Raw genomic sequence first — 288,358 nt, forward strand, 5'->3', positions numbered from 1 at the left:
GTGTTACATGTTTCCACAGCATGTATATAATTTATAATCAGCGAGACTTAGAGTCAGAGTGAGTGAATCCATTGCTTCAAAATGATTATATTAAATAACAACATTGTCTTGTTTGTATCTGTCTCATGTTTATATCATTGTTTATTTTTCATATTCTATAATTGTCTGATCTTTGAACACGTTCACCAAAACTTCTTTTGACCAATAAACAAGCACATTGTATTGTAACAAAAATAGTTAGTAGCAAATTCACAAGGGACGAAAGCACCCGTTACCTATTTTGAAAGTACTCTATCGATTTTCATCCATTGTTTAAAAAAATATCTACATTGCTCATTTTCTTCAAGAACTAGACATATAGTAAAGCGGTGTTCATAAAAGAAAACACAAATGCAAAATAGAATAATTATTACATTACTTCAATAGAATGGTTTTGCTGTATAGTCTGACCAGGCAAAATCACCGTACACTTACACTTTATATTGAAGCATAGTTTTACGATAATAATCCTGTAACTCATTGTTAAAACATACCTAGTATATATTTTCCTAATTTAATTTTTTCTCCTTACTTTCAGACCGTAGAAAGTTTCCATTGGAAACCGAAGAAGTTAATCATATGAATATAAACAAATGAGTCTAGATCTAGTGTTATACATGTATTTATATATATATATTTATCTTTCGCCTTGGTCTTATATAATCCCCATTTTTTTCAATGTTTATATATCTAAATGTAGATAATTATTAACATCGTCTAAATAAACAAACACGATATAATGAAAGCACATTATCAATATTACAATATAAGTAAAGTCGTTGTTTTAAGCAAGTGGGAATAAATGATGAAGATTTTAGTACAAAAGTTATCTATTATAAATGTTTTACAATGTAAATATTTTGTTAATAGATAGAATCTATCCAGCTCGTAGTTTAGAAAAGGAAATGCATTCGTGATTTGTTGTTAAAACGACTTTAGAAGCGATACACGTGTATCATTAATTGATTTCTTAAAGCCATCATTCGAAACTAAATCATAGAATTCAAAAACTTACCTTTAAACAGCACTGTGACATCAAATATTCAAGGAAGAGGTCACTTGTAAGTCACAACATATTTCACTTCCGCCATTATAAACAACATCCGATATGACATTTGCGCATGCGCAGATTTTTCTGTGTAAAGGGGGAAAATGGAGCATAAAATTTCACACACACTGTGTAAAAAAAATTAGGAAATTGGTGTCAAAGAAACACTCATATTTTTTTTATTTTTTCTGATGAAATTTAGTGAGAGGAACACGAAAATGACGTTATTTCAACTGAACACCTGAGTTCGGGTGTCCATTTGATTTTCAGGTGATAAGTTGATTGGTGTGTAAACTTGGTATTCGGCCAACTTCACAGGGCTTACAAACACACACAGCGTGTGTGTGTGTGTGTGTGTGTGTGTGTGTGTGTGTGTGTGTGTGTGTGTGTGTGTGTGTGTGTGTGTGTGTGTGTGTGTGTGTGTGTGTGCGCGCGTGCGTGCGTGCGTGCGTGCGTGCGTGCGTGCGTGCGTGGCGTGCGTGCGTGCGTGGCGTGCGTGCGTGCGTGCGTGGCGTGGTGTGTGTGTGTGTGAGAGAGAGAGAGAGAGAGAGAGATATGCCTAACTGATGGGTTTTTTCTGCGACGATGTTACAACACTGCACTTTCCCTATATCTTGGGGCATTTTTCTTCTTCAATAAACACGTGTTATAAATGCATTACAAAATACTTTTTTTCATCGATATATTTCTTCAATTTTCAAGACATAGAAGTTGCAAATTATATGGTTTTGCTATATGTGAATTGGTATCATTAACGTCAAAAGTTATAAATGTATTTTCACACTTATTTTATAAATTCATCCAATACGAAGTAGATGTCAACACTTTTTTCATACTTTTATTCAGAAACAAATACAGTTAATTGTGAGGTAGTATCTCCTTAGAGACCCTCTAAATATATCTTCACCTGAGTGTCAGGGGCCCCCTTGATCAAATAATATATAAATAAATTTTTAATATTTTTTATCATATTAGATTTTTGATTGGAGAAAAATATATCGGACATACACTCACAATTGCACAAATATATATTTATGTATAAATATAAATATCACTTTTTAATATTTTTTAATTATTCCTTAAAGGTTTCGATTGAAGAAAAATATACGAGTTAATTATACATGTATACACACAACGGCACATATTCTAATATATATATATATATATATATATATATATATATATATATATATATATATATATATATATATATATATATATATATATATATATATATATATATATATATATGTATAATAATTTAAAAAAAATATACATATATTTGTAGAACATACATGTTCAATGTAATCAAAACATTAAACAATTATGCGGTAGGACTACATTTGGCCTCAACATTCACAGTCCCATTTTACTTACTGTATAGATGTGCATTATGTCCGTTCTGACAAGCTATATAGAGATCTAGAGGACTCGTTCCGTTCTTCTGATATAAATTAATGTCTGCTCCTTTACTCAATAAAAGTTGTGCAGTGCTATCATGTTCGTTTTGACAAGATATATAGATGACTGGCTCCGTTTTTCCTGCATAAATTCCATTATTCAACTAGAGACGAGCTCGTTGCAAGCAACAATTAGGTCTTCCGTCGTAGCTGCGTCATACTTGTGACGTAATACAAATAATTGATACATGATCATGGTACAATATTAGATGTATAAACACTGAGTAAAAGAAACAAAGTTCTATACTACACGTATAAAAGCAAATACAAATCTTTAAAGCTATACACACTATAATTTACGTCAATTTTGAATGACAGTGAAAACGCATGTGTTTGTCTACTTATAAAAGTTATCCTTAATCTGTAAATTACACTGGTGATTTCCATCTCGTTACAAAGAGATAGATTTTTGATTGTTTATTTTCCTGCCAGGAAAATATACCTTTTCATGAATATTGATGAAGGAAGAGCTAAATCCACCTCATTGCGCATGTCCGCGGAGAACTAAGTGGTCGTTATTGTCTGCCTAATTAAATATCCAACTTGATTTTAAGTATGCTTAACAGTTGTTGATTTGAAATACATACATGTATAATGAGTAAAATACGTTTGTCATTCACGATACCCTTATTTCTGCATTAACACTTATAGGATCTATAAATAGCACATAGGGGAAAACACAGGTCTACGTCATTTTTTAAAGGAAGTATTCATATCTACTCACATTTTGTTTTTTTTTCTTTTGCTTGTACTCGTATATCGGACAAATTTATGCTTTACTGAAAATATCCTTTCCCTTGTGAAACTATCACACTTATGAAGATGTTGACCCTTCACCAGTTGTGGTATGATAGACTAAATTTAGCTGTCGATATCGCGTGATAGATTGATATTCACGAGGAGGCATTACTTTCCTGGCAGGAAAATAAATATTTTTTATTGTTTAATATTTGATATATTTGTTACGTGATCGAATTGAGCATTATAATTAACAGCATAAAGGTAACTTTTATTAGTAATCAAACACATACATTTTCCCCTTTATTCAAAATTGACGCAAATTATAGCGTGTATAGCTTTAAAAGTTGTCTATAGTTTGATTCGCCGCATGTTGTTTTATGCATCTGCATTTTATTTTGAAAAACTTATTTATATCATCATAATTGACCTAATATAGACAGAATATGGACGACAATTATATTTACACAGTGGGTATGCCCGGCATGAAGATAAAAAAGACCAAACATTTTACACGCATTTTTATCGAACGCAAGCTCCAATGAATCTTTTAGTATATATGAGGAAATCCTGGAAATTTTACAGGGGGTTTTGAAGTTCGAGGAGGGGGAGCATGCGCGGATCAGATTTTTTTCCGGGGGTAGGGGTTAAGGGTCTGACGTTTATTTGAGTTTGCCAGGGGATGTCCGAGGCATATTTTTGGTAATTTTATAATGTACATGTAGTTGAAAGAAATTTTGCGGGGGTGGGGTGAGGTGGGATCTGAAACTCTCTCCTTTTAGATCCGCGCATGGGGAAGACCGATGCCGGTAATTTAGCGGTAATTTTTGACCATTTTTATTTAATTAATCCTTTTCAAAATTATCGGACTGCCAATTTTACCTTTAAACGCAGTTAAAACTTAAAATACGAACCATTTAGTGTCGGTGAGTATTCTGCCAACATGCGTCAGCTAACGAAAGAAATGACAATATTCAAGAACTTCGATGGACAATCAGGGTCCAAGGTCGTCCATCCGATTCTTTTTCAGACTAAGAGCTACAGACCTGCAGTTAGAGATTGATTATGTCAATTTATTTTTTCTCAAAGAATCAGTTTTTTTAACCAATAAAGTTTTACCTTAAAAAAAAGAAAGAAATCGGGCACAATTTTCAATGTTATCATTTTACAATTTAATAAGGGGAATAAAGAAAATGAGTAATTTCCGATATGAAGTCAAGCATATATTTCCATATTATGATTGACTTAAAGCATGTTGGAAAAAAGAAATATTGTATCTAGCAGTTAAGCGCAGATCATGCATTCCTCTATGGTTTTCACAATTACATGTATTAGTTACTACACCTACTTACTTAAGGAGAAATACATTTCCTTAGAGATAATATTGGTAACTTATAGTTAACAGTTAAGTTGCAGCTTGTCTTCTGTCACATGCAAGCAAGTGTGTAATCCTGATTTAAGAATAGGTATCAAGGCCGGGGGGGGGGGGGGGGGGGGGGTCGTCGCAACAAGGTTATGTACTAGCGTACTGGAGTGAACATTGTTAATTAATAATTGATGTTGAATTATTATTAACAAAACAAATCATAAATTTATAATAACTTGCAGTCTGGCAAGTTAACTGGAAGAACTAAAATGCCAGGGTCTTTTGTTTCCTCTATCTGCTGGACGATTTCATTAGTCTTAAATTAGTAGGGTGTAAGAATGCCCGCCTACTAAATATACATGCTTTAAAATTAATTAAATCGTTTTTTATACCTACCAAAACCCTCACGGAAGAATCCATTCTGACCAATGGAAATTTCATTTACAAGACTCCGGTCCAGAATGTCTCATTCATGAATTTTTTCGCAGTTATAGTGGACTAGTCCAAAAAAGGAACTTTTGAGACACATCATACAATATGAACATGTACCGTGAATGCAGTTTACTTTGCGTCTTTTTTCTTATTTTGAGAGTCCTTTTTATCATTGCTTGAAAATGACGGAAAGGCCTTGAATATTGTTATCTTTATGTCATATAACATGTGAAACTGTTTTCATTCCACCCACAAGCTTAAGCTTGAAATAATAACAAAATATTAATGAAAACAATATAAATAGATGTCATAAAATCCTTTTCAAACGACATATTGCCACTTGAATCTGCGCGTCTTTTTAATGAATTTATGAACAGCGGCAAATTCTAAAATGCATTTTTAAAGGTAGTGTTAGCTGCAAGTCTGTAGCCCTTGTATGAAAAGTTTCGGATGGTAGTCAATTTTTCCAGACCGAGAGCTACATGTATGCAGCTAAGTTAACTAATAATGCTTCCGATGAAATACTTTGTTTAGTAATGCAAGCTTTTAAGAAATCAATACTTATTTGTTTAAAAAACACTCCAATACTTCGTTTTAAATTCGCTATTTGTAGAACAAGCAGAACCAGCATCAGTTCGACCCTCACCATATACATTGTTCTAATCTAATAGCCCTATATAAAGCATTGCATTGCTTTTCATGTACACAGTATCTTTTAAAAATTTAACACTTTAAGTGTTTGTCTATATGGCTATTAATCTATATGTAAACATCGCATACACACGTGATTCAAGATACCCGAAACGGAAAACGGTAAAGAATTCAGTCATTAAGTCTACATTTTATTTAGGAAGATAGTGAATACAATTATAAAGTACAATTTATTTAATTACCTCTTTAAAATTGTGTATGTAATTAATAATTTATAAATTGCTACTGAATGTTGTTTGATATTTTCGTTTGTAGATGTTTTGCAAATAAAAAACGCGAAACGCGGGGCAAGTCATAATTAATATCCCTAATAACCGTAACTTAAAGGATATATCGCATGTTTTTCAATTTTAGGAATTTTTTTTATTAAAATCATTCTATACTTATTAAAAATGAAGTTTATTATCGTTTTCATAAAATAATCTGGCTAATTCGTGAGTTTGAAAGCGATATGCATATTTTCTCTCTCGATCTACCCGCCATGATGTGTAACGTCATATGCGACCTCGAGCGAGAAGGTGCTGTTAGCCATCTTTGTAATTGGATTAAATTTAAACGACAATTAAACTAATTATGACCTATTAAATTGCCAATAACGGGGCATGATGGTGTTTTGTGCTTCCTGCGGGTGTTCTAGCCGTAAAAAATGGGGATTTGGACTGTTGTTTTTGTTTTGTTTCCCTTACGAAAATATGCGGAAATCTTGCGACAAATAGGGGTTTATCTGTCGATGAGAGGATATATAAATAAACATTCAATTTAGTTTCATAAATAAATCGAATTTATTTTTCAAAGAGAAAAAAAATAGAAGTTTATGCACAGGAACCTGTGTACAAAACGCAAGTTCATCGGAGACAAAACATAACAACTGAGCAAGAGACGACGCCATTTTGGATATTGCCTCGCTTCATTAGCTGTTTGCTTATTGTTATTATTAAACTATACGTTCATGTATGCGTCGGTTTTTAATAAAATTAATGATTTCTTCATTCATAGCTCACCGCTGAAGAAATCATAATTGAAGTACAGGTGGTAAGATTTCTGTGAGTTTTATTTTTCTGTGGGAAATTTGTGGGATATTGAATGTTTAAGCGAGAAATAAACAGTTTATTGATATACATTTTTACGTAAATAGATTAAAAATACGGAGATTGGATCTTACAGAAAAAAATAATATTAAAGGAAAACGTTTTTGCCTGCTGTTATAATATACAATGTATATAAATATACAGTGTAATATGACGTAAACAACCTTAGAAAGTTGTGACCAGTTACGGCCAAAGAAAACACTTCTTGTGCACCACAGTTTTACAATAATGAACATTCTGAGTCGTTAGGAACGCCAGAAAGCATGACTATTGTATATTTTAATATAATAAACACCTTTAACCAATTTATTTGAGCTAAAATTCTTACTTAATTGTGTTTACAATGTTTACACGTCGATCAATTTGATCGTTATTGCCGACTTCATCGTCGCTTCTTCCGCTATATCATCGTTTTTTATCAGTACTGGTGGCTCAAACATGTACGACTGCATAATAAGATTCTTTTAACGCGGATAGGTTACGGCAACTCCGAGTTTAATGACCGTCAAAATTATGATCAATTTTAAAACTGTTTATTTTTATGAAAACAGTGCGAAATATTAATACCAAGTGAATGTGTTCACCAAGATATTAATTTTCTACTTCGGAATCGACTCGATCTTTGAAGCTGCCGGGCCATGGTATCACGTGACAGTTAAAAATAGATCACTTTTTTACCTTAACAAAAAATCAAAAAGTGTAACACTACCCCGAAGTTCATTTGCATGTTTGATACAATAATTCCATCGGCAATTAGTTCATGTTTATTAGTATTACTGCTAGAATCATATTGTTCATCGCATAAAATAAATATTGTAAATATTTATCGGAAACCCTCTCAACTTCCATAATTTCATTGAAAATACTACGTATTTTTCATTTTAAGCAACGAAGCACCGGATTCTAGCTGCACTTTTCAAGTAGTTTAGGTCATATACCGTTGATATGTACCACGCAGCAATGTTAAGGCGTCCTGATGCTAAAATACGGCTGGAAAACGATATTATTTGAATCATCGCAAAAATACTTTGACCGGGAGTATTTCTTAAAATATATGTTACATTTATTGACACCGATGTTAAACATTATATTTGATGCATTTTGTGACGTCATATGTTCTTTGTAATCACGTGCCGGGCGAATCCTAGGATTGCAAACGATCTTTTTAAATCGCATCGGCGCAGGAGATTAATGACATTAAATCAAACATATTTTTAAGAAAAATCCTTTGTTAAGTCATATACTTTGAATTTTCTTGCTCGGGAAAGAAATAGATATTTCGTTTATCATAGATATTGTTGAAACATTCCAGAAAGTCTTCATAATAATGCACATTTTTACTAATCAAAAGCGATTTACAAAAAATTGGGGTTAATCCGTAGGTTTCCGTAGCACGATTCACATTGGAACTTATATTCTATACCAATTTTACGTAAAATATTCTAAAATTATGTTGATCTTTCACCTGCGCCAAGCTGGTTTTACATGCATTAAACTTTCTTCATTCAGTTGTTTACACGTAGCAGGGAGAGTCTCCAAACCACTAGTTTATAAATTGTCTTTTACTTATAACGAAGCTTTACAACTGCCGATTATTTGATACTGGTTTTTAATATAAAGGAATTCTGTACGTCCAGCATTAACGGCAGCATCTATGTAAAGGAAACATGCGGTTTTATAGTGGTTTGATGTAATTCACTTTTAACGTTGAGATATACATTCCCTGGGAACTATCGAGAGGAATGCAGATCGTGACGTCAAAGTTAATTATGACGTCATATCGTATGAAGTGACTTTCTACACATCGCTGTAAAATCCATCGGGAAGCCTTAACATCCCCGCGCAAAGTAATCTTTCATAATATCCGGGGTAGTGTTACACTTTTGCCTTTTTTTGTACACACTGACAGAGGAAAGGCTGGTCAAGCCATATAAATGTCGATCTGCTTACCTTATAACACTCGCTGATTATACAAAATACCCATGCCTGTATTACCTGATTATATCCTAACTGACACTCATCTAATTCTTAGGTATCTGTATTTAATAAGTCTTATTTCGGCATTGTTTACACTGCATTTCGATGATTTGTCTCCCGACATGATCTTCTCTATCAAACATGCTTGTGACGTCATCAATGATAATTATACGTAATAAAGAGAAATCGAAGATGTATTCAGTTAAAAGAGTTTCTAGTGATATTTTATGCCTGACCTTTTTATAATTTAAACCAGAGATAAAGTTAAAATCAACATGTTTCTGAGTGAAATATGACATCATGCTGCTTATTGTGACGTCATATCGATCAGAGGAATTTGATCGCTGAGAGTTGCCTTATCATACCCGCGAATTTAGTCAGCATGTAAAATAAACAACGTACATGGTGAGTAAATGTCAAAGATAATGCTAATCCTACAATTTGTTTACAATCAGCTGTTCGAAGAAGGTCGCTTGTGACGTCACTGTACCACGTGATACGCTATCTAATTAACGAGTTTTTGAACGATCGGGGCTATAATTTAAATTGATATTATGGCTAATTACCGCTTTTCTACCGTTAACAAACTGTTAGAAGTAATTATGTGTTACACAAGGAAGCCAAAAAATGTAACATGTCCCATACTTTAGAAACATGCGATATGTTCTTTAAAATAAGCGGCTTTGGATTCAATTATTATCGTATACGAATATTAAGTTCATTTTTTTTTAAATCATCACCACGATGATAATATTATCTTCATCGTGAATCAGTATTTTGTTTTGCTTTAAATTAAAGAAATGTTCTATCGGAAGAAATCCCGTGTTCGTTTAAATTGCCAGCGTACATTTGTCGTGTCAGTAATACTATGCATAATATGACGGCCGTGTATTGTAGAAAAGTTGATTTTAACTAGAGACGAGCTCGTTGCAAGCAACGATTAGGTCTTTCGTCATAGCTGCGTCATAGTTGTGACGTAATACAAAAAAATGATACAGTGGTAGCAACGTTATTGTTGACAAACGACACGCACGATTCTGATACACGAACGATCACGCACGATACACGAACGATCACGCACGATACACGGACGATCACTTGCTTACTGAATCTTCACGATACACGAACAAAAACGATAAAACACGCAACCGAACGATTCTACACCATTAAACACGCGAAATCTAAATTAATTTTTAAGATTAGAATTAAGGAAACGTATTACTTTATTTTGTATTGCTTTATGTTTGTGTGTTATTGAAAAGCGGCATGTACTTTAGTCATGCACTGTTTTGTAACACTTTTACACATCCATACACAAATATAAAGGATTCACACACAAATTAATATTTTTGTCTCCATAACGAATATTAACTTATATCATAAGTTAAAGAAAATTAAGTGTAATAGAAATGAAGATAATGCATAAACTACACGAAATTATTTACATACAAGTTGACTGTTTATGTAATTTAATTCTCTTACGTACGATTTAATTATGCGGGGTACAGGTAAATTTGTTATCTTGTTCCATATTTTTCGATTTCTCACATCCAATATTTTCATTTTTTACAGTACATAATTGATTTATTTCTATTTATTCTAAGTTTTAAAGCGTCTAAATAAATTTTATTTCAAACAAATGTGTATACAATCTAATAGATAATAATGCGTATCATATTCTCATTTGAAAGAAAAACGTTGGGAATAATCGTTTAGTTTAAAACGGGGAATGGGTAAGCATGGCCGCTTTCATTCAACGTGTCGCTTTTGCTAATATTATTGAAATTATTTGTCAAGACACAATTGATGCTTGATATAGGCTGATTATAAAATTAAGCAAAACTAACTCGACCGAACAAAGGATTAAATGAGCTATGGCAATAAAAAAAAATGTATTTAACGACAAAAACGAGAATGAATGTTAACAACTGTCAATGTTCTTATTTAAAAAAGTTTTAAATTCACATTGCTCTACAAAAACTACTTGTCTTTGTTTTAAGAATAAATTCTGGCATTCCGTAAAAAAAGTTACAAAACGAAAAAACCGCACGATCACGCACGAACACGCACGGTAAAAAACACAAACCAATTTTCCTGATACACGCACGAACCCGCACGTTACACGAACGATCACCCACGTTACACGAACTATTTAACACGATTGGCTTGTCAACAATAACGTTGTTACCACTGTAGCTGACCATGGTACAATATTAGATGTATAAACACTGATTATAAGAAACAAAGTATCATACTACATGTTTATAAGCAAATATAGATTTTAACACGTTGTCTATAGTTTGATTCGCCGCATTTTATTCACAGAGTGGGACTGTGGTTATGCCCGGTAAAAAGACCATAAGCAAACATTTATCGAACGCAAGAGCCAATGAATCATTTAGTATACATGCGGAGATCCTGGAAATTTTACAGGGGTGGGGGTGGGTTTGAAGAATAATTTTCTTTTTCGAAGAGGGGGAGCATGCGCGGATCAGAATTTTTTTTCGGGGTGGGGGTTGAGGGTCTGACGGTTATTTGAGTTTGCTAAGGGATGTCCGAGGCATATTTGGTAAGTTTATAATGCACACGTAATTGAAAGAAATTTTGCGGGGGGAGGGGGGTCTGGAACCCTTTCCCTTTCCTTCTAGATCCGTGCATGCAGAAGACTGATGCCGGTAATTTTATTGTAGTTTTAACCTTTTTTATTTAATTATATATTTTCAAAGTTATCGAAATGCCAATATTACCTTTCAAAGCAGTTAAAACTTAAAATACGAACCATTTAGTCTCGGTGAGTATTGCGTCTGCGTACGAAAGAAATGGCAATATTCAAGAATTTTGGATGGACGATCTGGGTCCTAGGTCGTCCATCCGATTCTTTTTCAGACTAAAAGCTACAGACATGCAGTTAGAGATTGTCAAACTCTTATTGATTATGTCAATTTGTTTTGTCTCAAAGAATCATTTTTTTAATCAATAAAGTTTTACCTTAAAAAAAGAAAGAAATCGGGCTCAATTTTCAATGTTAGCATTTTACAATTTCATAGTCTAATTAAATTTCAAGAAACAACTCGTCTTTATCCGAAATATTGTATGGAAAAAAGTGCCCCCTGCTTCACCCCCCCCCCTCCCCCCGATTCAACGTACCTAAATTTTCCGATATGAAGTCAAGCATATTTACCGATATGAAGTCAAGCATATATTTTCTGAATATCATAGACTTAAAGCATGTTGAAAAAAAAGAAATATTGTATCAAGCAGTTATTATGCGTAGATCGTGCATGCATTTCTCTACGGTTTTTACAATTACATGTATCAGTTTCTACACGTACTTACTAAGGAGAAATACATTTCCAAAGAGATGATATCGGTAACTTATAGTTCATTTAACAGTTAAGTTCCAGCTTGTCTTCCGCCGCATGCAAGCACGAGTGTAATCCTGATTTAGAAATAGGTATCATGACCGGCGGGGGTTGTAATCGCAACAACATTGTGTCCTAGCGTACTAGAGTGTACATTCATTTTTAATTTACAATTGATGTTGAATTATTATTAACAAACAAAATCATTTATTCATTATAACATGCAGTCAAGTTAACTGGAAGAACTAAAATGCCAGGGGGTTTTGTTTTCTCTATCTGCTGGACGATTTGATTTATCTTAAATTGATAGGGTGTACGGATGCCCGCCAACTAAATACACAATTATGCCCACACGTCAACCGATTACAAATGGCTGTAATATGGATTTATAAATCGTTCTAAAAGATTGAATCTGATATATCATTGTTAACAATTCAAAACTTTGAACGATTAAATTGGTTTTTATACTTACCCCGACCCTTACGAAATAATCAATCCTGACCAATGGAGATTTTATTTACATGACTCCGCGCCAGAATGTTTCATTAATTTTTCGCAGTTATAGTAGAAAAAAGGAACGTTTGAGACACATCATACAATGTGACCATATACCGTGAATGCAGTTTACTTTGCGTCTTTTTTCTTATTTTGAGAGTCCTTTTTATCATTGCTTGAAAATGAGAGAAAACCTTGAATATTGTTAATCTTTATGGCATATAACATGTGAAACTGTTTTCATTCCACCCACAAGCTTGAAATAATGAAATAATTTTAATGAAAACAATATAAATAGTCGTCATAAATCTATATCTAACGACATATTACCACAAGGATCTGCGCGTCTTTTTAATGAATTTATGAACAGCGGCAAATTCTAAAATGTATTTTTTAAGGCAATGTAAGTCCTAGTATGAAAAATTTCTGATGGGAGTCAATTTTTCCGGGATCCTGACCGAGAGCTACATATATGCAACCAAGGTAACTAATAATGCTTCCAATGAAAAACTTTGTTTAATAATGAAAACAATACTTATATTTGTTTAAAAAATAACACCCCAATACTTCGTCTTACATTCGCTATTTGTAGAACAAGCAGAACCAGTATCAGTCTGACCCTCACCATATACATTGTTCGAATTTAATTGCCCTAGCATCGCATTGCTTTGCATGTACACAATTTATTTTAAAAATTAAACACTTAAAGTGTTTATCTTTATGGCTATTAATCTATATCTACATATAACGTACATACTGATTCAAAATAACCCAGACGGAAAACGGTAAAGAATTTAGTCATTGAGTCTACATTTTAAAGAACTTGTAAAAAAACACATTGTTGGTCTGAATGTTTGTTAATATGTCAATCTATCAATATACAGTTTGTTGCTAAGGCTACAGCGTATTTGATGAACATTGAACAACATTTTTTTCATGCCACTTTTTTCCATGTAAGATAGCGAGTACAATTATAAAGCATTTATAAAATTCATTAAAAATTACCTCTTTAGAATTGTGTATGGAATAAATAATTTATAGAGTACTGCTGAAGGTTGTTTGGTATTTCCGTTTGTAGATGTTTTGCAAATAAAAAAACGCGAAATGCGGGGCAAGTCATAATTAATATCCCTAATAACCCTAACTTAAAAGTAGCGGCTTCAGATTCAAATATTTTAGTATACGAATAACAAGTTCACTTTTTAAAATCATCTCCACGATGATAATATTATCTCCATCGTAAATCAGTATTTTGTTTTGCTTTAAAGGGGCATGGTCACGGTTTTGGTCAAAAATGATTTTCCCAATTTTAGTATTTACAATGCTTCAGAGAGGCATATTTTATAGGCAACCTAAATTTGAGTCTCATTTGTTGAGTTATAAGCGAGTTACAGAGCTTAAAATGCTCCGCTATGTAAACAAAGCGTTTGATTACATTTTGAACGTTGAAGTAAAAATTTCATTTTTAAACCTAAAACGAGAGGAATTTTATATCTATGCTTAAAATAAAAAAAAATAGACAAATAAGCTGGAAAAAGATTTCTTACTGGAATATGAAACGTATGTAAACTAAAACGGGACACGAGCCTTGTTTACATGACAAAGAATTGTGAGCCCTGTATCTTGCTTATAAATCTACGTGACCATGCCCCTTTAAAAGAAATGTTCTATCGGGAGCAATCCCGTGTTCGTTTAAATTGCCAGCGTACATTTGTCATGTCAGTAATACACATTGTGCTTTATATGAAAGCCGTGTACATACGTATTGTAGAAAAGTTGAGTTTAATTACCATGCATTGGAACCATTTTATTAACACATCTCCCAGTACTGAAACAATTCAAAATGTCTCCGTTACAGTAAAACATTGGGGCGTTAAACATGTGTACGTCCAGCTCTACAAGCACATGCATGTCGTCTAAGCGACGGCCTGAATACAGCTAGCGATTCTCCTATCGATCGGTTACCTGAATCTCGTAATGCATCCCCACAAAAATGGACTGAACTGACAACAATTATTTCTGCAAATGTGATTATAAATTAGGAAAACATTAAATCGAATACTACGGAAGGATTCAAAATCAATTTCTTTACAACTTTGCTTCAATAATGCATTAGAAATTTTTATTCCTTTACAAGTTATTGACAAGAAACTTTTGAAGCCTCTAACTCCCTAATTATAGGGGCCAGGCCCTTTTTCTTATACCAAATGAAAGGTCTCGGTAAGAACTTTTAAAATACATCTTATAACAAATTATTATAAGATAGAAAACTAAAACGGAAAATATGCTAATTTTTTTGCATTTTTTTCTAACCTTTGTTCCAACATCTATACCACTCTTTTTATTTGCATTTAAATAATAAATAAAATATGTCTCGCACAAATTCAATAAATCAGCTTGCAAACCAGCCTATCTTTGAGACTCTGTCCGTCATCATTAAAGCCAAACCCCCCTGGACAAAAGAAGTCGTTAAATTTTACTAAAAAGGGAATAACTCAAAACCGGATGGGGATTTTCCTCGACTAAAATATGCAATGACAAAATCGCGCGGCATGTTATCAGACCTGAACATTTCAAAACAATCGGTGAACAAACGAGCGAGATATTAAGGATCAAAGTTGGCGTCTAGAAGAAAAAAATAATAAGACATCTGAAATTTTTTCAGAATAATAGTAAAGTCTTCCACTCCCAGCGGAAGACCTTAATACCATGCATTGGAACCATTTTATTAACACATCTCCCAGTACTGACTGAAACAATTCAGGATGTCTTCGTTACAGTAAAACAGTGGGGCGTTTTACTGTAACGGCCTGAATACAGCTAGCGACTCTGCAATCGTTCGGTTACCTGAGTCTTGAAATGCATCTAAATATAGAGAGGGGCACCGTTTTAACAAACATCGAAAATAAGGTCAAAGAGCTTCATCTTTATGAAATAAAAATGTACATATGAATAAAAACATTTTGGAATTTTATGTGGAATCATCTTTACGCGCTGCATGCATCAGTTAGTGCATTACAAGAAGCCCTTTCATAACTTCCTAAACGTGCACACCCCAACAAAAATGGACCGAACTGACAAAAATTGTTTATGCAGATGTGACTATGAATTACGAAACCATCAAATTTAATACCACGGAAGGGTTTGGAAATAATTTCTTTACAACTTTGCTTCAAGAATGCATTAGAAATTTTTATTCCTTTACAAGTTATGACAAAAACCTGTTGACGCCTCTAACTCCCTAATTATAGGGTCCCTTTTCTGAATACCGAATAAAAGGTTTCGGTAAGACCAAAAGCTTTTAAAATACATTTTATAAAAAATTATTATCAGGTAGAAAACTAAAACGGAAAATACGTGAAATTTTTGGCATTTTTTCTAACCTTTGTTTCAACACCTATACCACTCCTTTTATTTGCATTTACATAAAAAAATGAAATATATATGTCTTTTAATGTATCAGCTTCCAAACCAGCCCGTCTTTGAGACTCTGCAGATCATCGTTAAAGCTAAACCCATGTGACAAAAGAAGTCGTTAAATTTTACTAAAAGGAGAATAATTAAAAACCAGATGGGGATTTTCATCAAATAAAATATAAAACGACAACATCGCGCGGCATGTTATCAGACCTCAAAATTTCAAAAATTTCAAAATTTCAAAATTTCAAAACAATCGGTGAACAAACAAACACGATAATAAGGATCACGGTTGGTGTCTAGAACAAAACAAAGTAATAAGAAATCTGGAAATTTTTTAGAATAATAGTAAGGTCTTCCGCTAGGAAGCGGAAGACCTTAATAAAAGTTGTATACTGCTTTCATGTCCATTATGACAAGCCATATAGAGAGGAATGAATCCGTTCTCATCACATAAATTAATGTCTGCTCCATTACTCAGTAAAAGTTGTACAGTGCTATCATGTCCTTTAAAACAAGCTACATGGAGAGGACTAGATCCGTTTTTCTTGCATAAATTAATGTCTGCTCCATTCTTCAATAAACGTTGTACAGTGCTATCATGTCCGTTTTGGCAAGCTATATAGAGAGGACTGGCTCCGTCTTCATCACATAAATTAATGTTTGCTCCATTCTTCAATAAAAGATGTACAGTGCTATCATGTCCGTATCGACAAGCTATATAGAGAGGACTGGCCCCGTCTTTATCACATAAATTAATGTCTGCTCCATTCTTCAATAAACGTTGTACAGTGCTATCATGTCCGTTTTGGCAAGCTATATACAGAGGACTGGCTCCGTCTTCATCACATAAATTAATGTTTGCTCCATTCTTCAATAAAAGTTGTACAGTGCTATCATGTCCGTTTTGGCAAGCTATATAGAGAGGACTGGCTCCGTTTGTCATGCATAAATTAATGTCTGCTCCTTTACTCAGTAAAAGTTGGACAGTGCTATCATGTCCATTTTGACAAACCACAAAAAGAGGACTGGCTCCGTTTGGCATGCATAAATTAATGTCTGCTCCTTTACTTAGTAAAAGTTGTACAGTGCTATCATGTCCATTTTGACAAACCACAAAAAGAGGGCTGGTTCCGTCCTCATCACATAAATTTATGTCTGCTCCATTCTTCAGTAAAAGTTGCACAATGCTATTATGTCTGTTTTGACAAGCTATATAGAGAGGACTGGTTCCGTCCTCATCACATAAATTAATGTCTGCTCCATTCTTCAGTAAAAGTTGCACAGTGCTATCATGTCCGTTTTGACAACCTATATAGAGAGGACTAGCTCCCCTCTTATTACATAAATTAATGTCTGCTCCATTTCTCAGTAAAAGTTGTACAGTTTTATTCCTTCGTTCTGCACCTGATTCTCTATGGTTATAGTTTCTGTTTTCAGTATTGTTACCAGCTGCTAACATAAGGGGCGTCCAACCACTGTAATTGTCGGTCTTTTCATTTACTTTTACACCTATCTTAATTAACTCACCAAGTAATTCATAATTATGGAACACAGATACGATGTGGATAGAACAAAGTCTTCCCCATGTTTTTTTCAAAGATTCTTCAGCATGGTCTTTAAAAACAGTAGAAAACAATTCTATTGAACCATTGCAATACAGTGCAGGAATACATCTGATATAATCAGTTTGCATTTCTTGTAGAATTTTTAAGCAATACTGTGATAGTTGTGTGTGACAAAATGCAATGAGAGCAAAAAGTGGCGATACTTTGCTGTTCAAATTCAAAAAGGAAAGTTTAGTCAAAAGTAAGTTTTTTGATGTCGGATGCAGCTCTTGTTTATCAATTACAAGTTTTTTGGTTTCTAGCAATATTTGAAGATGTTCGGGATAAACTGATATTTTTTCTTTCAGTACTTCAATTACTTTGTCATTTCTTAGACAAGGGTTGAGTACGACATCTAATAGGCGTTCTCCAAACAGTTCAGTAAAAAGTCTTTCTCCAAGTTGTTCAATGTATCCGTCACTTAGATAAATAGTGAAAGGGTCTTCGTGTTCATCACAGTCTCTTAATTTTACTCTTCTTCGGAGGAAGCTAATATCAGCGTACATTATTGTTTCTTTTGGATAATTGTTCCCGAAAACAAGGGTTGTAATCTCCATTACCAAATCGTGATAAAAATGATGCGTGTCTCCAACTTTTTTAACAAAACAATCTTTTAGGGCGTTAAGATTGTCTTCAATAGCAGAAGGTGGCGTGTTCTCTGGTAATCCACAAAGTTTTAACGTGTGTTTGAATTTGCATTCCGTGTCTTTTTTTCCGAAAAGATCGTTTACGCAAAGATCATCGTTAAAAAGGACAAGGAGAGCTAAAGCACAATATTTACTCTTGTCTTTGTTTCTGAACCCTTCTACCTCCTCTTTTAGCCTTGTTTTGGGTTCTGTAAAAAATCCTACGCCCTTATTTTTGTATTCCTCATTGCTAGAATATAATTTACACAATAACGGGAAATAACTTTCTACTTCAACAATCTTATCACACTCTTTGTCGGACAAATTCATATCGGATGTATATTGTTTCAAAATCTGCCGTTTTTCATTAACGGATAGTTTATGTTTGTTATCATTGATATTTATGATATGTGATAGATTCACGAGATAAGGGGTCAGTCTATTATCAGAAATAATATGATTTCTACACGACATCACAAGTTTTGCTGTTCGTAAGTACAACTTTAATTCTTCCTCATATGTTTGCCATGAACTATTCAAAATTTCATCAAAAGATTCTTTTCCCAATGGATCATTGAAAACACAAATGGTTTTGTCTTTTCTAAATCGACTTGAAGAATATTCATCCATGATGTCTTCTACCTTTTTCACTCGTTTTATGGTCCAGCCCTGTTCTCTGTATTTGAGTGCAATATGTTGAATAATGGCCGACTTTCCGGATCCTGAGTGACCAGCTACAATTACCAGGTTCTTGCTTCCAATTATTTTTTCTACTTCTTCGAACGCTTTTGTCGAAATAAAACAAGAGTCTTCTTGTTGCCATTGATCAAAGATGTCCTTTTCAATTTGTGATTCTACAACAACAAAAAAATAACAAACCGTTTACGTTTAAATAGACACGATTCTTAAGTTAAGACTTTAAGAAGGGAGATCCATATCTATACTGTAATCTATGAGCACTCACATGTTCTAAGTCTAATCGATTAAGATGAAAAGAACCTGAAAAAGCGTTCCAAAACATTGCCCTTTACAGACAGTGCCTTTCTCCTTGGTTGGATGGTTTTGTGCCCCTCCCCCCTCAAACTATTCTTTTAAAATGGTTTAAAATGGTTTTATGGTGTGTACATGTAATGTTTTCACCTTTTTTGACCTCTTTTAGTCGTAGCTCAAAATACGACGTTGTTTTGTCAGCCCCCCCCCCCCCCCCCCACAAAAAAGAACTTAAACAGTTTCCATGTGTGCGAGTTCGTCACTACAAATACTGCGTATTTTAGAGAAAGAATGGGGTTTTCGTATTTTGAAAACATATTTACTTACGATATCAACGACAAAATGACGATATCGATATCGAATTTTGAAAAAAAAGCTAAACCAATTATGATGTCGATATCGACGATATCGTACACAACTTGACGATATCGACATCGATATCGACATAAACTGATGAAGTTGCAATATCAATTTTATTGTCGATATCGACGATATCCTACACAAAATGACGATATCGACAATAATAAGTCTTAAGGCTTACTATTTATTGTATGTATCGTACACAAAATGACGATATCCTTAACAATAGCGATCTTTATGATTGCATTAAAACAAATATAACAATATTATTTAAAATGACAACATCAACCTTAATACTGACTCATACGAATTCTTTTGAAATCATCGGTATTAGAAATTAATAAATAACAATGAGAAGAGCGTCTGAATAATGGGTTTTAAGGATTGTAAAATGATATAACTGTGATCGTCTAGAAAATCAAAATTAAAGATAAGCATGGTACAGTTTTCCAAAGTACTTGATAACAATCTGCACAAAAGCAAATTGCTTTTGTTGTGTAGATATGTCAATCGATATCGTTACGATATCGTCGATATCGACGACATCGACGTTAAAATATGGTGAGTTGTAGTTGTGTTTATATGCAAATCGATATCAATACGATATCGTGGATATCGACGATATCGACATAAAATATGGACAACTTAAGTTGTAAACAAAGAACAATAGATATTGATACGGTATTGTCAATATCCACGTTAAATATGAAAAGATTGAGTTCTGTGCATATGCAACTCGATAGCGATACGATAAAGTCGATATCGACGATATCGACACGAATATGAACAATTTGAGTTGAGGACAAAAGAAATCGATATTGATACGATATCGTCGATATCGACTGTATTGCCCTGCATTTTGTTTATATCATTTAGAACCTGTAGCCTTCATATTTTATTAACATTTACAAATGTATCAAACTTTGTGCAATTAAGCAAGTTTAGTGTATGACTTTCTGTTGTTTTTATAAATAATGTGTTCTCATGCTTAAATTCGGTCTGCTGACCATTAGTCTATTAGTAGTGTCTGCTGTTTATGTTAAAGAAGAATTTTGCTGCGCTTTGTTCACTATAAGTTGGTTAAAGCCTGCATTTTGATATTTATCTGAATTATGGAACCTTGACGTTTCCTGTGTGAATCTGGTCACTTTATCAGTAATTTAGGCATACAAATTCATTCCTGTAAAAGTCTCTGAACAGTCCAGACGTTATTTAAGCTAGAGAAACTGTGGCCGATCACGATGTAAGTTTTGATAGTATTGTTTTAAAATTAATGTTAAGAGAAATTAATTATGAACCTTTTTATGTTCATTTATGCGTGCTGAACTATGTTTTTAATATCTTGACAAACTGATTTTTATTACTTTGTACGTATTCATTTATTTGTTTTTTTATATTTGTTTGTTGTAGCTTTTTACCACTCTCACACAAACTTCATTTCACCACTCAAGTGACATTGTGTGCATATCAGGAGCCGCGCTTTCCCTTGTTAGTTGTCGTGGATAATAAAATGAAACTGGTTAACTTACTGTAATCTGTGTTGTTTAGTTCTTAATCAAATACACACGGAAGGCAGTACATCGACGATATCGACGTTAAATATGGACGGTAAATTTAGACAGCTGCAGCATTTCAGTTCTATTATATTGAATTCATTGAATTGATATCGATACAATGTCGTCGATATCATCGATATCGATACTGCATCGTGTCTTGAACACATCGCTTACCTGAGCAACAATAGGCATGATAAAGTTAGCTTCATGGAGTCCTTATACAAAATATCTGGACAATGTTGTATAATACAAGTAGATCCTATACAAAAAAATCTGTTTCCCTGGATATTCTTATATTTATATTCAAGTCCCTTTTCTAACAGGAATATACATGTAGTCTTAACACATTCAGCATTGCAGTTCTCAAAAAGACACTTAACAATTGTTTATATACAGGAAATAAACCTACATCAAACCCTGAACCCCTTGTTAGGCCAAAAAATCGTCCAGGGGCCAACGTTTAAACAATATGAAAGAATCAGCAATATAAAAAAAAATCTTCCATTTAACATTTCAGTTTTTGTGAATAATTGCAATGTTTTTCTTTGTACAACTGAATCCACGAAATATTCCTAAAGATTTTGATTTGAACAAATTTGAATCTACACTATCTGAAGTTGTATTTCACTAAAGCTACAGCTTTTCAAGGTAATTTTTTTTTATAGAAAAAGGTTTATACATATTTTTCTATATATTCCTATGTAAAACTTCCCCCCTTATGATCCCATCTTGACCCCCCCCCCCCCCCAGGAAATCATGATGGTTCTTGTGAAGAAGATCTTTTAAGATTTACTCTACATATTTCTATGAGAAAAGTCGACCCCCTCCCATTGTGGCCCTATCAAACTCCTGATCATGAGGGTCATAATTTTCACAACTTTGAATTTTCACATGCTTTCCTGACATATTTTTTTCTGAGAAGAAGATTTTTATAAATTTACTCTATATATCTCCATGTAAAAACTCGTCCCCCTAATTGTGGCCCCACCCTGCCCCCAAGGGTCATGATTTTCACAGCTTTGAATCTACACTACCTGAGGATGCTTTCACAAAACTTTCAGCTTTCCTGGCCTTATGGTTTTAAGAAGAAGACTTTTAAAGATTTACTCTATATATCCTATGTAAAAATTCCACCCCCAATCTGGCCACACCCTACCCCCGAGGGTCTTATTTTTCACCACAACTTTGATCCTACACTACCTAATGATGCTACTATAAAGGATTCAGCTTTCCTGGCCTGATGGTTCGTGAGAAGAAGATTTTTGAAAATTTCTCGAACATTTTTAATAATTCTTAGTTATCTCAATTTTCAAAAGGGTGTGGCCCTTAATTTTGACAACTGTGAATCCCCTTAGCTTCATGATGCTTTGTGCCAAGTTTGGTTGAAATTGGCCTAGTGGTTCTTGAGAAAATGTAAAAACATGTGAACAGTTTACAGACAGACAGATAGACAGAGACGAACGACAGACAAAATGTGATCAGAATAGCTCACTTGAGCTTTCAGCTCAGATGAGTTTAAAAAAGTTCCATGTATTGACTCTTCGGTAACTCAATCTACGTGCAAATCCAAAGATCATTCGCGTTTATAAGGACATCGCTGGTGCACTGTCTTAACTATATTCTCAGTTTTTTACATCAAGAGTCTTTGTAACAATGTAAAACCAGAAAATATGGATCTGCTTCACTCACTAAAATCTAGGTAAGGCAAAAGCGCAGGTCTTGGCAATAACAAAAGTTTAAAGATTTGTAACCGCGCACGCAGTATACGATTTTGTATAAGTAAAGCGCTTTTGCAAACATCAGACAGTAATATTATACAATATTCAGCTAAAATACATGTATTTCAAAAGAAACGTCAATCGCACAATTCCTAGATTAAAAGAGTCTTGATCATCTAGTTTACTCTAGAATCATTAACATATTTAGGTTTTATTAGGGATATATAGGAAAATACCTAGTATGCAATGAAAAGTTGTATATGTGACTGTTTGAACCTTTTTAAACCAAAGATATTCAATTAACATTATGTTCTACAAGAAGTGTACACGTTTACATTAGTAGTACATGTAATAAAATATTGGTTTAGTGTGGGATTTTTTTTTCTTCTTAAAATTAGACAAATATTTTAATGAGTGACTTTTCTAAAACATTCATGCATATAGCCACAAATATTGAAAAAAAGTTAAATTCGTATGTAGTATGCATGGCCTAGTAGTACAGTCATTTCATGCATATCTTATGCATAATTTTATGCTATGCTATGGTATGCGATTTTAATGATATGCTATGCGATTTGCATGTTATGCTGTGAGTTATGTATGCTATGCTATGAGAAATTGAAATGAATGGCTTAATGATATGGTATGCTATGCTATGCAATGGTATGATATGAGATTTGAACAAAAAGCATCCATACACAGAAGAGTTCCACACATTTCAAATAAAATAATTAGAAGCAAAAGTTTACCACAAATCTATTATGTGAACATTTATTTTTCAAATAAAAACATTTTATGTTGCATGCTATGCTATGATATGCTATGGTATGAAATGACGAATGCGATTCTATGAGATTTTACGCTATGGTATGGGATTCCAATGCTATGCTATGATATTTTAATGCTATGCTATGCTATGGTGTATGTTGTAAAAGATATGCTTGAACCGACTGTAGTCGTTTTGATTTTGCGGTCACTGGATCGATTCCATCAAGCAACTTTTAAATCACATGTTCATGTATCTATTCTGCTATTCAAATTCTTGTGTATAGTTCTGAGAATGAGCAAATCCAATATAAGAAGATATCTTCAATAACCTATTTTCATTGCACTTCGCTGGAATTAATAACGGTTTAGAATATCAAATGATTTTATACACAGAATTCTACATGTTCGTTTTTCGATACAAGTTTTCTGAATTTATGACAAATCAGTGGTTACAGACTCAATAAGATCAGTACCTAGGCTTCGAAAGTGATATTGCAACAGATGCCTGTATCTTTTTTTAGTAAAAGATACTCTCCGTTCAAACACGGGTGTAGGCAATATAATAGGAAACTGGAACTATGCCTATTTATTCTAATTCAAGATCTAATTCAATAATTAACGCCACTCGAAAAATAGTAATTTTCGATTTTAAAAATGTTTTCTTTCCCATCTACAATTGAAAAATTAAATTAAATAGTAGTTACACCCAAACCACTATTGAAATAATTACTTCAATATGAATTACACCCCCAACTACTATTAAAATAATTTATTTAGATAGTGGTTTTACTTCAACATTTGTTGCAAAGTGATTTTTCTAATTAAATACATTCCCAACCACTATCGAAATAATTTATTTCAATGGTGGTTTTATTTCAATAGTGGTTGCGCCACCCTGTCCTTCCAATGAATACAAACAAATAGAATGAGTCAACCTTGGAGCAACTGCTCCAAGGTTGACTCATTCTATTTGTTTTACAAATAGGCATTGGGTATTCTTATAGTTGAAGGTAAATGGAATAAATCACGTCGAACGCGCTTACAGAAATCCATGTCACCTGACACGCGTTACATACTAGACGAGTACATTGAGTTAAGAGAATTTGCATCAGTTAAACATGCAACATCAGTTTATAATGGGGAAGACTCGCTGAACTTTTGCGAGTTTTTTTTTTATATAAGTTTATACAAATTTCAGATGAGAGCAGTGAGAAACATTTTCTCCTCTTTCACTAATAGATAGATGAAGGACAAAAGGCTCTCAAATGTGGGCAAGAACTAAAGTCTACCTGCTTTTTATTATGACAAATTTAATTGGCCTTTTATTATATTTAATTTCTAGTATATATTTATTCCATTATATCCATCGTAGGAAAATTTGCAATAACTTTTTAGAATGCATGGACAGCATTTTATTTCCTTTCATTTGTAAAGTCTGGACAAATAACATTTTTTGATGTAAAAAGTGAGTATTTTGAGGCTGAGGGTCGGAGTACCTTAACTACAAGTATTGTTCCCTATACTGGACATGAAACAGTCTATGGACTTGTCTATAAACTTGTTTAAAAACAATTATTGAAATGTATAGCTACAAGTAGGTTATTGCATTTTAGAAACATGGGTAATCACAGATTTTTATTGTTTCTTTGATATTTTCTATAAGTATATGGTATAAAAATCATAACATGGCAATTTTTATATCGCATCCTATATTAGCACGAGGTCGCTGTTTATCAGCCCTTGAGCCTGACGGCTTTCGGGCTGATATACAGCAAACCTCGGGCTAATATAGGATGCAATATAAAAATTCCCCTGTAATAATCTATATATATATATATATATATATCATATTCACCAATGTCATATTATAAATTATCGTATGATATGATATTATCTATTATACAATATCGTACTATTTGATACAGCATGATATATTGTAATTTCATATGTAAAATTCATTAATATTGTAGTTAAAGCAACTATGCAAGTTATTATCTATAAAACATGTGACCTGTTCCAAAAAAACTAAACCTCATCCAGCATCCGAAATGTATAGCTCAGATTCAGCATTCAAACCTGTCAGTGTCATAGGACGCATCATCCATAAACGTCTGGTGAAGTTAAACCAGCAATAACTCAAGGAATATTAATCAGAGAGCACCTGCTCTCCAACCGATTGGAGAAGAATTATATAATGCATTAGATACCGTTTAAAGCCATAGATAATTGTCAAGGATGCAATTCCATAAAGTTTTTAAGGAGACGATTCATCAAGAAACAATCTTGACAAAAGAATAAGAGATATGCAAGAAATTTAAATTTAAGGGAGCTATTGCGCATTCTTATTTTTTTTATAACAGCTTATTTACAAGGCGTCGGAAATTCATTTACGTTGAGCTCAGAGTTTACCTACTTTTCTTAGCATTAGCATAAAACGCCAGGTTATATATATATATATATATATATATATATATATATATATATATATATATATATATATATATATATATATATATATATATATTCCTTTTCATGTCCAAAACTGCTTTGTAAAGAGCGTATTTTGTTCAAAATAATCATTTAAATCTTAAACTGTGTCCCTTTTAAAATATTTATTGATTCTCAAAGTGTTACCAATAATCATGATAAAAAATGGAATAAAAATATGCATATTTTTAAGAACTGTACCTTTTGTACTTGATATCTTGATCGACTTTTTTATCTCCTCTACATCTTCTGTAAGAATGAATATTACATATATGATCGTATAATAATTTTTCGGATCCTTTCTTTAGACTTATATATTTAATAAATAACGTACGAGGTTTCGTGAATGTTGTAGAATAACCTCCGATGTCGGGAAATGTTGTTTTGAAATATAAAAAGCCGAGGCGTTAGCGGAGGTTTTTATATTTCAAACAACATTTCGGGACCAATGAGATTATTCTGCAACATTCACAATAATAAGAATTTTATTTCTATTCTACTAACAGCCTAGTATTTCTACCGATTGTTTCTCCTATAGAGAGACGATCTAGGTCATGTTGACAGCTGTTCCGTGTAACCCCAATGGTTTTGTTAGTGATGTTTACATGTGTATCGATCAAAGGAATCACAAGCAGACGACATAATTTTTCTTTGGATTTTTAATACTCTCGATTAATTTATAAAATATTTTTGAATCATATCCCTTATAGTTTAAGGGAAATCAAATACGATAATTACTACTACACGTCATATATTTTATGTTAAAACACGCGGTGAAAATGTGCTAGGGAGGTCCTAGGAACAGCCGCATTGATCTATTAAAATTAATTATTTAAGGCAATGCACATCGTTTTCACAGAAACTAACACGTGAAATTGACATGGTTTGAAAACTTTTTACGGTTTAAAGCTGTACTTTCATTATCATTGCGAGACAAATAGGTATTTCTGATCTGATAATTTACTGATGACATTTGTGGTATATTGTAGAATAATGTCCACGGTGTCTCTTTGATCTCGGCTATAACTGTAGTTTAATTGCGTATCAAATACGGTGATTGCCAGTTTTGTGATTATGCAACTTCACTTTATTCATATTTTAATCACTAAAGCCCACACATCTTCTTGATGAAGGTGAGTCATGGTAAATTGTTATGTTAATTAACCAAAACAAGCAATGTTACTATTATATATGTACTATTATATATTTATTCAATCTTATGATCCATTTTGATAAACCATCTTGTTTGTTACCTTGCAGATTTGTAAAGTCAGTCTGTAACCCTTCCACAGTCTTCAGTGTGTCTATGTAGTGCTGTATCGACACAGGGTCCATACAACAAGTTTTTAATTCGATCAGAGTGTCCTGGTATTTAGTTGTAGTCCCTAGATAGCCTTCCAGCTCTTTTACAATTTGAGAAATATGATTCCATTTTCGTTCAAAATCTTGTTGCGAGAGAGAAAAATCAGTAGCATGTCCATACCATTCGTTTCTTAAAATACGAATTCGTTCTATGTTTGCCGACACACTTTTATCAGTTGGTTCTGGTTTTTTTCCCCATGTGTTTTTATGAGGAGGAATTGAACACATGTTACGCAAAAGAAAATAGAGCAACGTAACATCAAAGACAGAGTAGTCTTTACCATAGGCAATCCGTTTTTGTTGTTCACTAATAGAAGGTGTTCTGTTTTCAAGTATGTAAGTTTTAACTTTCTTTTCCAAGTCAGGTGGAGATATCTCTTTTGCGAGAACCTCGCGAAGTACATCCATGCAAGGACCCAATATAGCCCGGGCAATTCGAGCAAGATGTGTTGTCCCTGTGGTCGATTCATATTTTGATAAGGACATCCTTTCGTGTAGGTAGCATCAACAAGTTATCCTACAAAAATATATATGATAAGAATGTTGAAAAGTGTTGTTTAATTTCAAAAAATATTATAAGGATATATAGATGTTTAAGGTCTTAATAGCGTGTGTTGCTCGCTGCTGCCAAAACAAGCCGGCGAGGGAATGTAGTAATAGCAAACAAAATACACAATATATAAATAACAAAAGTTTCGACTGCATCCCAAATCAGGACTTACATGTAGGCCAAAACTTGCTGACCTAATACTCGGAATTACGGTTCTGTGGGGTATTTTGACGTGTTTAGTATTTCATAAGTTTTAGTTATAGAACCAAGAGTCAGAACTAAAGCATGCATGTTACAACTCACTTTGAAAAAAATTACATACTTTGAAAAATATTCTAGGTGCGTCAATCTTAGAACCAAGTCAACGCCTTTTGAAAAAAACAACTTTTTGTTTTCAAAGTGCGTTGAATGTCGTCGATGTTAACGCACTTTGACAAAAAAATTGTTCAGAGTTAGGTCGGAATAATTATAACTTTTATATATATAACAAATAATTGTTTTCAGCAAACTTGATAAACTGTTTCTCGATTAGAAATTTTTTCTTTAATCGGAAGCTTATGTAGTTTGACAATTTACACATAAAGAAAAACTCGGGAGATTTTAATTACCCAAATTTTAACATAAACTGCATCGCTTAGCAATTGTCCTTTTTTATGTATGCAGCAAAAAGTTTTCTTATCTGGTACATTGGGCTATCTCAGAAACGAAAATGATTTACGTATATTGATAATGGAGATCATCGTATAACATCTTTCATGCATGAATTACAGTTTGTAGTAATATCGAAAACATAAGGCCACGGTACCCCATCGCTCACTCGAGTAACATTGGCCATAATTCTATTCAAACAGTTACCTCTAATCAAAGCAAACTTTAAAAACTATAATATATTCAAGCCAGCGGTGTTTCAGCGGTGGTATCAACAATTAAGAATATGATACTTTGAGATTTTTAGAACATGTCATAACATTGAAAATTGTACTGCAGTTCTAAAAAATATTTTACACAAACATATTTATCAACCAATACTGATTTTTTTTACTTTACCTGCGACCCATTATAAGTTTGGAGGGGTATCATGGATTAAATCAAATTGCTTCTAAATTTAACACGGTATCCAATTCATCCCTTGAAATTTATTTGAGGGTGACCTGTAAATGTGCAATACGATTTAGGACATTTATTTTTCATCCCGCAGGTCAATTAAATGCTGAAAAATGACTTTTTAGCAAACATCGTTTTTAAAAAAGGTATTAACATATAAGCATTTTTTTAAGCCAAATCAACTCAAGACTTGAAATATGATTGGAGATGTCCTGCTGGTGTTTAAAAGGTTTTGATGATTTTAAATTAACTCTGGGGGTCAATCGGTTGGAGACAAATTATGTTTTTGATAAAAAAAAAAATACCCCTTTTAAATTTTCACAATAATTAAATCCCAGTTAGAAAGGTAAATGATGATGCCGTGTAGATGCAGATTAAGGTGTCAGAAATTTCATTTTCTTTCAGGGGTCAACGAGATGCTAAATATGACATTTATTTCCAAAAAAACATGTTTCCTCTATCAATACTCACGAATAGGGAGTAAAAAATAAAGTTTATCCCTAAAACATAATTGAATCCAAAAACTCCCGACACAATTTTTTAAGTCAATTGATTTAATTAAGCTTCATCAATTTTATTATAATCCTGTGGTCTATGAGATCCTACAAATGCATTTATCCTTGAAAAACATGCACGCATGGTTAAAATTTAATTTTTTTTTTAACTTCAACCCTATCAATCTTGGTTCGAAGGACTCGGGATCTCTTCTTACAATTTGACAGTATCAGAATCATTCTTGATTGGTATTGTCTTTAAAATAAATAAGATAGTTTATGTAATCGGGACAATTATAAAGTCTCCCAAACAAAGCAGAGTCATCATTAGGGTAGGAAGTACACACATCAGTCAAATTCTATATATGAAGAAGATACAATACTTGATTATTTTATGTTTTTAACCTATATACCATTTGATGCCCAATAAAATAAGGAGTAAGAATGAATATTGTTTAGGAGTGGGGATTTCAACAGTTATCAAAATATATATTTCTTATTTCACAGGAAGGGGGATAAATTTTGTTTAGAGTAAGATCTGAAAGTTTTATCAAGTTTTAAGACTACTGATATTGACCAACATTGCCTGACATTTACTAACCATTAACTTTACCTCACTGTACCTTTCACAGACTTTCACTGTACCACACTGACCATTCCTACTGACTTCGACTTAACCACTCTGAGCGCCACTGTACAGCACTGACCAGCACTGTACCTCACTGTACGGCACTGTAACAGAGCACTGGCAAGCGATGTGCTCCATTGTACGCAACTGTACCATTGATTTGATCATGAAAAATACAATCTTTCTGAAAATCTTCAGTAGTATTTTTTCTTCGATATCCACTTTTATTATGATGTATATAGCATTAACATTATGTACATTAATATGAATGAACTAAGTCGTTAAATTTATTTAATGCATTTTATCATTCATGAATTATTAATGTTTTTGAAAGTTACGATTTTAAAATAAAGACATGTTCTTTAACAGACACGAAGCATCATTTTTGAAAGTGGGAGGTTTTGGGGGAGGAGAATCATCAACAAAATCTTGACAAGCAAAAAAAAAAGACATAAAAATCTTAATCCGTGAGGGGGTGGGGGATGGGGTGGAGTAAGTTATATACCTGAAACTTCAATTTGACTATTTATTTCCGTTTTTTATTCCATTTCTTTTACATGCTCCCAAAAAAGTTGGGGGGAGGCAACTTTATGAAAATGTATTTTTTATATCTAAATCTAAGAAATATGATTGCTGCTAGAAAATGTGGGGGAAGGGGGTTTAACCATCTCTAAGGATTTCAATAGGCATATCATTAATCTAGTCAATTAAAAAGGCGCTACTAGTTTGAGTTTTGATAGAATAAATTCAAAAAGTTGTTTATTCTATTATTTCAAAAATAAAATCGTAAATCTGATCACAAATAAAGGAAGTAAAAAAATATTCGGCACTCGGAGATTGAACCCGGTTTCCTGCGCACATGTCCACGACTGTAACGACTTACCTACACGGACCCTCGCTTCAGGACTTTGAGGCCCAAAATCTCGAGACTACGTGGATCGAATCTAAAACAAATTTTATATTCTTTATTCGTTAACGTGTTTCTATCGAAAAATGACAGAAATATATTAAAAATCAAAAAATGGATTAAAATTTAATTCTTCATTTTTCTTCTGGTGACAACCGGAAGTGACAGATGACGTTTGGAAAGGGCACTGTGGCTGAAAAATCTTAACCATCACTAAAAATTTAAAAGCTCTTTCGTTGACACTTTTTAAGAAAACATTAATCTTTATTATCTCAGGTCCAGAAGTGAGGACCAAGAAACAGGACGTGTGTTTCTTTCAAATTTTGTCATGGCAACGATCTGTAGGTTTCGTTAAAATCGGCTGAAGCGTTTTGGGACAGAAAAAATGATGATAATAATAGGAAAAAAAGAAACAAAACAAAACATGAGGTCTTCTGTTGGAATAATAAGAAAAAGGAAACAAAGCCATAACAGTAAGGTATTCCGTTTGAAATGGAAGACCTTAATAATAGGTTAAAAGAAATGATACAATAACAATAAGGTCTTCCGTTGAAAACAGAAGAAGTTAACAAGTTTCAGCTAAGATTTCAATCAGTTTCCGCTTTCGTTTTTATTAATTACAGTTTTTTAAAAGTGTTAAAAGGAGAATTTTAAAAAACTGAGTATAAATATTTTGTTTGAAAATGTAAAAAAATAAATCTAGTTGAACACATATGCACGTATGTACAAAGCCCATGGAACGTGTTTCAGGCGCCTGGCGTCATATATATAGAAATATATATATATATATATATATATATATATATATATATATATATATATATATATATATATATATACCCTCTACATAATAATATGATATACTAGATGATACCCCGCGCAACTGCGGGAATTAAAATTTTACATATTTATATGATATAATGCTGAATATGATGAATCATACTTTTTTTAAAACTGAAAAAAAAAAACAACTGCATGGTTGGATATTTAGAGGAGCGGGCAAGGATAAAAAAAATCTTAACTGGAATGGAAATATATACATGTACACGTTTATTATGTTTGTTGCAGCTGACTGGCAAAATTAACATTTTGTGATTGGCTTCGACCGATTACAGTTGTGTTCATATGAGGCATCCGACAAATGTTACCATTTGCCATTTACCACTCTTAATACTTTTAAATTATAATCAGTTTTGTTTTTTCATAAGTAATATAAAATTATATGACGAAAAAAAATTACTATTTGCGCACGCATTGCGTTTTACACTTTTTTTACTATGCAAAGTATAATATTCGCCTACTAAAAGTAACGCTTGATCATGCCTTGCTATTTCAGAAATCAACAAAACAATACGATATCTATTATTTATCATGTTTATTGCATATACCGAAATGCTTTCGCATTACATTAACAGAGCTGACCTACGGTATTATATGCTGATCGTTCCTTTAAAAAGAAAAACAAAATATTTATTTCAAACAAGTGAGTGGCTATTTAGTGAATCTCCCTCTAAATGTGTTTCTTAAGTCAATTTTCAATATCATTTTTATTACTCTTCAAAATAAGAAGATTCAGATAATAGACTATTTGAAAAGATAATTTGGGGGAGGGGGGGGGGGGGGGTGACACCCATTAAACTTCTCCGGTTTATCCATATAGACGTAGAATACATTAAATTGTTCATTAATGTCTCCAAGGTTTACTACCAATCTGTCGTGGTATGAAAAACGTGAAATTAAAACGTTTAATATGTAAAAGTTTAAATCAAAATTCAAACTATCTGCCTGATGGTCAACTTGCCCTACACTTTCCGCATTTTTGTTAATTAGTCAACCCGTTTCTGGGCACCCCATTCAGCAAGGTTCTTTCCTTCAAAACTAAAATCGCATTGAATTGTTACGTTTTATTTATTAACTCTTTGTATTCGATCCGATCAAAGGATTCTGCCCCCCGAATGACGAACTCATATTACACATTTCTTCAATTAGTCAACCTGCGTTCTTATTTACCCTGTTCTGGAAAGTTCTATCCAATTTTCTTACCACATTTGTCAAATCTTAACTTCTATGTATACTGTAAATAAGTTCCCAGTAAATATATTTGCTCTTTACGTACTCATTCGATATCATTTTATTGCAAGTATTTAATTTGATGCAAACTATCCCTGACTTGGATCCACCAAAGTGTATTCACCACCTTACTCTCATTTTTTTGGTATTTCGGGCTTGTTTATTGAAAATGAAAGTAGCTTTTTAATTAATCTTACAATACCAACTTATCAGTTAAAATTCCATTAGTTTACGGACATCATTTCACACATGCTGGAATACCAAGTAACTCTGGTGCAGGCATGTTTTAGTTTATTTACAAATTGTCTTAATTTTTAAGTATCGATAATTCTTATTATGAGAAAAAATTATAACGTCAGGTGCAAGTGTCAATATTATTCACATTTCTTCACTCACGTTTACGTAAGAGAAGGTTAAGTACTAATCTATCAGTCTGTTTGACTGTTTATAATTCTTCTGGATATTCTTTGTATTTAATTGATACATATTTTCAAATTGTAAGATACATGTAATTATTCCTTGTAATATTTATTGATTGTGCCAATCTAAAATGAATTGCTGAAAATATATTCATCCTTTTTTTTATTTAATTGTATACGTTAAGTGCATTCCTAAAATATTCCGATCAATTTTACTTTGATACTTTGGTCAAAAAATGATAATCTCATTTATTGACAAAGCATTTAATTCTCAAATTAATTGTAAAGCTACAAAGATCTAATCCCGATAAATGATGCAAGAGAGTTATTTAGCTGCGATTTTTTTTTACATGTTCATGTACATTGATCGACGATAAATTCAACACATGCACACCAAAACATTAATATATTATCATTAAGCTATTGATCAAAACAACTGAATCTTTGATAAATAATTAAATGAATTATGTCGCTTCTACATATTTTGAGTATAATTCATTCATGTGTTTCATATTAGGTCACTTTCTTGCAAAACAATATCGTATTTCTGTGTATTTATATGTATATTAATAACGATAGAAGTTATCAATATAGTTTTAAAACCCAAACATCGATATAGTAAATTTTACAAAATATGTGAGGATAATACAAAATATACTTACATTTGTACGGTTTCTATATAAGCCTCGTCAGTGTGCACTTTGCATGGGGGCGTTGTCTACGGAAAGCCAGATGGATCAACATTCTTTAAATATAAACCGTGTGCATTTCTACTTTCTATTTGTATGCTTTATCTTATTCTAATATAGCTAGAAGAATGTAAATTTTGAATTTAAAAAAAGTGATATTTAAAATAACTTCTTATTAACTGCAAGAAATGAGAATGTTTGTTTAATTATGGGAATACTTATTGCAGATTAAAAAATCTCGTTTTTTTTTTTTTTGATTTTTGCAGTTTTTATCTTTATAAAATCATAGCAAAAGTTTGGTTATGGCTGTTTTATATTCTTACAATTGAATACAAGAAAATCGCGTAAAATAAAGAACCTTTAGTTTTCGGTACCATTTTCATTTTGTAGCGTATTATACTAGCGCATATTTGAGCTTGTCTCGTAATATGCGCCGTTATCAAAGCTCTCCCCCGCAATAATCATCTTCATTTTATATCTACATAATGCGTCCGGGATTTTATTATCCGATCGCATAGGGTTTGGTATTTAGGCACTTTATTTCCCAATTATCTCCCCTTTTTTCATACAGCTTGGTAATTTAGGAGCCCAAAATATTTTTAAAATATCTAAATAGTTTTGAGCATTTATTATATTTATAACAGTTCATCAATGCAAACAAGTATCGAAGTCTAAAGCGGTTACTTTATTTCGCTCGATGACATAATTTTAGATTGATTGGAATAGATTTAAATGGGTATGGATGCTAGCCATTAAACCAGCCCTTTAACACGAGGACATTTGTCTAGATATGTGTACCTATTCTATATTTTAACTGTGAAAAGAATTAGTTTATCGTTTTAATAATTAATTTGAAGTTTAAATTAAAACAATTGGGATATTTTTTGAGCGAACATGCCAAAGGTTAAAAAAGGTCAAACTGAGGGGACAAAGGGGCCAAAGAATAAGAGGAAGAGAACTGAAAAAACCCGCGACGTGGGAACATCGTCCGCACAGGCAGAGAGTCTCTCCGAAGAAGTTCCGCAGATGATGGCACCAGTGACACTTCATGGTGACGCAGCCCCAGGAGCCCCTGGTGGCTTGGATGCTGCACCCATTCCAGGTAATGCACTCGCAACAGTTGCGTGTATTGAAGGTTGCATTCCGCCCCAATTAAACTCTGTGCAGTTTTCGCTGGGTCACAATGTTAACGCACAAATTAGACAGAGAATCATTCAGGGCAAATACATTGATTTGGCTACATTGTTAAAAAATTCTAACACTGATGATAGTGCAAGTGACAGGGTTTTTGTCATGGGCAATGATGGTCAGCTTTGTTCAAGGTCAAAGTCTAGCATAGAAATTGTTACAATTGAAAAGTGGACCGATGCATTTTTAGTTTATGTGAGTATATTTACTGCTGTGCACAGTGACAAAACTCAAGATTTGTTGAAATACATGCATGACATTAGGGTAGGGGCAGGGAGATCAGTGGGGTGGAAGCAGTACGACGAGCAATTTAGGCTTAAAATGGCAATGGACCCATCCAAGTCATGGGCAGTAGTAGACTCGGAACTTTGGGTTATGTACATGGTGGGCCCTAGCAATTCTTCTCCAGTTTCAGGGTTCTATGGTGTCAATAAGTGCTATGCATTCAATTTTCAAGGGTTTTGCATCAGAAATCCATGTTCATATTCACATGTGTGTATAAAATGTGGGCACGAGCATTCTATGTTGAACTGTCCAATGTCGGCTCATCCACGTAGACATGTGTCAAATTTCAGCCAACGCCTGCCTCGCCCATCAGGATATGGCTCTCCTCAAAGGTTTAGACAACCGGGACCTCAATCATTCTCCACCACCAGACCAGCTCAGCAATTCTCGGGGTACAGGAATTTGGGACCTAGGGCATTCACCAATTAGGGTTGATAAAATCTCTAGAATTTTACAAGACTATCCAGTAAGGGAAGCTGCTAAGGAATTACTTGAGGGTTTATCAAAGGGGTTTAAATTAAATTATGTGGGGCCAAGGTTAGGTAGTTTTTCTAGAAATCTTGTGTCAGCAAATGAGCACAAAGATCAATTAGAAGAAAAGATTAACAAAGAAGTTGATGCAGGTCGGGTTATGGGTCCATTTTCTAATCCACCACTACCAAATATGCACATTTCCCCAATAGGTTTAGTACCAAAATCAAGTGGAGGCTGGAGGATGATCACACATCTGTCTTACCCTCCTTCTCTTGGTATCAATGCATTTATAGATCCTCAATTATGTTCAGTAAAATATTCATCTTTTGATTCTGTTGTGGATATGATTGCAGAGTTGGGACAGGGTGCAGAACTGGGCAAAGTTGATATTAAAAATGCTTTTAGGTTACTTCCAATTTATCCTGGGGACTTTGAGCTGTTGGGTTTTAAATTTCAAGGAAAATATTACTATGATAAATGTTTGCCAATGGGCTGTTCATTATCCTGTGCCATTTTTGAAAAGTTTTCAACATTTTTAGAGTGGGCTACAGTTGAAAATTCAGGTTTAGATACTTTGTCGCATTATTTAGACGATTTTATTTTTGCAGGAAGTAAAGGTTCAGGAAATTGCTATAATTTGATGAGTTCATTTCAGTCAATTTGCACAGAATGTGGTATTCCTTTGGCAGTTGAAAAAACTCAAGGCCCAGTCACTTGTTTAATTTTTTTAGGTATAGAGATAGACACAGATCAAATGTGTATTAGGATACCTAGGGAAAAAATTCTAGAGCTGAGAGGTTTATTAGAAGCCCTCATTGTTAGAAAAAAGGTCAAAGTTCGTACATTAGAATCGTTGGTAGGAAAGCTTAATTTCTTTAGCAAAGCAGTCAGAGGTGGCCGAGCTTTTAACAGAAGGTTTTATGATGCAATGATAGGTATTTCAAATCCAGATTTTTATATTCGACTCAATTCAGCTGTTAAACAGGATATGACAATGTGGCTAAGTTTCTTGGTTGATTTTAATGGAAAAGCTTATTTCCCCCAAAGGGAATGGACTAGTTCTAGGGTTCTTCAGTTGTTTACAGATAGTGCTGGCTCAGCAGGACTGGGATGTGGATGTTATTTTGGGGGTAGATGGATTTATTATCAATGGCCTTGTTGTTGGAATAATCAGGCTATTATGAGAGACATAACTTTTCTAGAGCTAGTGCCTATAGTATTGTCAGTGATGGTTTGGGGGGAGGCATTAAGTGGGAAAAAGGTGCAATTTCATACAGATAATATGGCTTTAGTTGCAATTCTGAACTCACAGTCATCAAAGTCACCAAGAATTATGTGTTTGCTAAGGCACCTGGTTTTATTTGTTATGAAATATAATATTACATTTAAAGCTAAGCATATAGCTGGCCTAGATAACAGTATAGCAGATGCAATTTCTCGTAAGCAGTGGAGGCGTTTTCGGAACCTTGCTCTTGTAGCCAGAAAAGACCCGGATCCAATTCCAGCAAGGTTTCACAGTTTGATCTTGGAAGTGAGGCCACTAGATTGTTAAATGCAGCAAATGCAGTTAACACCACATCTACATACATCACTGGAATTTCTGCATTTGAAAAGTTTAGGGTTCTAACCCAGTTGTCAGTTACCTGGCCCCCTCCTCTTGATCAGTTAGTAAATTTTATAGCATACCTGTCCCTAAATGGCTATTCAGATGCAACAGCAAGAGCTTACATATCTGCTATTGGGTACAAATGCAAGATTGAAGGTTTAATGGATAATACAAATAGGTTTATCGTAGCAAAACTCCTTCAGGGTTTTAAGCGTCTTAGAAATAGGGTGGACGGTAGATTACCCTTGACTGAGCACATGCTTGCTCAACTGATTAGGGTGCTGACTAGCATATGCCATAACAAGTATGAAGCCATTTTGTTTTCGTCTGCCTATACCTTAACATTTTTTGCATTTCTAAGAGTTGGGGAACTGACTTTATCAAAAGGTAACAATTCAGAAGTTATATTAGGGATTCAAGATGTCAAGATTAAAGATAAGAATTTACAAATAGTGTTAAGGCATTCCAAGACTGATCAGTTCAACAAGGGGGTAACAATTGTATTAAATAGTCATGCAGGCATTACATGTCCAGTGCATTGTATGATTGATTACATGCAAATTCGTCCAAAAATATCAGGCCCACTGTATTGTCATTTTGATGGCAAACCAATTACTAGGTATCAGTTTTCAGCAGTAATGGGTAAAGCTTTGGCAGTGTTGGGTTATAATAGTAAGTTATATTCAACCCATTCCTTTAGGATAGGTGCAGCCACTGCTGCAGCTGAGAAAGGTTTATCAGATGAGGAAATAAAGCTTGCAGGGAGATGGAAGTCAAGTGCATTTCAAACTTATATCAGGTCTCCACTTACATGTTCCAAATAAATTTTGTAGGGCTAAGATGTTCAGTCTGGATAGTGGGATCCTCCATTGTAAGAAATGCAGGAATTGCAGCATTAAGCAGGCCAGGGGGACAGGGCTTAGGACTCCAGACAAAAGGGATCGACATTTGGTGGCAGGGCTATGGGGGGTTGCGATTTGTTGATCTTGCCTGCAAGCTCAGATGGTTGGCCCAGTTTGAGAATCCACCTAATTTTATAGTTATCCATTGTGGTGCCAATGACATAGGGCAAGTAAAAACCCAAAAGTTGTTAGATAGGGTAAGGTGGGATTTACGTTTACTTGCTTCTGTCTTCCCGAACACAAAACTCGTTTGGTCGTTCTTGCTGCCCAGGGTAGCATGGCGTTACTCAAAAAACGTCAGGGCGATGGAGCAGTCACGAAACAGGGTCAACAGGGCAGCAGCCAAAGAAATCCTAGGTTGTGGGGGGAGGCTTCTTAGGCATACACAGTTTTTAGGAAAACCTAAACAACTGTACAGCCGGGATGGTGTACATCTGTCGGGTCTGGGGAACGACATTTATCTCAATAACCTACAGGGGGCATTAGAATATTTTGTCAAAAACAAGGAGGGAGTGGTTTTCCCAGTGAATTAAATTCTAGGGTCCTTACAAACATGTCCACAGTGGTGTTAAATTGAAGTTGCCTACCCCCACGAGGTGGCGGTGGGCACCTTTGGTGCCCAAAGGTGCCCATGTGGCGTAATTGTCACCTTCAATTTAACCATCCAACTGATCTTAGTATGTAGTGAGTTTGTTGTGGTTGATGTTGATGTATATAGATATATTATATGGACTAATAAGACATTTGAGTAAAGAAAATCTAAATTATGTAATACAAATATATTATCAAATTTTGTGTTGAATTGTGTCCGTAGCACGATTGCGGTCAACCCAGCGTGCTACTTTTCCCAGCAGGGAGGGCATAAAATGTTGATGTAGGGGGTATGCCATGTTGTCGGCTACCCCATTGTTGTAACAATTTTTTGACCACTGTGGACATTACCTGCCAACTTAATAAATCAGTTCATAAACACTTGTGTTGTTGAAAATATACTTATATAAGGTCTTTGATAATAGCGCATATTTGAGCTTGTCTCGTAATATGCGCCGTTATCAAAGCTCTCCCCCGCAATAATCATCTTCATTTTATATCTACATAATGCGTCCGGGATTTTATTATCCGATCGCATAGGGTTTGGTATTTAGGCACTTTATTTCCCAATTATCTCCCCTTTTTTCATACAGCTTGGTAATTTAGGAGCCCAAAATATTTTTAAAATATCTAAATACCCGCCCAACCCAACCCTTGTTTTACATGTATTGTGGTATGTTTTGTTTTTTACAAATTTTAAGGACATAGTGCATGTACCTTAAGTTTATTCAGTTAAGGTTATGAAATAGTTTGCTGCCGTTTGGTTTTTTGCTTTCTCTTTTCAGCAGATAGCTGGGTAAATGGTCCGATGAGGGTGACCTGGATAGCAGCTCCCTTTGGGTTACTGCTACGTCACAGTGGTCGAGAAGGCGTAATTGTCACCTTCAATTTAACCATCCAACTGATCTTAGTATGTAGTGAGTTTGTTGTGGTTGATGTTGATGTATATAGATATATTATATGGACTAATAAGACATTTGAGTAAAGAAAATCTAAATTATGTAATACAAATATATTATCAAATTTTGTGTTGAATTGTGTCCGTAGCACGATTGCGGTCAACCCAGCGTGCTACTTTTCCCAGCAGGGAGGGCATAAAATGTTGATGTAGGGGGTATGCCATGTTGTCGGCTACCCCATTGTTGTAACAATTTTTTGACCACTGTGGACATTACCTGCCAACTTAATAAATCAGTTCATAAACACTTGTGTTGTTGAAAATATACTTATATAAGGTCTTTGATAATTACCGCATTTAATAATTTATTGATATTAGTAGTTTGAGTTGTGTGGAGATAAACCGAGACTGTATCGGTTTGATACAAGCTAGCTAGTCAATTTGAACTTGCATTTTTCAACATGTTTATGCAAATAAAGTATCATCCTATAACTTTAAGTGTTTTTCTTTGTGTTGTCATTACTGTGAATATAATACAAAAACATGTATCACACGTTCCGCTTGACTATAGCTGTTATACTATAATATTGCTTTCTCCGTAATTAGGGCAGTTGCGGGAGTGGTTCACTCTTTCACTATTTGGTTAGGCCACATCAATATAATTTCTTGTTCGTTGGACCCCGCACGCTAGTATTTTACTAAAACTACACAGCAAATATTACAATTAATTTTCCGCATCCAGGGAATATTGAGCTGTTTTCACTTCTATTTCTGCTATATTTTTAACATTGTAAATAGTTTTAATTTTTAAATCAGAAACAGGTAGAAGAAATATAACTGTCCGCTCAAATTTATTTCTGTACCACTAATAATTTTGGCTACAAAAAAAACAATTCTATTTTTTAATCTCTCGCCCACTCGTACCCTTTTCACTGAATGTCCGACGAACAAGAAATTATATTTGAGTGGCCGTAACTAATAATTACAATAACATGTAAACTTTTCCACCTAGCTTCACGCGACTGAAAACGACTGCAATTAAAAATTCACTGCGGAAATATAGAACAGAATTGCAGCCCTTTCAATTTCAAATATTGAATATATTTTGTCAGCCAAAAAAAATCAGGGAGGACTAGTTCTACAATTTTGCAGCTTTTCCTTGGTATTTTTGCATGCTTTACCGATTCCTGCTTACTTAGAATTAAAAGGATCTGTTCGAGTAAACCTCTTTCTGAATATGACATGAAAAATACCCGGATGCGACCGGTCAGCAGAGGATATTCACTTCTCCTAGGCACCTGATACTACATCTATCTATTTGGAGGTCCTTGTTGCTCTGCTTTGAATTTGTATTTCGTATTATGGATTTTTGAGATTAAATAACTTATGTCGCTTCTACATATTTTGAGTATTATTCCTTCAATTTTTCAATCTTGCCAGGTGTTACATATTAGGTCACTTTCTTGCAAAACAATATCGTATTTATGTATATTTTTATGTATATTAATAACGATAGAAGTTATCAATATAGTTTTAAAAACCAAACATCGATATAGTACGTCAAATTAGTAAATTTTACAAAATATGTGAGGATAATACAAAATATACTTACGGTTTCTATATAAGCCTCGTCAGTGTGCACTTTGCATGGGGGCGTTGTCTACGGAAAGACAGATGGATCAACATTCTTTAAATATAAACCGTGTGCACTTGTATTTTCAATTTGTATGCTTTATCTTATTCTAATATACATGTAGCTAGAAGAATGTAAATTGTAAATTAAAAAAAAAGGTATTAGAAATAACTGATTAACCGCAGGAAATTAGAATGTTTGTTAAATTATGGGAATACCTATTGTAGATTTAAAAATGTTGCAGCTTTCCCTAGGTATTTTTGCATGCTTTACCGATTCCTGCTTACTAAGAATTAAAAAGGATCTGTTCGAGTAAACCTCTTTCTGAATATGACAAGAACAATACCCGGATGCGACCGGTCAGCAAAGGATGCTCACTTCTCCTAGGCACCTGATCCTACATCTATCTATTTGGAGGTCCTTGTTGCTCTGCTTTGAATTTGTATTTCGTTTTATGGATTTTTGATATGGTTCACGGTTTGTTCTTGTCATGTTTTCATATCCGTTAAAAAATCCGGTTTTTAAGGAGTAATTAAACAAGCACGCTGATCACAAGTGCAAGTACACAGAACTTCATCCAATGATGCTACATGCAAAGTTTTGTTAAAATGTAAAAATATTTACAGATAGACAGACTGCAGACGGACGCCAGACAAGAAATGATTAGAAAAGCTCAATTGAACTTTCAGTTTAGGTGTTTTAAAAACGAAAAAGAAATAACCAATTTATTTTCATTAATATAGAAGGAGATTTAGATCAAAATGTTAAATATAGCTACTGTAAATGTAAATATAATCTAATACACTGACATCACTATTAATGTTCTCTGTTATGTAGTGTGGTATATCACTCAAAAGTTCCTGTTCTATGTTGTCTCTCGTTATGTTCTGTATTTCTCTCCATATCTTGCTGTATCTCGTGACATCACCATCCCTACCCATGATATTGACATATCAAATCTGAAGTTTAACCTTAGTTGTATGCACTTTTCTTTAATGGATTTGAGATGAGGAATGAGTTGAGGGATTTGAAAATGTTGGTGCCGGTGGAGCGATATCTATCTAATCATGTTTGACGTCATAGATAAAATACATCAAAACATCAAAAAATCAAATCAATTATGATCTCATACATAAAACAAAGTTACATGTAGCACATCAAAGCAGCAAAGCAATGAAATCACGTACAGTGGTAACAACGTTATTGTTGACAAGCCAATCGTGTTAAATAGTTCGTGTAACGTGGGTGATCGTTCGTGTAACGTGCGGGATCGTCCGTGTATCAGGAAAATTGGTTTGCGTTTTTTTACCGTGCGTGTTCGTGCGTGATCGTGCGGTTTTTTCGTTTTGTAACTTTTTTTACGGAATGCCAGGATTTATTCTTAAAACAAAGACAAGTAGATTTTGTAAAACAATGTGAATTTAAAACTTTTTTATATATAAGAACATTGACAGTTGTTAACATTCATTCTCTCTTTCGTCGTTAAATACATTTATTTATTTCCATAGCTCATTTCTTCCTTTGTTCGGTCGAGTTAGTTTTGCTTAAATTAATAATCAGCCTATATCAAGCATCAATTCTGTCTTGACAAATAATTTCAATCATAAAAGCAAAAGCGACACGTTGGATGAAAGCGGTCAAGCTTACCCATTCCCCGTTTTAAACTAAACGATTATTCCCAACGTTTTTCTTTCAAATGAGAATACGATAAGCATTACTAGTAGATTGTATACACATTTGTTTGAAATAAAAAATTTTTAAACGCTTTAAAATTTAGAATAAATAGAAACAGATCAATTATGTACTGTAAATTATGAAAATATTAGCTGTGAAAAATCGAAATTCTATAAAACAAGGCAACAAATTTACCTCTATTCCGCATAATTAAATCGTACGTAAGAGAATTAAATTACATAAACAGTCAACTCGTATGTAAATAATTTCGTGTAGTTTATGCATTATCTTCATTTTTATTACACGTAATTTTCTTTAACCTATGATAGAAGTTTATATTCGTTATGGAGACAAAAAAAATAATTTGTGTGTGAATCCTTTATATTTGTGTATGGATGTGTAAAAGTGTTAACTCGTAAAATACAAAACAGTGCATGACTAAAGTACATGCCGCTTTTTAAAAACACACAAACATCAAGCAAACAAATTAAAGCAATACGTTTCCTTAATTCTAATCTTAAAAATTAATTTTGATTTTGCGTGTTTAATGGTGTAGAATCGTTCAGAATCGTGCGTGTCGTTTGTCAACAATAACGTTGCTTCCACTGTAATCAGTGTCCTGTATCTCCTTTGATTTTGTAGAAATCATCATTATGGATATGAATATATTATTTTTTTTTAATTTTCGACACAATTCTTTCCAGTAAAATTACTGCAAAATTTTTACCAAAAGAAAAACCAATAATCCAAATTCAATGAAGTTTTGTTTAAAGAATCCTTGTTTGTAAATAAATACAGCAAATACTGATTTTTAAAAATTCTCTGGGCAAGAATTCTAGGTTAAAAATGTTCATTGCTGACATAGAATGCAATACATAGCTTTTTTATTCAGCAGTGTGTATAGATGTTATTTACAGTGTTTCGTGAAATTAAGTAAGCGAGTGGTCCACGCGTCTCCCGTTGTTATAATTTAATCACTGTCAGGGGGTTTGAGGCACTTTCAGAATGAATTTGTACATAACGTCTGCTATATTTTAATCTCCAAAATCTATTTTTAATGCGCAGTATGTTTATTTTTATATCATTTGCAAACTAATCAGCACATTTTTCCTGCACAAAACAGATTTTCTATGGACATTTTATATAAGAAACCGAAATTCTTTCAACAGTTTTTAAACACCAAATATCACGAAATAAGAGGTCCAGGGGTCACATCGCTCACCTGAGCAACAAAGGCTAACACTTTACAAATATGCAAAATGTTGATCCCTCCTTTGGGGCCTCATCCTGCACCTGGGTGGTCATAATTTGAATAAACTAAAATCGAAACTACATACTAGATATGTTTCAAAAAATAGGTTTAACTGGTCCTTGGTAAAACGATGTTCAAAGATTTTCACTATATACTACAATGCAACACTTTCAACCCCTCCCCCACATTTGTGGCCCCAACCTACCCCCGGGGATCATGATATGGTCAAATGGTTAATTCAAAAATGCATAATAAATTTCATTATATCCTATTTATCGCCCTTGAAATAGGGCGTGGTCCTTCTCTCGTAAAAACTTGAATTTCCTTGGCCAAAGAATGCTCTGTGCCAAGTTGGTTGAAATTGACCAAGTGATTCTATAGGAGGATACAAAAATGCGAAAAGTGTAGGACTACGACAGACAACGGGCAGTTTTTTTTATCAGAAAAACTCACTTGAGCTTTTGTTTCAGTTGAGCTAAATATTGTATAACCTTAGATATTTGTTTTCTTTTTTTTCATATGTTATCTAAGCTTTTTGGTATAACCTATCAGTATTTGGTATTAGGTTAAATTCCAGTCACTAAGTTTGGTAGACTGTGAATAGGAAAAAGGTGCTAATATGTTATGTTTCATGGTCATTTACTTAAAGGGAAATGATAACAAGACAAACTTCTTAAAATCCTTAATCACTTTCTGTCAGATACAATCGTGCATTATGAAATAATCTTAACAAAATGCACATCAGATGAATTCAAGAGATATTTTCCTTGAATACTTTGCTTCTAAATTTTATTTTTGCGATATATATTAACCTTTTATAAACAGCATATGTTGCAGCCAGTAATGCAGTACACTATCTTATCAGAAAATGTTTAAAGGCGATTATCAATAGCCAATATCGAGAAGCTACAATATCAAACAAAATGTTTATCGGTGAATTTTACAGCCAGTACTTCATACCTAAATATTATTAGATAATGTTTAACGAAATATGTCGATAGCCATTAATTGCAAGCTACACACATTGTCACGATTTTGGCGAAAAAGTATTTTTCCGAATTTAATGTTTACAGTACTTCAGTAAAGACATTTTAATAGTCAGCCAAAAATTTAGTTTCAGTCGCCGTGTTATAAACGAGATAAAGAGCTCACAATTCTTAGTGTCTTGTTATAACAAAGCTTTCGTTATGTAAGTTTTGAATGGTGAAGTGAAAAATACAGTTTTAGTCTTAAACTGAATGTAATAATCGCTAGGAACTACATTGTATTTATCTATGATTAAAACAAGTTATGAGAGAAAAATGAGCTTGAACAATAACTTTTACTGGTATCTTGAACCAATGTAAACAAAAACATAGCATGCACCTTGTTTATATGACAAAGAATTGTGAGCTCTGTATTTTGCTAATAACTTTACGACTGGCACTTAAATTTTAGTATATCATTAGAAAATTGTTTTAATGCATTGTTATCAGTAAAAAAAATGTTTAAAGGTGTATGTCAGTAGCCAGTATTTGCATGTTTCAATATAATTAGAGAAATGTTTATGGTGACGGTCAACATCCAGTGCTTTCAGGCTTCAATATGATTAAAAAAATTTACTAAAGGAATACATGTTTTTAGCTGAGACGAAAATTTGAATTTTAGATAAGTATTTTTGCTATGAATTAACGTTATCGAATACCGACTGACTTTGTCAGATTTATTCTTTAACCATTTTTTTTTACAAAGTATTTAGATATAATTTATTTCAAAGGACTTGGGGACACTATTTTACTTCTGAATATGACACTCATTTCTACTGTAATTTTTTAAATCAAAGCAAACTTTGTATTCTGTAACATAGATCGCTATTTGGTAGCTTGTCCCAGCATTTCTTTTTCTAAGAGTTTCAAAACATACAAATTGAGTTTAAATGTATCAATGGTGCTATCTTTTAACGGGTTTAAAATAATCGCATCACTAATAGTTCTCCTAGGGACATAAAAATGCTATTTTGAAAACTATGGTGCAATAAATAAAAACAAACCTGTGCTATTAAACCTATATCTACTTAAATATGTTCTACCATTTAAATTATTGTCTTAAGGAATTAGTGTGCAATTTTTTTTTAACAATATTAGTATTTCAATTTTATAATAGGCATACGCATTTTAATGACACACGTGTACTATTGTAATTGTTTAAAAATAATTTTCTCTTTTCTGAGATTTTTGTATTCGTTCAAGTACACATAAACACGTGCATGTACTTATAAAAAGTACCATGTATTATTAATAAGTGAGGGAGGTGTTCTATGATATAAAATGAGATTTTGAATGAGTTTTACAGATGTTTACTTATATTGTAGTATAACCACTAAAGACGTTCACAACAAGTCGTATGTTAATTGGACACTAGTGTTCCACATTTAGATATAGTATTATTCCATTAAAAGTGCGAATGTAACGCTTAATGGTACAAATGTTTGTATCATCAGGGGTTGACCGATCGTATGTAGCTTTTGGCTTGCTTCATTAAGCGTTAAATCTGCTGTGCATTTGCAACGCTTAATGATAAAATTGTATCATTAAACGGCGATTTATCATTAGCGGTTGATGTTGTCAACTATTAATGCAAGAATTTATAGCATTACGGGTGGCAATTGCAACGTTTAATGATATTTGTATCATTAAGCGGTGTTTTATCATTAGAGGTTGATACAATGCATATTTATGAGTAGTGTTTAACTTTTAGGTGGAATAACACATCATCACTAAATGGCTGACGGCTGATCAAAACGACATTTCGTTTTATTAACAGGATTTTATGGACTGACACGTGTAACTTACTCCATAGCCAAGTGGATAAAGTGTCGGATTTGTAATCCGTACATTCCGAGTTTGAATCCTGCAGGGGCTTTTGTTGTTATTTACTGGAATAATTATTTTAGATATTCATTTTTTAATACATAAACTGCAAGTTTTTCGCTTAGTTGACATTTGTACAGTATTTTTATCATTATATCTTTCATTATCAAAAAAATTCCTGTTAATTTTAATGACTTTTTCCAGGTGTGTTATTCCACCTTAAGTAGATTGTCAAAACATCTCTTGGAATTTCAAAAGAATTATTTCAATTCTTAAAAATTTTACCTCTTGGTAGAATTCTTGAAAGTTGAGGAATACAAATGAATCTAATATTTCAGACAAAATAAATTCTATACACATCAACATATTTTACGGAGGCTGAAGGGTCATCAAATTACCAATCAGATCTATCTGAAATTTTTAGACATGATTTGTTAAGTTTTAAACGTTTATTTAGAAAAGAAAATTATTTTTAGCTTTTTTAGTATTTTCCTATATCTTTTTTCAGAGCTCTTCTTCCAGAGGAGATCAAGACAGTCTAAACACGTCCTAGACAGTCCAGCCCTCTTGATTAGTGGTATAATTCACTTTAATGTTTTTTTTCTCTGGTTATATTGTTCATTTCCTTGCAAAACATCATCATATACGTGTACGAAAAACTATTGGATTATGAATATTTTTTTAAAAGTCAACAACTACTTTAACAAGAAAAAAAGTTTTAAAAAGACACGTTTTGAATATAGCAAGTTTACTTACATTGTTCTTTAACAGCCTGTTTAGTTTGTATATTGCATGTATATTGCATGGGGCGTTTTCTATGGAATGACAATATTCTATCCGAGCAAATGTTAATTGATTTGTACTTTCGTAATGAGTTATTGGTTCAATTTCAATATAGGAAATGTTAGTTGATAACATAAGTTTGATACTTTTTTTACTGTTGAATTAAAAATCGGCGTTAAATATGAAAACTCTTTATCTATTTTTCACCTTTGTTTCCGTTTTATGAAATTATAGCAAGTTTGATATGCGCAAATTGCAATCTATTGATACTATTGGGATTCGATACAAAACAGTGGAATCACAGAAAGAATACTTCTCATAAGGAATTTACATCATATGTTACATGTATGATTGAATCATCGTCGTTAATTAGGCCTACCTCATTTACATGTAAAGTTATATATTTTTATCTGTTTCTATGTGTTGCTAGCTAGCTGGACATAACCATATGCATAATTCAACATCTTTAAGATTTTAACGGTCCATTTTCCAATTACATCCGGGTTTTTTCTATCGCATACAATTATTTTTGTGGATATACTCTACATATCACATTTGTTAATTAAGTCATAGCTGCAACATTTTATCTCATTTACTGTTTTTGATTTTTTAAGGGGGGGAATATGAAAGAAAGCTACCACAAGCTATGTGTTGGGTGTAAGAAATCTATATAACAATGTGAATGACGAGTGAATTTCTTACCTGAAACTCGAAAAGTGTAGTTGTATAGAACACATATTTATCCATTAAAATAAAAACTGTGCTTGTTATTTTTCGTGTAAATCAGCATAAAACTCGAATTTGTACGTCATGTTTACTGACCTTGATAGATAGGGGGGATGAAATCTTGATCTGAATATAGGTGCTCCCCTACAGTATTTGAAATATGAACTTCACCACGTACGGTTTTTATCAATGATTGAGATGCGTTTGTGATAGAACGAGGTTTGACCGCATATCTGCACTGATATTTACTTTATTAATCTAATATAAACAAATACTTACCTCATAAGGTCGTACTAGGCCTAACGTGACAACTGAAAAGGACGACTTGTATCTTATTTGGTGCTGATTATTAAATCTATTTTCATCATATATGCAAACCATTTAGTCTGATAATATCTAACTTAGGTTATTCATCCTCAGCGTCAAAGTATTTTTTTCATTAAAAAATGTTATTTGTCCTTCAAACTTTATAAATAAAATGAAATAAAAAGAAATTTTGTAATGATATCCACGCATTTTACAAAGTTATCGCAAATTTGCCCACTAATAAATGTACAATGACTGCAAATTTGATAATTGTGTCGTGCATTCCGATGTATCCAAGTGGTTAGGATTCCTGGTTTTCACCCAGGTGGCTAGGGTTCAATTCCTGGCATTGGAATTTAAAATAAAAAACAACAGTATTTTATATGGAACGTTTTATGAAAGAGTTTGCACTTGTTCACTTCAAATGATAATTTGATTGAAAATTCATACCGTTTACTAATTTCAAAGACATATTTTAATCAGATTGATAATTGATGATGGTATTAATATTAAACCAAGGGAAAATGCACGAGTCGATATTGGACTTGAACGATTTATAAAAACTCGGTAATCTTAATACTAATATTAATATCACGAGTTCGGGAGTCGGTGGTACGAGCGCCTTGACCGTTGCTTTCCAACTGCCGAATTAATGAACCTGACCAACAATCACATATGGATACCAAAACATCGTATTAACAATAGGAAATAAAAGAGTAGTAAATATAAGAGTTTCCTCAATTAACGGATATCTTGGATAAACTGAGTGTCAATTTAGGGTGCCTAGATCAAAGCCTTCAACGCTAGTGACAAGGGAGAAGGTGTCCTATAGAACGCCATAGCTGCCTTATGTAGTTATTTCATAAGAAGATGGTGCTTTGTTATATTATTCTGTGGTTATTTCATCTGAATATGGGCCTTGTTATATGAAGATAGTGCTTTATTATATTATGATGTGGGTTTTTTTTTTGAAGATGGTGCTTTTAATTATTATATGAAGATGGTGTTTTATTATATGAAGGTGGTGCTTTATTATATGAACATGGTGCTTTTTATGTCATGATGCTTTTTAATATGATGGTTCTTTTTAATGTTAAGGTGGTCACTCGGAACTTTATTTTCGAAAAATGGGTTGAACATTGATTATATCGAAATTATGAAACTAAAACAAAAATGGATACAATTAGAGTCCATTTAACACACTATTGCTAATTCCTCTTTTTAGCATAATAAGTATTTAATATGAGATGAACTGTATGACTTTATATCAACTGAATTGACAACTACGAATAATAGAATACAATATTTTGTCAGTATTTCTGACATTTTACTTTTGATTTAACCACCTATAAAAGGGCCTTCTTTGAGCTATATTATAGTATAATTATAGACATTTCCCTTACTTTCTCTTCCAGTCACATCCTACATGTATAACCTAGGGCATAAATATGTTTGAAATCAGTTAAATGTATTAAGATAAAGAGAATATCTAAAACAAATAAAAAGGGAGGATCAAAAATTACATTACAAACTTTTAATTTGTGAATAAATTGCTAATATAACAAATTAATCACTGTGCCAAAAAATCTACCATGTTGAGAATGATCATTGTGTTGATCCATATTACTTGTACATTGACAGTTAACCTAATATATTTTGCGAATATTTAATCTTTTTTAAACACACTTAAAAGGGGCATTTTTAAGAGAAACACCTTTTATTACATAGCTTTACAAACAATATTTAGATGTCAAAATCAGGCTCCGATTTCACAAAAAAATTAAGTTTTTATCTAATACTCCTTTTTTTTCTTTTGGTGAAAATTGAGCCTGATATTTGTACAAGTTTCTTTATCGCTTGAATTACATTAAATCTCACTGAGATGAAATGAAAATAACAAATTCTTAGTCAAGGCGAAATGGATATAAACAAAACAAATATGTACGGGAAAGTCATCACTGTTTTAAATTATCTGACTTCTTCACCTCCTACCTCTAGCATCCAAAATAGCAACAAAGCATTCCGTTCTAAATGATGGATTCCTTCCTCTCTAGGGATATAAGTTTATTAACGATAATTTTTAAGACTTGTTGGAATGTTTTGTATATCACAGAATGTAACCATCCAAAGGCAAGATATACCGTTCCAGCTAATTATGAACAAGCTAAGACGGTTTACTAAAGAACCGTTTTTCCCTTACTCTTAATCTATTGTTCAATACTCTGGTCTGATTCATTTGTATAGTTGAGTGACAATGCCATTAAAAAATCGACTTTAATGTACCACTCTACCTCACGGCTAATTTCTATATTTTTGGAAAGATATAATTTCAAGTAAAAAATTTAAACCGTCAGTAGAAATTTATGTGGTCAAAATTTAAATTAATTAAAGGTCAAAGATCAATGACGGATATCAGAACAAAAAGTACTTATTCCTATAGTTTCAAAATGTACCTCCATTTTAAAGATTTTAAACTTGCTTCTGCATGTAGATTTATAATATGTCTTAGATGTATATAATATGTAGAAGAAAAAAACCCTTTCTGTATTTAGAAACACATTGTTTAACTAAAATGATTTTACTTTTAAACGATTGAAAATATCATTGTCGACATATCCTAGGTCACATATTTTTTTAACATTTGACGGTTGAAGCATGTAGAAACTTAAAAACAGCAGAATAATGACAACAAACAAAAATAACAAATAACTTCTTAAAGCTGGTACAGGGTTCATTTTGCTGTTTAAGTTTAAGTACTTTTAACATTTTTATAAAGATCCTAAATATAATGAACTAAGTTAGATCTATATGTTTTACCATCATTTTTATACGCAAGACATATCTTAACTGTGTATGTTTAAACTATTATTTTTCATTAATAAGAAGAATTAATTATTATCAATTAAAACCGCATTATTCAAAGCCAGAGCGCAAACCACATACATTACAATTATCTGAACTATTGCAATGGTAAACACTTGTGCAAGACAATTTTTTCTGCTGCATACACAGTTTCTTGCACAAATTGATTTGCCTCTGCACGACAAACACGATCTTGTAAAAAATCTGATGCCATTGGTCCTTCAAAGAATATTGGTATTAAACCACCTTCACTTTCTCTTCAACCGAAATCCAATATTGACCTAATTACAGACTTCGCTAGGTGTAAATTTTTTAAGGCCTTAATTTTTCTTTTGGATCATACGCCGGAGCAGTAAGTTTGCGTGCAGTATCTTAAGCAATATCTGAATAATTTCAGGAGAGATCTGGCAAAGATTAAACCTTTTTCGAATGTTTTTCGGGAACTTTATACATATTTGTTTGCCAAGCCCCTGCTAAGTACAAAGATTCGCCACTTTGAAGAAAATTCTCCTCAAAATATGTACTACTTAACAATTCCCTAGAAATCTTATCAGAGCCTGCTTATTATCTGGGTTGCTCGTGAATTTCTTCCATTCAAGTAACACTCTTCCATTAATTACTCGATAAAACTTTTGACCACCAAAAGCACTTGAACGACGAAATCTTTGTGCAGATTTAACTTAATGCTTCACATCATTTAGATTGAACCAAACAAATCCATTACAGTTTTTGCAAAACCAAACATGTACATAGTGACCTGACATAAGAACTCGCAAGGTTGCCAACGGTTTTCAATAATGTTGAACCCATACCTTGTATCAATCCCATACCGTGTCTTATGAGCACCGTTCGAAATAAGTCAACATCTCTAAGACAGAAGATTGGTGCGACATCCTCCTAAAAAAATGCATTAAATCTGACTTGCAAGTTTTTCGCATGGTACCATCTTCGTGGAACAATGACAAAGGTATTGGACTAACTGGTTGGACCAAAATATTTTCAATGTTCACATCTTCACGGACATTGGAAAGAGACAAACTCGACGAAAGATAATGCTGTAATATGTTTTGAAAATAACGCAGGTAGGTTAAGGCAACTCATAGTTTAATGACCGTCAAAATAATGATCAATTTAAATAATGTTTCTTTTTATGAAAACAACGCTGGATATTAATACCAAGTGAAAGAGTTCTCCAAGGTATTTTTTTCTACTTCGGAATCGACTCAATCTTTGAAGCTGCCGTGCCATGGTATCACGTGACAGTTAAAAATAGATCACTTTTTTACCTTAACAACAAATCAAAAAGTGTAACACTACCCCGAAGTTCATTTGTATGTTTTCTACAATAATTCGATTGGAAATTAGTTCATGTTTATTAGTATTACTGCTAGAATCCTATTGTACATCGCATAAAATAAATATTGTAAATATTTATCGGAAACCCTCTCAACTTCTAAAATTTCATTGAAAATACTACGTATTTTTCGTTTAAAACAACAAAGCACAGGATTCTAGCAGCACTTTTCATGTAGTTTAGGTCATATACCGTTGATATTTACCAAAGTCATCTTTCCTAATATCCAGGGTAGTGTTACACTTTTGCCATTTTTTGTACACACTGACAGAGGAAAGGCTGGTCAAGCCATATAAATGTCGATCCCCTTACCTTACAACACTCGCTGATTAAACAAAATATCCATGCCTGTATTATCCTGATTATATTCGAACTGACACTCATCTAAATCTTAGGTATCCGTATTAAATAAGTCTTATTTCGGCATTGTTTACACTGCATTCCGATAATTTGTCTCCCGACATGATATTCTCTTTTAAACATGCTTGTGACGTCATCAATGATAATTATACGTAATAGAGAGAAATCGAAGATATATTCAGTTAGAAGAGTTTCTAGTGATATTTTATGTCTGTAATTTTTATAATATAAACCAGAGATAAAGTTAAAATCGACATGTTTCTGAGTAAAATATGACATCATGCTGCTTATTGTGACGTCATATCGATTAGAGGAATTTGATCGCTGTCAGTTGCCTTATCATACCCGCGAAAACACCATGAAATAAATAATAACTTGTTAAAAATTAAATCATCGACAATCAAGGCAAAACATCAAAAACCCACTTCTTCACTTTAAATACCCTTCTTTAAAAAATGACCATAGAAAACTCTACGACCGGGCAATAAGGATTGGGGAGGGGTGTGCCTTTCAGCCGTGAGGTATGCTGTTCCATTAAACTCGAAAAATAAGCGACTTTTTTTTCTATTTTTGTCACTCTACTAATAGATTTTATAAACAATTTATCCGATCTTTTCAAATTGGAACCAATTACCGCTGATAGCAAGCATAACAACATAGGCGAAATATCAACCAGATCAGAATGTTCTACAATACATACGTCATCAAAGTTTGCTCCCTTGATGAGGTAGACTTGTCTAATTCCACGTCTACAGTATAATGAACATATGCGCAATGAAATCAGAACGTGCGAAGTGAGATACCTAAAGTTATTCATGTTATAGGCAAAATAAATGTCATTTGTAAAAATGTCTAATTGGTTTCCCCTGAGAAATATAATGTAGCGCAAATAGGCCTCCATACCTTAATAAGCTTCTGACGTGCATTTAGAGATCATTGTTCCAATTGGCTGTTTGATTGTTTTTTACTTGCTTAGATGATAGAAATCGAAAGTAAACAGTTCCAGGAATGAGGCAATGTAGTACTTTGAATACAATTTTACTTTTGGAAATCATATAAAACACTTTGTCTATACGCAACTTTCGGGTAAATTTTATTTCGGCCTTTAAAAAAAACATTTATATGAAAAGGTGAACAAAAAACGAGTAGGGGTTGATAGATTAAATAGATTATTCTATTCGGGCATAAAACTACCAAATGGGACTCAAACCACTAAACGGGGGTTGGTGCCCTGTCTGATAAAGCAATGCTACTGTCAGTTTTCTCGTCAGCACAAGTGGGTCAACTATCTAACATCCGCTACACATATGCTAAGGGTTGAAAATTAACCCTGGGGTCTTTTTTCAACGTTGAATATGGACCTGGGTGTCATTTTTCACCTTAGAAAATTGAGACCAAAATTCGTGAAATTTATACCCGGGGTCATTTTTCAACAGTTTCAAAAATAATTTTCTAAATTCTGATGACCTCGACACGTTGAAAATTGACCCTGTTGAAAATTGACCAAGACTTCAGTCAACTGAACCGGAACTTTCTCTGCCAGATATAAATGTAATTTTTATAATTGAAAGCTTGAGTTTTAAAATTTTATTTATTGTATACTGTGCGTTACATACATGGACTTGGTTTTTTTTAAAGGTTAATTTGTCCGATTGCAGTTAGTTTTAGAACGGAAAAATTGATATCGGTTTATTTAACTAGTATGGAAATAAAACTCAGTAGACGATATATTTCCTTTTTTTATTAAAAAAAATTCCAAAAGTTGTGGATTTCATATTGAAAAAGCATTTCATGTTATTAATTGCTATCTGGAAACAATGATCTTTTCATGCAGAAATCACTGCCTTCATTTTTGTACATTAACGATTCAAAATTTAAAATAATTAGTTATGTTAGTCAAATGATGTATCTGTATATGGGTTTTGCTTATTTATGATCTCTCTTCTTACCCTTTTTACCATTGTTTTGTTTCTTTGTTTATTTTGACCTGCTATCCATTATTCATATTTTCATCTACTTTACGATCATATTGAGCATACGTATGCCATTTTACATTCATTTATTAGATAAGCACTAAATTAAAAGCTGCATTGAATTATATGTCAGTAATTATAAATTGTACCTTGTGGTACCTTATGGTGAAGGTTACAACAACAATACGGTGTTTCGATGTATCTATTTTATAAAGGTCTAGCATGTTCATAATAAAATATGTTCAAATTAAATCAGTGTCCTTATTTTCAAAAACTGACATCAACCCCTACTCTTCTCTTAATCGGGATATAATGGTTGTCCCTTTATTGATATAAGATTGTCATATGTCTAACAAATACTGGCCGTTAACGTTGCTTTTAATGCACAGCGACATAGCTTATTTCCACAGACCCCTGACGTTGTTCTTATAGTTAAAGTTATGTACCCTCTACCAAATTAAACTGAATTATTAGGTAGAGGATATATACATGTACATTTTTATAATGAGAAAAATATATAATGTCAGGTGCCTGTGCTTAAGTTTGAGAAGTCAGGATATTTCCCTGACATTAATAAATGATAAGTTCTCATATGACAAGTCTTTAACAATTTTTATTCAACACGTAAATTGATCGACAATTTTTCACAAACTTGCCTGATGACTTTTTTAGAAGCACCAGCCAACTTTCTGCATATGTATGCACGTAGTTCTTTTTTTTAAATTAAAATTTCATTAACTACGTGTAAATTTGAAACACAGGTACCCGACTTTATATATTTTTCTCTTAATTTAAAATATATACCCTCTCCATTATAATAATATAGGTGCATTTGGTATGGAGGTCCACCACCTACTCTGACCCCAACCATGATCCTCTACTTCATTTTCATCTACGATTTTTTTAAATTAAAAAATTGCACTTTACCATTTCATTGACGAAAACAATTATGGTAAACTTCTGGTAAGTGTTTGTATCAAAGCTTTTAGAAACTATAGAAGCAAAATTACTGTCATTCTGTACAAAACATTAGGTTGCAAAATTGCTGTACATTTAAATTAGCAAAATTGTTTATGCCTAGAAAAAAGAAAAAAATTGTTTCAATCATATCCATCAAATTTAATTACATCCTCATTTATCCAAATAGCAATTATTCACAACAAAATAAAACACTGAAAAATATCGGCTTTCAAGATACTCTATATATAGTTAATACAGCATCTTTCATAAAAAAGTATGCATGAACATATCCGAAATACTAAAATTACACGTGTAAGGAGATTAATTGTTTGTTTCTTTCTCTAAACAAAACTTCTATGAAGATAATATTGTTAATTTGTTATTAACTGGGCGAGTGTATATACATGTATTTGGACAATCATATATAGTTTTAACATACTGAGTACATTGTAGGTGCAAGAACAAAATTAACAATATGTCATATTGTAACACCCACCAAGAAAAATTTACAATGAACGATATCACAATTTTAAGTTACAGATGTACTTGGTGAGTGTAAAACTAGAATTAAACAATATGACGTATAGTAAATTTGTATTCATAATTTATATTTGTACATCTTCTCAGCAAATATTTTTGCAAAATGATTAGTCATTCGTGTAACCAAATGTGCTAATTTTCTTTTTGAAACAATATCTTTGAAACATAAACATATGTACCACAAAATCAGCTGTGATATGCGAACAGTTAACTACGAATAAAAAAGATAAAAACATATTGGAATGGACGCTTTATGTCAATTCGAAAAATAATCATTGAATTGATTCATTTTTGTTTTTTGGCCGACTGCTAAAACATATAAATCTAAAGAATAAATATTTTTAAAATGCTTAATAAATCGAAGTTATAGATATTGATTTGTTAGATTGCGCTTATTTGCTGTTGAATTTTGAACCGGTTCATTATCAAAACTCCACGATGCGGGTCAATTTTCAACGGATTGGGGTCTTAATTAAACACCTTTGGTCTCAATATTCAACGTTGAAAAATGACCACCAGGTCAATTTTTAACCCGGGTCATTTTTCCTTGTACAGGGGCATTGCAACTACGCACTTTGAAAATTACGCACTTTGAAAATATAAATAAATGTTTTAAAAGGGCATGGTCACGATTTTGGTCAAAATTTATTTCCCCATTCCTAATGTTTACAGTGCTTCACTAAGGCATTTGTAATAGTTATTTCAAACTAGAGTGCCATTCGTTGAGTTATACGCGAGTTACAGCGCTTACAAATCTTTGCTATGAAAACAAATGTTTTGATTACGTTTTGAATGCTGAAGTAAGAATTCAAGTTGTAGACCTTCAAATGAATGTGTGAAACGTTAGGAACTGTTTATTCGTGCTTAAAATGAATAACCAGACGGACAAATCAACTAAAAAACGATTTTTGACTGGTATATTGAACCTATGTAAGCACAAATAGGACACGAGCCTTGTTAACATGCCAAGAAATTGTGAGCCATGCACTGGATGAAATATCTGGTTTCAGCGCTGCGGAAACCCTTTGGAAACTCTGCGGAAACTTAAGGTTACTTTAAGTTTCCGACAGGTTTCAGCACGGAAACTTCAAGTTTCATTAAGTTTCCGCAGTGCTGAAACTTAGGCTGTCCATGAATCCAAATGGTTTCCGCAACAGAAACTTACTGAAACTTGAAGTTTCTGCATAGTTTCAATCTCCATATACGTTTGGGATACATATTGTTTACAAATGGTTTCCGCGACGGAAACTTACTGAAACTTGAAGTTTTTGCATAGTTTCAACCTCCATATACAATTGGGAAACATATTGTTTACAAAGGGTTTCCGCAACTGAAACTTACTGAAACGTTTTATATTTTTGCTTTCACAAAAGCTGAGCAAGGTTTCTACTTTATGTAAAAACAAAACAATTTCAAACAGTTCCAAATTTATTTTGTTCAAAAATCTGAAATTGTGTCCAATAATAAATAAAATACAGCCAAGATACAATAATTGAGAAACATCCATATGGCAATTCCCTTATTAGGGACTTTTATTTAAAAAATGATAAAATTGCACAAGAAAAAAACCTCCCATAGAAATCTTTACTTTTGTATGATTTTTCATCTCGATTAAATGCCTATCAAATCTCCCTTTAAAAATGCAACAAAGATCTTACTTTTTTAAAAATATGAATGCAATTTACAAAATAACTGCACGTACATGAATAAACAAAGAAAACTTCACTGTTACATGAACATGATACACTTGTCTCAATTTGTTTTGAACTACAATGAATATGTACACCATAAAATATTTTTGAAAAGTCTAAAGTATCCATCTTTAAAAAAAAATACACTACAAGATAGTAGTTGACTATAGAGGTATGACCCAGATTTGATTTGAATATGTCAATAAATTCCAAAATGAGGTCAAAGTGACCCACTTACAAGTTGGGATAAACCTTTTCTTTGTTAGTAATATAATCTAATGTTTTACAATAGAACAGGATTTGATATCATTTTTTTGATAATCCATTAAGTCCAAAGTGAACTTTTCATTTCCACCCATGATGTACCAACTGATCAGATTTTAATATCATAAGCCTGTCAGTATTTAATAGATGACCCAGAGGGAGATATGAAAAGCTTGTTGGCCAATAAAAAGCTAACAATGGAGCAGTCTGTCAAATCATGTGCAAAAATATGATGTACACATTTAATTAATTATGCTGATTGCAACACACTTCATTCCTGATGAATATGCTTCTTTACACACGGTTTACCTTCCTACATTTCACTACTTTACCTACATTAATATTTTTAAATCCAAGACATGAAGTAAAATATACATTGTTTATATATGACAAGTATTACTACATGTAGCATAAATGTATAAAATACAAAGTATCACACAGATCATTCACCTTACAATTCTCATCAATACCAGCATTTTACTTATGATATAAAAGCTAATTCCAATTATATTTTAGTTACACAATACAGATTAAAATAAAACCCACATGGAAACAACTTTCCATCCAAGTAATTTTGTTATATAAAAATTGTAATACATCGGGTATATGTTGTCTTTATATATTTTCATATACGACATAATTGAATATTGTTTGGTGTATTTTATCATTTCTATGACCCATGCATTCATCTCCTAATGCAGTGTTTTTACATTTAAGATTGGTTTCTTAATTTTTCATATATTGCTGCAAATAAAAACTAAGTTATCAATAAATGTTTAAACAAAGAAAATGAAAAAAAAAAGTAGTTAACACTTATCAACTTGGAGGTGTGAGGATATATGTTACATGGAGTCTAATATTTTATGCAATATTTGCAAATATAACAAATTATTTAAGAAAATGAAAGTTAATATCTGCAAGGTCTAATCAATCATTTAATAAGTCAAAACCATGTGATTTTCTAAGATTCTAGCTTACAGACAGACATTGTAATATACTGGTATTTGATCATATAAAAAAAGTACTTTTATAGTTTATAGGTTTTTTGAAATGAGAATACTTTACAGTTAAAAAGTCTTGTTCTGCAGAGGTTTAGTCGGGTCGTAGAGATGTGTCCATTCGAATCAATAAGGAGTGTCCTTGGCTGTTGTTGATGTAACCCGAGTCGTAGTTTATGGAAATAGGCCTTTTTGGGGGACTTTCGAGCATTGTCCAGACCGGCGAAGCACTCATATGATCACATCATGGCTACAGCAGACTTAGTAGTTCTGGACAGTGGTAGCATTAAAATTCTTCTTCTTGCGATGAACTTGTTCGTTTCACTGGGCTGTACTTTATGTGTTCTATTTATCTTAAACATGAATAATAAAGTTTCATTTAGATTTTTAAACAATTAACATAAGTCATTCAGCCTAACATGTAATAAAAGCATTCTGAATAAAATTCTGAATACAGAAGCTACTATGCAGTTGCCAGTTGCTGTTTAAACTATGTCATATAATGACTACAGTAGTATCTGGTCTAAAATGTTTCATTTTATGTTTGAAGCTATGTTATTTTCATTTTGATTCAATTATTGTTTGTTGAACAATGGAAAAACTTATCAACAATAAGTGTGTTTTACCCCCCCCCCCCCCCATCATCAACCTCCTTTTCAAGAACTTAGACCTGGATTTCCCAAAAATTACTACAGTAAATTATAAACATCCAACACATGTATAAGTTAATGGTGAAAATAATCAATTTCAAAGCAATACCTTGCGTTCACATCGTCCAGCTGGTCAAAACATTCACCCGAATCACCGAACAGAGGATGCAACTTATCACCGGAAACATTGACTTTGTATGCTGTCAATGCTGAAAAAGAAAAACGTGAAAAATTTCATTTTCCGGATTTTATTAATAAATTTGTTTCGTTACATTTAGAGTTTGTAAATTGTATAATGTGCGAAAGATTCATTGTTCGTCTTGTTTACCAACCAAGCATTCATATATTAGGGACGTTTATATAATTATATATGTGTATACTCTGGATAATCTTGATTATCATGCATATAAAGTTGGTTAATGGTTAACTTGGTCAAAACGTATATTTAAAAGAGATACGGTAATAAAAATTAAAACTCCGAACCAAGTTTGAAAAAATGACGCCATCTTGATTTGATGGCGCGAGATCTCGTTTACAAATGAGAGATAAATTAGAGCTTTGAAAATGTTATTGGGAGTATCTATATTGTGAATTAAGTTACCTTGACATGAGTTCTTCGTTCCTGCATTACTTGTTATAGAGGCTATTAATGCTTCTCAATTCTCCATTTTACAACAGCACCTTCTTGTCCATTTTAACCTTCGCTCGGAATCATAAAGTGCGCCAATACTGACCAATCAGAACCCGCTAAATCTTGGAAAAGTGCATCTTGGGATAGTTTAAAATGAATGATGTTTAATCAAAATTATCATTTTTTACCGAATAGTATACTTTTTACATGTATATTTATTTTAAATAAGAACTGTCTGAGTCAGTATTTCCTGGTTAAATACGACAAAGTATTGGCGTGTGTTTGTTACAATTGTATTTGTAACACGTGATTAACCAAAAAAAAATGGCCGACCGTTTGTTTACAAATGTCTAATGAAATTAAACAAGTTTTAATGAGACATATGTATCAGATTTTGTCTTTAACTATATTTCATTTACATGTACTGATGATTTTGCCAAACTATATGATAGAGCCATATATAGTTTACTGACAAGTTAGTCTTGACTTGTCCAATTCTCACCGCGATTTTAAGCACGGTCATATTCTTATTCAAAATATAGAGGTGTGAAAATATTATGTTCATCACAGAGCAGGTTCTGCATGAACACACAGAAATCACAAATATAATTAGATGCCGATCAATTAACGGGGTCCGGTTAACAGCGTTCACCCGTACGGTGAATTTACAACTACGATGAATTGATGGCAATTATTTTACAGTTACACATGTGCACTGATTGGTCATGCGATGAACAGTACGTTAAGAATACTTATGAAATTAAAATACAAACGCGTTAAACAAGCCGGGAAGTAAGATGTACACGTCGGACTGATATATAAACAAAATATAATTTTAATTATTTGGTATACTTTCTACATCAAATGTATACGAATGTATAATCAAATTTTAAAAATGGGATTAAAATCACGTGCACCACATGGCTAGTGCTGGATTTGAAACTGATTTTGTAATATAACGTATAACTTCAGTAAAATTATAAATAATGCTTATTATATCTTATAACACAAACATGTGCATGTTACATAAACATGTTTCAATATCTGAGTTTACAGTAAAGAAAGTAAATACAAAGTATAGAAATGCACGAATAACATAGGCGGGGGGGGGGGGGGGGGGGCTAGGGGGGGCTTAGTGCAAAGTTAGACTTAACCAATAGGCATATAGAGCCCCCCCCCCCCCCCCACTTTTTCTCGCCGGAAATGTAATTGTTCCTAAATTTACCTTGAAAGATAGAGAAGTTGGAGTAATAGGCATACTAGCCCCCCCCCCCCCCCCCCCGACACGGATTAGGAATTTCATGATTTTGGGGGAAAAAAATTGAAATTTATTTTCGGAAGTATATAGTATAGGTATACCCCCCCCCCCCCCACGGATTAGGATTTTGGGAACTAGGGGTTTTCCTCAATATTTCTGAGGATTAGTCTAGCCCCCCCCTCCCCCCCCCCCCCCCCCCCGACACGGATTAGGAATTTCATGATTTTGGGGGGAAAAAATTGGGTGGGGAAATTTATTTTCGGAAGTATATAGTATAGGTATACCCCCCCCCCCCCCCCCACGGATTAGGATTTTGGGAATTAGGGTTTTTTCTCAATATTTCTGAGGATTAGTCTAGCCCCCCCCCCCCACTTTCAATTTGCTTCCGACGCCAGTGAATCATGATACAGTCATACATGCAGTAAAGTCTGAAATGCATGTAAATAATTAAACAATTATCATATTAGACTCAAACTCCAAGTGGGTTTTACTGTTATTATCAACTGTAGAATTTTTTTAAAACAAATTCCTGTGTACATGTGTTGGCGTGGTATTAAAAAAGAAATGAATTAGCTCTAAACTTCAGGTTGTACGAATATTTGGTACGATTTGTAAAAATTTACAACGACTTTACCTTAATTTGTTTGCTTAATTAGTTACTGTACCTCAAGGTTCATTCAAATGATTACTAAATGATTTAAGAAGGAGTCTTACAAAATAGGTATATTAATTTATTTTACTAAATAATTATAATTTACTTATCAGTTTTACTAACTCAGGTACACACAAATTGAAAAAAAATTCCCGCCGGGCTCCAGTTATAAACTCACGCTTCGTACTGTGTATATGTTATGTAACAGTCTTTTGTTCACTCCTGACAGAAAAAACCCTGCAATCCACACAGAATATACAGGAAAATCACAGAGGATGTCACCTGGACAAAGAATGTATACACATGTATACACGTGCCCGAGTACCTAAGATTAATGATTTCATCATATGCATTAAACAAGATGAGACATCAGTTTTTCTTTTCAAATTCAATTAATTACTTAGTAAGGTTCTTAATCGCCTTATTTGCCATATTTGAAGATAGTTACATGTATACATATAGTTTCAGTCACGCTGAAACCTTACTATACATTTTAGTATGTACGGATTCATTATCATTAGGCTAGAATTAAACTTAAACCTGTTGAAAATAAATGATATCACTTTTAAACTCAAATCAATTTTAGTAATAGTTTCAGCAATGCGTAAACCATTTGGAATCTTAACTTAAAGTTTCAGCATACTGAAACCTAGCGGAAATGTTCTGAAACTGATTGATGTTTCAGTAATAATTTACACAACTTTTCACATGATTCAAATTTAGTTTCCGCATTGCGGAAACCATATGGAATCTTAACTTAAAGTTTCAGCATACTGAAACCTAGCGGAAATGTTCTGAAACTGATTGATATTTCCATAATAATTTACACAACCATTCACACGATTCAAATTTAGTTTCCGCATTGCGGAAACCATCAGGAATCTTAGACTAAAGTTTCTGCTGACTGAAACCTAACGGATACTTGCTGAATCGATATAATGGTTTCCGCATTGCGGAAACTATACATGAAACTTCAACTTCAAGTTTCAGCAAGGTTTCCATATAGTTTCAGTTTTGCTGAAACTTGATTTTTCATCCAGTGATGTATCTTGCTCATAACTCTAGAACTTGCTCTCAAATTTCCCTTGATCACTAGAAATGCATTCCTAAAGCACTATTATTGATAAAAACAGAAACATAGAATTTGACTAAAATCGTGATCATGCCCCTTTAACCTAGTTTAGCTCGTTGCTACATCGACAAGAGAAACCATGGAATTTTAAGCAATCCTAAATAGCAATGTCGTAATAAAAAGGCTTGTCGATAAAATCATTTAGTTGAACAATTTATATATGATATACGAGAGTCCAAGTGTTTATTGCAATTTGTATATTTTATGTAATGCATCAATTAGCCGTCATCCAACTCTTTTTTCTTACATTTTGTACTCAATCGAGAGAGGGGAAAATGATCAATTTATGTGACTAAACTCTGTTTATAAGAAAGGGAAAATGCGGGTGCTTTCTTTATATTATCAATTTACATGATATCAATATATAAGAAACTGGGCTGTATCGTTAGATGTCATCTCCCCGTTCCCAGTGATGCTAGACCATATTAAATAGTGTTTACAATAAATACGCGTAAAGTGTCTTGATGATAAAAAAAAGTTGATGTACAGTCATAACGCACTTTGAGAATGTTTCTCAAAGTACATAGTTATAACTTGGTCCAAAATTTAGTGTAATTTGTAAGAAAAATTCAAAGAGCGTTGATTTTTCCCAACTTTAACGCACTTTAAAAAAAAAATCCAAAGTGAGTATTTTTTGTTGCTATCATGAAACACTTAATTAGTGAATAAATTACCAATAACAAATTAATTTACGTGCACAAATAAATTGGATTTTATCACAACATACGTTTAGGTTATTCATTCTTAGCAAGACGGTTGAAGGGACCTGTTTCCCTTTTGAGCTAAAATGTTGGGTTTATTTTTGTTTGTTTGTTTTTTTTTGGGTTTTTTTTTTGTTAATAATGCTTTGTTCATGTCTTGCTAGTGTGTAAGGAAGGAAAAATGCGGGTGCATTCTTTATATTATCAATTTGCATATTAATATATTGGAAATTGGGCTGTATCGATAGTTGTCATCTCCCCGTTCCCAGTGTTGATATACCATATTAAATAATGTTTACAATAAATACAAACTACCTGACTAAATACTTATTAATAATCAATTAAAAACGAAGTTAATATTTTACGATTTATATATTTTTTTTTCAAAGAACGTAAAGTGTCTTGATGATAAAACAAATGTTGATGTACAGTCATAACGCACTTTAAGAATGTTTCTCAAAGTGCATAATTATAACTTGGTCCAAATTTTTTTTTGTTCCCCTTTTGAGCTAAAATGTATTTTTTTTGTTAATAATGCTTTGTTCAGGTGGTGCTAATGTGTAAGTCAATGAAACTGATTTTGAAATGGTGGCTGTAAAATTATGAATTGCAAGTTTTTTGTCAACTAAACTCCTTGTTAATTTCGCAGAATTAGATGGCTAGATTAATTTTTGATTTTTGACCCTGTGTAGAATGCATATAATTATGTACTATCAAATGACTTTCGTAAGAAGTCTAACACATGAATCTAAACACAATCTTAAGAATTTATATTATAATAACTTATGATATGAAATGGTAAAATTGAATTTAATTATTCTTTCATTTCTTGAGTCATGTCTCTAAAATTAACATCAAAATGATAGTAAATTAACTTTTTTTAAATAAGCCTTGCATGATAATTTCAACAATCAAACAAACAAACAAACAAGTTTCAGTTTCTTCAATGGATTGGTTCTTTCCGGCTCCACTGGAGAGGACAAAATTTGTTCTGTTAAAGGAAGAATGATACAAGGAGTTTTAATATTTTCGTGAATCAATGTTGTGTGTTCCACAAAGGTGCCACAAGAATCATTTTTGCTCTGTTTATCAACATCTTCTGTAACAGTCTGCCTATACAGCTAATAGATGGAAAGGAATAATACAAAAAAATACAATCCATGTTCATATTGAAAGCATCAATTGTACATGCTGTAGGATCCAGTGGGAAAAACCATATTTTGGTAATATATTATACAGTCTAGAGGCAAAAACAATCAATATATGATTTGTCAAATATAAAACAAATTTTATGAAAAACCTGCAAGCTAGACTCCATTTTGTGTCCTTGGATAATTCTCTAGATGATTCATCTGCTACCACATTTTAGGCCTCAGTAACATGATTCACTGTAAGCCATATGTTTCTATCAATACACCAAAGCCGTATTTTTTCTGGTCAATTTATAAATTAGAGGTGATTATCCTCCCGTAATTGACGAATCTGGTTACAATAACTGAACAGCTACGGCATTATCTAAGAACAGCTGAATATTGCAGTTCTGTAATTTTTAACAAAAGCAGCGTAGAGTCAGGAAGGCTTATTGCAGTTCCAAATAATTGATGTTTTCTTTGACATGTTAAAACAATTTTGTGAACAGTGGAACATGTTGAACAGCGGGTTCAAAAGCCATCGATTTTCCTATCACCTATGCAAAGTCACTTATACAAACTTAATGTATCACATTATTAGCTTTTTCAGAAAAACTTTCCTAACTGCTCTCTACTGCGTTTAATTAGTAAACACAGATTTGCAAAATTTCTCCGTTTTACAACCAATGTCCAACCAATCTCCAATAAACTGCACTGTAGATGGAAAGCTCTGATATATATTAAAATCTTTAAATAATCCAAACTGCTCCAACACCAAATATGTTACGTATTTACATCTTGAGAAACTCTAAACACTGACTATCACGTTACATCTAAGCAATATCAGATGGTTTCTCAGTACAGTTGATTTGGTAAAATAGTTATTAGTCGAGTTAGGTGTAGTGTATTTTTTTAAGAGTAAAATAAAATCTGCATTGCCTGTAAGGGACTGCTTCGCGCTTCTTGGTGTCTTGGTTCTTCTGATGTTCATCCCTGCATTGTTCATTTCCCCCATAGGCTTCAGTGCCACACACCAAAAAATGTTGGGCTGTGCCAGGTATGTCTATTTTAGACATAGCCATCTATGAAAAGTAATCATAATTTTGTGTATTGTAAGCCTTCTGCTTTCGTGCTTTCCTGGAGGTGCGACTAAAGCTTAGTAACCACTAAATCCAATAGTTCTTTCACAAGCGTGATCGTATAGTTTTGTCAAAATTACAACATCATTTGGAAGCAGCACAGAAATTAAAATCTCAAATTCAAAATCTAAACAAAAATCTCTAATTTCAGATCCAATGAAATATCCTAAATAAAATTTTTTATCTAACATCATTTTACAGGGGATTACATGTATATAACATATTACTTATTATTGAGAGTTCCGACTAGTTCGACTACAATGATCATGAGTCAACATTTAGTCTTCAAATTCCAGAGTTATATTTTATTTCTTAATAAAGCCAGAAAACTGTCAGTGCTGTCTATCAAAGAGTATGAATGCAGGTTTTGAGTCTCCAAGTCCCAAATCTCTTAGTCCCCCACCTGGATATGATGCATCGCTTACGCATAATACATGCATTCATACAGTCATGGCTTTAAGGTTACTATGGTTAAATAGATGGAACAAGCATTGCATAACTAGTTTGCGGTACCAGGTCCTTCACTGCAGACACAGGGTCGCCTAATATGACAATTTGTTGATAACTTGTTCATATATTTTCAATTTGGATTTTACTGTGCACAAGTTCCGTACCTGATTAATTAACGTCATTTAGGACTAAGATTATTGGGATGCAGAATTTAAGTCTCCGCCTTACTACTAGTAAGGCGCATCGCTTACGTACAATATTTAAAGGTCATATATAAAAGTATACATGAGTTCATGGATTAAAAGTTTACAGGTTATATAAAACATGCGAAACATGACTCAGTATAGAGTACAAGAGCCGTCGATGCAGACACAGAATCGCCAAATATGACAACTTGTTTATAAACTCCAAATTTGAATATTATTGTTCCAGCTTTCTGCACCTGGTTGCATAACATCAATTAGAAATGCTGCGCAGTGCTACAAGAGTCACAAAGTTAATTGTGTTAGTCATCTTTACAACAATTAATTGCGCATTATCAAGGAATACATAAGTATCAGTGTGACCGATTGGTAATACTAAAAATTCAAGGTCATAGCATGGTTATCTGGTTACAATATGTAACATACCAATCAACAAAGCTTATCATATTAACTTAACATAATCATAGTAAATGTTTCGTAAAAAAATGTTTTTGAATTATTTAACGAATAATTCAAAATATTTTTTTTTTTATTTCTGATTGAAGATTTAATATAAACATTGAATCGCTTGAATAGTAATCTTTAACAAGAATAGTTGTTTAAGGTTTTCTTAAAAATATATGAATGATAAAATGACGTACTGTGGAATCATTAGATTTCGTGGTGGTTATATTTTCGTGGAATTCGTGGGTACCTCTCAGCCACGAAGAAGCATCCTCCACTTATTATTAAATTAGGGTTATGAAGTTATATTTCCTTTTGTAGGTATTAGAAAATACACGAAATAACGTCCCCACGAACCTATACAATTTCATGAATCCAAGAAAATTAGCCCTCACGAATTTTAATGATTCCACAGTATTTGTTCTCCAGTTTAATGAAATCGAAACCATTCAGATCAATGTAGAAAAGAGTTACATAGCTTGAATTAAAAATGAATTTCAGTGCGTAAAATACTAGTAGTTTTCAATGGGTACTTTCATTGGCATATAAACCGATATTATGTAAATGAAATGTGAAATGATCTTGTATGGCTATAGCGAAATTATCTTGATAAACAAAGAACATCTTTTAATTAGTTATTCCTATGGAACGCCATAGCTGCCTCAAGGTCCATTTCATGTGATATAAATCGGTATATCTTTTATGTGCAGTCACACACAGTGGTAATATCATTATATACTGTGGTTACATCATCATATTCAGGACTAAAATCTTTACATGAAATGGTAATATCATTAGGTATGTCGTAAGATCATTATGTTCAGTGGTTTATTCACTATAGGTTATGACTCGATAAATCTTTATGTGCTATTAATAAATCTTTATATAATGTGATGAACGCATTTTATACAGAGAAAAACTCATAATGTATGGTTGTTTAGTCGTTATGTTATGTGGCACACTCTTCATGTGCAGTTGCAAATTCCTTGGAGTGCAACGTCTTGAACAACAATACATTATGAGTTTATCTTGTATAAAATGAATTCATCACGTCATATAATGATTAATTCAAAGGATATAATGAATAAAGCACATAGTGATCTTACGACATGACGTAATGATATTACCGCTTCATAAATATATTTTACCCCTGAATATGATGATGTAATCACAGATAAAATGATGTTTGCAGTGTATATGTTAATTTAACCACTGTATATAAAGATGTTATCACTGCATATAAGACGAAAATTATCTAATACCTATGTTTCCCCTAATGCGACCGACCCAATAAAATCCCGCCGACTGAATAGTTTTGTCTTTACCACATTGAAAGAGATTTTAAAAAGAAAAAGAAACCTAATTTTACCCAAAATCCTTTTTTAGAAAACCCTCATCTTTTTCGTTTTACAATCATTTTGTTAGCATTGACAGATACATTTATTTATGTCTCTGGCCTTGATGATCAACCTTGGCGAAATATCCGTAACTTCGTCGGAATTTCCTCCGAAAGAGAAGTTGAAGTTGCCCTGTATTCTGAGTTCACGATCATGTATATTAGCCCCAAAGACATTAAAATGTCATTATGATAATCTTCAATTTCAAAAGACGTTTTCACAGCCTCAGTTAACTACTGTTGTGATAAATAATTTTGAATTGTCTTATCTGTTATGGGTTACAATAAATTATATCCTACTGTGCACTGAAAGTTACAACTGATGTTTATTACTTAAGTGTTGATATAACAATTAGTCGGTAACTTGCAATTAGTTAACTTTGCCAAACTAATGCTAAAAAATTCTTAAAACCATCTGTTCATAATTATCTTAAAATAAAAATGATCCTCTGCACAGCAGCTGTAAATGTGTAAAATGGTTGGACTTTTACCTTCAAAATACACTGAAGTAAAGATACGGATTTTATTTGTCATTTAGCTAACACAATTACAAATAAATTCATATATAAAATGTATGAATATATTATATAAATCAAATTTGATAGATTGGATAAGTTTTCAAAGCGTGCAGAAGTTGTTTTTTTATATTAACTTGCTTAAATTCAAACCCAATTTTAAACAAGGTTGAATCTGTGTATAGCATCATTCCTTTAGTTTATGCTGTATTAAATAATGACAGTCTCCCTGATTTCTCAAACTTCTCCCTACTTTTCTGTAAGGGAGACATCCGTCTCCAAAAAAATTAGGTTGGTTCCTGTGATATGAAAGACTCTTTATGAAATTTGGTAAATTTTCAAAAAATTTTATCTAAATATTTTTTTTTGCTTCCCTGGCATTATGTTTCAAATTTAGGTTGAAATTTCTTTGAATAGACACATATTTCCTTGTCAAAGAAGGATATTCTCTGCAATTGTAGTGATTTTGTATGAACTTGATATTGTAGAATGATTAATATAACTTCACAAACATTTAGAATTATGGCATTACCTTAAGTTTATAAAATATATTATTGTTTCAATATACTTTTAGACATTTTATAAACCACATTTTGAAAACTTAATTTATACTTTGAAGCATATACATTATCATTGAAATGATATTTGAATATACGTTTAGATACAAATGATCATGAATCTATTTATGCACGTTTAGTCTTTGAATCAAACAAGTTTGAATTTAAGATAAACAATATAAAATGTTGAATTCGAAATTGTTTTACATTCCATTTATTTTGTACAAATATAACAATTTGTTTTACAACTGGTCATATTTTGTTTAGTTTTGTAATTAATTAAAGAATTGATTGATTTTTTTCATATTCTTTTTATTTATAATGTACTTTCAGTATGTCCTGGCAGAAAAATAATACTAGCCTACCAACCTACCTACCTACCTTGCTTCAAAATTAGGGTCGGTTTAGCGGAAACAAAGATATTTTTAATGATGGCCATAAGAATAAAATTGTTCTGCGCAGCAACGTTAGTCAGATGGATTTTCGGACTGTAAACAAAGTATTGTCGACTCGAAACGTTGGAAACTTTTAATTTGACGGACTCCAAACATGGTACCTGACACCCTTATAAGGTCATTTAATGCCTATTGAGTTTGGGGTGTAAGGTCAAACGTCAAACTATTACAGAAATCGAATAATACACGGAGTACAATAATTATAATAAGAACCGTTTGCTGTTTTAAATTAAAACTTGGTAGATTGATGCCCTTTAAACCGATGATGATCTAAACCGATGGTTATGAGGTCACAAGATCACCACTCTGGATATAGGCAGAGATAAGTTTAATTATAACTTCTGTAATAACAAAATTATTTTTTGTGGCACAGAAATTTAATGTCTTTCATGTGTTAAAATCGTTTGTAATTTAAAGTTAAGTATTACTTTAAAGGGTACCTGCAGCCCAGCCCATGTGAATTAAAGTATGTCATATAATTTATTTACAATAATTCAATGCAAAAAATTGCATCGAAATCTATGTGGAAAGTATACTTGTTATTTGTTATTAACTATTTAAAGTCACATTTACTTTTGTTATAATAAATTATTATTGAAACTTTTCAAATCTTTTAATTTTTATAACAAAGTTTTAAACATAATCTGAAAATCAATACAGAACTTGGGTGAAACCTTTAAACAGTAGAATTTTGGGCGTTATTATTTTTTTTTTTTATGTAAAAAGTTTTGAAAACTTAATCAGTTGGTAGAATTTGAACTTAGGAAAATATAGAGTTCCTTAACAGTCCGATAATCCCTGAAACATAAAAATTAACTTATTTTTTTTCGTCTATTTTTCTTATTTCATTGGTTTTAAATGATAATAATTAGTGACCAACTAAAACCAAGGGCTACCATTTGCTTTGTTGCATTTGGTTACCATTGGCTACCATAGTTCACCGATGGCAACCAAATGCTGCCAGCGATCGTTTCCAAATCCATCAATGGTACATCTTTGAACGTATCCTATATGCGTCAAAATTTACAATATGACGTCACATTTGCAAGTGCTTCGCGATCAGTCTGTTATTTAAATTTATCGTTGTTGGACTTATTTGACTACAAAGTTGCACGCATAGGTAATGGTTAATGTAGTTTGATGTTCTCGTAACCATAACAATCGTAAATTACTTAATTATTTATTAACTTGTTTGAAGACTTGTTGTATTGTATGATGTCATAGTTGACATTTCCCGTACTTTCTGGTCGGTGCGACCACAAAGTAAACCTTAACAGTGCTGCGAAATCCAATCAAGAGAAAATAGAATCAGGCAATAACGAGGCTTCAGTGGAAGTGACGTCACTAGGTCAACAGGAGGGAACCTTCCTTTCAAAGCTATACAAAATAAATCCGATTTTACTGCAAAAATGATGGAAATAGGTATGATGTTTTGAAGTATCTGGTTAATTTGAGTATGAGTATATTTGTGGATTTAGAAATTTGTATCCGTATACATTTTGTTGAAGTCAGATTGTTTTAAAGGATTCAAAATTGGCTATTCTCGTCGCGTTTTACCGATGATTATGACATCTTAAAACACTTACATAGACATTTTTATGTTCAGTATTCATTTTTTATTACATCATATCACTGCACACATGAATGATCCCAGCCAATGACAAAAGTAAAAAGGTAAACTAACGAAGCTTCTGCTCCAGACACGTGTGAATCTGGGGTATGTATACAACTCTGATGAGTCTGACTCATCAGATGTTTCACACCTCTTGACTGGTAAATTGATTTTTGAATATTAGGCTACCGGGTACTCAATTATTATCAGATGAAACGAAAAAAAAATTAGACTTTGTAAAATCAGACGTTCATAAGCTTAATACACGTGTATTGTCCGTCAATCAGTGGTTAAAGAATCATGCGTGGAGAAGACTATCAAAAAGTAACAAATCTTTACAATAAATGCCTTACTTGTTACTTTTAGTATCTAAGCTCTTTAAAAATAACACAAATTTAAAATTCGGCGAATTATTTTTTTTCAATGTAATCAAAAAATTATTTTAAAAGTAATTACGTTGATCATTAATAAAAATATCGTATTTAAATAATAAAGCTAAATAAAACGCCGTTAAAGGTAGAGTATCAAATACAGTTGAGAAGGGAGACTTAACTGTTAACAATCAATTTGTGGCAACGATAATGTTGTTATGTTTGCTACGGATATGAAAAACTATATACAGCTATTTCTTTACAAGTTCGGTGTTTATAACTTCAATTATCAGCTGAACAGAGTGAAAATTCAAGTAATTTCAAAGTCAGCTATTTTGGATACAGGGTAACATATTTCTAGTTTTGTTCACAGCGGGGGTCATTTTTCTACCGGGGTCATTTTTTTTAACATGAGGAAAAATAACCTCTTGGTCTTGGTCGTCCGAAAAAAAACTAATTATTCTACAGCAAAAGGGTCATTATTCTATATCGAAAAATTGCCCCCGGTCATTATTCTAATAGGGTAATTATTCTTCTTTACACCCGCACTGCAGGTGTCCTTTAAAATGTATATTTTTTTGTTATCTCAATAATAAGGTTTGACTATAGTTGAAGGTATAACGAAATCATATTTTATTTTCCAATGTTTTAAAATCGTATGTAAATGTAAAGTTTAATGTTGCATTAAGATGCGAAATGTTGTGTGGGTGGGTGCTTGGGTAGGTGGGTGCGTGCGTGCGTGCATGCGTACGAGAGAGAGAGAGAGAGAGAGAGAGAGAGAGAGAGAGAGAGAGAGAGAGAGAGAAATGCCTGAATGTTGGCTTTTTTTAAGCGACGATGTTACAACATTGTACTTTCCTTACATCTTGGTGCATTCTTCTTCTTCTTCAATAAACGCGTGTGTTGTAACCACTATTGAAATAAAACCACTTTTGAAATAATTTTTTTCAATAGTGGTTGGGAATATATTTTATTACAAAAATCACCTTGCAACCACTATTAAAAGAAAACCACTTTTGTAATAAATTATTTCAATAGTGGCTGGGAACGTATTTCATTAGAAAAATCACTTTGCAACCACTATTAAAATACAACCTCTATTGAAGAAATGATTTTAATAGAGATTGGGGTTGTATTTCATGATAAGAACTACTTTACAGACACCATTAAAGTTCAACTACTATTAAATTTATTTTTTTTAATCGTATATGGGAATGAATTACTTTATAAATATAACTATGTAATCACTATTGTAACACATTTGGATAGAAAGAAGTTGTATATCATATTTGAAAACTATTTTAAATTGCAAGAAATCCAACGAATAATATCAAATACATGTACACAATTATGTTACAATTTTTACTGCTGTGTAGAAGTAAATAACCAATTCTCGCAGATGAACATGCATATACATTTGTTTTTATCTAACAAACAATTCACATACACATTAAGGTACTAAAGACTTGTAATCAAGACTATGATATAAATGTACTTATTTTAGGCTTTTCACTGTTGTGCAGAAATAACCAATCCTCGCAGATTAACATATAGAATTGTTTTCATATTTTTTCTTTACCTTTCTCTTTCTATAGATATATCATGTTCTATGGAAATTGTAAATTATTTGTACTAGAAGGCAACGTTGTAAATTGCCGGAACTTCTATTCAAAACCCCTGCATATTAAAAAATAATTTATAGCTTATATATCATTATATATTTATGTAATAATGAATATTACTATTAAGATAAATAAATTCAACAATGTTTGGGATGTACTTCATTAAGACCAATATTGAATGAAATAAATTATTTCAATAGTGGTTGGGTATACGTTTCATTATAACCACTATTGAAATAAATTATTTCAATAGTGGTTAGGTATGCATTTCATTACAACCACTATTGAAATAATTTATTTCAATTGTGGTTAAGAATGCGGTTCATTACAACTATTATTGAAATAAAATATTTTAATAGTGGTAGGATGTTATTTTAATGCCTATTATTCCGTTTGTGCATAACACTTTCGGTTCCAGATGACAGGTGTTATGGGAAACATGACCATATAGAGGTAAATAAAAGAACATCATAATCCAAAAAGGAATTCATCATCTCATAAGACATACTTCTTTTCTTAAGAAACTCCCCTAGCAAAAAGGAAAGTGTTACAAACAGACATATTAATAGACATAAAACTGAAATGCATCATCAACCACTATTGAAATACTTTATTTCAATAGCGGTTGAAATGGAAGGTATCCCCAACCACTATTGAAATAAATTATTTCAATAGTGGTTGAAATAAATCGCATCCTTAACCACTATTAAAATAATATATTTCAATAGTGGTCGTAGTGAAGTACACCCCCAACCACTATTGAAATAATTTATATTAATAGTAATATTTATAATAATATTTATCAATAAATAATTATACAATATACAGGGGGTTTGAATAGAAGTTCTGGCAATTTACATGATGTTCACTATTGTGCAAATAATATACAATATCATAGGACATGATATGTTTGTAGAAAGAGAAATTTAACGAAAAAAATATAAATTTTCAAAGAGATATTAATAAGGAAATTTATTCTAAGCTCTGATTGAAAAAATTTTTAATTGTAGTTGTACTTCAACAGTGTCTGTAAATTGATTTTCAAAATGGAATACATGCCACAACACTAAATATTTTGTATTAATAGTGGTTGTATTCCAATAGTGGTTGTAAAGTGATTCTTCAAATGAAATACATTCCCAACCAGTATTGAAATAATTTTTTCAATAATGGTTTTATTTCAATAGTGGTTGCAAAGTGATTTTTCCAATGAAATGCATTCCCAACCCCTATGGAAATAATTTATTTCATTAGTGGTTTTATTTCAATAGTGGTTACAGCACACGTACTATAAATACGTTAAAAAATACATTTTTTTTCATAGATATACTTCCTAAATTTTCAAGACATAAAAGTTGCAAGTTGTATTGTTTTGCTAAATGTGAATTGATATCATTTCCGTCGAAAGTTGTAAATGTACTTATACACTTCTTGAGAAAATTATATATCCATCCAATACAAAGTAAATGTCAACACATTTTTCATACTTTTATTCAGAAACAAATACAGTTGATTTTGAGGTAATATCTCCTCAGAGACCCTCTAAATATACAGGTGCCAGGGGCCCCTGGATCACATATATACATACATTTTTAATATTTCTTATTATTCTAGATTTTCGATTGAAGAAAAATATATCAGACATATACACACAATGGCTCATACATATGAATATGTATAAATATAAATATTTCTTTTTAATATTTTTTTTTATTCTGACTTTTGGTTTGAAGAAAAATATACGAGACATACATGTATACACACAAAGGCGAGTATACTAGTATATAAATATGCATATATTTGTACTTGTATAAAATTTTGTAATTATGCAGTATCTTTAAATTTAGTTGTTGATAGCAAAATATTTTTGAACAAATATACCTATATTTGTGGAACATACATGTTTAATGTAATCAAACCATTAAACAATTATGCGGTAGGACTACATCTTCAACATTTACAGTCGTGTTTTACTTGGCGCATAGATGTGCAGAGGGACAGGTCTCACTCTAATACATTTTATATTTAAAGTAAAATGTTTTAGTAATTAATATTTATTACCTGATCGAAACATTCAGCAAATATACGATGTATGGCAGGACTAGCTTCGACATTCAAAGTATTTAATTTCCACCGCATAGATGTGGAGAGGGACAGGTTCCCCTCTAATACATTACATAGTACTTATCATACAATACTTCAGTTATTATATATTTTTCGATAACTTTTCAAAAATGCTATAGCTTAAATCTATGCATTTTGACTTATTTACAGTAAGATACAATTACATAAGCGCATACCTTCATATGAAACATGTTCATTTAAGACTATTCATTTCAGTTATTTGTTGTAAATCCTAAATGCAATAAATAACATAGTGTTTTATAAGATATAAGGTGAAAATAAAGCCAATAACAATCATTTTCCATGTTACTTAAATTTCTAGCATGAGAATTGCATTTACGCAATTTGTCATTTTTATAAAATAATTCAAATATAATAAAATTATGAAACCATTTACACTAGTTTTCAAATATCATGCTTGTCACTCTTTTCACCTGACATGTCATACATGTAAATAGAGAACATTAGATGTTGGTGAAAAACGTATGCCCCCCTTCCTTGGAAACATCCACATAGAAAATGAACGTAAACTGCAAATAAGAGGAAGTGTTCTAAGTCCAAGTGTTATAACTCTGCCAATAATTCCTCTATCATACCCAAAATCGAACATGACCTAGACAGTATTTAGATAAACCTGTAAGCGAAATGTCATATCAATTTGTGCACCTTCTGCGAAGAAAATGAACGGAAACTGCAAATACATGTAACTGGAATTGTTCCATCTCCAGGAGCCATAAAGCTGTCGATAATTGCTTGATCCTACCAAATATTGAACTTGACATAGATATTACCATGATAAACTTGTATAGGCCTACCAAATTTCATTTCAATATGTTCATCCTTTGCGAAGAAAATGAATGGAAACTGTTGGTGGACCGACCGACCGACCGACAGACAGCAACAAAACATTATGCCCTCCCTTCTTCGAAGAGGGGCATAAAAAATAGGAATCAGGGTCGTACAAATTATTTTGAATGTTGTTTTCCTAAATAAAACCTTAAACGGCGCTTTCTTCTTTATCAGAGTAATCTACTAAGGCGGGATCGACTTCCCATCCAAACCAGGCTAGTGTCTGCACCATTTACCTCCTCCATACATAAATTAATGTCTGCTTGATTACTCAGTTAAAGTTGTAAAGTGCTATCATGTCCGTCTTGAAAAGCTATATACAGAGGACTAGCTCCGTTCTCCTGATATTAATGTCTGCTCCATTACTTAAGAAAAATTGAACAATGCTATCATGTTCATTTTGACAAGCTGTATAGAGAGGACTAGCTCCGTTTTCCTTTTATAAATTAATGTCTGTTCCATTCTTCAGTTTAAGTTGCACAGTGCTATAATGTCCATCTAAACAAGCCATAAAGAGAGGACTAGATCCGTTTTGCATGCACATATAACTGTCTGTCTATTACCCAGTAATTGTTTTACAGTGCTATCATGTCCGTTTTGACAAGCTATATAGAGGACTAGTTCCGTTCTCGTGACATAAATTAATGTCTGCTCCGTTATTCAATAAACGTTGCACAGTGCTATCATGTCTATTAAAACAAGCTTTATAGAGAGGACTGGCTGAGTTCTCTTCAAAACATAAATTAATGTCTGCTCCATTACTCTGTAAAAGTTGTACATTGTTATCATATCCATTAAAACAAGCTCTATGGAGAGGATTGGCTCACATTAATGTCTGCTCCATTATTTAGTAAAAGTTGTACAGTGCTATCATGTCCGTTTAAACAAGCTTTATCGGGCTATTGGTACTTTGCGGAACGGAACGGAACCAGTTAAGAGGTCCCAAAAGGGGAAACAAGACTTTTTTTAAACGTCATTATTTCAATTTAACTTATCGTAAATGGAAGATTGTTTTACAAATTTTGCTGTTTTAATGAACTGTGTATTACATAAAATATGCTACTCATTGCTCTATAAGTCAATACACGCTTCTTTCCCGAGAAAACCTAAAGTCACTAGTTGTTTTATGATGTTCGATTGACACTGTAAATATAAAGTTGAGGTTTAAACCAAACTCAATTAATCTGTGTGTGTAACGTCGATGAAAATTACTTAAGTAATCTTTCTTCTGAATAGATTTCTTCTGATTCCGTTCCGTTCTGCAAAATACCATTTACCGTGTGGATATTGGTATTTAACGGAACGGAACGGAATCGTTCAAACTTTTTAAATAAAGGAAAACATCATAACAACTACTAGCTGTTTGTTTATTTCTATGTTCCTTTGAGATAAATGAAGCAAATCATTTCATCAATTCGAACATCTTGCATATGTGCATATCACTCCTGTGTTGTGTACAGCTATAACTTTTATTTCATCTATGATACTACATTACTTACACGGATGATATTACTAGTTTGTTCATCAAGCTAGCAATAACGCAATGTGTATCCCATATTACGTAGAATTCAAAAATATAACGAGCACATTCGCAAGGAAAAAATTTAATATTCATCACTTACCTTTCGTCTGAAGAATTTTCTTCTGGTTCCGTTCCGTTCCGCAAAATACCATTACCCGTGTGGATATTGGTATTTAACGGAACGGAACGGAATCTTTCAAACTTTTTAAATAATGGAACATATCATAACAACTACTCACCGTTCCTTGAATTTTTTATCAGATTCTTTAAAGATGAATGAGTCTATCAATCAAATTAATTCAGTCATCTTGTGTATTGCTGATTATTAATTTCAGCGTTTGTGTGCGTGTGCTGCATACAACAACAACTCTGTTTTTATTTTTTTTATCCATTTCAAATCATTGTCACGGCAGAACTAACTAGTTGGTTAACTAGACTCTAGTTGCTATAGCAACAAAAAGGTCTTCCGTTCCTCCTGTATTAATCTGCAAAAAAAATCCATTTATCTTGTAAACAGAAAATGGATATAATGTATATAAGTTTTGTGTCTTAATCTATTACAGTTTCTGAGATCTTATTTATACTTTGTTTTTTAAAAAAGAAGGCTATCTGAGATATTTGAGATGTCTCACCGGAAGTAGAACAAAATAGTGTTAACACATCTACATACATAGGTCTATCATCACACAAAGTTTGGCTGTTTAAGTCGTTACCGTTTTTGAGATCTCGTCAAAAAAAGGTTTTTTGTCTGGGGACAGGAAACAGGCAAACGGAAGTGCTCAATGTAAATTGTATTATATATTTGTTGTATACTTGCCTTTTGTACACTTTTGTTTATTTAACTTACTCAAAATATCAAAGAAAAACAGTTAAACTGATTAACAGCTCGATTTGTTTGAACTTTTTTGGTGTGGACCGGAAGTGACGGAAGTCAAAATGAAACCGGTTAAACACATCTTCAATCAAATGTCTATCATTCATGAAAGTTTCGTGTCTTCATCACGTATAGTTTCTGAGATCTCGCGGGTACAAAATGTGTTTTAAAAAAGCTTCCTGAGATAATTGAGATATCTCACCGGAAGTAAAAATTTTTGTTGATTTGACATCGCATAGATAACATTTGCATAGATTTATACTTATATATTTATTCAATGGAAAAGGAATTGAATACGTAAAAATAATATTTTTTGAAGTGCTTCCGGTGACAACCGAAAGTTATGAAGAATAAAACAAAATAGTTTAAACACATCTACAGCTATAGGTCTATCATCCCACAAAGTTTGGATGCTCAAGTGTTTACCATTTTTGAGATCTCGAGGTGACAACCTTTCGTCGCGGGACAGGAAACGGACGAACGGAAGTGAATTTAGAAAAAATTAAATCCAAAACTTCTAGATCTTTTTAATTTCAATTTTCACTAAAAAATTAAGGAAAATCTATCCAGATATCTCTGAGATATTCAAGATACAAAAAGGGGAAAAATTAATAATAAGAAGAAAGAAAGAAAGAAAGAAAAAACCTAACAATCACTATAAGGTCTTCCGTTGGAAACGGAGGACCTTAATTAAGCTAGCAAAAACAAAATGCTTATATCAAGTAGAATTCATATTATACCAAGATCATTCGCAGCGCAGGGATAATATCGATAAAAATACTTGATAGTCTTATTTGAAATAAATTTGAATGAACGATGATAAAACAAATGTTGTAACCATATTTATAAATAATTTTCTTCTGGTTCCGTTCCGTTCTGCAAAATACCAATACCCGTGTAGATATTGGTATTTAACGGAACGGAACGGAATCGTTTAAAATTTTTGAAACATAAAATTTATCATAACAACTACACTCTGTTTGTTTATTTCTATGTTCTTTTGGGGAAAATGAAGCAAATAAACAAATAATTTCATCAATTTTAACATCTTGCATATGTGCATATCACTCCTGTGTTGTGACAACTATAACTTTTATTTCATCTATGATACTACATTACTTACACGGATGATATTACTAGTTTGTTCATCAAGCTAGCAATAACGCAATGTGTATCCCATATTACGTAAAATTTTAAAATATAACGAGCACGTTCGCAAGGAAAAAGTTTAATATTCATCACTTACCTTCCGTCTGAACAATTTTCTGCTGGTTCCGTTCCGTTCCGCAAAATACCATTACCCGTGTGGATATTTGTATTTAACGGAACAGAACGGAATCTTTCAAACTTTTTAAATAATGGAAAATATCATAACCACTTCTCGCCGTTCCCTGAATTTTTTATAGGATTCTTGAAATGAATGAAGCAAGCTTTCAAATCAATTCAGTCATCTTGTGTATGTTCTGATTATTAATTTCAGCATTCGTGTTTTGTTTACAACTCTCTTTTTTTCATTTTTTTTTTATCCATTTCAAATCATTGTCACGGCATAACTAACTAGTTGGTTAATTAAGCTACCAAAAACACAATGCTTATCTCAAGTTGAATTCATATTATACCAAGATCATTCGCAGTGCAGGGATAATATCTATAAAAATACTTGATAGTCTTGAATGATGAAATAACAAAATTATTGTTGTTACCATACTTATAAATAATTTTCTTTTGATTCCGTTCTGCAAAATACCAATACCAGGGTGGATATTTGGTATTTCACGTAACGGAACGCAATCTTTTAAAAATTTTGAAATATAAAATATATCATAACAACTTCTCGCTGTTTGTTTATTTCTATGTTCTTTTGGGATAAATATGCATATCACTCCTGTGTTGTGTACAGCTATAACTTTTATTTCATCTATGATACTACATTACTTACACAGGTGATATTACTAGTTTGTTCATCAAGCTAGCAATAACACAATGTATATCCCATATTACGTAGAATTCTAAAATATAATGAACACATTCGCAAGGAAAAAGTTTAATATTCATCACCTACCTTCCGTCTGAACAATTTTCTGCTGGTTCCGTTCCGTTCCGCAAAATACCATTACCCGTGTGGATATTGGTATTTAACGGAACGGAACGGAATTTTTCAAAAATTTTAAAATGTCAAACATATCTTTACAAAGCCAACATTTATTCATTATATAATAAATTATTTGATTTTTTTTTAGGAAGAATTAGCTAGTTGGTTAATCAAGCTAGCGAATGACAATGTTTACATCAAGTCGAAGTTTATATCAAATCCATTTGCAGGGATATAATCATTTTTAAAAATAGCCTTATGAGTGGGCTGACTTATTAAGTTGGGATCAAACTTCAATTGCGCTTCCGTAAATTAAAATTGTGGGAAGGAATTAGACAGTCCTTGTTACAGAAATTCGAAGATTCTAGGTCAAACTGGATATATATCTTGAAAGACTGCCCATAAGTATCGTCTGCATTCAGGGGTCTTTGGAATCAGCTTAGTGAGATTGGAGAGAAAATGCATTGGCAGTAGTTTGCGACAGGACCATGAAATTCAGAGAGCAGTCTTGCAAATTACAATTTTAAGTAATAAGTAGATTTGCAATCGTACAATGTAAGTACTTTGCTATAATATAAGCTTCTCTCCGCACATATGCATACAGACATGAAAATAAGCGTGCAAACTAAAAATACACTTGCCTATTATCATTTTTCTGAAAACTACATAACCCGTGTTTTAATAGATTATGTATTCACGTTTGACCTAAAATAATATTCCGCGGGCTGACTTTCTTAACTTTCTTTTTAAAAAGCTAACCTATAGCTTGTTTGTTATACATTGAAATGAATAATGATATGACAAATGTTGTTACGAAACTTTTGAATAATTTTCTTATGATTCCGTTCCGTTCCGCAAAATACCATTACCCATGTGGATATTGGTATTTAACGGAACGGAACGCAATCTTAAAAAAAATAATAATGGAAAATATCATAACAACTACTCGCCGTTTCTTTTTTGGGATATAAGTAGCAAGCTACAGACCCTGAAACGTGCTACTACGCCAGTTGCACGGTTCGGTTCGTTACGCTTTATGAACGGTACGGTTCGCTTTGTGAACGGTACGGTTCGTTTTGTGAACGGTACGGTTCGCTTTGTGAACGGTACGGTACGCTTTGTGAACGGAACGGTTCGCTTCTTGCACGATACGCTTTGCTAAAAATAGCTGCACGCTTTGTGAACGGTTTGCGCGCTTTATTAATGAGGTAGGCGTGGCCTGAACGCTTTGATTTTTCTCCATATAATTTTGTTTAGTTTTTGCCCGATCTACTTCAGCAAGGTGGTAATTATGACAAGAATTTTTCTTTTGTTATATGATATATTACAAAAGAATTTCAATCGATCTATTTAAAATCAGAACGTCCATCCGTTCCCCCGTTTTTGATACGTTGCGTGAATCGTGTACTCAGTGACAACTGGGAAGCGGGGGTAATTTTAATTTTGATCAGTCTGTTATTATGAGTATTTAATTTAGATTAATGTAATCATTCAGATAGATTAAAAGAACTATTTGACTTTAATCCGATATATTTTTGTTAATTCAGCGAGCTGTCGATAATTTTACAAAGCATCTTGAGTTTTTATTTCTATACATGTACTTGAGCTGAAGTCATTAAATACTTCTAATCCATTTAAAATTGCTATGACAAATTGCCCCGACTTTATTCCGATATTTTTTTAGTTTAGTTTCCTTTATCGTTGTCTTGATTCTCGGCTAGTTTTTATTATTCATAATTCGTATGATCATTCTTTATTGCGTACTACTGTAGTACTATTGCCGATCGCCGATTGCCTTAGTGAATAGACGATGTAAAATTAATGGATAGATAAGAAATCTTGAAATCAACTGTTATATAGTTTTTTGACACGAATTTTTATTCATTTAAATATTAATTCTATGATTTTCTGCACTTGTTTGTATACATAGATCATACCTACATCTAACCCGTCATCGCCTCTCTTATCTGAACTAAGATCGTGTGTATAGTCAAAATATGACTATGAGTTTTTGTTTTTCCGTTAAAATATACATGTTCATGTACGGAAACATATTTCATACGATATGTACACAACTGGATATACACAACAAGTCAATAACTTTTATTTATATAATGGCGATATTTATCATTCTGTTGAACAAGTGTCCGCTCTTAACTGTATGCATGCGATTTAGCTGACGTTTTACAAATGCTGACTAACCTGTTTATATTTTATTCACCTTTTTACACACATACTTGTTGTAAACAGGACACGAAAAAATACCCGGTAATCAACAAATGAATGTTAAAAGTTATAAATATATAAGAATTTATCTAGTAACAAAAATAATACGACAGCGAGGGAAAACGACTCTGATCGCCAGTACATGAATTATAATCATGAAATCGGAGAGCAATTATTGTTGAATAATTTAAAATAGGAACACTCTTTTCAATAGGGATATAAAAAAAACATAAAACAAAAACGTTTCATTCGATAATTTTCTTCTAGCCATATAGGAGGAGCCAAGTAGCACGCGGCGCTTGGCGTGATCTGTACTGTTATACTTAAACTAATTGACAGGCGAAGCACGTGGAGTCCTGAGATAAAATCCCGCTCAAATGACCAACTATAGAAACCTAAAGCGAAATTCTAAATAATAAAGTTAATTGATAAAATTTCAATTTAAGTATTATAATCAACACACAAGTTCTCTCTCTCTCTCTCTCTCTCTCTCTCTCTCTCTCTCTCTCTCTCTCTCTCTCTCTCTCTCTCTCTGAGGGTGTATGTGATTGTGTGCAAACCATTTGGAATTATTAGATTTTTATTTGTATGAATTGAATTAATTTATTTCAGACTCATGGTTTTCACAACGATTTCAACACAATGACTAAAAGTTTGCACGGCGGACGATGTACATATAGATTGATCGCGACGGTTAAAATTTCGACGCTATTTCAAATCACACATATAAGATTGAAAAGAGCTGTGTTTGTGCTTACATGTACTTGTAATCTCATTCAACTATTTATGATTTAATTAATCATTTCTTGGGTACATTAATGTACCCGGTAAATGATATTTTTATCGCAAGTTAATATGTGAAAATCCCGCATGTATAGAGTCGCTGAATTGTTCCACGGATCCACGCGCTGATACTGTGGAATCATTAGAATTCGTGGCGGCTCAATTTTCGTAGTATTCGTGGGTAGCCCTTCCCCATGAATTTACATCCTCAACGAAATTTTTTTTAGAAAGAGTATTCTTTCTTATTGAAACTGAAAACTGACGCACCCACGAAATTACATCCCCACAAATAAGCAAAAAACCAACAATCCACGAAAATTGACCCCCACGATATTAAATGATTCCACAGTAGTCTTTCGTGTAGTTGTTTGTGTCCATTTCTACAGACGGTTCTTTTGTTTTTTAGAGATTAAGAAAAGCCATGAAACTAACAAAGTAGAAGTAAGATATATTCAGACTATACACACGACAGATTGTGATGAGTAACCGAACAGGTGCCCGTGGAAAGGTGTGAATACCGGTGTAATGAAGAATAATGACCCCCGTAGAATAATGACCGGGGGTCATTTTTCGACGTAGAATAATGACCCCCCTAGCTGAAGAATAATTGGATTTTTCTGAAGAAAAAAGACCCAGGGGTTATTTTTCTTCATGTTAAACATGAAGAAAAATGACCCCCATAGAAAAATGACCCCCCCCCCCCCGTATTGGTTACCCCGTAAATAAATTGCTGTATATAGTTTTTCATATCCGTAGCAAGCACACACAAAACACTCTTACATTGCCACAAATTGATTGTTAACAGTTACGTCACTTCTCTCGTCGACATACGGCGGGAAATGACGCAAATAAAGAAAAGATTCATACACAATGAGGATATTGTGTGATAGAACAATAATCATGAAAGAATAATTGTTGTAATAATATAAGCAATATTCATTGGTGAATGAATTGCCAATCTTAGAATGATACATGTATATATCTTTATGGAAAAATACTAAGGGGGCAGGTATATGAATACTTTTTATTTACATTTCATGAGGAAAGTGATTTTTAAAAAATCATTTTGCGTTTGTTTTGTTTTCTTCTACGTAATACATGAACATCATAATCTAAACATTTGTTGTAATGTTGTATTTGTGATCATGAATAGAATTTATTCTTTTATAGCAAATGTGTGAAGAGTACCTGACTAAAGTAAATCTTAATAGATAATAAACACTGATCGATTATAGTAAGAAAAGATTGTTTCTAAAAGCGTTGATAAAAGGAAAGGGCCTATGTTAGGGGTTTATACCCCCCTTGATTTTGATCACACGATCTTTATTGTATCCAAAGTAATAGTGGAGATCCTCAATGCAAGTATAATTCATGAACAATATGAAGAATATAGAAGATGCGACGGCGAAGCGCGAAGATGCGAAGACGAAAGTGCTAAGTTGCGAAGGCAAAGAAGTGACACTACTATGATTTAACTATATTATAAATGAAACGCAGAAGTTGCTTCAGATGCAGAGCCAGACCTCCATTATCAAGGATGCTAAAGAAATCCCCTACCTCACTCAAACCTGCTTGATAGATAGATGTGGTTGTTATTAAATGATATAACATGATTCCTATGATATAGTATTGTATATGATATGAAACACTATTGTTTAAAAGGAGACAATATAATACCATATGTTATATTGTAAAACGTTATATGATACGATATAATATTGTATCATTTTTTTTATATTTTATGATATGATATTGTATCATGATATTGTATCATGATATTGTTATGTATAGGATTGTATATTATGACACAATATTGTATTATATTATATTGTATTATTAATTAATTATTTAATCACATGATACTTTTACATATTATATTGCAATATTTAATATTGCATCCTATGATATGATATTGTATATTCTATGATATTGTATCATACAATACAGTATACTATGATGTTGGTTTCTGTAATATAGAATTATATCAAATGAAATTGTATATATGATATTGTAATATTATAATATATCGTATCATACGATATTGTATAATATGATATTGGTTTATATGATATATTATCATATTACATGAAATTGTATTGTATGATGCTGTAATATATATTATTGTATCATATGATACAATATGTTTAATATAATTGTATTATATAATATTTTTTTATCCAATGATATTGTATCATTTGATGTCATACAATGTTGTATCAAATTATATTGTATCATATAATACAATATCATATAATTTATCAAATATGATACAGTATCATACATTACAATATCATACTATATTATACAATATAACAACATATGTTTCAATGTTATGATGTATTATTGCAATATGATATTGTTTCATATAATACTATATTGTATTATGTTTTATGATATTGTATTATTTAATCAAATACAATAATGTATAACACAATACAATGTCATATCATATGTTACAATATCATATCTCAGAATTTTTTACGGTATTTTATGGTATTATATGATATATATTGTAAGTATGATAGGATGCAATTTTTAATTTTATATCATTGTATTGATTAACATATGAACATATGATTATCATACAATTTTTTAACAGATGATATACGATATTGTGTCAAAACAGAATCCATGAATATCCAAGAGGATGCTTTTCATATAATATGATTAAGGTGGTCTCATAAAGGTAAGGCCTTATAAAGGTGATGCCTCGTCTCGGTGAGCTTTGTAATCTGCGATTACCTATGTTTTAAACTTGCGGAGCTCTTACGTTTAAGGGTTCTGAGGCATATTTTGGAAATTTTATTTTTATAAAATTAATAAAGTTAAATTATCCAGGGGGATAGGGTCCGGACCCCTCTCCCCTCTAACTGTTTGAAATTATCAATATTAAATTTCCCGGGGGGACGGACCCCCTCTCTCCCTCTAGATCCATGCATGAGCAAGGTGTGTCGCATAATGAAATTAGAATGTTACTGTGTTTGGTCCACGGTAAACAGACGGCTGGTAAGTGACATGAGTCTGCAAGTGCATATGTACAAATTATGGTGGACAATAAATTTTGTGTGGAGTAGATAATGATAGCTAGCACTGGTGAACATATATGTCAAATGTACACATTAAAATATTTTTAAACATTCATAGTAAGCGCGATGGCCTAGCGCATGCGTACCAATAATAGCCTGGATTAATCGGAAAATCTTGGCAAGTACGGTGCCTGCATTAAATTCTATTTAATCGACCGAGACTTGCTGAATGCAATAAAATAAGGCGACGGCGAAAGTGCGAAGATGCGAAGGCCAGAGTGCGAAGTTGGGAAGGAGCGTTAGTAGTATCGCCCCTTCGCCTTCGCACTTTAGGCATCACATCTTCGCGCTTCGTCGTCACATCTTCGCACTTTTGCTCCTTCGCTTTCGCACTATCGCCTATGCAACTTCGCATCTTTGCCTTAAGGTCGAAGTGGCCCTATCGGAACACTATAGATATATGTAACTGTAATTGTTTAAGGGTTACGATTTTGGTCAAATTCTAATTTTCTGTTTTCATTATTTACAATGCTTGAGGAAAGCATTTCTACTGATCAAATGGAATTTGAGGGTCAATTGTAAAGCTATAAGCAACATACAGGGCTCACAATACTTTGTCATGTAAACAAGGCTCGTGCCCTGTTGTTGTTTACATAGGTTCAATATACCAGTAAAAAATCTTTTCAAGCTGATTTTCTATCGTCTTATTCATTGTAAGCATAAATAAACAGTTCCTTACGTTTAACACATTCATTAGGTCTAAAATTGGAATTTTCACTTCAACATTTAAAATGTAAACAAAAGCTTCGTTTACATAGCAAAGAATTGCAAGCTCTGTAACTTGCTTATAACTCAACAAATGACACTCAAATTTTGGTTGCCTATTGAAAAAGCATTGTGATCATTAAAATCGGAAAAATAATTTTTGACTAAAATCGTGACCATGCCCCTTTAAGATGACAACCATACCCCGATGCAATACGTTAATGTCTTGTTATAACGGAAGGATTTTTATTTTCTAAGATATACCCCTTCTTTCCCTTTAAGTTTATTTGAATATGAATTAAAATTTCTGTTACTTTCTGTAAACTGCAGCAGTAAAAATTACAATAGTGTAAAGACTATTTCACAAATAATAAAAAAAAAATGTACTGAAAAACTTTAATCTACAAGGGGGTCATTATTCTACAGGGGTCACTTTTCTTCATGTGGAGTGTGCTCATTTTTATGAAAATGACACTTATTCTTCAGGCAAAGGGGTCATTTTTCTACGTAGAATAATGACCGGGGGGTCATTTTTCTGCGTAGAATAATGACCGGGGGGTCATTATTCTACGTCGAAAAATGACCCCCGGTCATTATTCTACGGGGGTCATTATTCTTCATTACACCGGCAGCTCGTGTACACCTATTTAAGCGTCCAAATATACAGAGTTTTTTGTTAAGTACAATAACTGCTAAAAACCAAAGAAAGACAATAACACCTGTTGTGTATAGAACCAAAGATCAGCTTCTGTACACGTGTTTCGCACGAATAATTTTTGTTCATGTGAAATCACGACGCCATTACCAGCTATGCGGGAAATAAAGTTGAAAGTTATTTTATGGAATGCGTGTACTTTTTTTCCGTTCAATGCTTGCATTTAATGCATTAAGATTTTGTACATGTATTTATATACAATTCATCATACATGTATGAGTGATTTTTTGTTTATTTATTGGTACATAAATAGCTCAAGAACAAATCACTCGAGTCACCGGTAATATGTGGTTGTCATTTACATTTTCTGGGTCTGCGTAACTTAAGTCGACTTTTTTTTTTTAATTTAAAAAGGATATAAAATTATATATAGATATATTTCAACCTTGTTTAGCCATAGTGTATATATATATTTTTAAACAAACGCTACTTTTCTAACGTTTCGGGTAACGAGATATATTTCTCTCTCTCTCTCTCCCGAGAATCACTTAAAGCTATGTAAAGTCCAGTATGTACCCAATGTTTCAAACATTTAATAAAAATAATCAAAATAGTATAACCACGGATTGTGTGAACGTTAATAGTTTACAATGTTTAAGAAATCGGCGATGCAAGATGTCGAAAACAAAGAAATGGTTACGGTCTAAGAAAGGAAATATTTTTGTGACTGTTTTAATAAGAATAACAGTTTTAAATCTTAGTATGTGTTATCTAATCCTGTATAAAAAATCTAGCAAAATATTGAACTTATCTGGTCAGCGATAATCTCCGTCCGTATTCATCGAAAGACATTAGGTCAATAAGCCATATATGGAAGTTGCACGCTTATTGCACGGTACGGTACGCTTTTTTGTCCGTCTGGAGGCGGGTCTTGCATAAATTATCTTGCACGCTTTTTGCACGGTACGGTTCGCTTTGTGAACGGTACGGTTCGCTTTGTGAACGGTACGGTTCGTTTTGTGAACGGTACGGTACGCTTTGTGAACGGTACGTTTCGTTTTGTGAACGGTACGGTTCGTTTTTTGCACGGAACGGTACGGTTCGTTTTAGAGGTGTAGTAGCACGTTTCAGGGTCTGTAACAAACCATTTCATTAATATGAAATTATAAATATCTTGTGTGCTTATCTTGTGTACAACGTTAACTTTTATTTCTGTTATGTCTTGTGCCAATCTTATTTTGATTACTACATGTATTTTGTACGAAAGATTTTGTGTACGACTTGTTTGTTTATGGGTGGAGTACTGTGGTGGCAGGGGATAGTTTTTTTGGTCGAGGAAATGTGAGGCAGATAGTGCTCATATATGAGATTTAATTTTTCAGTGGATTTTTAAATTTACTAAAATTGGTTTGCATGCAGGGGACACATGGTCCCAACTCTTGAGAATTTTTAAACATTTCAGAATAAAACAAGTACAACTTACATATAGCACTATAAAGAATAGCCAGGGACGGTCTCAAAATTTTCTGAAAAATTGCCCTTTTTTCACATTTTCACGGGTCCAGAACCACGCTCCAGTCCCGAGCAACTGCCATAAACTACCATAGGATTGGTAGCTTAATGTATACCCATGCAAACAATCACCAATTGATGGGGGGTCAATCACCTTCTTTTCGAGTGACATTTCGTGTTCTGAACCCACCCTACTTTTCAAGCACAAAACCGAAAGTGAAAATTTTGGCCACAGTTTCGCATTTTCATTCCATATCTGATGAAAAGTGCTACCAGTATTAAAGTGTCATATATCAATGAAATTGACATGAGCTCCTCTATCCACAAAGTGGATGCAATAAATATTCTAGCAATTTGTACCCCTCAAATAACCAGTCAAACCCCAGGTTCTCCCTTTATTTCAAAATTTTGACCGGGTCTTTCCTTCGAAACTATCCCCTGCCACCTTTAACTTTTAGAGTTTGTTTCTCTCTAACCAAAACACTTTAGAATCAGAAAGTTCATGCAATTCTGAGTAAAACTTTTCAAATTTGGTCTGATTTCATTGAAAAATAAAAAAGTTATGGCTGTTTAAGTATTACCCCCTTTCCCGGCTGAATCACCTTAACCTGTTTCTGTAAGGCTTTCAAGATATATCATGACTTCTTTCAATCCAAAAGACATTTTTTCTTTTAAAATCAGTTATAACAAGAAACCTTTATCCAAATCTGATGTAAAAACATTGAAATATTCACATTTAGTAACAACATATAGGAGAATTCAACTCATATGTATCACCTATCCCCCTGCAAATGGGAATAAGAAAAAACACACTATTACTCCTTGCAATCAACCTTTTTGTTTCTAAATGGTATCAACAGGTTTAAAAACTCTATCGGAACATAAAAGCAACTTTTTTGGAACACAAAACCTTCACTTTCACCTCTTCATAAGGGACAGGTACCTAGAAAATGGCAATCAGGCATCTTACCCGAGGAGTCATTTCCCAAATATGCTGAACGGATGATGTTGAAACCTAATTTCTCTGTTTATTCTTTAACCATTAGTAAAAGATCTAGATTTATTGGTTAAAAATATTGAAATACATGTTTTACACATAAAGAAATACCAAATTTGAACATCATGACCACACCCCCATCATGAGGTCGGAATACATGCAAATGACAAATGGTTAAAAAATGCACACAAATTCAATTTTTCTGATATATTTTCAATAAAGAAGAAACCAAACATATGTGTTTTGTTTTAAATGGGAGCAATTTGGTGTACCTATGAGATTTTATCAAGAGAAATGTGAAATAAAGGCTATTTTTTGGTTTTTGGTGAAGAAAATTGAAGGGTGGGGGGTGCTTTTTTGACAATCGGACATTTTAAAATTGTTTATAATGACTTAAAATGCAGATTTTAACTATTTAGAATTACATGTAATTAAATGTAATTTACATGTAGCACATGTAAAATATATATTTAGCCATAAAATCTACTTTTTGTCTGTTTTAGCTTGAGAAAGAACAATATTTAGCAATTTCTTATCAAAACTAAGGGTTTAAAACTTAATAAAACTGCATGGCTATCAATTAATTTCAAGAAAATTTAAAGAAAATGGTTAAATATTATTCAGTTAATCCAAATTCAACCCTGCAACTTATATCAATAAGAATAACATGCCTTTAAAGGGTTTTAAAATAAGGACAAACCCAAAACGCTGAAAAGTTGCACTTTTTCTAAGGAAAACCCCCTGTTACATTTTGGCCCCTAAATCTCATCACAGGGTTGAGCAATCATAAAAATTCAGCCAGTTTCCCATTTTATAAACATTGACCATCTTTTCTGTTCCCATATTGTTCAATTTCAAGCCTAGTAAAAATTTGACATTTTCTTGAAGGTGGCAGGGGATAGTTTTTTTGGTCGAGGAAATGTGAGGCAGATAGTGCTCATATATGAGATTTAATTTTTCAGTGGATTTTTAAATTTACTAAAATTGGTTTGCATGCAGGGGACACATGGTCCCAACTCTTGAGAATTTTTAAACATTTCAGAATAAAACAAGTACAACTTACATATAGCACTATAAAGAATAGCCAGGGACGGTCTCAAAATTTTCTGAAAAATTGCCCTTTTTTCACATTTTCACGGGTCCAGAACCACGCTCCAGTCCCGAGCAACTGCCATAAACTACCATAGGATTGGTAGCTTAATGTATACCCATGCAAACAATCACCAATTGATGGGGGGTCAATCACCTTCTTTTCGAGTGACATTTCGTGTTCTGAACCCACCCTACTTTTCAAGCACAAAACCGAAAGTGAAAATTTTGGCCACAGTTTCGCATTTTCATTCCATATCTGATGAAAAGTGCTACCAGTATTAAAGTGTCATATATCAATGAAATTGACATGAGCTCCTCTATCCACAAAGTGGATGCAATAAATATTCTAGCAATTTGTACCCCTCAAATAACCAGTCAAACCCCAGGTTCTCCCTTTATTTCAAAATTTTGACCGGGTCTTTCCTTCGAAACTATCCCCTGCCACCTGTGCCATATTTCTAAACGCTCGATTACTACAGTTTTTGTAAGCCTTGAATTCCACTGTGTAAGTGTTTTGACTGTTATAATTATGTATTATTAATCTTCTAGTGATGTAATTTACCTCTGTTTTTATTTAACTATGCTTAGTTTTGCATATTCTTGTTACCGATGGATTTTAGTTTACCATGTACTTCAAGTATGGTGCGCCATTTCGTTGACAAACATTACATTTTGAACTTGATAATTACGTACTGTCAGTTTAATTGTCAATTGATTACGGTTTTAACTCATTATTTTCTATTTATTTAATGAATTTATTGATAGAATATATTTAAGATATGTTGCATTACTTAATTCTATGTGAAAGGTTTATTGAATTGTTTTTCTATGGAAACCAATACATGCCATTTTTATTTGTATTTTGTTTATTACAGATTCTTATCGCATTGCAGTTATCTGTCAATTAAAATCTTTAATGCTTACTAAATGTCATATTTTGCACGAGAATACTTTAATGATATGAAATCTCTGTTTTAAAGTTCGCACATATATAATTGTTTTCCCTTGGACTGAAATGTCACACTTTCATTGGTTTAAACATAGCACGTGCACATATCTCTATATCTGTTCGGTTAGAAATATTACTAGTATTAAGCAATATGGCCGTCATTGGCCGACGCTTCGTTACTCATTTCGACATTTTATTGAATTCAATATATAAACCGCATGCCGTAAGTTCTGAATGTATTTGGAGAAGTTGCCCTTTGAAATTCATTAAAATTAGAGTAGTTGCCCTTAGAATATTGACGTCACATTGTTTTGTCTGGAGGAGAACAAAATGGCAGCGTCGATATTTGATCAAATCTCTGCAGAGGAAAGGGAGAAAACACTTGAAATTGAATAGGAACAAAACATTGTAAGTAAACATGGGTGAAGCAAAGATTTTTAAAGAGTATTTGAAAGGTGAGATTGAAAATTTTGAAGAGTTTAAATGAGTTAAATTGCACGAGATGTTAGACATCTTGTGCATGGCTTTGCGTAGATCATCGCTATTTGTGAATAAACATGTCGCTTGATAGTCCGTGGGAAAACAAAACACTTCTTAAGTTAGTATCTGACTCAATATATTGAAATACCAATATTCACACGGGTAATGGTATTTTGCGGAACAGAACGGAACCAGAAGAAAATTATTTATAAATATGTTAACAACATTTGTTATATCATTATTCATTCAAATTTATTTCAAATAAGACTATCAAGTATTTTTATCGATATTATCCCTGCGCTGCGAATGATCTTGGTATAATATGAATTATACTTGATATAAGCATTGTGTCTTTGCTAGCTTAATTAACCAACTAGTTAGTTCTGCCGTGACAATGATATGAAATGGATAAAAAAATGAAAACAGAGCTGTTGTTGTTGTATGCAGCACACGTACACAAACGCTGAAATTAATAATCAGCACATACACAAGATGACTAACTTGATTTGATTGAAAGACTCATTCATCTATAAAGAATCTGATAAAAAATTCAAGGAACGGTAAGTAGTTGTTATGATATTTTCCATTATTTAAAAAGTTTGAAAGATTCCGTTCCGTTCCGTTAAATACCAATATCCACACGGGTAATGGTATTTTGCGGAACGGAACGGAACCAGAAGAAAATTGTTCAGACAGAAGGTAAGTGATGAATATTAAACTTTTTCCTTGCGAATGTGCTCGTTATATTTTAGAATTCTACGTAATGTGGGATACACATTGCGTTATTGCTAGCCTGATGAACAAACTAGTAAAATCATCCGTGTAAGTAATGTAGTATCATAGATAAAATAAAAGTTATAGCTGTACACAACACAGGAGTGATGTGCGCATATGCAAGATATTTGAATTGATGAAATGATTTATTTAAAAAGTTTGAAAGATTCCGTTCCGTCAAATACCAATATCCACACGGGTAATGGTATTTTGCGGAACGGAACGGAATCAGAAGAAATCTATTCAGAAGAAAGATTACTTAAGTAATTTTCATCGACGTTACACACACAGATTAATTAAGTTTGGTTAAACCTCAACTTTATATTTACAGTGTCAATCAAACATCATAAAACAACTAGTGACTTTAGGTTTTCTCGGGAAAGAAGCATGTAATGACTTATAGAGCAATGAGTAGCATATTTTATGTAATACACAGTTCATTAAAACAGCAAAATTTGTAAAACAATCTTCCATTTACGATAAGTTAAATTGAAATAATGACGTTTAAAAAAAATCTTGTTTCCCCTTTTGGGGCCTCTTAACTGGTTCCGTTCCGTTCCGTTCCGCAAAGTACCAATAGCCCTTTATCGAAAGGACTAGATCCGTTTTTCATGCATAAACTAATGTCTGCTCCATTACTTAGTAAAAATTGTATAGTGCTATCATGTCCATCAAAACAAGCTACAATGTATATGGAGAGGGCAGGTTCCGTTCTCTAGACTTAAATTAATGTCTGCTCCATTACTCGGTAAAAGTTTTACAGTGCTATCATTTTCATAAACTATATAGAGAGGACTGGTTCCATTCTTGTTGCATAAATTAATTTTCGCTCCATTACTCAGTAATAGTTGTTCAGTGCTATCATGTCCGTTTTGACAAGTTATATAAAGAGGACCAGATCCGGTCTCTTCACATAAATTAATGTGTGCTCCATTCTTCTGTAAAAAATGTACAGTGCTATTTTATCCATTAAAGGGTACCTGCAGTCAAGCTGATGTGAAACTTATTTCAATGAGTTTATTTACCAGAATTTAATGCAAAAAAACGCAAGTAGCTATTAATACCTGCTTTGGGAAAAACAGAAAAAGGCGATAACGAGGCTTCAGCGGAAGTGACGTCACGAGGTCAACAGGAGGGAAATATCTTTACAAAGGTATACAAAGCAAATTCGATTTTTCAGCCTAAATGATTGATATAGGTCTGATGTTTTGACGTATGTACGTGTAGTTTTTTTTTAATTTAGAAATTTGTATCCGTAATTATTTTTTAACAGTCAGATTTCTTTTTAAAGGATTTTCAAATTTGCTATTCTCGTCGCCTTTTTACTGATGAATACGATATCTTAAAACGCTTGCATGGCCAGATTTGTGTTCATTATTCATTTTTTGATTACATAATATCCTTTCAAACACGAATGATCCGACAAAATGACACAGGTAAACTGACAAAGCCAGTGCTCCAGACACACGTGTATCTGGGATATGTATACACATGGTACACGAGTCTTTTGAACAAAGAGAGAGTTTCACACTTCTAGACTAGTTAATTGATTTGTGTATAATTAGCTACTCAATTGTTAAAAAATAAAACAGAACAATAAATTAGACTGTGTAAAGTCAGGCATTTTTGTAAGCTAACACATGTGTATAGTCCGTCAATCAGTGATTAAAGAATCATGCATGAGACTATCAAACATAGGTAATCACAGATTACAAAGCTCACCGAGACGAGGCATCACCTTACGAGTCATCACCTTTATGAGATCACCTTTATCATAGTATATGAAAATCATACTTTATGATCTTGGATATTCATGGATTCTGTTTAGACACAAAATCATATATCATCTGTTAAAAAATTGTATGATAATCATATGCTCATATGTAAATCAATGCAATAATATAAAATTAAATATTGCAAACTAACATACTTACAATATACATCATATAATACAATAAAATACTGTAATAAACAATGATGAGATATGATACTGTACCTTATGATATGACAATGTATTGTGTTAAACATTATTGTATTTGATCATGTAATACAATATCATAATATATGCTAGAATATAGTATTATATGATACAATATCATATTACATAATACATCATAATATTGCAACATCTGATATTATATTGTATAATATAGTATGATATTGTATTGCATGATACTGTATGATATTTGATACATAATATGATATTGTATCATATGCTACAATATAATTTCATACATTGTATTATATCAAATGATACAATATCATGTGATTAAGTTAAATATTATATAATACAATAGTATATTATTCATAGTGTATCATATGATAAAAAAATATATTACAATATCATACTATACAATATCGAATGATACGATAATATATAATATTACAATATCTTATAACACAATTTCATGTGAAATAATTCTATATTACAGAAACCAATATAATATTATACATTATCGTATGTTACAATATTATAGAATATACAATATTGTATCATAGGATACAATATTATATATTGCAATATCATTTGTAAAAGTATCATGTTATAAAATAATAAATAATACAATCGAATATTATACAATATTGTATCATAATATACAATACTTCACAGAACAATATCATGATACAATATCATATCATAAATCAAAACAAAAATTCAACATCATATCGTATCATATAACTTTTTACTATATAACATATGATATTATATTGTATCATATTAAACAATTGTGTTTCATATCATACAATTTTTATCATAGGAATCGTTATATCACATAACAACAACCACATCTTTCTATCAAGCAGGTTTGAGTGAGGTGGGAGATTTCTTTAGCATCCCAGGCTCTGCATCTGGAGCAACCTCTGCGTTTCATTTATAATATAGTTAAATCAACTATGCAAGCTATCGTCTATAAAACATGCGACCTGTTCAAAAAAACTTAACCATTCAGCATCCGAAACCTATGGTTCAGATTCAGCATTCAAGCATGTCAGGTGAATCAGTATCATAAGACGCATCATCCATGCAAGTTTGGTGAAGTTAGGACCAGTTATACTTAAAATATCATTATCAGAGGGCAACAGCAATTAAAACCTTAACCTCCTCCAGCATCTGCAACCTATGGCTCAGATTCAGCATCCATGCCTGTCATGTGCATCTGTATCAAAAGACACACCATTCAATTAAGTTTGGTGAAGTTAGGACCTGCAATAACTAACATATATTTTTTAGCATCCTTGATAATTGAGATCAAGCTCTGCATCTGAAGCTTCCTCTGTGATTCATTCATATTACAGTTTAATCAACTATGCAAGTTAAGAATAGTAATATTATCTATGTAATATGTGACCTGTTAAAAAAAGCTTAACCTTATCTGGCATCCGAAACCTATGACTCAGACTCAGCATTCAAGCCAGTCAGGTGCATCCGTATCTCATAAAACGCATCATCTATGGAAGTCTGGTGAAGTTAGAACAAGTAATAACTAAGATATCATCATCTGAGGGCACCTGTTTCAAAAACTTAAACCAGCTCTCAAAACCTTAACCTCCTCAAGCATCGTAAACCTATGGCTCAGATTCAGCATTCAAGCCTGTCAGGTACATCAATATTATGAGACGCACCATCCATACAAGTTTGGTGAAGTAAGGACCAGAAGTAACTTATATATTGCTATCAAAGGGCACCTGCAACAAAAACTTGAACCTGCTCCAAAAACCTTAACCACCTCCAGCATCCGTAACCTATAGCTCAGATTCAGCACTCAAGCCTGTCTGGTGCATCATAATCATAAGACATACCATCCATGGAAGTTTGGTGAAGTTAGGACCAGGATTAACTTAGATATTGCTATCATAGTGCACCTGCAACAAAAACTTTTACCTGCTCCAAAAACCTTAACCTCCTTCAGCATCTGAAATTTAGGACCCAGATTCAGCATCCAAGTCTTTTAGGTCCATAAGTAGGTCAAGATGCATCACCCATGCAAGTTTGGTGAAGATGGGACAAGTAATAGCTTAGATGCAGAACCTGCAACAAAAACTTTAACCAGGTCCGGACGCCGACGCTGACGTATAGCACAAGCTCCTCTTGACTTCGTCTCGGTTAGCTAAAAAGTTAACTAATGTATGAAAAAAATGCCTTGTTACTTATCTAATCATTTAAGGTAGTCAATCCATAACTGTCATATTTCATATCTAATAGATTGCAAGTTTGATCACTAAAATCTTAGTATGATTTTCAGGAGTTTATAAAATAATAATTTTTCACCTTTGAAATCTGTTAAAAAAATTATTTTTAATAAATTTATTAATTGTTTAAGTTAACACTGAAGTCTATGGGAAAAATGCATTTTTAAATATATGTCTTTAATACAAGTAATTTTCTCACATTTCTCTTGATAAAAAGTTGCAAAAGCTTTCTCCATCTTCGAATGTGCTAAAATAATTCATAGTTTACCATACATATTTTAAGAAATTTTCCTTAAGGGCAAACAACTAATTAAAAAAGTTTTTTAAGTGCAAAAAGTTTATTTAATTGACTACATACATACACCCAAGTTTGGTTTATGTCAGCCTCATAATAGCTTCAAAATATGTATTTGATGTAGTATAGATCAATCAAAATCGTTAAATTCACCTCAGTTACGGATGGACTACCTTAAATAATGACCAAATTTTCAATTCAGCAATTTAAACCTTTTTTAACGTGATTAAGTAATTATTTCGGAAGTAATCACGTTGGTCCTAATTTCTTAATTAATTAAGTGCAACTTTTTTTCGAGCGCTATGGTCAGTAATTTAACGCTTTAACTCCATATAGCTTAAATTGTTATACTGACAACGAATCATCATGAAATCTGAATAAACTTGAACATTTTGACGAAGGGTGTAAATAAATGTAAAATGAAATTCCATTATCGTATTTTTAAAAGAAAACGAGACTGACCTAAATCACCTAATCATGCAGCCATCTTGGACTTTCGCCTTGATCCGTTTATAATCCCGTGTTTGTCTGTTCAAGTATGCATACTATTTTGATTGTTATTGGTCCGATATCAATATTAATGAATAATCGGGCGACTTCATTTGTAATTTTATGCCTTATACGAGGAATAGACCACGCGTTACCTTTTACGAAATATATACTATCAATATTATTAATCAGTTAGTAATGCCATGGAAAAATCATTCGTAAGAATGACAATTATAACAAAATATGCGCCTTATTACAATAAAGCTTTGATTAATTGTCATTTTGCAACAGGACCAACATGAATGCATTATGCTGTGCACTAATAGGCAAAATGAGTAACAAATTTGACTAAATTCATTAAGGTCAGACGACACGTTCCTCGAGAATCTTTTTTGTATCTCCTCGTAATAAAGAGTTCCAATAAAAATATTAATTTTATAATCACTTTAAAAATGATCAAAATTTACTTGGTTATATGTGTACATGGTCGAGTGGTTAGAACCGTGGCCGCTCTATGCCAAAAGCGTATAGGTTCTAGAGGTCGTGAGTTCAAAACCCCGCCCCGGCGGAGATATAGTTCTAATTTAGTGAATTTTGCTGTGCTGTAGATGTATTTATTTATATCAGCAATTCAAGTGTATTTTCAAGAAGATTATAAAGGAAATTGCATACTCTAGTATTGTGCAGAAATGCCTGGTAAGGTACCCTAATTTTTTGCAAGAAAGCTTGTCAAAGTAGTAGTAAACCATTAACAAATTCCTGGAAAAAGTTATCTAAAATTGAGGAACGTGTCGTATTACCTTAAGCAAACAATTTTTCGAATTCGGCATTTCGATCGATAAAATACGTGTTTAAACTCGAACAATAATATGCTTAAGAATTGATAAAGATATAAAACAACAGAAAAAAATGTTCATAAATCGATAAAACAATGCAAGAAAACGAACAGTTTTCATACGATATTCCTGTTTCTCATAAAGCAGCGTTGACCCCGTGACGTTATAGTTCATCTCGCGCCAAATCCGCTTGATTCAAAACTCGTTCAGATAGGAAATCTCGTTTTCCCTAAATATCTAAAAAAAAAAAAAAACAATTTATGAGATCGCTGTTTCTACACATAGATCTCCGTTATATCAAAAATTGATTGCCACTGCAAGTACCCTTTACAACAAGCTATATAGAGAGGATTGGGTCCGTACTCCTCACTTCTGACATAAATTAATGTCTGCTCCATTACTCAGTAAAAGTTGTACAGTGCTATCATGTCCGTTTTAACAAGCTATTAAGAGAGGACTGGTTCCGTCCTTCTCACATAAATTAATGTCTGCTCCATTACTGAGTAAAAGTTGTACAGTGCTATCATGTCCGTTTTGACAAGCTATTAAGAGAGGACTGGCTCCGTCCTTCTCACATAAATTAATGTCTGCTCCATTACTAAGTAAAAGTTGTACAGTGCTATCATGTCCGTTTAAACAAGCTATAAAGAGAGGACTGACTCCGTTCTCCATACATAAATTAATGTCTGCTCTATTACTCACTTAAAGTTTCACATTGCTATCATGTCCGTTTTGAGAAGCTATATAGAGAGGACTGGCTACGTTCTCCTCACTTAATCTAATGTCTGCTCCATTACTCAGTAACAGTTGTACAGTTTTATCATGTCCGTTTTGACAAGCTAAATGGAGAGGTCTAGATCCGTCCTCCTGACATAAATTAATGTCTGCTCCATTACTCAGTAAAAGTTGTACAGTGCTATCATGTCCGTTTTGGCAAGCTATTAAGTGAGGACTAGCTCCGTCCTTCTCACATAAATTAATATCTGCTCCATTACTAAGTAAAAGTTGTACAGTGGTATTATGTCCGTTTAAACAAGCTATAAAGAGAGGACTGGCTCCGTTCTCCATAAAAAAATTATTGTCTGCTCTATTACTCGCTAAGGTAGCAAGGGACAGTTTCGAATAAAGTACCCGTCAATATTTTTGTAAAATTGAGAATTGCTGTATTTGAAGGCTTATGAGTGTTGCCAAAATTCATGAAATGATTTTTAATGATTATCATTAGTTAGAGGGGTGTCTCTTGTTGAAATTGATATGCAATATGTAGGCCCCTTATGTTAGGTACATGAGAATCAGTAGTAAAATGCGAAACCTGCGGCTATGACTGTTGTGCTGACTTTACACAGTGAAATTGCAAGTTACAGACGGGAGGTAAAATAACACGAAAAGTAGGTGGATGGGACATTGTAAACTATACACCGGTAAGTTTCTGACATGTGAGAGTGCAACATGCACGCGGTACGGAAGGTCAACCCTCTGCAGGGAATTAGCTTGGGGAGGTCTAAAAAGCTGAAAAATCTTTAAAAATTAGCAAAATATGAAAGGGTCAAAATCTCATAAAAACCAGTATGTAGAGAATTTTACAGGTTTTGACTAGTAATTTTCTTCAGAAATTGGTAATTGGCCTTATAAAGTGTGAATTAAAGGTATTTGTGCTGAATGGGAACTGAGGAAATTCTAGTTACAGAGTTCCGAAGACATGCATCCCTTGGCTATAATGAACCGTATCAAAAAAACTGTCCCCTGCCACCTAAAAGTTGTACAGTGCTTTCTCGTCCGTTTTGGCTAGCTATATAGTGAGAACTGACTCCGTTTTCTGACATAAATTAATGTTTGCTCCATTCTTCACTAAAAGTTTCACAGTTCTATCATGTCCGTTGTGACAAGCTATATAGAGAGGACTGGCTCCGCTGTCATCATATAAATTAATGTCTGCTCCATTACTCAGTTAAAGTTGTACAGTGCTATCATGTCCGTTTTAACAAGCTTTATGGAGAGGACTGGCTTCGTTCTCCTCACATAAATTAATGTCTGCTCCATTACTCAGTAAAAGTTGTACAGTGCTATCATGTCCGTTAAAACAAGCTATAAAGAGAGTACTGGCTCTGTTCTTCTGACATACATTAATGTCTGCTCTGTTATTTAATAAAAGTTGTACAGTGCTATCATGTCCTTTTAAACAAGCTATAAAGAGAGGACTGGCTCCGTCCTCCTGACATAAATTAATGTCTGCTCCGTTATTTAATAAAAGTTGTACATTGCTATCATGTTTGTTTAAACAAGCTATAAAGAGAGGACTGGCTTCGTTCTCCTTACATAAGTCAATGTCTGCTCCTTTACTCAGTAAAAGTTGTACAGTGCTATCATGTCCGTTAAAACAAGCTATAAAGAGAGGACTGGCTCTGTTCTTCTGACATACATTAAAGTCTGCTCCGTTATTTCATAAAAGTTGTACAGTGCTATCATGCCCGTGTTGACAAGCTTTAAAGAGAGGACTAGCTTCGTTCTCCTCACATAAATTAAAGTCTGCTCCATTACTCAGTAAAAGTTGTACAGTGCTATCATGTCCCTTTAAACAAGCTATAAAGAGAGGACTGACTATTCTCCTTACATAAATTAATGTCTGCTCCGTTATTTAATAAAAGTTGTACAGTGCCAATACTTTGGATGGGTGAACTTGTTATTTCATATGGTTAAAGTACAACTTAACCATTACAATGACAAGGAATAACTATTACATATATGTAATTTGTAAATATCGTTAAATTTAAGAGTTTTTTCATTGTTTCCTTAAACTCCTTTTTTTCATTTATTTATTTATCTATTTATTAATTTATTTATTTATTTTCATAATTATTTATTTGTTTCATCTACCTTAGTATTTTTTATTTATTTATTTTATTTTTTGTCTTTTTATGCTACCTTTAGTATGCCGGAAACATTTTGTCTATTGTCGTCAACTTTCATTTTATATTTCCCTTCTCTTTGTATAATTATCCGGTGTTAGTTTTTTCTTTATAAAGTGCGAATTGAAACATTTTCTGAAGTAATTCGCATACATCTCAGCAATTCTATTTACCTATCATTTTTTAAACGCATTAATTATTTATTTATATCTCTTTTTGTGTTACCCAAGTACGCCAGAAATATTCTGTCTATTGTCGTCAACCTAATATTCTGTATTTTCCTTTTCGTTACAATTGTCCGGTGTAGTGTCGCTGAGTCATATGGTCGAGGTATTTTGGCGTGTTTTTCTTTTTCGGCTAAAAAATACCAAATACTATATAGAATATGCACTCATATCCTCAGAAAGTAATCATACTCTTCTCTTTTCTCTCTTTCTTTCTTTCTTTTCATTTTACTGAAATGAGACATCCTGGAAAATATACGCCTAGATTTGCATATATATTTGCCAAGTCTGTGTTTACAGATCTTAATGAAATATACTAATAAACCTGTAATTAATAATGGCTGAAATCAAAATCATTTCGTTTAATTGTAAAGGATTAAATGATGCTAAGAAAAGAAAAGATATTTTTCAATTCTATAGACAACAAAAATGTAATATCCTTTGTTTAGTAGACACACATTTTACTGAGGAGATGGAACAAGATATTAGAAACGAATGGGGTTATGAGGCTTGTTTTAATTCCTTTTCTTCGAAATCGAGAGGAGTTGCTATTCTCTTTAATAACAATTTTGATTTCAAAATACATGAGCAAATCAAAGTAGAGAATACAGGGAATTTATTAGCACTTAGTATCTCAATAGAGAATAGAAAGTTATGCTTAGTATGTTTGTATGGACCTACTGAGGATTCTCCGGAATTTTACCAGAATTTGAGCAATATTGTTAATAAATTACAAAACGATGAGATGATTATTGTTGGAGATTTTAATTTGGTATTAGATACAAGTCAAGATTATTATAATTGTTTACATGTTAATAATCAGCAAGCGAGGGAAATAGTCTTAGAGCATATGATGTCTTACAGTTTAGTAGATATATATAGAGAATTTCATCCATATGACAAGAGATATTGTAACTTGGAGAAAACCTACACCTCTGAAACAAGCACGTCTAGACTTTTTTTCTTATTTCAGCTTCACTTATAAAAGAAGTTAGAAATAGTGATATCATGATAAGCTATAGATCAGATCATTCTCCTGTTTTTATCTCTTTAAAGTTTAATGATTTTAAACATGGTAGTGGCCTTTGGAAATTTAGCAACTCCCTTTTAAAAGATTTAGAGTATGTGCAAAGTATTAACTGTCATATTAATCAAATTACAATGCAATATGCAGTTCCAGTGTACAAAAAAGAGTCTATTCTAGACATTCCTGATTCTGAAATCCAATTTACAATTAACGACCAGCTTTTTCTGGAGACACTGTTGATGGAAATTAGATCAAAAACTATCTCATATGCAAGCTATTTAAAAAAGCAAAGGACAAAAAAGGAAAAGGGGTTACTAGAAGAGCTTTTAGAATTGGAAAAGGAATACGAAAAACATATAGATAAAATAAATGAAAAGAAAAAAGAATTAGAAAATATAAGAAACCATAAGGTCATGGGTAGTTTGGTGCGTTCACGCTCTAAATGGATAAATGAGGGAGAAAAACCAACTAATTATTTTCTAAATTTAGAAAATCGTCACTTTACTAGTAAAATTATTCCAAAGATAATACTAACAGAAAATAATGAACAGAAAGAAATAGTTAAACAAGAGGAAATTTTAAATGAACTGGAAATTTTTTATAAAAACTTGTATGCAAATAATTTGATGACAGCAGAAAGTACAGATATTTCACTAAGTGACATTCTAAAAGATTATTTTGTCCCTAAATTATCTGACAATGAAAGAAAATCAATTGAAGGATATATAACATATAAGGAAGCTTCTTCGGTTTTAAACTTTTGGGCATATATTATAATGTAGATTTAGATAATATTGTAAAACTTAATTATGACAAGAAACTTGTTAGGATAAAATCTGTAATAGAACAATGGAGCAAACTTGACTCCAATTGGAAGGATACAGTGCTGCTATCCTGAAAGTTGACAAGGATAGGATAGGATAGGATGCAGGATGCACGATACAGGATAGACATATTAAAATTAAGTTCTATCCTATCCTATCCTATCCTATCCTGCATCCTGTAGCCAATCAGATTCGAGTATAAATTTCAGAGTTATTTTGCGGAACGAAAATTGGCTAAACAATGTATTTTTAATGTCAATGTAAAATATTTTTAATGTCAATTTAAAACGTTTAACAAGTTAAACCATTCAAGAATAATTATTATATCAAGAACGCGGTGCATAACATTAATGCGCGCTAAAATGTCGGCGCTACATCTTTGTCAATTCGTACGCAAGTACGGAGTTACTGCAACAATTCGTTGCAACATTTGACAACGTCAGAAATATATTTCTGTATTTACTTCATTTAAAGTCTGCAAATTAATAAAAGCTTGAATTTACAAAAGACTAATTTGGCATTATAAAAAATAAACATGTATAAAAGAATCAGACATTGATTCACGTTTAATATAATTTCTTCGAAGCCCAGTAACAGGGACGCATATTTTTGTCCGATATTAACCTGAACATATCGAATTAATAAATGTTAGCTAGCTATAAATGCTTAAGAATTTATACTTTAAAAATACCTCCGAGTGGTTTAAACTATAAACAATATAAACTTCCTAAAGGAATTACTTATTCTCAGATCGTGTTTACATTTATCGCCGAACGAATTGCTCGAATAATGAGAATGACGCTCAGTTGTATGTGATAAGAAAATAATTTGAAAAAAATATGTGACTAAACAGTTCCTCAATAAGTGCATCGAAGTTATTTATCTGTGTTTTATGCAGAAATATAATTAAATCAAAAATCTAATCGCTTACCTGTTTGTTTACGTTATTGTGTCCATCCCGCGTACGATTTAATTTTACCGTAGCACAGGTAAGTAAGTTATCCCACTCGATGAATATTCGGTTTTAAGATTTAATTATTCATTTTGAGTACTACATTAATTAATAAAATCATTTTATCTTTAGATTTCGTTTCATTTAACTTGCATTCCTATATTTTGAAAGTATGGGATAGGATAGGATAGGATAGAGCTTATTTGCAGGATAGGATGCAGGATGCAGGATATAGGATAGGATAGGATAGTTTTGTCAACTTTCACGATAGCAGCACTGTAACACTGGTTAAGTCTCTTTTAATTTCACAATTAAACCACTTATTTATAGCCTTACCAAACCCTCAGAGTAAAACATTAAAAGAATTAAACAATATTTTATTCAATTTTATTTGGAATTCAAAATGTGATAAAATGTACTCAGAAGTATGAACATGGTGGGTTAAGGATGGTTGATATAAATTCCTATATTAAAGGATTAAAGTCTACTTGGATTAGGAGATTAATTAAGGATAATAATTCAAAATGGAAAACACTGCTGGAGAATTCTATTAATTTAGAAAAGCTATTAAATACAGGTTCAGATTATATTATGCAAATGCAAGAATCGTTAAATAATGATTTTTGGAAGGAAGTTACCATAGCTTTTAAAGAAATCCAAGATAACTTAAATGTAAAATCACGGCAGGATTACTGTTGCCAGCGATTGTGGAACAATAATAAATTTAAGATAGGAAATCAGTCCTTTTTTTTATAAATCATGGTATGCTAAAGGAGTAAGATGTGTAATTGACTTGTTTGATGAAAATGAAAACTTTTTAGATTTTTAAAATGTTGAAAAGAAAATTTAATATTCAAATGAATTATTTAACATATATGGGAGTAAGACAAGCTGTACTTTCAGATCTAAGGAAATACAACTTCATTAGAAATGAAGTTTTCAAACCTTTTATACCATTTAATATTAAAACCATTGTATTAACAAAAAAAGGTTCAAGGCCAATGCATGATATATTAAATCAGACAAATGTAACACCAGTGGGAAAAGAAACATGGAGTAGACATTTTGTTTTTACAGAAAAACAATGGGTTTCAATATTTCATTTACCTTTTATTATTACCTCAGACTCTAAATTTCGATGGTTGCAGTACAGAATAAACCATTATATATTAACTACAAACAGTTTTATGTATAAAATTGGTAACGTGGATACAAATCTATGTACCTTTTGTGAAGATGCTGAGGAAACAATATATCACTTATTATGGGAATGTCTAAGGGTACAACATTTATTAGCAGAATTTCTTAGAGTTTGCAACTCTAAAGGAAATAGATGTGAAGTCAAAAGTGTTCAATAATGTACTCATCTTGATAAAAAAATACATATACAGAAGTAGATGCCAGAAAAACCAATTAACAGTAAATGCCCTTATGAATGATTTAAAACAGGTATATAAAGTATTCCAATTCTGTGCAAAGGAAAGAAGTGAAATGGATAAGTTCAATACAGACTGGGAAATTTGGACCCCTGTGATTAACTCACTCCAGAGTGATCTCTCTCTCTCTCTCAATAAAAAAGGTGCTCAATATGTATTTTGTTGTTTTTTTCTCTTAGTAAACATTCATTATATATGCATTATTGATGTAATTGTTTTCGTTGCTTTCTTAAACATACTTTGTGTCCTTGAAAATGTGTTATGTATGTACGTGATGTATGTAGAAGAAGTTGGCATATTAATAAAAAAAAAATGTCCGTTTTGACAAGCTAAATGGTGAGGTCTAGTTCAGTCCTCCTGACATAAAATAATGTTTGCTCCATTACTCAGTAAAAGTTGTACAGTGCTATCATGTCTGTTTTGACAAGGTATATGGAGAGGACTGGATCCGTTTTTCTGACATAAATTTATGTCTGCTCCATTACTCACTAAAGTTTCACAGTGCTATCATGTCTCTTTTGACATGCTCTATAGAGAGGACTGGCTCCGTTTCTCTCACATAAATTAATGTCTGCTCCATTACTTAGTAAAAGTTGTACAGTGTTATCATGTCCCTTTTGACAAGCTCTATAGAGAGGACTGGCTCCGTTTTTCTTGCATAAATTAATGTCTGCTCCATTACTTAGTAAAAGTTGTACAGTGCTATCATGTCCCTTTTAACAAGCTATATAGAGAGGACTGGCTCCGTCCTTCTCACATAAATTAATGTCTGCTCCATTACTGAGTAAAAGTTGTACAGTGCTATCATGTCCGCCTTGACAAGCTATATGGAGAGGACTGACTCCGTTTTCCTGACATAAATTAATGTCTGCTCCATTACTCAGTAAAAGTTGTACAGTGCTATCATGTCCCTTTTGACAAGCTAAATGGAGAGGACTGGATCCGTTTTTCTGACATAAATTAATGTCTGCTCCATTACTCAGTAACAGTTTCACAACGCTATTTTGTCTCTTTTGACAGGCTGTATAGAGAGGACTGACTCCGTCCTCCCGACATAAATTAATGTCTGCTCCATTACTCAGTAAAAGTTGTACAGTGCTATCATGTCCCGTTTGACAAGCTATATAGAGAGGACTGGCTCCGTTTTTCTTGCATAAATTAATGTCTGCTCCATTACTCAGTAAAATTTGTACAGTGCTATCATGTCCCTTTTGACAAGCTCTATAGAGAGGACTGGCTCCGTTTTTCTTGCATAAATTAATGTCTGCTCCATTACTTAGTAAAGGTTGTACAGTGCTATCATGTCCCTTTTGACAAGCTCTATAGAGAGGACTGGCTCCGTTTTTCTCGCATAAATTAATGTCTGCTCCATTACTCAGTAAAAGTTGTACAGTGCTATCATCTCCCTTTTGACAAGCTCTATAGAGAGGACTGGCTCCGTCCTTCTCACATAAATTAATGTCTGCTCCATTACTCAGTAAAAGTTGTACAGTGCAATCATGTCCCTTTTGACAAGCTAAATGGAGAGGTGTAGATCCGTCCTCCTGACATAAATTAATGTTTGCTCCATTACTCAGTAAATGTTGTACAGTGCTATCATGTCCCTTTTGACAAGCTACATGGAGAGGACTGGATCCGTCCTCCCGACATATATTAATGTCTGCTCCATTTCTCAGTAAAAGTTGTACAGTGCTATCACGTCGCTTTTGACAAGCTATATAGAGAGGACTGGCTCCGTTTTTCTTGCATAAATTAATGTCTGCTCCATTACTCAGTAAAAGTTGTACAGTGCTATCATGTCCCTTATGACAAGCTCTATAGAGAGGACTGGCTCCGTTTTTTTCACATAAATTAATGTCTGCTCCATTACTCAGTAAAAGTTGTACAGTGCTATCATCTCCCTTTTGACAAGCTATATAGAGAGGACTGGCTCCGTCCTTCTCACATAAATTATTGTCTGCTCCATTACTGAGTAAAAGTTGTACAGTGCTATCATGTTTCTTTTGACAAGCTATATCGAGAGGACTGATTCCGTTTTCCTGACATAAATACATGTCGGCTCCATTACTCAGTAAAAGTTGTACAGTGCTATCATGTCCGTTTTGACAAGCTAAATAGAGAGGACTGGCTCCGTTTTTCTTGCATAAATTACTGTCTGCTCCATTACTCAGTAACAGTTGTACAATGCTATCATGTCCGCCTTGACAAGCTATATGGAGAGGACTGACTCCGTTTTCCTGACATAAATAAATGTCGGCTCCATTACTCAGTAAAAGTTGTACAGTGCTATCATGTCCCTTTTGACAAGCTAAATGGAGAGGTCTGGATCCGTTTTTCTTGCATAAATTAATGTCTGCTCCATTACTCAGTAAAAGTTGTACAGTGCTATCACGTCGCTTTTGACAAGCTATATAGAGAGGACTGGCTCCGTTTTTCTTGCATAAATTTATGTCTGCTCCATTACTCAGTAAAAGTTGTACAATGCTATCACGTCGCTTTTGACAAGCTATATAGAGAGGACTGGCTCCGTTTTTCTTGCATAAATTTATGTCTGCTCCATTACTCAGTAAAAGTTGTACAGTGCTATCATGTCCCTTTTGACAAGCTCTATAGAGAGGACTGGCTCCGTTTTTCTTGCATAAATTAATGTCTGCTCCATTACTTAGTAAAGGTTGTACAGTGCTATCATGTCCCTTTTGACAAGCTCTATAGAGAGGACTGGCTCCGTTTTTCTCGCATAAATTAATGTCTGCTCCATTACTCAGTAAAAGTTGTACAGTGCTATCATGTCCCTTTTGACAAGCTCTATAGAGTGGACTGGCTCCGTCCTTCTCACATAAATTAATGTCGGCTCCATTACTAAGTAAAAGTTGTACAGTGCTATCATGTCCCTTTTGACAAGCTATATGGAGAGGACTAATTCCGTTTTCCTGACATAAATACATGTCGGCTCCATTACTCAGTAAAAGTTGTACAGTGCTATCATGTCCGTTTTGACAAGCTAAATAGAGAGGACTGGCTCCATTCTCCCGACATAAATTAATGTCTGCTCCATTACTCAGTAAAAGTTGTACTGTTTTATCTCTTCGTTCTGCACCCGACTTTCTATGGTTATAGTCTCCGTGTTCCTGACTATCGTTACCAGCTGCTAACATAAGGGGCGTCCAATCACCGTTATCGACGGCCTTTTCATTGACTTTTACACCTATCTTAATTAACTCACCAAGTAATTCATAATTATGGAACACTGATACAATGTGAATAGGCCAAAGTCTTCCCCATGATTTTTTCAAAGATTCTTTAGCATGGTCTTTAAAAGTAGTTAAAAACAATTCTATTGAACCATTGCAATACAGTGCAGGAATACATCTGATATAATCAGTTTGCATTTCTTGTAGATTTTTAAAGCAGTATAGTGATAGTTGTGTATGACAAAACGCAATGAGAGCAAAAAGTGGCGATACTTCACTTTTTAAATTCAAAAAGGAAAGTTTAGTCAGAAGTAAGTTTTTAGATGTCTGGTAAATCTCTTGTTTATCAATTGCAAGTTTCTTGGTTTCTAGCAATATCTGTAGATGTTCGGGATGATCTGTTATCTTTTCTTTCAGTACTTTAATTACTTTGTCATTTCTTAGACAAGGGTTGAGTACGACATCTAACAGGCGTTCTCCAAACAATTCAGAATAAAGCCTTTCTCCAAGTTGTTCAATGTATCTGTCACTTAGACAAATAGTGAAAGGGTCGTCGTGTTCGTCACAATCTCCTAATTTTACTCTTTTTCTGAGGAAACCGATATCAGCGTACATTATTGTTTCTTTGGGATAATCGTTCCCGAAAACAAGGGTTGTAACCTCCATTACTAAATCGTGATAAAAATGGTACGTGTCTCCAATTTTCTTCACAAAAAAATCTTTTAGGGAGTTAAGGTTGTCTCCAACTGTTGAAGGTGGCGTGTTCTCTAGTAATCCACAAAGTTTTAACGTGTGTTTGAATTTGTATTCCGTGTCTTTATTTGCAAAAAGATTGCTAACGCAAAGATCATCGTCAAAAAGGACAAGGAGAGCCAAAGCACAATATTTACCCTTGTCTCTGTTTCTGAACCCTTCTACCTCCTCTTTTAGCCTTGTTATGGGTTCTGTAAAAAAGCTAACGCCCATAATTTTGTATTCCTCGTTGCTAGAATATAATTTACACAATAACGGGAAATACCTTTCTACTTCAACGATCTTATCACACTCTTTGTCGGATAAATTCATTTTGGATGTATATTGTGTCAAAATCTGCCGTTTTTCATTAACGGATAGTTTATGTTTGCTATCATCGATGTTTATGATATGTGACTGATTCACGAGATAAGGGGTCAATCTATTATCAGAAATAATATGATTTCTACACGACATCACAAGTTTTGCTGTTCGTAAGTACAACTTCAATTCTTCCTCACATGTTTGCCATGAACTATTTAAAATTTCATCAAAAGATTCTTTTCCCAATGGATCATTGAAAACACAAATGGTTTTATCTTTTTGAAATCGACTTGAAGAATATTCATCCAGGATGTCTTCTACCTTTTTTACTCGTCTTACAGTCCAGTCCTGTTCTCTGTATTTGAGTGCAATATGTTGAATAATGGCTGACTTTCCGGATCCTGAGTGACCAGCTACAACTACCAGGTTGTTGCTTTTAATTATTTTTTCTACTTCTTCGAACGCCTTTGTCGAAATAAAACAAGAGTCTTCTTGTTGCCATTGATCAAACATGTCCTTTTCAATTTGTGATTCTACAATGCAAAAAAATAACAAACCGTTTACGTTTAAATAGACACAATTCTTAAGTTAAGACTTAAAAAAGGGAGATCCATATCTATACTGTAACATATGAACACTCACATGTTCTAAGTTAAATCGGAACTTGAAAAAGCGTTCCAAAACCGTGCCCTTTACAGACAGTGCTTTTCTGCTTGGTTTGATGGTTTTGTGCCCCCCCCCCCCGAAAAAAAAATATTCTTTTAAAATGGTTTAAAATGGTTTTATGGTGTGTACATGTAATGTTTTCGCCTTTTCGACCATTTTTAGTCACAGCTCAAAGTACGACGTTGTTTTGTCAGGTGCCCCCCCCCCCCAAAAAAAAATTTAAACAGTTTCTGTCACTACAAATACTACTTTCAGAGAAAGAATGGGGGTTTCGTGTTTTAAAAACATATTTACTTATTTTGTTCTAAATGAAACAGAGGCCCCAGGCCACATCACTCACCTGAGCAATAATAGGCATGATAAAATCAGCTTCACGGAGTCATTATACAAAATATATGGACAATTGTATAATACATGTAGATCTTATACAAAAAATCTGTTTCCCTGGATATTCTTATATTTCTATTCAAGTCCCTTTTCTAACAGGATAATATTATTAATAGTATTATCACATTCAGCATTGCAGTTCTCAAAAAGCCACTTAACAATTGTTTATATACAGGAAATAAACCTACATCAAACTCTGAACCCCTTGTTAGGCCAAAACATCGTCCAGGGGCCAAAGTCTAAACAATATGAAAGAATCAGCAATATAAAAAAAATGCTTCAATATAAGTAAAAGCATATATAATAAAATTTCAGTTTTTGTGAATAATTAAAATGTTTTCCTTTGTACAACTGAATCCACGAAGTATTCCTAAAGATTATGATTTGAACAAATTTGAATCTACACTATCTGAAGTTGCATTTCACTAAAGCTACAGCTTTTCAAGGTAAATTTTTTTTATAGATTTAATCATATTTTTCTATATATTCCTATGTAAAAATTCCCACCCCCCTGTGACCCCATCTTACCCCCCCCCCCCCCCAAGGATCATGATGGTTCTTGAGAAGAATATCTTTTAAAATTACTCTATATCTTCCTATGTAAAAACTCGTCCCCCAAATTGTGGACCCACCCTACCCCCAATAGTCATGAGTTTCACAGTTTTGAATCTACACTACCTGAGGATGCTTCTACACAAGTTTCAGCTTTTCTGACCTAACGGTTTTGGAAAGAAGATTTTAAAGCAATGGAAAAGTTTACAGACAGACAGAGACGAACGACAGACAAAATGTGATCAGAATAGCTCACTTGAGCTTTCAGCTCAGGTGAGTTAAAAAAATCCATGTGTTGACTCTAAGTTAACTCAATCTACGTGCAAATCAAAAGATTATTCGCGTTTATAACGACATCGCAGGTGCCCTGTCTTCACTATATTCTCAGTCTTCAGTCTTCATGTGTTCTATAAAAATCGTTTATACATCAGCAGTCTTTGTAACAATGTAAAACAAGAAAATATGGATCTGCTTCATTCACTAAAATCTATGTGAGGCAAAACCGCAGGTCTTGGCAATTACAAAAGTTAAAAAAATGTGTAACTGCGCACGTAGTATACGATTTTGTCTAAGTAAAGCGCTTTTGCAAACATCAGATAGTAATACTATACAATATTCAGCTAAAATACGTGTATATAAAAAGTACTTCAATATGAATTACACTCCCAACTACTATTGAAATAATTTATTTAAATAGTGGTTTTATTTCAATAGTTGTTGCAAAGTGATTATTCTAGTTAAATACATTCCCAACCACTATCGAAATAATTTATTTCAATAGTGGTTTTATTTCAATAGCGGTTGCACCACCCTGTCCTTCCAATGAATACAAACAAATAGAATGAGTCAACCTTGGAGTAAAAGACGATATGTATTTTAAGAAATTTAGCAGATTGGACAATACTCGTTAACATATCACGTGACTTTATTTATCGCCAAATTCTCACCAGTTATAGGAAAGCATTCAAAAATAAAATCCATTGATACAATTTACAAATAGGCATTGGGTATTCTTATAATTGAAGGTAAATGGAATAAATCACGTCGAACTCGCTTACTGAAATCCATGTCACCTGACACGCGTTACATACTAGACGAGTACATTGAGTTAAGATAATGTACACCAGTTAAACAACATCAGTTTATAATGGGAAAGACTCGATGAACTTTTGCGGGTTTTTTTATATAGGTTACAGATGAGAGCAGTGAAAAACATTTTCTCCTCTTTCACTTATAAATAGATGAAGGACAAAAGGCTCTCAAATGTGGGCAAGAACTAAAGTCTAAAATGTAAACAGTGTATACTACCATAAATAATGATCTATATTTTCAATGTTATTGTATTTCATTGGATAAGAAAGAAATTCTATTAGAAAGCAAAAATCAAGAATAAAGTACATGAAAAATAAAAAAGAGTAGTTCCGAAATCAATTTCAGCTAAGCTATTTTTTAAACCCAAGTTTTGTTATGATTCATTCGTTAGTTTTAAGAACATTCTAAACGATCTCCTACCCTCAACCATTTTGATAACTCGAAATTATCCGTATTTTTATTAGTCCCCTACCGGTTTTCACCGGAGGGGACTATAGCTTTCCTCTGCGTCCGTCAGTCCGTCTGTCCGTCTATCCGTCCGTCCGTCCGTCCGTCCGTCCGTCTGTCTGTCCGTCCGTCCGTCTGACCCACTTCAGTTTTCCACACTTTTTTTTCTTTATGCGTTTGATGAATAATATGAAATTTGCAGAACAGCTTCAAAATGTCAAACTACAGATCAAGTTTACACTTTTGTAGCGTCTGGTTGACATATTTTCGAAAAATACATTTTTTTATATTCCAATTTTTTAATGTTCGGGTTCGTTATCGGGCTCGGTGTCTATCAAATAAACGAGGAAAGTATGTTGTCAATAATAATATCGTGCATTTCTTGGATCATTCCTTTTATTGTTTCTAACAAACAAATAAGTTCTGTTAAATAGTGTCAAGCATTGTGTTGTAAATTTAATCGACAGGGTTTTATGTATTATTACAATCGGGCTCGTTATCGGGTTGGTCTGTTGAGATGGTAAGAAATGATATTCTGCATAACAGTGCATTGTTTTCACAAATTTCTACAAACCGGTAGGGGACGTGTATTGCTTATGCAATACTCTCAGAATGCTTGTTTTATTCGTACCATAGACCTGCTTCTTATTATGACAAATCTAATTGGCCTTTTATTATATTTCTAGACTTAGTATATTAATCCATTATATCCATGGTAGGACAATTTGCAACAACTTTGTAGAATGCATGGACAGCATTTTATCTCCTTTCATTTGTAAAGTTTGGAGGACGAATTACTTTTTTTGATGTAAAAAGTAAATATTTTGAGGTCGAGGGTCGGAGTACCTTAACTACAATATCGTTCCCTATACTGGACACGAAACAGTCTTTACACTTGTCGATACACTTGTTTAAAAAAAATTATTTAAATGTATATGTACCAGTAGGTCATTGCATTTTAGAAACATGGGTAATCCAAGATTAAAAAGTTCACCGCAACGAGGCATCACCTTAATGACACATCACCTTTAGGAGACCACCCTTATCATATTATTTGAAAATCATACTTTGTGATCTTTGATTTTTATTGATACTGTTTTAACACAAAATCGTATATCATATGTTAAAAAATTGTATGATAATCATCTGTTCATTTCATACGGTATAATAAGATAAAATGTTTATCAATACAATAATATAAAATACAATATTGTATCCTACTACATTTAATACATATCATATATTACAATAAAATACCGTAGTAATTAAAGACGCAATATGACACTGTAACAAATAATATAACATTGTATTCTGTTATACATTATTGTATTTCATCACATGATACAATATCATAATATATGATAAATGATACAATATTGTATTTTATCTCATACCTGTGGTGTATATTACCCGTTTGATAAACCTTTGCTATATCAAACGGGTGATGCTTTATCAAATACTTCCGGTCCGAACTATTTTTGACACAACCCCTCGCTTCAACGCTTCAGTTACCTATTTTCGAAGATTTGCTAGTACTATAACTACTCTAAGTATATCTACTACAAAAATTAATATAAAATTGATTTTGTCAAAGATTTAAATCACAAATATGAAGGAAAACACATAACTGCGTAGCACAGGCGTCGGAACCGGGGGGGGGGGGTTATTGTGAGTGGGGCCGATTGGGGGGTTACCCCCCCCCCCTTACCTATTTTGCAAAGTTATTCATAACCGTAACCACAAGACCCTTTTTTCTTGTTTGTCATGATTTTTGATAAGTTTAGCCCACTTCCAACTTTCAATTTGCGTTGTGAAGTTTATAAAACTGCAAATAACTTTAACTATCAAAAAATTATTTAGAGCTAAAAAAATATTTTAAGATTTATTTCAGTGAAACTTTAAATTAAAACAGATAGATTTATCTCAGGAATGACGTACTAAATTATATTGCGCAAGGTCACAATAGCTGCATAACACAACGTTGCATCATCGTTTTTAATCTTTGAAAAAAAAAACAATTCGGGTCACATAAGGGACTGTCTCAAAAGCTTCATAATATAAATCAAAATGTATGAGATAAATAGAACATCTATAATTGTGTGATTTTATATTTGCTTTATCCAACTTGGTGAAATGGTTATATTCGCTCGGCAAGCCTCGCGAATATATACACCATTTCAACTCGTTATTGTGACATATATCATATTGCATAATATAGTATGATATTGTATTGTATGATACTTTATCATATTTTAAACATGATATGGTATTGTATCATATGACATAATGATTCGATACAGCATTGTATCATATTTAAAAATACAATATACTGTGATGTAATAAAATTGTATGATACTTTATCATATTTTAAACATGATATGGTATTGTATCATATGACATAATGATTCGATACAGCATTGTATCATATTTAAAAATACAATATACTGTGATGTAATAAAATTGAACCTTGTACAATATCATAACATATGATACTGAATCATATTATACAATTTTATATATATCACAATTTCATAGCTAATTCAGTTTAATGTGATATTATTACTTATTAGGTTAGTTACTGACTCACTACGGAAATATATTGGGTTGATCAATCTCATAGATGGCGAGGCGAAGCCGAGCCGTCTATGAGATTGATCAACCCAATATATTTCCGTAGTGAGTCAGTAACTAACGTAATAAGTGTTTTGTTTTCCCGAGGACTATCAAGCGACATATTTATTCACAAATAGCGGTGATCTACGCAAAGCCATGTACAAGATGCCTTACATCTCGTCCAATTAAACTCATTTAAACTCTTCAAAATTATCAATACCACCTTTCAAATACGCTTAAAAAATCTTTGCTTCAGCCATATTACTTACAATGTTTTGTTGCTATTCAATTTTAAACTTCTGCAGAGATTTGAGCAAATTTAGACGCTGCCATTTTGTTCTGCTCCAGACACAACAATGTGACGTCAATATTCAAAAGGCAACTACTCTAATTTAAAGAATAATTCCAAAGGGCCACTACTCTAAATATTTTAATGACTTACTAAATACGATTTCTGTGTTAAATAATATGAAATATCGAGATGAATAGGTGAGGTGGCGGCCAATGACGGCTATATTGCCTAATATTAATCCTCACAGAACCTACATAGAGATATATGAGGCAATCACGTGCCATGTTTAATCCAATGAAAATGTGACATTTCAGTCCGAAGGAAAACAAAATAATATATCATATTCACCAATGTTATATTATACCATGATATTGGAGTCTCGGGCTGATACTGGCAGTGATATGGAAAAGGGTATGTATTATTCTCAATATATCATATAAAACAAAAGTGTATCATATCATACAATACTATATCATAGGAGTCATGTTATATCATTAAAAACAAACACATCTTTTAAGCAGGTTTGAGTGTGGTAGGAGATTTTTTAAGCATACTTGATAATGGATATCAGGCTCTACATCTGAAGCTACCTCTGCAATTCATTTATATTGTAGTTAAATCAACTATGCAAGTTATTATTTATAAAACATGTGACCTGTTCCAAAACGTCTGGTGAAGTTAAAACCAGTAATAACTCAGAAGTATTCATCAGAGAGCACCTGCTCCAAAAACTTTCACCAGCTCTTAAAACCTTAAATTCCTCCAGCATCCGAAACATATGGGTCAGATTCAGCATTTATATCATATATTTATATCCATGCAAGTGTGGTGAAGTTAGGACCAGAAATAACTAAGATATATTGTTTAACACCCTTGATAATGCAGATCAGGCTCTGCTTCTGAAGCTTCCTCTGCAATTCATTTATATTATAGTTAATTAACTATGCAATTTTGAAATAGTATATTTTGAGTAGAGCATATAGTAATGGTACAACACTTTTTCTTTACAGTGGGTTAAACACTAGTACAGATCACTGAAAATTTTGAAGCTCAATATAAGAATTCAGTTCAATTTTGAATTTTGATTTGCAAACTGCATTTCAAAAAAAACGATTGGAGAAGAATTATATATAACGCATTGGATACCGTTTAAAGTCATACATAATTGCCAAGGATGCAATTCCATAAAGTTTTTGAGGAGACGGTTTATCAAAAATAATTAAGGCAAAAGAATAAGGAGATAAGGAGAAATTCAAATTTTAGGGAGCTATCGCGCATTCTTATTATTTTTTTTATAACAGGTAGATTACAAGCCATTCACTTTATTTACATATACCCTTGACTGCATTCATTTAATGAAATGAATATCCAATCCCAACTTCTCGATCCTTTTTGGTAGTGCTCAGAGTTTACCTACTTTTCTTTGCATTAGCATAAAACGCCAGGTTAGAGAGATAAATATTAACCTCTTCATGTCCACAACTTTATTGTGAGAGCGTACTTTGTTCAAGATAATCATTTAAATCTCAAACTGTGTCCCTTTTAAAATATTGATTCTCAAAGTGTTACCTTAATAAACATGATAAAATATAAATAAAAATATGCATATTTTGAATAACTGTACCTTTTGTACTTGATATCTTGATTGACTTTTTCATCTCCTCTACATCCTCTGTAACAATGAAAATTAAATATATATAAGCAAATAATATTATTTCGGATCCTTTCTTAAATATTTAAGAAATAAAGTACGAGTTTTCGTGAATGTTGTAGAATAACCTCCGAGGTCGAGAAAATTTGTTTTGACATATAATCATAACATTTCGATTTTCTACGAACACAACTCAATTAATTATATTAATTCTAAACCCGATGTGTCTGGTATCTCTTAATACAAAGGAAGAATCATATAAAAAGTAAATGATTAAATTATAAGCAGGTTGATACATTGATTTTGATGTGTTCTATTATTATGGAGTTCTTCTTAATAAACATACAGAGTAATCAAATCTCTGCTAGTATTGATCTGTTGCTCTGAATACTGCATTAAGCTAATTGTTCTAAGTTCTTGATGGTATTGTCACTCCACTATTAATGAAGGCGCGTCATGGTACATTGTTATGTTAATTAACCAAAACAAGCACTGTTGCTATTATGAAATTATATTTATCTAATCTTATGATCCATTTTGATAAACCATCTTGTCTGTTACCTTGCAGATTTGTAACGTCAGTCTGTAACCCTTCCACAGTCCTCAGTGTATCTATGTAGTGCTGTATCGAACCAGGGTCCATACAACAAGTTTTCAATTCGATCAGAGTGTCCTGGTATTTGGTTGTAGTCCCTAGATAGCCTTCCAGCTCTTTTACAATTTGAGAAAGATGATTCCATTTTCGTTCAAAATCTGATTTCGAGAGAGAAAAATCCGTAGCATGTCCATACCATTCGTTTCTTAAAATACGAATTCGTTCTATGTTTGCCGACACACTGTTATCAGTTAGTTCTGGTTTTTTCCCCCATGTGTTTTTATGAGGAGGAATTGAACACATGTTACGCAAGAGAAAATAGAGCAACGTAACATCAAAGACAGAGTAGTCTTTGCCATAGACGAGCCGTTTTTGTTGTTCACTAATAGAAGGTTTTCTGTTTTTAAGTATGTAAGTTTTAACTTTCTTTTCCAAGTCAGGTGGAGATATCTCTTTTGCAAGAACCTCGCGCAGTACATCCATGCAGGGACCCAATATAGCCCGGCCAAGTCGAGCAAGATGTGTTGTCCCTGTGGTCGATTCATATTTTGATAAGGACATCCTTTCTTGTTTGTAGCATCAACAAGATTTCCTACAGAAATATATATGATAAGAATGTATGCCAAACCTTGCTGACCCAATACACGAAATTACAGTTCAATGGGGTACTTTGACTTGTGTTTAATATTTCACAAGCTTTAGTTAGAACCAAGAGTTAGAACTAAAGCGCGGCTCCTTTACTTTGCATTTTGTCGAGGAACCTAAACAAAGCAAATTTAAATGTATGCATGGTAAGGGCTAAATGGTACGTCATCTTGATTAATTGCGAGTTTCAATACATTAGCCTTTATTCGATTAAAGCTGACATGACTTTATAAAAGTATTTGGTTGCCATATTATTTTCAATCCCTCCTCATCTGTTACTGAGTATATGAACTGGTTGAAAGAGTTATGATTGTTTGGTTTCCAATGGTAGCGAAGGATGTACGACCCTACAAATGTATAAATTACAGTTTGTAGTAAAATCGAAAACATGAGACTCCGGGGCCACATCGCTCACCCGTCTCACCCGAGTAACATTGCCAATAATTCTTTTCAAAGCAAAAAATATAAAATACAATAACAAGTTCTAAAAACAATTCATTCTAATTATGAAGCGAGATAATATCTCAAAGTTCTTTATATATTGCTGTTAGTAATTCAATTATATTATAATTTTGGTAGAGGGCTTCCTGGTCTACAAAATTATGAATTCAGTTTTTCTGACAGGTGTGCAGGTAGAGAAGATAAATTTTATTAAACATTATATGCATTAACCGTTTACTTTCATTTTCGCCCTACCCAAGAATTCAAGGTGAATTGAAATTCACAATTTTAGTTAAACTTCCTGGTTATCATTATTATGAAGTCAGTTTTTCTTACAGATTTGTGAACCCCTGACCCGGGGGCCATGAATTTCACAAATTAGGTAGAGGAGTTTGTAAACATTATAACCATGCATTCAGTTTTTCCCCACATGTCTGAGAGTAAAGATGATTCTCTAAGAGATAATACATTTTCACTACCCGGTATATGGATAAATTGGCCCCGCTCTAGGGCCTAAACCCGTCCCAGGGGTCATAAATTTCACAATTTAGGAAGTCGAGTCCATGTACATCATAACCATGCATTCAGTTTTATTTAAATATATATATGGGAGTAGGGAAGAAAATTTTTTAATATTTTAATACATATTTACTATATGGCCAAATTGGCCCGAAATTAAAACCTGAACCCCCTGATGATCAAAGGGACACAAATTTCACAATTTTGGTAAAGGGCTTGATGAACATCATATTAACCATGCATTCAGTATTTTGTCACATGGGTAGGAGAATAGAAGATTTTTCAAAATTTGGCTTATTTTGTATACTGTGTATGTTGCCCCACCTGTCCCCCCCCCCCCCCAAGGGTGGTAGAGTCTAGAATCTAACAATTCCTCTTACCATAGAGATGCTTCAAACCAAAAATGGTAACAATTGTCTATGTAATTTTCAAGAACTTAATAATGTAAAATTATTAATGCACAATGCATGACGTTGAAGACAAATTACAATAAAAATGTAACCAATTAATAATCAATTAAATAGAGGAATCTTGTGTAATCGATTATTAATCAACTTAAGGTAGTCCATCCATAACTGAGGTGAATTTAACAACTTTGATTGATATGAACTATATTGAATATCTATTTTGAAATTATTATGAGGCCGATGAAAACCAAACTCTGGAATATGTATGCAGTTAATTAAATGAACTTTTTGCTCTTGAAACTTTTTTAAAGAGTTGTCTGCCCCTTGCAAACATTTTTTAAAAAAAATCAATTATTAAAAATATGTACGGTAAAAAATAATTTTTTTAGCATTATCAAAGAAAAGGAAAGCTTTTGCAACTTTTTACCAAGAGATTTGTGAGAAAATTATTTGTACTATAAAGATTTATTTAAAAATGCATTTTCCCATAGACTTCAATGTTAACTTCAATATGGGATAAAGTTAATATTAAAAAAAATTAAAATTTTTTAAAGATGAATCTTTATTATTAAATAAACCCCTTAAAACCCCAATAGGATTTTAGTAATCAAACATTCAATTCATTAGATATGAAATTTGATAGTTATGGTTGGACAACCTTAACTCATTTTTGTCTTGTATTTCAACAGGTTGGGCAAACTACCTTTTATGGATATTGTTGTCATTGTGCAGAACGATGCGTACAGCTAAAAACTAGCTGTCCAATTAGTAAATAAAATGCAACAGATGTGATTTATTACATGTTTACGTTTTTACAATAAACACGTGGTTTAGACTAATTTACAACAAGTGACTGCGAGAACGTCAATTCATAAAAGTTTCAAATTTTTTGTAAAGAATGCAAAGATTAGGTACTAATTAAAATTTTTCATGCTCACATTAACAAACATTGCCGATTTTCCATGTTAAATAGTACATTGAAATACTCATAGTCTTCACAAGTCATTATATTCCAGTACATGTATTTGATTTTCGTAAATTTTGTATTTTTCGCTGTTGTAGTGCTATTTGTTGACTAGAATTTAAATCTGAATTCATCTTGATACATGTTTATTGTTGTATGACATTTATATAACACAATAGTAATAATCAATATGCATGTACATTGATCATATGTACATGCATATTGAAGTAGTATGTGTCATCTTTGTATAATCTCGCTCATATAGATATGCCATAAGTCCGAGTAGATGCATACACTAACTGTAAGTACTGTCTAAAAGAATACATGGATTAATATCAAAAGTACGTACAACACATTCATCTTGTAACTATTTACACTTGAGGTTTTGAATGCCTGACAATGGACGAACAAGAGTCGAATGCTTAGGACTGTGAAATCACATGAAATCTGTCTTCACTAAAAATCAGCGCTGGCAGTAAGGCTTCTGTCAACAAATAGACTTATACAATGCAGTTGATGAACCCAAATTTTAACCATTGCATTTTTTAAACATAGTATTTTTGTGGTAACTATCCCAAGAAGCATTTCAACCCAGAAATGTCATTTACCTGATTGGTCAGTTTGTCAATTACGTCTGTGCCTCATTTAGTATGTCAATTTATTCTGACGTCACAGAAAATAGTTTCCCCTACCTGTTGAATGTAATTGATTACATCATTGCATGTTATCAAGCAATAATTGATTACCTTTAATAATCAAAGTACTGACGGGAGTTGATTTTATCAATTATTATTTATTTTAAAATCAACGATATGTAATTTTGCATAGTAGTAACTGCATAGGAGGGATGATTAAAATCAACTCCCAAAAAATTATTTCATTAAAATGTGAATGATATACCTCTTCTGAACATATTGTATAAACTTTTCAAGTTGATTCTGTTTTAGAGGTAAAAGGGTATTTTCATTATAAATGATATGAAAAATGAGATTTCATATTTCTAGGGGGGTTTAGTTCCCCCCCCCCCCCCACTTTTTGTTTTGCCAAATTAGACCTAACCATTAAGAACATTATAAGCAACAGGGATGGTTCAGGCCCCCCCCCCCCTCCCCCCACTTTTTCCACGCAACAAACATAATTGTTCCTTAAAGGACCTTAAAAAGAATGAAATATTAATAGTGATATTGAAAATTGGAGTCATAGTAGGTATACTAGCACCCCCCCCCCACTACGGATTAGGAATTTCATGATTTGGGGGGGGGGATTGGGCAGGTAAGATTGGAGTTATAGGTATAGCTTCCCCCCACGGATTATGGGAATTCTTGTCAAGATTTTTTATGATTAGTTAACCCCTCCCCCCTTTCAATTTGCTTCCGACGCCACTGTTATTAAAGTACATGCAACAAATTGGTAAGTATAGCCCTCGGCTGAATTTAGAAAATGTCTCCAAATGCATCCTTATCGCTACCACAAAGTTGTGACAAGACAAGACCCTCCCTCCCCCCCCCCCTACACACATCGCGAAAAATTACACGGGGTCGGTCAGCTGTCAGTTGCAAAGCTATCGATAAGAAAAACAAACTATTTAAAGACATTGGTTTTGAGATTGTGATTAATATAAGACATAAGAAGCAACACCCTCTTTAAAAAAATGAATAACAAGTGAAAAGCTGTCAATGTGACAGCAAACCGGGTTTTCTTTTAGGTTTTAACTGTATCCATAATCCATGTCAACCCGTATCCAGTGAAATGGAGTACCCTGTATGCAACATTTTGCCAAATAATGACTAAGTTCAAAAGCTAGTATTTTTTTCATAAATTTTTGGAAATCAAAATCCTAGCAATATGCACACCTTAAATATAAGTACAATTGATCTGGAAAAGAACAACTTCCTATCTTGAAAACTGTAGTAGTTATCCGTACAATGAGGGTACCCTATATGCAATATTTTGCCAAGAAATGATGACTTTGTTTATTTTGCATATTAACATCAGAGCGGGGGTATCACTGCATGTAGTGAGCATTTGCTCAAGATATCTTGTTTCTCTGTGTTTCACACTTCCTTGCAGAATTTTATACTTTTTTTACCCTAATGTGTTCTAGAGCTACCTACTGATTGACCATGAGAGAGAAAGAGAGAGAGAGAGGGTAACATTTTTCGTCTTTTTGGCCATAAAGGGTGTGTAAGTGTCACTATTATTGTTTGTCCTTTTCAGTTCAGAAATCCACAATGCAGTTAATGAGGTGTGACCACCCTTATGTTTAGATAACAAATAAATTAGCCCCAAAAAGGATCGATTAAATTAGAACAATTACAAATTCCTTTGTATCTGATATTTTTTTATTTGTTTTAAAGAAAAACCAACTAAATGACAATAACCCCTCCCTTTGCAAAAAATGAAAATACCGGTAGCCAAGCAATGCTCTTCTGTTCATAAAACTTTGAATATATTTCTTATAAGAGTCTGTACAGATGCAGTCGGTTGTTTCAAATTTTCATCACTTTCTCCTATGGTACAATGGAACTCCATATCAGAAAATTGATCCCATAGGACTATGATTTTTTTTTTGAGCTTGTTAAATTTAATAAACTCCCAAAACATTACTATAATTACCATACTATGTAAAAATATGTATAAGAAAAAAAAATTAATATTACAAACAATTTTCAAATTGCCAAAACACTACATATGTACAATCATATCAGTAATTTTGAATTTCATTTTAAGTTAATGCCCTATAGGGTCACTTCATCAATTTACTTGACTAATAAATTTAAACAACTTTTAAAAGTAGTTAACTTCTTTATTAACAATGATATTATTTATTTCCTTATGATGATAGAAACTTTTTGTTTCCATGAAACAGTTTTAAAATAGCCCCCAAACCACCACCCATTTTACAGATTATCAATTTTCCCTAAACACATGCTCCACCTTAAATAACAGCTCAGATAATGGCCCCCTTGGGACAAATGAATTCAGCCACACTTGTCTTTGATGTTCTTATTAGCTCCTAAGAATTTATTTTGATTTGAACATATTTTTATTGTACAAAAATTCAATTGGGATTGGGCACAAGTTCCATAACTTAGACCGCCCTCTCCAAATACAATTCACAATTCTGCTGTTGAGCCGATATTTGCTTTGACCTGGCGATTAAATCAATAACAATCAAGAGAACTAGCGTCAAACAACTTAACTCTGTCCTAAACTTTGGATAATTCAACCCCTACACCTCTACATCGCGAATTATTCAAATTCTGTCAACATTTGATCTACCGAGAAGCCATGTAGTGACGTCACATTCACATTCCGTCATTTTTTGACTGGAAACTGTGTTTTCCAAGAAGACAATGCCCCGGTACATCGTGCGCGTTCTACCCAAGATTATTTACACAAAAATGGCATAAGAACAAAAAGCTGGCCAGCACAGAGCCCCAACATCAACATCATTAAAAATATTTAGCTTTTGATTAAAAGAAAACTTCAGGGAAGAGGATAATTTGTCTGCTCACCTGACGGTAGTTATTGACACCACGACGTCAACACTAAATCATTTAATGCTTATATTTACATTCCCTTACCGAAGAAATCAATTGTTCACTTCAATAAATCGATATAAAATGCAGATCACGGAGGGAGTGAATAAGTAACAGCAATAATAGCTGTTTTGTAAAACCGGTTTAACATGGTTTTCACATAGACTGTTGAGATGAGATCGACGAGCATGAAAATATAATCCATGATAAATAGCTCTTGGAATGTTGCTTTTAACAATAACGTCAACTTTTTTGTTGAATAATTATAAAACATGGTGTTTTGACAACATTCATGATATATCTAATACATTTTTTAACCAATAACCACAGGGGCTTGTGTAGAAAAAAAACATCGTTAAAAAAGTGGGTACTTCGGAGGAAAAATAACAAGGGAGGACGCCATCTTGGATACCGCCTCACTTCATCAGCTAATTTCTCATTTAAATTGTTAAACTAGACACTAGACACCGAGATACCCACTTTCATAACGATGTTTCTTTATCTACACAAGCCCCTGTGCAATAACATAGAATTCACTGTTTGAGAACTGCTTATGTAAATTACTCGTAAATTCATACGCAGTGAATAGATGTTGCATTTAGAGGCATTTAAACATCATGGAATTTAATAGAAAAACGCAGTAGAATGTAAATATTGTTTTTTAATTCTACTTACGCTGCGCACTGATCAAAAGGGTTCCGACTTAATATACACTGGAATTGATGCGTGCACTTCTTCTGATTAATATTGCTTCCATTTCTTCTGAATATTGATTGGATTACGTTTTATCTTGACTTCTACGATGTCCAAATCTGCGTAGTTTCTCAAGACCGACGCCACCTTTTCTATTTTAAGATAATGACATCATTTTCATGATGTGATCCAACATATTAGCTCGAACGATAAATTGTCGACTTCTTGTTTTTTATCCTATTTATATATGTACTTGATCTATCTACTTATTTAAATCTGATTAATTATTTAGATGAATGTGTATTTTAAAAAAATCATAATTCTCATATATTTGCAACAGACAAACATCAGCATGCGCAGATCCAGAATTTTTTTTCTATCAACGAAAATATTCCATATATATAATGAATAAGCATATATTCCTTATCATCCTTAGAGAAACACCTTATCAATTTTGCCCAACTTTGAGCTTTGTTGCTACAGGTAAACTTACCCAATACAAGTTCTGATGCAAAAATGTTCCAGTGAGTCCAAGTTCATTAATTTTGCAATGAAATAGAACAACAGATTGCGTTATTTTAAAGGTCGTTTATTCAATGAACCAAATTTTATTGTTTAATGAGAATAAGAATGAGAGAATTTAAATTTGCCTGGTTCTGATAAGACATTAATTTATTACCAAAGAAGAATAGATGCTGGACATGTTAATTAATCTATTATGTTTAACAATCTTGGAACCTACCCCCCCCCCCCCCCCCCCCCCCGCTGTGCACAAATGCAAATTACCATCTCATTCTGTAACATGACAAAGTATTTTGACCATGGTTGTTAATGAGTATTCCCCTTACATGCACACAATCATTATTTTACAAGCTTGACTTACAATTAAAGAGATATTGATAAAACACACACAAGTATATTATAGAGCAATCCACACTTTACAAAAGTTATGTCCCTTGGCCGCCATCTTTGGGGAAAATCCCATATATTTCTCACAGAAGCCTTTGTAGTTTAGAGGGTTGTAACTTTGTCATTTGACATTAAAAATCCGTTTCCCTGTGAATTTTAATTGCCCCAAGTTGGGGCAACCCACACATCGAAGGAATAAATCAAATTCCAAGAGATTACTTCAGAGGACGCCCAAATATTTGGTTGCTTAAAGACGGGAAAAGTTGCTTTTTCCCTTTTGACCTTTGGGTTGACCCCGCAAAGGGGAACAACTTTTGCAAAGTGTGGATTGGACTATTAAAAAATTTGTTGCCAAAAATTATTTCATTTACAATAGAATTTGTTTTCGGGGAGAGGGGGGTGTTTCCGACGGTCATTTGAGTTTGCCGGGGGGGGGGGGGGGTGTCCGAGACATATTTTTGGTAATTCTATAATGCAATTTAAAGAAATTTGAATTTTGAATTCACACCTGTGCTAATCAGAATACACCACTGAGCTGAGAAAGAAAAAAAATGTCTCCGCTGTATAGTGTTCTTCGCAACTAAGATTGTCTTTTTAGCTTGTGCTGTGTTTAATTTTCAGTAGACCAGAAAGTTATGATAATATATTAATAATTCATTGATATCTAGGTAAATTTATCACTAGTTTAAGATAAATAATAAAAGGTCGCATATGTGGATTACCGTAACAGAGGGTATACGTTGACAATATAGCGTACATACGTAGCTGTGGTAGCTGTAAGGACGTGAAAAGACAAATGAAATTAATTAGATCATACTTGTACCTATAATTAAAAAGCATGTTTTAACTGACTACCGGTAAAGTGTCTAAAAAAGTAATGAAAGTGATAATGTTGTAATAATATTCTCTCTCTCTCTCTCTCTCTCTCTCTCTCTCTCTCTCTCTCTCTCTCTCTCTCTCTCTCTGACTCTCTTCATAATGTGCATGCAATATTGCTAAAAGTAGAAGTGTTTATTCCCCACAGTATTTGATCACCTCATTATTCTCAAAGACTTATTCCCACTTCTTTTAATCAAACGTACAATACTTTTATATGCATATAATATATAGTATATAATATACATGTAATTAAGCAAGGATTTGGTAACAAGTAAACACTTAATAAGTAAATCCGTTTCCATCGATAAAGTTTACAAAATTCAAATTGTTGATATGTCCAAGTTATGATTTCTCTGATAGCACATCTATTAAAAATTAAAGACAGAACTGATACTTTCAAAAATTGCGTTGTGGAAGAAAATAACAACATGTAGGTGCAAAGTGTATAATTTGTGATAAAATTGCTATGTTACAAAGCGCTTTAATGCAGAAATATATTTGAAACTGCCTTAAAAAAAACAATATCCTTGCGGTTTAAAGAAAAATATGTATCTCCGTGAAGTAAGATATTGATGTCCTTATCAAAAGGGATAGTGTCTAAGAGAAGCAGTCTTTCATTGGTATAGATTAATATCTCTCTCTCTCTCTCTCTCTTTCTCTCTCTCTCTCTCTCTCTCTCTCTCTCTCTCTCTCTCTCTCTCTCTCTCTCTCTCTGACTTCCATGTTGGAAAAGTGCCTAATTTCATATCCCAAGATAAGATCAGTCTCGATGCAGCAATGGTACATGTATCATTGTTAAATAGGAAATGCATGTAGTTAATCAAGTTGACCCTTGTGTTAACTTTCATTTAATGATGATCTTCAGTGGGTTGAACCCAATAGTATAGTTCGAGAAAAGGTCCGCCCCGTTGAAATATTGAATGCAGATAATTAATATTCATATTGATGCTTGTATTGATGTATCCTGATGATCTTTTATATTAGGGATAGGACCTGATACTGTGGTTCAAGAAAAGACCCGCCTGTTGAAATACCGAATGCAGAAAATTAAAATTCTTTTTCAATTTGATATTTGCTTTGAATGATCCCGATGTTCTTTCAATATATGGGTAGGACCCAATATTATGCCTCAAGAAAAGGTCTGCCTGTTGAAATGCTGGATGCAGATAATTGATACTTATATTAATACTTGGTTTGATATACCCCGATGATCTTATAAAATATCGCTAAAGAAAAGGTCCGCTCGTTGAAAAAAAATCAACATGTCAGTACATGTAGTTAAACAAGGAATTAAGTACTAGTAGGTAAATACATATTAATAATGTATGGATGTTTATCGATAACTATTTTTTATTAAGAGGGTAGGACACGATATCATAGTACAAGAAAAAGTCCGCCCCATTGAAATGCTATATGCGAAAAAATTCACAGTATGTTGACCCGATGATCTTTTATTTCAGAGGTAGGACCCAATATTATAGTTCAAGAATAGGTCCGCTTCGTTAAAAGAACTGCATAGTCACAAAGTTATACCTAACCATTAGGCACATAGCATCAGGAAAAGGCCACCCCCCCCCCCCACTCCCTACTTTCTAATATTGATTCTTGTAGTGATATTTTTCACTTGATCTTCTTACTGTTGGAGTGGACATAAAAGTGACTTTAGCATAGGTTTTTTTTTAATTTATTCAGATTAAAGTTACACATTATTTATAATAGTATTTAAATAATTGATTTTCATCGTAAGATATCCCAATTAAAGGAATGAGACCCGGTACATGTATATATACATGTATTTTGTCACTAAAAAGACCGGAAACTTAATGTAATGTTAAGAAAGAGAAGTTGCTGTAGTAAAACAAATTTATAATTGAGTTTATCCGACGACTTTTTAAAAATGTGACAAAGGCCTGAAATCCAATGTGTCTCGTTGAAATAATCTTAAAATATTACGGTCGGTTTGTCCTATTTGTCTGACGGTATTGATTTTCATCTAATGGCCTTCTTATTCATTTTTGGGCGAGGGGCCAAGAAATGCACTTCATAATGTTTATATGATACTTATGAGAAAAGAAACCTAATACTATATGTGCGTGTAGCAGGCAGGAATTTAAAATAAAATTTTACCGGACGGAGTGTCAACATTTGCCCTTTACACACAACTATTTTCTTTTTAAGGAACAAAATCCCCTTAAATTCTTTTAAGATACAAACTGTTAAGACATCCGAAGGAATGTGGCTCTTTACTAATCTTACAGGACTGTGTTTAGTTTCTTATAATTTTGTAATGGGTCACGTTTTAAAGCGTGTATCGTATTGGAAAGATGTGCAAAAAGAGGACGTATAAAATATCCATTGTTAAAATACATGATCATTTCAAAAAGTCAAACACCTGAATTCGAAGGTGTGAACCCTTCACACCTGCAGGGTGGTGTGTGAATATATAACACCTAACTGAAGCCATTGTTTTATTAATGACACCAATCAGTTTCATTTCCTGTTTTTATAAGATCGACTGGCAAAATTAATGTTGAAATAAAAAAAAACCCACCAGCTTTAAACTCTTTATGTGTGTCCTAACTACATGTACATGTAAAATAATGCATTTTCATTTACACTGTGTGATGGATGTTAACCAACTCACCTCGGGTAATTGCTCCTTTTAAAGAGTTACAAAATGATGCCACTTATTTTATAACAAAATACTCGAAATTGAAGGAAAAAAATACAAATTAAAAATATACCCGGACCTTTTACGTTAGGCGGACCTTTTCTTATACGGGCCGGACCCTTTTAGTGCAAAGGCGGACCTTAAATGTTAACTTTAATGGTCTGCCCCGGACCATTTTACAGGGCGGACCTTAAATTATACGACACCGGTCTCACCCGATGTCCGAGGTTATGTGTGCCGCTTGTACAAAGCCGAATGATCTTAGTAAGAGTTATCGATGTAAATAAATAAAAAAAATACATGCTTATCAAAACATGCTCGTGTAAGTTAAAGTTGATTAAGGCTTGTTCCAACAGAAATCATGTTTTGCTAATTGTATTTAATATTTTTTATGTATTGCGTATTTTAATATTGTACAGTCATTTTACCGGTAACGAATCAGTATGCGGTTTCGTCGTGCATGCAACTATTATAATCGGAATTCCAAATGTTTTTATTATATGTTTAAATTGCGTATCTTTGTCCTTCTAAACTGTAGTATCAAACTTCCGAAAAAATAAAGGAAGTAATTTCAACATCCCCTCCATTTCCCTAGTTTCGAATTCGTTTCCCAGTATCGAATTAAGCGCCCTTTATTACTTCTGACCGAATATTTTGAGGCGAATGAATTTCAAAAATATACTAAAGGTACATGTTAATGGACTTATAAATGAAGAAGGAAAAACAATTGTGGGAATATGTCATTTAAACAAATAATATGATCGTTATTTTTATCATACCGTTTTCCCGTCAAATTAAAACTGGACTTGAACAGTTTTCATTTGCGTTACTTTACAATATTGAATTTTCATAAAAACACTTTATAATTATAGTAATTGATGATAAGTAGTTGCCATTTTCCTTTGTTTTTCCCGTATATCTATCATTCTACTACAGTTATTGCCAAGATGAAAGAGATGCCGCGGACATTATTCTCCAATATACCACGACCGTCATCAGTAAATTATCAGATCAGAAATACCTATTTTTCTCCCACTTATCATGAAAGTACAACTTCAAACCGTAAAAAATTTTAAAACCATGTCAAATTCATGTGTTCGTTCCCGTCAAAACGATGTGTATTGCCTCAAATGTTTATCTTTAAGGGATCAATGCGGCTGTTCCTAGGACCTCCCCAGCACATTTTCATTGCGTGTTTTTACATGGAATATATAACGTGTAGTTGTAATAATCATATTTAATTGTCCTTAAAATTTTAGGAATATAACTCAAAGATATTTTATAAATAAGTGAAGAGTAATAGAGATCCAAAGAAAAATTTTGTCGTCTGCATGTGATTCCTTTGATCGATATACATGTAAACATTACTAACAAAAACGTTGGGGTTACACGGAACAGCCGTCAAAATGACATAGATCGTCTCTCTATAGAAGAAACGATCTGTAAAAATACTGGGCTGTTAGTAGAATATAAATAAAGTTCTTGTTTTCATGAATGTTGCAGGATAACCTCCCCGGTCTCGATATGTTGTTTGAAATATAAAAGCCTCGGCTAACGCCTCGGCTTTTATATTTCTAAACAACATTTCTCGACCTCGGAGGTTATTCTGCAACATTCACGATAACTCGTACTTTATTTCTTAAATATATGCAGCCAAATAATACTTCTGTCGCAATGAACCGAAACTAGGAAAACTACACGTCGTTCTATTTGAAGTCGTAATTTCATTCAAAGCTCCATTATTATTTGATATGATGCATTATCTTTTTAAATGAAGTATATTAACTAATTATCCACTAAATAGGGATCAATAACAAACTTATTTTCATAGTTAGGCTTAATTGTTTTCACACTTTCGTTTTTTCTGCTTTGAACTTCCGGCAGCTCATATCTGGGTCACATTTTTAATTTGTAAACAATTCGGTAAATAATCGTGCAAATGGCAAACAACTTCATAGAATATTTATTTCTGTTTTATAATTACTTAGCTAGGATTTTTTAAAACCTCAACTCCGTCTTCCACTAGTAATTTTTCTAAAAATTATTCGATACTGGCAAATATTCGTTACCGGTAAAACGACTGGACCAGTACTGAAACATCGTATAAAAACGTTATATATACATGTACTCTGTAACTAGTCGTCTTTTAATACATATACCTTTCTTTTGTTTGTTAAAAATAAAATCAATTTTGTAAAAAGATAAGTATATCATTTCCTCTAGTTTTTTTTCATGAAAATACCTACAAAAGAGTTTTGCCAATTACAAACAGTTTAAAGTATATGTTATGTAAAACACGGGCGCCATTTTGAAACAAATTGTCAGAGAGTTCCGAATGAAATCTGATGAACGTTTCACATGGTTCTCGCACGCTTTGCTCGAAACGATTTACACGCTTTGTCCAAAACTCTGCACGCTTTGTCCGAAACGCTTCACGATTCACACGAAACGCTAAACGGTTAACACGAAACGTTTCTTGCATGTAAGTCGCACGCTTTTTTGGTGTAGTAGTACGTTTCAGGGTCTGTAAATTTTGTCAGCACGCAACAATTTTAAATTGTACATTGTTTTCAAAAATTTAGAAATATTTAAATAAAGAAGTTATCTTAGGGAAAAGGTTACCTGTTTTGTAAACGGGTCCGGTTTTTAAAAAAAAACACAATTCCTGACAGGACACTTGAGTACATACTGTTTACAACAATGCTTGCTACCCTCTGAAAATTTAACTCATCATTAAATATCTCATTTTTTAAATAATGTTTGTTACGATTACATAAACTGTGTGCGACAAATAGTTTTCCTAAAACATTTTCTTATTTTCTTTTTCAATACACGTTTTATATGCAGGCGTTCAATCACAACAGATTTTTATAACAAAAGCAGACCTGAAAGTTTAGTATTTATAATCGTTTGACACCACATCACATATATTTTCAACTCGCAGCAACAACGGAAGACCTACTCGTGGCTTTGCCACGAGCTCTGCTCTAGTTTATAATATAATTTAAATCAACTATGCAAGCTATCATCTATAAAACATGTGACCTGTTCGAAAAAACTAAACCTCATCCAGCATCCGAAACCTATGGCTCAGATTCAGCATCCAAGCCTGTCAGGTGCATCAGTATACATAAGACGCATCTCCATGCAAGTTTGGTGAAGTTCAGACCAGTAATAACTAAGATATCATCATCAGAGGGCACTAGCAATTAAAACCTTAACCTGCTCCAGCATCCGCAACCTATGGCTCAGATTCAACATCCATGCCTGTCAGGTGCATCTGTATCATAAGACACACCATCCATTCAAGTTTGGTGAAGTTAGGACCTGTAATAACTAAGATATATTTTTTAGCATCCTTGATAATGGAGAACAAGCTCTGCAACTGAAGCTTCCTCTGTGATTCATTCATATTACAGTTTAATCAACTATGCAAGTTTGAAATAGTACTACTATCTATTAAACATGTGACCTGTTCCAAAAAACTTAACCATATCCAGCATCTGAAACCTATGGCTCAGACTCAGCATTCAAGCCTGTCAGGTGCATCAGTATCAAAAGATGCACCATCCATGGAAGTCTGGTGAAGTTAAGACAAGTAATAACTAAGATATAATCATCAGAGGGCACCTGTTTCAAAAACTTTTACCAGCTCCAAAAACCTTAACCTGCTCCAGCATCCGAAACCTATGGCTCAGATTCAGCATTTAAGCCTGTCAGGTGCATCAGTATCATAAGACGCACCATCCATGGAGGTCTGGTGAAGTTAGGACAAGTAGTAACTAAGATATAATCATCAGAGGGCACCTGTAACAAAAACGTTAACCTGCTCTAAAACCTTAACCTCCTTCAGCATCTGTAACGTATAGCTCAGATTCAGCACCCAAGCCTGTCTGGTGCATCAGTATCATAAGACACAATATCCATGCAAGTTTGGTGAAGTACAGACCAGCAGTAACTTTGATATTGCTATCAAAGGGCACCTGCAACAAAAACTTTAACCTGCTTCAAAAACCTTAACCTCCTCCAGCATCCGAAACCTATAGCTCAGATTCAGCACTCAAGCCTATCGGGTGCATCAGTATCATAAGACACACCATCCATGCAAGTTTGGTGAAGTACGGACCTGCAGTAACTTAGATATTGCTATCAAAGGGCACCTGCAACAAAAACTTTAACCTGGTCCAACAACCTTTACCTCCTCCAGCATCTGAAATTTAGGACTCATATTCAGCATCCAAGTCATTCAAGTCCATAAGTAGGTCCAGATGCATCATCCATGCAAGTTTGGTGAAGATAGGACAAGTAATAGCTTAGATACAGGACCTGCAAAAAAAACTTTAACCAGGTCCGGACGCCGACGCCGAGGGTATAGCATAAGATCCCCCTGACTTCGTCTCGGTGAGCTAAAAAATGACTAACAAGTGAAAAGCTGTCAATGTGACAGCAAACCGGGTTTTCTTTAATGTTTTAACTGTATCCATAATCCATGTCAACCCATATCCAGTGAAATGGAGTACCCTGTATGCAACATTTTGCCAAATAATGACTAAGTTCAACAGCTAGTATTTTTTTCATAAATTTTTGGAAATCAAAATCCTAGCAATATGCACACCTTTAATATAAGTACAATTGATCTGCAAAAGAACAACTTTCTATCTTGAAAACTGTAGGAGAAGTTATCCGTACAATGAGGGTACCCTATATGCAATATTTTGCCAAGAAATGATGACTTTTCAAATTTTCATCACTTACTCCTATGGTACAATGGAACTCCATATCAGAAAATTGATCCCATAAGACTATGATTTTTTTTATGAGCTTGTTAAATTTAATAAACTCCCAAAACATTACTATAATTACCATACTTTGTAAAAATATGTAAAAAAAAAAAAAAAAAAAAAAAAAAAAAAATTAATATTACAAACAATTTTCAAATTGCCAAAATACTACATATGTACAATCATATCAGTAATTTTGAATTTCATTTAAGTTAATGCCCTATAGGGTCACTTCATCAATTTACTTGACTAATAAATTTAAACAACTTCTAAAAGTAGTTAACTTCTTTATTAATAATGATATTATTTATTTCCTTATGATGATAGAAACTTTTGGTTTCCATGAAACAGTTTTAAAATAGCCCCCAAACCACCGCCCATTTTACAGATTATCAATTTTCCCTAAACACATGCTCCATCTTAACTAACGGCTCAGATAATGGCCCCCTTGGGACAAATGAATTCAGCCACACTTGTCTTTGATGTTCTTATTAGCTCCTAAGAATTTATTTTGATTTGAACATATTTTTATTGTACAAAAATACAATTGGGATTTGGCACAAGTTCCATAACTTAGACCGCCCTCTCCCAATACAATTCACAATTCTGCTGTCGCGCCGATATTTGCTTTGACCTGGCGATTAAATCAATAACAATCAAGAGAACTAGCGTCAAACAACTTAACTCTGTCCTAAACTTCGGATAATTCAACACCTAAAGCTCTACATCCGCGAATTATTCAAATTCTGTCAACATTTGATCTACCGAGAAGCCATGTAGTGACGTCACATTCACATTCCGTCATTTTTTGACTGGAAACTGTGTTTTCCAAGAAGACAATGCCCCGGTACATCGTGCGCGTTCTACCAAAGATTATTTACACAGAAATGGCATAAGAACAAAAAGCTGGCCAGCACAGAGCCCCAACATCAACATCATTAAAAATATTTAGCTTTTGATTAAAAGAAAACTTCAGGGAAGAGGATAAATTGTCTGCTCACCTGACGGTAGTTATTGACACCACGACGTCAACACTAAATCATTTAATGCTTATATTTACATTCCCTTACCGAAGAAATCAATTGTTCACTTCAATAAATCGATATAAAATGCAGATCACGGAGGGAGAGAATAAGTAACAGCAATAATAGCTGTTTTGTAAAACCGGTTTAAAATGGGTTTTCACATAGACTGTTGAGATGAGATCGACGAGCATGAAAATATAATCCTTGATAAATAGCTCCTGGAATGTTGCTTTTAACAATAACGTCAACTTTTTTGTTGAATAATTATAAAACATGGTGTTTTGACAACATTCATGATATATCTAATACATTTTTTAACCAATAACCGCAGGGGCTTGTGTAGAAAAAAAAACATCGTTAAAAAAGTGGGTACTTCGGAGGAAAAATAACAAGGGAGGACGCCATCTTGGATACCGCCTCACTTCATCAGCTAATTTCTCATTTAAATTGTTAAACTAGACACTAGACACCGAGATACCCACTTTCATAACGATGTTTCTTTATCTACACAAGCCCCTGTGCAATAACATAGAATTCACTGTTTGAGAACTGCTTATGTAAATTACTCGTAAATTCATACGCAGTGAATAGATGTTGCATTTAGAGGCATTTAAACATCATGGAATTTAATGGAAAAACGCAGTAGAATGTAAATATTGTTTTTTAATTCTACTTACGCTGCGCACTGATCAAAAGGGTTCCGACTTAATATACACTGGAATTGATGCGTGCACTTCTTCTGATTAATATTGCTTCCATTTCTTCTGAATATTGATTGGAATACGTTTTATCTTGACTTCTACGATGTCCAAATCTGCGTAGTTTCTCAAGACCGACGCCACCTTTTCTATTTTAAGATAATGACATCATTTTCATGATGTGATCCAACATATTAGCTCGAACGATAAATTGTCGACTTCTTGTTTTTTATCCTATTTATATATGTACTTGATCTATCTACTTATTTAAATCTGATTAATTATTTAGATGAATGTGTATTTAAAAAAAAATCATAATTCTCATATATTTGCAACAGACAAACATCAGCATGCGCAGATCCAGAATTTTTTTTCTATCAACGAAAATATTCCATATATATAATGAATGAGCATATATTCCTTATCATCCTTAGAGAAACACCTTATCAATTTTGCCCAACTTTGATCTTTGTTGCTACAGGTAAACTTACCCAATACAAGTTCTGATGCAAAAATGTTCCAGTGAGTCCAAGTTCATTAATTTTGCAATGAAATAGAACAGCAGATTGCGTTATTTTAAAGGTCGTTTATTCAATGAACCAAATTTTATTGTTTAATGAGAATAAGAATGAGAGAATTTAAATTTGCCTGGTTCTGATAAGACATTAATTCCAAATTCCAATTATTACCAAAGAAGAATAGATGCTGGACATGTTAATTAATCTATTATATTTAACAATCTTAGAACCTACCCCCCCCCCTCCCGCTGTGCACAAATGCAAATTACCATCTCATTCTGTAACATGACAAAGTATTTTGACCATGGTTGTTAATGAGTATCCCCCTTACATGCACACAATCATTATTTTACAAGCTTGACTTACAATTAAAGAGATATTGATAAAACACACACAAGTATATTATAGAGCAATCCACACTTTACAAAAGTTATGTCCCTTGGCCGCCATCTTTGGGGAAAATCCCATATATTTCTCACAGAAGCCTTTGTAGTTTAGAGGGTTGTAACTTTGTCATTTGACATTAAAAATCCGTTTCCCTGTGAATTTTAATTGCCCCAAGTTGGGGCAACCCACACATCGAAGGAATAAATCAAATTCCAAGAGATTACTTCAGAGGACGCCCAAATATTTGGTTGCTTAAAGACGGGAAAAGTTGCTATTTCCCTTTTGACCTTTGGGTTGACCCCGCAAAGGGGAACAACTTTTGCAAAGTGTGGATTGGACTATTAAAAAATTTGTTGCCAAAAATTATTTCATTTACAATAGAATTTGTTTTCGGGGAGAGGGGGGTGTTTCCGACGGTCATTTGAGTTTGCCGGGGGGGGGGGTGTCCGAGACATATATTTGGTAATTCTATAATGCAATTTAAAGAAATTTGAATTTTGCCGGACCCCTTGAGGGTTTCACAACAGGTGAACACGGGTAAAAGAAGCCCTGCCGGCATTCACACCTGTGCTAATCAGAATACACCACTGAGCTGAGAAAGAAAAAAAAATGTCTCCGCTGTATAGTGTTCTTCGCAACTAAGATTGTCTTTTTAACTTGTGCTGTGTTTAATTTTCAGTAGACCAGAAAGTTATGATAATATATTAATAATTCATTGATATCTAGGTAAATTTATCACTAGTTTAAGATAAATAATAAAAGGTCGCATATGTGGATTTCCGTAACAGAGGGTATACATTGACAATATAGCGTACATACGTAGCTGTGGTAGCTGTAAGGACATGAAAAGACAAATGAAATTAATTAGATCATACTTGTACCTATAATTAAAAAGTATGTTTTAACTGACTACCGGTAAAATGTCTAAAAAAGTAATGAAAGTGATAATGTTGTAATAATATTCTCTCTCTCTCTCTCTCTCTCTCTCTCTCTCTCTCTCTCTCTCTCTCTCTCTCTCTCTCTCTCTCTCTCTCTGACTCTCTTCATAATGTGCATGCAATATTGCTAAAAAAAAAGTAGAAGTGTTTATTCCCCACAGTATTTGATCACCTCATTATTCTCAAAGACTTATTCCCACTTCCTTTAATCAAACGTACAATACTTTTATATGTATATAATATATAGTATATAATATACATGTAATTAAGCAAGGATTTGGTAACAAGTAAACACTTAATAAGTAAATCCGTTTCCATCGATAAAGTTTACAAAATTCAAATTGTTGATATGTCCAAGTTATGATTTCTCTGAAAGCACATCTATTAAAAATTAAAGACAGAACTGATACTTTCAAAAATTGCGTTGTGGAAGACAATAACAACATGTAGGTGCAAAGTGTATAATTTGTGATAAAATTGCTATGTTACAAAGCGCTTTAATGCAGAAATATATTTGAAACTGCCTTAAAAAAACCAATATCCTTGCGGTTTAAAGAAAAATATGTATCTCCGTGAAGTAAGATATTGATGTCCTTATCAAAAGGGATAGTGTCTAAGAGAAGCAGTCTTTCATTGGTATAGATTAATCTCTCTCTCTCTCTCTCTCTCTCTCTCTCTCTCTCTCTCTCTCTCTCTCTCTCTCTCTGACTTCCATGTTGGAAAAGTGCCTAATTTCATATCCCAAGATAAGATCAGTCTCGATGCAGCAATGGTACATGTATCATTGTTAAATAGGAAATGCATGTAGTTAATCAAGTTGACCCTTGCGTTAACTTTCATTTAATGATGATCTTTTTTTCAGTGGGTTCAACCCAATAGTATAGTTCGAGAAAAGGTCCGCCCCGTTGAAATATTGAATGCAGATATTTAATATTCATATTGATGCTTGTATTGATGTATCCTGATGATCTTTTATATTAAGGATAGGACCTTATACTGTGGTTCAAGAAAAGACCCGCCTGTTGAAATACCGAATGCAGAAAATTAAAATTCTTTTTCAATTTGATATTTGCTTTGAATGATCCCGATGTTCTTTCAATATATGGGTAGGACCCAATATTATGCCTCAAGAAAAGGTCTGCCTGTTGAAATGCTGGATGCAGATAATTGATACTTATATTAATACTTGGTTTGATATACCCCGATGATCTTATAAAATATCGCTAAAGAAAAGGTCCGCTCATTCAAAAAAAAATCAACATGTCAGTACATGTAGTTAAACAAGGAATTAAGTACTAGTAGGTAAATACATATTAATAATGTATGGATGTTTATCGATAACTATTTTTTATTAAGAGGGTAGGACACAATATCATAGTACAAGAAAAAGTCCGCCCCATTGAAATGCTATATGCGAAAAAATTCACAGTATGTTGACCCGATGATCTTTTATTTCAGAGGTAGGACCCAATATTATAGTTCAAGAATAGGTCCGCCTCGTTAAAAGAACTGCATAGTCACAAAGTTAGACCTAACCATTAGGCACATAGCATCAGGGAAAGGCCACCCCCCCCCCCACTCCCTACTTTCTAATATTGATTCTTGTAGTGATATTTTTCACTTGATCTTCTTACTGTTGGAGTGGACATAAAAGTGACTTTAGCATAGGTTTTTTTTTTTAATTCATTCAGATTAAAGTTACACATTATTTATAATAGTATTTAAATAATTGATTTTCATCGTAAGATATCCCAATTAAAGGAATGAGACCCGGTACATGTATATATACATGTATTTTGTCACTAAAAAGACCGGAAACTTAATGTAATGTTAAGAAAGAGAAGTTGCTGTAGTAAAACAAATTTATAATTGAGTTTATCCGACGACTTTTTAAAAATGTGACAAAGGCCTGAAATCCAATGTGTCTCGTTGAAATAATCTTAAAATATTACGGTCGGTTTGTCCTATTTGTCTGACGGTATTGATTTTCATCTAATGGCCTTCTTATTCATTTTTGGGCGAGGGGCCAAGAAATGCACTTCATAATGTTTATATGATACTTATGAGAAAAAAAACCCTAATACCATATGTGCGTGTAGCAGGCAGGAATTTAAAATAAAATTTTACCGGACGGAGTGTCAACATTTGCCCTTTACACACAACTATTTTCTTTTTAATGAACAGAATCCCCTTAAATTCTTTTAAGATACAAACTGCTAAGACATCCGAAGGAATGTGGCTCTTTACTAATCTTACAGGACTGTGTTTAGTTTCTTATAATTTTGTAATGGGTCACGTTTTAAAGCGTGTATCGTATTGGAAAGATGTGCAAAAAGAGGACGTATAAAATATCCATTGTTAAAATACATGATCATTTCAAAAAGTCAAACACCTGAATTCGAAGGTGTGAACCCTTCACACCTGCAGGGTGGTGTGTGTATATATAACACCTAACTGAAGCCATTGTTTTATTAATGACACCAATCAGTTTCATTTCCTGTTTTTATAAGATCGACTGGCAAAATTAATGTTGAAATAAAAAAAAACCCACCAGCTTTAAACTCTTTATGTGTGTCCTAACTACATGTACAATCATGTAAAATAATGCATTTTCATTTACACTGTGTGATGGATGTTAACCAACTCACCTCGGGTAATTGCTCCTTTTAAAGAGTTACAAAATGATGCCACTTATTTTATAACAAAATACTCGAAATTGAAGGAAAAAAATACAAATTAAAAATATACCCGGACCTTTTACGTTAGGCGGACCTTTTCTTATACGGGCCGGACCCTTTAAGTGCAAAGGCGGACCTTAAATGTTAACTTTAATGGTCTGCCCCGGACCATTTTACAGGGCGGACCTTAAATTATACGACACCGGTCTCACCCGATGTCCGAGGATATGTGTGCCGCTTGTACAAAGCCGAATGATCTTAGTAAGAGTTATCGATGTAAATAAATAAAAAAAATACATGCTTATCAAAACATGCTCGTGTAAGTTAAAGTTGATTAAGGCTTGTTCCAACAGAAATCATGTTTTGCTAATTGTATTTAATATTTTTTATGTATTGCGTATTTTAATATTGTACAGTCATTTTACCGGTAACGAATCAGTATGCGGTTTCGTCGTGCATGCAACTATTATAATCGGAATTCCAAATGTTTTTATTATATGTTTAAATTGCGTATCTTTGTCCTTCTAAACTGTAGTATCAAACTTCCGAAAAAATAAAGGAAGTAATTTCAACATCCCCTCCATTTCCCTAGTTTCGAATTCGTTTCCCAGTATCGAATTAAGCGCCCTTTATTACTTCTGACCGAATATTTTGAGGCGAATTAATTTCAAAAATATACTAAAGGTACATGTTAATGGACTTATAAATGAAGAAGGAAAAACAATTGTGGGAATATGTCATTTAAACAAATAATATGATCGTTATTTTTATCATACCGTTTTCCCGTCAAATTAAAACTGGACTTGAACAGTTTTCATTTGCGTTACTTTACAATATTGAATTTTCATAAAAACACTTTATAATTATAGTAATTGATGATAAGTAGTTGCCATTTTCCTTTGTTTTTCCCGTATATCTATCATTCTACTACAGTTATTGCCAAGATGAAAGAGATGCCGCGGACATTATTCTCCAATATACCACGACCGTCATCAGTAAATTATCAGATCAGAAATACCTATTTTTCTCCCACTTATCATGAAAGTACAACTTCAAACCGTAAAAAGTTTTTAAAACCATGTCAAATTCATGTGTTAGTTCCCGTCAAAACGATGTGTATTGCCTCAAATGTTTATCTTTAAGGGATCAATGCGGCTGTTCCTAGGACCTCCCCAGCACATTTTCATTGCGTGTTTTTACATGGAATATATAATGTGTAGTAGTAATAATCATATTTAATTGTCCTTAAAATTTTAGGAATATAACTCAAAGATATTTTATAAATAAGTGAAGAGTAATAAAAATCCAAAGAAAAATTTTGTCGTCTGCATGTGATTCCTTTGATCGATATACATGTAAACATTACTAACAAAAACGTTGGGGTTACACGGAACAGCCGTCAAAATGACCTAGATCGTCTCCCTATAGAAGAAACGATCTGTAAAAATACTGGGCTGTTAGTAGAATAGAAATAAAGTTCTTGTTTTCGTGAATGTTGCAGGATAACCTCCTCGGTCTCGATATGTTGTTTGAAATATAAAAGCCTCGGCTAACGCCTCGGCTTTTATATTTCTAAACAACATTTCTCGACCTCGGAGGTTATTCTGCAACATTCACGATAACTCGTACTTTATTTCTTAAATATATGCAGCCAAATAATACTTCTGTCGCAATGAACCGAAACTAGGAAAACTACACGTCGTTCTATTTGAAGTCGTAATTTCATTCAAAGCTCCATTATTATTTGATATGATGCATTATCTTTTTAAATGAAGTATATTAACTAATTATCCACTAAATAGGGATCAATAACAAACTTATTTTCATAGTTAGGCTTAATTGTTTTCACACTTTCGTTTTTTCTGCTTTGAACTTCCGGCAGCTCATATCTGGGTCACATTTTTAATTTGTAAACAATTCGGTAAATAATCGTGCAAATGGCAAACAACTTCATAGAATATTTATTTCTGTTTTATAATTACTTAGCTAGGATTTTTTAAAACCTCAACTCCGTCTTCCACTAGTAATTTTTCTAAAAATTATTCGATACTGGCAAATATTCGTTACCGGTAAAACGACTGGACCAGTACTGAAACATCGTATAAAAACGTTATATATACATGTACTCTGTAACTAGTCGTCTTTTAATACATATACCTTTCTTTTGTTTGTTAAAAATAAAATCAATTTTGTAAAAAGATAAGTATATCATTTCCTCTAGTTTTTTTTCATGAAAATACCTACAAAAGAGTTTTGCCAATTACAAACAGTTTAAAGTATATGTTATGTAAAACACGGGCGCCATTTTGAAACAAATTGTCAGAGAGTTCCGAATGAAATCTGATGAACATTTCACATGGTTCTCGCACGCTTTGCTCGAAATGATTTACACGCTTTGTCCGAAACTCTGCACGCTTTGTCCGAAACGCTTCACGATTCACACGAAACGCTAAACGGTTAACACGAAACGTTTCTTGCATGTAAGTCGCACGCTTTTTTGGTGTAGTAGTACGTTTCAGGGTCTGTAAATTTTGTCAGCACGCAACAATTTTAAATTGTACATTGCTTTCAAAAATTTAGAAATATTTAAATAAAGAAGTTATCTTAGGGAAAAGGTTACCTGTTTTGTAAACGGGTCCGGTTTTTTTTTTTAAAAAACCCACAATTCCTGACATGACACTTGAGTACATACTGTTTACAACAATGCTTGCTACCCTCTGAAAATTTAACTCACCATTAAATATCTCATTTTTTAAATAATGTTTGTTACGATTACATAAACTGTGTGCGACAAATAGTTTTCCTAAAACATTTTCTTATTTTCTTTTTCAATACACGTTTTATATGCAGGCGTTCAATCACAACAGGTTTTATAACAAAAGCAGACCTGAAAGTTTAGTATTTATAATCGTTTGACACCACATCACATATATTTTCAACTCGCAGCAACAACGGAAGACCTACTCGTGGCTTTGCCACGAGCTCTGCTCTAGTTTATAATATAATTTAAATCAACTATGCAAGCTATCATCTATAAAACATGTGACCTGTTCGAAAAAACTAAACCTCATCCAGCATCCGAAACCTATGGCGCAGATTCAGCATTCAAGCCTGTCAGGTGCATCAGTATACATAAGACGCATCTCCATGCAAGTTTGGTGAAGTTCAGACCAGTAATAACTAAGATATCATCATCAGAGCTAGGGCACTAGCAATTAAAACCTTAACCTGCTCCAGCATCCGCAACATATGGCTCAGATTCAACATCCATGCCTGTCAGGTGCATCTGTATCATAAGACACACCATCCATTCAAGTTTGGTGAAGTTAGGACCTGTAATAACTAAGATATATTTTTTAGCATCCTTGATAATGGAGAACAAGCTCTGCAACTGAAGCTTCCTCTGTGATTCATTCATATTACAGTTTAATCAACTATGCAAGTTTGAAATAGTACTACTATCTATTAAACATGTGACCTGTTCCAAAAAACTTAACCATATCCAGCATCTGAAACCTATGGCTCAGACTCAGCATTCAAGCCTGCCAGGTGCATCAGTATCATAAGACGCACCATCCATGGAGGTCTGGTGAAGTTAGGACAAGTAATAACTAAGATATAATCATCAGCGGGCACCTGTTTCAAAAACTTTTACCAGCTCCAAAAACCTTAACCTGCTCCAGCATCCGAAACCTATGGCTCAGATTCAGCATTTAAGCCTGTCAGGTGCATCAGTATCATAAGACGCACCATCCATGGAGGTCTGGTGAAGTTAGGACAAGTAGTAACTAAGATATAATCATCAGAGGGCACCTGTAACAAAAACGTTAACCTGCTCTAAAACCTTAACCTCCTTCAGCATCTGTAACGTATAGCTCAGATTCAGCACCCAAGCCTGTCTGGTGCATCAGTATCATAAGACACAATATCCATGCAAGTTTGGTGAAGTACAGACCAGCAGTAACTTTGATATTGCTATCAAAGGGCACCTGCAACAAAAACTTTAACCTGCTTCAAAAACCTTAACCTCCTCCAGCATCCGAAACCTATAGCTCAGATTCAGCACTCAAGCCTATCGGGTGCATCAGTATCATAAGACACACCATCCATGCAAGTTTGGTGAAGTACGGACCTGCAGTAACTTAGATATTGCTATCAAAGGGCACCTGCAACAAAAACTTTAACCTGGTCCAACAACCTTTACCTCCTCCAGCATCTGAAATTTAGGACTCATATTCAGCATCCAAGTCATTCAAGTCCATAAGTAGGTCCAGATGCATCATCCATGCAAGTTTGGTGAAGATAGGACAAGTAATAGCTTAGATACAGGACCTGCAAAAAAAACTTTAACCAGGTCCGGACGCCGACGCCGAGGGTATAGCATAAGATCCCCCTGACTTCGTCTCGGTGAGCTAAAAAATGACTAACAAGTGAAAAGCTGTCAATGTGACAGCAAACCGGGTTTTCTTTAATGTTTTAACTGTATCCATAATCCATGTCAACCCATATCCAGTGAAATGGAGTACCCTGTATGCAACATTTTGCCAAATAATGACTAAGTTCAACAGCTAGTATTTTTTTCATAAATTTTTGGAAATCAAAATCCTAGCAATATGCACACCTTTAATATAAGTACAATTGATCTGCAAAAGAACAACTTTCTATCTTGAAAACTGTAGGAGAAGTTATCCGTACAATGAGGGTACCCTATATGCAATATTTTGCCAAGAAATGATGACTTTTCAAATTTTCATCACTTACTCCTATGGTACAATGGAACTCCATATCAAAAAATTGATCCCATAAGACTATGATTTTTTTTATGAGCTTGTTAAATTTAATAAACTCCCAAAACATTACTATAATTACCATACTTTGTAAAAATATGTAAAAAAAAAAAAAAAAAAAAAAAAAAAAAAATTAATATTACAAACAATTTTCAAATTGCCAAAATACTACATATGTACAATCATATCAGTAATTTTGAATTTCATTTAAGTTAATGCCCTATAGGGTCACTTCATCAATTTACTTGACTAATAAATTTAAACAACTTCTAAAAGTAGTTAACTTCTTTATTAATAATGATATTATTTATTTCCTTATGATGATAGAAACTTTTGGTTTCCATGAAACAGTTTTAAAATAGCCCCCAAACCACCGCCCATTTTACAGATTATCAATTTTCCCTAAACACATGCTCCATCTTAACTAACGGCTCAGATAATGGCCCCCTTGGGACAAATGAATTCAGCCACACTTGTCTTTGATGTTCTTATTAGCTCCTAAGAATTTATTTTGATTTGAACATATTTTTATTGTACAAAAATTCAATTGGGATTGGGCACAAGTTCCATAACTTAGACCGCCCTCTCCAAATACAATTCACAATTCTGCTGTTGAGCCGATATTTGCTTTGACCTGGCGATTAAATCAATAACAATCAAGAGAACTAGCGTCAAACAACTTAACTCTGTCCTAAACTTCGGATAATTCAACCCCAACACCTCTACATCGGCGAATTATTCAGATTCTGTCAACATTTGATCTACCGAGAAGCCATGTAGTGACGTCACATTCACATTCCGTCATTTTTTGACTGGAAACTGTGTTTTCCAAGAGGACAATGCCCCGGTACATCGTGCGCGTTCTACCCAAGATTATTTACACAGAAATGGCATAAGAACAATGAGCTGGCCAGCACAGAGCCCCAACATCAACATCATTAAAAATATTTAGCTTTTGATTAAAAGAAAAATTCAGGGAAGAGCGTGTTAGGATAATTTGTCTGCTCACCTGACAGCAGTTATTGACACCACAACGTCAAAAATAAATCATTTAATGCTTTTATTTACATTCCCTTACAGAAGAAATCAATTGTTCACTTAAATAAATCGATATAAAGTGCAGATCACGGAGGGAGTGAATAAGTAACAGCAATAATAGCTGTTTTGTAAAACCGGTTTAAACTGGTTTTCACATAGACTGTTGAGATGAGATCGACGAGCATGAAAATATAATCCATGATAAATTGCTCTTGGAATGTTGCTTTTAACAATAACGTCAACTTTTTTGTTGAATAATTATAAAACATGCTGTTTTGACAACATTCATGATATATCTATAATACATTTTTTAACCAATAACCACAGGGGCTTGTGTAGAAAAAATAAAACATCGTTAAAAAAGTGGGTACTTCGGAGGAAAAATAACAAGGGAGGACGCCATCTTGGATACCGCCTCACTTCATCAGCTAATTTCTCATTTAAATTGTTAAACTAGACACCGAGATACCCACTTTTATAACGATGTTTCTTTATCTACACATGCCCCTGTGCAATAACATAGAATTCACTGTTTGAGAACTGCTTATGTAAATTACTCTTAAATTCATACGCAGTGAATAGATCAACACAGTAGAATGTAAATTTTTTTTAATTCTACTTACGCTGCGCACTGATCAAAAGGGTCCCGACTTAATGTACACTGGAATCGATGCGTGCACTTCCTCTGATTAATATTGCTTCGATTTCTTCTGAATATTGATTGGAATACGTTTTTCTTGACTTCTTAATTCTACGATGTCCAAATCTGCGTAGTTTCTCAAGACCGACGCCACCTTTTCTAATTTAAGATAATGACATCATTTTCATGATGTGATCCAACATATTAGCTTGAACGATAAATTTTCGACTTCTTGTTTTTTATCCTATTTATATATGTACTTGATCTATCTACTTATTTAAATCTGATTAATTATTTAGATGTATGTATATTTTAAAAAAAAATCATAATTCTCATATATTTGCAACAGACAAACATCAGCATGCGCAGATCCAGTTTTTTTTTTCTGTCAACTAAAATTTTCCATGAGCATTTCCAAGAGAAACACCTTATCAATTTTGCCCAACTTTGAGCTTTGTTGCTACAGGTAAATTTACCCAATACAAGTACCTGATGCAAAAATTTTCCAGTTAGTCCAATTTAAGTTCATTAATTTTGCAATGAAATAGAACAACAGAAATGCGTTATTTTAAAGGTCGTACATATTCAATGAACCAAATTTGTATTGTTTAATGAGAATAAGAATGAGAGAATTTTAATTTGCCTGGTTCTGATAAAACATTAATTTATTACCAAAGAAGAATAGATGCTGGACATGTTAATTAATCTATTATGTTTAGCAATCTTGGACCCCCCCCCCCCCCCCCCCCCCCCGCTGTGCACAAATACAAATTACCATCTCATTCAGTAACATGACAAAGTATTTTGACCATGGTTGTTAATGAGTACCCCCCTTACATGCACACAATCATTATTTTACAAGCTTGACTTACAAAATAAAGAGATATTCATTTGATAAAACACACACAAGTATTATTATTAAAAAAAATTTTGCCAAAAATTTACATTTCATTTACAATAAAATTTGTTTTTGGGGAGAGGGGGTGTGTGTTTCCGACGGTTATTTGAGTTTGCCGGGGGGGGGGGGGTCCGAGACATATTTTTGGTAATTCTATAATGCAATTTAAAGAAATTTGAATTTTGCCGGACCCCTTAACCCCCTCTAGATCCGCGCATGATCAGAATTAAAAATTTACAGACTGACTATTAGCCTTCTACGTTCTTGAGCCTAGCTATAACAGGTCTAGGCACATACTATCTAGGCAACCTCAGTTTTCGGAGGATACCTCAATTTCAAGATGGCTGCCAATTTTTACCATATATGGAAAGTCGCTTTGCATTGTGGGTGAAATTACCCTCCATTTTTGGAGGATAGCATGAACAGCAATGTTAAGGAGAAAAATACAGCTGAAAAAACGATATTTTTTTTAAATCAATGAAGAAATTGCTTGACCGGAGTATTTCTTAACATTTATATATCATATCTTGACAACGATGTCAAACACAATACTTGATGCATTTTTGTGACGTCATATATACTTCATTGTCACGTGACGTGCGTTTCCTAACATTACATATTGTCTAATTAAAAATTGCATCAGTGGAGGTGATTAATGAAATTGAAAATCATAAATATTTTAAAGAAAAATCCTTTGTTATATAATACACTTTGAAGTTCTTGCTTGCATGGGCTTCAAATACATATTTCGTTTATTTAAGATTTTGTTAAAACATGTCGCAAAATCATCAAAATAAGGCACATTTTTACTAATCTTTCACCTGCGCCGAACTCTTTTTATATGCCGTAACATTCCTTTATTCACTTGTTTACACATAACAGGGAAAGTCTCCAAACCACTAATTTATAAATAGTCTTTTACTTTAAACGAAGCTTTAAATCTACAGATTTTTTTAATTCTAATTACTGATATGAATGAATTCTGTACATCTTACAAAAACGACAGCATCAATGTAAAGAGAACAATCAGTTTCAATATAATTTACTTTTAACGTTACGATACATTCCCTGAGACACATCGAAAGGAATGCAGATCGTGACGCCAAAGTTGATTATGACGCCATATTATATGAAATATTAATAGACAAGTGACTTTCTTCACATCGCTATGGGAAGCCTTAATTAGGGTATCCCACTCCTCAATGTTCTTGTATCAAGAATTTCTTGAGAAGTATATCACTGAAATCTGTTGACAAAACAGACTAAAAAATACAAAGATATGGGAGGTCAGTGTTCATCCCTTTGAGTTATGGCCAATTTAATTTGACCTTTTTGCGCCTAAAATGCGATTTCAGCCTGATTAGGTTTTGTTGTCATTATTTTTGATTTAGCAAACTTTTGTCTTGAAATGTTGTTTTTAATTATGCACAATGGTCACACTGAATAGAGGGATTACGAGAAAAATGTGTACAAACCTGCATAATTTTTTGTGTGGCCTTTTTGCACTTAAAATAGACAATTTTAATAGTTACAATTTGATTTGAAATAAAAAAACATTTTGAATATCACGAATTTTAAAAGATTAATCCAGTTTGCCTAGATATGTATTCAGTATCATTTTGACAATATGGGGGTCAGTGTACTATCTGATTACCGTCTTCCTTGGAAGACGGTATAAAGAGTTGAAATAATTTACAGTCTCCGGGTTGTTCACTTCCTATCCTTTGTGATTGGTTGAAAATACATGATGTGAAAATTTACATTTATTTCATTGGTTAAAATACTGTCACAAGGGAGATAATTTTCTGATGATCTTTTTCATCAGAGGTGCGGTGAAAGCGGCTCTCCAGTAGTCAACTGGTAGCTGTCTTTTGCCTCCTCTATTTATACAGGTAATATCATATTAAGATACTTGCGCGGTTTTAATAAAAGTTAACAAAAATGATTCAGAGGGTTCAAGTAAATATAATATCTTATTTTCAGAGTTTTTGTAATCAATGTTTAATACATTATATTATATTGTGAATTTTGATCGGAACGTTTTATTATTAAAATTGAATAAAAGAATAGTCAACTGGAAGCTGTCTTTTGCCTCCTCTTTTTATACAAGGAAAGGGCTACTCCCCAGGTCGAGGAGGAGATAATTCTGGGTTATATAACGTGGCACAGGCAACGCCAGGTGTCTGGTCAAGGACGAATAAGATCCCGAGGATCAAATTAACTGAAATATCGTATTGAGCGAAATCCTAGTACGATAGAGTGGTGGAGAATCCATTCTTCGTCCAAGCCACGGTAACGTCAATTCTTCCAGTTAGAGAACTTTGTTAATGACCAAATTAACGCCGTTTCAAAACTTAAAAGAGCTTTGTCGAGACTTTCTGTAACATCTAACTCAAAATTTATTCAGCCTGATTTTGAAGATACAGACATTGAATTTAACGCTAACACGTATAGACCAGATTTCGCATCAGGATTGAGCCAAAACTATAAAAACATTTCGCAATATTCCCCGCCTTTGTTTCATTCTAATGATGATTTAAATTTCAACTATCCATCTGTGGTACTAAATCCACACGAGGCATCTTCATCACAGGCGGCTTCCTTCGGAAGGACTACATTTCCGCCCTTCGATAGACACGAAATCCGCAGAGTCCCGGACCCGTCGGACGCACACATCGCTACGGACGGATATAACGCTCCGACCGCAAACAACATTATCAAAATTGAATAAAAGAGTAGTCAACTGGAAGCTGTCTTTTGCCGCCTCTTTTTAAACAGTGAAAGGGCTACTCCCCAGGTCGAGGAGGAGATAATTCTGGGTTATATGACGTTGCACAGGCAACGCAAGGTGTCTGGTCAAGGACGAATAAGATCCCGGGGATCTAATTAACTGAAATATCGTATTAAGCGAAATCCTAATACGATAAGAGTATGATTATATTAATTTAAACCTCGCAGATAGATCATTATTTTATAATCATACAACATTCATAAAGAAAATCCATTTGAATTCAAGAAACAAACAAGTTTTTATGGAAACTATTTTATCTTGCGGAAGGTTTTTTTAGTCGAAAATGACAGAAACAAGCAATTTTATGAATTTTCAATATACTTTTCTTTTTAATTATACTTTATTTATTATTAACATTTGAACATTTGATAGGTTTGTTACATGTTCTATAGGCCCTTTGTGACTTGTACAAAACTAAATTTTGCGAGAGTGATATAGACGATTAGCATAAAATCAGGGAAATGTATAAAAAATGAGTGAATTTTTTTAAAGACAAATTTTGCGAGTTTTATTTTACTTTTGAAGCCATTTATCTAAAATATGACATCACTGAATGTGGTGTCGTGTATTGTATGAATATTTGTCGTATGACTTAATGTGTGTCTGTGTATCCGTTTTATGTACGAAGTCATAAATGTATGTACCTTCAATGGTGTTAAGCACATGCTCGCAATCTAACATAACAAGTTCAGCTTTTTTAAAAAGCTTACTGTCTTTAGAACAAACCCTAAACAGCAATAAGTTATCAAAGACAGTTTAATTCTTTTTTATATAAATGTCACCTGCCTCTACATAGCATGGCGAGTCGATTTATCCGAACATTTTTGTGTCATGTGTCGTTTAAGTCTGCGCGTCTAAAATTGAGAAATGTGTACCCGAGCTTGTAAGTTGAGATCGACTATAGGGTGAAAGAGATCTTAGGTAGGGTCGTAGACTCGTATTATTTTGATAAAATCTAAGTTATACCACTGCATTTATCTATCTAAGGTGCAAATAACTTTACCGATATTAGGCATACCGCATCAATTTTTTTCTTTACATTTTGGTATAAATATTTGAATAAACAATGCTAAAAAAACCAAATAATTTTAATAGATATTATTGAATTTTACTTTCAACTAGTTGAACCTTAAAATCAAAGACTGAATTTCATTCATAGCAATTTGTATTGCTTTTTCGTTTTCTCACTTTTTAAGATTTGAAATCTACGAAATGTGTTAAGTCGTACGTGAAAAAGATCATCAGAAAATTATCTACCATGCGCCGAACAGTATTTCAACCAATGAAATAAATGTAGATTTTCACATCATGTATTTTCTACCAATCACAAAGGAGAGGAAGTGCACAACCCTGAGACCGTAAATTATTTCAACTCTTTATACCGTCTTCCAAGGAAGACGGTAACAACTGTAGAAATTGTTCCTCAATCAAACATAATTGAGTTCTTTCACGTTTGGAGACACATAATGGGCATCTTGATCTGCTATACGGTACACGTACAAAGTAAATGTTTGCATACCTTAGGAACTTTGTAACTCTTATTCTAATTAATACACACTCAGGTATTTAGTATCATGTAAAATTAATCTTTTCACACAAAAAAATATGCATTGTCAAATTTTATTAATCAAAATGAAACCATATATGAATATCAAAAAACTGAATATTAAAAAAAATGTGAGAGCCTTTACTGAAAATAAAATGTTTTTCTTTAAAATCAGCCCTGCAATTATTTAAACTTTAATATTTATTAAATATTTTCAATAAATATAATTAATGACAGCTAAAGTAGGTGATTTTTTAATTGTCTATTTATTAGTGTAAATTATTTTATGTCATAATTAACTCCCTTTGTAAAAACAGAGTTAATTGCCCTTCATCTGAAAAGATCCACCAGGGGGCGCAAGCATCTTATAATATCCTCCAATTTTAGAGAATAAAATATATCCTCCACAAACAGAGGTTGTCTAGACCTGTATAAGGTCTATACACATGATTATCCAAATTTTAGCCTGTAACAACGTATTCCTCGTTTATTCCATAAATAATTTAATTCTGGTTGTAGTTTTTATTTGATATCCACAATGTTAAACAAATACATGGTGTTTTTATCTACAGGTAATGTGTAACATTTTATTTCCTGCCGGTGTAAAGAAGAATAATGACCCATGTAGAATAATGACCGGGGGATCATATTTTGAGGTAGAATAACATTTGACCCCACAGCTATAGAATAATTGGACTTATTTTAAGAAAAAAGACTCATAAGTCACTTTTACGAGTTGGTGTATATCAACTCAGTATAGTCACTGCAAAGGGGTTTCCCATCACTGGGTTAAATCACATTTTCGTATTGATGGTCAGACTAATACATCAATAATCAAAATGCAATGATACGAATCATGAAAGAATGACTTCTTTTATCGGAGGTAAAATTTGTTATCATCGTATTTTAATCAACAAAAAATCATGATTTTCTTTTTGTTAATTGATATCAATCCGCACAAGAATATAGGTTTAAGGAAAATCTTCTGACACATTTCATATACTACATGTAAGGATACATTATTGTTGCCATCAATAAATTGTATAAAACATATCAAGTATGTTTCTTCATAACTAAGAACATGTCGCTATAATTAAATTTGACGTACATGAAACTTCAGTGATACCCGCGCTGTAATCGCTTTTATGCAGATGAGCTCAGCTCAGTGGTGGACGTTTAACGTTTTCCCCACACAGGAGTTGAAATTCAAGTCATTACTTACGCTTTATCAAACGTGAAATGATTTTAGTGTGACAAAACGAAGAGTTGAAGCACAAGAGTTGAAAATAATCAAGAGCTGGGGGGTCTATGTGGTTTGATCTTTCGTCGAGTTGAAGGTCAGTGTGGCCCTGCAACATGCACATCGGGAACTGCGCGCCTGTTTATATACGTTATAGATTATTAATAGATTAGCGTGGTAGTTACTGTCAGCGTGTGGCGAAATATAGTTTTGAGCAGCGTTGATTAACAAATAGTATCATAAACATGATTTTTTTTTACAAATCGGTTTGATAAACAGAGGCAAACAATTTTACCCAGTCTATAGAATGGTAGTTTATAGTTCATGGTGTGCATTTTGGACATGAGTAGAATTTTGTCTCCTTTTTTTTTTTTTTTTTTTTTTTTTGCTTTTTGGTGTAATGATTTGAATTTTATATTAGTATATTATATTCATATATCAACGTAGAATAACTTTAAATGCTATATAATAAAAACAACAAGACGGAAATCTACAAGCCCCGTTTATCGATTGGTCAAAAACTATGCAGCAACCTAAGAAAAATCACGGACTGCACGGAATATAATCATGGAGAGGATTTTGGTGTTTCTTTTAGAAAAAACGTACTGATGTACATTAACAGTAATTTTGTGAATTTTACTTACTTTTTACAATCAAATCTTGTTAAAAAGATGTAAATAAAAACAATAAAATGCGTCTTTGATGATGTGGGTTATGAAGGTAGCGATCATTGCAGAAAAAAATTACATAACCCGCTAACGCGGATAATGTATTTTTTGTCTGCTATGTCGCCACCTTCATATCCCCCATGAATCACCAAAGAAAGCATTTTATTGTTTAGATATTACACAGGCAACTGACGTTTTTAAAAACTTTTTTCTCTAAATGAAAAAAAAAAGAATTTTAAAGAGAAAAGTTTAAAACGTCACGTGCATGTAATTTATGAAACCCTTTAAAATCTTGTGTCCATGTAGTTTTGTAAAAATTGTTTGAAATGTAATGTAAAAATGGAACAAGGTTCTGAAAAGAAGTATAATAATTTAAGGAATGACAGAAAAAGAGACCATCATTTGATCATATTGACGGTTTGCTTTCATTGAAGTAAATACGATAAATCACAGGCATATATGTTACACATTTTTTTCATAATAAAAAATATATAGCAACCCTCTACCTAATAATAAGGTACCGGTATACTAGTAGAAGGTAACTACATAAATTTTATTATGAGAAAGACATATATAACATTAGTTAAATGTGGCCGAATGAATGAACTTAACATTATTTGTGTTTATCGACATAACAATACAAACAACCTGTTTAAAGCTGCATGGTCTAATTATTATCCATACACACCAATTGTCTTATTTTTGTTTTGCCACAACTCACATTAACACTCGATGTCAAAGTCGTAATACAATCATCCCCACCTCGACTTCAGGGGCGAATTTAAATATGAGGCGAAATAACGCGATACCCTTTTTATGACGTTTGTTTTGTTAAAAAAACTATAATTATTTTCATTGATATATGGCTTAATTGACCGGGAAAACTACCGCAATGTCTGTTATTATACACATACTTAGCATAACCATCGTTTAAAAAGCGTACACAAAATTTGATATAAAATCGGATCATGCAGCTTTAAAAAAGGTGTTGTACTGTTTTCCTGTTTTTGTATGCGTAATTTGCAGACTAAACAATTCGTAAAACTCATATGTATTGCCTTTTTATGTTATGACAACTGTTTTAGTCAGTTTTGGGCAAAAACAAACCAGTTCAATATATGTTTACATTTTGAACCTCAAATGTACAAGATGGCCGAACACCCCTCTATATAATATTAAGTTTATCAACAGAAGACAACAACATTTGATGGAAATTCATACTAACAAAACACATATGTAAACATGCAATAACAAGACTCGGGTTTTGTTTACAAAACAAAGAAATAAAAACTCTTTATCGTGCTTCTAACTCAATATTTGAATTTTAAATTTTGGCAAGTCATTACAAATACCCAAATTAACCATTTTGAACATAAAGAAAAAGGAAATAATGAAATTTAAAATGTTCTGTCGAAGTCGATTTAAAGAATATTTAGATATGCTCCTCTATATAATTTAAAAAAATGATCTTTCACGATTCATGATTTTTTATCTTTGATATGTTGTGGCCTAGTATAATAAGATACCTATATACTTTATTTATTATCTATTTCAAGTTCTGCTTATTGAGAGCAGAAAAGGGGCAATAAATGTCTGATTTCTGAAGCATCAACTCGTGTCAGTACTTTCAGTACTTTGATTCTTCATGTTTAACATAAAGAGAAATTACCTCCGTAGAAAAATGACCCCGCCATAAACCAAGAATTATATAGATATATGGGTTCCTCCATATCCAAGACACTCTGCTCAGCTGATTTTAAGGTTAAAACAGGTTGTCAATGGTGCATGCAAAATTAGCCCAGATTTCCTCTGAAATTTTCTAGAACACCAAACAGCGACCCGATTATAGTGTATTGGACCTTCAAACTGCCCCGAAAAAAAACCAGCAGATTATCCAGAAAGTTTGTTTTACCGTCGTTAACCTTAAAACCTTGAGTAAAATGAGTTTTTAGACGCTTGTATGGTATACAGAAATAATAAAAATATGCCGCTAAAACGACAATATTAAAGTGAAATATGAATTTAGCTCACTTCATGAAAAAGCGCTTTTTATACATATTATCAATTTTAAAATTAACGATATGTTATTTTGCCGGCAAGTAGTTTTCGAATTTCGAATTTCGCACATTTTTATAATATGAATTCTCGAACTTTTCCGACAAGAATTTCGAGAAAACCCAGTATGAATCATGTTGTGTAAAATTTAAAGATAGAATTAATTCCACCAAACTGTTTATCAGTAATCGAAATTTTTCTAAAAATTGTACACGTATGGATCCAAGCAATATTGAATTCTAGTCTCCTTTAACCAGACGCTTGGCTGTCTCCGTTAATATCCGACAACCAAGAGAGACTCTCTGCTTGTCGGAGATTTACGGAGACAGCCGAGCGTCTGGTTGAACGAGACTATATTTAACTTTGGCGTAGGAATACATGCAACTACAAAAACAATTAAACTGTTCGTACTATATCAAATATGACTATTTTCAATGGTTTATAAATACGTTTCTTTTGGAAAAACAATGGTACAGCATACAATACACCGAATTTATCTATTATTTTCAAGATATACGTCTTGTGAGCGGTGATGATTTGTGCTTAGGTCCAAACACTGTTTCACTTTCGAGAAAATAGTCTGATTTGGAGTGTCAGTTCCTGGAAAAGATATGACAAGTTTGGTTGATTGATGCCTCCATTTTTACATTTTGTGATATTTTTGATACTCTAAAAAATAAGAAGATTATATCAATTTATTTATGATTATTTATTATTCAAAAAGAATAAATCTAAAACAGCGAGGAAAAATCGTGAAATAATTTCTCTAGCCACGTGTCGTGATTTTTTCGTGAAGTCAATTTTCGTCATTCATTTAAATTAAAGGTATTATGCAACATCTATCACAAAAAGTATAAGACTTCAATGGGACTTAAGTTTAATAAATAATTAAAATTTAAAATAAATTTAAAATGATATATCAAATACATTAGATTGCCAAGATAAGTTTATTAGACAATATGAAATATCGGGATCATCCTCCTCTTTAGAGAGTTGACAGTTCAATGATAGTTTTCCAATTGCAACTTATTAGGCACTGCAACATAAAAACCAAATTAGTTACTAGTATGCAAGCAATGTATAAATGAGATAAAGAAAAAGGCGAGGGGTCTAAAAAGCGGAAACAGATAGAAACAAATGGAAAAAACTTGTCAGAAAAGAAATTAACCTAATGCATGTGAAGGATTTTTTTGTGTAGATATGAAAAAAACTATTAACCGATGTAATAAGAAAGCATCGAAGCAAGTAAGAAATTACAAGGAAAAAGTATATAACAAGGGAAATACACAAAAGATGATATAAGCATAAAATAAAGACGTCTCAATACCTAGATCTGGTTACAGCAATCTTCCATGCGGCGTTCTTCAATCAAACCGCGCTTATGAGGACTTTGTCTTTTCTGTTGAAAAGAAAAAGATTGGAAGGTAATAAACTTGCAAAACTTTTGTAACAAATTGGAAATTTCAAAACCGTCAAAATTTTCAACGATGTCGATATTTACCTATTATTTAATCTTTCGTGTTTCGATTCTGTGTGTTTAAATTGATAAATGTAAGATGTTTCATATCATTTGATTAGGTATAATAATTATTGTTAAACCATTTTCGCATAATTTAAAAAAAATCATTGATGCTTGGATTTAAAAAAAAATCATTATGTAATCGTGCAGCATGAAAGGGTGAGCGTTGATCATAAAAGATGATTTTTGTATGCTTTAGTGGAAGAGCATAAATAATGACGTAATTTTACCAAAGAGTTTGTGTGTCGTGGGTATATATTCACGTGCCAAGAATGTGGTATTTTGAAACCGTTTAAAATATGTGCTATAAACTTTTTAGATACATCGATAGAGGCAAATGTTTTGACAATGCTCTTTCAAAAAACCTGGTTCTTTTTTATAAAATGGTGTAGGATTTTAAAAAGCAGCTACCACTGAATGTTTTGGCTTTATATTGTTAGATACAATTATAATCTTATTACATTAGACTCTTGGTTATTAAAAAAGCTTGCTAAAATTGTTTCATTTACACCTTTTGAATGTAAGCATCCGCAATAATGATATTATATGCATGTAATATCAAAGTGGTTAAAACGCATACTATCTACTGTCAATTCAAGGTAGAAGGAAGGTTAAAATACGTTTTTATTATATTAGAGAAAGATTGTTGTTTGAGCCATCAGCTTTTTATAAATATCAAATAATACTTAAAAAATACGTATTGTTGATAAGGTTCATACAGTGAAACAGAATATACCCCGTTTAAACGTTGGTAGCACTGTCTACACTTGACTGAGCAGGAAGCGTTACAGCAGACGTAATAACAAGGAGGTTCGTTACAGGTCACGTGGGTCAGGCAGACGACAGCCATCAAAAGCCGAATCTGTTTCATCTTGCCACCTGTATAATAAAAAACCTTGCGCCAAATACATGTGCTGATGTTCATATAGTCATTGTTGTTCGCAGTGTTTGGGAAAAACGCTAATAAACAATATTCAGTTCACAGTGTTAACAGTATTTTACACAACACTTTTTTTTCTGTCACGATTGTGTTGTGTTTCAGCAATGGCACGTTTTGTGAAAGATAGTAGTATTAAGAGTATTTTTGTTAAGTTCCAGTAAAGCAACAATATAATAGCACAATTTGCGCGACAATTAATTCAAACAAATTTTCCGATCCTGGCATCTACCAAATTGTTTAGTAGTAAGTTTAGTTAGACTGGTTATCGGCTTACCTGAAAGTTTGGGTTTATAGCACGTGACTATCGGATATTTTTTTTAAAAATCAGTCGTCTGTTTCGAATTAAAAAAAAGTAAGTTTGCTTGAAAACTTTCCTGAATATGTTTTAAACATTAGATCGTCAATGAACGATCATTGTTTACCACTAATTTACATCTTTGCACTTTCAGCAGTGGGAAAAGTGACGTAATAAGATAAAATATACTTTTACCTCTTTGTAGTACGTTTTTTTTTATCCTTTCTTTGATTTGACATTTACATCAATATTTATTACATACTTAGAACTAAATACAGGGTTTTTGTTTTGTTTTGTTTCTTTCTTCTTCTTTTTGCATGTGTGATACAGATAACATTACAAAACTCGCATCGGCCTTTGGGCCCGATAAAGGTTATCAGCCCTAGGGCTAATACGGATCCATATCATATACCTAGTAGTGTATCAGCCCTGATACACGTGTTTTGGACTAGGAGAGACAGCAACCAAAAGCTAGGGTTGTATCGCCCTCGGGGCTGATATTTCTCTGTCTCAGCCCGTCGTCAGAAGGGTGTATTGCCCTCAAATTTAAAATAGCTAATCCCAAATATCTCTGCTTTAAATTAAGACTAGTTTGTAAAATAACGATAGAATAACAAATAAATAATACAAAGCATCACCTTACACGTCTGAATATTTTTAATTATTGCTAAACATTGAAAAATGATATTTCAAAAATAGCGCCAAAGAGTGATATGTATCTAAGTAAGAGGAGGTAACCTACACAACGATTGTGTTGTAGTGTGGTGTGAATGTACATGGGAGCGAGTTAACTTGATACCGGGTGAGTGTGCGCATGCGTGAGTTGTTGAATGTCGTCTGGCTGTTGTGTACATGGTGTGTTGTGCATGGTGAGTTGCGGTGTGGGTTGCAGACATTTGTAAGTGCAGAGCGGGTACTTGCCTTATATTTATATGTAAGTGTTGTATGAGACCATAATTAAACATCACAGTAATAATTACAACCGTTGTCAGTTGTGCATACGAGCATATAATACTTCACTGGCGCTGCGAGCAATCGAATTTCTGGCGGGAAGCGCCGAAGTGTCAAATATAAGTATTTTCTGGAAGTTTTGGAGTAAGATTTACAGTTGTTTAATTTGCAATAACTATATTGAGATTTATTCAATGATTCGGGTAGGATTTAATAAATAGTTTAGTCTTTATTTTGCTAGAAAAAAAAATGGTGAGACTAATCACCGGAAATTAAGGCATGTGTAGGGGTAAGGCACGTGGTATGCAACTACCGTATACTCACAAGATAAATAAGTCAAGACGTTGTTTTTTGAATTAATTTTATAGTTGTTAGGTATTTGAAATTGATAAAGTTGTATATGTGCATTCTTGAATATTGTGCAAAATTTAAACAATATGTGTGACCCCCCCCCCCCCCCTTCAAGAAAACAAAATGTCCTAAATGATAATTTAAAATAAATATCACCACTTGTACTTATGAAGATCTGAGGGCATTACCGGGTGTTGGTCAGGTGTTAGCTGACCGGATTTGGGACCTCAGAAAACATGGCCGTATTTCTTTAGAAGATCTAGACACCATTCCAAAGCTGAGAATTACCCCTGAGTTGTTAGATTATCTTGAAATCAACTCAGTAGATCACTCTGACCATGAAGATGCTGAACAACTTCCTAGTGACGGTATGGATGACTATCTAGCCGAATATATGGGTAGTAGTTTACTAGACGATAGCTATGATGACTTAAATGTGAAGATTCCCAAGTCTGTCCCCAAAGAGATAGGACACAAGCCTTTGGCTAAAAATTATCCCCATACAGCTCAACCCTTGTCTGAACCAAGACGACGTCGAATTTTACCCTCAAAACACAATGGTACAAATAATCAGATCAACCACGAATATAAATATGAACCTGACCATACAGAACCTATAGGTGAAAGTCATGGGCATCCCACAACAGGTTACAGACATACGCGTAGGCGAACCTTGCCTTCACCTCAACTTTCGCCAACCTTTGAGCGACGTAGAACACAAATCATGGAAAACCGAGAGCAACATGTACGACAACCTCAACTTGCACCAACTTACGAACGACGTCAAACAACACAAGTCATCGAAAACCAAGGGCGACACGTAAGACAACCTGTGTACTTGCCTAAGGGTTTACAGTATGATGGAACCACCAATTGGGAATCTTTCCTTGTGAAATTCAACCGATATGCAGATGTGTCACGATGGACGACTACAGAACGTAAAGACCAGTTATGTTGGTGTCTCCAGGGAAAAGCAAGTGAATTCTATACCACTATTGTGAGCAGAGACTATGACATAGACTATTTTGCATTAATCCGCAAATTGGAGAGTCCAGTGAGGACATTTCTGTCATAGTTAAGAACACACAGCTTGGTACCATTGCGGAAGTAGGTGATCTGTTCCATTCGGAGGAGGATATGGAGGATTCGTCCCTGTGGAGGTCCAGGAGTCAGGACCCAGCACGTCAGGAGGCAAATAGACATAAGATCCTGCGTCTGGTAGACTACGTGGTCCCGGGACATGGAAAGATATTCCAAACACCGAGAAAGTGATCCATGATGCTGACTGTCCAAGAACTTTTATTTATGGTGCAAGGAATGCCTTATATCAGGAACTTCAGTGTCATATCTTAGTGACTGTAATTTTTTTATATTTTCAACACATTTCTTATTTTGATATAAAAACACTTGACTGTTCATTGTTCATGTATGTGTAGATTCAGATATTTACATATGGCAATATTGATGCAAAGTATATGTGTGTGTTTCATTAACATATCTTTAGGTGAGTTTAAAAGAGATATTTACATATGGCAATTATTTTGCTCTTCAATATTTTTAGGTTTAATTCCATGTATGATGATTTGACTCATTGTGCTAGTGTTTGTATCTATGATATTAAGGAATTGTTTATGAGATTAGTATATTTCTGTGTGTAAAAATGTGAGATATATCCACTTTAAACCATTATTATCATTTCAGTTTATAAACTTCTATATTTGAGTCAATAATTAACTAACAACAAGTATAGTCAACCACATTGAGCATAATTACTATTGTTAAATACTCTTGTTTATGGACATTGTCTTAGGCATGTTAAGTATTAAGGTACAGGAGTACCCTCTTTTTTTCAGAGGGGAGGGGAGTGTAGTGTGGTGTGAATGTACATGGGAGCGAGTTAACTTGATACCGGGTGAGTGTGCGCATGCGTGAGTTGTTGAATGTCGTCTGGCTGTTGTGTACATGGTGTGTTGTGCATGGTGAGTTGCGGTGTGGGTTGCAGACATTTGTAAGTGCAGAGCGGGTACTTGCCTTATATTTATATGTAAGTGTTGTATGCAGACCATAATTAAACATCACAGTATTAATTACAACCGTTGTCAGTTGTGCACACGAGCATATAATACTTCAGTGTATTTAGAACGCTTTATTTAATATCATTCAACATTTAAATTATGGAGGGTATAAAGAAGGATGGTACGAGGCTTAATCTTAGAAAACCAGAGTTTAGATTGTAAAAATTAAGTGGTTAATTAACTTAAAGTAATGGATGCGCTTAAGAACGTTCTCAAGCAACTTGCTTTAAAACTTACAGTATGGATTTTCATGAATGGAATCAGACATGCAGGAAACTTACGAAATCCCAGTGAAAGAATTTGACTCATTACGAAGTTGCGTAGGATGGCAGTTTCTCTCTCAATAAATTTGAATTCTAGAAGATAGTGCTTCGTCTCAGACGACAGACTCTCTTCTACTGTATGTCAAACGACGGTGGTTTGTCAACAAAGTCCGACAACTCTTACAGTTCTTAACACATATAAAAACGAATAAAAACGAACGAGTTTTGTAAATCCGAACAAAAATCTTTAGCTTCTTAATGATAAATTATATTCCTTATATGGAATTTGAATTTGAATAATAGTCTTTTATTTTAGATATACGATATAAACAACATCACACTGTTGTTTTGATATCGTCCCTGGTATCAGCCCTCAGATGGTATCGGCCGGTGCCCTTCACTCTTGGGCCGATACCAATCGCTCGGGCTAATACCAGGGCCGAGATCAAATCAACAGTGTGATATTCTATATGTATCACACTCCTCTGCCTTTTTTTTTTGTTTTGTTTTGTTTTTTGTTGGGTTTTTTTTTGGGTTTTTTGTTGTTGTTTTTTGTTTCGGTTTTTATGCAAAAAACATTTGTTGAAGTCAACAAATTTGTAATGCAGTTGAAAACTTCAAATGCTAGTAAATGTTTTGGAGCAGTTAATTTTAAAAGCTGAGGAAATTCCGGTTCTGTAGCTACATGTTTGGTAAAACAATATAAGATCTCATATCTTTATTTAATACATGTACATACTTCTTTAAAATAATATTTAAAATCATTTTTCCCTAAGTTTATGGGGTTTTTTTTCTAATTTTATTATACTGTTTCAGCCCTTGGTCAATATCATCCCTCGGGCCTTTGGCCTTTAAGAATATATTGAAGTATCGAGCTGATACTGGCTGTGCACTGGAAAAGGGGTATCTTCTGTATTATTCTCTATATATAACATGTATAAACAAAATTAATTCAATAAATTCCGAGAGATTCACAGCACGGTCTACCGCCTGATTGCACAATTAAGTATTGATAAGTCTACGATTTTGGGTATTACGATATGATAACAAACGAATAATTTTATGAATTTTGTTTATGTATTATAACCCCTAAACGACTTAGTCTGTTCAAGGGGCATAATTCAAATTACATTTTGCATAGTATCAAATTGCCATGTACAGGGATGTTACTGTTATTACCACGAAACAGATAACTGGTACAGTTAATCGTAAAAACTCTGCAAATTGGGGCGTGTTAAAAAGCACAAAAAATTAACAGATTGATAGATAGGAGTTCACCTTTTTCATATTTTTTATTTGCTTTAAAATACGTTCAAAAAGAGATTTCTTTGAAAATATGAAAATGTTACATTTTGTTTTCAATACTTTTGTTAACCGATTTTTATTTACTGAGTCTAGTGGGATATCGGCCAATTCGACCAACAGACGGATCTTCTTGAAAAATTGCCAGTGCATTAACAACGTTATATCAATTATTTGTGAAAATTTTACATACCATTATCGTGAATCCTTTATTAAATATGTATAGATTGAAACTCATTAATTTTTAAAATCATATATCACTTTTTTATATATAATAATAATATTAATATTAACTGATAATTCTTTTACCTCCTTGTAAGTTTCCATCTTGCCTCCTCCTTGCTAATTGAAGTCGATTTATATATACATTGTAGTTAATATGTATTTCATAACTTGATTTTTCTAAAACGTGTTGCATGTATTTAGATACTTAAATCCGGTTTATGGGGTCGATGTTCCGGGATTCATGAAATCAAATTTCTTTCCAACGTTTACATCCGGCAGTATACCAGAACATATAAACACAGCAGTGGAGTCCAATTTCCACATCCCCCAATGGCAAGCGATTCTGATCTACTTCGTTTGATATAAACCCTTGACCGAATAGGCAGAGTTTGACGGGGTTAAAAACCTCACACGCTTGGTGGTGTCATAAAAGTTTGCTTTATCCAATTAGAAACGTTCAGCTTGTTTCAAGAATGATTTTAATGTTGCATCGATCAGTGTTGTGTCATTGTCAAATAATTTTGAGACGGACTAGTAAGTAATTCACTACCTGCCGTCGATTTTTAGTTTGAGTGAACCCATTCGATCACCCCTAAGTATGTATGATCGTTTGGTTTTGTAGAAGATCAATAAATATCATGAAAGTCGAAAAAACCTAAGAACATTGGGCTTAACATTTGCAATCTGTTTCTTGTTTATCATATATAAGCTTCGATAAATCTAGCATTTCATTTCATTTCATTTCAACTTCATTATAGGCCTTGATAGTAAAAATTAAATCCAAATTATCATATCTATATATATATATATAACTAACCAGATATATATATAACCAGAGTAACTAATTACACCTTTGGCATTTTAACACGTGAGAAGATGTCTGAATAACCAATATATTGAATATTTGGTAATACAGTCTTTTATCTGATCTTCTTATTTGGGACAGTGATAGAAATTTTGGTAGTCTGTTTGATAATTTCTTTATTAACAAAAATTGCTCATATAAACTGTAAATGATATTATTATTCCATTACACAATTGCATCATATTAACATTCATGGATATTTGAACTTAATATAAAAGGAAATAATTCAAATTACGTTTATACCAAGCATAATCGTATACTATTGAATCCTTATCTTTAGGTGTATAGTTATATATAATCATAAATCACCATTGCTATTTACAATAATTTATATCATTTACACACTTACGAATCATTATATAATGCTGAACTTTCTTTTAATCCAGCTTATTCTATTTGAATATCATAAAAAGTATAGATCGTGTAAAATACTGTTCATGCATCGGCAAACATTCTAAACCATTGAAAAAAAAATGGCAAATCTAATTCAAAATCATCAATATGATCAGTGAGACATAGAAAATAAATTAATAAATGTACTTCTGTGATTCAACACAGAAAATTGAAAGGTTCGAAGAGGAAAAACGATTTTTAAGAAAAGACTTTATGGAAGAAGACAACGAACATAGCAAGAGAACTAAAGATAATCCAAGGAACGACAAAAACAAAGAAAAATCGAGAAGTCACGGTGATTTGCTTGATAAAGAGGTATGTTTTGTTCCCCATCGCTGCTTTCTGTTTCTTTTTTATCTTATACATGAACTTACTATGACATGTATGATTGGTTTGTATTTGAATTTCAATACTGTTAGGTTTTTCCTTATACTTAATTAGTATTGTTCATAAATACATACATGTACAGTCCCATGCAAGTTCCCTTGACTTCTAATGATTATGAGTCGTAATCTTAAAGCAAGTTAAAGAATTCGTTTATATCTTGAGTGTATTGTTGTGGTATGTTTGCTAGCATCGGGGCTCAAGATTCATATCTCTATCAAATTTACATCTCGGAAGTTTATTTCTTTATCATGAACCAAAATTTCAGGATGAATTAAAGGATACCTTAAATTTCAAAATGCAATATTTTCCTTAATGGGTCAAAAGTCCTTTCTAACAAAATCAGAAAAAAGGGACTGGCCCCCAAAAGTAGGGGTCACGACACTTGTATACCCTATTACAATTAACTTAAAAATGATCAAGATATTGTCATGCATTATTGAAGCAAAGTTGTTGATCGTAACAATATCTATCAGCAAAAATCATTGCCACGCCTGTTAATGACGTAATAAGGGATTTTAGGGGCCAAAGTACTTAAACTTTGTCGCAATATATCTAAAGAAAGAAACATGTTTGTTAAGCACTGTAGAAGAGAAAATGATTGCATTCATAATTTTTATCGATTCCACTAATCAAAACACCAATGTCCACCCCCATTAATGATCTACAGGGCTAGCCCCTAAAGTATTCAATCATTTCTATTTCAAAAATGAGCAAGAATTTTAGATGGATGTAAGAACAAAAAATGTTAGTATTCTTTAGACCTTTTTAAGGAAATCAAGAAAAAGGGGCTGGCCCCTTTACTCAAGGGCAAAGACATTTGTAAACTCTATTACAAATAACTTAAAAACAATAAAAATAAAAATTGCCACACCCATTGATGACGTAATAAGGAACTATAGGGAACTAAAATCTTAAATTTTTAATGTGCTGTATGTGAAAAGCAAAATGTTAAGCATTGTAATGGATATTAACAATCGTATATATTATCTGAAAGGGAGTCGTTAAGGTGGAATTCTGAAATTTCACTGATATTTTAATCGTATCATTTAAGAATTGAATGGAAGGCCTACTCGTTACTCGTAACGAGATCGTATTTAGTTATTAAGGTCTTCCGTTTCCAATTTTTGTACACACGATTTCTCAGAGATGGCTCTATAGATTTTGTCAGCATTTAGAAAATAATTTTGTAAGTAATAAATTCTTACATCTTTCCGATGTTAAATAAACAGAAAAATTCCACTTTCGGTGGGATATCTCAAATATCTTAGTGTGTTTTAAAACAAATGTTGTATCTCCGAGATCTTAAAAAACTGCTAGTTATCAAAACACAAAACTTACACCGATGATAGACATTGATATAATATCCATTTAATTGCTTTCATTTTGTCGGTCCTCAACGGAATGGTTCAAACCAATAAAGTTGTTTAAAAGTTTAAATGGGTTTTCTTTTAGACAATTTTAGTAAACTTAATCAACAAAGAAGTACAGTTGCCTAATATAAAGATATTCTAACTTTTATTTTCACTGAACACTTCCGTTTGTCCGTTACCTGCTCAGAGTAAAAAAAAACATTGACTCCACGATAGCTCAAAAACGGTGACGGCTTAAACAACCAAAGTTAATTGGATGACAGCCCTAAGAATGTATCTGTGTTTAAATTATTTTGGTTGATTCGTCATAACTACCGGTTGTCACCGGAAGCACTTAAAAATCATTTTTTCTTTTTTTTTCATTTATTTTACATGGGATGAATATATCAGCATAAAATCTTATATAATTATGTTAACCATACAATGATACAAACATATTATACTCCCGGTGCGATATAATAAATATATTAAGTAGCTTTCCTTCTCACAAAAATGATACTCGCGAGATTTTAGTCACTGTAAGTGATTGAGACACAAACATTTTATAAATGATATACAATTGATTGAGGATGTGTTTATTTTGTTAACCATAGCTTCCAGAACTCACCTGAAGAGTTCAAACAATTCATGTTTTTAACAATTTAATAGCTTGGGTGTTTCATTTAGACTGGTAAACATTGATATACACTAGGCAAATGTACAAGAAATACCAGCTTTTAATTTCATTTATAACTTCCGTTCGTCCGTTTCCGGTCCCGAGACCAAAAAACCTCTTTCAACAAGATCGCAGATTTGGCAGAGAGTATCGATATATCATTGGATCATATAAAACAAATCGGACGGAAGAATTGCTCTTTACTCGTAACGAGGTTTAGTTTCTTTTATTGTTCAAATGTGTGTAAGTGCCATGGATTGCAAAATAGTGACTGTACTTTTCTTCCGATTTTTTCTAGGATGTAGACCCAAAAGATACAAAATTAATGGTGTTGCTCGAAGGAATGGCAGTAGAAAAGAACGGCGATGTGTTTAAGGTAAAATCCGAAACAACATCATCAATAAAAATTTAAGTTAAAACAGAAAAAAATATGTGTCAGACAGGCTTGGGGCGAATTACATTGTAAAGTAATGCATTACATTACCATTATTTCAAGAATTTGGGCATTAAATTACCATTACCATTACTTGATTTTCTTGAAGTAATGCATTACATTACCATTACATGAGTAAAGTAATGCATTACCTTACCTTTACTTTGTTTTTAAAAAGTAAAGTTTATAAAGAGTTTTTGCAAATGTTTCAAATATAAAACACTCTTTAACATATCTACAGGTTCATGTTCAGTATCAGGTTCAAATTCAATGACTATATATACAAGAGTAATTCTTTATTTTCTCAATATATATAATCTTGTGGCATTATGAACAACATATTACATAAGTAAATAGATATTTATAGACATTTGGCATGATACAATGTCAGATATGATATAGAGACACAGAATTCGTGCATAATAGAAAACAATTTATGGAATAATGTTGCGGTTAATAAAAAGCTAAATAGAGATATTTCCCCAGATAACGCAAATCCTTATAATTTTGGACACTTAATTGTATTAATTTATAGACAGAGGGTTTTCCCCAGTTATATTTCTTAATATATTTTAATTGGATTTCTTTATGCTGAGGACACTTTAAGACAAAAGATTACTGTTGCACTTTATGATCAAACTTTTAAAACTGCATCCTATTAGTTTGAAAATTTTCCCAGCTATACTAAATAAACATTCTACAGGTGCAGTGGAAGCTGGGAGTTGTTTGACAATCTATATCTTAAGATATATTAAGTGAAAAAATACATTAATCTCGTATTTTCTATCAGTCCAAACTAATGTACTTAATATACATGTACAACAGAGAGAGAGAGAGAGCGAGAGAGAGAGAGAGAGAGAGAGAGAGAGAGAGAGAGAGAGAGAGAGAGAGAGATTATATTCAAATGGGTTATAATATTGGAAGTGATTTTGATATTCATCATGGATGGACAGTGCATTCATTTTGCCCTTAAAGGTGCATGTCTGTCCCCTATTCTATTGGGTCATGGCATAGGGAAGGGAATTGGAGTACTAGTGTTTAGCACTTCTTATAACAATAGATTGTTTTGATACTTTGGTTATCCTGGGGGCATAGTGTGTTGTTGACACATCTTTATTGAAGTGCAAACTAATTGGAGTAAATTGTTTAAATGATTTAAAACTCTGAAAAACAACACTCATAAAAATGTTATGAAACTGTGTTGTTATATCTTGTAATATGAACAATTTAAAAATGAAATTTTTTAAAACTTTTTAAATACAACTAAAACATTTTTATTTCAAGAATTATTTCTTTCTTCTTTATTATAAAGTTAATCAAATTCAATTTCAGCTATTCATTTATTCATCACATTTTTTAAAGTGAACATGCATAAATAGGCATAGTAATGCAAAGTAATGCCATGTAATGCCAGCATTACACTAAATTTTGGAAAATAATGAATTACATTACCATTACTTGTAATGCTAATTTTGTGGCATTACACATTACTAGCATTACTTTGAAAACATGTAATGCATTACCATTACATTTAGCATTACCCCAAGCCTGGTGTCAGATAATTATTTTAACAAATGCATACTTCACCAAAATATTAAAAGAAATAAAGTAGTATCAGCGAATATCAGACAGACATGTGAACAAAAATGTTCTTTACTAGAATAATGTGCTATGTAATATAATTATTTTGTAAAGTGATTCATAAAACTTAAAACTTTAATATTTTTTTATAAAGGACATGATTATAAAAGAATTTGTACTTAAAGTTCATTTAGCTTGAATTTCCATAAACAGATAGCACTTAAAGGCAAAACACTCTTTTTAAAAAAATTTAAAAAAAAACCCGTGAAATTGTTGTTTGATAAATTTTCATGAAGAATGAAAATGTTGGTATTATACACAATGCCAGTTTACGAAAAGGAAACAGCTAATAACATGAGTTTTACATCAATTGCATTCCGATGGACCAAAATGTTTGATAAGTGGAAAGTTAAAATTAAAAGAAATAGTTTTATATAGAGTTTCTATTAAACAACTTTTGAATTTCAACACCAATCAATAACTTTCTAACATATTTTCTACAAATGTTTAATGCAAATAAGTATACTTGCAAATGTTGGGTGTTAAATATTTATGAACAGGTTAAAGGGTTGCATCCCGAATTGACAGCCTTTGCCAATGCAAGCAAGCTCGAAAAACTGCTGGAAACACCTTATGAGGTATGGTTGTCGTAAGGAGTTTTAAAAGAGCATATATTTATACCACAGCAATGTACAAGTACATGTTTACAAACCTAGTAGAATCATTTCATTTTTCAGCTTGCATATATAAACTTAAAGAGACAGAACATATTTTTTGAGGTATTATTTGTCCGATGTTATTACAGAGACAATCAGCTAGGTGTCCTCATCTTGGTTATATTTTCACAGTTCAATAGAGAATAGTAGTTGTGCATGTCTTGAGAGTTTTAATCTTTTGACTGCAATAGACCCGCGTATTACAGATGATCAGAAATTCAAAATTTACATCATACCGAAGACGTAAATTTGACATTTTTTTTTACATTATATGATTTTAAATGACAGCCGTTGTCAATGGAATATTGGAGATCGTTTCATAGAAATAAACAGAGAGTGAAAATAAATCATGTGCAGGATCGTACGTAAGACAACTAATGGATCTTAACCATAAATGATACGAACATTCTACAATTCTTACTACCTCAAAGCGTTTTTTTTTAAATGAGGCACGAAGAAGGGAACTGGGAATGCTCTGCGGATCTAAATGTAAAACAATCTTTTCTTTTTTCTTATTAAATGATGTTTTGATGGCACAATGAGACTAGGTATATATTTTTCTCTTTTACAAAATGTTAAGTTTGAACTTAAGTTTTGTTGCCATCTCTTTTAATCATTTTTCTAACCGAAATATATCAAAATTCGCGATTGTTTTTATTTTCTTGCTGAAAGTCCTGCTGGAATGTTACAATCGATACCGATGAACATATGCATGCAGTACTATACGAAAGGTTTTAAGAATGTAGGACATCTAAAACAATTAATTTTAGCGATAAATTGAGAGTTTTAAGATATACCAAGCGTGATTTTTGCAAAATTGATAATTTAAATTATCAAGAAAGTCAATGTTAGATCGAGTGATTTATATAATCAGCCGAATAACTTGATATGATTAATTTTTATATGGGGGTGGGGTGGGGGTGGATGTATACATACATAAATAATATAAGAACAATTTGATTATATATATATATATATATATATATATATATATATATATATATATATATATATATATATATATATATATATATATATATATATATATATATATATATATATACCTGATTTTTTTTATTTATCAGATTCACACCAAAAAAAAAGAAATTTTTTAAAGTCCGCAAGAAAATGGCCGAAAGCTATCGTCCCTTACACCATTGACAAAACAAGCATTGGTGAGGTCATCTCAATTGCAAAGTGTACAAGGTATGGTTAGGCAACTTTCAGCATTCTAATGAGGTAAAATATTCCGATCAATGTGACGTAACAATTAGGGAGCATGTGTCTCATTTATTTCAAAAAGCTGTCGTTTATGCATATAGCTTATCTGATCAAAAGGTTCAAGTGAGCTTTTCTAATAGCCTGTTTCCCGACGTCCGTCCGTCTGTCTGTATGTCTGTATGCAAACGTTAATATATTTTTTATATTTCTACGGAACAAAGAAGCTTAATTAGATACTAAGCATCCTTATGAAGAGAGGATTCTAAATTGGTAAAAAAAAAAATAAAAAGCCTTTTTTTTTAAAAAAAAAACTTCCCTGAAAGAATCCTGAAAAATGCTTTGTTGCTTTAAATCAAAAAAAATATGGTGTATTAATATAATAGAAATTAAACAATTTGGAGGGTAAATAATGTTAATTAATCAATTTTTTCCTAATCACAATAAAATCTAGCAACAACGCCTAATAAATAAGCGAATTGTCCGTCAAATAATTAAGCCACACTCACAAATGCACTTCAGGATAGTATTAAACTTTTTTGAATTTTTGCAAAATAGCGGTATAGATATATGTATAAATGTCACATAGTACCCTTTTTCTTTTTTATTGTTGTTACTGACTGACTACAAAAATATATTAGTTTGTTTTGTTTTCCCAAGGACTATCATGTGAAACAATTTCTATATGTTGTATAAAAATCCTCGTAAAAGTGGACTTACATCTGGTCAAATTTTACGCTTTCGAAATTCTCAAAACTTTTATTCTCACGTTTCAAATGCTTGAAAATTTTCGCTGTACCTTATGTTTACTTTCAGTGTTTTTTGTTGCTATTTGACTTTACACCTTTTCTTCCTTTCCTCCATAGACGTTTGAGCAAATCCGGACGTTGCCTTGTTTTGCTCTAGACACAACAAAGAAAAGCAATTTTAAACGATAGCTACTCTAATTAAAAAAAAAGAATTCAAAGGGCAATTTACGAGACAGTATCTCTATATTGAATATTAGGAAATAGATAAGTCGGCGGAGCGTTGGCGATAATAGCGAATATTAGTTCAAGCACCCAGACATAGATATATCAAACAGCAACATGTCATGTTTAAACCAATGAAATTCTGATATTTCAATCAAAGGAAAAACAAAGTATGGTAGCTTCTATTAGTGATATGATTTCGGCGGACGAAGACGAATTTTGAATGAACAAATTAATTTCTTACTAATATTCAGCTCGCTTTATTTCCAAATAAACAATTTTTTTAAATTTCCACGATCATTAAACTTGGAGTTGCCTTAACCTACCTTGCATATGCTATATAGTATTTCAATTTGTTTTCAACATTTTTTAAAGCTGCTTTGTGTTGTTTTACATTTAGTAACATTGTCAATTGTTTATTTATTTCGTTGATGTACAGTACGACAACGAAGTTACGATATCATCAAGAAAGCAGCCAAAATCTTGAATACTCGCACCTGTTTAAAATGGCTACCTCACACCCCGGAACTTGCTAAGCAAGTGGGACACAACAATTCTGTGGAGTTTACAAACAACTAGTTAGTGGTTATCAATTATCATTATTCATAGTTTGTAGTTTTGTGATATTATGGTTTGTACCGTTGGGGAAAGCTAGTTCAACGAACGCGTTTGCGTTCACATGCTAAGGAGTTTTCTATATTGCATAATTAATACAATGCGTTTACACATATTTAACCGTACTTTTCAGATTTTATGACACAGGTATAATTGCATTATGTTTTAATGGCAAATGTTTCCTTTAATGTAATCATTAATATTATGATATTTATGGAGAAGGCTTAATGTACATAGGCATTGCCTAATCCATTTATGTAAATGTATATTTGCATAATAAAATATGTTCAAATCAAATCAATATTATGATAATGATTAAACTATAAAGAGGACAAAACAGTGAAAAATACGATGTGGTCTTTAAAACAGACACTTCTTCTCACTATGAAGTACCGCTCTAGAAAATGCCAAGATTTATAACAAAGCTAAGAGAGAGAGAGAGAGAGAGAGAGAGAGAGAGAGAGAGAGAGAGAGAGAATAAAATATATAGGGTTGATTTTAAAAAGTCCTCATCTCAAGAACTGTAATGCTACCATATGATACTAATATGCAAATATCCTTAGATAGTGTAGATTGCAAATTCTTAAAATCATGATCACCGGACCAAGACTGTGGCCCTTAGAGTTCTTAAATTTTAAATAGAGTGATATTTAAGGTAAATTTTTTCGACTGCCCTCTCAAAAACTACTTTGTTACAAGTTTAAAGTTTTCTATGCAAACAAATCAACTAGGATAATGTAAATTCTAGATTTTATTAAGGTCAATATCTAGTAAATGAAAGGTGCCTACAGGTTTATGAAATTCAAGATATAAACTCTTTGAATGATGCTTCATAACAAAATCATTGTTTCATAGTGTGTATTGGGGCTTGGTTTTTTGGTAAACACAATGAAAAATCATGTTTTAAACAATAATTTTCTATGAAATATGAAGGATAAAAGTAACAAATTTCAGAGTTTTGTCCATTTTTGACTAATGAAATATATCTAGAATGCCTACAGTGTCTCCAAAAACGGCATTATACAAGCTCTTGACCTCCTCTTTAAAATGATGTCAAATAGAATATAGGTACCGGGATAACTTATCCCGTTATTTAATATAGAAGGTCAAAATATTGTTTTATTTTCTACATAATTCCTTTCAAGCCGTAAAATAAGGGAAACAATTCACCAATCAATTATGACGTCATAATAGTTCTAGCACCAAAAAGACAGCCTCGAATCATTTACTAGATCTTGACCTTGATTGTACAAACTATGCGCCTTGACTGAATAATAAGAACCCATAAGGGTTAAAAGTTTAAAAACCTTCTCAAAAACAAAATATACTCGTTGCTCACAACAAGATTTCATTTAATTTGCATCTTCTATTTTGTTAACTAAATACACTACTTTTAAAATTTTTAGTATTTGTATTTATGTTATTAAGTATCTTATATACTTTATTTATAAAAAGGTATTTTCCGATTTGTAAACCTTAATGTAGAAAATATTTTAGAATTATTTTTAGGATTACAGTGAATTGATTATATTTTAATGCATCATCATGCAATTTGGAAAGCTTTTTTATGTTTCAAATTTGTGAGTCGTGATAATTAATGATGCGTTTACTTCACAGTTATGGCAAAAGCATTTTACATCTTTCAAAGTACAGATAGAAACTTACGATAACCTAATTATTTTGTTATTCACATATGTGCGATTGTGTTTATGAACTATAATTAATTTTCGTTGTTTTATTCATAATGTTTTAGTGGATGTTATTCGTACATTGGGTATAAGCCATATCGCCGCTTCCCTCAACCCATTAGTTTAAGGGAACCCACTTGCATGAATGTAAGTAATGGATATACTTTTTTTTCGTGTTATTTTCTAACAATAAAGAAAAATAAAACATTTGAACAAAACCAGTTTTCATTTCATATATCCCTTTTTTCAATAATATGTCAATGAGTTTTATAAAATTAATTACTTTTTTTAAATCTTCTCCAAATTAAATTAAACCACTCACTAGCAGCGTTTGGTGAAACTCAATCGCGTCAGGGTTTGAATTTACAAATTTTTTTAGAGGTGAGTTAAAAGACAAGCGTGTTCTTACAGTTATTGAGTGTTATAGTTAAGAAAAAAAATAATTAAAACAAGATAATGACCCTAAGTATATTTTAAAGAAATTATATGAATACTGGTTTAAATTAGATATAAACTATATGTTCCTACAGCATCAGCTTATAGTAAGTGTCAAAGGAGATAAAAACTCATATAGGAATGAGCGAGTCATACTTAAAATTTAAAAAGAATAGTTGTAGACTTTATGAAGGTGATGTGATTAAAATCAGATTTGTATCGATGGTGCACATGCGTCTATTGTTTTAAAATTACTACAGAATGAAGGCAGTGTGTAACGGTTTACCATTAAGTTTTTAATTGTCTTTGTTATCTATAAAGTGTTTGAGCTTGGCCCATCACAGTAACTGTTTGTATGGGTTTACACAATGTGAAAAAATATCATGTCTCGCTTTTCTTATTTTACTAAGCAATGACAGCTTCATGTAAATTGGTAATTACACGTTCTGGCCACAGGATCAAGAAGCTGTCTTAGACTTAAGTTAGAATTCGTATGCATTATATTAGTTTCATAATAGCAAACGAGCAAAATTTGAAATATATATTACATGTAGGATTGTTTCCTTAATTTGTTGCTACCTGCACATTTTAAATGTAATTCTTTGATTTATAAGCCTCTTGTAGGTGGTCGTAACTTTGACTTATTTTTATAATGTATTTGATGATCATGGAGCCATTACTCATGAAAATCATATTTATACATGTCATGTGATCAAAATATTTTTACGGTTTTCTGTGTCACAAAATTCAAATCATGTCTTTCGCCGTTTTCCAAGACATTAAAGTGATTTCGATCAAGTAGAGAATGCTGTGTGTCTTACGTGATGTTCATGTAAACCGCGGCAAGACTGTCCGTGTTAACTCGTTTAACAAGCATTAATCATTAAACCAATAATATTTTGTTTACTAAAAGTAAAGATAATTATTGTTATTAACAAATGTAAAACGTAAGAAATATTTATCCAATTAGAATAAATCTACTCTAATGAAATTCACTCATTATTAATGAAAAAAAATAACATAATTTGAAAGATTTTAATTTTGAGAAATAATGAAAAAATCCATATGGTTTTTATTCGCATCGTTTGGTTAAACTCATCATTTTTAAAAACATAAATGTTTCATCATAGTATTAATGACTCATTATATATATATATATATATAGAGAGAGAGAGAGAGAGAGAGAGAGAGAGAGAGATTACCGATTAGACCCAACCTTACAGAAAGTTAACCCCAACTAACCCCTTGGTTTACTTTCTTGGTTTCTCTGGGTCTACAAAAGTGGACCCAGAGTAAACCCAGAGTAAACCCCAAGTAAACCGAGAGTAGACACTGATAAAACCCCAAACAGAAGTAAACCTTGAAAGCAGACGGTACATGTGTATTCGGAATATACAAGGGGCAGGAATTACAGGCAGTAGGATGATAAGATAAATACAGGTCTGCTTAACACTTCAGTGCGTATAGTTGAAGCCAAAAGCAGTTTTCGAGTAACCCAAAGTAAACCCCGAGTAAACCCAAAGTAAACCCTGAGTGGACCAAAATTATAAAAAGATAAACCCAAAGTAAACCCACAAAGAAAACCCGGGGTTTAGTTAGGGTTTACTCTGGTGTTTGGTTGGGTCTGATCGGTACTATATATATATATATATATATATATATATATATATATATATATATATATATATATATATATATATATATATATATATATATATATATATATATATATATACAGTAAAACACGCTTATAACGAAGTCCCAGGGACGGCCAATTTAACTTCGTTATAAGCGTAATTCGTTATATCCGTCAAGTTTACAACATGAAATAGAGACTTTGGGAATGAAATTCACTTCGCTGAAAGCGTCAATTCATTATATGCGTGTTCGCTATAACCGTGTTTTACTGTATATATATATATATATATATATATATATATATTAAGAAGCACTAGCAAACCAACAACACTCGTTATCTAAAGTGTCGGATCAAAAGATACAAGGTTATAAGATGAGATATAAAAAAGCACTAAAAATAACCAACGACACGAACAATAAAGTAAAATATTGTCAAATTTTCGGGACAACCCGTCCCTTCTTCAGGACAACAAAATAAAAACTACATAAGAAAGAAGAAAAACATCTACAAAACTAGCACTAAACTAAACTAAATAATATGATGCGCCTGCGGAGGTCTCCTGTTTCCCCTACGTATTGTTTCTGACAAAATTTACAATTGATGAGATATACACAATTGTCCGTACGACAAGAAGTATTTGCGAAAATTTTGTAAGTACGGCCAGTAATGGGGCTAGAGAAGTCGTCTGCATCAGAGCTGTGTTTGCACAACAGACATCTGGTGTCAGAACAAGTTCTAAAGCTACCATTAGGCAGAGGGTTCTTTAGTTTGGTTCTTACCACCATGTCCTTTAGGTTTCTAGGGCGCTTGAAAGCTGCCATCGGGGTTTTTTTGAAAACCTCAACCATTTTATCATTGCTGTAAAGAATTGGTAGGTTCTTCTTTAGGACTGCATTTAGGCCCCTAAGGACAGGGTGGTAAGTAGTGACAAATGGGACCTTGTTGTCTTCGTTTTTGGGTTTATATTTCAGAAGGGATAAACGATCCTCTTTAGCTAAATCATCAATTGCATTCTGTACAGAGAATATATACTCTGTACAGAGAGTATATATATATATATATATATATATATATATATATATATATATATATATATATATATATATATATATATATATATATATATATATATATATATATATATATATATATATATATATATATATATATATATATATATATATATATATATATGATTTTGTTTTGTAGATTGAGACCATTGTTCACGAGATGCTGCATGCAGCGGGCATTGAACATGAGCATAGTCGGAGCGATCGTGACGACTACATACGTTTGGTGAAAGAAAATCTTGGAAATAACATTAACGATATTAATTTGGCCAAGGAGGATACTTTTGTTCGTAATCCTTACGACTATGAGAGCGTAATGCATTACCACTTAAAGGTGTGAACTTGTTTTTCTGTAGATTTTTACTTTCGGCCAGACGAAAATTGGTTCGTCTGGTCTCGGTAACAAAGCTTTATCTTATACATGTTTGATATATTGCCCTCCCAAATCAAAAAGAATGGACAGTTTACTTACTTCTAGTGGTGCATTTTTATCGTATTATTTTTAATTAAGTTTTGAAAGGACAATATATGATATAAACTTAAATGACCTCCTAAAATTATACATTTTATTTTTAAATTATTAAAAAAATCTGACCTCATAAACTGCCAGTGAGTGAATTCATATTAGATAAATATGTGCAACAAATGTGTGCAATAGCAACATTTTTTAACTATAACAATGATTATTCATTGTTGTTATAAAGAAAGTAAAGAAAACATCATCAAAGTCATCAAATCAATTTTTATATAAACAAAATTATTTACTAATAGTACTAGGAAGATTAGAATGTTTTATAAAATTGACACTTAAGACCCCTTTCACAATTGGCGCATGAGCACTTAAAAAACACTTTTCGATCGATTTTTTTTAGCTTCGCACGAGCTATCACAGACGTTGCAAACGCTCTCGTATTCGTTGCATACGTTTTTGTGGTTGCATCAAGTCTTCTTAAATTAGTGGACATACACACTATTCAGACGCGACCGAATGCAATCCAAATTATAACAATGCAACGCATGTACATTAATACGCACGTTTTACAACGTTTTGTGTACTTGCAAGAGTTATGCACGATTTTCAAAGATCGGAAGATAAATCGCACCTGTTTATGCGTGTGTAGTGCAACCGTGAGACTGCTTTTCAACGTGTCTCATGTTATTTCGCAACGTTTCACTATCATTGCAAGATTAATCGGTTTCAGTTTCCATGCTTTGCCACTAGTTAATACTGGATACAGGGTTACTCTCGCCCTGTGATATTTTCGCCTCTACTTACGTTTTTGCCTCGTCTTGAATTCGTTCCCACACTTTTTTTGGTAAGAGATAATGTGAGACATTGGAATGCGCCGTCTTAATCCACTTACTGACAAAAAGAGCAAAATGAATAAATATAAAAAGGGGCGAAGAGTCCCCCTATACGGTATACACTGTATAAACATAAACATTATCTGTTTAGGCGACAACTGGTCTTGAAAAAGAGGGATGATATGAGACATTAGATTTTGTCATAATCCGCTAACTGACACAAAGAGCGAAATGAGCGAAAATAAAACTGAGGCGAAAAAAACTGAGGCGATAAGATACCTTAAATAGTATACACTTTAAGCTCCTTTCACAATTGGCGCACGCGCAGAAGCAACTGAATATTCGTGCGACCGATAAAATTAGATTTGAATCGTAAACTGTTGCAAAAATAATCGCATTCGAAAGAAGAATTCGTACGAAATCCGCACGATCTAAGCGAGCGTTGTGCGATGTAAACGCATTAAATCTTGTGATATATCTTGCGTCTATATGCGACTGTTGTACAATGGAAGCGGCTGTTGTAAGATAATGCAATAGGATCGCGCGAGAGACCAGGTGATCGGACGATTGAACGTGCGCCAATTCGATTGGACGTGCGATCATATGTTCCATGGTACGATTGCTCGTGTTATTCAGAAGGGGTATATATACCGCCCATTTCCGACGCTCTTCACTAGACATAGTTGAAAGCGAGAGAACATGCCACCCAGGAAGAAACAGAGATGCAGGAGCATTTATTATTATACCTCTATATGATTATTCTATTCTATTTGATTGGTTTCACGCGACAGGGCGATATCATAGGAATGAAAAAGCCGATAAGATGTAGACAAGTTTGATTAAATCAACATATTTAATCATTATGATTCTCTATAGATTACAAAACCAACTTAACTATCTATGATTCGAAATTATGAAAGAAAAGTGAGACAGTTACAGAGAAAATCAAACAATCAAACAATTTTTATTGTTCAGGGAATATGAAGATTTATTCCCCAATATAAACAAATTTCCCGCGGGCGATGCCCTGGGGAAACAATATTTTTTTCTTGGAGAAATATATCTTTAAATCATATTTCCCTTACCATCATGCAATAAATGTATCAAGTTGAAATGTGGTCTCAAACTGAAATGTAGTCTCTTGCTCTCATAATACGCGCATTAACAACTGCGATTCATCATGCGACCTTTAAAAATCGTGCATCACTCTTGTGAGTAAACAGAACGTTGTAAAACGTTGTAAAACGTTCGTACTAATGTTTGTGCGTTGCACTGCGATGATATAAATTGCATTCGGTCGCGTCTGAATAGTGTGCATGTCCACTATTTTGAGGAGACTTTGCGATGCAAGCACTAACACGAATGCAACGAATGCGAAAGCTCGTGCAACGAATGCGAGAGCTCGTGCAACGAATGCGAGAGCTCGTGCAACGTATGCGAGATCTCGTGCAAAGTATGAGAGAGATTGTGCGAATCTAAACAATTCTGGTCGCAAAGTGTTGTAAAGTGCTCGTGCGTCAATTGTGAAAGAGGCTTTATAAGTATATGCTTCAGGCTACAATTGACATTGATTTTGCATGTTGCTTTTGTCATCTTCTGTGGTGGTATCTTCTCTTGCATTCAACTACATGACATTGTATCTGTACAGAAGAGCACCGGGAATGGCGGTATACAGTATATACCTCCTCTTACACGTATGAGCATTGGTACGATGAAACGCATGATCGGACACGCGTCGCTAGTCCTATATATGGCATTAGCGCACGTTCGATCGTCCGATCATTCGCCTGGTCTTTCGTGCTTTCGTGCGAACCTATATTACAACACTCACTTTCACTGTACAACACTTGCATATAGATGCGAGATATATCGCAAGATTCAGCCCGATCACCCGGTCTCTCGCGCGATCCTATCGCATTATCTTTCAACAGTCGCTTTCATTGTACAACAGTCGCATATATACGCAAGATATATCGCGAGATTTAATGCGTTTACATCGAACAACGTTCGCTCTGAATCGTGCGACATTCGTACGAGTACTTTTTTACAGCGAATGTTGTAGCAACAGTTTACAAACCATATCTATTTTTTTCGGCCGCACGAAAATTTTGTCGGTTCTGCTCATGCGCCAATTAAGAAAGGGGCGTAATACAGCTGAAGTTGTTTTAGTTTGCCTTAATGACACTTTTGAAAATATTAAGAATATAAACCAAGACAAAATAAGGTAAGCATTTTAAAACAAAATAAAATGATTAAGTAGAGCTAAAAGAACGTATTTAGAAATATTCTAAGAAACGCAAAGGGTCGGCTTTATTTGGATCTTAACAAGGAAACATAATCTTTTGTTATACTGGTATAAGATTATTTTTTTATTTGTGCAGGAATTTACAATAAACGGAAAACAAACAATAGAGTTCAAAGACAGAGATCTCGAGTTTTTAGCAGCGACTGGTGCCGGAGAGGGAATGGATTTTTATGACGTCAAAGATGTTGTAGTAAACTACCAATGTGCAGGTACATGTAATTGGCATTTGAGATTAAACGTACTAGTTCTATGCATTATTTTTTGTAGATATCAATAGGCACACTTTAATGGTATTTTGTTAAAGTTAAGAGTTATTTTAATCATATAGCAATAAAGAAATTGAAGCATATATTTTGTACACAAGCATCTTAGAAAAGAGAAATGGTCTTGTTTTATGACTTCATTTGGAATTTTCAATGACAATTACTTAAATATATATATTTATTTTAAATATGTGCCTGCGGCTGTCTTCTAAAATTACGTAAAACTTTATATTATGTTCCTGATAGTGTTTCTTTACAAAAAGGTATATGGAGAAAAATGTGTCATTTTAAAGTATGTTCAATACTTATTTGGGAGTAAAATATATGGTTTCAGTTATTTCTCGTTCATGAAAACGAGATAAAAAAAAAGAACAAACACGTTTGCTTGGTATACATTTTCAGGAACTTTCAAAAGGTTTTAGTAAAGATTATTACTAAAAGAAACCGACTCCATTGAATTGTCAAATAAAGTTGAGATAAGATTTCTAATATTTTATAAATCGCCTTATAGAATGTGAAAACTATTTTGCTAGGATGAATCTAACATGTTCTAAAGTCAACCAACTAACTGATCAGAAGGAGGTTTAAACACTGTTTCAGAAATGAATATGAAAAACCGAAATTTGCAGGGTTTTTTTTTCAAATGAGAACTGAAAGAGTATACATTATTTTTTTAATAACTTAAAGCCACTGTTAAAACATCCACATTATTTTTTCCATCAGCACACTGTAAGAATCCTCCCAAGTGCATCAACGGGGGATTTGTGAACCATAACTGTGTGTGTTACTGTCCTAGGGGATACACCGGAAAAACATGCGAAACTGTGATCACTGACGATGGTAGGTCAAAATTATAGCATTTAATAGTATACATTTATTGCCTGATAACGAGGGAGGTATAAAGATTTATTCCCCTAGTAAAAATCGTATTTCCCTCGGGCGTTGCCCTCGGGAAATATGATTTTTCATGGGGGAATAAATATTCATATCTCCCTCACTATCATGCAATAAATTGTTTATTACACCGAACGACTGGTTATCATTTAGAATACATCAGGTTTCAGTTGTTTTCAAAATCTTGTAAAGCAAAAACATAGTATATGTTTATCGGGTTATTTCTATGTTAGTTTTCTGATACGAAAGGGATTTAAAATCCTGATAGAATCCGATATATTTTTTGATTGATTGTTTGATGATATTATCGTATGCTCATCCTCGGGATTATCATACTCGGTTTCTTGCATATATATTATACAATACAAGAGAACAATGCTGTCTCTAGTAGCTTTTTACCCGATTTATGTTTTAAAATCTAAAAAGCGGATGTTACCAATGTGCTTTATTTGATTAAAACACAATACTTCAGTTGTTTGAGCATTGGACTTACCAGTATTCTTTTTGTATCTCATTATAATCTCATTAATGTGATGCCTTGTCTCGGTGAGCTGTGTAATTTGTGCCTTGTCTCGGTGAGCTGTGTAATTTGTGATTAACTAAGGTTAATTTTCTGCAGATGTTTTACGCAAGTGGATCGATTTTGATACCAATCCGTTTGCATAACTTCGTACTCACAGCTAAATGAATCAGCTTTTTGTTACATGTAGCATACAGAAAGCAGAATGCCACCTTTGCTATGACTGATTTTCTGACATCATCTTTACAGGTTGTGGTGGAATGGTTCACGTTTTTCCTGGTAGTGATGTCTTTGTAATATCGCCAGGATATCCTGTCTCTTATCCACTTGGGATAAATTGTCGTTGGAGTGTAAAGGTTTGACTTATGCTTAGTTAAAGTTATAGTTGCCTTATTTACAAACGGTAAGATAGAAATTCATTCTTCTTGAAAAACTGTTTATCTTTATGTAAAGTAGTTTTTTATCAGATCACCACTTTATGTAAAGTAGTTTTTCATTAGATCAACAATTTATGTAAAGTAGTTTTTCATTAGAACACCACTTTATATAAAGTAATTTTTCATTAGATCACCACTTTATGAAAAGTAGTTTTTCATTAGGTTTATGATAGTTTTCTCATCTCTTTGACAAACTTTAACATATCTATGGTAACCAAACACCTAAAATGTCGTCTAGATTTAATTTTGCGATTCGTTGTTTTATTTACGTTAAAATACACAGCGTTTTATATTTAATATATCGTTTGTAATGTTAGGTAATAATTGGTCTACTTGTGCGTTGTTAAAATTCATCTTCAAAATAAAATGATCCTACGTAGCTACATGTAGAATAGAAATCGTTGGTCTTAATGAGAGATTAAACATGTACAACTAAACAAACATGAATGCATGATTATGCCTTTTGATTAGCTGTGTGGTGATATTATAATGAAGTATGGGGAAAAGTGAACAATCGAAGTATAGCTTATGAATTAGTTGAATGTCAAACATACACACTATTAACCACATCTATAAGTTGGTTATATGTTATGATTAAAAATTCTTTTATCAACCCTTGTTTACATCATTCTTTGTAAGCTACAGTACAGGCAACGCGGATCCCGTGTTTTCCGCGCCCCGTCACGGTATAAACACATCGAGGTGATCGGCCAGGTGAGACAGGTATACCGCGTTCCCATCACGGTAAACTCATCATCTACCTGTCCCCGCCACGGTAAAATTATCGATGGAAAAGTATCGTATACAAGCGGGAGTTATCTCCCCGAATGACAAATAAATTGAATGTTTCTTTATATCTAATGACGATATTTAACCCGATTTTGACAGAGATTATAATCGAAATACTTAGAGTCTTTTTTACTATTTTTTTTTATTTCATAGCTATTAAATAAATCATAAAAGTATTTAATTTAATACTTGTGCAGCAATTGCAAATAAAATATTTTCGAATCCATTATCATATTTTAAGAAGGTCGTTAAATTAAAAATTATCATGAAATGATTTTAATTGCCAATAAAATTATAAATGTGTACGCAGTGTGATTGTGTTTTCTTAACAATTAATTGGTCCGCCTACATTTGTATTTTTTGTTTTGAAGTCCATGCGTGTCAACTAACGATGAGCAAGTGATTAAAAATTAGGGCTTCCTATAAAATTACCAACCCGGTATTTTTAGCATGTTCCGTTCATTTCTTACAAGGTCTTTTACGTGTAAAGAACATTTTTTGTGAATTCACGTTTTATTGAATTTGTGTTGCGTTACTTTAGGTACATGAATGGCTCGTCGTTTGTCACTGCGCGAGGATTCCCACTTTCAAGTGCGTTACGTTTGCGACGACAATCTTTAAGTGCGAAGCCGTGTGTTCTTATAGAGTCAGTCTGACTGAGAGAGTAAGGAGCCTTAGAGATACCCAGAGTTGCATAAAATTATGTAATCGAAAGATATTGTGGGTATCCCATGTCATGGTGTCGTGATGGTGTACCAGCTACCCGCCGTGACGGAGGTTAGCGTTCGCTCGCGACCGAGCCCCCCCCCCTCTCTCTCTCTCTTAACAGAATAACTAGATAAAAAATTTTGAGAAGGAAATGTTGTTAAACTGTTCTTATGTTCTTACACATTTCAAAGAAATTAAGAACATGTTTTGAAAGTTTTGCATTTCATGCCGATAAAAAAACATTTAAACATTTCAGTAAATGTATTGATATCATTTTATGTGGGCATGTACATGTAATCTTATTGAATATAAAGCTACTACAAATATGTAAACCCGTATCCCGTTATCGTAACCTTATCCCCCCCCCCCCCAACCGCTTTTAGACTGTCGAAGTTAACATTATTTGACTTCAGTCCCAATTGTTTTACACAAAGGTGTGAAACCGTCGCACTGACAGGAAATCACTCTACGCTTGAACGCACAGAATACACAAGAATGAGGCAGGTAGATAATCTGTGTAACGATTGACCAAGAAGAATTCTACATGCATATCAAACAATTTTACTAATAGTTATATCAATTAATTGATTTATTTTACTGCGTTCTTTAACCGCTAAACGTGTTGAAGATGTTCCTTCCCGCAAAAAACCTCCATTATAAATTAAACGAGAGATAGAGAAAAAACACAACGAATTAAACTTTCCAAACACAGTGTATCATGCATCACGAACATTGTAAAAAAAAACTTAACTGTTAAACATATTTCTTTTTTTTTTCTTTATTAAAAATAAAACTAATAGAACGAAACTTTATCATGGAGGAAACACGTGGTAGAGCTAGCGGGTTGATTTGATTGACAGGTGCAGCACGTGGACTCAAATCTGAAATTGCATGATGGATTCAATCACAGTGTACCATATTCTTTTATGAATACTAATTTTATGAATATTTAGTATTGGATATTAGTATATTTCACATAAGTGTACGTTAAATTACGCCTAAACGTATCTCTCTCTCTCTCTCTCTCTCTCTCTCTCTCTCTCTCTCTCTCTTGTAAGGTGTTGTGCGATTAGACGAAGCCGTACGCGATATAGACTTTTTCTTTTGTCGTGAATAGGTGTGAAAACCCTCAAGGGCATGTCGTTTTCTACCCTGAGTTTGTTAATCACTACATGTATACACAGAAAATGATCGTGACTTAAACTTTATATGTATACACAGGAAACGCATACTGATACACGTTATGATTCAATGTGCTTTAACGCAGCACCAACTTTATATATGAATGATAATTTTATTATTGAATGGAAAAATAGATCTCTTAGTTGATTCCCAACATTTGATAATTTCTCAATTTAAAACATACACAAGTCATGTATTGACAGTTTACGGCGCTATGCGTGTAAACTTATAAAATGAGAAGATGAAATTGCTCTGCATTGATACGAGTTCATCTTATGAAAATATTTAATTTTAAGATTGTTATAAAAACAGGATTATCAACTAATAGAAATAATAACTGAAATAAGCACGTCAAATACAAAGATATGTGTTCTTATTTACACATCACAAAATTAAACAGCATGATTATCATTTTATGTTGTAATTCGAATGTAGTTTCCGATGTCATGAAATTCTATTTCATAAATATAATTTATTAATTTTATAATAATATGGACCACAATTTATTTACAATGCAGCTGTTATGCTTAAATCTGAAGTCGCATATTTGACGTGGATTTACGCGACCTGCATTGCCTGTAATGTACAGTACAGGTAAAGTAACAACAACAAACAGCAGCAGGAATAACGGTAAATCACACCGTCGCGGTGTCATCACGGTCGCAATCCATACCGCGATCAAAAACCGCGATGGTGTATCGCGGGAACGATAAAAATACCGTGACGGTAACGCGGGCCAATACGGGATCCGCGTTGCCTGTACTGTAAATGCCGAAATGCCTGCCGCATAATGATATAAATATAAATGTGTTATGCGTGCTTAGTGAATCATATGTCGGCTGTGTTGGAGATGATTTGTGTTCGGTTCTTTTTTCAAAGAAAATCAATTGACAACGCAGGGTTACTTAATGTGGTACATGAAATAATTATATATATTTTTTTACTGGGTCATCAAAAAAACATGCTTATAGCTGTACATGAACAATTAAAAATACCAGGTTTTTTTTACACCAATCACAAGTGCTTATTTCCTATGTCTGAAATTAAAGTTTGACATCATTTTTTACACAGTTCCTTTTAAAGAATTAAGTTATAAGTGAGATACGAATTCGACACATTACTGTACAGATGTAGCTAGGAATATTCAAATTAATAAATCGTTTACATTAATTACAATGTTGTGATGAAAAATTAAGAATAAGCGGGAAAATCTTTAATAACAGGCCCCAGATGGATGGTTCTTACGTTTGACGGTCGAAGATCTCCATCTTCCTGCCAACGGTTTGAACAGATGCTACCATTGGTTAGAAATACAATACAACCTCCCTGGGCAAACGGGGATTAAGTAAGGGATAATTTGATTTGGCCTTTGGTTGTTTTTTTATTATATACGATAATGCTAAACGCAGTATAAATTACATTGAAATCACTAACTCCGTGTTATGCATTTTTTGAAACATGACAGAATATTTTTGTAAATATTATAAATTTGTGCGGCTGTAAAGTTTATATATTTTTACAGTATTTGTAAGACTAAAATAAAAATTGGTATTTTTCAAAACTCTTCTCAAAATCCCATTGGCCAGACAAGCTTTTACTTGTGTGGAAACATTTTCAGGTAGTGCATATTCAGGTTTGCCTGAATCATGCATTATGAAGGTACAATGGGGCCACAATTGGTGGTCGAATTTTAACAAACAAGATTACAAAATCTTCTTCTCGAAAACGAATTGTCTAGAAAATATGTAAATTGCATGGAAGCATCCTAAGGTAATGTAGATTCAAGTTTCTTCGCGTCAATATCATAAGGGGTAGGTTGGGGATACACGGAGTCGAATTTTTACATTGGAGTATAGGCCTACGTGTATAGGTAAAATCGTTCAAGGTATTCCTATGACCATTTGGCCGGAAAAGCTGTAACATGCGTGGAAGCATCCTCAGGTAATGAACCTTCAAGTTTATTCAAATCCTGTCTCGTAAAGAAAGAGTGTAGCCACAATGGGAGTTGACGTTTTATAAAAAAAATAAAATAGAACAATCATTTAAACCATTCTCTCAAACAACTTATTGACCAGAAAATCTGTATTATGTTTGGAATCCTCTTTAGGTTGTAGTGTATATCAAGTTTGTTTCAGCAAATTGATCCATTGGGTAGAGTGGGACACGATGTGGTGAAATTTTTACATTGGAATAAATCGAGAAAAAAAATCTTTAAAATTCTTTTTCTATAAAATTGAAACATTAAAACAAGCTCAGTGTTTAACTTATACAAGATGTGGATAACATTTGAAAACCTTTATGCACAAGATAAACGCTACTAATCAATCAATATATTTTGTATTTGATACTTAAATAACATTCTAGACCTTTTTCTGATAAGTTATGCATACCATTGCTCAGATGAGCGTATATTCCCTGTGCATCTTGTTTTATTTAATGATTGGTTTTTTTTTTTCAAATCAAGAATGAATGAACTACGAAATCATAAAGTGTCATTTATCAGCAATAATTAAGATAAATTATTCAGAAAAATACACAAAAAATTATACACAAAAAAGGAACAAAACATATCTACAATATTCTTACTACAGAAAACATTACTCCTCTTGGAAAAGTAAAATGGGGAAAGTTTTTTGAAATTTTAGACCTTCAGTGGGAAAATATCTTCACATTTCCCTTTTTATACACCAAGGATTCTAAATTGCAATGGTTGCAATTTCGAATAAATCAGTATATTTTGACAACAAACTCATTTTTATTTAAAATAGGTAAAACTGACACAAAGTTGTGTTCTTTATGTCAAAGTAATGAAGAAACTATCGTGCATCTGTTTTGGGACTGTTTACATGTCCAAAATCTTTTAAGCCACTTTATATCAATATGTGACGGAAAAGGTTTACATATTACATTAGAGGAAAAATCATTTATATTAGGAACCCCTAATTCAATTTATTTGGGTATAATTTTTCTTATAATCAAATCTTACATATACAGGAAAAGATGTCTACAGGAAAACTTATCAATCCAAGAACTTCTGATTGATCTCAAAACCCATATAACTACACTTAAATACACTGCAACAAAACAAGGCAAATATAATAATTTCTTAAACCAATGGACTGACTGGCTTTTTCTCATGTACATGTAGATCCTGACCATTGACATATTTACATAAGGCACGATTTATACATACCTTGTCTGAATACAACAACTCGGTAGTAAATATTTTGATTACGCCTAATTATTAATAAAATATTTCTGACATGATCCATGTATCCTCATCATTCCCCCACTCTCTCCCCCCACTCTCCACTTCCTACTGTCCCTCATTTTCTCTCCCTTAAATTTGTTGAAATTGATCTTGTCAACAGACTTTTCAATTGTGCTAAATATACTTACATGTATATATATATTGTATGATATATTGTATGTGCAAATGAAATTAATATCAATAAAAAAAAAAAAAAAAAAAAAAAAAAAAAAAAAAAAGATAAATTATTCAGGAATATTACTACTGATGGGTATGTATCAGAGATTAGTGATTGACCATGCAGACTCCTAAAAATAATTACATCGGCAAATAAATTGTTTTGTTTCTTATCTATTTAGACGTTGTGGGGATATGAGTGGTGACCAGTGGACTGGATCCAAGGATAGTCCAAACTTCATGACCCTCACATTTAACAGCAAATTTGTTCAGGACAGACCCGCCAAGAAAGGCTTCAGACTAAGATTTAACGCCATCGAAAAGAATGGTAATTCATATCCGCTGTCTTTATGTAGTAACAAACTATTAGCGGTGTCAAATTTGTGCGATGGAAAATTAGTTCTTCTGGCCGCTGGGAAGTGCTTTTTTCAAGTAAAGTACTGTTAAATTCATTGTTGGTGCTACATAATGTGATATGTTTACAGTGTGACCGATTTTAATGACTAAAACGAAATGGATGTTTACTCTCAAATGCATAATTCAGTGTTTTGGTACATGTATCTCTCAATAAACATATTTTATCCATCGTATGATGGGTAAAATATTAAACTTTGTTTTTAGAAATTACTTTTGTACATGTACGAGGTACATGTATATCATATGTGTCACATTACTAAAGTCTTTTACACTTGATTTTGTTTTACAGATACAATACCTTGTCAATCGAACCCCTGTTTAAGTGGAGGAACCTGCAACAAAAATGGAAAATCATTCACCTGTACCTGTCTGTCAGCGTACACAGGTACCAGGTGTGAAGATGAAGGTAACCAATTACCTAAGGTTTGATACACACACATATAATCAACTGATCTAAATAAAAGCGGTTCCATATGGTTTCTTTCATTTTCCATTACAGTACCATTAAATATATATGGGAAATCCAAGTGATGAAGAGAATTTAGTATTTTGAAACTTATTATAAAATATAGAAAGAATTAACTGTAGAAAATTGGTAATGCAAGAGTATATCTGTATCTACAATTCATTTTAATATTCATACACACACTATACGACTGTAGCAGTGTTCATGTCTTGTATAGTCAATGCTAGGTTGTCCATTTTTATGTCACTGCTTAAAGCTATTTTCAATTTTTGACATATCGTCCATTGCATATATAATGTATATGTTACTCTATTTGTGAAGTTTGTGATCAAAAACAAAACGAGCTAAAATATATTTACATTTCGTCCAAAAAATTGACTGATATCGAAAATACATTCAATGAAATTTATTTTCAGTGTGCATGTATTAGGACATTAAAAAACATCTAAAATGAAAATGGTGTATATAGAGGTTTATCCTTTCTTTCTAAAAATGCAAGGTATATAAGAAATTATTAAATGCAGGAAATAATTTCATCAAATATTGTTCTATATGCTTAATATTATCATTTGCAAATATGATCATATATTCCCTTAAATATGAACGTATAGATTACTTTAAAAACAGTCATTTCTGTCTGAAGTTTCATTGCATCACAATGATTACTGCACGCACTCATCGTCTGACGGTTGCACTATCGTCCACAGAAACACGGTAAAATTAATAATGCTGGAGGATTTGGCATTTGCCTTTCTAAAACGTCAGTCCGGATCAGACCCAACCAAACACCAAAGTAAATCCTAACAAAACGCCAGGTTTACTTTGAGTTTACTTTGGGTTTACTTTTTGAAAATGTGTGTCATGTTGGGGTTTACTTTGGGTCCACTTAGGGTTAACTTAGGGTTAACTCGCAGTTTGCTTTTGGCTTTCTCTTTAAACATCTTTTATCTAATTGTCTTACTGTCTGTAATTACTACCACTTGTTTATTCCAAAGATACACTAAGCGTCTGTCTCATGGGTCTACTTCTGATCAGGGTCTTTGCGCTGGGTTTACTATGGGTTTACTTGGGGTTTAATCTGGGTCTGCTCAGTAAATCCCACGATAAACTGAGACTTAACCCGAAAGTTAAACCAGGGTTTAGTCTGAGTTTACTTTCTGATAGATTGGGTTTAATCGGTGCTGTAAATAATAGTAATAAAAAACAATGTTATAAAGTTAACTGGGATATGAATTTGGTTAGTACGTGATCAGATCTTTTGAGAAGCCCGTCGGGCTTCGCATAACTTGATCACGTGACCAGCTTTTTTCCCCCCTTAATTTTAATATCAACAGTGAATTTATATTTTTTCATTATTAAAAGCTTTTGATGACACTTTTTGGGGTTGATTTTTATTAACTCTCTAACACATTAATTATGGCAAACCGGAAGTAAAACAGCGTTTGAACCTTAGCACAAATCATTTACGCTAACCAAAAAGTAGTACTTCAAAAAAAAATCGATAAATCCGATGTGGTGTATTAAAAAAGATAGTCAGACTTTGAATGATACGGACAATTTAGATATTTTAGATTTTAGATAGAGTTTGATTACGGCGGTAGCGTTTGGAATAAAAGACAGGCTATCAAATCAAAATATAGAACCAGTACATGCATAAACTAAACTTTATTGTTACATTTGTATTTGTTTGTGAAAAACTGCTTTGATATACTTTTCCAGAAATATTATCGATTACTGTTATATAATATACATCGTAAACTTTGCTGGCGTTAATTCTATCTTTGAATAATACACAACGTGATTAATATGGTGTTTTCTGTCTACAGTGCAGAATTCTTATTGGAAAGCCCCGAGAATTCATATTCGGAAAAAATATGTTTAATTACATGTGAGTTCAAATAGAGCTAGAAAATTGCCTTGCAAAGTAACAAATCGTTGATGTATAAAAAAAAATAATAAATACTCCCGTCAGTACTTCAGTACTTTGATTTTACCATGCAGTGAACTGTAAGCGGTCGACGCTTGGTTGGGAGTACGCGTCCACTACAGCAGCAACGGTCGGCAATCGAACCTGTCAGCGTTGGAAAGATTCAATTCCCCATGGTCATAGATTCACCGCCTCATTGGGTAACCAGGAAAACTACTGTAGGAACCCTGACCGGGAGCCTAAGGGGCCGTGGTGCTTGACTACTGATCCGGCAAAGAGATGGGAGTACTGTGATATACCAGCATGTGGTAAGACGGATAACGATGTTAACGGGTAACATTTTTCTATAAGTGTTCTATATGTGATAAACGAATATAATTCAGTTACCAGTTATAATTATGGAATGAACTTTTCTTTGTTTTTAAGTTGGAAAGGTTTCATGATCTTTATTTATAATATTGTATTGATAATTTAGATTTATTGTACCTATTTGACAACTTCAGTGTTCCGTGTGGATTTTTTAAACTTAACTATTTTCTTCTGTATAAGTCTTCAAAACTATGCTGCGATATTTTTGTTACGTACAGTTGCAATATATCTGGTAATGTGAGAACAAGTGAATGAATCAAACACGTAGAAAATACTTTTCATCTCGAATAATGCACAAATTTGGCTTCAATTTGTAACAATTGTTTAGCAATTCAGAATATTAAAAAAATTCAAAATTGAGGAAAATTAAGTCTGCTTGATGCTAACCTGTAAGGCATGTAATTTCCTTTAAAATATAACTTGGTAGAGAACGCAACTTTTCAATTCCCCAAAATATGATTTACCGATTTAAATTGTTTTTTTAATGTTTTAAAATAAATAATTTTTTTTTTAAATGTGTTGCATTTAGGCACATATCATTGTGTTTTTTAACTAACTGATTTGTCAAATGTTTGTGTTATTTGGCTAAATGATTTGTCAAGTTTTTAATTATTTTGAACTCAATTCAGTAACACCACCTAATGAATGTTTGACGACTGCTGGAGGAGCAGACTATTTTGGCCATGTTAACACAACCATCAGTGGCCGTACGTGCATGCGCTGGGAGTCACAGTCTCCACATGGTCACGCCTTTAAGTTTGCCAAGGATCAAGGAAACTACTGTAGAAATCCCTATAAGGACGAGGCTGAAGGACCATGGTGCTTCACCACTGATCCCAATCAGAGATGGGAGTTTTGCAATGTCCCCTGTATGGTAGGCATTCAATAATTGTCAAAAAGCGTCTAAAATAACTTTTTCGGGTTGTAAACTTTTAGGTGTGTTTAGGAAGCAGCTACAATCTAGGCTGTTTCGTGCATGTATTTTTCAAACTATTAATGAGCAATCCTAGAACAAACAGATATAGAAAGAGATCAGATACATTTATTTTCGATAAACTAAGTTGTAATACAAATATTAATATACTTATGACTTTATGGTTGAAAGTAAAATGTCGTGTGAATTTAAACGAAAAGCAATGTAAATATTCAATTACAAGAATCCAAAGAAATATAATTATTTTGGTAAAAGAGTAAAAATCAACAAGCATCAAGCATTCCATGGAAAGTGGAAAAAATATTTTTTGAAAAGCTGCTTGTATATTACTAATTTTAATCTACTTAACACAAAAACCCTGATAAACAATGATTTTTGTCATACAAAGGGACTGATATCCAAGGAAATCTATTTCCTTAGTTACGGGTGCACAAATCTTTGAAAATAAAACAATGATTTTAGCTAAACATCTACGTAAATTATTCCTTTACATGATATTATATAGTATTTTGGTTTTTGTATTTATTATGAGAGTGAGTTTTCCCAGTTTTAGGAAAAAATAAATTTTTAAAATATTTCATTGTAATTGTTGCCATGACAACAGGAAGAGAACATGCATTTAGACGCATTGCACATCTTTATCACTTTATATGCAAAATCTACAACCACTGCTGGAAAAATGAATTTTGTATTTCTGTACTATATATATGCAAAATAAAATCCATAGGCAACGTTGAGGGGAAAAAGTTGTACAAGGTTTAAAAGTATATCAAATTTGCATTTTAAGCTTTTACACAGGGGTAAAGGTAACATTCAAACCAAGTATTATTAAATTGAATACATCATATTGTACCTTATTTTTAAAATATTTTTAAAATATTCCATGGTTAAAGATGCACAATAAGTCAAATTTTCTATTTTATAAAGTTGTTTTTTTTAATGACATTTTAAGGATCATTCATTTTATCTAAAATTAGAAAACATGCACACACGGACGTAAAGGCAAATATAAGGTAAAATACTAATTTCATTTATAAATGAGGTATTTTACTCCTCAATGTGGTTGAATCATAAATTTAGTGAACATCTGTATACAAAACAATCATTTAAAATGTATTGTACCAAGAAAAACAAGGGAAGGAGGTCAGGCTTTAACCTCTGAGTTCATTTTATTTGACCTTTTTGTACTTAAAGTGCAATTCTCAACAAAATGAAATATGACTTAGATATTCTTGTCAAAAAATTTAAACAATAACATCATATACCAATATTGTTTTTCATTATATAAGTACTATAATGATGGTCAGAGTGAATATATAAAATAAATATATATATATCATATATATTTTGTTAAAGTTGCATCTTTCCTGACCTTTTTGTACTTAAAATTAGCCAACTTTTAATAATATTAAGTGTGATTTGAAATAAAAGCTTTCTTAATGTTTAGATTTCTTATGATTTCAATGCAGTTTTCTAGATATTTTTTTTTCAATTCATAAATAATATCATATATCAATGTTCAGAAAGAGGGCTTTAAATGTAAAATTCTTACAAAAATGGCTTAAAATATTCCAGGTTTTTTCTTTGTATTTGAAGCAGTTAACACTAAAAGTCTATTACCATTAAAGCTTTCTGAAGGGTGCGTAATTATTTAAAATGACCTCAGTTTAGAAGAAAGACATGCTCTTCATCTCTATATGTAATATTGAATCTCCAGTCTACTCTAGCATGTCTAGGGGATTTCAAGTTGTTCTGATAAAATCAAACACCAATAAGATTATTTTTTCGGGGGGGGGGGGGTGGAAGTCCATCATAATTCATTTTTCAATATGTATATTTAAGAAAAAAACATTGCTGCATGAAAAAGTATGTGCAGAGAATGATGTTATTCAAAAAGTGAAGGTCAGAAAAAGAAATCAAGGAGGTAACTTATTCCTCAGAAGGCAAAATATCCAATTTAGATGTTCATCTGATTATCATAAAGATTTTATAGTTGAACACAGTCACCAATAGTTTCCTTCTTTCAGTGATATCAGCCCAAATCGTATTTGGATGTAACTATAACAAATAAATGACAATAATTATTTCAGTTCAATTGGTCATATCCACCCCCTCCCAGCACCCACTCATGCAGGAATTTCACATAAGAAAAATTGTCTCAAAAGAATAATTCAATCAACAATATGTTTATGCTTCCTTTAAAAACTGATGTACTAAGCCACATTTAAAAAGAGTTCTCTCCATCTCCCTTATCGATCTGTAATTTAACTTTTTTGTCCTTAAGATGGGGAAATATTTTTTCTTCAAAATCTAATAATCAATTATTTTACATAAAATTGAATTGGTCTGCAAAAAAATTAAATGATTTAATTTGTAATTAAAATCAAGGTAATTCAGAGAAATATTTTGACAGTCAAATGATATAGATCGTACAGTAGCCTTAATATCAATATGTGAATTGTTGGTTTATATTCATATGCATGGATTTATTTCCTATTTAGTCTTGGTTTTGTCAATGTGATCAGGGCAGTTCAAATAGTCTGACATAAACCTGTATTACTGCTTTTACTGCAGAACTTGCTGAATGCTCTATCTAACATTGATTTCCTTCTTTATTTAACAATATAAAGTAAACACAAATAAAAAAAACCTTATGAATATCAACTTTAATTTTTATCATCATTAATTTTCTTGTACATTTATTCAAGATGTAATAATTTTCACTGAAAATAATTCAACAACTCAAATGATCAAGTGGTAATAAATCATTATGCATCAGTATTGACATATGAACACATTTTATTTTTAAAAGTAGACAGAGTATAAGTCAGGCACACATTTGCTTTGAAATAGTTCAGATAATACGTGTTTGTACCTTTGTATTTAACCAAAATATCCCTATATATAATTATATATAATTTTGAATTCTATTTTATAAGATTTTCAGTTTTATTTGAAAGCCAGCTTTTTTTTTCTGTGGAACAAAGTGGCTAACATAGCTGTTTATCTACAAGGATGAAAGAAATTCTGCTAAAGAAAATCACCCCTTGTCAACTTTAGTTTTAATTTGTTGCATTTGTTGGTCTGTTTTTTCACAATTGCACTTTCACCCTCTTCTTTTGCAAAATTTAAATATTTCAAGCATTGTCTCTGAACTGTCTGGTGTGAATATTTCAATTTTTATGTAGACATGGTAAATTTAAGTGTCCATCCTCGTTTAAGTTGATTCATTTGGCTTGAATGTGACACATTTTCTGTTTACAACCCACTAAGTTATCTGTAATAAAACAAAGCACCTGTTACAACTAATATACCTTTCCATCCCCTATTTGATTAAACTGTCTTGAAAACTCATACAGTGAAGTATTTTACTGTTATAATTCATTAAATATAGGTGAACAATCTTGACTTTTTCAAGCAATATGGTACAAATAGATGGTTTTATGTGAATACAACATTGATTATCAACATATAGAATAATAAGAAGACTGATCAATTATTCACACAAGATACATTCAAACATCTACTTGTATACTACATGTACCAAAATACATGTAGCTACCATAGTCTATACATGTATGTTGATATATTTTTTTATTAAAAGTTTGTTGATGCACAAACACTATGTATACTAAGGAATCACGTATAAATTTTCTTTGTCATGTTTAAAATATTATTTATAATGGTGTGTGCATTGACATGTTAATCCGAATTTTCACGAAGATCTACAGCATCCACTATTTCTCCCGTTAAAGAAATGTTTGCTAGTAGAAAATAAGAAACCAGTAAAAGTTGTCACTTACCATGATAATGAACTAAATTAACACTTCTATAATCCAGAAACTAAAATAATCCATAGTCGTCTCACTTCAGCTCCGTAGAAATATTGGATGTAAACAATGTAAACAATATACCGTTTTTACCTCTTTCGTAAGAGAGTCTTATCAAAGGGAGGTAATTAGAGTAAAACTTGCACGTTTCCAGGTGTATAAAATCGGTATTTATTTATAAACGGGTGACTTGCCTAAAGATTTTTTAATTGATTCTTCTAGAACAACTGTCATAATATAAATATGTGGTGTTAGTTAACCTTGACATGGTGTTAGAATTTTATAAAAGTGCACTGAATTGACTGGTGTTTGCATGCAAAATTAACAAGATAAAACAGGTATAAATATCAAAGGATGAAGTAAATGTAAATTCTTAATGATGTTTAAATTACAGCAAAGTGTTTTGTAGTATAAAAAATTATTGATAGAGTTTTAAGATGATTTAACATAATATTGTATTTGTATATACAAACTTTTCATGTTAAAATGAAGTACAAATCAGTCAGTCTAAAAACACGTGGTTTCCATAGTAACAACACGAATAAAAAAAAATACCCAAATATTTTTAATACAATCTTCATTCTGATTATCTTAATATGTGTTTTTATCATTATTGTTTTTATGTCACTTTCCATATTTTTCACAAAATGCTTGATGCTTGTTGATTTTTACTCCTAAGAATTAAACACATGAAAACTGAAATAGAGTTGCCCTTATCAAATATTCTCGTATGAACATGTAAGATTCGGGTTTTTTTTTTAATCAGGACTTCCTCTGTCACAACTTGCTTTCCAAATTGCAAAAAAAAAAAAATTCAGACAGTTTTATATATGAGCTAGACGATCGACCATGTATATAATTAATCGAATAGAATATAGTTCATGAATCAAGCAGAATGGTGGGTTTTTTTGGTGTTTCTTTTTAAACCCAGCTGATTTGTTTATAACTTATGCTATTCTGTTGTAAAACTCAGAAGTAGTATTGCTATATTTCATTTCTAAGAAGTATACCCGAAACGCTCTATGTCATATAAATAAAACTTTAGCACAAATAAATGCATGCTTAGCCTAAGCGATACATATGATAAATCATTCAAAGAATTGAGAGTACTGAACGCTGGACAATTACTAGATGCGTGTTTTTTACATTTATTTAACAAGAATGACTCATTTTTCTTTTTTCAATTGTATAGTCATTGTTTTTAACGAAGCAAGCATTTACTGAGTGTTTCTAGAATTCGACAGAGATACGACATTTTAATGCCATATATAAGGACTAAATATAACTGGATTATTTATTTAAATGTGAAATATTAATGCAACCATTTCCAACAACTTGACAACTAGCTTGCTAATCACTTTCAAGTACCTTCACTTTTTTGATTTATTAAGGAGTATACGCAAGTCGTGTATGATTATCACCTGATATAATTGCACTAATGTGACTGTAACTAACTACCCGTTTTTATTGCAAAGGCATCCTATAAAAGGAACATAAGAAGTGTTAAGTCTAAATTAAAACAATAACTCTTTTTTACAATTGTTTACGTTGCAATCTTATGATAATATTCTTAATTTGCTTTTGTCATGAAAAATTGTTGAATTGTGATACATGTATAGCATGAAGATAATTATTAATGGTTTAATAAAACAAAATAACCATCAAAAACAAACAACAAAAAGAAAGAGCGAAACACACCTTAACTTGTTTTTTATATTTTCAGACGTACAGAGTAAATGACGATTCTCACAAATCCTGATGAACCATATTAAACCGTAGAAGGCACAACAAGTGACCTTAATTCAAGCTGGATGATAGAAGAATTTGGATTCTTTTTGTAGTTTCATGTTTTGAAATATTCAAACATGTTCTTTAATAGATTAGTATTTTTAGCAGATAGATTTTAATAAACTTATATAATGCAGCAAATAGAATTTTTAATAGTTTTCTTTATATATTGGTGTATCTTTTAAAGAAGTACTTTATTAAAATATTTAACAGTCAAAATTTAACCATGTTTTATATTTTTATCTGAAGATTTAATAAACACTGCAAATAAGTGTCAGAAAAATGACATTTCAAACATGTTTTCCCTATGACAACTTTTACTAAGAAAGAAAAAATGATGTTGGTTTCCTCAAGAGAGATAGAGAAAATGAGAGAGAGAGGGGGGTAAAGAAAATATAGAAGGAGAAAATGATGAAAATGTAAACATCATTAAATATATAAACAATAATAAAAAGTCAGTCGATCTGTTGATTATAAACCCATTTGTGCAGCCAAGATTTAATTTAATTGATGAATTACACCATGTTTATATGCTTTCATTTAACAATGCAGAAATATAAGCTGTACGTAGTTTAAATACATGTATAATGCGTTATACATGTATAGCTTCGTTTCCTTCTTATATACATTTACATGTGTAGTCATGTATTATTAAGAAGCCTGCAACTGATTTTAACTAGAAGATATCAATTTTTAAAATCCAAGTTATAACACAAGCAAACGGAAACAATTGTAAAAGAAAAATAAAAATTATAATGGGGTTTTAAATAAATACGCATTGCATTTTAAGAAAACTATGCATATTCTAAAAAATCATATCAGTGTACGAGAATTTGGTTTTTTATGGCTATCAGTAAAGAATGCTAAATCCTAACATTTGTTCCCATTTAAATCTAATGTCGGTTCTAACCAAAACACACCGTAAAACAACGGTAGATATCAATAACAGAAGCAAGTTGATTAATGTGACATATATTTATCATAGTAAATAAGTAAAGAAAATCCGGTCGTCACTATTCTAAAGGTTAAAGCAAATCCCAAGCCGATTAGCGAAAATTAATACGTATGTGCTATCCATTTAAATATAAATATATATCATAAAATATACAAATCAGTAAATAGTTCAATTAAAATTTTTGAAATTAAAAAAAAACAATTTTTTTTACATTTTACGTAATGACCAATACACCTTTACTTAAAATACGTACATGGATTATTTTTTTCATATTTCATAAACATGTTGCTAAGCGGATTATAAAAAAAGCGTAAATTGCCCCAACCCAGGTTATACTCGTATAACTTGGGTAGACATTGAGTTCATTTCTTATAATTTAATTTTCTGTAATTTGCTGTACAAATTGAGTCCGTTTACTTTTAAAAATGATATTAATCTGTTCAAAATTCAAACGTAACGTCAAGCGGATTAGTCCGTTTTTGACGTTGGTGCATTGTGACGTGTCTTGTGACGTGCAAACCAGGTTATACAAATTTAACTTAATTTTTCTATTCAATCAAATGCCGCGTTACAACCAGAATTAAATTATTCATGCTTACATTGTGCATCACCAATGACGTCATAGTTTGACGTTTGCGACGTCAGTTGAATATGTACATCGAATCTTGATCGAGTCCTTTCAGTATTTTGCCAATTGAACATACGAGTAAAGTCTTTATTTTCAAAAATCCTTATTTCCATGTACCACGGTATTATTTAATTGCAGTAGAATATGAGATACATGAACAATTCTAACAAACAGGAAAAAAAAACTATGGGAAAGTTAACATTGTACGTACATAATTAAGCATTGAATTATTATTTTTTGAAAGATGTCTCATAACTGAAAATTTGTTTGCACACACTGTTGCAGTTATGAGACCACATCTTTCAAAAAATAATGATTCAATGCTTATATTTACGTTTTTTAACATTCGTTCTCTTTCCGCAAATATGATTTATTTTAATAAAGCTCAGCCTTATTCAACGAGTAATTCGCAATTAACGGAACAGCCAAATTATGCTGACAAAAATAGTGCACAAAGTTTTAAATTCTAATAACACAATTTTTTTTTCATTCTGTAATTTGATGAATTTGTTTTTGGTATATACTAAGAAATTAATCAATTGAATTCATTTAAATCTTAAAAAAATATTTACATCCATGAATTATTAATCAGCGCAAGTATAATATCAGGTCGTGATCCGGTTTGAAGTTGGGAGGAGAGTCATTTATGTTCTGAAGGAAGACTGAATGTATTCATCCGCACCAGATTTGGTGATTGGGTCTTCTGTGTTATGCGTAAATATCACTCAAATCTATCAATGCAATTTAATAAGAGGAAAGAAAGTGAATGTAAATATGTAAATATATATTCCTATACCTTAATGTAGAATAAGCGATAGTGTTGTGGAGTTTGTTATTTTTGTTGTCAAACAGTGAAATGCATTAAACGAAAGGAAAGATGCAAGCAATTTTTTTTACACAAGTGTTTCTGAATACCGCGGGAGAAAGACAGTCGACATCACGTGTAAACATGGACATATATTCCTTAAAAAAAATAATTCCTAAGTACAGCTGTAATTGAATATTAAGCCATCGTCCCTTGCATAAAAACATTTTGCCAATGCCTATGTCTTTTCTTTATCAGCCACCTGTTGGTCAGTGTTGATTCGTCGCATGGTCAATGTATTTTCGGTGAACCGTTACATGCAGTTACACACCTTTCTTAAAAGATCGATTGTAGACGGCTTTTGGTATTCACGGCTTAGAATACATTATCAGCATGTGCACTATATAGAAGTCAAATCCTAAATGTGATGTCTTTGTTGATAATTTGTCCAATAAAAAAAAATCACCCTAAATGTGTGTACAACCATGACTAACTTTTGCCTGAAAAATTCTTGATTGAAATTATAATTGATTATTTTATGCGTATTAAAACTAATTAAAGTTTTTCTTGTATGGCATCTAGAAAAAATTCAGATTGCCAAGCCTTTTCTTTAAAACAAAAAGCAACGATGAGTGCAGAGAGATTCAAAACAGTATTTGTTTACATTCAACCCCCCTCCCCTACCCTCTGAAAAAATCGATTTACGGCCGAGTTCATTACAAATCTATATATAAGATAACACAAATTTTTCCCAACTTTAATGCACTTTGAAAAAAAAAGTCAAAATGAGTATTTTTTTCCGCGTTGCCCCAGGGCATAACGTTAATGCCAACTAAGACTTAAAATTAGTTTCCTTTTCTGTTGCTATTATCAAACACTTAATTAGTGAATAAATTACTCATAACAAATTAATTTACGTGCAAAAATAAATTGGTTTTTATCACAACATACAATCAGGTTATTCAATCTTTAACAAGACTGTTGAAGGGGCCTGTTCCCCATTTTTTTTTTTTGGTTAAAAATGCTTTGTTCAGGTGTTGCTTATGTGTAAGGAGGGAAAAAATGCAGGTTTATATTATCATTTATATTATCAATTTGCATATTACTATATTGGAAATTGGGCTGTATCTTTAGTTGTCATCTCCCCGTTTCCAGTGATGCTAGACCATATTAAATAGTGTTTACAATAAATACAAACAATCTTACCATATACTTATAAATAATCAGTTAAGAACGAAGTAAATATTTTATGATTTATATACTGTGGAATCATTATATTTCGTGCGGGCCAATTTTCGTCGATGGCTTAAATTTTACAGGTTCATGGGGACGTTATTTCGTGTATTCTCATATATCTACAAAAGAAAATATGACTTTATTACCCTAATTACCAATTCGTGGAGGATGTTATTTCGTGGATGAGAGGTAACCACGAATTCCACGAAAATTGAGCCACCACGAAATCTAATGATTTCACAGTATATTTTTTTCAAAGTGCGTAAAGTGTCTTGATGATAGAAAACAATGTTGATTTACAGTCATAACGCACTTTGAGAATGTTTCTCCAAGTGCATAATTATAACTTGGTCCAAATTCTTTTTTGTTCCCTTTTGAGCTAAAATGTATTTTTTTGGTTAACAATGCTTTGTTCAGGTGGTGCTAATGTATAAGTCAATGAAACTGATTTTGTCAACTAAATTGATTTCCTGGTTAATTTCGCAAATGTAGATGGCTAGATTAATTTTTGACTTTTGACCCTGTGTAGAATGCATATAATTATGTACTATCAAATGACTTTCGTAAGAATTCTAACACATGAATCTTAATACAATCTTATGAATTTATATTATGATAAATTATGATATGAAATAGTAAAATCGAATTTTATTATTCTTTCATTTCTTGAGTCATGTCTCTAAAATTAACATCAAAATGATAGTAGATTAACCTTTTTAAAATTAGCCTTGCATGATAATTTCAACAAGCCAAAAACGAGTCATTCAAGTCATTTTGTAAAAAATATAAAACAACAGAAACAACACAAACAGTGTTTATGTTTTTAATTATGCAGGTTTAATATGAAAAATACCCTTCAAGAATCTCTTCACTATACTACTATTTACAACAAAATTTGAATGTTCATTTACTAATTCAAAAAACACAGCTTAACATGATTTAGCTGTATTAATGCTATAATCCTACCCTAGTTCCTATTTGACCATTTCTGTAAGAAATAATTTATGTAAATGTAATTTACAAATCGGTTCAAGTAATCAATCTTCCTTCGATCACAAAAACACATCATTTTTTTTTTAAATACATGTACACCTAAAACTGCTGTGTGGTAGATTATCTCCCTGATGAAATGATGATTTCGGATTGTTCTTGTGGTGTTCCACGTTGTTGGAGAAATTACCTGATAGTCTGCATTCACAAAGTTTCATTTTCTTTAATGGATGGGTTCTTTCCGGCTCCACTGGAAAGGACAAAATTTGTTGTGTTAGAGGAAGAAAGATAGTATCTGCTACAAGGAATTTCAATATTTTCGTGAACAAATGGTGTGTGTTCCACAAAGGTGCCACAAGAATCATTTCTGCTCTGTCTATCAACATCTTCTGTAACAGTCTGCCTATACACTATTCAGCTAAAAGGTGGAAAGAAATAATCCAAAATAATTCAATCCATGTTCATATTGAAAGCATCAATTGTACATGCTGCAGGATCAAGTGGGAAACATATTTTGGTAATTTATCATATAGTCTAGAAGCAAAAAAAATCAATATATGATTTGCCAAATATAAAAACAAATTTCATGAAAAACATGACAATATAGACTCCATTCTGTGTCATTGGATAATTCTCTAGATGATTCATCAGCTACCACATTTTTGGCCTCAGTGACATGATTCACTGTAAGCCATATGCCAAAGCCGTATTTTTTCTGGTCATTTTATGAATTAGGGGTGAATTTCCTCCCATAATTGACAAATCTGGTTACAATAATTGAACAGCTACGGCATTATCTAAGAACAGCTGAATGTTGCAGTTCTGTAATGTTGAACAAAACCAGCGTAGAGTAAGGAACGCTTCTTGCAGTTCCAAATAACTGATGGTGTCTTTGTCATGTTAAAACGGTTTTGTGAACAGTGGAACATGTTGAACAGCTGGTTCAAAAGCCATTAATTGTTCGATCACCTATGCAAAGTCACTTATACAAACCTTTTGCTTTCTCATAAGATTTTAACAAAATTGTATCACATTATTAGCTTTTTCAGAAAAACTTTCCTAACTTCTACTGCGTTTAATTTGTAAACACAGATCTGCAAAATTCCTCCGTTTTACAACCAATCTCCAATAAACTGCACTGTAGATGGAAAGTTCTGATATCTTTTAAAATCTTTGAATAATCAAAACTGCTTCAACACCAAATATGTTACGTATTTACATCTTGAGAAACTCTTAACACTGACTATCACGTGGCATCTAAGAAATATCAGATGGTTTCTCAGTACAGTTGATTTGGTAAAATATTTATTAGCCGAGTTAGGTGTAGCGTATTTTTTTAAAGTAAAATAAAATCTGCATTGTCTGTTAGGGACTCCTTTGCGCTTCTTGGTGTCTTGGTTCTTCTGATGTTCATTCCTGCATTGTTCATTTCCCCCATAGGCTTCAGTGCCACACACCAAATAATGCTGGGCTGGGTCAGGTATGTCTAATTTAGACATAGCCATCTATGAAATATAATCATAATTTTGTATATTGTAAGCCTTCTGCTTTCGTGATTTCCTGGAGGTGCGACTAAAGCTTAGTAACCACCAAATTCAATAGTTCTTTCACAAGCGTGATCGTATAGTTTTGTCAAAATTACAACATCATTTGGAAGCAGCCAAAAAAATTAGTCTTAAATTCAAAATCTAAATAAAAATCTCTAATTTCAAATGCATTGAAATACCCTTAATAAAATTCTATCTAACATAATTTTACAGGGGATTATATAACATTTTACTTATTATTGAGAGTTCCGACTAGTTCGACTTCGATGATCATGAATCAACATTAAGTGTTCAAATTCCAGAGTTATATTTCATTTCTTAAAAAAGCCAGAAAACTGTCAGAACTGTCTATCAAAGAGTATGGATGCAGGTTTTGGGTCTCCAAGTCCCGAATCTCTGAGTCCCCCATCTGAGTATGATGCATCGCTTACGCATACATGTAATACATGCATTCATACATTCATGTATTTAAGATTACCAAGGTTAAATAGATGGAACAAGCATTGCATAACTAGTTTGCAGTACCTGGCTCCATCGTCACCAACATTTTCAAATCCCTCAACTCTTTCCTCAACTCAAATCCTTTAAAGAAAGGTACATAAATTTGAGGTTAAACCTCAGATTTGAGGCTGAGTATTGACTTGAGGAAAGCTGATGACGGCGGGGCCAGGTCCTTCACTGCAGACACATGATCGCCAAATATGACAATTTGTTGATAACTTGTTTATATATTTTCAATTTGGATTTTACTGTGCACGAGTTCCGTACCTGATTAATTAACGTCATTTAGGACTAAGATTATTGGGATGCAGGCTTTAAGTCTCCGCCTTACTACTAGTAAGGCGCATCGCTTACGTACAATATTTAAAGGTCATATATAAAAGTATACATGAGTTCATGGATTAAAAGTTTACAGGTTATATAAAACATGCGATAAATGACTCAGTATAGAGTACAAGAGCTGTCGATGCAGACACAGAATCGCCAAATATGACAACTTGTTTATAAACTCCTAATTTGAATATTATTGTTCCCGCTTTCTGCACCTGGTTGCATAACATCAATTAGAAATGCTGCGCAGTGCTACAAGAGTCACAAAGTTAATTGTGTTAGTCATCTTTACAACAATTAATTGCGCATTATCAAGGAATACATAAGTATGAGTGTGACCAATTGGTAATACTAAAAATTCAAAGTCAAAGCATGGTTATCTGGTTACAATATGTAACATACCAATCAACAAAGCTTATCATATTAACTGATTTCTGATTGAAGATTTAATATAAACATTGAATCGCTTGAATAATAATCTTTAACAAGAATTGTTGTTTAAGGTTTTCTTAAAAATATATGAATGATGAAATGACGTACTGTGGAATCATTAGATTTCGTGGTGGTTATATTTTCGTGGAATTCGTGGGTACCTCTCAGCCACGATTAAGCATACTCCACTTATTATCAAATTAGGGTTATAAAGTTATTTTTCCTTTTGTAGGTATTAGAAAATACACGAAATAACGTCCCCACGAACCTATACAATTTCAGGAATCCAAGAAAATTAGCCCTCACGAATTTTAATTATTCCACAGTATTTGTTCTCCAGTTTAATGAAATCGAAACCATTCAGATCAATGTAGAAAAGATTTACATAGCTTGAATTAAAAATGAATTTCAGTGCGTAAAATACTAGTAGTTTTCAATGGGTACTTTTATTGGCAAATAAACCTATATAATGTAAATGAAATGTGAAATGATCTCGTATGGCTATAGCAAAATTATCTTGATAAACAAAGACAATCTTTAGTTATTCCTATGGAACGCCATAGCTGCTTCAAGGTCCATTTCATGTGAATATGGAAATCGGTTTATCTTTTATATGCAGTGGTAACATCATTATATACTGTGGCTACATCATTATATTCAGGACTAAAATCTTCACATAAAATGGTAATATCATTACGGTATGTCGTAAGATCATTATGTTCAGTGGTTTGTTCACTATATGTTATGACTCGATAAATCTTTATGTGCGATTAATATATCTTTATATGATGTGATGAACTCATTTTAGACAGAGAAAAACTCATTATGTATGGTTGTTTAGTTGTTATGTTATGTGGTACACTCTTCATGTCCAGTTGCAAATTTCTTGCAGTGCAACGTCTTGAACAACAATACACTAATTTACTAATTAGCCTGCATCCCAATAATCTTAGTCCCAAATGACGTTAATTAATCAGGTACGGAACTCTTGCACAGTAAAATCCAAATTGTACTAGCATTAGTAAAGAACTATATATGATATTAGTCAAATTTGGCCCCCATAATTCGCAAATTTTAAAGTGATTCAGGAACATTAGTTTGTTGTGTTATTTTATAAAAGAGTTGATATAAAATATGTTTTTCACCTATTTATTTGATTTATATGCTTTCACTGGCAGTATATGGCGTCAGAAGTGATGCTTTTTTTTATAATTAAATCAAAATCAGTCAAAAATTGACATTTCTCTTATCTTATTTCGAATCGGAAATATAGAGCGACTCTTTGAACAAGAACGAACTTTTTGTCACTTATAAGTACTGGAGAAATACATCTTTGGTGAACATATTTTGTTTGTTCAAGCTGTCGCTCAAGGTTTCCTTGAAGAAAAACTGCCTCAAAACAAGCCGTTTTATGCTAAAAATGCGAAAACGGCGGGAAAAGGTAACCTTTATGATGTCATATTTTTAAATTGTGGGCACTAAAATCAAAATTTAAATTATGAAAAAACTTCAAATGTATATTTGTTAAAAACCCCCCAAAAAGTCTAGAAAAATGACAATTTTCATTTAAGGGGGCAATTTTATGTTCAAACCATATATAGTTCTTTAAAATGAATTCATCACGTCATATAATGATTAATTCAAAGCATATAACGAACAAACCACTGCACATAGTGATCTTACGAAATGACATGATGATGATACCGCCTCATAAATATATTTTATCCCTGAATATAATGATGTAATCACTGCATATAAGATGAAAATTAAAAATACATATGTTTCACCTAATGCGACCGACCCAATAAAATCCCGCCGACTGAATAGTTTTGTCTTTACCACATTGAATAATGATGTTTTTAAAAAGGAAACCTAATTTTACCCAAATTCCTTTTTAGAAAACCCTCATCTTTTTCGTTTTACAATCATTTTGTTAGCATTGACAGAGACATGAATAACATTTATTTATGTCTCTGGCCTTAATGATCAACCTCGGCGAAATATCCGTAACTTCGTCAGAATTTCCTCCAAAAGAGAAGTTGAAGTTGCCCTGTATTCTGAGTTCACGATCATGTATATTAGCCCCAAAGACATGAAATTGTCATTATGATAATCTTAAATTTCAAAAGACGTTTTCACAGCCTCAGTTAACTACTGTTGTGATTAATAATTTTTAATTTTCTTATCTTTCATGGGTTACAATAAATTATATCCTACTGTGCACTGAACTTACAACTGATGTTAATTACTTTAGTGCTGATATCACAATTAGTCGGTGACTTGCAATTAGTTAATACCTTTGCCAAACTAATGCTAAAATAATCATAAAACCATCTGCTCATAATTATCTTAAAATAAAAATGATCCTCTGCACAGCAGCTGTAAATGTGTAAAATGGTTGGACTTTTACCTTCAAAATACACTGAAGTAAAAATACTGATTTTATTTGTCATTTAGCTAACACAATTACAAAAAAATAATCATATACTGTATAAAATGTATTAATACATCACATAAATTAAAGGACTATATATGGTTTGAGCCTAAAACGGCCCCCAAAAATGAACATTGTCATTTTACTGTAATTCTTCGTTTTATTTGTACAAATATACATATGAAGTTTTTCATAATTTTCATTTTGATTTTAGTACCCACAATTTAAAAATATGACATCATAAAGTTTACCTTTTCCCGCCATTTTCTCATTTTTAGCATAAAACGGCTTGTTTTTAGGTAGTTTTTCTGTAAGGAAACATTGAGCGACTGCTTGAACAAACAAAATCTTTTCACCAAAGATGTATCTATCTAATACTTATAAGTGACAAAAAGTTCGTTCTTGTTCAAAGAGTCGCTCTTTATTTCCCATTCGAAAAAAAGATAAGACAAATGTCAATTTTTGATTGATTTTGATTAAATTATAAGAATAGCGTCACTTCTGACGTCATATACTGCCAGTGAGTGCATATAAATCAAACAAATAGGTGAGAAACATATTTCATGTCAACTCTTTTATAAAATAACACAACAAATTAATGTACCTGAATCATATAAAAAATAGCGAATTTTTGGGGCCAAATTTGACTAATATCATATATAGTTTTTTGATTGATTGGATAAGTTTTCAAAGCGTTCAGAAGTTGTTTTTTTATATTAACTTGCTTAAATTCAAACCCAATTTTAAACAAGGTTGAATCTGTGTATATCATCATTCCTGTAGGTTTTGCTGTATCAAATAATGACAGTCTCCCTGATTTCTCAAACTTCTCCGTACTTTTCTGTTAGGGAGAAATCCATCTCCAAAAAAATTAGGTTAGTTCCTGTGATATGAAAAACTCTTTATGAAATTTGGTAAATTTTCCAAAAATATTATCTATATATTTGTTTGCTTCCCTGGCATTATGTTTCAAGTTTAGGTTAATATTTCTTTGAAAAGACACATATTTCCTTGCCAAAGAAGGATATCCCCTGCAATTGTAGTGATTTTGTGTGAACTTGATGCTGTAGAATGATTAATATGATTTCACAAACATTTAAAATTATGACATTACCTTAAGTTTATAAATTATAATATTATTGTTTAAATATACTTTTAGACATTTTATAAAACAAATTTTAAAAAATTAATTGATATTTTGAAATGTGTACATTATACAAATGATCTTGAATCTATTCATGCACTTTTAGTCATTGAATCAAACAAGTTTGAATTTAAAATAAACAATATAAAATTGTGAATTCGATATTATTATTTTTCTACATTCCATTTATCTAGTACAAATATAACAATTTGTATTACAACTGGTCATATTTTGTTTAGTTTTGTAATTAATTAAAGAATTGATTGATTTTGTTATATATTTTTTTATTTATAATGTATTTTCGGGTATGTCCTGGCAGAAAAAAATATTTACCTACCAACCTTCCTACCTACCTTACTTCAAAATTAGGGTCTGTTTAGCGGAAACAAAGATATTTTTAATGATGGCATTGAGAATAAAATTGTTCTGCGCAGCAAGGTTGGTCAGATGGATTTTCGGACTGTTAACAAAGTATTGTCGAATCGAAACGCTTGAAACTTTTAATTTGATGGACTCCAAACATGGTACCTGATACCCTTATAAGGTCATTTAATGCCTACTGAGTTTGGGATGTAAGGTCAAACGTCAAACTATTACAGAAATCGAAAAATACAGGGAGTGTACAATAATTATAATTAGAACCGTTTGCTGTTTTAAATCAAAACTTGGTAGATTGATGCCCTCTAAACCGATGATGATCTAAACCGATGATTATGAGGTCACAAGATCACAGTTTAAGGGTCCAACTACTCTGGATATAGGCAGAGATATTAATATTGTCATTTCAATGTTAAAGTTTGATAATAACTTCTGTTATAACAAAATTATTTTTTTTTGTGGCTTACAGAAATTTAATGTCTTCAATGTGTTAAAATCGTTTGTAATTTAAAGTTAAATATTACGTTAAAGGGTACCTGCAGCCGAGCCCATGTGTAACATATGTCATATAATATATGTACTATAATTCAATGCAAAAACTGCATCAAAATCTATGCAAAAATAACGGAGTTACGCCGCTTCAAAGTTGCTATTTTTACCTGCTTTGAGAACGCAGGCTTACTATGAAAATTTCAGCAGATTTAAACGTTCATAAAATGATGTATCTATTATAACAGAATATTAATGTAAAGTTATTTTACAATGATATAAATGTCATATTAAACGAAACAGTACAGTGAATACTACTTTGGATGACACCTAGTGTGGTCCCCTGAATTGATAGTCACGTAATATGTGTTGATAATTCTCCCGAATGGAGGTCACAAACAAATTTTAATATTACAAGGGCATACCCTTATTTGAATTAAAATTTTAAATTATAAATAAATTTTACTTTTTTGGTAGATTCTGAAAAGTGCTGCTACTATCTATCATATCTATATATCAAAGAAATGAGCTCCGGTTGGAATTTATATGACCTTCGCTTAATATTTTACTTATTTATTAATTCATTCTGTGTATTTTATTGAAGCAGCAGCACTTTTAAATAAATTTAACATTCCCTTAATGTATATCCAAAAGATCGAGATGATCTGTTAAGCGTATGTCCTTGTAAAAAACGGATCTAAATACGCTTCCCGGTGTCGAATAATACAGGAGTGTACAATAATTATAATAAGAACCGTTTGCTGTTTTAAATTAAAACTTGGTAGATTGATGCCCTCTAAACCGATGATGATCTAAAACGATGATTATGAGGTCACAAGATCACAGTTTAAGGGTCCAACTACTCTGTATATAGGCAGTGGTATTTTTATTGTCATTTCAATGTTTGAAATTCATTTCAAATTTCAAAGTTTGATTATAACTTCTGTTATAACAAAATTATATTGTTTGTGGCACACAGAAATTTAATGTCTTCTATGTGTTAAAATCGTTTGTAATTTAAAGTTAAATATTACTTAAAAGGGTACCTGCAGCCGAGCCCATGTGTAACATATGTCATATAATATATGTACTATAATTCAATGCAAAAACTGCATCAAAATCTATGCAAAAATAATGGAGTTACGCCGCTTCAAAGTTGCTATTTTTACCTGCTTTGAGAACGCAGGCTTACTATGAAAATTTCAGCAGATTTAAACGTTCATAAAATGATGTATCTATTATAACAGAATATTAATGTAAAGTTATTTTACAATGATATAAATGTCATATTAAACGAAACAGTACAGTGAATACTACTTTGGATGACACCTAGTGTGGTCCCCTGAATTGATAGTCACGTAATATGTGTTGATAATTCTCCCGAATGGAGGTCACAAACAAATTTTAATATTACAAGGGCATACCCTTATTTGAATTAAAATTTTAAATTATAAATAAATTTTACTTTTTTGGTAGATTCTGAAAAGTGCTGCTACTATCTATCATATCTATATATCAAAGAAATGAGCTCCGGTTGGAATTTATATGACCTTCGCTTAATATTTTACTTATTTATTAATTCATTCTGTGTATTTTATTGAAGCAGCAGCACTTTTAAATAAATTTAACATTCCCTTAATGTATATCCAAAAGATCGAGATGATCTGTTAAGCGTATGTCCTTGTAAAAAACGGATCTAAATACGCTTCCCGGTGTCAAACACATCGAACTTTGACATTAAACAATCTAGAAAAGAAATATTACACGCTCTAAAATAATTACATGCCGAATCAAAACAAGCTTAGTAGGTAGGATTAAATGGAATAATAATTGTTTTATGATTATGCGCCGTTCATTTATACATGTAAAATGCATATTTTCATGTTAAAAAAATGATTGATCCGCCTCTCCCTTCACATATTGGGTACGATCAGGGCTCAACAGATTGTTACCATTGGCATATTAGGTCACCAACTGATGCAAATGGTGCAATTGGTTACCAAAGTGTACCATCCGTGTACTTTTGATTTTAAACGAGGTCACCAAATCTACCAGCAGCCTAGAGCTAAGTCAAGTTTGCTGTGTGACGTCATCAGAAGAGTTCAACATGGCGGGACTGGAGAAATCACTTGGCATCGGCGAAGATCTTTTTCCGACTGTAATTGTTATAGACGACAGAAAACAAAAATATGTTTGTCAAACAGTCGGCAGCAGCATTCATTTCTGAGAGTAAATTTTATCAAGTATTTTTACTTTCCAATTAAGCTACGGTGTTCATGTTTATAGGCCAATATATGGGTTGATATAGGCCTAATTTGAGATTCCTCTGATTCTAACTCCTGAAAACGACGATTAAAATCGGAGGAATCTCTGATTAGGTCAGATCAAGATTATGTGTTATGAACGCTTTTAACTCCATTGATGATCCGATTTAGATATTTCTGACGAGTAATGCACATACAACACGTGCACGTTTGTTGACAGGGTACAGCTCTATAACATAGGTCCACGATAGATGATCTAAAAAAACATTAAATTATTTCTACCATAAAAAAGAAAATGCATCCTTCATGGAATATCTCAGTAATGTTGAAAGTTTGACCAAAGAGTACCTAAACAAAAGGTCTACAGGTCCCAGTACCAGCAATGAGCCCATGCCTCACAGTAACACTCGCAAGGATGATGCATGTTCATCCATCAGCACCAAGGCCAGTATTATTGAATACGATGATACCCCATTCTTCGGGAATGACTGCAGTGAGGACAATATTGACACAGAAAAGAAGGGAAGACTAGAATGGGGTATCTACATGTCCAGAAAACGTCTTTCCATCTACAAGGACAATGCAGACACCCCGAAACAAAAAGAAAGTATGGGATGATATAGCTGCAACCCTCTGTTAAGAAGGCAATATTATCATCACAGGGAAACAAGTAAAAAAGAGATTTTATACTTTGAAAAGAGAATACAGAAAATATCTTTCGGAATCAAACAAATCAGGAAACAAGAGGCCACGACCTTTCCTCCTTGAAAAAGGAATAGAAGAAATTCTTGGTAAAGACCCAACATTTGTTCCAGTAGCAGCCAGAGGCTCCCTTCCGAAAACTGGCACTCAAGATTTAGATGAGGAATAGAATGACGAATCACAGATAAAGACATCTCCGCCCCCAGAAAAAAAGAGGAAGAAAAACAAAACGGAGGAATTGAGCAAAATCTTAGAAGAAAGGAATGACCGGTTTTTTAACAGAATAATCGAGAAGCTATCTTAAGCTGTCAATTTGGTAAGATGCATGTACGAGTATATTGCAATGCCTTTATTAATTATTTTTCTGCAGCAAGAAAAGCTATTATAGTTTAATGGTTTACATTGTAAAGTGGTGCATACAATCGTGTTAATGAAAATTGTTCACCTTAATTTTTGTAACTTTATTTCTGAATAAATTTTGTTATACAAAATAGTGCATAAATACTTTTAACAATACGTATGTTTTCTGTTTTGAAACAACACGGCGTGTCTATTTTTGAGTGGCTAACTCTAAAATTCAATTTAATTGAACAAGACGCTGCATTATGTCATTTCGTAGTCGTACACTATTCATTTGATAGCCACAAGGCCTTGATTCTGCATTATCACAAGCATTGTTGTCGGTGTTATCAACATCAAACAGATCAACATTTTCCTCATTCATTTTGATGCAAATATTGTGTAAAACACAGGCTGAAAGAATAGAGTTTACAATCAAGTTCATGTCACAAGCATCAAATCTAAGCAGCCGTCTAAATCTGACCTTCAGAAGCCCCAAACTTCTCTCAATAACTTGTCTAGTCTTGCTGTGACACACATTAAAGAGACGCTGGCCTCTTATTGAGTTACCAAAGTCTCTAAATGGTGTCACAAGCCAGCCTAGGAGAAGAAAAGCTGACCCCCCCCCCCCCTGTGAAATAGAACCCTGGGGAAAACAGATCATCCGACTTGACAAACGATTCGGATGATATGAGAACGGACGCATCATGGGTGCTGCCTGGATTGCCCGTCCAAACATAGTGAATTGCTAATTTGCATCACATGTTGCTATAAGTACCACAGAATGAAACTTTTTCCTATTATAATACGCATAAGGATTTTCTCTGTGAACCTTAATAGGAATGTGCGATCCATCAACTGCCTCAAGTACACTGAGGAATCCCGAGATCTCTCCAAATGCATCACTTGTCTCCTGGGCTTTTGCACTACGAGGCCACTGTATAACAGATGACATTATTTAGTCCACGAATGTTCTTGAAACTCTAGAAAAACTTAAGCGAAAGGAACTTCTTCCTACGTCAAACCTATCCGCCATTGACCGGATTACCGTTTGGTGGATAATTAAAAAAAGTATTGTACAAATTTTTGTTAAAGGCTTAAAGGGGCATGGTCACGATTTTTATTTTTCTGTTTTTATTTTTTGCAATGCTTTTAGGAATGCAATTCTAATGATCAAATGAAATTTGGGTGAAGTCGATGAGTTTTAAGCAAGATACAGGGCTCACAATTCTTCGTTATGTAAACAAGGCTTGTGCCCTGTTTTTGTTTACATAGGTTCAATATACCAGTACAAAATCTTTTTCAAGCTGATTTGTCTATCTTTTTATTCATTTTAAGCATAAATAAACAGTTACTACCGATTAACACATTAATTTGAGGTTTAAAACTGGAATTTCCACTTCAACATTCAAAATATAAACAAAAGCTTTGTTTACATAGTAAATCAAAGTACTGAAGTACTGAAGGTGATGATTTTATCGATTATCATTTATTCAAAATCAACGATATGTGAATTTGCATGGCAAGTAGTATCAGTAATCGAAATATTTCTGAGAAATTGTATGGATCCAGGCAAGATTTGACTCTTGTCTTGTTCAACCAAACGCTCGGGGCTGTCTCCGTTTATCTCCGACAAGCAAGAGAGACTCTGTTTTGTCGGATATTAACGGAGACAGCCAAGCGTCTGGTTGAACGAGACTACATTGAACTCTAGCGTAGGAATACATACGACTTGTAAAATATCTAAACTGTTTGTACAATTTAAAATCTTATTATATTCATGGTATTAATAAATAAGTTTTCGTGAAAAACAATGCTTCAGAATACATAGCATCGAATTTATCGATTATTTTCAAGAACTAAGTGTTGTCAGCGGTATTGATTTGTGCTTAGGTCCAAACACTGTTTCACTTTCGCTTTGCCCGAGTAAGTGCATAGGAGAGTAGATTAAAATCAACTCCCAAAAATTGTAAGCTCTGTAATTCGCGTATAACTCAACAAATGACAATAAAATTTTGGTTGCCTATTAAAAATGCCTTACTGAAACATTGTAAACATTAAAATAGAAAAAACAATTTTCGACCAAAATCGTGACCATGCCCCTTTAAAGCAATATATTTGAATTTTTCCCAGTCACAGAATATAAATGATGACTATTATTATAGCAAACTTTACACTGTCAGAACACACCTATGTTGCATAGGAACATTAGCGTATCCCTAATAGGTCAACTTCTGGACCATGCGGCTTGTTTTACGTTTCACAATTGCCTATTTGCAATCAAAATCCATAAGCAATCAAAAGATTCACTTGTAAGTCTGAAATGAATTCTAAATTCATCAGACAAATACCTTGGGATAGTTTGGTTATAATAGTTTCTTATTCTTGAGATCTCCTCTTTTGTTGTGGAAAAGTTTCTGCAAGCATGCTTGTGGTGATAATATGGTTAAAGAGGTAGTACAGCTGAAAACACATGTGCGAATAACTAATGATTTACCTATTGTATCGTTAGGAAAAAAGAAATAACTTTGATTGTAACAGTTGTAATAGATAAAAGTCCCTTTCACGTACCTAATTCATGTAATTATGAGATTCCCGAAATTTAAGAGTCGTACAAACCGGAATAATCTTATATCGTTTATTTGTACCACGCAGATTTTGATTGACAGTAATTGACACGTGCTGAAAACTACAAGATCTTGGCCCAAATACGATCATATGGTATACGAGGTAAAAAGGACTCTGTAAACGGAACACATCATTACTTTCACAATAAACTATTAATGGTTTACGAATTTCAGTTCATTTTAAAATGAACAGACATAAATATGTCAAATAACCCTTAAATGGGCCTCACTTAAAAAAAATGAATTTAGGTTGTAGTCAACTATTATGATAAGCACGCAAACTCCATGCTTTCAAAATACACGTGGCAATGTATATATGTATCGGTTATACCTAATTACTAATTCTAATGAAATAATTAGATTTATTTCACGGAGAAATAAGTGAAAAGAAATAACTATTTCCTCCATTTTTCTTATTTCAATGGTTTAAAATGGCAACAATTGGTGACCAACTGAAACCAAGATTTTTCATTTGTTTTAATTTGACCAAATATCGTTTACAGTTCTACAGGTAAAAATTGCTAAAAATTGTAGCATTTGGTTATCATTAGCTACCATAATTCACTGATGGCAACCAAATGCTGCCAGTGGTCGTTTCCAAATCCCTCAATGGTACAACTCTAAACCCACCCAATATACATCAAAATTTACAATATGATGTCTCATCGACAAGAGTACCGCGATAAGTCTGTTGTTGGACTTATTTGACTACAGTTGCAGCATAGGTAATTTTAATGTAGTTTTATGTTTTCGTACCCATAACAATCGAAAATTACTTTATTTGTTAGCCTTTTTGACGACTTATTGTTTTGTATGATGTCATAGTTAACATTTCCCGTACTTTCTTGTCGCCGCGACCACAAAGTAAACCTTAACAGTGTTGCGAAATTTAATCAAAAGTATACAGAATCAGGCGATAACGATGCTTTAGCGGAAGTGACGTCACTATGTCAACAAAAGGGAAATTTCCTTACAAAGCTATACAAAATAAATTCGATTTTACAGCCAAAAAGTTTTGAATAGGTCTGATGTTTTAAAGTATCTGGTTAATTTGAGTATAATTGTTGATTTACAGATTTGTATTCGTATACATTTTGTTACAGTCAGATTTCTTTTTAATGGATTTCAAAATTGGCTATTCTCGTCTCGTTTTACCGATGATTGCGTCAACTTTAAACACTTACATGTGCATATTTATGTTCAGTATTCTTTTCTATCACATAATATCAATGCACACACGAATGATCCCAGCCAATGACAAAGGTAAACAGGTAAACTAACGAAGCTTCTGCTCCAGACACTTGTGTATCTGGGGTATGTATACAACTCTGATGAACAAAAGAGAGTTTCACACCTCTTGACTGGTAATTGATTTGTGAATATTAATCTACTTAATTATTATCAGATGAAACGGAAAAAAAATTAGACTTTGTAAAATCAGACGTTCATAAGCTTAATACATGTGTATTGTCCGTCAATCAGTGGTTAAAGAATCATGCGTAGAGGAGACTATCAAAAAGTAAAAAATCTTTAAAATAAATGCCTTACTTGTTACTTTTAGTATCTAAGCTCTTTTAAAATAACCAATTTTAAAATTCGGCGAATTATTTTTTTTAATGTAATCAAAAATTTCGAAAGTAATTACGTTGTTCATTAATTAAAATGTCGTATTAAAAAAAATAAAGCTATATAAAACGTTTTTAAAGTAGTTCTTATCATGAAATACAACCCCAACCTCTATAAAAATCATTACTTCAATAGTGGTTGTATTTCAATAGTGGTTGCAATGTGATTTTTCTAATGAAATACGTCCCCAACCACTATTGAAATAATTATTTTCAATAGTGGTTTTATTGCAATAGTGGTTGCAAAGTGGTTTTTCTAATGAAATGCGTTCCCAACCACTATTGAATTAATTTATTTCAATAGTGGTTTTATTTCAATAGTGGTTGCAGCACACGTGTTAGTAATACGTTAAAAAATACATTGTTTTTCATCCATATACTTCCTAAATTTTCAAGACATAAAAGTTGCAAGTTGTATGGTTTTGCTAAATGTAAATTGATATCATTTCCGTCGAAAGTTGTAAATGTATTTATACACTTCTTGAGAAAAGTATATATCCACCCAAAACAAAGTAGATGTCAACACATTTTTTCATACTTTTATTCAGAAACAAATACAGTTGATTGTGAGGTATTATCTCATCAGTGACCCTCTAAATATACAAGTGTCAGGGGCCCCTGGATCACATATATACATGTACATACATTTTTAATAATTCACATATATTCACACAATGGCACATACATATGGATATGTATAAATATAAATATTTCTTTTTAATATTTTTTATTATTCTAACCTTTTATACGATACATATATGTATACACACAATGGCGAGTATACTAGTATATAAATATGCATATATTTGTACATGTATAGAATTTTGTAATTATGCATTATCTTCAAATTTAGTTGTTGATAAAATATTTCTGAATAAATATACCTATATTTGTAGAACATACATGTTCAATGTAATCAAACCATTAAACAATTAAGCGGTAGAACTACATGTAGCTTCAACATTTACAGTCCTATTTTACTTGGCGCATAGATGTGCAGAGGGACAGGTCTCCCTCTAATACATTTTATACTTAAAATAAAATGTTTTAATTATTAATTAATACGTGATCGAAACATTCAGCAAATATACGATATACGGCAGGACTAGCTTCGACATTCAAAGTCATTAATTGCCTACCTAGTTTTTACAGTAAGATACAATTACATAAGCGCATACCTTCATATGAAACATGTTCATTTAAGACTCTTCATTTCTGTTCATTGTTGTAAATCTTAAATGCAATTAATAACATAGTGTTTTATAAGATATAAGGTGAAAATAAAGCCAAAAACAATCATTTTCCATGTTACTTAAATTTCTAGTATTAGAATTGCATTTACGCAATTTGTCATTTTTATAAAATAATTCAAATATAATAAAACCAATGAAACCATTTAGACTAGTTTTCAAATATCATGCTTGTCACTCTTTTCACCTGACATGTCATACATGTAAATAGGGAACAAGAGATGTTTGTGAAAAACTTATGCCCCTCCCTTGGAAACATCCACATAGAAAATGAACGTAAACTGCAAATAAGAGGAATTTTTCTAAGTCCAAGGGGTATAACTCTGTCAATAATTGCTCTATCATACCCAAAATCAAACTTGACCTCGACATTATTTAGATAAACCTGTAAGCGAAATTTCACATCAATTTGTGCACCTCTTGCAAAGAAAATGAGCAGAAACTGCAAATACATGTAACTGGAATTGTTCTATCTCCAGGAGCTATAAAGTTGTCGATAATTGCTTGATCCTACCAAATATTGAACTTCACATAGATATTACGATGATAAACTGGTAGAGGCCTACCAAATTTCATTTCAATATGTTCATCCTCTGCGAAGACAATGAATTGAAACTGTTGGTGGACCGACCGAGAGAATGCAGCAAAGCAATATGCACTTCCTTCTTCGAAGGGGGGCATAAAAAATAGGAATCAGGGTCGTACAAATTATTTTGAATGTTGTTTTCCTACATAAAACCCTAAACGGCGCTTTCTTATTTATCAGAGTAATCTACTAAGGCGGGATCGACTTCCCATCCAAACCAGGCTAGTGTCTGCGCCATTTACCTCCTCCATACATAAATTAATATCTGCTTGATTCCTCAGTAAAAGTTGTACAGTGCTATCATGTCCGTTTTGAAAAGCTATATACAGAGGACTAGCTCCGTTCTCCTGATATTAATTAATGTCTGCTCCATTACTCAAGAAAATTTGAACAGTGCTATCATGTTCATTTTGACAAGCTATATAGAGAGGACTAGCTCCATTTTCCTTGTATAAATTATTGTATGTTCCATTCTTCAGTTAAAGTTACACAGTGCTATAATGTCCATCTAAACAAGCCATAAAAAAAGGACTAGATCCGTTTTTTTCATGCACATATCACTGTCTGCTCCATTACCCAGTAAATGTTGTACAGTTCTATCATGTCCGTTTTGAAAAGCTATATAGAGGACTAGTTCCGTTCTCGTTACATAAATCAATGTCTGCTCCGTTATTCAATTAACGTTGTACAGTGCTATCATGTCTATTAAAACAAGCTTTATAGAGAGGACTGGCTGAGTTCTCTTCAAAACATAAATTAATGTCAGCTCCTTTACTCAGTAAAAGTTGTACAGTGCTATCATGTCCGTTTAAACAAGCTATAAAGAGAGGACTGGCTCTGTTCTTCTGACTTAAATTAATGTCTGCTCCGTTATTTAATAAAAGTTGTACAGAGCTATCATGTCCATTTTGACAAGCTATAAAGAGAGGACTGGCTTCGTTCTCCTCACATAAATTAATGTCTGCTCCATTACTCAGTAAAAGTTGTACAGTGCTATCATGTCCGTTTAAACAAGCTATAAAGAGAGGACTGGCTCTGTTCTTCTGACATAAATTAATGTCTACTCCGTCATTTAATAAAAGTTGTACAGTGCTATCATATCCGTTTAGACAAGCCGTATAGAGAGGACTCGCCCCTTTCTCATCACATAAATTAATGTTTACTCCATTACTCAGTTAAAGTTGTACAGTGCTATCATGTCCGTTTAGACAAGCCGTATAGAGATGACTGGCCCCGTTCTCATCACATAAATTAATGCCTACTCCTTTACTCAGTAACAGTTGTACAGTGCTATCATGTCCGTTTAAATAAGCTATAAAGAGAGGACAGGCTCCGTTCTTATCACATAAATTAATGTCTGCTCCATTACTCAGTAACAGTTGTACAGTGCTATCACGTCCGTTTAGACAAGCTATATGGAGAGGATTGATTCCGTTCTCCTGACATAAATTAATGTCTGCTCCATTCTTCAGTAAAACTTGTACAGTGCTATCATGTCCGTTTTGACAAGCTATATAGAGAGCACTGACTCCGTTTTTCTGACATAAATTAATGTCTGCTCCATTACTCAGTAACAGTTGTACAGTGCTATCATGTCCGTTTTCACAAGCTATGTGGAGAGGACTGGCTCCGTTCTCCTCACATAAATTAATGCCTACTCCATTACTCAGTAACAGTTTTACAGTGCTATCATGTCCGTTTAGACAAGCTATATGGATAGGACTGGCTCCGTTCACCTGACATTAATTTATGTCTGCTCCATTTCTCAGTAAAAGTTGTACAGTGCTATCATGTCCGTTTTGACAAGCTATATAGAGAGGACTGGCTCCGTTCTCCTGACATAAATTAATGTCGGCTCCTTTACTCAGTAAAAGTTGTACAGTGCTATCATGTCCGTTTTGACAAGCTATGTGGAGAGGACTGGCTCCGCTCTCCTCACTTAAATTAATGTCTACTCCATTACTCAGTAACAGTTGTACAGTGCTATCATGTCCGTTTTGACAAGCTATATGGAGAGGACTGGTGCCGATCTCCATGCATAAATTAATGTCTGCTCCATTACTCAGTAACAGTTGTACAGTGCTATCATGTCCGTTTAGACAAGCTATATGGAGAGGACAGGCTCCGCTCTTATCACAAAAATTAATGTCTGCTCCTTTACTCAGTAACAGTTGTACAGTGCTATCATGTCCGTTTAGACAAGCTATATGGAGAGGACTGATTCCGTTCTCCTGACATAAATTAATGTCTGCTCCATTCTTCAGTAAAACTTGTACAGTGCTATCATGTCCGTTTTGACTAGCTATATAGAGAGGACTGACTCCGTTTTTCTGACATAAATTAATGTCTGCTCCATTACTCAGTAACAGTTGTACAGTGCTATCATGTCCGTTTTGACAAGCTATATAGAGAGGACTGGCTCCGTTCTCCTGACATAAATTAATGTCGGCTCCTTTACTCAGTAAAAGTTGTACAGTGCTATCATGTCCGTTTTGACAAGCTATGTGGAGAGGACTGGCTCCGCTCTCCTCACATAAATTAATGCCTACTCCATTACTCAGTAACAGTTGTACAGTGCTATCATGTCCGTTTAGACAAGCTATATGGATAGGACTGGCTCCGTTCACCTGCCATAAATTTATGTCTGCTCCATTTCTCAGTAAAAGTTGTACAGTGCTATCATGTCCGTTTTGACAAGCTATATAGAGAGGACTGGCTCCGTTCTCCTGACATAAATTAATGTCGGCTCCTTTACTCAGTAAAAGTTAAACAGTGCTATCATGTCCGTTTTGACAAGCTATGTGGAGAGGACTGGCTCCGCTCTCCTCACATAAATTAATGTCTACTCCATTACTCAGTAACAGTTGTACAGTGCTATCATGTCCGTTTAAACAAGCTATAAAGAGAGGACTGGCTCTGTTCTCCATGCATAAATTAATGTCTGCTCCATTACTCAGTAACAGTTGTACAGTGCTATCATGTCCGTTTAGACAAGCTATATGGAGAGGACTGACTCCGTTCTCCATGCATAAATTAATGTCGGCTCCTTTACTCAGTAACAATTGTACAGTGCTATCTTGTCCGTTTCGACAAGCTATATGGAGAGGACTGACTCCGTTTTTCTGACATAAATTAATGTCTGCTCCGTCATTTAATAAAAGTTGTACAGTGCTATCATGTCCGTTTAGACAAGCCGTTTAGAGAGGACTAGCCCCTTTCTCATCACATAAATTAATGTTTACTCCATTACTCAGTAAAACTTGTACAGTGCTATCATGTCCGTTTAGACAAGCTATATGGAGAGGACTGATTCCGTTCTCATCACATTAATTAATGCCTACTCCTTTACTCAGTAACAGTTTTACAGTGCTATCATGTCCGTTTAAACAAGCTATAAAGAGAGGACAGGCTCCGTTCTTATCACATAAATTAATGTCTGCTTCATTACTCAGTAACAGTTGTACAGTGCTATCATGTCCGTTTTCACAAGCTATGTGGAGAGGACTGGCTCCGCTCTCCTCACATTAATTAATGCCTACTTCATTACTCAGTAACAGTTGTACAGTGCTATCATGTCCGTTTAGACAAGCTATATGGATAGGACTGGCTCCGTTCACCTGACATAAATTAATGTCTGCTCCATTTCTCAGTAAAAGTTGTACAGTGCTATCATGTCCGTTTTGACAAGCTATATAGAGAGGACTGGCTCCGTTCTCCTGACATAAATTAATGTCGGCTCCTTTACTCAGTAAAAGTTGTACAGTGCTATCATGTCCGTTTTGACAAGCTATGTGGAGAGGACTGTTGCTGTTCTCCATGCATAAATTAATGTCTACTCCATTACTCAGTAACAGTTGTACAGTGCTATCATGTCCGTTTTGACAAGCTATATGGAGAGGACTGGTGCCGTTCTCCATGCATAAATTAATGTCTGCTCCATTACTCAGTAACAGTTGTACAGTGCTATCATGTCCGTTATGACAAGCTAAATAGAGAGGACAGGCTCCGTTCTTATCACATAAATTAATGTCGGCTCCTTTACTCAGTAACAGTTGTACAGTGCTATCACGTCCGTTTAGACAAGCTTTATGGAGAGGACTGATTCCGTTCTCCTGACATAAATTAATGTCTGCTCCATTCTTCAGTAAAACTTGTACAGTGCTATCATGTCCGTTTAGACAAGCTATATGGAGAGGACTGATTCCGTTCTCCTCACATAAATTAATGTCTGCTCCATTTCTCAGTAAAAGTTACACAGTGCTATCATGTGCGTTATGACAAGCTATGTGGAGAGGACTGGCTCCGCTCTCCTCACATAAATTAATGTCGGCTCCTTTACTCAGTAAAAGTTGTACAGTGCTATCATGTCCGTTATGACAAGCTATGTGGAGAGGACTGGCTCCGCTCTCCTCACATACATTAATGCCTACTCCATTACTCAGTAACAGTTGTACAGTGCTATCATGTCCGTTTAGACAAGCTATATGGATAGGACTAGCTCCGTTCACCTGACATAAATTTATGTCTGCTCCATTTCTCAGTAAAAGTTGTACAGTGCTATCATGTCCGTTTTGACAAGCTATATAGAGAGGACTGGCTCCGTTCTCCTGACATAAATTAATGTCGGCTCCTTTACTCAGTAAAAGTTGTACAGTGCTATCATGTCCGTTTTGACAAGCTATGTGGAGAGGACTGTTGCTGTTCTCCATGCATAAATTAATGTCTACTCCATTACTCAGTAACAGTTGTACAGTGCTATCATGTCCGTTTTGACAAGCTATATGGAGAGGACTGGTGCCGTTCTCCATGCATAAATTAATGTCTGCTCCATTTCTCAGTAACAGTTGTACAGTGCTATCATGTCCGTTTTGACCAGCTATGTGGAGAGGACTGTTGCTGTTCTCCATGCATAAATTAATGTCTACTCCATTACTCAGTAACAGTTGTACAGTGCTATCATGTCCGTTTTGACAAGCTATATGGAGAGGACTGGTGCCGTTCTCCATGCATAAATTAATGTCTGCTCCATTGCTCAGTAACAGTTGTACAGTGCTATCATGTCCGTTTAGACAAGCTAAATAGAGAGGACAGGCTCCGTTCTTATCACATAAATTAATGTCTGCTCCTTTACTCAGTAACAGTTGTACATTGCTATCACGTCCGTTTAGACAAGCTAAATAGAGAGGACTGATTCCGTTCTCCTCACATAAATTAATGTCTGCTCCATTTCTCAGTAAAAGTTGTACAGTGCTATCATGTCCGTTATGACAAGCTATGTGGAGAGGACTGGCTCCGCTCTCCTCACACAAATTAATGTCGGCTCCTTTACTCAGTAAAAGTTGTACAGTGCTATCATGTCCGTTATGACAAGCTATATAGAGAGGACTGGCTCCGCTCTCCTCACATAAATTAATGCCTACTCCATTACTCAGTAACAGTTGTACAGTGCTATCATGTCCGTTTAGACAAGCTATATGGATAGGACTGGCTCCGTTCACCCGACATAAATTTATGTCTGCTCCTTTTCTTAGTAAAAGTTGTACAGTGCTATCATGTCCGTTTAGACAAGCTATATAGAGAGGACTGGCTCCGTTCTCCTGACATAAATTAATGTCGGCTCCTTTACTCAGTAAAAGTTGTACAGTGCTATCATGTCCGTTTCGACAAGCTATGTGGAGAGGACTGGCTCCGCTCTCATCACATAAATTAATGTCTACTCCTTTACTCAGTAACAGTTGTACAGTGCTATCATGTCCGTTTTGACAAGCTATATGGAGAGGACTGGTGTCGTTCTCCATGCATAAATTAATGTCTGCTCCATTACTCAGTAACAGGTGTACAGTGCTATCATATCCGTTTAGACAAGCTATATGGAGAGGACTGGTGTCGTTCTCCATGCATAAATTAATGTCGGCTCCTTTACTCAGTAACAGTTGTACAGTGCTACCATGTCCGTTTTGACAAGCTATATGGAGAGGACTGACTCTGTTTTTCTGACATAAATAAATGTCGGCTCCTTTACTCAGTAAAAGTTGTACAGTGCTATCATGTCCGTCTTGACAAGCTATATAGAGAGGACTGGCTCCGTTCTCCTGACATAAATTAATGTCTGCTCCATTACTCAGTAAAAGTTGTACTGTTTTATCTCTTCGTTCTGCACCTGATTCTCTATTGTTATAGTCTCCGTTTTCCTGACTATCATTACCAGCTGCTAACATAAGGGGCGTCCAACCACCCTTATCGACGACCTTTTCATTGACTTTTACACCTATCTTAATTAACTCACCAAGTAATTCATAATTATGGAACACAGATACAATGTGAATAGGACAAAATTTTCCCCATGTTTTTTTCAAAGATTCTTCAGGGTGGTCTTTAAAAGCAGTAGAAAACAATTCTATTGAACCATTGCAATACAATGCAGGAATACAACTGATATAATCAGTTTGCATTTCTTGTAGATTTTTTAAGCAATATTGTGATAGTTGTGTATGACAAAATGCAATAAGAGCAAAAAGCGGCGATACTTTACTTTCTAAATTCAAAAAGGAAAGTTTAGTCAGAAGTAAGTTTTGAGATGTCCGGTAATTTTCTTGTTTATCAATTGGTTTCTTGGTTTCTAGCAATATTTTTAGATGTTCGGGATGATCTGTTATCTTTTCTTTCAGTACTTTAATTACTCTGTCATTCCTTAGACAAGGGTTGAGTACGACATCTAACAGGCGTTCTCCAAACAGTTCAGTAAAAAGTCTTTCTCCAAGTTGTTCAATGTATCTGTCGCTTAGACAAATAGTGAAAGGGTCGTCGTGTTCGTCACAATCTCCTAATTTTACTCTTTTTCTGAGGAAACCGATATCAGCGTACATTATTGTTTCTTTGGGATAATCGTTCCCGAAAACAAGAGTTGTAACCTCCATACAAAATCGTGATAAAAATGGTACGTGTCTCCAATTTTCTTAACAAAAAAATCTTTTAGGGAGTTAAGGTTGTCTCTTATTTCTGGAGGTGTCGTGTTCTCTGGTAATTTACATTGTTTTAACGTGTGTTTGAATTTGTTTTCCATGTCTTTTTTTTCAAAAAGATCGCTTACACAAAGATCACCGTCAAAAAGGACAAGGAGAGCCAAAGCACAATATTTACCCCTGTCTTTGTTTCTGAACCCTTCTACCTCTTCTTTTAGCATTGTTATGGGTTCTGTAAAAAAACCTACGCCCTTATTTTTGTATTCCTCATTGCTAGAATATAATTTACACAATAACGGGAAATACCTTTCTACTTCAACGATCTTATCACACTCTTTGTCGGATAAATTCATATCGGATGTATATTGTTTCAAAATCTGCCGTTTTTCATTAACGGATAGCTTATGTTTGCTATTATCGATGTTTATGATATGTGATTGATTAACGAGGAAACGGGTCAATCTAATATCAGAAATGATATGATTTCTACATGACATCACAAGTTTTGCTGTTCCTAAGTACAACTTCAATTCTTCCTCATATGTTTGCCATGAACTATTCAGAATTTCATCAAATGATTCTTTTCCCAATGGATCATTGAAAACACAAATGGTTTTATCTTTTTGAAATCGACTTGAAGAATATTCATCCAGGATGTCTTCTACCTTTTTTACTCGTCTTACGGTCCAGCCCTGTTTTCTGTATTTGAGTCCAATACGTTGAATTATGGCTGACTTTCCGGATCCTGAGTGACCAGCTACAATTACCATGTTCTTGCTTTTAACTATTTTTTCTATTTCTTCGAACGCCTTTGTCGAACTAAAACAAGAGTCTTCCTGTTGCCATTGATCAAAGATGTCCTTTTCAATTTGTGATTCTACAATGACAAAAAATAATTAACAAACCGTTTACGTTTAAAATAGACATAATTCTTGAGTTAAGACTTTAATAAAGGGAGATTCATCTTTATACTTTAATCTAAGCACACTCACATGTTCCAAGTCTAATTGATTAAGATGAAAAGAAGTTGAAAATGCGTTAATAAACTATTTCCAAAACCGTGCCCTTTACAGACAGTGCCTTTCTCAAGGGTTGGATGGTTTTGTCCCCCTCCCCCCCCCCCCCCAATATCTTTTAAAATGGTTTTATGGTGTGTTCATGCAATGTTTTCTCCTTTTTCGATCTCTTTTAGTCACAGCTCAAAATACGACGGTGTTTTGTCAGCCCCCCCCCCCCCCCCCAAAAAAAAAGAACTTAAACATTTTTCATGTGTGCGAGTTCGTCACTACAAATACTACGTATTTTAGAGAAAGAATGTTGTTTTCGTGTTTTAAATACATTCACTTATTTTGTTCTAAATCAAACAAGAGGCCCACGGGCCATATCGCTCACCTGAGCAACAAAAAGGCACTATAAAATAAGATATCATGCCGTCATAATACAAAATATCTGGACAATGTGGTTTAATACCTGTTGATCTTATACAAAATAAATATGTTTCCCCTGGATATTCTTATATTTATAAACAAGTCCCTTTTCTAACAGGATTATTTTATACTCATATCACATTCAGCATTGCAGTTGCTTTCACTTCAGTAACAGCTTTTCTAGGCAATTGATTTTTTAGGGAAAACAATTAAAGATATTTTTTCTATATGATCCTATGTAAAAATCCCCCCCCCCACCCCGGAACCCATCCTACCCCCCAGGCAACATGATTTGAATAAACTTGAAATCTCACTACCTGACGATGCTTCCAAACAAGTTTCAGCTTTCATGCCGAAATGGTTATTCAGAAGAAGATTTTAAAGATTTAGCCTAAAAGTCGACCCCCCCCTTCCCATTATGGCCCCACTCTACCCCCGAAGGTCATGATTTTCACAACTTTGAATCTATACTACCTAATGATGCTTCCACACAAGTTCAGCTTTCCTGGCTGATTGCTTTCTGGGAGACAGATGAACCTCCGAGGGTCATGATTTTCACAACTTTGAATTTTCACTACCTGAGGATGCTTCCATACAAGTTTCTGAGAAGAAGATTTACTCTATATATTCCTATGTAAAAACTCGTCCCTCCCCATTGTGTCCCTACCCAAAACGGGTCATAATTTTTACAACTTCAAATCTGCACTACCTAAGGATGCTTCTACACAAGTTTCTGCTTTCCTAGCTTAATGGTTTTTAGAAGAAGATTTTTAAAGATTTATTCTACATATTTATATGTTAAACTTCGAACCCCCATTGTGGCCTCACCCTATCCCCAGAGTTCATGAATTTCACAACTTTGAATCTACACTACCTGAGGATGCTTCCCCGCAAGTTTTAGCTTTCCAAATGGTTCTTGAGAAGAAGAGTTTTAAAGATTTACTCTATAAGTAAAACGTCAACCCCCATTGTGGCCCCACTCTACCCCAGAGGGTCATGATTTTCACAACTTTAAATTTTCACTACCTGATGATGCGTCCATACAAGTTTCAGCTTTCCTGGCATAATGGTTTCTGAGAAGAAGATCATTAAGATTTACTCATATATTCCTATGTAAAAACTTTACAGGTGAACTTAAAAAGAAGTTGCATGTATTGACTCTTCAGTTACTCACTCCACGTACAAATCCAAAGATTATTTGTGTTTATAAAGAAATCGCTGGTGTACTGTCTTAACTATATTTTCAGCTAGTCTTCGTGTGTTCTTTAAAAAATGGTTTTAAACATCAAGAGTCTTTGTAACAATGTAAAACCAGAAATGGAGGATCAGATCCATTCACTAAAATCTATGTGAGGCAAAAGCGTACGTCTTGGCAGTTAAAAAAGTTAAAAGGGGTGTAATTGCGCACTTAGTATACGATTTCGTCTAAGTAAAGCGCTTTTGCAAACATCAGACATTTTTAATATCATACAATATTCAGCTAAAATGCATGTATATAAAACGAAACGTCAATCACATAATAACCTGGTTAAAAGAGTCTTAATTATCTAGCTTATACTTTACATCTTTAACATCTTCCATTTCGCTGGAAATAATAATGGTCTAGAATATCAAGTGATTTTATACACGGAGTTCCATATTTTTGTTTTTGAAGCAGGTTTTCTGAATTTATGACAAATTAGTGGTTACAGACACCATAAAATCAGTACCTAGGTTTCGAAAATGATATTGCGACAGATACATGTACCTGTATCTATTTAAGTCAAAGGTACATTCCGTTCAAACACGGGTGTAGGCAAAATAATGGGAAAATGGTACTATGCCTATTTACTTCAGTTTCCAGATCCAATTGAAAAATTATTGCCATTAGAACAAGATATGTTTGTGAAACACTTATGCCCCCCTCCCTTGGACACATCCACAAAGAAAATGAACGTAAACTTAAATAACTGGAATTTTTCTACGTCCAAGGGCCATAACTCTGTCGAAAATTGCTCTATCATACCCAAAATCAAACATGACCTAGATATTATCATGATAAACTTGTATACCAAATTTCATTTCAATATGTTCATCCTCTGCGAAGAAAATGAGCGGAACTGCAAAATACTAGAATTTTTCTACGTCCTAGGGCCATAACTCTGTCGAAAATTGATTGATCGTACCCAATATCGAACTTGACCTAGATATTATTAAATATCATGATAAACAAGTATACCAAATTTCATTTCAATATGTTCATCCTCTGCGAAGAAAATGAGCGGAACTGCAAAAAACTAGAATTTTTCTATGTTCAAGGGCCAAAACTCTGTCGAAAATTGCTTGATTGAACCCAATATCCAACTTGACCTAGATATTATCATGATAAACCTGTATACCAAATTTTATTTCAATATGTTCATCCTTTGCGAAGAAAATGAGTGGAAACTGCAAAAAGCTAGAATTTTTCTACGTCCAAGGGCCATAACTCTGTCGATAATTGATCGATCGTACCCAATATCGAACTTGACCTAGATATTATCATGAAAAACCAGTTTACCAAATTTCATTTCAATATGTTCATCCTCTGCAAAGAAAATGAGCGGAACTGCAAAAAACTAGAATTTTTCTACGTCCAAGGGCCATAACTCTGTCGAAAATTGATTGATCGTACCCAATATCCAACTTGACCTAGATATTATTAAATATCATGATAAACCAGTATACCAAATTTAATTTCAATATGTTCATCCTCTGCGAAGAAAATGAGCGGAACTGCAAAAAACTAGAATTTTTCTACGTCCAAGGGCCATAACTCTGTCGAAAATTGATCGATCGTACCCAATATCCAACTTGACCTAGATATTATCATGATAAACCTGTATACCAAATTTCATTTCAATATGTTCATCCGTTCCGAAGAAAATGAGTGGAAACTGCAAAATACTAGAATTTTTCTACGTCCAAGGGCCATAACTCTGTCGAAAATTGCTCCATTGTACCCAATATCGAACTTGACCTAGATATTATCATGATAAACCAGTATACCAAATTTCATTTCAATATGTTCATCCTCTGCGAAGAAAATGAGCGGAACTGCAAAAAACTAGAATTTTTCTACGTCCAAGGGCCAAAACTCTGTCGAAAATTGCTTGATTGAACCCAATATCCAACTTGACCTAGATATTATCATGATAAACCTGTATACCAAATTTCATTTCAATATGTTCATCCTTTGCGAAGAAAATGAGTGGAAACTGCAAAAAGCTAGAATTTTTCTACGTCCAAGGGCCATAACTCTGTCGATAATTGATCGATCGTACCCAATATCGAACTTGACCTAGATATTATCATGATAAACCAGTATACCAAATTTCATTTCAATATGTTTATCCTCTGCGAAGAAAATGAGCGGAACTGCAAAAAAACTAGAATTTTTCTACGTCCAAGGGCCATAACTCTGTCGAAAATTGATTGATCGTACCCAATATCGAACTTGACCTAGATATTATTAAATATCATGATAAACCAGTATACCAAATTTCATTTCAATATGTTCATCCTCTGCGAAGAAAATGAGCGGAACTGCAAAAAACTAGAATTTTTCTACGTCCTAGGGCCATAACTCTGTCGAAAATTGATTGATCGTACCCAATATCGAACTTGACCTAGATATTATTAAATATCATGATAAACAAGTATACCAAATTTCATTTCAATATGTTCATCCTCTGCGAAGAAAATGAGCGGAACTGCAAAAAACTAGAATTTTTCTATGTCCAAGCGCCATAACTCTGTCGATAGTTGATCGATCGTACCCAATATCGAACTTGACCTAGATATTATCATGATAAACCTGTATACCAAATTTCATTTCAATATGTTCATCCTCTGAGAAGAAAATGAGCGGAAACTGCAAAATACTAGAATTTTTCTACGTCCAAGGGCCATAACTCTGTCGAAAATTGCTCGATCGTACCCAATATCGAACTTGACCTAGATATTATTAAATATCATGATAAACTTGTATACCAAATTTCATTTCAATATGTTCATCCTCTGCGAAGAAAATGAGCGGAACTGCAAAAGACTAGAACTTTTTTATGTCCAAGGGCCATAACTCTGTCGAAAATTGATCGATTTTACCCAATATCCAACTTGACCTAGATATTATCATGATAGACCTGTATACCAAATTTCAATTCAATATGTTCATCCTCTGCGAAGAAAATGAGCGGAAACTGCAAAATACTAGAATTTTTCTACGTCCAAGGGCCATAACTCTGTCGAAAATTGCTCGATCGTACCCAATATCGAACTTGACCTAGATATTATTAAATATCATGATAAACTTGTATACCAAATTTCATTTCAATATGTTCATCCTCTGCGAAGAAAATGAGCGGAACTGCAAAAGACTAGAACTTTTTTATGTCCAAGGGCCATAACTCTGTCGAAAATTGATCGATTGTACCCAATATCCAACTTGACCTAGATATTATCATGATAAACCAGTATACCAAATTTCATTTCAATATGTTCATCCTCTGCGAAGAAAATGAGCGGAAACTGCAAAATACTAGAATTTTTCTACGTCCAAGGGCCATAACTCTGTCGAAAATTGATCAATTGTACCCAATATCGAACTTGACCTAGATATTATCATGATAAACCAGTATACCAAATTTCATTTCAATATGTTCATCCTCTGCGAAGAAAATGAGCGGAACTGCAAAACATAGGTAATCATAGATTACTAAGCTCACCGAGACGGAGCATCACCCTTATGAGACATCACCTACATAAGACCACCTTTATCATTTTATATGAAAATCATACTTTATGATCTTGGATATTCATGGATTCTGTTTTGACATAATATCGTATATCATCTGATAAAAATATTTATGATAATCATATGTTCATGTGTTAATCAATACAATGATATAAAATTAAATATTGCATCATGTCATATTTATAATATATATCATATAATACAATAAAATACCGTAATAAACAATAATGAGATATGATATTGTAACATATAATATGACATTGTATTGTGTTATACCTTATTGTATTTGATCACATAATACAATATCATAAAATATTATACAATATAGTATTATATTACAATATCATATTACATAATACATCATTACATTGAAACATGATATTATATTGTATAATATAGTATGATATTGTATTGAATGACACTGAAACATATTTGATACATTATATGATATTATATCATATAATACAATATAATTTGATTTCAACATTGTATCTTATCAAATGATACAATATCATGTGATAAAGTAAAATATTATAAAATACATTATTATATTATACATATTGTATCATATGACACAATAATATATATTACAATATCATATAATACAATTTCATGTGATATGATAATATATCATAAAAACCAATATCATATCATACAATATCGTATGATACAATATTATATTATATTACAATATCATATAATACAATTTCATGTGATATAATTTTATATTACTGAAACCAATATCATATTATACAATATTGTATGATACAATATTATAGAATATACAATATTGTATCATAGGATACAATATAATATTTTGCAATATCTTATGTAATTGTATCATGTGATAAAATAATAAATTAAAAATACAATATAATATTATACAATATTGTATCATAATATACAATACTTTACATAACAATATCATGATACAATATCATAAAATATAAAAAAAAATGATACAATATCATATCGTATCGTATAACTTTTATAATATAACATATGATATCATTTTGTATCATATCAAACAATATTGTTTCATATCATACAAAACTATATCATAGAAATCATGCTATATCATTTATCAACAAACACATCTATCTATCGAGCTGGTTTGAGTGAGGTAGGAGATTTCTTTAGCATCCTTGATAATGGAGATCAGGCTCTGCATCTGAAGCAACCTCTGCATTTAATTTATGATAAAGTTAAATCAACTATGCAAGACATCATCTATAAAACATGTGACCTGTTCCAAAAAACTAAACCTCATCCAGCATCCGAAACCTATGGCTCAGATTCAGCATTCAAGCCCATCAGGTGCATTGGTATCATAAGACGCAACATCCATGCAAGTTTGGTGAAGTTTGGACCAGTAATAACTAAGATATCATCATCAGAGGGCACTAGCAATTAAAACCTTAACTTCCTCCAGCATCCGCAACCTATGGCTCAGATTCAGCATCCATGCCTGTCAGGTGCATCTGTATCATAAGACACAATCCATTCAAGTTTGGTGAAGTTAGGACCTGTAATAACTAAGATTTATTTTTTAGCATCCTTGATAATGGAGATCAAGCTCTGCATCTGAAGCTACCTCTGCAATTCATTCATATTACAGTTAAATCAACTATGCAAGTTTGAAATAGTACTATCATCTATTAAACATGTGACCTGTTCCTAAAAACTTAACTTTATCCAGCATCCGAAACCAGACTCAGCATTCAAGCCTGTCAGGTGCATCAGTATCATAATACACACCATCCATGGAAGTCTGGTGAAGTAAGGACAAGTAATGACTAAGATATCATCATCAGAGGGCACCTGTTTTAAAAACTTTATTTAACCAGCTCTTAAAACCTTAACCTCCTCCAGCATCCGAAACCTATTGCTCAGATTCAGCATTCAAGCTTGTCAGGTGCATCAGTATCATAAGACGCACCATCCATACAAGTTTGGTGAAGTTAGGACAAGTAATAACTAAGATATCATCATCAGAGGGCACCTGTTTCAAAAACTTTATTTAACCAGCTCTTAAAACCTTAACCTCCTCCAGCATCCGAAACCTATTGCTCAGATTCAGCATTCAAGCTTGTCAGGTGCATCAGTATCATAAGACGCACCATCCATACAAGTTTGGTGAAGTTAGGACCAGTAGTAACTAAGATATAATCATCAGAGGGCACCTGCAACAAAAACTTTAACCAGCTCTAAAAACCTTAACCTCTTCCAGCATCCGAAACCTATTGCTCAGATTCAGCATTCAAGCTTGTCAGGTGCATCAGTATCATAAGACGCATCATTCATACAAGTTTGGTGAAGTTAGGACCAGTAGTAACTTAGATATTGCTATCAATGGGCACCCGCAACAAAAACTTTAACCTGCTCCAAAAACCTTAACCTCCTCCAGCATCCGAAACCTATAGCTTAGATTCAGCACTCAAGCCTGTCTGGTGCATTAGTATCATAAGGCACACCATCCATGCAAGTTTGGTGAAGTACGGACCAGCAGTAACTTAGATATTGCTATCAAAGGGCACCTGCAACAAAAACTTTAACCTGGTCCAACAACCTTAAACTCCTCCAGCATCTAAAATTTAGTACCCAGATTCAGCACCCAAGTCTTTCAATTCCATGCGAAGGTCCAGATGCATCATCCATGCAAGTTTGGTGAAGATAGGACAAGTAATAGCTTGGATACAGGACCTGCAACAAAAACTTTAACCAGGTCCGGACGCCGACGCCGACGCCGACACCACCGCCGACGCCGAGGGTATAGCATAAGCTCTCCTTGACTTCGTCTCGGTGAGCTAAAAACTAGAATTTTTCTGCGTCCAAGGGCCAAAACTCTGTCGAAAATTGCTCGATCGAACCCAATATCCAACTTGACCTAGATATTATCATGATAAACCTGTATACCAAATTTTATTTCAATATGTTCATCCTTTGCGAAGAAAATGAGTGGAAACTGCAAAAAGCTAGAATTTTTCTACATCCAAGGGCCATAACTCTGTCGATAATTGATCGATCGTACCCAATATCCAACTTGACCTAGATATTATCATGATAAACCAGTATACCAAATTTCATTTCAATATGTTCATCCTCTGCGAAGAAAATGAGCGGAACTGCAAAAAACTAGAATTTTTCTACGTCCAAGGGCCATAACTCTGTCGAAAATTGATTGATCGTACCCAATATCGAACTTGACCTAGATATTATTAAATATCATGATAAACCAGTAAACCAAACTTCATTTCAATATGTTCATCCTCTGCGAAGAAAATGAGCGGAACTGCAAACAACTAGAATTTTTCTGCGTCCTAGGGCCATAACTCTGTCGAAAATTGATTGATCGTACCCAATATCGAACTTGACCTAGATATTATTAAATATCATGATAAACAAGTATACCAAATTTCATTTCAATATGTTCATCCTCTGCGAAGAAAATGAGCGGAACTGCAAAAAGCTAGAATTTTTCTATGTCCGAGGGCCATAACTCTGTCGAAAATTGATCGATCGTACCCAATATCGAACTTGACCTAGATATTATCATGATAAACCTGTATACCAAATTTCATTTCAATATGTTCATCCTCTGAGAAGAAAATGAGCGGAAACTGCAAAATACTAGAATTTTTCTACGTCCAAGGGCCATAACTCTGTCGAAAATTGCTCGATCGTACCCAATATCGAACTTGACCTAGATATTATTAAATATCATGATAAACTTGTATACCAAATTTCATTTCAATATGTTCATCCTCTGCGAAGAAAATGAGCGGAACTGCAAAAGACTAGAATTTTTCTATGTCCAAGTGCCATAACTCTGTCGAAAATTGATCGATTGTACCCAATATCCAACTTGACCTAGATATTATCATGATAAACCTGTATACCAAATTTCATTTCAATATGTTCATCCTCTGCGAAGAAAATGAGCGGAAACTGCAAAATACTAGAATTTTTCTACGTCCAAGGGCCATAACTCTGTCGAAAATTGCTCGATTGTACCCAATATCAAACTTGACCTAGATATTATCATGATAAACCAGTATACCAAATTTCATTTCAATATGTTCATCCTCTGCGAAGAAAATGAGCGGAACTGCAAAAAACTAGAATTTTTCTGCGTCCAAGGGCCAAAACTCTGTCGAAAATTGCTCGATCGAACCCAATATCCAACTTGAACTAGATATTATCATGATAAACCTGTATACCAAATTTTATTTCAATATGTTCATCCTTTGCGAAGAAAATGAGTGGAAACTGCAAAAAGCCAGAATTTTTCTACGTCCAAGGGCCATAACTCTGTCGATAATTGATCGATCGTACCCAATATCGAACTTGACCTAGATATTATCATGATAAACCAGTATACTAAACTTCATTTCAATATGTTCATCCTCTGCAAAGAAAATGAGCGGAACAGCAAAAAACTAGAATTTTTCTACGTCCAATGGCCATAACTCTGTCGAAAATTGATTGATTGTACCCAATATCGAACTTGACCTAGATATTATTAAATATCATGATAAACCAGTATACCAAATTTCATTTCAATATGTTCATCCTCTGCGAAGAAAATGAGCGGAACTGCAAAAGACTAGAATTTTTCTATGTCCAAGGGCCATAACTCTGTCGAAAATTGATCGATCGTACCCAATATCCAACTTGACCTAGATATTATCATGATAAACCAGTATACCAAATTTCATTTCAATATGTTCATCCTCTGCGAAGAAAATGAGCGGAACTGCAAAAAACTAGAATTTTTCTACGTCCAAGGGCCAAAACTCTGTCGAATATTGCTCGATCGAACCCAATATCCAACTTGACCTAGATATTATCATGATAAACCTGTATACCAAATTTTATTTCAATATGTTCATCCTTTGCGAAGAAAATGAGTGGAAACTGCAAAAAGCTAGAATTTTTCTACGTCCAAGGGCCATAACTCTGTCGATAATTGATCGATCGTACCCAATATCGAACTTGACCTAGATATTATCATGATAGACCAGTATACTAAACTTCATTTCAATATGTTCATCCTCTGCAAAGAAAATGAGCGGAACAGCAAAAAACTAGAATTTTTCTACGTCCAATGGCCATAACTCTGTCGAAAATTGATTGATTGTACCCAATATCGAACTTGACCAAAATATTATTAAATATCATGATAAACCAGTATACCAAATTTCATTTCAATATGTTCATCCTCTGCGAAGAAAATGAGCGGAACTGCAAAAGACTAGAATTTTTCTATGTCCAAGGGCCATAACTCTGTCGAAAATTGATCGATCGTACCCAATATCCAACTTGACCTAGATATTATCATGATAAACCAGTATACCAAATTTCATTTCAATATGTTCATCCTCTGCGAAGAAAATGAGCGGAACTGCAAAAAACTAGAATTTTTCTACGTCCAAGGGCCATAACTCTGTCGAAAATTGATTGATCGTACCCAATATCGAACTTGACCTAGATATTATTAAATATCATGATAAACCAGTAAACCAAATTTCATTTCAATATGTTCATCCTCTGCGAAGAAAATGAGCGGAACAGCAAAAAACTAGAATTTTTCTGCGTCCTAGGGCCATAACTCTGTCGAAAATTGATTGATCGTACCCAATATCGAACTTGATCTAGATATTATTAAATATCATGATAAACCAGTATACCAAATTTCATTTCAATATGTTCATCCTCTGCGAAGAAAATGAGCAGAACTGCAAAAAACTAGAATTTTTCTGCGTCCAAGGGCCAAAACTCTGTCGAAAATTGCTCGATCGAACCCAATATCCAACCTGACCTAGATATTATCATGATAAACCTGTATACCAAATTTTATTTCAATATGTTCATCCTTTGCGAAGAAAATGAGTGGAAACTGCAAAAAGCTAGAATTTTTCTACGTCCAAGGGCCATAACTCTGTCGATAATTGATCGATCGTACCCAATATCGAACTTGACCTAGATATTATCATGATAAACCAGTATACTAAACTTCATTTCAATATGTTCATCCTCTGCAAAGAAAATGAGCGGAACTGCAAAAAACTAGAATTTTTCTACGTCCAATGGCCATAACTCTGTCGAAAATTGATTGAGTGTACCCAATATCGAACTTGACCTAGATATTATTAAATATCATGATAAACCAGTAAACCAAATTTCATTTCAATATGTTCATCCTCTGCGAAGAAAATGAGCGGAACAGCAAAAAACTAGAATTTTTCTGCGTCCTAGGGCCATAACTCTGTCGAAAATTGATTGATCGTACCCAATATCGAACTTGATCTAGATATTATTAAATATCATGATAAACCAGTATACCAAATTTCATTTCAATATGTTCATCCTCTGCGAAGAAAATGAGCGGAACTGCAAAAAGCTAGAATTTTTCTATGTCCGAGGGCCATAACTCTGTCGAAAATTGCTCGATCGAACCCAATATCCAACCTGACCTAGATATTATCATGATAAACCTGTATACCAAATTTTATTTCAATATGTGTATCCTTTGCGAAGAAAATGAGTGGAAACTGCAAAAAGCTAGAATTTTTCTACGTCCAAGGGCCATAACTCTGTCGATAATTGATCGATCGTACCCAATATCGAACTTGACCTAGATATTATCATGATAAACCAGTATACTAAACTTCATTTCAATATGTTCATCCTCTGCAAAGAAAATGAGCGGAACAGCAAAAAACTAGAATTTTTCTACGTCCAATGGCCATAACTCTGTCGAAAATTGATTGATTGTACCCAATATCGAACTTGACCTAGATATTATTAAATATCATGATAAACCAGTATACCAAATTTCATTTCAATATGTTCATCCTCTGCGAAGAAAATGAGCGGAACTGCAAAAGACTAGAATTTTTCTATGTCCAAGGGCCATAACTCTGTCGAAAATTGATCGATCGTACCCAATATCCAACTTGACCTAGATATTATCATGATAAACCAGTATACCAAATTTCATTTCAATATGTTCATCCTCTGCGAAGAAAATGAGCGGAACTGCAAAAAACTAGAATTTTTCTACGTCCAAGGGCCAAAACTCTGTCGAATATTGCTCGATCGAACCCAATATCCAACTTGACCTAGATATTATCATGATAAACCTGTATACCAAATTTTATTTCAATATGTTCATCCTTTGCGAAGAAAATGAGTGGAAACTGCAAAAAGCTAGAATTTTTCTACGTCCAAGGGCCATAACTCTGTCGATAATTGATCGATCGTACCCAATATCGAACTTGACCTAGATATTATCATGATAGACCAGTATACTAAACTTCATTTCAATATGTTCATCCTCTGCAAAGAAAATGAGCGGAACAGCAAAAAACTAGAATTTTTCTACGTCCAATGGCCATAACTCTGTCGAAAATTGATTGATTGTACCCAATATCGAACTTGACCAAAATATTATTAAATATCATGATAAACCAGTATACCAAATTTCATTTCAATATGTTCATCCTCTGCGAAGAAAATGAGCGGAACTGCAAAAGACTAGAATTTTTCTATGTCCAAGGGCCATAACTCTGTCGAAAATTGATCGATCGTACCCAATATCCAACTTGACCTAGATATTATCATGATAAACCAGTATACCAAATTTCATTTCAATATGTTCATCCTCTGCGAAGAAAATGAGCGGAACTGCAAAAAACTAGAATTTTTCTACGTCCAAGGGCCATAACTCTGTCGAAAATTGATTGATCGTACCCAATATCGAACTTGACCTAGATATTATTAAATATCATGATAAACCAGTAAACCAAATTTCATTTCAATATGTTCATCCTCTGCGAAGAAAATGAGCGGAACAGCAAAAAACTAGAATTTTTCTGCGTCCTAGGGCCATAACTCTGTCGAAAATTGATTGATCGTACCCAATATCGAACTTGATCTAGATATTATTAAATATCATGATAAACCAGTATACCAAATTTCATTTCAATATGTTCATCCTCTGCGAAGAAAATGAGCAGAACTGCAAAAAACTAGAATTTTTCTGCGTCCAAGGGCCAAAACTCTGTCGAAAATTGCTCGATCGAACCCAATATCCAACCTGACCTAGATATTATCATGATAAACCTGTATACCAAATTTTATTTCAATATGTTCATCCTTTGCGAAGAAAATGAGTGGAAACTGCAAAAAGCCAGAATTTTTTTACGTCCAAGGGCCATAACTCTGTCGATAATTGATCGATCGTACCCAATATCGAACTTGACCTAGATATTATCATGATAAACCAGTATACTAAACTTCATTTCAATATGTTCATCCTCTGCAAAGAAAATGAGCGGAACAGCAAAAAACTAGAATTTTTCTACGTCCAATGGCCATAACTCTGTCGAAAATTGATTGAGTGTACCCAATATCGAACTTGACCTAGATATTATTAAATATCATGATAAACCAGTATACCAAATTTCATTTCAATATGTTCATCCTCTGCGAAGAAAATGAGCGGAACTGCAAAAGACTAGAATTTTTCTATGTCCAAGGGCCATAACTCTGTCGAAAATTGATCGATCGTACCCAATATCCAACTTGACCTAGATATTATCATGATAAACCAGTATACCAAATTTCATTTCAATATGTTCATCCTCTGCGAAGAAAATGAGCGGAACTGCAAAAAACTAGAATTTTTCTACGTCCAAGGGCCATAACTCTGTCGAAAATTGATTGATCGTACCCAATATCGAACTTGACCTAGATATTATTAAATATCATGATAAACCAGTAAACCAAATTTCATTTCAATATGTTCATCCTCTGCGAAAAAAATGAGCGGAACAGCAAAAAACTAGAATTTTTCTGCGTCCTAGGGCCATAACTCTGTCGAAAATTGATTGATCGTACCCAATATCGAACTTGATCTAGATATTATTAAATATCATGATAAACCAGTATACCAAATTTCATTTCAATATGTTCATCCTCTGCGAAGAAAATGAGCGGAACTGCAAAAAGCTAGAATTTTTCTATGTCCGAGGGCCATAACTCTGTCGAAAATTGATCGATCGTACCCAATATCAAACCTGACCTAGATATTATCATGATAAACCTGTATACCAAATTTCATTTCAATATGTTCATCCTCTGAGAAGAAAATGAGCGGAACTGCAAAATACTAGAATTTTTCTGCGTCCAAGGGCCATAACTCTGTCGAAAATTGCTCTATCGTACCCAAGATCGAACTTGACCTAGATATTATTAAATATCATGATAAACTTGTATACCAAATTTCATTTCAATATGTTCATCCTCTGCGAAGAAAATGAGCGGAACTGCAAAAGACTAGAATTTTTCTATGTCCAAGGGCCATAACTCTGTCGAAAATTGATCGATTGTACCCAATATCCAACTTGACCTAGATATTATCATGATAAACCTGTATACCAAATTTCAATTCAATATGTTCATCCTCTGCGAAGAAAATGAGCGGAAACTGCAAAATACTAGAATTTTTCTACGTCCAAGGGCCTAGCCCTGTCGAAAATTGCTCGATTGTACCCAATATCGAACTTAACCTAGATATTATCATGATAAACCAGTATACCAAATTTCATTTCAATATGTTCATCCTCTGCGAAGAAAATGAGCGGAACTGCAAAAAACTAGAATTTTTCTATGTCCAAGGGCCAAAACTCTGTCGAAAATTGCTCGATCGAACCCAATATCCAACTTGACCTAGATATTATCATGATAAACCTGTATACCAAATTTTATTTCAATATGTTCATCCTTTGCGAAGAAAATGAGTGGAAACTGCAAAAAGCTAGAATTTTTCTACGTCCAAGGGCCATAACTCTGTCGAAAATTGATTGATCGTACCCAATATCGAACTTGACCTAGATATTATTAAATATCATGATAAACCAGTATACCAAATTACATTTCAATATGTTCATCCTATGCGAAGAAAATGAGCGGAAACTGCAAAATACTAGAATTTTTCTACGCCCAAGGGCCATAACTCTGTCGAAAATTGCTCGATTGTAAAATATATCGAACTTGACCTAGATATTATCATGATAAACCTGTATACCAAATTTCAATTCAATATGTTCATCCTCTGCGAAGAAAATGAGCGGAAACTGCAAAATACTAGAATTTTTCTACGTCCAAGGGCCATAACTCTGTCGAAAATTGCTCGATTGTACCCAATATCGAACTTGACCTAGATATTATCATGATAAACCAGTATACCAAATTTCATTTCAATATGTTCATCCTCTGCGAAGAAAATGAGCGGAACTGCAAAAAACTAGAATTTTTCTATGTCCAAGGGCCATAACTCTGTCGAAAAATGATCGATCGTATCCAATTTGACCTAGATATTATCATGATCAACCTGTATACCAAATTTCATTTCAATATGTTCATCCTCTGAGAAGAAATTGAGCGGAAACTGCAAAATACTAGAATTTTTCTACGTCCAAGGGCCATAACTCTGTCGAAAATTGCTCGATTGTACCCAATATCGAACTTGACCTAGATATTATCATGATAAACCTGTATACCAAATTTCATTTCAATATGTTCATCCTCTGCGAAGAAAATGAGCGGGACTGCAAAAAACTAGAATTTTTCTACGTCCAAGGGCCATAACTCTGTCGAAAATTGATTGATCGTACCCAATATCGAACTTGACCTAGATTTTATTAAATATCATGATAAACCAGTATACCAAATTTCATTTCAATATGTTCATCCTCTGCGAAGAAAATGAGCGGAACTGCAAAAAACTAGAATTTTTCTACGTCCAAGGGCCATAACTCTATCGAAAATTGATCGATCATACCCAATATCCAACTTGACCTAAATATTATCATAATAAACCTGTATACCAAATTTCATTTCAATATGTTCATCCTCTGAGAAGAAAATGAGCGGAAACTGCAAAATAAAAGAAATTTTCTACGCCCAAGGGCCATAACTCTGTCGAAAATTACTCGATCGAACCCAATATCCAACTTGACCTAGATATTATCATGATAAACCTGTATACCAAATTTTATTTCAATATGTTCATCCTTTGCGAAGAAAATGAGTGGAAACTGCAAAAAAGCTAGAATTTTTCTACGTCCAAGGGCCATAACTCTGTCGATAATTGATCGTTCGTACCCAATATCGAACTTGACCTAGATATTATCATGATAAACCAGTATACTAAATTTCATTTCAATATGTTCATCCTCTGCAAAGAAAATGAGCGGAACAGCAAAAAACTAGAATTTTTCTACGTCCAAGGGCCATAACTCTGTCGAAAATTGATTGATCGTACCCAATATCGAACTTGACCTAGATATTATTAAATATCATGATAAACCAGTATACCAAATTACATTTCAATATGTTCATCCTCTGCGAAGAAAATGAGCGGAACTGCAAAAAACTAGAATATTTCTGCGTCCAAGGGCCAAAACTCTGTCGAAAATTGCTTGATTGAACCCAATATCCAACTTGACCTAGATATTATCATGATAAACCTGTATACCAAATCTTATTTCAATATGTTCATCCTTTGCGAAGAAAATGAGTGGAAACTGCAAAAAGCTAGAATTTTTCTACGTCCAAGGGCCATAACTCTGTCGATAATTGATCGATCGTACCCAATATCGAACTTGACCTAGATATTATCATGATAAACCAGTATACCAAATTTCATTTCAATATGTTCATCCTCTGCGAAGAAAATGAGCGGAAACTTCAAAATACTAGAATTTTTCTACGTCCAAGGGCCATAACTCTGTCGAAAATTGCTCGATTGTACCCAATATCGGACTTGACCAAAATATTATTAAATATCATGATAAACCAGTATACCAAATTTCATTTCAATATGTTCATCCTTTGCGAAGAAAATGAGCGGAACTGCAAAAAACTAGAATTTTTCTGTGTCCAAGGGCCAAAACTCTGTCGAAAATTGCTCGATCGAATACAATATCCAACTTGACCTAGATATTATCATGATAAACCAGTATACCAAATTTCATTTCAATATGTTCATCCTCTTTGAAGAAAATGAGCGGAACTGCAAAAAACTAGAATTTTTCTATGTCCAAGGGCCATAACTCTGTCGAAAAATGATCGATCGTATCGAACTTGACCTAGATATTATCATGATAAACCTGTATACCAAATTTCATTTCAATATGTTCATCCTCTGAGAAGAAATTGAGCGGAAACTGCAAAATACTAGAATTTTTCTACGTCCAAGGGCATAACTCTGTCGAAAATTGCTCGATTGTACCTAATATCGAACTTGACCTAGATATTATCATGATAAACCTGTATACCAAATTTCATTTCAATATGTTCATCCTCTGCGAAGAAAATGAGCGGGACTGCAAAAAACTAGAATTTTTCTACGTCCAAGGGCCATAACTCTGTCGATAATTGATCGTTCGTACCCAATATCGAACTTGACCTAGATATTATCATGATAAACCAGTATACTAAATTTCATTTCAATATGTTCATCCTCTGCAAAGAAAATGAGCGGAACAGCAAAAAACTAGAATTTTTCTACGTCCAAGGGCCATAACTCTGTCGAAAATTGCTCCATTGTACCCAATATCGAACTTGACCTAGATATTATCATGATAAACCAGTATACCAAATTTCATTTCAATATGTTCATCCTCTGCGAAGAAAATGAGCGGAACTGCAAAAAACTAGAATATTTCTGCGTCCAAGGGCCAAAACTCTGTCGAAAATTGCTTGATTGAACCCAATATCCAACTTGACCTAGATATTATCATGATAAACCTGTATACCAAATCTTATTTCAATATGTTCATCCTTTGCGAAGAAAATGAGTGGAAACTGCAAAAAGCTAGAATTTTTCTACGTCCAAGGGCCATAACTCTGTCGATAATTGATCGATCGTACCCAATATCGAACTTGACCTAGATATTATCATGATAAACCAGTATACCAAATTTCATTTCAATATGTTCATCCTCTGCGAAGAAAATGAGCGGAAACTTCAAAATACTAGAATTTTTCTACGTCCAAGGGCCATAACTCTGTCGAAAATTGCTCGATTGTACCCAATATCGGACTTGACATAGATATTATCATGATAAACCAGTATACCAAATTTCATTTCAATATGTTCATCCTTTGCGAAGAAAATGAGCGGAACTGCAAAAAACTAGAATTTTTCTGTGTCCAAGGGCCAAAACTCTGTCGAAAATTGCTCGATCGAATACAATATCCAACTTGACCTAGATATTATCATGATAAACCAGTATACCAAATTTCATTTCAATATGTTCATCCTCTTTGAAGAAAATGAGCGGAACTGCAAAAAACTAGAATTTTTCTATGTCCAAGGGCCATAACTCTGTCGAAAAATGATCGATCGTATCGAACTTGACCTAGATATTATCATGATAAACCTGTATACCAAATTTCATTTCAATATGTTCATCCTCTGAGAAGAAATTGAGCGGAAACTGCAAAATACTAGAATTTTTCTACGTCCAAGGGCATAACTCTGTCGAAAATTGCTCGATTGTACCCAATATCGAACTTGACCTAGATATTATCATGATAAACCTGTATACCAAATTTCATTTCAATATGTTCATCCTCTGCGAAGAAAATGAGCGGGACTGCAAAAAACTAGAATTTTTCTACGTCCAAGGGCCATAACTCTGTCGATAATTGATCGTTCTTACCCAATATCGAACTTGACCTAGATATTATCATGATAAACCAGTATACTAAATTTCATTTCAATATGTTCATCCTCTGCAAAGAAAATGAGCGGAACAGCAAAAAACTAGAATTTTTCTACGTCCAAGGGCCATAACTCTGTCGAAAATTGATTGATCGTACCCAATATCGAACTTGACCTAGATATTATTAAATATCATGATAAACCAGTATACCAAATTATATTTCAATATGTTCATCCTCTGCGAAGAAAATGAGCGGAACTGCAAAAGACTAGAATTTTTCTACGTCCAAGGGCCATAACTCTGTCGAAAATTGCTCCATTGTACCCAATATCGAACTTGACCTAGATATTATCATGATAAACCAGTATACCAAATTTCATTTCAATATGTTCATCCTCTGCGAAGAAAATGAGCGGAACTGCAAAAAACTAGAATTTTTCTATGTCCAAGGGCCATAACTCTATCGAAAATTGATCGATCGTACCCAATATCCAACTTGACCTAAATATTATCATGATAAACCTGTATACCAAATTTCATTTCAATATGTTCATCCTCTGAGAAGAAAATGAGCGGAAACTGCAAAATACTAGAAATTTTCTACGCCCAAGGGCCATAACTCTGTCGAAAATTGCTCGATTGTAAAATATATCGAACTTGACCTAGATATTATCATGATAAACCAGTATACCAAATTTCATTTCAATTTGTTCATCCTCTGCGAATAAAATGAGCGGAAACTGCAATAAACTAGAATTTTTCTGCGTCCAAGAGCCATAACTCTGTCGAAAATTACTTGATCGTACCCAATATCGAACTTGACCTAGATATTATCATGTTAAATTGTATACTAAATTTTATTTAAATATGTTCATCCTCTGCGAAGAAAATGAACGGAAACTGTTGGTGGACCGACCGACCGACAGACAGACAGACCGACCGACCGACAGACAGCAGCAAAGCAATATGCCCTCCCTTCTTCGAAGGGGGGCATAAAAAAGTTCCCTGGCGATTTGCCGGTACAAAAGCAGAAAATCGGGTCGATTAGGGATGATATCCATAAACATATGAAAACGGCCACTTTCTATACAATTAATTATAGAAAATCTACCATACTTTGTGCAAAATTTAAAACATGAGTGAATAAATATGACACTTCCGATTAGTGTTGATAGCTTGAATCGTTCCTAATTGTAATGATTGGCGCATTAACGATGATTTGTACACTCTGTATTAACAGTTATTAACTCTCTGGTTAAACCACTGGGTTTGTGACCCTTTCCTTCCAATGAATACAAACAAATAGAATGAGTCGACCTTAGAGCAATAGATGATATGTATCTTAAGAAATTTAGTTATTGCAAAATTCTCACCAGTTAGGGAGAAACCTAGTGATCACAAATGAAATCCGTTGATAATATAATTTACAAATAGGCCTTGGGTATTTTTAAAAATTAAGGTAAACAGAATAAATCACGTCGAACACGCTTACTGAAATCCATGTCACCTGACACGCGTTGCATAGACGAGTACATTGAGTTAATTTTTAAGATAATGTACACCAGTTAAACAACATCAGTTTATAATGGGGAAGACTAGCTGAACTGTCGCGTTTTTTTTTATATAAGTTACAGATGACAGCGATGAGATTTATTTTCTCTCCTTTCACTTATAGACATTGACTGATAAAGGATCTGAGAATTCTGAAGCTCAATAATTGAATTCAGTTCAATTTTGAATTGTGATTTTCAAACTTTCCCAAAAACCGTTGAAGAATTATATGATGCATTAGATACCATTTAATGCCATATATAAAATAATTGCCATGGATGTCTGTGCAAGTCCAAGGGGACGGTGGATCAAGATATAATCATGGCAACGGAATAAGGAGATATGCAAGAAATTAAGGTTTATGGAGTTTTCGGGCATTATTATTTTTTTAATAACAGCTTAATGACTATCCATCAGAAATCCATTCACTTTGTTGACATATGCCCTTAACTGCTTTTGTTTAATGAAAGGAATATCCAATTGTAACTTCTCCAGCCTTTTTGGTAGAGCTCCGAGTTTACCTGCTTTTTTTTTTTTTGCATTAGCATAAAACGCCAGGTTAGATAAACCGGTACATACATACCTCTTCATGACCACAACTTTATTGTGATAAGCATATGTTGTTCAAGATAATCATTTCAATCTCAAACTGTATCTCTTTTAAAATTAAAATATTGATTTTCAAAATGTTACGAATAAACATAATAAAGTATATGCTAATTCTGAATAACTGTACCTTTTCTTATCTTGACTGACTTTATCTCTTCTACATCCTCTGTAAAAATGAAGATTAAATACATAAGCGTATAATATTATTTCGGATCCTTTCTTATATATTTGGGTTTAATACGGTGCTTGCCAGTTATGTGAATATGCAACTTCATTTATTCATGTCTTCATCACTAAAACCTTATAAAGGTGCATCATGTTACATTGTTATGTTATAATAACCAAAACAAGCAATGATACCATAATTATATATTTATTAAATCTTATGATCCATTTTGATAAACCATCTTGTCTGTTACCTTGCAGATTTTTAACGTCAGTCTGTAACCTTTCAACAGTCCTCAGTGTATCTATGTAGTGCTGTATCGAATCAGGGTCCATATAACAAGTTTTCAATTTGATCAGAGAGTCCTGGTATTTTGTTGCAGTCCCAAGATAGCCTTCCAGCTCTTTTACAATTTGAGAAATATGATTCCATTTTCGTTCAAAATCTGGTTCTGAGAGAGAAATATCCGTACGATGTCCATACCATTCGTTTCTTAAAATACGAATTCGTTCTATGTTTGCCGATACACTTTTATCAGTTGGTTCTGGATCTTGTCCCCATGTGTTTTTATGTGGAGGAATAGAACACATGTTACGTAATAGAAAATAGAGCAACGTAACGTCAAAGGCGGAGTAGTTTTTGCCATAGACAATCCGTTTTTGTTTTTCACTGATAGAAGGTTTGCCCTTTTGAGGTACGTAAGTTTTAACTTTCTTTTCCAAGTCAGGTGGAGATATCTCTTTTGCAAGAACCTCGCGTAGTACATCCATGCAGGGACCCAATATAGCCCGGGCAAGTCGAGCAAGATGTGTAGTCCCTGTGGTCGATTCATATTTTGATAAGGACATCCTTTCTTGTTTGTAGCATCAACAAGATTTCCTACAAAAATATATATGATAAGAATGTTTAAAAGTTTTGTTTAATTTCAAAAATTTTTATAAGAGTATATAGATGTTGTTAATAGCGAGTGTTGCTCGCTGCTGCAAAATAAGCCGGCGAGGGAATGTAGTAATAGCAAACAAAATACACAATATATAAATAACAAAAGTTTTGACTGCATCCCAAAAAAGGACCTAAACATTGCTGACCTAATACTCGGAATTACAGTTCTGTGGGGGTATTTTGACTTGTGTTTAGTATTTCAAAAGCTTTAGTTAGAACTCAGAGTCAGAACTATAGCACGTATGTTACAACACACTTTGAAAAAACTACACACTTTGAAAAAAAAATTCTACGTGCGGAAATTTTAGAACTAAGTCAACGCACTTTGAAAAAAGAACTATGTTTTCAAAGTGCGTCGATGTCGTCGATGTTAACGCACTTTGATAAAAAATTGTTCAGGGTTTGGTCGAAATAATTATTACTTTTATATATCTTACAAATAATTGTTTAACTTTTTAAATTTCAAAAGGAGATATTTAAAAAACAATCCAAATGCATTCACAGCTAACTTGATAAACTGTTTCTCGGTTAGAATTTTTATCTTTACTCGGAAGCATATGTAGTTTGACAATTTACACATAAAGAAAAAACTCGGGAGATTTTAATTACCCAAATTTTAACATAAACTGCATCGCTTAGCAATTGTCCTTTTTTAAGTACGCAGCAAATATTTTTCTTATCTGGTACATTGGGCTATCTCAGAAACGAAAATGATTTATGTATATTGATAATGGAGATCAACGTATAACATCTTTCATGCATGAATTTCAGTTTGTAGTAATATCGAAAACGTATGGCCACGGCACCCCATCGGTCACCTGTGTAACATTGGCCATAATTCTATTCAAACAGTCACCTCTAATCAAAGCAAACTTTAAATACTATAATATATTTAAACCAGCGGTGTTTCAGTGGTTGTATCAACACTTAAGAATATGATTCTTTGAGATTTTTAGAACATGTTATACTATTTCAAATTGTAGTACTGCAGTTCTAAATAATATTTTACACAAACATATTTATCAACCGATACCGATTTTTTAACGTTACCTGCGACCCATTATAAGTTTGGAGGGATGTTATGGATTAAATCAAATTGCTTCTACATTTAACACACTATCCAAATAATCCCTTGAAATTTAATTGAGGGTGACCTGTAAATGCACAATACAGTTTAGGAAATTTATTTTTCATCCCGCAGGTTAATTAAATGCTGAAAAATGACTTTTTTAAGCAAACATCGTTTCAAAAATATGTTAACATATAAGCATTTTTTAGCCAAATCAACTCTTGAATGATTTTAAATTAACTCTGGGGGTCAATCGGTTGAAAACAAATGATGTTTTTGATATAAAAAAAATACCCCTCTTCAATTTTAACAATAATAAAATCATAGTTAGAAATGTAAACGATGATGCCGTGTTGATGCAGATTAAGGTGTCAGAAATTTCATTTTCCTTCAGGGGTCAACGAGATGTTTAAAAAAAGACGTTTATTCCCCCCCCCCCCAAAAAAAAAAATAAAAAAAAAACCATGGTTCTCAAAATTCCTCAAAAAATACTCACGAAGGGGAGTAAACAATGAAGTTTATCCCGTAAACATAATTGATTCCGAAAACTCCCCACACAATGTTTTAATTAATTAATTTAATAAAGTTTCATCAATTTACTTATAATCCTGTGGTCTGTGAGATCTTACAAATGCATTTACATGTATCCTGGAAAAACTTGCCCGCATAGTTCTCAAATTCCTCTTACAATCTTCTCAATAAACAAATTATCTCTTGTAATATATTTGCACAACAACCACTGTGGAATAATACTCAGCTTGAACATAAGGGAAAATCATTATTTTTCAAAAACTGGGTAATGAGTAAAATTTTGTTTGTTAAAGATTTATTCAACAAAAATGGTGAATTCAAAACACTACAAGAACTTTCAAATGATCTAAAGAAGAAAAATAATTGGTTGTGTGAATACAATATTTTAAAGAAAGTAATTAAGAAAAAAAGTGAGTGTTTTGATATGAAGTGTTGTTTTTATACACAAATACTGAAAAGAAATGTTTATAATTTTGATAAGGGAACATTTGATATATTCGATAAGAAATGTAAATTCTACTATGTAAACTTGCTTCATAAAAAATTCAAACCAACTTGTTACCAATCTGCATTTACAATTCATTTAATATTGGTAGAGATAATTGGAAAGATATTTATGAAAGAAAGGTTAAGAACATGTATGACAAAAGACTTAGTGAATTTCATTATAAGTTGTTAAATAATATTTTGAATTGTAATTCCTTTCAATGCAAATGTAAATCAAGGTCTAATGCAAATTGTGAATTCAGTCCGTGTGAAAAGGAGGACATTAAGCACCTTTTATTTGATTGTATATCTGTACAAAGATTGTGGCAAAGGTTGAATAGTATTTTGAATTTCGATGTATGCTGGAAACACATCATTATATGATTCTATTTTTTAAAAAAATCAAAAAGAGTATTTTTAAATACAATCATATCATATGTATCATATGTAATTTATAAATATAAATGACATGTAGAATGAACGAAAATGAAAAACTTCAACCACATCAATCTTGGTTCGAAGGACTCGGGATCTCTTCTTACAATTTTACAGTATCAGAATCATTCTTGATTGGTATTGTCATTAAAATAAACAAGATAGTTATTAACAATTATAAAGTCTCCCAAACAAAGCAGGGCAATCATTAGGGTAGGACGTACCACATCAGTCAAACTCTATATATGAAGAGAATACAATACTTGATTATTGTATGTTTAACTTATGCCCAATGAAACAAGGAGAAAGAATGACTATGGTTTAGGAGTGAGGATTTCAAAAGTTATCAAAATATATCTTATATTTTCATTTCAGAGGAAGGGGGATACATTTTGTTAAGAATAAGATCTGAAAGTTTTATCAACTAAGCTAAGCGAAGTAAGATTACTGATATTGACCAAACTTGTCTGACATTTACTATACATTAACTGTACCTCATTGTACCTTTTACTGACTTTCACTGTACCACATTGTACATTTCTACTGACTTCGACTGAACCCCTCTGAACGCCACTGTACAGCACTGACCAGCACTGTACCTCTCTGTACGGCACTGTTACAGAGCACTGACAATCACTGTGCTCCATAGTACGCAATTGTACCATTGATTTGATCATGAAAAATACATTTATTCTGAAAATCTTCAGTAGTATTTTTTCTTCGATATCCACTTTTATTATGATGTATATAGCATTAACATTATGTACATTGATAGGAATGAACTAAGTCGTTAAATTTATTTAATACATTTTTATCATTTATGAATTCTTAATGTTTTTGAAAGTTACGATCATAAAATAATGACATGTTCTTTAACAGACACGAAGCATCATTTTTGAAAGTGGGAGGTTTTGGGGGAGGAGAATCATCAACAAAATCTTGACAAGCAAAAAAAAAAGACATAAAAACCTTAATCCGTGAGGGGGTGGGGGATGGGGTGGGCTAAGTTATATACCTGAAACTTCAATTTGACTCTTTATTTCCGTTTTTTATTCCATTTCTTTTACATGCTCCCAAAAAAGTTGGGGGGAGGCAACTTTATGATAATCTATTTTTTATATCTAAATCTAAGAAATATGATTGCTGCGAGAAAATGTTGGGGAAGGGGGTTTCACCATCTCTAAGGATTTCAATAGGCATGTCATTAATCTAGTCAATTGAAAAGGCGCTATTATTTTGAGTTTTGATAGAATAAATTCAGAAAGTTGTTTATTCTATTATTTCAAAAATAAAATCGTAAATCTAAACACAATTAAAGGAAGTAAACAAATATTCAGCACTCGGAGATTGAACCCGGTTTGCCTGCGCACATGTCCACGACTGTAACGACTTACCTACACGGACTCTCGCTTCAGGACTTTGAGGCCCAAAATCTCGAGACTGCGTGGATCGAATCTAAAACAAATTTTATATTCTTTATTCATTAACGTGTTTCTATCGAAAAATGACCGAATTAAAAATCAAAAAATGGATTAAAATTTAATTTTTTATTTTTCTTCTGGTGACAACTGGAAGTGACAGATGACGTTTGGAAAGGGCACTGTGGCTGAAAAATCTTTACCATCACTGAAAATTTAAAAGCTCTTTCGTTGACACTTTTTGAGAAAACATCAATCTTTTTTTATCCCAGGTCCGGAAGTGAGGACCAAAAAACAGGACGTGTGTTTCTTTCAAATTTTGTCAAGGCAACGATCTATAGGTTTCGTTGAAATCGGCTGAAGCGTTTTGGGACAGAAAAAATGATAATAATAGGGAAAAAAGAAACAAAACAAAACATTAGGTCTTCTGTTGGAATAATAGAAAAAAGGAAACAAAGCCATAACAGTAAGATATTCCGTTTCAAACCGAAGACCTTAATAATAGGGTAAAAGAAACGATACAATAACAATAAGGTCTTCCGTTGAAATTATAATCGGTTTTGTTTTGTTTTTTCATAAGCAATATAAAATTATATGACGAAAAAAAATTACCATTTGCGCACGCATTGCGTTTTGCACTTTTTTTTACTATGCAAAGTATAATATTCGCCTACTAAAAGTAACGCTTGATCATGCCTTGCTATTTCGGAAATCAACAAGACAATACGATGTCTTTTATTTATAATGTTTATTGCATATACCGAAATGCTTTCGCATTACATGAACAGAGCTGACCTATGGTATTATATGCCGATCGTTCCTTTAAAAAGAAAAAAATATATTTATCTCAAACAAGTGAGTGGCTATTTAGTGAATCTCCCTCTAAATGTGGTTCTCATGTCAATTTTCAATATAATTTGTATAACTGTCCAAAAAAAGAATTTCAGATAATAGACTATTTGAAAAGATAGTTGAGGGGGGTGGGGGTGACCCCCGTTAAACTTCTCCGGTTTATCAATATATACGTAGAATACATTAATCTGTTCATTAATGTATCTAAGGTTTACTACCAATCTGTCGTGGTATGAAAAACGTGAAATTAAAACACGCAAGAGTATGCATATTCATTTGCTTAGTTGAAATCAAAATTCAAACTATCTGCCTGATGGTCAACTTGCCCTACACTTTCCGCATGTTTGTTAATTAGTCAACCCATTTCTTGACACCCCATTCAGCAAGTTTCTTTCCTACAAAACTAAAATCGCATTGAATTGTTACATTTTATTTATTAACTCTTTGTATTCGATCCGATCAAAGGATTCTGCCAGCGCATGACGAACTCATCCTACACATTTCGTCAATTAGTCAACCTCCGTTCTTATTTACCCCGTTCTGGAAAGTTCTATCCCATTCTCTCACCACATTTGTCAGATCTTAACTTCTATGTATACTCTAAATAAGTTCCCAGTAAATTTATTTAATCTTTAAGTAATAATTCAATATCATTTTATTGCAAGTATATAATTTGATGCAAACTATCCATGACTTGGATCCACCAAAGTGTGATCACCACCTTACTCTCATGTTTTGGTATTTCGGGCTTGTTTATCGAAAATGAAGGTAGCTTTTTAATTAATTTTACAATAACAACTTATCAGTTAAAATTCCATTAGCTTACGGACATCATTTCACATATGTTGGAATACCAAAGGTGTTAGCAGTAACTCTGGTGCAGGCATGTTTTAGTTTATTTGCAAATTGTCTTAATTTTTAAGTATCGATATTTCTTATTATGAGAAAAATATATAACGTCAGGTGCTTGTGTCAATATTATTCACATTTCTTCACTCACCTTTACGTAAGAGAATGTTAAGGACTAGTCTATCAGTCTGTTTGACTGTTTATAATTCTTCTGCGTATTCTTTGTATTCAATTGATATATATTTTCAAATTTTAATATACATGTAATTACACCTTGTAATATTTATTGATTGTGACAATTTAATTTGCAATGTGCCACTCTAAAATAAATTGCTGAAAATATATTCATCCTTTTTTTATTTAATTGTATACGTTAGGTGCATTCCTAAAATTTTGCGATCAATTTTACTTTGATACTTTGGTCAAAAAATGATAATCTCATTTATTGATAAAGCATTTAATTCTTAAATTAATTGTAAAGCTACAAAGATCTAATCCCGATAAATTATGCATGACAGTTATTTATCTACGATTTTTTTCCCTGTACATGTACATTGATCGACGATAAATTCAACACACGCACACCAAAACATTAATATATTATCATTAAGCTATTGATCAAAACAACTGAATCTTTGATAAATAATTAAATGAATTATGTCGCTTCTACATATTTTGAGTATAATTCATTCAGGTGTTTCATATTAGGTCACTTTCTTGCAAAACAATATCGTATTTCTGTGTATCTATTTGTATATTAATAACGATAGAAGTTATCAATATAGTTTTATAAAACAAACATCGATATAGTACGTCAAATTAGTAAATTTTACAAAATATGTGAGGATAATACAAAATACACTTACGGTTTCTATATAAGCCTCGTCAGTGTGCACTTTGCATGGGGGCGTTGTCTACGGAAAGCCAGATGGATCAACATTCTTGAAATATAAACCGTGTGCACTTCTACTTTCTATTTGAATGCTTTATCTTATTCTAATATAGCTAGAAGAATGTAAATTTTGAATTTAAAAAAGTGATATTTAAAATAACTTCTTATTAACCGCAAGAAATTAGAATGTTTAAAAATCTCGTTATTTTTTTGATTTCTGCAGTTTTTATCTTTATAAAATCATAGCAAAAGTTTGGTTATGGCTGTTTTATATTCTTACAATTGAATGCAAGAAAATCGCGTAAAATAAAGAACCTTTAGTTTTCGGTACCATTTTCATTTTGTAGCGTATTATACTTACCGCATTTAATAATCTAGTGATATTAATAGTTTGAGTTGTGTGGAGATAAACCGAGACTGTGTCGGTTTGATACAAGCTAGCTAGTCAATTTGAACTTGCATTTTTCAACATGTTTATGCAAATAAAGTATCATCCCATAACTTTAATTGTTTTTCTTTGTGTTGTCATTACTGTGAATATAATACAAAAACATGTATCACACGTTCCGCTTGACTATAGCTGTTATACTATGATATTGCTTTCTCCGTAATTAGGGCAGTTGCGGGAGTGGTTCACTCTTTCACTATTTGGTTAGGCCACATCAATATAATTTCTTGTTCGTTGGACCCCGCACGCTAGTATTTTACTAAAACTACACAGCAAATATTACAATTAATTTTCCGCATCCAGGGAATGTTGAGCTGTTTTTACTTCTATTTCTACTATATTTTTAACATTGTAAACAGTTTTAATTTTTAAATCAGAAACAGGTAGAAGAAATATAACTGTCCGCTCAAATTTATTTCTGTACCACTAATAATTTTGGCTACAAAAATAGCAATTCTATTTTTTAATCTCTCGCCCGCTCGTACCCTTTTCACTGAATGTCGGACGAAGAAGAAATTATATTTGAGTGGCCTCAACTAATAATGAAAATCACATGTAAACTATTCCACCTGGCTTCACGCGACTGAAAACGACAATTAAAAATTCACTGCGGAAATATAGAACAGAATTGCAGCCCTTTCAATTTCAAATATTGAATATATTTTGTCAGCCAAAAAAAATCAGGGAGGACTAGTTCTACAATTTTGCAGCTTTTCCTAGGTATTTTTGCATGCTTTACCGATTCCTGCATACTTAGAATTAAAAGGATCTGTTCGAGTAAACCTCTTTCTGAATATGACATGAAAAACACCCGGATGCGACCGGTCAGCAAAGGATGCTCACTTCTCCTAGGCACCTGATCCTACATCTATCTATTTGGAGGTCCTTGTTGCTCTGCTTTGAATTTGTATTTCGTATTATGGATTTTTGAGATTAAATAATTTATGTCGCTTCTACATATTTTGAGTATTATTCCTTCATTTTTTCAATCTTGCCAGGTGTTTCATATTAGGTCACTTTCTTGCAAAACAATATCGTATTTATGTATATTTTTATGTATATTAATAACGATAGAAGTTATCAATATAGTTTTAAAAACCAAACATCGATATAGTACGTCAAATTAGTAAATTTTACAACAAAATATACTTACGGTTTCTATATAAGCCTCGTCAGTGTGCACTTTGCATGGGTGCGTTGTCTACGGAAAGCCAGATGGATCAACATTCTTTAAATATAAACCGTGTGCACTTGTATTTTCAATTTGTATGCTTTATCTTATTCTAATATACATGTAGCTAGAAGAATGTAAATTGTAAATTAAAAAAAAGGTATTAAAAATAACTTATTAACCGCAGGAAATTAGAATGTTTGTTAAATTATGGGAATACCTATTGTTGATTTAAAAATGTTGCAGCTTTCCCTAGGTATTTTTGCATGCTTTACCGATTCCTGCTTACTAAGAATTAAAAAGATCTGTTCGAGTAAACCTCTTTCTGAATATGACAAGAACAATACCCGGATGCGACCGGTCAGCAAAGGATGCTCACTTCTCCTAGGCACCTGATCCTACATCTATCTATTTGGAGGTCCTTGTTGCTCTGCTTTGAATTTGTATTTCGTTTTATGGATTTTCGAGATGGTTCACGGTTTGTTCTTGTCATGTTTTCATATCGCTTAAAAAATCCAGTTTTTAAGGAGTAATTAAACAAGCACGCTGATCACAAGTGCAAGTACACAGAACTTCATCCAATGATGCTACATGCAAAGTTTTGTTAAAATGTAAAAATATTTACAGATAGACAGACTGCAGACGGACGCCAGACAAGAAATGATTAGAAAAGCTCAATTGAACTTTCAGTTTAGGTGATTTAAAATCGAAAAAGAAATAAACAATTTATTTTCATTAATATAGAAGGAGATTTAGATCAAAATGTCAAATATAGCTACTGTAAATGTAAATGTAAATGTAATCTAATACACTGACATCACTATTAATGTTCTCTGTTATGTAGTGTGGTATATCACTCAAAAGTTCCTGTTCTATGTTGTCTCTCGTTATGTTCTGTATTTCTGTCCATATCTTGCTGTATCTCGTGACATCACCATCCCTACCCATGATATTGACATATCAAATCTGAAGTTTAACCTCAGTTTTATGCACTTTTCTTTAATGGATTTGAGATGAGGAATGAGTTGAGGGATTTGAAAATGTTGGTGCCGGTGGAGCGATATCTATCTAATCATGTTTGACGTCATAGATAAAATACATCAAAACATCAAAAAATCAAATCAATTATGATATCATACATAAAACAAAGTTACATGTAGCACATCAAAGCAATGAAATCACGTAATCAGTGTCCTGTATCTCCTTTGATTTTGTAGAAATCATCATTATGGATATGAATATATTATTTTTTTTTAATTTTCGACACAATTCTTTCCAGTAAAATTACTGCAAAATTTTTACAAAAAAACCCCCCAATAATCCAAATTCAATGAAGTTTTGTTTAAAGAATCCTTGTTTGTAAATAAATACAGCAAATACTGATTTTTAAAAATTCTCTGGGCAAGAATTCTAGGTTAAAAATGTTCTGTGCTGACATAGAATGCAATACATAGCTTTTTTATTCAGCAGTGTGTATATATGTTATTTACAGTGTTTCGTGAAATTAAGTAAACGAGTGGTCCACGCGTCTCCCGTTGTTATAATTTAATCACTGTCAGGGGGTTTGAAGCACTTTCAGAATGAATTTGTACATAACGTCTGCTATATTTTAATCTCCAAAATCTATTTTTAATGCGCGGTATTTTTATTTTTATATCATTTGCAAACTAATCAGCACATTTTTCCTGCACAAAACAGATTTTCTATGGACATTTTATATAAGAAACCGAAATTCTTTCAACAGTTTTTAAACACCAAATATCACGAAATAAGAGGTCCATGGGTCACATCGCTCACCTGAGCAACAAAGGCTAACACTTTACAAATATGCAAAATGTTGATCCCTCCTTTGGGGCCTCATCCTGCACCTGGGTGGTCATAATTTGAATAAACTAAAATCGAAACAACATAGATATGTTTCAAAAAATAGGTTTGACTGGTCCTTGGTAAAACGATGTTCAAAGATTTTCACTATATACTACAATGCAACACTTTGAACCCCTCCCCCACATTTGTGGCCCCAACCTACCCCCGGGGATCATGATATGACCAAATGGTTAATTCAAAAATGCATAATAAATTTCATTATATCCTATTTATCGCCCTTGAAATAGGGCGTGGTCCTTCTCTCGTAAAAACTTGAATTTCCTTGGCCAAAGAATGCTCTGTGCCAAGTTGGTTGAAATTGACCTAGTGATTCTATAGGAGGATACAAAAATGCGAAAAGTGTAGGACTACGGCAGACAACGGGCAGTTTTTTTTTTATCAGAAAAACTCACTTGAGCTTTTGTTTCAGTTGAGCTAAATATTGTACATGTATAACCTTAGATATTTGTTTTCTTTTTGTTCATATGTTATCTAAGCTTTTTGGTATAACCTATCAGTATTTGGTATTAGGTTAAATTCCAGTCACTAAGTTTGGTAGACTGTGAATGGAAAAAAGGTGCTAATATGTTATGTTCCATGGTCATTTACTTAAAGGGAAATGATGACAAAACAAACTTCTTAAAATCCTTAATCACTTTCTGTCAGATACAATCGTGCATTATGAAATAATCTTAACAAAATGCACATCAGATGAATTCAAGAGATATTTTCCTTGAATACTTTGCTTCTAAATTTTATTTTTGCGATATCTATTAACCTTTTATAAACAGCATATGTTGCAGCCAGTAATGCAGTACACTATCTTATCAGAAAATGTTTAAAGGCGATTATCAATAGCCAATATCGAGAAGCTACAATATCAAACAAAATGTTTATCGGTGAATTTTACAGCCAGTACTTCATACCTAAATATTATTAGATAATGTTTAACGAAATATGTCGATAGCCATTAATTGCAAGCTACACACATTGTCACGATTTTGGCGAAAAAGTATTTTTCTGAATTTAATGTTCAATAACTTCAGTAAAGACATTTTAATAGTCAGCCAAACATTTAGTTTCAGTCGCCGTGTTATAAACGAGATAAAGAGCTCACAATTCTTAGTGTCTTGTTATAACAAACCTTTCGTTATGTAAGTTGTGAATGGTGAAGTGAAAAATACAGTTTTAGTCTTAAATTGAATGTAATAATCGCTAGGAACTACATTGTATTTATCTATGATTAAAACAAGTTATGAGAGAAAAATGAGCTTGAAAAATAACTTTTACTGGTATCTTGAACCAATGTAAACAAAAACATAGCATGCACCTTGTTTATATGACAAAGAATTGTGAGCTCTGTATTTTGCTTATAACTTTACGACTGGCACTTAAATTTTAGTATATCATTAGAAAATTGTTTTAATGCATTGTTATCAGTAAAAAAAAATGTTTAAAGGTGTATGTCAGTAGCCAGTATTTGCATGTTTCAATATAATTAGAGAAATGTTTTATGGTGACGGCCAACATCCAGTGCTTTCAGGCTTCAATATGATTAAAAAAATTTACTAAGGGAATATATGTTTTTAGCTGAGACGAAAATTTGAATTTTAGATAAGTATTTTCGCTATGAATTAACGCTATCGAATACCGACTGACTTTGTCAGATTTATTCTTTAACCATTTTTTTTTTTACAAAGTATTTAGATATAATTTATTTCAAAGGACTTGGGGACAATATTTTACTTCTGAATATGACACTCATTTCTACTGTAATTTTTTAAATCAAAGCAAACTTTGTATTCTGTAACATAGATCGCTATTTGGTAGCTTGTCCCAGCATTTCTTTTTCTAAGAGTTTCAAAACATACAAATTGAGTTTAAATGTATCAATGGTGCTATCTTTTAACGGGTTTAAAATAATCGCATCACTAATAGTTCTCCTAGGGACATAAAAATGCTATTTTGAAAACTATGGTGCAATAAATAAAAACAAACCTGTGCTATTAAACCTATATCTACTTAAATATGTTCTACCATTTAAATTATTGTCTTAAGGAATTAGTGTGCAATTTTTTTTAACAATATTAGTATTTCAATTTTATAATAGGCATACGCATTTTAATGACACACGTGTACTATTGTAATTGTTTAAAAATAATTTTCTCTTTTCTGAGATTTTTGTATTCGTTCAAGTACACATAAACACGTGCATGTACTTATAAAAAGTACCATGTATTATTAATAAGTGAGGGAGGTGTTCTATGATATAAAATGAGATTTTGAATGAGTTTTATAGATGTTTACTTATATTGTAGTATAACCACTAAAGACGTTCACAACAAGTCGTATGTTAATTGGACACTAGTGTTCCACATTTAGATATAGTATTATTCCATTAAAAGTGCGAATGTAACGCTTAATGGTACAAATGTTTGTATCATCAGGGGTTGACCGATCGTATGTAGCTTTTGGCTTGCTTCATTAAGCGTTAAATCTGCTGTGCATTTGCAACGCTTAATGATACAATTGTATCATTAAACGGCGATTTATCATTAGCGGTTGATGTTGTCAACTATTAATGCAAGAATTTATAGCATTACGGGTGGCAATTGCAACGTTTAATGATATTTGTATCATTAAGCGGTGTTTTATCATTAGAGGTTGATACAATGCATATTTATGAGTAGTGTTTAACTTTTAGGTGGAATAACACATCATCACTAAATGACTGACGGCTGATCAAAACGACATTTCGTTTTATTAACAGGATTTTATGGACTGACACGTGTAACTTACTCCATAGCCAAGTGGATAAAGTGTCGGATTTGTAATCCGTACATTCCGAGTTTGAATCCTGCAGGGGCTTTTGTTGTTATTTACTGGAATAATTATTTTAGATATTCATTTTTTAATACATAAACTGCAAGTTTTTCGCTTAGTTGACATTTGTACAGTATATTTATCATTATATCTTTCATTATTAAAAAAATTCCTGTTAATTTTAATGACTTTTTCCAGGTGTTTTATTCCACCTTAAGTAGATTGTCAAAACATCTCTTGGAATTTCAAAAGAATTTTTTCAATTCTTAAAAATTTTACCTCTTGGTAGAATTTGGACATTCTTGAAAGTTGAGTAATACAAATGAATCTAATATTTCAGACAAAATAAATTCTATACACATCAACATATTTTACGGAGGCTGAAGGGTCATCAAATTACCAATCAGATCTATCTGAAATTTTTAGACATGATTTGTTAAGTTTTAAACGTTTATTTAGAAAAGAAAATTATTTTTAGCTTTTTTAGTATTTTCCTATATCTTTTTTCAGAGCTCTTCTTCCAGAGGAGATCAAGACAGTCTAAACACGTCCTAGACAGTCCAGCCCTCTTGATTAGTGGTATAATTCACTTTAATGTTTTTTTTCTCTTATCAGTTGGGTTATATTGTTCATTTCCTTGCAAAACATCATATACGTGTACGAAAAACTATTGGATTATGAATATATTTTTAAAAGTCAACAACTACTTTAACAAGAAAAAAAGTTTTTAAAAGACACGTTATGAATATAGCAAGTTTACTTACATTGTTCTTTAACAGCCTGTTTAGTTTGAATATTGCATGTATATTGCATGGGGCGTTTTCATTGGAATGACAATATTCTATCCGAGCAAATGTTAATTGATTTGTACTTTCGTAATGAGTTATTGGTTCAATTTCAATATAGGAAATGTTAGGTGATAACATAAGTTTGATACTTTTTTTTACTGTTGAATTAAAAATCGGCGTTAAATATGAAAACTCTTTATCTATTTTTCACCTTTGTTTCCGTTTTATGAAATTATAGCAAGTTTGATATGCGCAAATTGCAATCTATTGATACTATTGGGATTCGATACAAAACAGTGGAATCACAGAAAGAATACTTCTCATAAGATAAGGAATTTACATCATATGTTACATGTATGATTGAATCATCGTCGTTAATTAGGCCTACCTCATTTACATGTAAAGTTATATATTTTTATCTGTTTCTATGTGTTGCTAGCTAGCTGGACATTACCATATGCATAATTCAACATCTTTAAGATTTTAACGGTCCATTTTCCAATTACATCCGGGTTTTTTCTATCGCATACAATTATTTTTGTGGATATACTCTACATATCACATTTGTTAATTAAGTCATAGCTGCAACATTTTATCTCATTTACCGTTTTTGATTTTTTAAGGGGGGAAATATGAAAGAAAGCTACCACAAGCTATGTGTTGGGTGTAAGAAATCTATATAACAATGTGAATGACGAGTGAATTTCTTACCTGAAACTCGAAAAGTGTAGTTGTATAGAACATATATTTATCCATTAAAATAAAAACTGTGCTTGTTATTTTTCGTGTAAATCAGCATAAAACTCGAATTTGTACGTCATGTTTACTGACCTTGATAGATAGGGGGGATGAAATCTTGATCTGAATATAGGTGCTCCCCTACAGTATTTGAAATATAAACTTCACCACGTACGGTTTTTATCAATGATTGAGATGCGTTTGTGATAGAACGAGGTTTGACCGCATATCTGCACTGATATTAACTTTATTAATCTAATATAAACAAATACTTACCTCATAAAGTCGTACTAGGCCTAACGTGACAACTGAAAAGGACGACTTGTATCTTATTTGGTGCTGATTATTAAATCTATTTTCATCATATATGCAAACCATTTAGTCTGATAATATCTAACTTAGGTTATCCATCCTCAGCGTCAAAGTATTTTTTTCATTAAAAAATGTTATTTGTCCTTCAAACTTTATAAATAAAATGAAATAAAAAGAAATTTTGTAATGATATCCACGCATTTTACAAAGTTATCGCAAATTTGCCCACTAATAAATGTACAATGACTGCAAATTTGATAATTGTGTCGTGCATTCCGATGTATCCAAGTGGTTAGGATTCCTGGTTTTCACCCAGGTGGCTAGGGTTCAATTCCCGGCATTGGAATTTAAAATAAAAAACAACAGTATTTTATATGGAACATTTTATGAAAGAGTTTGCACTTGTTCACTTCAAATGATAATTTGATTGAAAATTCATACCGTTTACTAATTTCAAAGACATATTTTAATCAGATTGATAATTGATGATGGTATTAATATTAAACCAAGGGAAAATGCACGAGTCGATATTGGACTTGAACGATTTATAAAAACTCGGTAATCTTAATACTAATATTAATATCACGAGTTCGGGAGTCGGTGGTACGAGCGCCTTGACCGTTGCTTTCCAACTGCCGAATTAATGAACCTGACCAACAATCACATATGGATAACAAAACATCGTATTAACAATAGGAAATAAAAGAATAGTAAATATAAGAGTTTCCTCAATTAACGGATATCTTGGATAAACTGAGTGTCAATTTAGGGTGCCTAGATCAAAGCCTTCAACGCTAGTGACAAGGGAGAAGGTGTCCTATAGAACGCCATAGCTGCCTTATGTAGTTATTTCATAAGAAGATGGTGCTTTATTATATTATTCTGTGGTTATTTCATCTGAAGATGGGCTTTGTTATATGAAGATAGTGCTTTATTATATTATGATGTGGGTTTTTTTTTTTGAAGATGGTGCTTTTAATTATTATATGAAGATGGTGTTTTATTATATGAAGATGGTGCTTTATTATATGAACATGGTGCTTTTTATGTCATGATGCTTTTTAATATGATGGTTCTTTTTAATGTTAAGGTTGTCACTCGGAACTTTATTTTCGAAAAATGGGTTGAACATTGATTATATCGAAATTATGAAACTAAAACAAAAATGGATACAATTAGAGTCCATTTAACACACTATTGCTAATTCCTCTTTTTAGCATAATAAGTATTTAATATGAGATGAACTGTATGACTTTATCTCAACTGAATTGACAACTACGAATAATAGAATACAATATTTTGTCAGTATTTCTGACATTTTACTTTTGATTTAACCACCTATAAAAGGGCCTTCTTTGAGCTATATTATAGTATAATTATAGACCTTTCCCTTACTTTCTCTTCCAGTCACATCCTACATGTATAACCTAGGGCATAAATATGTTTGAAATCAGATAAAATGTATTAAGATAAAGAGAATATCTAAAACAAATAAAAAGGGAGGATCAAAAATTACATTACAAACTTTTAATTTGTGAATAAATTGCTAATATAACAAATTAATCACTGTGCCAAAAAATCTACCTTGTTGAGAATGATCATTGTGTTGATCCATATTACTTGTACATTGACAGTTAACCTAACATATTTTGCGAATATTTAATCTTTTTTAAACACACTTAAAAGGGGCATTTTTAAAAGAAACACTTTTTATTACATAGCTTTACAAACAATATTTAGATGTCAAAATCAGGCTCCGATTTCACAAAAAATTAAGTTTTTATCTAATACTCCTTTTTTTTCTTTTGGTGAAAATTGAGCCTGATATTTGTACAAGTTTCTTTATCGCTTAAATTACATTAAATCTTACTGAGATGAAATGAAAATAACACATTCCTAGTCAAGGCGAAATGGATATAAACAAAACAAATATGTACGGGAAAGTCATCACTGTTTTAAATTATCTGACTTCTTCACCTCCTACCTCTGGCATCCAAAATAGCGACAAAGCATTCCGTTCTAAATGATGGATTCCTTCCTCTCTAAGGATAATGCTGTCTGAGATTTGATTGTTTATTAACGATAATTTTTAAGACTTGTTGGAATGTTTTGTATATCACAGAATGTAACCATCCAAAGGCAAGATATACCGTTCCAGCTAATTATGAATAATCTAAGACGGTTTACTAAAGAACCGTTTTTCCCTTACTCTTAATCTATTGTTCAAAACTCTGGTCTGATTCATTTGTATAGTTGAGTGACAGTGCCATTAAAAAATCGACTTTAATGTACCACTCTACCTCACGGCTAATTTCTATATTTTTGGAAAGATATTATTTCAAGTAAAAATTTTAAACCGTCAGTAGAAATTTATGTGGTCAAAATTTGAATTAATTAAAGGTCAAAGATCAATTACGGATATCAGAACAAAACGTACTTATTCCTATAGTTTTAAAATGTACCTCCATTTTAAAGATTTTAAACTTGCTTCTGCATGTAGATTTATAATATGACTTAGATGTATATAATATTTAGAAGAAAAAAAACCCTTTCTGTATTTAGAAACACATTGTTTAACTAAAATGATTTTACTTTTAAACGATTGAAAATATCATTGTCGACATATACCAGGTCACATATTTTTTTAACATTTGACGGTTGAAGCATGAAGAAACTTAAAAACAGCAGAATAATGACAACAAACAAAAATAACAAATAACTTCTTAATGCTGGCACAGGGTTCATTTTGCTGCTGAAGTTTAAGTACTTTTAACATTTTTATAAAGATCCTAAATATAATGAACTAAGCTAGATCTATATGTTTTACCATAATTTTTATACGCAAGACATATTTTAACTGTGTATATTTAAACCATTATTTTTCATTAATAAGAAGAATTAATTACTATCAATTAAAACTGCATTATTCAAAGCCAGAGCGCAAACCACATAGATTACAATTATCTGAACTATTGCAATGGTAAACACTTGTGCAAGACAAATTTTTTCTGCTGCATACACATTTTCTTGCACAAATTTATTTGCCTCTACACGACAAACACGATCTTGTAAAAAATCTGATACCATTGGTCCTTCAAAGAATATTGGTATTAAACCACCTTCACTTTCTCTTCAACCGAAATCCAATATAGACCTAATTACAGACTTTGCTAGGTGTGAATTTATTTAGGCCTTAATTTTTCTTTTGGATCATACACCAGAGCAGTAAGTTTGCGTGCAGCATCTTAAGCAATATCTGAATAATATCCGGAGAGATATGGCAAAGATTAAATCTTTTCCGAATGTTTTTGAGATCTTTATACATATTTGTTTGCCAAGCCCCTGCTCAGTTCAAAGATTCGCCACTTTGAAGAAAATTCTCCTCAAAATATGTACTTAAAAATTTCCTAAGAATCTTATCAGAGCCAGCTTATTATTTGGGTTGCTCATAAATTTCTTCCATTCAGGTTACACTCTTACATCAATTACCTGATAAACCTTTTGACCACCAAAAGCACTTGAACGACGAAATCTTTCTGCAGATTTAAGTGAATGCTTCATCTCATTCCAATCGAACATATCCATTACAGTTTTTGCAAAATCTAACATGTACATAGTGACCAGACATAAGAATTCGCAAGGGTGTTCACATATTTTGAACCCATACCTTGTATCAATCCCATACCGTGTCTTATTAGCACCGTTCGAAATAAGTCAAAATCTCTAAGACAGAATATAGGTGCGACAACCTCCTCAAAAAATGCATTAAATATGACTTGCAAGTTTTTCGCATGGTACCATCTTCGTGGAACAATGACTAACTGGTTGGGCCAAAATATTTTCAATGTTCACCTCTTCACGGACATTGGAAAGAGAAAAAGCTCAACGATAGATAATGCTGTAATATGTTTTGAAAATAAAATACCCTGAAATAAATTATAACTTGTTAAAAATTAAATCATCGACAATCAAGGCAAAACATCAAAGTACCCACTTCTTTACTTTAAATGCCCCCTTTTAAAAAAATGACCATAGAAAACTCTACGACCGGGCAATAAGGATTGGGGAGGGGTGTGCCTTTCGGCCGTGAGGTATGCTGTTCCATTAAACTCGAAAAATAAGCGACTTTTTGTCTATTTGTGTCACTCCACTAATATATTTTATAAACAATTTATCCGATCTTTTCAAATTAAAACAAATTACCGCTAATAGCAAGCATAACAACATAGGCGAAATATCAACCAGATCAAAATGTTCTACAATACATACGTCATCAAAGTTTGCTCCCTTGATGAGGTAGACTTGTCTCATTCCACGTCTACAGTATAATGAACATCTGCGCAATGAAATCAGAACGTGCGAAGTGAGATACCTAAAGTTATTCATGTTACAGGCAAAATAAATGTCATTTGTAAAAATTTCTAATTCGTTTCCCCTGAGAAATATAATGTAGCGCAAATAGGCCTCTATAGCTTAATAAGCTTCTGACGCGCATTTAGAGATCATTGTTCCAATTGGCTGTTTGATTGTTTTTTTACTTGCTTGGATGATAGAAATCGAAAGTAAACAGTCCCAGGAATGAGGCAATGTAGTACTTTGAATAAAATTTTACTTTTGGAAATCATATAAAACACTTTGTCTATACGCGACTTTCGGGTAAATTTTATTTCGGCCTTTAAAAAAACCCATTTATATGAAGAAAAAAAAACGTCAATTTGTTTTATATTTTCAACGAATATTTAATCATAAAATAAACATGTCAGAGTACTTGCCCTGGTGAAAACCATGCCCCTTTTCTCCAGAAAAACGTAATCCGAGGTGAACGAAAAACGAGTAGGGGTTGATAGATGAAATGGATTATTCTATTCGGGCATAAAACTACCAAATGGGACTCAAACCACTAAACGGGGGTTGGTGCCCTGTCTGATAAAGCAATGCTACTATCAGTTTTCTCGTCAGCACAAGTGGGTCAACTATCTAACATCCGCTACACATATGCTAAGGGTTGAAAATTGACCCTGGGGTCTTTTTGCAACGTTGAATATTGACCTGGGTGTCATTTTCAACAATAGCTGTGGATTTCATATTGAAAAAGCATTTCATTTTATTAATTGCTATCTCGAAACAATGATTTTTTTTATGCAGAAATCACTGTCTTCATTTTTGTACATGAATGTATTGCAAATACTTTACGATTCAAAGTTTAAAATAAATGTATCTGTATATGGGTTTTGCTTATTTATGATCACTCTTCTTACCCTTTTTACCATTGTTTTGTTTCTTTGTTTATTTTGACCTGCTATCCATTATTCATATTTTCATCTACTTTACGATCATATTGAGCATTAGTATGCCATTTTACATTCATTTATCAGATAAGCACTAAATTAAAAGCTGCATTGAATTATATGTCAGTAATTATTGTTTGTACCTTGTGGTACCTTATGGTGAAGGTTACAACAACAATACGGTGTTTCGATGTATCTATTTTATAAAGGTCTAGCATGTTCATAATAAAATATGTTCAAATTAAATCAGTGTCGTTATTTTCAAAAACTGACATCAACCCCCACTCTTCTCTTAATCGGGATATAATGATTGTCCCTTTATTGATATAAGATTGTAATATGTCTAACAAATACTGGCCGTTAACGTTACTTTTAATGCAAATCGACATAGCTTATTTCCACAGACCCCTGAAGTTGTTCTTATAGTTAAAGTTATATACCCTCTACCGAATTAAACGGAATTATTAGGTAGATGATATATACATGTACATTTTTATAATGAGAAAAATATATAATGTCAGGTGCCTGTGCTTAAGTTTGAGAAGTCAGGATATTTCCCTGACATTAATAAATGAAAAGTTTTCATATGGCATGTCTTTAACAGTTTTAATTTCACACGTAAATTCTGCATATGTCTGCACGTAGTTCTTTTTTTTTAATCAAAATTTCATTAACTACGTGTAAATTTGAAACACAGGTACCCGACTTTATATATTTTTCTCTTAATTTATAATATATACCCTCTCCATTATAATAATATAGGTGCATTTGGTATGGAGGTCCACCACCTACTCCGACCCCGACCAAGATCCTCTACTTCATTTTCATCTACGATTTTTTTTAATTAAAAAATTGCACTTTACCATTTCATTGACGAAAACAATTATGGTAAACTTCTGGTAAGTGTTTGTATCAAAGCTTTTTAGAAACTATAGAAGCAAAATTACTGTCATTCTGTACAAAACATTAGGTTGCAAAATTGCTGTACATTTAAATTAGCAAAATTGTTTATGCCTAGAAAAAAGAAAAAATTGTTTCAATCATATCCATCAAATTTAATTACCTCCTCATTTATCCAAATAGCAATTATTCACAACAAAATAAAACACTGAAAAACATCAGCTTTTAAGATACTCTATATATAGTTAATACAGCATGAAGAAGTATGCATGAACATATCCGAACTACTAAAATTACACGTGTAAGGAGATTAATTCTGTGTTTCTTTTTCTAAAATAAACTTCTATGAAGATAATACTGTTAATTTGTTATTCAGTATCGAGTGTGTATACATGTATTTAGACAATCATATATAGTTTTAACATACCGAGTACATTGTAGGTGCAAGAACAACATTAACAATATGTCATATTGTAACACCCACCAAGAAAATTTGCAATGAACAATATCACAATTTTAAGTTACAGATGTACTTGGTGAGTGTAAAACTAGATATAAACAATATGACGTATAGTAAATTTGTATTCATAATTTATATTTCTACATCTTTTCAGCAAATATTTTTGTAAAAAGCACGTTTTAACTTGATTAGTCTATCGTGTAACCAAATGTGCTAATTTTCTTTTTGAAACAATATCTTTGAAACATAAATACATGTAACACAAAAACAGCTGTGATATGCGAACAGTTAACTACGAATAAAATAAATAAAAACATATTGGAAGGGACGCTTTATGTCAATTCGAAAAATAATCATTGAATTGTTTCATTTTTTTTTTTTGGCCGACTGCTAAAACATATAAATCTAGAGAATAAATATTTTAGAAATGCTAAATAAATCGAAGTTATAGATATTGATTTGTTAGATTGCGCTTATTTGCTGTTGAATTTTAAACCGGTTTCATTATCAAAATTCCACGATGCGGGTCAATTTTCAACGGATTGGGGTATTCAACACCTTTGGTCTCAATATTCAACGTTGAAAAATGACCCCCGGGTCAATGTTTAACCCGGGTCATTTTTCCTCGTTACAGGGGCATTGCTACTACGCACTTTGAAAATTACGCACTTTGAAAATATAAATAAATGTTTTAAAGGGGCATGGTCACGATTTTGGTTAAGAATTATTTCCCCATTCCTAATGTTTACAGTGCTTCACAAAGGCATTTGTAATAGTTATTTCAAACTTGAGTGCCATTCGTTGAGTTATACGCGAGTTACAGCGCTTACAAATCTTTGCTATGTAAACAAAGGTTTTGATTACGTTTTGAATGCTGAAGTAATAATTCAAGTTGTAGACCTTTAAATGAATGTGTAAAACGTTAGGAACTGTTTATTCGTGCTTAAAATGAATAAGCAGACGGACAAATCAACTCAAAAACGATTTTTGACTGGTATATTGAACCTATGTAAACACACATAGGGCACGAGCCTTGTTTACATGACAAGAAATTGTGAGCCATGTATCTTGCTCATAACTCTACCACCTGCTCTCAAATTCCCCTTGATCACTATAAGTGCATTCCTTAAGCACTATAAATGATAAAAACAGAAAAATAGAATTTGACTAAAATCGTGACCATGCCCCTTTAACCTAGTTTAGCTCGTTGCTACATCGACAAGAGAAACCATGAAATTTAAAGCAATCCTAAATAGTAATGTCGTAATAAAAAGGCTTGTCGATAAAATCATTTAGTTGAACAATTTATATATGATATACGAGAGTCGAAGTGGTTATTGAGATTTGTATATTTTATGTAATGCATCAATTAGCCGTCATCCAACTATTTTTTCTTACATTATGTACTCAATTGAGAGAGGGGAAACTTATCAATTTTGTGACTAAACTATGTTTATAAGAAAGGGAAAATGCGGGTGCTTTCTTTATATTATCAATTTACATGATATCAATATATTAGAAACTGGGCTGTATCGTTAGATGTCATCTCCCCGTTCCCAGTGATGCTATACCATATTAAATAGTGTTTACAATAAATACGTGTAAAGTGTCTTGATGATAAAAAAAAGTTGATGTACAGTCATAACGCACTTCGAGATTGTTTCTCAAAGTACATAGTTATAAATTGGTCTAAAATTTAGTGCACTTTGTAAAAAAAAATCAAAGTGCGTTGATTTTTCCCAACTTTAACGCACTTTGCTATTATCAAACACTTAATTAGTTAATAAATTACCCATAACAAATTAATTTACGTGCAAAAATAAATTGGTTTTTATCACAACATACGTTTAGGTTATTCAATCTTTAACAAGACGGTTGAAGGGACCTGTTCCCCTTTTGAGCTAATATGTTGGGTTTTTTTTTTTGGTAATAATGCTTTGTTCATGTGTTGCTAATGTTTAAGGAAGGACAAATGCGAATGCATTCTTTATATTATCAATTTGCATTTTAATATATTGGAAATTGGGCTGTATCGGTAGTTGTCATCTCCCCGTTCCCAGTGATGCTAGTCCATATTAAATAGTGTTTACAATGAATACAAACAACCTGACTAAATACTTATTAATAATCAATTAAAAACGAAGTAAATATTTTATGATTTATATTTTTTTTTCAAAGTACGTAAAGTGTCTTGATGATAAAACAATTGTTGATGTACAGTCATAACGCACTTTAAGAATGTTTCTCAAAGTGCATAATTATAACTTGGTCCAAAAATGTTTTGTTCCCCTTTTGAGCTAAAATTTATTTTTTTTGTTGGGTTAATAATGCGTTGTTCAGGTGGTGCTTATGTGTAAGTCAATGAAACTGATTTTGAAATGGTGGCTGTAAAATTATAAATTATAAGTTTTTTGTCAACTAAATTCCTTGTTAATTTCGCAAAATTAGAAGACTAGATTAATTTTTGACCCTGTGTAGAATGCATATAATTATATACTATCAAATGACTTTCGTAAGAAGTCTAACACATGAATCTAAACGCAATCTTATGAATTTATATTATGATAACTTATGATATGAAATAGTAAAAATGAATTTTATTATTTTTTTCATTTCTTGAGTCATGTCTCTAAAATTAACATCAAAATGTTTAAGTAGATTAACTTTTTTTAAAATCAGCCTTGCATGATAATTTCAACAAGCCAAAAACGAGTCATTCAAGTCACTTTGTAAAAAATATAAAACAACAGAAACAACACAAACAGTGTTTATGTTTTTAATTATGCAGGTTTAATATGAAAAATGCCCTTCAAAAATCTCCTCACTATACTACTATTTACAACAAAATTTGAATGTTCATTTACTAATTCAAAAACACAGCTTAACATGATTTGGCTGTATTAATGCTATAATTGTATCATAGTCCCTGTTTGACCAGGTCTGTAAGAAATAATTAATGTAAATGTAATTTACAAATCGGTTAAAGTAATCAATCTTTCTTCGATCACAAAAACACATCCATATTTTTTTTAATTCATGTACACCTAAAACTGCTGTGTGGTAGATTATCTCCCTAATGAAATGATGATTTCGGAAAGTTCTTGTGGTATTCCACGTTGTTAGAGAAATTACCTGATAGTCTGCATTCACAAAGTTTCAGTTTCTTCAATGGATTGGTTCTTTCCGGCTCCACTGGAGAGGACACAATTTGTTCTGTTAAAGGAAGAATGATACAAGGAGTTTCAATATTTTCGTGAATCAATGTTGTGTGTTCCACAAAGGTGCCACAAGAATCATTTTTGCTCTGTTTATCAACATCTTCTGTAACAGTCTGCCTATACAGCTAATAGATGGAAAGGAATAATACAAAAAAATACAATCCATGTTCATATTGAAAGCATCAATTGTACATGCTGTAGGATCCGGTGGGAAAAACCATATTTTGGTAATATATTATACAATGTAGAGGCAAAAACAATCAATATATGATTTGTCAAATATAAAACAAATTTCATGAAAAACCTGCAATCTAGACTCCATTTTGTGTCCTTGGATAATTCTCTAGATGATTCATCTGCTACCACATTTTAGGCCTCAGTGACATGATTCACTGAAGCTATATGTTTCTATCAATACATCAAAGCCGTATTTTTTCTGGTCAATTTATCAATTAGAGGTGATTTTCCTCCCGTAATTGACGAATCTGGTTACAATAACTGAACAGCTACGGCATTATCTAAGAACAGCTGAATATTGCAGTTCTGTAATGTTGAACAAAAGCAGCGTAGAGTCAAGAAGGCTTATTGCAGTTCCAAATAATTGATGTTTTCTTTGTCATGTTAAAACAATTTTGTGAACAGTGGAACATGTTGAACAGCGGGTTCAAAAGCCATCGATTTTCCTATCACCTATGCAAAGTCACTTATACAAACTTCATGTATCACATTATAAGCTTTTTCAGAAAAACTTTCCTAACTGCTCTCTACTGCGTTTAATTAGTAAACACAGATTTGCAAAATTTCTGTTTTACAACCAATGTCCAACCAATCTCCAATAAACTGCACTGTAGATGGAAAGCTCTGATATACATTAAAATCTTTAAATAATCCAAACTGCTCCAACACCAAATATGTTACGTATTTACATCTTGAGAAACTCTAAACACTGACTATCACGTGACAACATCTAAGCAATATCAGATGGTTTCTCAGTACAGTTGATTTGGTAAAATAGTTATTAGTCGAGTTAGGTGTAGTGTATTTTTTTAAAAGTAAAATAAAATCTGCCTTGTCTGTAAGGGACTGCTTCGCGCTTCTTGGTGTCTTGGTTCTTCTGATGTTCATCCCTGCATTGTTTATTTCCCCCATAGGCTTCAGTGCCACACACTAAAAAATGTTGGGCTGTGCCAGGTATGTCTATTTTAGACATAGCCATCTATGAAAAATAATCATAATTTTGTATATTGTAAGCCTTCTGCTTTCGTGCTTTCCTGGAGGTGCGACTAAAGCTTAGTAACCACTAAATCCAATAGTTCTTTCACAAGCGTGATCGTATAGTTTTGTCAAAATTACAACATCATTTTGAAGCAGCACAGAAATTAAAATCTCAAATTCAAAATCTAAAAAAAAATCTCTAATTTCAGATCCAATGAAATATCCTAAATAAAATTCTATCTAACATCATTTACAGGGGATTATATAGCATATTACTTATTATTGAGAGTTCCGACTAGTTCGACTACAATGATCATGAGTCAACATTAAGTCTTCAAATTCCAGAGTTATATTTTATTTCTTAATAAAGCCAGAATACTGTCAGTGCTGTCTATCAAAGAGTATGGGTGCAGGTTTTGAGTTTCGAAGTCCCGAATATCTGAGTCCCCCAGCTGGGTATGAAGCATCGCTTACGCATAAAACATGCATTCATACAGTCATGGCCGTAGATGGAAAAAGCATTGCATAACTAGTTTGCAGTACCAGGGCCTTCACTGCAGACACAGGATCGCCAAATATGACAATGTGTTGATAACTTGTTTATATATTTTCAATTTGGATTTTACTGTGCACGAGTTCCGTACCTGATTAATTAACGTCATTTAGGACTAAAATTATTGGGATGCACGCTTTATGTCTCCGCCTTACTACTAGTAAGGCGCATCGCTTACGTACAATATTTAAAGGTCATATATAAAAGTATACATGAGTTCATGGATTAAAAGTTTACATGTTATATAAAACATGCGAAACAAGACTCAGTATAGAGTACAAGAGCCGTCGATGCAGACACAGAATCGCCAAATATGACAACTTGTTTATAAACTCCCAATTTGAATATTATTGTTCCCGCTTTCTGCACCTGGTTGCATAACATAAATTGGAAATGCTGCGCAGTGCTACAAGAGTCACAAAGATAATTGTGTTAGTCATCTTTACAACAATTAATTGCGCATTATCAAGGAATACATAAGTATTAGTGTGACCGACTGGTAATACTAAAAATTCAAGGTCATAGCATGGTTATCTGGTTACAATATGTAACATACCAATCAACAAAGCTAAATCATAATTAACTTATCATAATCATAATGAATGTTTCGTAAAAACAATGTATTTGAATTATTTAACGAATAATTCAAAATATTTTTTTTAATTTCTGATTTAAGAAGATTTAACTTGAATAGTTATTTAAGGTTTTCTTAACAATATATAAGTGATAAAATGACGTACTGTGGAATCATTAGATTTCGTGGTGGTTCAATTTTCATGGAATTCGTGGGTACCTCTCAGCCACGAATTAGCATCCTCCACTTACTATTAAATTAGGGTTATAAAGTTATATTTCCTTTTGTAAAAAGTACACAAAAATTACGTCCCCCGAACCTATAAAATTTCAGGAATCCAAGAAAATTAGCCCCAACGAATTTAAATGATTCCAGAGTATTTGTGCTCCAGTTTAATGAAATCGAAACCATTCAGATCAATGTAGAAAATAGTTACATAGCTTGAATTAAATATGTATTTCAGTGCGTAAAATACTAGTAGTTTTCAATGGGTACTTTTATTGGCAAATAAACCTATATTATATCAATGAAATGTGAAATGATCTTGTATGGCTATAGCGAAATTATCTTGATAAACAATAAAAATCTTCAGTTATTCCTATGGAACGCCATAGCTGCCTCCAGGTCCATTTCATGTGGTATGTATTTTATATGCAGTGGTAAAATCATTATATACTGTGGTTACATCATCATATTCAGGACTAAAATCTTTACATGAATTGGTAATATCATTACGGTATGTCGTAAGATCATTATGTTCAGTGGTTTATTCACTACAGGTTATGACTCGATAAATTTTTATGTGCTATTAATAAATCTTTATATAATGTGATGAACGCATTTTATACAGAGAACAACTCATAATGTATGGTTGTTTAGTCGTTATGTTATGTGGCACACTCTTCATGTGCAGTTGCAAATTCCTTGCAGTGCAACGTCTTGAACAACAATACATTATGAGTTTATCTTGTATAAAATAAATTCATCACGTCATATGATGATTAATTCAAAGGATATAATGAATAAACCACTGCACATAGTGATCTTACGACATGGCGTAATGATATTACCGCTTCATTAATATATTTTACCCTTGAATATGATGATGTAATCACAGATAAGATGATGTTTGCAGTGTATATGATAATTTAACCACTGTATATAATGATGTTATCACTGCATATAAGACGAACATTATCTAATACCTATGTTTCCCCTAATGCGACCGACCCAATAAAATCCCGCCGACTGAATAGTTTTGTCTTTACCACATTGAAAGAGATTTTAAAAAGAAAAAGAAACCTAACTTTACCCAAAATCCTTTTTATAAAACCTTCATCTTTTTCGTTTTACAAACATTTTGTTAGCATTGACAGATACATTTATTTATGTCTCTGGCCTTGATGATCAACCTTGGCGAAATATCCCTGTATAAAAGTTGCCCTGTATTCTGAGTTCACGATCATGTACATGTATATTAGCCCCAAAGACATTAACATGTTATTATGATAATCTTTAATTTCAAAAGACGTTTTCACAGCCACAGTTAACTACTGTTGTGATAAATAATTTTGAATTGTCTTATCTGTTATGGGTTACAATAAATTATATCCTACTGTGCACTGAAAGTTACAACTGATGTTTATTACTTTAGTGTTGATATAACAATTAGTTAACTTTGCCAAACTAATGCTAAAAAATTCTTAAAACCATCTGTTCATAATTATTTTAAAATAAAAATGATCCTCTGCACAGCAGCTGTAAATGTGTAAAATGGTTGGACTTTTACCTTCAAAATACACTGAAGTAAAGATACGGATTTTATTTGTCATTTAGCTAACGCAATTACAAAAAATTTCATATATAAAATGTATGAATACATCATATAAATTAAATTTGATAGATTGGATAAGTTTTCAAAGCGTTCAGAAGTTGTTTTTTATATTAACTTGTTTATAATTAATTCGAACCCAATTTTAAACAAGGTTGAATCTGTGTATATCATCATTCCTTTAGGTTATGCTTATGCTGTATTAAATAATGACAGTCTCCCTGATTTCTCAAACTTTTCCCTACTTTTCTGATAGGGAGAAATCCGTCTCCAAAAAAATTAGGTTGGTTCCTCTGATATGAAAGACTCTTTATGAAATTTGGTAAATTTTCAAAAAATATTATCTAAATATATTTTGCTTCCCTGGCATTATGTTTCAAATTTAGGTTAATATTTCTTGGAATAGACACATATTTCCTTGTCAAAGAAGGATATTCTCTGCAATTGTAGTGATTTTGTGTGAACTTGCTGTAGAATGATTAATATGACTTCACAAACATTTAGTCATTGAATCAAACAAGTTTGAATTTAAGATAATTAATATAAAATTTTGATTTTTTTTCTATTCCATTAATTTAGATCAAATATAACAATTTGTTTCACAACTGGTCATATTTTGTTAAGTTTTGTAATTAATTAAAGAATTGATTGATTTTTTAGGTCTTTCCACCTTTCAGGTGAAAGACCTTTTGTTAGGTCTTTCCACCTTTCAGGTGAAAGACCTATTGTATTTCTTATGTTTTTTATTAGGTCTTTCCACCTTTCAGGTGAAAGACCTTTTGATTTCCTTATGTTTTTTATTTTTTTTCTTCTCTTTTTTTCCAGGGACAGCTTTTTTATTTCTAGAGATATTGAAACAATTTTTTCTTTACGTTATTGACCATTAAAAGTTATGGTACCAAATGACCCTTTGCATGATAACTCCCAAAACTTACAAAGTTATTGCCCTTTGTGTACGAAGTGATTGTTATCGCTACTCCTCTAAAACCATAAGAGATAGAGACTTGGAACTTTTACCAATGTCATCATTACATTTAGAGGGTTCTTCAATCTATTCATACCGAAAGGATCTCAGGCACCCTTCTAGTAGTTATTGCCCCTGAAAGTATTTACATTTCTATAAAATCACTTCCAACTTTTTTATTATTTGTCATAGAGACATCGGACCACTTGGGATGGAAGTGTCTACCTTGTCCGAACAAAATGACATAAAGGTCAAAGGTCAAGGTCATTTGAGAAGCTGTTAATTAATCAGTTTTTATATCACTATTGTTTAGGGGGGTAGAGAAAAACCTTTTTATGGATGTAGTAGGACATCTTTAGACAGTTTAAAATATATCCCCTTGGCTCCTTCCTTTAGATAGTTACAGAGTTATTGCCCCTATTTACGAAAAGCTTGTTATCGCTACTCCTCTGAAACCATAAGAGATAGAAACTTGAGACTTCTACCAATGTCTTCAGTACACTTAGAGGGTTCTTCAATCTATTCATACCGAAAGGATCTGAGCCCCCCTTCTAGTAGTTATTGCTCCTGAATGTATTTACATATCTATAAATTTACTTCCAACTTTTTTATTACTTATCATAGAGACATCGGACCACTAGGAATGAAAGCATCTACCTTGGCCAAACAAAATGACATAAAGGTCAAAGGTCAAGGTCATTTGGAAATCTCTTAATTAATGAGTTTTTAGATCTCTTTTGTTTAGGATGGTAGAGAAAAACTTGTTCATGGATGTAATAGGACATCCTAAGACATTTCAAAATTTAACCCTTTGACCCTTACCATGAAACAATTATAGAGTTATTGCCCCTATTGTAGAAAATGCTTGATATCGCTACTCCTCTGAAACCATAAGAGATAGAAACTTGAAACTTTTACCAATGTCTTCAGTACACTTAAAGGGTTCTTCAATCTATTCATACCGAAAGGATCTGAGCCCCACTTCTAGTAGTTATTGCCACTGAAAGTATTAACATTTCTATAAAACCACTTCCAACTTTTTTATTACTTATCATAGAGACTTTGGACCACTTGGGATGGAAGCGTCTACCTTGGCCGAACAAAATGACATAAAGGTCAAAGGTCAAGGTCATCTTAAAATCTCTTAATTAATGAGTTTTTGTATCTCTTTTGTTTAGGATGGTAGAGAAAAACTTTTTCATGGATGTAGTAGGACATCGTAAGACATTTCAAAATATCCCCCTTTGACCCTTACCATGTAACAATTATAGAGTTATTGCCCCTATTGTACAAAATGCTTTTCATCGCCACTCCTCATTAACCGTTAGAGATAGAAACTTGAAACTTTTACTAATGTATTCAGTATACTTAGACGCTTCTTCAGTCTACTCATACCGACAGGATCCAAAGTCCCTTTTTAGCAGTTATTTCCCCTGAAAGTTTCGAACATTCAATAAAAAACACAAATAACCTTTGAATCAATAATCATAAATACATCGGACCACTTGGTATTGAAGCGTCTACCTTGTCAGATGAAAATGACATAAAGGTCAAAGGTCAAGGTCAAGCAATAACAAATTGCAAACTTAATCGTTTGACACTTTTTTTTTATGAAGTAACGCAGAAAAAATACTTAATTTTATTGAAGCAATCTTTTTTCAAACATAAAAAACAAGGAGGTGGAAAGACCTCTAATTGTTCGAGAACAATTAGTCTACTAGTTATTCTTATTTTTTTTCTTCTCTTTTTTTCCAGGGACAGCTTTTTTATTTCAAGAGATATTGAAACAAGTTTTTCTTTATGTTATCGGCCATTAAAAGTTATAGTACCAAATGACCCTTTGCTTGATAACTCCCAGAACTTACAAAGTTATTGCCCTTGTGTACGAAAAGCTTGTTATCGCTACTCCTCTGAAACCATAAGAGATAGAGACTTGGAACTTTTACCAACGTCTTCAGTACGGTTAGAGGGTTCTTCAATCTACTAATACCGAAAGGATCCGAGACCCCCTTCTATCAGTTATTGCCCCTGAAAGTATTTGAATTTCTATAAAATCACTTCCAACTTTTTTTATTATTTATCATAGAGACTTCGGACCACTTGGGATGGAAGCGTATACCTTGGCCGAACAAAATGACATAAAGTTCAAAGGTCAAGGTTATCTGGAAATCTCCTAATTAATGAGTTTATATATCTCTTTTGTTTAGTGTGGTAGAGAAAAACTTTTTCATGGATGTAGTAGAACATCTTAAGACATTTCAAAATATAAACCTTTAACCCTTACCATGTAACAATTATAGAGTTATTGCCCCTATTGTACAAAATGCTTGTTATCGCTACTCCTCATTAACCGTTAGAGATAGAGACTTGAAACTTTTACTAATGTATTCAGTATACTTAGGCGCTTCTTCAATCTATTCATACCAACAGGGTCCAAAGTCCTTTTCTAGCAGTTATTGCCCCTGAAAGTTTCGAATATTCAATAAAAAAACACAAATAACTTTTGAATCAATAATCATAGATACATCGGACCACTTGGTATTGAAGCGTCTACCTTGTCAGATGAAAATGACATAAAGGTCAAAGGTCAAGGTCGTCAAGCAATAAAAAATTGCAAACTTAATCGTTTGACACTTTTTTAAATGAAGTAACGCAGAAGAAATATTTTATTCTATTGAAGCAATCTTATTTCAAACATAAAAAAACATTGAGGTGGAAAGACCTCTAATTGTTCGAGAACAATTAGTCTACTAGTTTTTCTTATGTTTTTTATTATTATTTTTTTTTCTTCTCTTTTTTTCCAGGGACAGCTTTTTTATTTCAAGAGATATTGAAACAATTTTTTCTTCATATTATTAGGCATTGAAAGTTATGGTACCAAATGACCCTTTGCTTGATAACTCCCAAAACTTACAAAGTTATTGCCCTTGTGTACGAAAAGCTTGTTATCGCTACTCCTCTGAAACCATAAGAGATAGAAACTTGGAACTTTTACCAATGTCTTCAGTACATTTAGAGGGCTCTTCAATCCATTCATACCGAAAGGATCTGAGGCCCCCTTCTAGTAGTTATCGCCCCTGAAAGTATTTACATATCTATAAAATCACTTCCAACTTTTTTATTATTTGACATAGAGACTTCGGACCACTTGGGATGGAAGCGTCTACTTTGGCCAAACAAAATGACATAAAGGTCAAAGGTCAAGGTCATCTGAAAATCTCTTAATTAATGAGTTTTTAGATCTCTTTTGTTTAGTGTAGTAAAGAAAAACTTTTTCATGGATGTAATAGGACATCTTAAGACATTTTAAAATATATCCCTTTGGCTCCTTCTTTTAAATAGTTACAGAGTTATTGCCCCTTTTGTACGAAA

At 32.9% G+C, this 288,358-nt stretch overlaps 5 protein-coding genes, 3 long non-coding RNA genes and 2 pseudogenes across 13 annotated transcripts in view; 2 read left to right on the forward strand and 8 right to left on the reverse strand.

The window, feature by feature from the left end:
* LOC117684675 (uncharacterized) overlaps positions 1 to 1,417 on the reverse strand; it is a 14,344-nt gene extending 12,927 nt beyond the window's left edge. The window contains exon 1 of the long non-coding RNA XR_010713273.1: positions 1,055 to 1,417. This is a non-coding gene — a long non-coding RNA (uncharacterized lncRNA). The remainder of the gene's footprint in view (positions 1 to 1,054) is intronic.
* A 13,705-nt stretch (positions 1,418 to 15,122) lies between these two features.
* Positions 15,123 to 151,328, reverse strand: LOC117682367 (uncharacterized). Of its 4 annotated transcripts, none has more exons than XM_066082568.1 (4): positions 151,150 to 151,328; positions 121,964 to 122,589; positions 121,376 to 121,423; positions 15,147 to 19,220 (listed from the first exon to the last, which is right to left on the reverse strand). In XM_066082568.1, the coding sequence occupies exons 2-4, from the start codon at positions 122,556 to 122,558 to the stop codon at positions 16,495 to 16,497; spliced, it is 3,369 nt and encodes a 1,122-aa protein (XP_065938640.1). In that variant the 5' UTR covers positions 122,559 to 122,589; positions 151,150 to 151,328; the 3' UTR covers positions 15,147 to 16,494. The 4 variants fall into 4 exon arrangements, with proteins under 4 accessions (XP_065938641.1, XP_065938640.1, XP_065938638.1 ...); XM_066082566.1 differs by having other exon boundaries at positions 151,141 to 151,328; XM_066082567.1 differs by lacking the exon at positions 151,150 to 151,328 and adding an exon at positions 129,191 to 129,345.
* On the forward strand, positions 35,349 to 40,065 carry LOC117690178 (uncharacterized). The gene is made up of 2 exons (XM_034473577.2): positions 35,349 to 35,570; positions 38,855 to 40,065. The coding sequence occupies exons 1-2, from the start codon at positions 35,363 to 35,365 to the stop codon at positions 39,454 to 39,456; spliced, it is 810 nt and encodes a 269-aa protein (XP_034329468.2). The 5' UTR covers positions 35,349 to 35,362; the 3' UTR covers positions 39,457 to 40,065.
* Positions 60,555 to 62,344, reverse strand: LOC136274851 (uncharacterized). 2 transcript variants are annotated; one of them, XR_010713277.1, is made up of 3 exons: positions 61,889 to 62,344; positions 61,397 to 61,496; positions 60,555 to 60,990 (listed from the first exon to the last, which is right to left on the reverse strand). It is a non-coding gene; the product is annotated as an uncharacterized lncRNA (long non-coding RNA). The 2 variants fall into 2 exon arrangements; XR_010713276.1 differs by lacking the exon at positions 61,889 to 62,344 and having other exon boundaries at positions 61,397 to 61,882.
* On the reverse strand, positions 109,944 to 112,610 carry LOC136274675 (ankyrin-1-like; annotated as a pseudogene).
* Positions 151,329 to 161,283: 9,955 nt separating the features above from the next.
* LOC136274853 (uncharacterized) lies at positions 161,284 to 168,411 on the reverse strand. Of its 2 annotated transcripts, none has more exons than XR_010713280.1 (4): positions 168,361 to 168,411; positions 162,611 to 162,753; positions 161,683 to 161,754; positions 161,284 to 161,391 (listed from the first exon to the last, which is right to left on the reverse strand). It is a non-coding gene; the product is annotated as an uncharacterized lncRNA (long non-coding RNA). The 2 variants fall into 2 exon arrangements; XR_010713281.1 differs by lacking the exon at positions 168,361 to 168,411 and adding an exon at positions 166,768 to 166,975.
* A 14,046-nt stretch (positions 168,412 to 182,457) lies between these two features.
* LOC117682995 (zinc metalloproteinase nas-36) lies at positions 182,458 to 187,980 on the forward strand. Its single transcript, XM_034451693.2, has 4 exons — positions 182,458 to 182,646; positions 185,999 to 186,131; positions 186,909 to 187,025; positions 187,849 to 187,980. Exons 1-4 carry the CDS (start codon positions 182,473 to 182,475, stop codon positions 187,959 to 187,961), a joined length of 537 nt encoding a protein of 178 aa, XP_034307584.2. The 5' UTR covers positions 182,458 to 182,472; the 3' UTR covers positions 187,962 to 187,980.
* A 38,178-nt stretch (positions 187,981 to 226,158) lies between these two features.
* LOC136275086 (serine/threonine-protein phosphatase 6 regulatory ankyrin repeat subunit C-like) lies at positions 226,159 to 228,161 on the reverse strand. The gene is given in 2 exon segments (XM_066083391.1): positions 226,159 to 227,884; positions 228,089 to 228,161. Coding segments are annotated over 2 exon segments (1,647 nt in total). The 3' UTR covers positions 226,159 to 226,310.
* Positions 228,162 to 228,296: 135 nt separating this feature from the next.
* LOC136275087 (serine/threonine-protein phosphatase 6 regulatory ankyrin repeat subunit A-like) lies at positions 228,297 to 231,353 on the reverse strand (annotated as a pseudogene).
* On the reverse strand, positions 231,150 to 259,283 carry LOC117682994 (uncharacterized). Its single transcript, XM_066082571.1, has 4 exons — positions 259,221 to 259,283; positions 254,617 to 255,242; positions 254,325 to 254,363; positions 231,150 to 232,974 (listed from the first exon to the last, which is right to left on the reverse strand). Exons 2-4 carry the CDS (start codon positions 255,209 to 255,211, stop codon positions 232,001 to 232,003), a joined length of 1,608 nt encoding a protein of 535 aa, XP_065938643.1. The 5' UTR covers positions 255,212 to 255,242; positions 259,221 to 259,283; the 3' UTR covers positions 231,150 to 232,000.
* Between the last annotated feature and the right edge of the window lie 29,075 nt (positions 259,284 to 288,358).

The sequence above is a fragment of the Magallana gigas genome, chromosome 4 (genome assembly GCF_963853765.1).
Source record: "Magallana gigas chromosome 4, xbMagGiga1.1, whole genome shotgun sequence".
Taxonomy (NCBI): Eukaryota; Metazoa; Mollusca; class Bivalvia; order Ostreida; family Ostreidae; genus Magallana; species Magallana gigas.

Bases quoted from the DNA above. Each gene is read 5' to 3' on its own strand.
- LOC117682367 (XM_066082569.1), bottom strand. From the start codon at position 28,093: ATGTCCTTATCAAAATATGAATCGACCACAGGGACAACACATCTTGCT. The intron at 26,495-27,498 runs GTAACAAACAAG...TCATTCTTACAG, and splicing joins TGACTTTACAAATCTGCAAG to AAGATGTAGAGGAGATAAAA. The intron at 19,221-26,446 runs GTACAGTTCTTA...TTGTTGTTGTAG, and splicing joins CAAGATATCAAGTACAAAAG to AATCACAAATTGAAAAGGAC.
- LOC117690178 (XM_034473577.2), top strand. From the start codon at position 35,363: ATGCCAAAGGTTAAAAAAGGTCAAACTGAGGGGACAAAGGGGCCAAAG. The intron at 35,571-38,854 runs GTAATGCACTCG...TAAATTTTGTAG, and splicing joins GGATGCTGCACCCATTCCAG to GGCTAAGATGTTCAGTCTGG.
- LOC117682995 (XM_034451693.2), top strand. From the start codon at position 182,473: ATGCTGCATGCAGCGGGCATTGAACATGAGCATAGTCGGAGCGATCGT. The intron at 182,647-185,998 runs GTGTGAACTTGT...TTATTTGTGCAG, and splicing joins TAATGCATTACCACTTAAAG to GAATTTACAATAAACGGAAA. The intron at 186,132-186,908 runs GTACATGTAATT...TTTTTCCATCAG, and splicing joins AGTAAACTACCAATGTGCAG to CACACTGTAAGAATCCTCCC.
- LOC117682994 (XM_066082571.1), bottom strand. From the start codon at position 255,211: ATGTCCTTATCAAAATATGAATCGACCACAGGGACTACACATCTTGCT. The intron at 254,364-254,616 runs GTAACAGACAAG...TCATTTTTACAG, and splicing joins TGACGTTAAAAATCTGCAAG to AGGATGTAGAAGAGATAAAG. The intron at 232,975-254,324 runs GTACAGTTATTC...TTGTCATTGTAG, and splicing joins GTCAGTCAAGATAAGAAAAG to AATCACAAATTGAAAAGGAC.